This window comes from Papilio xuthus, unplaced genomic scaffold (assembly GCF_000836235.2).
Source record: "Papilio xuthus unplaced genomic scaffold, Pxut_1.1 DF826945.1, whole genome shotgun sequence".
In the NCBI taxonomy this organism is placed as follows: domain Eukaryota; kingdom Metazoa; phylum Arthropoda; class Insecta; order Lepidoptera; family Papilionidae; genus Papilio; species Papilio xuthus.
The window spans coordinates 2,082,194-2,327,693 of NW_013531704.1; the positions used below are offsets into that span (position 1 = coordinate 2,082,194).

The 245,500-nt window shown below is 33.0% G+C and overlaps 11 protein-coding genes across 17 annotated transcripts in view; 6 read left to right on the forward strand and 5 right to left on the reverse strand.

Moving 5' to 3' along the window:
* Positions 1–21,643: 21,643 nt before the first annotated feature.
* On the forward strand, positions 21,644–22,825 carry LOC106121123 (uncharacterized). The gene is made up of 2 exons (XM_013316625.1): positions 21,644–21,847; positions 22,152–22,825. Exons 1-2 carry the CDS (start codon positions 21,703–21,705, stop codon positions 22,799–22,801), a joined length of 795 nt encoding a protein of 264 aa, XP_013172079.1. The 5' UTR covers positions 21,644–21,702; the 3' UTR covers positions 22,802–22,825.
* Positions 22,826–24,014: 1,189 nt separating this feature from the next.
* LOC106120949 (GTP-binding protein Rhes) lies at positions 24,015–27,983 on the reverse strand. The gene is made up of 4 exons (XM_013316420.1): positions 27,640–27,983; positions 25,773–25,966; positions 24,735–24,912; positions 24,015–24,465 (listed from the first exon to the last, which is right to left on the reverse strand). The coding sequence occupies exons 1-4, from the start codon at positions 27,981–27,983 to the stop codon at positions 24,015–24,017; spliced, it is 1,167 nt and encodes a 388-aa protein (XP_013171874.1).
* Positions 27,984–48,583: 20,600 nt separating this feature from the next.
* Positions 48,584–58,156, reverse strand: LOC106121394 (tonsoku-like protein). The gene is made up of 14 exons (XM_013317054.1): positions 58,126–58,156; positions 57,799–58,056; positions 57,391–57,556; positions 56,807–57,083; positions 56,278–56,431; positions 55,733–55,937; positions 55,048–55,237; positions 54,444–54,675; positions 53,935–54,047; positions 53,155–53,341; positions 51,541–52,828; positions 50,772–50,947; positions 49,523–50,222; positions 48,584–49,300 (listed from the first exon to the last, which is right to left on the reverse strand). Exons 1-14 carry the CDS (start codon positions 58,136–58,138, stop codon positions 48,955–48,957), a joined length of 4,305 nt encoding a protein of 1,434 aa, XP_013172508.1. The 5' UTR covers positions 58,139–58,156; the 3' UTR covers positions 48,584–48,954.
* A 432-nt stretch (positions 58,157–58,588) lies between these two features.
* Positions 58,589–130,492, forward strand: Src64B (Tyrosine-protein kinase Src64B). Of its 4 annotated transcripts, XM_013317088.1 has the most exons (8): positions 58,589–58,750; positions 94,460–94,489; positions 123,796–123,880; positions 126,381–126,518; positions 126,798–127,008; positions 128,002–128,255; positions 128,534–128,721; positions 128,825–130,492. In XM_013317088.1, the coding sequence occupies exons 3-8, from the start codon at positions 123,832–123,834 to the stop codon at positions 129,557–129,559; spliced, it is 1,575 nt and encodes a 524-aa protein (XP_013172542.1). In that variant the 5' UTR covers positions 58,589–58,750; positions 94,460–94,489; positions 123,796–123,831; the 3' UTR covers positions 129,560–130,492. The 4 variants fall into 4 exon arrangements, with proteins under 4 accessions (XP_013172542.1, XP_013172543.1, XP_013172541.1 ...); XM_013317089.1 differs by lacking the exon at positions 94,460–94,489; XM_013317087.1 differs by lacking the exons at positions 58,589–58,750; positions 94,460–94,489 and adding an exon at positions 79,807–80,127.
* On the forward strand, positions 121,554–122,530 carry LOC106120950 (uncharacterized). The gene is made up of 2 exons (XM_013316421.1): positions 121,554–121,896; positions 122,025–122,530. Exons 1-2 carry the CDS (start codon positions 121,719–121,721, stop codon positions 122,528–122,530), a joined length of 684 nt encoding a protein of 227 aa, XP_013171875.1. The 5' UTR covers positions 121,554–121,718.
* A 1,506-nt stretch (positions 130,493–131,998) lies between the features above and the next one.
* On the reverse strand, positions 131,999–134,502 carry Papst2 (adenosine 3'-phospho 5'-phosphosulfate transporter 2). Its single transcript, XM_013316541.1, has 6 exons — positions 134,440–134,502; positions 133,969–134,305; positions 133,522–133,748; positions 133,079–133,305; positions 132,587–132,768; positions 131,999–132,342 (listed from the first exon to the last, which is right to left on the reverse strand). Exons 2-6 carry the CDS (start codon positions 134,265–134,267, stop codon positions 132,165–132,167), a joined length of 1,113 nt encoding a protein of 370 aa, XP_013171995.1. The 5' UTR covers positions 134,268–134,305; positions 134,440–134,502; the 3' UTR covers positions 131,999–132,164.
* A 284-nt stretch (positions 134,503–134,786) lies between these two features.
* Positions 134,787–143,617, forward strand: LOC106121219 (E3 ubiquitin-protein ligase MARCH6). Of its 2 annotated transcripts, XM_013316759.1 has the most exons (11): positions 134,787–134,890; positions 134,979–136,070; positions 136,810–137,061; positions 137,274–137,474; positions 138,926–139,108; positions 139,528–139,656; positions 140,066–140,156; positions 141,338–141,537; positions 141,701–141,885; positions 142,030–142,219; positions 142,448–143,617. In XM_013316759.1, the coding sequence occupies exons 2-11, from the start codon at positions 135,018–135,020 to the stop codon at positions 142,571–142,573; spliced, it is 2,610 nt and encodes an 869-aa protein (XP_013172213.1). In that variant the 5' UTR covers positions 134,787–134,890; positions 134,979–135,017; the 3' UTR covers positions 142,574–143,617. The 2 variants fall into 2 exon arrangements, with proteins under 2 accessions (XP_013172213.1, XP_013172214.1); XM_013316760.1 differs by lacking the exon at positions 134,787–134,890 and having other exon boundaries at positions 135,018–136,070; positions 141,356–141,537; positions 142,448–142,573.
* Positions 143,618–145,797: 2,180 nt separating this feature from the next.
* On the forward strand, positions 145,798–149,470 carry LOC106121220 (U3 small nucleolar RNA-associated protein 6 homolog). The gene is made up of 8 exons (XM_013316761.1): positions 145,798–145,952; positions 146,030–146,342; positions 146,440–146,631; positions 146,809–147,006; positions 147,257–147,358; positions 148,076–148,282; positions 148,561–148,746; positions 149,036–149,470. Exons 1-8 carry the CDS (start codon positions 145,861–145,863, stop codon positions 149,444–149,446), a joined length of 1,701 nt encoding a protein of 566 aa, XP_013172215.1. The 5' UTR covers positions 145,798–145,860; the 3' UTR covers positions 149,447–149,470.
* A 17-nt stretch (positions 149,471–149,487) lies between these two features.
* Positions 149,488–150,649, reverse strand: Mtch (mitochondrial carrier homolog). Its single transcript, XM_013316762.1, has one exon. The coding sequence runs from the start codon at positions 150,587–150,589 to the stop codon at positions 149,702–149,704; it is 888 nt and encodes a 295-aa protein (XP_013172216.1). The 5' UTR covers positions 150,590–150,649; the 3' UTR covers positions 149,488–149,701.
* Positions 150,650–151,112: 463 nt separating this feature from the next.
* axo (axotactin) lies at positions 151,113–172,376 on the reverse strand. 2 transcript variants are annotated; one of them, XM_013317150.1, is made up of 30 exons: positions 172,266–172,376; positions 170,920–171,051; positions 170,208–170,430; positions 169,517–169,653; positions 169,036–169,187; positions 168,688–168,751; positions 168,011–168,295; positions 166,583–166,689; positions 165,563–166,177; positions 164,756–164,936; positions 164,341–164,458; positions 163,860–164,008; positions 163,276–163,478; positions 161,595–161,806; positions 160,118–160,332; positions 159,521–159,694; positions 158,435–158,660; positions 157,826–158,073; positions 156,716–157,144; positions 155,983–156,186; positions 154,976–155,193; positions 154,707–154,786; positions 154,443–154,555; positions 153,797–154,000; positions 152,806–152,996; positions 152,218–152,370; positions 152,010–152,126; positions 151,804–151,939; positions 151,459–151,577; positions 151,113–151,234 (listed from the first exon to the last, which is right to left on the reverse strand). In XM_013317150.1, exons 2-30 carry the CDS (start codon positions 171,026–171,028, stop codon positions 151,124–151,126), a joined length of 5,493 nt encoding a protein of 1,830 aa, XP_013172604.1. In that variant the 5' UTR covers positions 171,029–171,051; positions 172,266–172,376; the 3' UTR covers positions 151,113–151,123. The 2 variants fall into 2 exon arrangements, with proteins under 2 accessions (XP_013172604.1, XP_013172603.1); XM_013317149.1 differs by having other exon boundaries at positions 160,118–160,347.
* A 10,331-nt stretch (positions 172,377–182,707) lies between these two features.
* The window catches only part of RhoGEF64C (Rho guanine nucleotide exchange factor at 64C), a 100,266-nt gene continuing 37,473 nt past the window's right edge, over positions 182,708–245,500 (forward strand). The window contains exons 1-2 of one of the 2 annotated variants that reach the window (XM_013316830.1): positions 182,708–183,136; positions 214,033–214,068. The gene's annotated coding sequence lies outside the window, so the exon portion shown is untranslated. The remainder of the gene's footprint in view (positions 183,137–214,032; positions 214,069–245,500) is intronic. The other variant, XM_013316832.1, reaches the window with a different exon arrangement.

Sequence of the window (245,500 nt, forward strand, 5' to 3'; positions counted from 1 at the left end):
ATGGTCGTAGCTTTAAGTTTATTAAAACATTTTTGAGTTGTATTTCTTAAGGTAGTAATTTTCTAATGGCTTCAGACAACTACAGATTTAAATATAAATTGGTCAGTAGCGATAACGTTCCTTGTTACAAATATAGATAAAAAAAGACTCGTAAATATTGAAAAACATTTGTATTTGAAAATCATTTACGTTCTTTATTATCGGCTTTTTAAATAACCTTAATGTAAGTTTATTTTTCTTGGTGTTTATTTGGTTTGCATTACCGTAAATTATAATTTAGAGTTATATTCCATATTGTTTGTCTACTAATTAAATTATTCGAACTTTCGTGAGACATTTTATTCTTATATATAAAATTCTCGTGTCACAATTTTCGTTCCCATACTCCTGCGAAACGGCTTGACCGATTCTCATGAAATTTTGTGAGCATATTGAGTTGGTCTGAGAATCGGCCAACATCTATTTTTAATCCCGCGCGGACGGAGTCGCGGGCGACAGCTAATAAACTTATATAAAAACTGCTAAATACTCACGTGTATTCGTCCGGTGGCGGCACCGACTAGTCTACTTTGTTTGTCTTCTTTTTTATAAAAAAATAATGCGAATAATCTTAAGATCATTGTAATTTATAATCTACTATGCAAATTGAGGATTGGACTTCATTTGCTAATCTCATATGTTACATAGTATGATAATATCGTTGGATATCGTCGTAGGTCTAGTTAATATGCAATTTGGTGAACGTGCGCGAGCCCGCTGCCGGCTAAATTGTAATTACAGCTTGGAAGCTGTAAGCTTTTTACAATTTCATTCACAGTGTATGGAGTATCGGGAAATCTATAGTAAGGTACCCATTAAGTAGTCACTAATGACTATGAGTGTTACGTTCATTTCACTTAACTTTATGGAGAGAAAATACAATATTTGATGAAAAATTTATCAACTAAAATACACTAAGGTAAAATTATATATTACTAGCTGTCGTTCGCGACTTCGTCCCCGCGGGATTATAAAATAGATGTTGGCCGATTCTCAGACCTACTCAATATGCTCACAAAATTTCATGAGAATCGGTCAAGCCATTTCGGAGGAGTATGGGAACGAAAATTGTGACACGAGAATTTTATATATAAGATTAGCTGACGCCCGCTACTCCGTCCGCGTGGTTTTAAAAATAAGTATTATATAATTAGTAGCCTATGTGTTATTCCAGACTATGTTCTGTATGTATGCCAAATTACATCGAGTTCCGTTCACCCTTTCTCGAGATACCTTAAAACATCAATCCATCCATTCATCTAAACATTCGCGTTTATAATATTAGTAAGATTATAAAGCTATTATTTTAAGAAACATAAGTCGTACACATCATTCAATCAATTACGTTAATTTAATAAATAGTTTACGAGACTTGAGCCAGTGCAAAATGGCGCTTACTCCCTAAGGAGGTCATTAGGCAAAGTTTGTCATGTCAAGTAATATATTCTAGCCTTAAGAAAAGTGTTCATAATTTTTATAGGAAATATATCGTTACAATACAACTTCGCAGTAGAAAACCCCTTTACTGTTATGACATAATTAAATCCAACAAAGTATTGTTTAACTAAATTTGTTTGAGCTACATAGCTGGGACCAATTTGTCGAGACATTTATCTGTCGAGTCCCGAGTAAAGTTTCGCAATAAATTGTCGGAGATTTCGGTCCGCTCCTTCGAACTCAGAGCTCGGCTTTGAGATACTTTTTGTGTCAATAGCGGGTCTTGCACTTTACCAATTTGATTCGGTTTGTAAAGCTAATTGCATTTGACAATTTCTTTACTAAGTTAGAAAACATATACAAAAGACATAATTTGACTTTTTGTATTAACACATAATGGTGTTTTTTGGTCGAAATAATATTATAAGAAATATTTGGCTTGTTCACTTGGTTACCTAAATTTGATTATAAATGCGAATGTTTGGATGGATGGATGGATTTTTGAAGGTATCTCCAAAACGGCTGCATAGATCTTGCTGAAATTTGGCTTAGATGTAAAAACATAATGTGGAAGAACACATTGGCTACTAATTGAGTTTTTTTTTTAATTCCGCTCGGACGGAGTCGCGGGCGACAGCTAGTACTGAATAACTTAACAGATTATAATTTCATATACGTAACTAAAAATATTGTTTTTTTTTTAAATACCCAAATGATGTTGTTCAGTACATTTTTTAAACCTTTTGTATAATTTTAACGAATAACACAGGCCATGCCTAGGCCATTTCTTATTTCGCTTTCTTTTTTTAGAAGCGACAAAACTCTGTGTCGTGTGTACAGACGAAGACTGATGTTCTTTTGTTTCGACGGTGTTCTTTTTTTAGTTAGTAAGAAAACGAGTGTATTATTATGAACGTAATCTTCACAAATAAAATTCAAACAAACGTTTCTATTTAATTAAAATATTTTGTAAGTCGACTTAAATACTTCTTAAAAAAATGTGTACAGTCAGCTGCATAAATTTGTTACAATTACAAAACTTTAGAAACCTGTAGAGGTCTTTGGTTTCAATAATATGTATGCACGAATTCCTCAATAACATGTATTTATAGTCGGAAGCAAAGGAAAGTATACGTTTATACATATTTTCAAAACCGATAGTGTACACTAGTTTTGGATGATTTATAAATGTATTCACATTTATGAAGCTGACTGTACATTTTAAATTAGTTTTTTGAAATGTACAAATCATTTATAAAGTAGATGTTGTAACTCGCTTTAAAATTAATTTCGCTTTTAATACATTAACTTAAAGTTCATTATTGTATCAACATTTTTAACTAGTTACCGTCACTAGTTTAGACTGTATTTTGCGGACAATTACAAAATGTATATGAAATTATAAATTCCATTTTGGGTAACGACCTGCTCGCTACACTTGCTTCTACCGCAATTAAAATGAGCGAAGTACAAAAAAATCTCGCCTGTTCATTTTAATATTTTTTTATTACTTTCAGAATGTAGAAGATTTCTTTTTATAGGTTTTTTACGACACTATTTTTATTAAATCAAAAATGAATGTAGGTTTAGATTTTTTTAGTAATGTTAAGTTACGCTTTCTAAATAACAACTAATTTATCCATGCTTAATTTCTTATTAACCATTGCAACAATTCAGAATATTAATAGTGAAATTTGAGTGATGGATTCGACCGACAGTCTCGAAGAGACTATGTTATTTTTGGAAAATATTCGTCAGGATTAACTAATGATACTTAAATCTTCAACCTAAAATGTTCTTATTTCTTAAATAGCACGGGCTTTTAACCGAACTGTTAAGCCGTGGACGTGGAAGCGACGAGCGGGGCGATATAAACAAAAGTTCTACTAATCCGCTCCCGCCTGTTTCGTGCCCATCCCTGTGTTGTGCTATACTGTTGACCATATCGCCTCGCTAACATCTGTCCCGCTCCGTCCGTCGCGTTGCTCCGCTCCGCGCAAATTTTGTCGCCGCGGCCTTAATGTTTTCGTGAAAATGCGCCAAAGCTCTTACAACAGTGGAAATCTTTAAAGAGGATTATGTCCCTGTTTGTTGAAGTAAAGGAAGTTCTAAAGTGATTATCCCTTCACAGCTTCCTTTAGTTATTTGGACATTGACAAAGCGTAGATATTTTCAAATACGATTATACTGCATTGTTGTTCTAAATCTTAGATTCGGATATGACGGCTGATAGAGATGTATGGAGATGTATGGAGGAGTAGTACATACTGTGGCGATCTCCAATAGGGATAAGGGCAGGTTGATGATGATGATGATATTCAAAAATCTCGGTTTTGTTACTTTTAAACAAAATGTCCGTCTAAAATGAAATAAAAATTATGAGTTATTGAGTTAAATGTAGGTTACAATTTTTCTAAATATAAAAATTATAAAGTTTCTACAAAACTTTTAAACGAAAGATAAAATTAGGCATCGGGGAATTGGAACGTAACATAAATTTTGTTGATTTACCGCGGAAATTTATACACGGCCAGCGTTAAGCCAAGAAAAGCAATTAAAATACATTTTAGAATTAACGTAAAACTTCGTAACTAAGAACACATGTAATTTCATAAGTATTTTTTTTAAACTTTAATTACATCTTCATAAAAGAAAAGTAATGTGTATAACTTTTCGTATTAATTAATAGAAAAACATGAGAACCAAAATGCACACACTGAATAAAAAATTAAAACAAAACAAAATGTTTATGTTATGAAAACTATAAAAATCAATATTTGTATATTACATTCAAATCTAATGAAATTAGGTTTAGATAACTAGAAGACCGTAGTGAAAGTCTGTGCACTAAAAACAAAAAAAAAGCGGTTTCCTTATAAAACTTACTAGCTGTCGCCCGCGACTCCGTCTGCGCGGAATTAAAAAAAGAACTTAATAAGTAGCCTATGTGTTCTTCCAAAGTATGTTCTACATCTGTGCCAAATTTCAGAGATATCTGTTAAGCCGTTTCGGATATACCTTCAAACAAACATCCTTCCATCCAAACATTCGCTTAATATAAATAAGATTATTGAGTCGTTAACGTTAATTTGAAGTGAGCTAACTATAAAACGCATGCGTTTGGTTCAACTATTGTTCTAGAAGAACATTACGACAAATGAACAAATATTGCTAGAGAAAAAAAAGACTAAAAATTTTCCAGCTAAAGTAATAAAGACGTCTATATGCGACTATTATCTCTTCTACGTTTATCAATTTTACATAATTCTGTATTTTTAATAAAAAGCAGTGCAAGTTATGATCGGGTTCTAAATTTAATCCGAGAGAAAAATGTTTGTGCATTCCGAAAAAGATGTCTGCTTTTAAAGAAATTGACTTTTCTTCTTTATTATTCAATAAAATATATATTATAGTTAACACTTTATCATAAACATATAATTATATGTGTTTGTGTCGATTTAATTATTATTTTGCTTAAAATATAAAATATTATCTGTCGCCAGCAACGCCGTCCACGCGGTATTAAAAAAAAACTTAGTAAGTAGCCTATGTGTTCTTCCAGACTATGTTAAACAGTTGTGCGGAATTTCATCAAGATCCGTTCAGCGGTTCTGGAGATACCTTCTAACAAACGCATTTATAATATCAGATCAAAGAGTAAGATTTGAAAAAAAAACAGATGGCAATTCAGAGATTATTTTATAAAACATTTTGTTGGTAGTAAACCTTTTTTGCATTTGTCGTTACTTAAATATAAATAAAATTTTAATTTGATTGTAATTTTATTATTGGCACAAAAGAATAGTAAGTTTTATACAAGTATTTCCCTCGATAGTACAAATCATGCGATGTCTCCAACTTACAACGTAGCAGAGGGCTTTGTCGAGACATCGGAAGTTTTCCACTTGCTTCTTACTGTTGTTTTATTCTGACAATGCAATTATTAAAGATTGCGAAGTATTCTATTTTGAGGAAAATTCGTAGCAATATTTTTAAGCACGAAATGTCTTGTGCTATTAAAACTATTGTTTTTTATTTACAAATTAAATTATAATGATTTTTTTGTTAAGTCGTAGGAGAACGTAGAAGACACTTTATTAGGTTACAAAGATATAGATTCTTTATTTAGTAATCTTTATTGCCGAAACGATATATGCTAAAAATAGCAAACCTATAGCTATAGTATGAGTACGTCCCTAACAGTGGTAACCCATAAAATATTTGTTAAATTTTTATTTTAAACATGCATAAATTATTTCAATTCATCTTTAGTCCGTTACTTAACTTTCTACCATTTATCGTAAAGTAGATATGTATTCATTTAATTTCTAGAAGTACAGAAACATCAAACAGTTTGTAGTTATTCGGTTATTCCAAGAACGTTACACAAATTCCATTAGGCGGTAATAGCTTTTGAACTACGTTTGAAAAGTTTAGAAACTGTTTCCAACAATTATACCTGCCACTAACAAGTTGATTGGTTTCATCAGAACTTTATAATTTATAATAGTACAAGTACTTAGTTCTCATGATAGATATTCTATTTATATTACAATACGTGGAAAAATTACTGCGCTAGCGCAGCTACCCAAAGTGGATTTTGGCATTCGACACAAGAGATCGCCAAAGTCGCCTGTCTTGCGCTGTCTCCTTCCAGTCCATAGCCTGTAGCTCCCGCATGTACACACACCGCTTTAACATCTTCGTACGAATTGGCCCGGCTCGCCCGGTGAAATACCACGACCACACAGAAGACAGGCGTCAAGTGAAAGCAATTCCGCGTTTCGTCTGATGAGTGTGCGTCCCGGAGGCCTAATTTAGTCCTCTTTCCCTTCCTTCCCACCCTTTTTCTCATAAGGATGGGAAGTGGAAGTGGGCTTTCCGGATGAGAGGATGCATGGGTAAGGAAAATATTTTCTTTCTGTGCATCCTCTCCTCCGTCGATTAAAGGTAGGCAACGCATATGCAATTGTGTATGTCTATGGGTAACGGTCACTTCGCTATTTCAGCGATTTCAGGTGGTCGCTCGCTCGTTTGCCACCTTATGATATAAAAAAAAATTCTGCTCTACAGCTTCTTGCCAGAGTGGAATAAAGTTACAAAAATATCCTATAAGGAATGTGTAACAAAATTTTCCGTAATGCGAACTAATATTATTAAGAGGAAAGATTTGATTGTTTTGTTTGACTTGAATAAGCTTCGAAAGTATTGAATCGATTTAAAAAAAAATTCACTGTTGGGAAGCTACACTAATGCCAAGTGACATAGACTATATTTATTACTAGATTTTTTTTAAAACTTCAAATTTGAAGTTAAATTTTCATTAGAAAATGGTTAATGCACTCAGAATCGTCCATTGGGATATAATGCATTTTTTGACCTATCTTAAATTTTTATTTACATTTAAAGAAGTACTTATTACTTCTTATAATTATTTATTGTCATTTGTCAACATTAATAAAACTATAACTAATATGTGAATAGTTGTAAAGTTCAGCAAATCTAAAATGAAGTCGCTTTTGACCTTTACGTTGAGAACGGGCCGGTACTTTCACTATGGGGAGCGCATTAAGTTTTTAATTTCACGACCTCTTGACCTTTTTTTTATTACCTCACCTAAACCGCTGTTAGACTTATATTAAAGTCTTGTGTCGTTTACATGTACTATTCTTTTTCACTGCCTTTTTTATCTCAGACCACATATAAAAAAAACTAGCATCATCCATTTAATTCCTTAAATAAACATTGATATTATGTTTAGTATACGTTTTTCTGTAGTAGACAAGATTACTGTATACCTTTTATATCTTACGAGAACCTGCTAGATTTTCTCAAACATCTATCGCTTGTTTATGACATTCTATAAAAATATCTTTTATCGTTTTTACGTCACTAGATAAATATTTTCCAGGCAATGTGAAGTGCCTGTTTGTGAAGTTTGAAAGAAGCAACGCAGCTATTGTTACGTTACTTTGAACGCATACCCCTATATTATGTGTTACTTGTACATTATATACATATTTGTATATTATAAATGATAATATTTGAATGTAGGTTTGGATGGATGGATGTTTCTTAAAAACGTATCACCGAACCGAAATATGGATCTATTTGAAATAAGAACACAGTGTGGAAGAAACATAGGCTACTTTTTAAGTTTTTTTTTAATTCCTTGCGGACGCAGTCGCAAGCGACAGCTAATATATAATACATGTACAGCTGTGCTAAATTTTATCAAGATCCGTGGAGCCGTTACGGAGTTGCGTTCTTACAAACATCCATCCATCCATCTAAACTTTCGCATATATAATATTAGTAAGATTTTCAAATGTGTTACTTCACCTTTATTTTAATTTTAAAAATAATTATGAAATTTGTTAGACCACTTGCACTGTGTCTCACAACTGTGGCTTCACAGTGATTGCATTCGATTTTACATAAGGCTGGACAATTTCGTTACAAACGTCTATTCTATACTGTGTCAAAGGTGAATAGCTTGCAAAGCAATGTACTCCAATGTACTCCTTTCAGCTGTAAATTTAATGAACTTTGCTTTATATGTGCACGAATACTTAGAAAGTCTTTACTCGCATTTTTACCGTGGGTTTAACACTGTGTTAACAAACATTCACACGTTTATGCAATTTAATAATTGGTAAGTCCCTTACTGTTGAACTCAGGGAGTCCCTTAGTATAGATTTAGTAACCGAAGTCTTCACTTAAGGACTAAATAATTACACTTTGAATGCGGCGGTATCGTCCCTTATCTAAGCAAACTTGCACCAGTTGGACCGCACAATGTCTAGGCATTACAAAGGCCTTTCTACCGCTGAAGTGAACTGAAAAGCTCGCGATTGCTACGCCTGATATAAATTGTTGATGATACTAAACAAACGGATTGTATAATAAACTAGCTGTCGTCCGCGATTACGTCCGCGCAGAATTATAATTAGTAGCCTATGTGTTCTACCAGACTATGTTCTACATCTATGACAAACAGCGAGAGGCATGCTGCCGTTCTGGAGATACCTTCTAACAAAGATACATCCATACATTCGCATTTATAATATTAGTAAGATTGTACTATTATGATTTTAATGAAAATGATTGTTAATTTGATCAATAGATATTGTCATTCTTTTCTTTTTTAACAAAACAGAGACAACAGAGAAAATAATACGATAGTGTAAACCCACGTTAACATAAAAGTGTACTTAAGAATTATCCTTAACAATCTCATTAATGTAAATCAGAAATAAACTGTCTAATTTCGTTAGACTTTTAATTAAACTCTCACACTTAAACCTCATTAAATACATGAAAATAAAGTACAAATACGTAATGAGATCGTCACAAAAGCTTCTGTGAGCGACGTTAGCTAACAGGGAAACACCTCGACGTGCTTTAATTAAGAAAGTTTGGTTTGTATGCAGCTTACTTCATTCTAAAACTTTTAGAACGCACATTTAAAACTTATATTTTATAATTAAAATAAAAAAAAATGTAAAATAAATCCTTACATCTTACTAATATTATAAATGCGAATGTTTGGATGGATGGATGTTTGAAGGTATCTCCAGAACGGATAAATGGATCGCGCTAAACTTTAGCAAAGATGTAAGATATAAAATGGAAGAACACATAGGCTACTAATAAAGCCTTTTTTTAAGACGGACAGACGGAGTCGCAGGTGACAGCTAGTATACTATAAATGGAAGAAATGGTAATAAGTAACAGTAAGTAAATAAATAAATTCAAAAGTAACAAAAACTGGGAAGCAATAAAAGATAAGTTTTCCTGAAAAAGAAGGTTTCACAAAAAATATTGTACGCATTTGCATAATTTTGAAATATAAATATCTCTATTGAGATAAGGATGAATAATGTTTCTATGTAAAATATCGTTTGTTCCTTGCTGGTTCAGAAAAAATAAAAATGTATTCGAACCCACGATCTAAAATTAATCAATATCTTTTTACGCTTAATTCAAACCATTGAAACTAAAAGTACTATTGCAAATAAAAGTGTTTATTGCTATTTAAAATTTACTATTTTCTAATTTAAATAAATAAAGTAGCTATTTTAACCGCATGCTAAAGTGTCGTTGAGAAAAATTGATGCTCCCTCAGGTTGGCATTGAGGTCAAGAGGTCTTCATTAGAGAGCTTAAAGCGATAACGTTGTAAGCGTTATAGTTTAAGTACTATATTATGTGAATGGGTAAAGTATATAAGTACTTGTAGCATTCGTTGCGTTATATTTGGCTCGTTCACGTACCGTCGTGTTGCCGGTCCAAACGTCTGAAATCGACTGACGCCTCTTCTCTCCGGCATGTATAATACTTATGGCGTGTACGCTCGAGACAAACAACACTACAGTACTCATAAAGTATAAACACGTATAAATACAAAAGTTTAATTATAAACACTTCTTTTTATTTTTCGATGTATAAGAGAAGAAAGCAAAAAAGTTCTTAATTTTCGTAATGCATTTTCAACTTAAATTCAAAATCTACTAAACTTCTAGTTAGTTTAAAAATTCATGAAAAAAATGGGACTTACCTGCAAGCAAAACCTTTCGATCAAGAATTTTTTTTTTCAAAATCTGTGCACCAGGGGCGGAGTTACGCAGTAACACAAATAAAAAAATACCTAGACGAATAAATAACCTCCTTCTTTTTGAAGTCGGCTAAAAAATAACTTGTTTTTAGATAATATCAAACCTATATTATTTTAACAGTGGTAGAGCCCGCTTTAACATCCTCGCACGAATTGGCCCGGCTCGCCCGGTGATATACCACGACCACGCAGAAGACAGGCGTGAAGTGGAAGCAATTCCGCATTTCGTCTGATGGGTGTGAGTCCCGGAGGCCTTATTTAGTCGTCTTTCCCTTCCCACCCTTTTTCTTATAAGGAAAGAATGGAAAGTGGAAGTGGACTTTCCGGATGAGAGGATGCATGGAAAGGGAAAATATTTTTTTTCTGTGCATCCTCTCCTCCGTCAACGCTTATACAAATGCGTAAGTCTATGGGCAACGGTCACTTCGCTATTTCAGCGATTTCATGTGGCCGCTCGCTCGTTTGCCACCTTATAATATAAAAAAAAATATAGTGGAAATATCCCTTTTCAGTGTATCTTCTTCCCTGTACGTCAATGGAACACACATACATCTGCAATTTTCTTAGGAAATTTTCTAAATAAAGTAGAAAATCTTGAAAGTAGCTATCGATAAAAGATTTTAATTAATCTATACCTATATAATTAAGTATTCTTTAGTAAAGTGTGAGTTAGAAAGCACTATTGACATTTAAACAGACCGAAGTCGAAGGTAAAAGCAAGTAATAGATATATTGTTTGATGTAATCATATTTGCCGAACAACAATTCGATCAGTATGCAACGCCGGGTAACCGGATCCGGTTCAAAGCTTTTGACTATTGGAGCGGAAAATTGATCATTTTATACCTATAGGGTAAAACCTTCTACCTTTATTATTGAAATGTGATTCTATTATTGTTCACTAACATGACATCCATTGGATATTTTGAATAAAAGCCCTCTTAGAGTTGTATTACTTAAATAATTAGTGTACATTTCTTGAACACTTACACTTTTTTATTATATTAAAATATTAGCAATTTTTTTTGTAAATTTACAAATATTTCTTTTACCATTCCAACTAAGCTCTAGGCTTGTGCTAGGATATGGTTTACGACAATAGTCTAAATGCGGGATTCGAACCCCCGACCTCGTGATCGGAAATCCGTACCCTTAACCATTAGGCTATTGACGCTTGACTTTGATTGTGATATTTATAATATGAATGGAAATTCAGCTGAAAATTGCTTCTCCAATTAATCGCGTAACTCTTTTCCGTTGAGAATTGCCAGAAGCGGGAAGTAAATTTGGATGTGAAATTAGGATTACAAGTTGTTAGTTGATTAAGTTAAAGTTTTGAATAACAGATATGCCACATAAGCGGCGCCGCGTCCTTGATAAAACAGCAAATTGTCGTAGCACTTGTCTAACAATATTTGCATCCCACTCATTTTCTTTTAAAAAAACAGAGATAGCAATCCTATTTATAAATATGATATGTTACACAGCAAGATTCGTGATAATTGGAATTATTTTAATAATAATCCAATATCATCAATTTAGGTCAATGAAATTAAGGTCTATGTATGTACAAATCGTACATAGACCTATATGAACATATGTACAAAGAAGTATTCTTTCTCTTTCTGTTCTTTTCTTTATTTTTAAAACATAGTATGAAAGGTTACAGTGTGTTTTTGGCAAGGGTTCCACAGAGTAAACTCGATGTTAGTTTTGTCTCAAATAAAAATCAATCTTCAGTTTGCCGCGTCGCTCATGTGGCATCCCTCTTAACCCGCCTGAGGACGTGAGTTAATTAGTAGGGCTGACCGGCAATTTGGGATTAGGCGACCACTAGCCGCGGTTAACCGTCGCGTGTATTACGAATGTAATTCATATTAGATGTTGTAAATTAAATTATTAATGAAAATAAAAAAATAACTTAAGAAATATGCATAGATCATAGACCTTCGATTTGGATTAAAATCCTTTATTAATTTTTGCCAGTCGACTTTTGTTTTGTTCATACAATTTTTAATTACTATTATTTTATTACTTAAGCTGTAAAAGAAAATATCGTTTTATTATAAGTTAGGTTCATTGTTAAAGAAGTAATTCTTAAAACACCACAGTCGGTTAAACTTTAAAACATTTTGAAATAACAGTATTACGTAGACCGATGCGAAAGTTTAATAACGTTCCATTTAACAGTAAGCTCTCATCGCCTCAAACAGAAAACGAAACAAATTTTCCCGCTGCAAAAACATCACAAAGCGCCGCCCCAGTCGACCCGCTCTCAAACAATTATTGTGAGTTCGTTTTGTTATTACCAATTGTTTACACTTCACAATACGAAATGCAATTCTTTTCAACTGAATTTAAAATTATTTTCACACTTATTTTGACTGTTTAATAAATTATTGGTAAAGTTTATATGGAAACTAGTAGGAAAATTCGTTTGGAATGATTCAATTATGGTCACTCTTATTTTATTAATAATATGAAATGTCTTTTAGGACCTCAACAAACTGATCAATCGTGGGTTTCTGAGAACAACCCCGTTTAAAACATCTCTGTTTTGTCAAAGATTAATATGCCAAAAATACTCCTGTGACTTAATAGTACTTATATACGTATATATATTTACAAGATCCATTATCATTTCCACCTTCTCTTAAGTCTTATTACATCAACGCCATCTATCTTAATCGAGGTGAGTTTCATAAAGCGAACTGTGTAATTAAGATAGGCTTTTGTATACCATATCCTAAGTGAATGTAAACACATACGACGTGACTTAACGACGTCTGGAAATTCACAATTTAACCTTCCATCTATATCTATGTACTCCATTGTGTACAATGTGTTATATAAAATCGATTCAATTAAGAATCGATTACAATTATGTTATTTTATGCATGAAAACTTTGTTATTAAACATAATTCGGCACCAGTAAACCTTGAAAAAATATTATATATTATATCTTATTATATTTCGATTTTTATTCCTTGAACTTTGATTGCTGAGTAAAAGTTCAAAATGCAATAAACAAACCTTAGAAATTTTGTAAAACGAAACGTACAACGAAGATCACCTCAATTTTTGTCCTTAAGAAATCCAGTTCGGTCTGAACGATATTCTAAGAGAAGCTTGTATCGTGAACAATTGAATTGGGTCATGCGATATCGTAGTCACTATGATTTCACGTAGTACTATGACATAATATCTTTGAAATATCGTACCATATTTCACCTAGTTTTTACAACCGAAGAAGTCACTACCAGGTAACCTACATGGTGTATCTTCTTATTGCTATTGTTTGAATTTAGAAACTAAATATTACTAATATTATAAACGCGAAAGTAAAGACGGATGTATGGATGTTTGTTAGAAGGTTTCTTCAGAATCACTGAATGGATATCACTGAAATTTCGTATAGACGTAGAACATAGTCTGGAAGAATACATATGTAATATCAAGTTTTTTTTATTCCGTGTGTACGGAGTCGCGGGCGACAGCTAGTTTTGAAATAATTGACGATGACGATACGAAGACATTTATCGCAAATATTCGTGCTAGGCCCACAGGTTTGGTTTTTTAGTTTATTACTGAACTAAGTATTTATAACTTATTAGCTGTAGTCCGCGACTTCGTCCGCGTGGATATATAAAAAAAAACTTAATTAGTGTAGCCCATGTGTTCTTTCAGACTATGTTCTATACGTATGCCAAATTTAATCGAGATCCGTTCAGCCGTTCTAGAGATATCTTCAAACACCCATCCATCCATCCACATCACATCCATCTAAACATTCGCATTTACAACATTAGTAAGTTAAATAAAAAGCAGCTCTTCAAGGCTTAAATTCGAAAAAAAATGAATAAATAGTATCCTATGTCCGTCCTGGCTCTAAGCTACCTCCTCACCAATTTTCAGCCATATCGGTAATGCCGTTCTTGAGTTATAAAAAGTGTAACTAACACGACTTTCTTTTATATATATAGATTTATGAATAGCTAAGGCGATGTTTGTGCCCATAGAGTTTTCATTACTTGTCTATGTGTTGTTTGATTACAATTATTCGATACTAGTACACGTTGTTTGTTGTAGGTGTTATAAATTGTCACACGCTGGTACTAAGATTGACAGGCTCGTTACCTCGAGTAATTGCGTTTAGATATTGTCCTCGACAGGCGAAGCTTAAGCATTAAGTTGTATATACCAAATACACATATACAGCGTGTCTAGCCACATGGTTTAGGGTATCAAATTATAAGAACATTTTAAAAAGTTAATGTAACTCTTAAACAATACGAGTTCGATTTCTTTTAATATTTTTCCCCGTGTACTTATCGATCTATACTGTTTCACTAGTACTGTTTTATCGTTGAATAATCGGACACGCTGTATGTATGTTTTTTTTTTTAAATATTAATCCTTTGTGCCCTTATCCCTGTAAGAGGTAGAGCCCGCTTTAACATCTTCGCACGAATTGGCCCGGCTCGCCCGGTGAAATACCATGACCACACAGAAGACCGGCGTGAAGTGGAAGCAATTCCGCTTTTCGTCTGATGAATGTGTGCCTAATTTAGTCCTCTTTCCTTTCCCACCCTTTTTATTATAAGAAAAGTATGGGAAGTGGAAGTGGACTTTCCGGATGATATCTTATTTCTGTGCATCCTCTCCTCCGTCGATTCAGGGTAGGCAACGCATATGCAATTGCGTATGTTTTTGGGCAACGGTCTCTTCACTATTTCAGCGATTACAGGATGCCGCTCGCTCGTTTGCAACCTTATGAAATAAAAAAAAATTCTCTGTTGGTGATGGGGATTTCGGACTCAAAAACTCATGTTTAATAGTATATAAAACAAAAAATTGACTTTTATCTGACGAAGTTAGTTTCATTTTTAATTTGAAAAGATTAACATTTATAATTTAGTTGAAATTAAAGGTTACGAAGCGAAAAAGATATAGTTATCTTGTTCTATTAATCAATTTGCAGAAGATAAATTCATCATAAAAAGGTTCCTATTACAGACCCTCCTCCAACCTTTCACATTAAATAACGGTAAAAGGGTCAATCAGGTAATAAAGGAACCGAGGATAGGAAAAAATCGTTTTTAAAATCCTTTCAGTATCCAACAAGATTCACCTTAATAGACTTAAAAAAAAACACTTAATATACATGCAAATTGTTTAAAAAAAAAAGGGTGTAATAGGTAACATTTTCCATGACAATATATATTTCATCTAAATAACAGATCAAGAATTAATTCTCGATTTATTTTTTTAAAAACAATTGCTTCCGGATTCCCTTTTATGCCAATTAGCATTTATTTGATCTAAATTATCTTACTAATATTATGAATGCGAAGGTTTGAATGTATGGATGAGTGGATGGATGTTTGTTAGAAAGTATCTCCAGAACGGCTGCATGCAACATAGTCTGAAAGAAAACATAGGCTACTAATTTTACCTACAAGTTTTTTTGTTTTAATTTCGCGCAGACGGAGTCGCGCTGGCTAGTCACTAAATAAACAAAATAAAGTTTCTAGGTAATTTGCATTGTTTATTGTATTATTTATTACTTTTGCAACATGATCTAGTAAATATGAAAATTGCATCAACAGTTATTTAGTTAAGAACGCGTTCCAAGAACGGAACACAAATTCTATTAGCCGCTAATGGCTTCTAAACAAGGTTTGAAAGCAACGAACTGTTTCAAACTATTACCGCTGAGTAAAGGTTAACTGCACAACGTACACATAATTATACAAACATCTACGAGATTCATTTTGATTTGTATTCATAAGATTTTATGTATAAACACAACTGAGTGTTCAGTTTCCAAGTATATCTATAAATACAAAGATGTAGGTTCAATCATCATTCAATTTAAAAATCGAGATAAATCTATCCTGTTAACTTTGAACAAATAGTAATTAGAAGTAAGTGAAAAATCTGCAGGTCCTGGGTTCAAATCTCGCCATGTTCCGATGTGTTTCGTTTACATTCATTTACATTCAAATATATGTGTGAAGTCAACCAACCCGCACTAGGTGGGCATGGTTGACTGTGATCGTGTCATCCCTGACTTGGGGTGGGATCCAAGCTTCTCGGTGGGGACGTATAGAGAGCTCATGATGGTAAAGCAAAAGTAAATAAGAAATAGAACCTAGTCCAAGTAATCGCGATATTATTCTCGCTTATAGAGTTTTCTCTCTAATCCGAGTTTCTCGCTTATGGATATCGTCCGTTGGGACAGGTCAATGACTCGCTTCTAGAGGTTTCTCGCTTATTCAGGTTCAACTGTACGTCTGTTCCCGCCATATTCATTAACGCTAGCAATTGTAAACGAACTCGAGATACAAAGTGTAAGTTTAGAGCTCAACGAAGCTCTCATTATAATTGCTTTGTATTCAAGTTACAATGTCGAAATAACTTGGATACAATGTGTTGTTGTTTCATCGAACATGTACACTTTGAATTTAAATTTAATTGAAAGATTTTCGAATTGTTTTCTTTTTAAACATGTTCATTATAGCCTGAACTCGAAAATGTGGCTAGTTAATTAAATTACAGTTGTTACTGTGGGTTTCTGAGACTAAAACCTTTATATAAAACTTTTAAGATCCTTGTCTTTCATCTTTGACAAAAAAGTGACAACAATGCCGGTATCAGAAACCTACGGTTAGTTAGATAGTTATAAGGTTAATTATATAAGAACTGCTTCGGCAATAGAGTTTTTAAAACTTAAGTCTAATAATGTATTTATCGAATTGAATGATTACAATTTATCGTTGTCGCTTAGTTTCTAAACCATATATGAGGTTAACAAAGATATTATGGAATAAGGATGGGAAGGGAAAGTGGATTTGATGGAAGAGGGGACGCAAAAGAAGGGGAAATATTCTCTGTCTGCGCGTCTACTCTGACGATAAAAAGTAAGCAACACATCTGCAATAGCGTATATCTATGGGCAACGGTCGCTTCGATATTTCGGCGAATTCAGGTGTCCCTTTGCTCGTTTATCTAATAGTTTTAATTATTATCATACTAAGCATTGATTTTGTAGTACAGTGATGATATATTTAACATTTTAATAGATGTGAACTATGCTAATAACAGATTCTAACAGCACATTACGTCACGGAATTGCAAATTTCGATCGTGTTTGTGAACCTGTCGTGGTCTCTCTGTGAAGTGACAGCTACGCCGGCGGGGTGAGGTCGCGGGGAGACGGGTGAGGGCAGTAAGACTATGCAAACAAATCCAGTAGGTCATTGTTGACACACAAGCTTCATTCGACACTTAAACCAATAGAGCTTAAGCTAAGAACACTATTGGATGGTGATTTTCTTAGGAAACATATTTGTTTTTAATACAAAAATAATTGAAAAGAAAACTAAGGGTGGTTTATTTTAGATTCGTCAATGAATATTAACAATCTGTCAATATTTTTTTATTATTTTGAACCGTCAATAGCCTAATGGTTAAGGGTACGGATTTTCGATCACAAAGTCGGTGGTTCGATTCCCGCGATTCGACTGTTGTCGTAAACCATATCCCAGCAGAAGCATAGAGCTTAGTTGGAATGGTACAAGAAATATTAATAAATTAACAAATCTGCTAATATTTATGTCAGACTTTTAAAGTATTTGGTTTTCTTTTAGAAAACCGGGATTTATATCGTCTTTTTTCTGGCCATGATATGATGAAATTCTGACATTTGATAAGTTTATATTAAGGATAAAGCCATGTTTTAATTATCAAAAGAAAATATAAGGAAGATCGTTTGTTTTGCAAGATATTTATCAAGGAACTCAACATATTATATTACCCTTATAAATCAGTTGAGTGAATTTGTGGTTGATTCAATACTTCTCTGTAATACAACCGGTACTGAAACGATAAGGGACTTGTATTTCGTTCGCTTGTGTTGATTCCGTCGATACGAAATTCTCTTGATCGTTCAAGTGTTATACTCTAACTTGAAAGCAGTCGTTTGCAGATAAGGACTTCCGAATGTTTGAAACTAACTGTCGGCCGCGATTCCGTCCGATCAAAAAATAGTTGCCAGTCGATTTTCAGACTAAATGAATTTCATAAAGATCACTTAAGCCGTTTCGGAGCAGTATGGTAACTAACATTGTGACAAGAGAATTTTTATACATACTAACTGCCGACAGCGGCTATGCCCGCGCAGTATAGTAGTCGATTCTCAGATCTACTAAACATGCATATAAAATATCATAAATATTTAAATCAAAAATCTTTTGAAACGAGAATTTTATATCTACTTTTTCTTCTTCTGAAGGTCGTGCTTGTCTTGATATGTTTTAACGGCTGTGTCGACCAGCTGCCTCCACGACGTCCTGTCGGCTTGCCTCAGGGCAGTCGTGGTATTGAGTCCCAATATAACCTGCACTTGAATTTTAGATTGACTTGATATATAAGATTAGTATTTCATAACAAAAAATGTTACACTTTATTTTAATATAAGTGTAATGTAACGCTTTCATATAATATTATTGAGGCAAAAAGCAAAGTACTTTAACCAACGGAGTTTTCTACTCTAATATTAAAAGGGTTGTTTACCCTTGAGGCGTTTATTACTCACTAACCGTGTACATCACTTACCTATACCACTTTTACATATTCTACTTATTACAGGACTAAGTATATCCGGCGACTTTCGTAGCAAAAGCTTTTACATCTTATATATAAAATTCTCGTGTAACAATTTTCGTTCCCATACTCCTCCGAAACGGCTTGACCTATTCTCATGAAATTTTGTGAGCATATTGAGTAGATCTGAGAATCGGCCAACATCTATTTTTAATCCCGCGCGGACGGAGTTGCGGGCGATAGCTAGTAACATCTATAATTATAGGATTTTTTTAAGGAATAATTTTTTTATAGGGAAAATTTAACATTCTAAAGGTAATGTTCAATGTACTCTATTAGTCGGAAATAAACAAGGTATCAACCAACCCGGACTTGGCCAGCGTGGTTGACTATGGCCTAATCACTCTTAACTTAGGGTAGACTCCGAGCCCCTCGGTGGGGACGTATAGTGAGCTGATGATGATAAAACAAGGATTTTTATTATATTAGTGTGAACTCATTTAGTGACCAGGACCTATAATATTGATACTCTGCTTTACAGACGGTATACAATAAGTTACTACTTTTAGACAGTATTTGTTAGAATCCTTTGGCGCGAATGGCGCGCTTTCATTACAAAGTCAAGTGTCAGATTGATTAGTTAGGGGACATAAACGTTGACATTTTAATAAGGCTAGTGTTGCGCCGATATACCGGTACGGTGTCCAATTTTCTTCCTAACACTAATTTCTTACATGTTAGTTACGATACTCATCCGAAACGGCTTGTCCGATTTTTATTAAATTTGATATGTATATTCAGTAGGTTTAAGAATCGGCTATTATCTATTTCTAATCCCACGCGTACCAAGTCGCAGGAGACAACTAGTTGTATTAGGATATTAAATTAAAAAATAAAGAAGTACAATTTTAATATTCATTGGTACAATACTTGACGTGCTTGTAATACCTCTAGGGACATTAACCCTAAACGCGCCGCACGAATATAAATTTTTCCGCACCCGTAAACATACGTGACTCGTGGTATTTCAGAACGGCATATCATTAGCTATTATGTACTGCACACGATATGAAAGTATGAGGAAATATAATAGACATGAAAGATATGTAAAACTTTCTAAAGCTAAGTTTGTAAAAAACTCGTCAAGTTGTTCCTTCAAATATGCAATGTTTATTTTGGTTATAACAAGTGGTGTCACTTCTTGCTTAAAATCCGTCACCTTTAATCTTACTTATATAAATTCAAAAGTTTTGATAGATGTTTATTAAAAGGTATCTTCAGAACGGCTGATCGGTTCTCGATTAAATGTATATGTATAGATAATATGTACATATAAAACGTAGTCTGGAAGAACACATAGGCTGATTATGTTTTTTTTTTAATTCCGCACGGACTGAGTCACGATAGTTAGTAAGCCATACAAGTCAAAAAATTGACCAAGAACTTTAGACATTCCTTAGCAATTAGCGCCATCTATTGATATTAATTAGTAGTGGTGGTGAATAATATTGTCTGCTTATTACTGGATTACAGAAATATTTAATAATTTATAAGAATTTTATATTTCCTTTATAGTTACAGTTACTACCCTATAATATACGAAGCCGAGGTTAATTCTGCCCAATGGAGCGATTTATTAAACGAGTCCTATCGGGATTCTACACTCGTCTAATTTATAAGTTTTACGAGCAATGCTACGCTTCGACTATAAGATGGGAATAAATGATTTTCGTGTTTCTGTGCTGCTGAATGACACCACAGTTTGATAATTTAAAATTATTAATCCTAATATATTTGAACTTTAATTCAAATAGCTTCGTGTATCTAAACTTAAAAGCTTAAGATATGTTAGTTTAAATGATTGAATGCGCTGAACGTATGAAATAGAGTTGGAATTTGATAAATTATTTTTTCATCTGATAGTCCAAACCAGCTAGCTTTTAATAACTTAATGATAATGGATATAGATTGTCATAATTAAATTTATATTTGTACAAGAGTCGAAAGTCAATCCATAAAAATTACATGAATGTTTGAAGGGTTCGCAAATCAGAGAATGTTCGCAAATAATGTGGTTGTCGTCGTTAAACCACAAACTGAAACCCTCGACCTCAATCCGAGAGAGAAAATTAGATCGGATCCCCGCAATTAAAGCCGCTAGCCAAAGCAACGGCCGGCGCTCGCTTCTCTAGTGCCTGTGTTTAATGTTGCCATTGTTGCTATTCTAAAAAAACGATAATTTGTTTAAGTACAGGATAATATTCTTTACTTTTTAAATTGTTTATCATGATATCTCATAATAGTAACCGGTAATAGACTTAAGAAAGTGTTTGTTAGTTATAAGTTGGATTGTGTGCAAAAGGATATGCAAGAACGGAGTGAACTGATATGAAGACATATAGAGACATATGGAGGAGTATTTTTCTTTCTATTTTTTGTTTGTCGTAAATCGAAACATTACATAGAACTTTTACGTGTTTGGTATTTTTTAAACTTTTATCTTATGAGTTATTTAATTTATTGGAAAAAAAGTTTCAAATTTTTCTGCAACGATACTCGATTTTTTTAAGATATAAACTTATATAAAAACGGCTAAACGAAAGGTTTGAATAATTTTTAAGATATACTTTTGAAGTATACAAAAAAAATCGCAGATTATTTTTTTCGATATGGTCAATTGTGCAGTCATTCGAAAGAGAAAAGGACAGGAAGATGTAATAGTAAACGGTCATAGTTTGTTTAGTCAAATATAACCACAAGTTGAAACAAAAAAGTATCGGTTAAAACAACAGTGCGAGGAGAATGCGGCGCTGGGGAGTAGCAGGTACGGCGCGGCGCGACTTTGCGGAGCCAGAACTGGCGTCATGCGACACGCGCGGGGATCGTGCGGGGCAGGCGCGGGGTAGACGCGGCGCGGGGAGTGCGCGGCGCGACACGATTACAACATTCTCTCGTCAGTAACCGCCTCGCATGCGGCGTAAAAACAACGCAAGCTCCGTGTTATGTACACCATGTCAGCAGAAATTGCTCTAGTCCAGGAAATAGAGAAATATCCGTGTCTCTACAACAGTTATTTGCCCGAATATAACCGCAAGGATCTCGCTGAAGAAGCATGGGCGCAAGTCGCACATAATAACAATCTGACAGGTATATTTTCAAAGCATAACTGCCTTTATACCCTTTGTCATAAAGCTCATAATCCGTATTTTGAATTAGAATTAACTTTGTTCAAGTATTTTGTATCCTCTGTTTAAAATGTAGAGTTTTATAACATGTCCTGTTGCTTAAATGATTGTTGTTGATTAAAGAGTGCGATTGCGATGATAATATAATAACGTCATACTTCACTGTGTTATATGGAAATGTTGAATATTTCACCGAGAGATGGCAGCACTCTACCCAACGGTTACAAATAACGATTTGCATTTTAATTTTAATTTTTCTTTTTCAGTTAGCGACTGCAAAGAAAAATGGCGAAATATAAGATGTTCATTTTTAAGAAGTTTGAAACCCACTACGCGATATAAAAAACCTTACTATTTAACTGCTTATCTACAATTCATATTGCCGTTTATGAAATCGATAAATAATTTAGAATATGTTGACGAACTTCAATTAAATGATTCGTTCAAGAATACAAATGACGTAATAGTAAAAATGGAACCAGAAGAAATTCTTGGAGCACAATCTGAAGATGAAAATATAAACAAAGAAATACCAATCAGAATCAAATATCAGTCAGAATCCTCTGAATGTATAATTCAAAGGGAAAAACCTACAGTCCCAAGACGACGTAAACACTTTACTCCAATTGTGAAAAAAACAGAGAAAAAAAGTAAAAAGTCACACATCACATGTTCAAACAAAATCAATGGAAATGCTTTGCGTTTCTTCTTACTAAGTCTTCTACCAGAATTAGAAACAATGACGGACGAACAAGTTAGATTATTTAAAATTAAAGCTATGTTGTTAATTGATGAAATAAAAACAAATGATACACAGATAAGGCAAAGTATAAACAATATAAATGATTCGAGGCGCATTCAAAAGCGATTAATTAATTTGCTATTGAAAAACGTAAAGAAAGAATTACATAATTGAGAAGTTATTTAACTGTTATTTGTATTGATTGTATATAATATTATCGTATTTCATAAACAACATAAATGTAAATATATGTTATTAAGCATGATATTTTACTTTTTTATTCAAAACCTATGCATAGAGTTGACACATTTTATCCACATATTGAGTAAAGAATAACGTATCCGAACTCTTTGGTGGACAAAGATTAAAAATTCAACCAAAGAGGTCACATACTGGCCATTAACAACCTTTGACTTTTAATGTAGATAAAGATTGGTTAATAAAACGCAATTTGCAACATAATTATTTATTTGAAGAATTGTAGTAAAGATAGAGTTAACTAATATTATCCACCTTATATAAAGAATAGCATATAAAATGACATATATTTTTATGAATAATGTTGCTACAAAAACGATATAGAGGTAAATAGACATATAGTAAGTTATATGGCACATAATAAAGTCATTTTCGATTAAATATATTCAAATAAAATTAAATACAACAGCATAATATTTTTAAATGCACATACTGTTAACATAAATGTAAATTTCGGCCTATAAAAAATGAATTTTGATATTATACTTGGTCCCATCAAATCTGAAACTTATTTTTATTAGAAAATAATTTAAAACTTGATATGAAGACTGTGTGACTGACTTTAATAAGATGGGGCACCGCAATGCCGCCGTCGTGACCACAGACGAAACATTCTTTTTTCGAATTCATCAGAGTAAAATAATTTTATATTTTCCAAGCTTTTCTAAATCCATTAACACATTTTGAAAAATTGGCTTTTAGCAAAACATTTAGAGCCACTTTACGATATATATTTTTAATTTCTTATTTATATCTTAAACGTATTTTAACATCGTCTCTTTTCTTCTAACATCAATATTCAAAATTCAGTCCATGGCGGAAATGCTTTTGAAAGTGAAACAATTTCTTTGAAAAACTATGGAATTAAATAAATATGTCTAACATGATTACTATATTTACATACAAAAATATTACGGAAAATACACAAGTTGATTTTTTCAAAGATAATGAATATTACGAGACGTTTTGTTAATTGTGTGATTTTTGACAGTGGAAGCCCACGGTCGCAAATAAATACTTTAGTAATCTTTTTTCAACATTCCCTTACGTTCGGTTTTATGAATAAAATTTTCATAATAGCACCGATCCAAAAGTCGCCATATTCATAACGATTTGTTTACCAATCTCATCACTGTATGCAACAACTCCTCTTATCGTTCTGCCCGCTTGTCCGGACCAGTCTGTTCAGGTTGAGCTTGGGGCTGCCACTCCCGCTATCTCCATCTCCCTTGGCACATGTCTTCGTTCTCATTATCATGAGATCGGTGCGAATGCTTGGTCGCCGAACATTCGGAGCAACAACTCCACACGCATCAGACAATCGTCTTTTGATTGATAGAGTACATTTTTTACTTCTACTACTTTGGCTACTTGTCGGTGGTAAAGTGCACGGACTACCAAACGCCGTGCTCACCCTCTTGTGATGATTCGGTGCCATTTCTAAAGGAAGATTTGCGACCACAAACAACTCGTAGAAGAGATCGTCGACGCGATAGTTCTTCTTTGCTGACGTTTCAACAAATACACAGGCAGAGTCTTGTGTCGCGCAGTACGCGGTGGCTTCTTCAGGTTGGACTGTCCTGTACATAAGGTATACTGTTAATTTCTTTGACACTACTAATATTTGTAATACAATCAGAAAAGAAAATAAACGCCGTATCGCGTCTATAAAAAACCCAAAGCAGAAACATTAAGAAAATTGGTATTGATGATGATGAATTTAATAGACCCGATATTATTAATAATATCCTAGTAGAAATAGTCTCATTCTCAATATAGTATTTAATGTTATAGTATGGATGTCCATACAAGTACCGTACAACAATGCTATGCAACAGTGTCAGCTTACTTTACATCTCTGTCGCACTTATTGCCAGCAATGGCCATTGGCACGCGCGGCGCCTGCTTACGTCCGCGACCACCGCTGGTTGCGCTAGCCTTCGTATCCAGGATCTGCTCCCGGAGCCGGATTACCTCTTCAAAAGACTCCCGGCTGTCCATCGCGAACACCAGCACGAAGAGGTCCCCTGGGAAGTAGGACAAGGGTAAATTCAACAGTCTTTTTGGAAGATATTTTGCTTTCCTACTATACAGATTATATTACTTTCCAGAAAAAAAAATTTGAAGACTTTATTGATGTGGAAGTTGATGTTGATGTACACACTATGATTTCAGGATTTTGAACGACAGAAGCTCAATTTGTAGGCTTTGTAAGTATAAGTATTTTGCTTGAATTCTGAAGAACAGATTTGTTTGATTATGTGTTTACTTAACTTGCTTAAATTACTAATGTAATTTATTAAATTCTGAATTTATTTATTAAAGAAGACATTCTAGGTACACTTTCCTAAAACGTCTTATAACATTTCACAGTTTAAAGTTTCTTCAGAAATTGCTTACGTTCGCACAGACGATCTCGGATTTATATTGGAAAATTTAATAACGAACCTTCGCTCAAACATATCTTCACCTAACATTTTCTCGATTCTTGACAATTTAAGTTGAATGCTCCCGAATTTATACTTTGATATATCTTTGTTCTGCCAGACTTCGTAAAATGCTATTAGTAATTTTACTATTCTTAGATTAGTCTTACTAATGTCTTACAAATATTATAAATGCGAATGTTTAGATGGATGTTTGAAAGTATCTCCAAAACGACTGAACGGATTTCGATGAAATTTGATATACATACAAAACATAATCTGGAAGATAGGCTACTAGTTTTTTTTATGAATTCCGCGCGGACGGAGTCGCAGGCGTCAGCTAGTCTATGAATATTTAAGAAAAAAATAGGGATTTTTAGTATCAGAAACAATTGTATGAAACATATAACTACAAATGCAATGAAAGTTAATCAGCGTAATTAATTTTCTTGTAAACTTACCCGTAAGAAAGGAAAGTCGTCTCATAGCAGGGAACGGATGGTTCCCCGAAGTATCCAGGAGATCAAGCTGGTACACCTCGCCGCGGATCCTGTACAGCTTACGATGAAAGTCCTCGATGGTCGGAGTATAGCTGTCTTCGAATTTGTTACCGAGGAATCTTGATACTAGAGACGTTTTACCCACTCGTGCGGAACTGGTGGACGAGATAAGGAAATTATCATTAATTTTCACTAGAAAATTGGTGTTTATGTATGGTGTTTAAAGATATAATTGATTTGACATGCATTTAACAATATTACTAATCATTAAAAGGTACATTTGGGTACTTGGTGCATGATCTACAATCTACACTGAGCAACCGCTTAGGTTATCATTAATGGACTTTGAGTGTGGCAGTTAGTCTTTATGATTTTTATCTATGGTGAGTTTATAGGGTCTGTGGGGTGTTTCCCTTTGGGTCAATCGATTTCAACGGGAAATTCCCGGCCCGCGATGTAAGCACAGTAAAAAATGTATTTTTACGAAGTATTGAGTTTTTTATTTTCACAAAAAAGTTTATGCCTTGTAAATCAATCAATAAAAAATGTAATAGTTTCGGTATAGGCGCACGTTAGCAAGTTGCCATGGTATACGGCAGCGCCACCAATTAGTCAGATAGTAACGAAGTATCGCGATTAAAATGAGCCGCTCCCGAAGCTCGAATTCCCTTCTAGCTTTGTTATCTGTCCGATATTGTTTTTTGAAATATAACTTCCATTTTATCACGTTCACTATCAGCTCTAGGTTAACGCTAACAACATTTTAGTTGAAAGCTGAATACGTAATGAGATTAAGATACTTATAAAGAAGAATTAATTATGATTCCACAATGTCAAGCTGTTTATCTCATGTTATGAATTACTAATAGCTTAACGGACCCTTAAGGTTTGAAACATCGACTATTTTAGTGAACTGCATACTAATATAAACAAGCTTACAATAAAGACTATACGTATTAATTAGTTGACTTTCGAAAATTTGCTCACAATTTAATAAATGAAAATGACAATAAATTAATCTATTGCTCTGGTTTTAAATATTGTTGACTACGGTTGCTGTTTGATATAAAATTAACTGATTATTTGTTCCTCTTTTTAAAGAAAACGCGCAACAGGTAATCGAAGCCCAAACAAAGTCATCCGGTTACTTTGATAGAAGTCTTATCTTGAGATTTGATCTTTAGTTCTCTCTAAGTTCGCGGAAACTTTACCTTTAAGGGTTTTCTTCTAATAATAATGCTTACTTGTTTTACAAAGCGCAAAATCTAAAAGCCACTTACAGCGTCGATAAATGATAAGGAAGTTCCTCCCTTAGTGAGTAATTAACGGGTTTAAGTCCAATTATATAACTATGCGTGCGGTAATAAGTACCATTATGTCCTATTTGAATTATAATTATTACGTACAACGAGCATGAATGAAATGAGGAGGGAATTTAAATTACAAATAAGGCTTGTCGAGGCGGCGAGCGAGAATTTCTGTTTCAGTTCCGAAACAGATTATCCCGGATCCCGTGTTAATTTATTGCCGTAACAAGAGCAATCGCAGGACCTGGGATTTTGTTAATCCTTCCAGATTAACATTTCATTTTTTTATTGAGATTTACTTTAAGTACAATATCAGGGATCGGCCGTTTAACTTTTTATTTAAATTCAGACTTTTGTACATCATATTCGGCCATCCTTCAGTTCTTTAATTGACATCTAAACATGCGATCTACTTGACTAACTAACTTGACTTCTATCCGTATTTGTAGTAAAACAATCTATTGCAAGTTTCTATTTCTACTTTACAAAGTACGTATTAATTAATAAATAGTAATACTTACCCCAGCATAACTAATCTGAAGCAGTTTTTGGGCGGAGGTGCCGAATCCTCACAACCTTGGGGTAATGAACTCGGCCCCGGTGATCTTTCAGGTTCCGTCTCCTCGCCGGTCGCGGCACCACGCCGGCAGAGCCATGACGCTCCGCATTTGTCTCTGGCATCTTCTACTGGTGCCGAGAATTGGCATTTCCGAGGTGATCTTTGCCTACCAGAGGCTGATAATGAGGATTTTAAAGGAGATGAAGGTGTTCTCACTGGACTTGATGTGGCTCTGACAGGGGACGGGGATACTTTCACTGGGGACGACTGGAGAGATATTGCACGTTCTGTTGTGCCGTTCAACATTGTTCAGGCTATTTTCGTTTTATCACTTTCACTTTTTAGTATCATTTCTTTTCACTTTTCAATTGTTTCACTTCACCGATTCGAATTATCTATTAAATTGTCTAGAAGTTTAAAATAATTCCTAGTAATTATAAACGGCTTAACATAAATCGTTAAGTTAAACAAAGAAACAAAAGAAAAAAGTTTCCAGGTGACTAAAATATTCCAATATATGACATTCGAAGTAATATAATAAAAAACACGCGTAAGCTTCTCTTTTCTGACCTAATAATATACGCTTAATATGACAGATCATTATAGCCTACATAGATTACAATTCGTTTATCTAATTCACAAATTATTGCAATCAATCAGACTTGGGCTCCTCCTACTTATGTTTTGCTGACATTAGTAAGTATAAAAAAGATCGTTAGTTCTATTCGGTCAATAGCTGACTGGTTGATTTCGTTTTTTTTTCTTTATTTTTATAAGGCTTTGGTCTTTATAAACTTGCCAGTTTCAAAGCAAATGATGTAAAAATTCTTATCGTTGAATTCCACTGCCGCGTAAAATCATATCATACTAATATTATAAATGCGAATGTTTGGATAGATGGATGGATTAATGGATGGATGTTTATTTGAAGGTATCTCCAGAACGGCTGATCAGATCTTGATGAAATTTGGCATACATATAGAACATGGTCTGGAAGAACACATAGGCTACTATGTTTTTTTTAATAAAACGGAGTCGCGGCGGACAGCTATTTACGATATGTTAGTATACAAGTATATCGACACTGGAAACCCACCTATACATGTACATAAACGCAGTCCTAAATGAAGATGCGAGTTAAAACAGCGATCAAATGTAACATACGCAATCAAATTGCCAATATCCGTCTGGAAATGTCCATGCAAAGTACCGTTCGCAAAAAATATGTGCTAGCGCTTATCGAAAAGCGATTATAGGGACGTCACGTGATCGTAGGTTTTTATGATGTTGTTTTATTGTTAATGGGGAGAAAAATTGCCTTCAACTCAATACAGATGGCAGAATGATCGAGAGTGGAGTTAGCACTGACTTACGCCTCGCTCAAAACAAACTTTTATGCCATATAGTGCTATTAATGAAAAATTTTCGCAATCGATTTCCAATTAACGAATCTATTAAGTCCCATCGAGATTCATACATTTTCTAACAAACTATAATAAATAACATTCTGAAGTAAATTAAAACAATAACTTGATCTAAAGGAAAATATTTCCTTAAAATTGTTCGCTCAGATGCCAACTCGCTTAAAACTTTATCGCGTTCCCCCTTTATGATAGTTTCACACGAGGGTGGAACATTGAGATAGAGCAGTAGACAGGATAGTACTGCAATCATATAAAAACAGAGTGCTAGAGCTTTAAGAATAAGTTTGCGTTCAAACAATAGCAATACTTCACTGTTCTACTGTCTGCCCTCGTATGAAACTAGCATTTCTTTGAAAATACTTTCACTGTTTACAGCTTCTGTTAGACGTCTACGTTTTATGTTTACTGTTTGAAATTTTGCGGTGCTGTTTTCTTAAATTAAATTCAATTTTGGTTATGCGTCAAAACTTTTACTTTAATTACTAAAAATAAACACTTTCTATCTTGTTAATTACTATGGTTTAAAAGTTCTTATTAATTAATAATTCATGATTATTATTTTAAACAATTGTTAGCCTATATTATAACCAATAACATTATTTTATAGTTACATAAGTTAAACAATATAATATCTTTATTGTTTTCATGGTACACCAAAAAAACTTAGTGGTTAATTTGTTTTGAGTAGTATATTATTTAAGGACCTTTTTGTGGTATTTAAATCCCAAATTCCCATCTACCAGCTTTTATTTACTTACAAAAATAGGTAAAATTCTAAATACATTCAGAATATACGAGAGAAATAAACACGTAAATCTATCAATTATATGAAAGCAAGACAAAGGAAATTTATTATTCAAAAGCCAATTGCAGTGTTGGAACGTATTACAGTCAAACGACACTATCGAGTACAATCTATAGGAAAGGAAATATAATATGTATCCTTAGGGGACATGTAAATACGCTGTGTGGACGGATAAAAATGATATTTATAACCCGGTTTATAAAAAGATATGATTCTAAATATAATTCAGTTTGTTCAATATTTTATTTACCACTTTTTAAATTAGGAACTTTGCATATTAAATATTTATAATAAGTTTTTTTTTAATAAAGTTTAAATTAATGGTGGCATTGAGGCTTAATGTCATTTCTTTTTATAGGTATGTTTAAAAGGAGGAGGGAAAAATCTTTTCTTTGACGCAAAGCGACGCGATATTTCATTACGGCACAAAAAATGTTCGCATTCGAATGTCTATGCTCGTGTGGAATTCCCTTTATGTAATAATTCTATTATGCAGTGTTCTAGTTTTGTTTCTTTCTTTTTATATGTTTTCTATTTCTAATATAACGCTTTTAATAAACTTAAAGCTTAATACTACGCTTTTTGAGTGTAAATTATACTGATTTATATCCTTAAATGGAACAACAATATAGATAAACAATAATTTACCCTTTTCGTAAATGAAAGGCTGATCGCAAACAATTCGTTCGTTTAGAAAAGCGAGACAAACAAAGGGTTGTCTGGTTGACATGACAAGTACAAAAACAGTACATTTCAGACTTATCTCGCTTTCAAATTACACCTCTTTATAAATTTTTTAATATAATTGGTTTTTATTTCGAGAATTAAAAAATAAAAACAATTATTTATTTAAAATAAATACTCTTTCTTTAGAGCGTCGGTGGTTCCCGCCATGTACCAATGTGTTTTTCGATTTGCGATACATATGTAAATATGTACATTTATCCGTCGTTCGTACGGTTACGGTACGATATGTGTGAAGTCAACCAACCCGCCCTTGGCCAGCGTGGTTGACAATGGCCTAGTCACCCCTAAGTTAGGGTAGACTCCGAGCCCCTCGGTGGGGACGTATAGTGAGCTGATGATGATGGTAATGATGATGTACGGTTAAGGAAAACATCGTGATGCAACCTGCACATATCTGAGAAGAAATACAAAGATATGTGTGAAAACCAACCCGCAGTGGGCCAGCGTGGTTGACTAGTGCCTAATCACCCTTAATTTAGGGTAGGCTCCGAGCCCCTCGGTGAGGACGTATAGTGAGCTGATGAAGAAGAAGACTTTTTATTTAAACTTACATGCTTCATAATTATAAAAATAAAAGAATTTGCGAAAATATTTCCAATGTGTTTGAAAAAATTGTATAAAAATTATGTTAAGTATTTAATCGTGTAATGAAAATGATATTTAAAAGTAAAATTTTCTAACCAAATTATTTACTTAACATTTTATTATTTAAATCTCGTCTTTAACTAGACCATTTAATTTTATTTCCATTGCACCAACGCTTTTAATTAAAGTTGACGCCAACGTAATTGTTTTTCTAGGATCCAATTCTCAATTGAGACTTCAATCTAGTTAAATATACTGTAATTTAGCATACTTTTAACGTAAATTTACACTGCTTCAACACATATACAAAAACTAATTCTCCCACCGCTTATTCTGTTTGAAAAATAAAGAGAATAATAAAACAGATAATAATACACTTTTGCACACGTGTCTAATAGTAGTGGAAACCTACTTTAAGCATAACAATTTTACCTTTTCGTCGCTTAACACAGCAAGTTCGTATCATAATATCCGGAGTATATTCATTGCGTTTTACAAAATATAAGGCACCTGAGCCACATAAAGCCCAGCTGGCAAGGTTTGAATTTGTTGTAAAAATAAAGCCACGAAATTTTTAACCGGCACAGTTTTAACGGTGGTAGAGCCCGCTTTAATATCTTCGCACGAATTGGCCCGACTCGCCTGGTGAAATACCACGACCATACAGAAGACAGGCGTAAAGTGGAAGCAATTCCGCGTACAGTCTGATGAGTATGCGTACCGGAGGGCAAATTTAGTCCTCTTTCCTATCCATCCTATTTCTTATAAGGAAAGGATGAGAAGTAGAAGTGGAATTTCCGGATGAGAGGATGCATGGAAAGGGAAAATATTTTCTTTCCGTGCATCCTCCTCTCCTTCATCGATTAAAGGTGGGCAACGCATATGGAATTGCGTTTGTCTATGGGCACCGGTCAGTTCGCTATTTCAGCGATTTCAGATGGCTGCTCGCTCCTTCGCCACCTTATGAAATAAAACAAAATTTATTTGTTACTAACTATCGCCCGCTATTTCGTACGCGCGGAATTCAAAATACACTTAATAAGTCGCCTACTTATTCTTTCAAACTATGTTCTACATTTGTGCTAAATTTCATCAACATCCGTTGAGCCGTTCCGGTTATACCTACTAATACGAGTAAACACCTATCCATCCACCTAAACATTCGCATTTATAATATTATTAAAATCGAGTTAAAATGCAATGATAATTACTTTATCTATTTTATGTTATGTATAAACATATCGATATATAGGTTTAAAGTGAAACTATGTATTTTAAACATTAATTATATATTCTTGGGGTGTTCATACATTATCATATAGTTGCCATTTGGGCGGTAGCGATGTCTTCGAACGATTATAGTTATTTTTATGAATATAGCCTGAATGAGTGGAGAGGATAGGTAAGGATTTCGTGAATTGCTCGGGTCTGTCGTACATCGTCGAATATTAATATCATTTCAGAAATTGTCTAACTTATTTGATTTTGTCTGCCTTAGACATTTGAAAGGGCTTAAATTGTACTCTATTAAATTTTATTTATATACTTTGGTATTTAATTTTGTGAACTGCAATTGTTTTTGATTAAAGTAATTATATATAATTCATACTAGGTGTCGCCCGCGACTCCATCCGCGTGGATATATAAAAAAAATAATTAGTGTAGCATCCACATCACATCCATCTAAACATTCGCATTTATAATAATAGTAAGTTAAATAAAAAGCATCTCTTCAAGGCATAAATTCGAAAAATTAAATGAATAAATAGTATCTTATGTCCGTCTCCTGGCTCTAAGCTACCTCCTCGCCAATTTTCGAATATCGGTAAAGCCGTTCTTGAGTTATAAATAGTGTAACTAACACGACTTTCTTTTATATATATATAAGTAATAATATAGGTAGCTAAGTTATGTAACTAAGTATTGATATGTTTTCTAAAGGTGGGATAAATTTCCACTTGACGCTTCAATTATTACCGCCTACACCCGTAAAAAGGTGAACCTTCCTCGAATCATATCTTTTCACGTAAATAAATCTTATTTTTTTCTTTTCTTCGCTTCTATTATTCTTTATTCTATGCTTTCCTTCCTTTTCAAATAAAGATTAAAATATTTTTAAAATGTGTGTAATTTATTTCTATACTAGCTATCTCCCGTGGTTTCCTCCGCGCGGAATTAAAAAAACTTTTCTTTTTTTATAACAGAAGGGGTCAAACGAGCAGCGGGAACACCGAGGTGTTCATAGGCGACTATGGACATCAGCAAAATCAGAGGAACCGCAGATGCGTTGCCGGCCTTTGAGATGGTTATACGCTCGCTTCTTGAAGAACCCGAGGACATAATTACTAGTATATGTGTTTCAGACTATGTTATACTTAGAACCATGCAACTGTTCTCATGATACATTCTAACAAACATCCATCTAAATGTTCTCGTGTATAATAGTAGATATTTTAGTAAGATTGTATTAATCTATTCAGTCGTACGTTTTAAGCAAAGTTGATTATTCAATTAATACTAATACAAAATATGAGAACGATAATACAAAGTTTGATCAAACAAAATTGAATTAATTATTTATTATGACTTACTATTGCTTCCAATCTATTCGTAAATTGAACCCGACATTGCCAAGTCTACGAATAACTCGATACGTATTGTTCGTAATTGATTACTTAAATAAACCTCAAATTGACAATCACTTAGGTTAGATTAATCAACTATTAAGTGTGTTTTTTTTCTTAAAAAATTAGCTAAATTTCAAAAAATATACGCGAAGTTTTTAAAGTGACCTTGGACTGTGCCAAAGGTACATAAATAAAAAACCTCTTATTTTTATCCTATTTTTCTTTAATTAATGTTAAAAAAAATAACACAGCATTCGTGTATTCTTTTAAAAAAAGCTAAATTAAATCAAAACTTTTAATTTTGTAAGAAAAGCTTTTAATGGGCACCTTAGTTTCTCATTTCGTTATAACTCACCTTTGTTCTTACTCAAAACTTTGTCTTTATATTTCTAACTAAACTATTATTTATTTTAAAACTAGACGTTGCATGCGACTCCGTCCGCACGGGATTAAATAGACCTACTGAATATGCATTAAAATTTCATAATAATTAGTCAAGCCGTTTGGGAGGAGTGTGGTAACTAAAATTGTGACAAGACAATTTTATATACAAGATCTTCATAAATAATATAACATGAATTTGTATGTTGTATATAAAATGTAATCAATATGGCTGCGTTATTACAATAAGAGCTTCAGTGGCTCAGGAGTTAAGCACATGACTCGCAATCTGCAGGTCTTGGGTTCGAATCCCGCCATGTACCAATGTGTTTTCGTTTTCCGATTTACATATTTTCATTTATCCGACGTTCTTACGGTAAAGGAAAACATTGTGATGCAACCTGCACATATCTGAGAAGAAATCCAAAGATATGTGTGAAGTCAACCAACCCGCACTGGGCCAGCGCGGTTGACCCTAACTTAGGGTAGGCTCCGAGCACCTCGGCAGGGACATGATATCACAATAACAGGAATGCCTCTTTCAATGAAGAAATCAATTTAAGACAGGTGTATTAAACCTTTTCTTTAACTTCATAAATGTTTTCAATCTTACTAATATTATAAATGCGAAAGTTTATACAGTACTAAAAACTCTTTTACTCACACCATTTGCTATTCTATTAGCAATCCCCTTTAAACGTGAAAGCAACGCAATTTCGGACAGAGAGCCGTTAGAGCACTGAGGTAAGCACTCTATAAAAATAACTATAATCGACTTTATTTTTCTTCTCGTCTTTACTTTCCGACTTTACTTTTTATGTTATATTAGCTATAACAAGAAACACTCAAGATATACACTAATTTTTAAATGTAAAGATTTGTACTTTTGTATGTTTGTTAGAAATAAAATATCACCTTAATGGCATAGACATAGTTATAAATGCGAATTTTTGGATGGTTGTATGTTTGTTAGAGCCATTCTGGATATACCTACCTCCAGAATCACTGCATGGATTTCGCTGTAATTTGGCATAGATTTAGACCGTAGCCTGGTAGAACATATGTATGTACTAGTATTTAAGTTTTTTTTTATTTAATTCCGCGTAGACGAAGTCGCCGGCGACAGCCAGTTGTAATATAAAATAAAATAAGTTAAAACTTCACATTAGTAAAATCTATCTACTATTTATTTTTATATTCAAAGAGATAAATGTTTATTACACGGATTTTTTTTCAATGTGTATTCCAGAGGTTTGTTAAACGAAATTTAAATTTGAAGCGCGGCTCAGTCGAGCGCAGAAAGAGCCCATATATCAAGAAACATTCGTATCATATATGTTTGAAAACTCTATCGGAATTTGTTTATTGGTTTCAATTATAACTTTTAAAACATCAAACGATTCAGTTTTATATGAGTATACTAAAGTTAAATATGATCGACAACATAAACACAAAGATTCAATAACCTATGATTCTGTAATTATACATTTTAATTCGCCATTCAATTTCACCGAACTAGAAAAATCTTGAAGCTACGTTAGAGTACTAAATAAAGGTAAAAAACATAAAAATTAAAAAAAATCTTTATAGGAAAAACATTTTGCGGTTTATATTTTAAGCATATTTATTAATAATAGCAATCGATATCCGCGATAACTATTGAGCAGGGAATTAGTCTTGATAAATAAAAAGATGGAATATTGTTTTTTTTAACGTTACTAGGCAATTTATCATTTACAGAATATTTAGTAATGTATAACATTACTGAGGCAATGTAATACGGCTTTAACTTGAGTGAAATACGAGTAATTACCATGTTAATAAATCACTATATTTGACGTATTTAAAAATAACTATTTTTATAAACGAAGTGTAACCTTAAATACTGATAAGTCATACTTACTAATTTGAAGGGACAAAAAGCAACAGATAAAGAAATAATTCATATATTAATTTTCAAAATTAATACAATTGCTACAACCCATCTTAACAAAAAAAAAACATAAACTAACGTATAGGGGAAAACAATAGCTTATTTCGTTTTCAATTGTCACTTCACACTACACTGAATTGAAAAATAAAAAATGTGTCAACTTCAAATGGATACGTTCAATGCACCCAGTATTTTAGAGAGCGCAGTCTACACACGAAATCGTAGCGCTACGGCGTAGCTCTACGCGTCCGTCTACTATGGAAGACCGACCGACACTGGAATGAAAGGAAAGCGAGCACCAATGTAATTTACCCAACGCTTAAAAACGTTTGACCTGCACATTATGGCATTGAGCTTATGTAATAATATACAATAATAATATATGCTTAATAATACATAATATAAAAATTGTGTTTGTATTTATGTACACAGTGTCGTAATAGTAGGAATTCTACAAAGAATACCTGATTTCATAATAATTCCATTTAATTGCTTAAAACAACAGTTAAGTAGTATTAAATAGATTCAAATAAAACCTGCCAGACAAACACAGCCTTGGTGGGCTAATTTTAAGCACTAATCTTATTTTGTTTCTATACTTTTACCAAGCTTAATAAATGTGTTCTTTATCAAATTAACAATTATATACCGAGTTGAAAGCAAAAATAATTGAAATGGCAACACAAGTTTGCATAAAGTTTCGTTTTGCAGCAACAGATATCTGTTGCGCTCTACATTGCCTTCCAGACACATTAATCAATTGTTTGAACAGAAACTAATAAAACAAAGATTTATAGTTTAATATCTAGAGACGCCTAAAATTATTCTTTTCAATAATTAACAACTGTTTTTATTATTCCAGATCAAAAAGCTTTTTTTTATCGAAGCAAAGTTAAAACGATGGAAATATAACTTTTAACTTTTAAGTTGAATTAGCGCTTTAAGCTTTGTTTTATAGCGAAAGTTGGAAAATGTTTAATATCTTTTACAACGTGGGGTCGGAAAAGCTGAATCTAAAATTTACAGATTAGCAGAGCCTGTTCGTGTTTTTTCTAGTTTAACATTAAATATGAAAGACTTAAAATTTACGCGATATTACATCTCTACCTTAAAATTGTTATTTTTGTTATAATTCGTAAATGACTAAATGTTATGTGTCAACCAATGCGCATTGACCCAGTATGGTTATTTAATGCCTAGTCATTCCTTAGGGCCCCTCTATGGCAAGCCCTCGGTGGAGCATCTAGAGCCCACGACATACTAAGTCGCAATGTTAGAACCTTTTATCTGTGGTTATTCTGCAAGCGATGTGATATTCACTCTTTAAGTTTTCACATTTAATACTTAACATATATGTGTAGACACAGCTGGTGAATTACAGTTCACTAGCGCCCTCTGTCAACGTCAAAAAATTGCAAGATTCTCTTTGTACTATAGCTGTTATGTCATTTATTCAAGTGCAATTTTTCCACAAGTATGTAGATGTACATGTAGCCTGCAATATCTACATGTATCTTCTGTTCATTTGTTCTCTACACTTCCGGTGAAAAACACAATTTCCGCCCTTGTACGGGGTTGACGGGAAATCAAATCTTGTACACGAGCTATCGCTGGAGGAAAATTGTTTTGTTCATATAATAAAATAGCTGTCCCTATGATATACAAACAGAATGCATACTTTATTTTTGAAACATTATTACGTTGAAATACTTTTATGATATATCAAGTTTTGGTATTTCAGAAGACTTACGTGGTAAATATTTATGCCTTTTTACAAGGTGTAGTGAGATGTAAAATTATAATATAATAATTTTTTCAAGTACATTTATTTTTAATATGAGTAAAAGAAGGGAAACATGTGTGTATGTCCGTCGTGATATTTGTGTAATTCTTTTAACTTCTCTCACAATTTTTTTTACGATAACGTTCAGATTTATGTATTTCTAAATTCAATCCGTTTTGTTATTTTCGTTTTAATTAACTGATCTTATTTCATACAGTAAAAGTATATACGTCAGATAAAACATTTCCAGACATCAAAATTAAACATAACAAATATATGTCCGTATAAAAAGTGCATTAAAATCCAACAAGTTTAATGAAACACGGACGAATCACAACGCAGAGATCATCGTGGCCGCCATTCTCTGCTTAATGAAACTTTATGACGCAATTTATGACTGCTGTAAATCCCTGAATTTTATAGACTGAAATCATTGTGCTACGAGATTATATACATTTATTATTTTAGATATTTACAATAAAACAATTCCACCAAAGGAAAGCAGACGAGCAATCAAATAAATCAGGTCCGAACCAATCAAGGAAATTGAAACTAGTTCTCTCTTTAATAATTAAGACTTTTTGAAGAAAATATTTACATATATTGTCAAGAATACAGAACATAATATAGAGTTCATTTAATAATAAAAAATAATGTATTAGTAGTAGTAAAAAAAAAATTGACAAGAATCCTCATAGCGGTCGACATATTCCGCGTTATGAAGCCCGCGCTCTGAATTCATATCGCCTTTAACTAAATAAGAGACATCTATATCCCTCTTTTATGTACGCGTCAAAGTTCTCACGTCATTTATAGATTCCGAGAATGCTCTTTTTGTTCGCATTTCTGTGGCAAGAATTGCGCAAACTTACATAGCTCTTTTTCTTAAGAAGGTTTGGAAAACGGATTTTTCGTATTCTTTTTTAAAACATACAAATACGTATAAAAAATAATTTTTGTTCGGTAGTACATACAGACACTTCAATTATATTAATTGTATAGGTAGATATACGTCTAGTGTAAGTACACACTTCATCATCATCATCATCAGCTTACTATACGTCCCCACCGAGGGGCTCAGAGCCTACCCTAAGTTAAGGGTGATTAGGCCATAGTCAATCACGCTGGCCAAGTGTGGGTTGGTTGCTTACCTAATTTCTTTGAATTACTTCTCAGATATGTGCAGGTTGTATCACGATGTTTTCATCGTAAGAAAGTCGGATAAATGTACACATGTAAACCGGAAATCGAAAAACACATTGGTACTTGGCGGGATTTGAACCCAGGACCTGCAGATTACAAGTCAAGTGCTGACCCCTGAGCCACCGACGCTTCTTAAGTACACACATATGAATAATTAAAAACCTAGCTATGTTTCGGTATAAACAAATATTAAAAAAATGTTTCTTCTTTTTTGAGAGAGAAAATTTCAAATTATAGATAGCGTAAATTAAATCCAATAAATCACTTCACCAATCATTTAAACTCGGGGAAATGATGCTGCACGTAAATTGGACGTGTGATTATCTTGACACAAGATTCTTCCCCCCCTGGACACCCCGCCGCAACCTTCGACGCTTTCAGCAAATTAATCGATACTGTAATAAGCACTCAAGTTATCTTAATGAATAAGTTGTATACTTAAGTCATAAAAAAATTCTAGACTTAAAGATAGAAGCGCCAATAGCCTAATAATTGAGCTAATCTCTGCGAACATGTAATACATCAGTTTTAACCTAATCAAGCTTAAGATAAATAACCTAAGTTTACAATCGACTAAGTAATATACAGTTGAACCAGGATAAGCGATAGTCGAGAGATCTCTATAAGCGAAATACTCGGGTTAGATGGGAACCTCTATGAGAGAGCAAAATATTGCGTCACTTGGACTCTCGCTTATTCGACTCGACTTACGAAGTTCGACTGTTAAATCAAGGATTTTAAGTTAATTGGAAACGTTCTATGCTACTACCATTTCTAAGATGTCTTATCATTTGCCGCATACATTTTACTGTACGCTTTGAATGCGAGTCGCCGGCATTGAGCTTGTTAAGAGTAATTTTTCAACATAATATTATACGTTGTAATAAAACAAGTCATATCCTATAACCTGCACTTCGTTCTGTCGATAATCGGTGTTAAGCGACATATCGTGGTTTGAAAGTGTCAAAGATAAAAGTTAAAAATATAAAAGTTCTGCAAGTATTGCAAACTATTTCTCACTTAGAACAGAAGCAGGTGCGCTTTGCGAGGTAGAAACTTGTGTGCGCGTCTGTACCTTTATTTTTATAACTTTCTTTATGTTCTATCATAACTTTCTAACTTTTTTATAGAATATAGCAATTTGCTTCAAAGTAGGTAAAGGATAACTTACTTAAATAAAAATTGTAAGTTTAATTTAGTGATTTAGTTTATGTGTGTGTTTTCAATTTTTAAAGACATGTTTAAAAACACAATAATCTTTGTTTTTTTTTTCAAATAAAATAGTAATTTGCCGCTCGTTTCCTCCCTTCTCTTATAAAAAAAATTATCCATGATTTTGATCGTAACAAAATAACCAGATTAACATTTGTCACTTGTCAAAATAGATGGCTTTTAATTTATAAATTGTATTATATTAAAAGTAATAAACCTACAAATTATATCTTTTAATATTATTTCTTTTCTAGCAAAGAGAATACCATTGGTAAATATCAAATATCCGTTTTAATTAATAGCTACTTATTATTTATTAAATTAATCACGGTGTTATTGTATTATTGCAAAGTCCTTATAGACAAAAATAAAACTGCGAACGTGTTGAGATCAATTATTTCAGTCACGCTAACAATTTATCCGAGACATTAGAAAAAGCATTAATATTGTTTTAATGTCGCTCAACTACTTTTGTTACATTTTCTTTCTGTGCATCCTCTCCTCCGTCGATTAAAGGTAGGCAACGCATATGTAAACGCGTATATCTATGGGCAACGGTCACTTCGCTATATCAGCGATTTCAGGTGGCTCGCTCGTTTGCCACCTTATAATAAAAAAAAATTAGGTAATTAACATCGTTACAGATAAAAAATAACTAAAACTAATGAAAAATATAAAAAAATAATCCTTAACATGTGTGACGGGAGAAAGTCAAAAAATTGTTTTGTTTCGAGTTTTTTTTTAATATTCAAATAGGTTTTTTTAAAGAAACATTTATGGCTTTGTACTTACCTGACATAAGTGCTGCCGATTGATTGAGTCAATAGACTGAGAACTCCGGGCAAAATATCAGCGGCTCAATAAAAACATTTGCTCCATCGAATTCGTTCACTTTACCAGCTACGTTTTATTACCAAAATTTACTTTTATCTAAAACGAAACGATCTTTATTACGGTCCTATGAAAATAAAGATCGGTGTTATATTTCTTAGGTATGAAGTCTTCGACTTTGATTTATTGCCTATTGAATTTATTTTTACTAAAAATTGTAGAAGTCTGGTCACAGCTTAATAAATGTAAACTTGTTTTGATAGATTTTACTAATATTATAAATGCAAATGTTTATGGATGGATGAATGGATGTAAGAAGTTATCTCCAGAACGGCAACATGGATATCGAAGATTTTTTTTTTTATATCATAAGGTGGCAAACGAGCGAGCGGCCACCTGAAATCGCTGAAATAGCGAAGTGACCGTTGCCCATAGACACACGCAATTGCATATGCGTTGCCTACCTTTAATCTACGGAGGAAACGATGCACAGAAAGAAAACATTTTCATGCATCCTCTCATCCGGAAAGTTCACTTCCACTTCCCATCCTTTCCTTGTAAAAAAGGGTGGGAAGGGAAAGAGGACTAAATTAGGCCTCCGGGACGCACACTCATCAGACGAAACGCGGAATTGCTTCCACTTGACGCCTGTCTTCTGTGTGGTCGTGGTATTTCACCGGGCGAACCGGGCCAATTCGTGCGAAGATGTTAAAGCGGGCTCTACCACTGTTAAAATTTGGCATGGAAGAACACAAAGGCTACTAATTGAGTGTTTTATTGCACGCGGAGTCGCAGGCGACAGCTAATTTGTTATAATGAATCATTCCCATTGAAATCTATTCATAGATCTCGAGAAATAGCTAGGAGATAAACTAATGACTGCAAAATGCCAAAGTAATTCAGTAATTATTAATAAAGCGGCATCTGATGTTAAGATATCGTGCGCCCTGTCTAATTCCCTCTCATTTCGACAGCTAATACGCTCTCATTATTAACAAATGAGCTCCATTTATCACAAGATATCGCAGTTTTTGTGCTGAGAAATGTCGATGAGAATGATTAATCGTCAAATGATTTGTGCAATGAGAGGTTATTTTCGAAAACATTGCTTAAAAATTTTACAGACATTAGCATTTGATGATTTTTTTTGTGCGAAGCGAAGTGAACTCTGAGAAGAAAGAAGATATTTTCCATTCTTAAACGTCCTCTCATCCGCCAAATTAATTTCCCCTACCCGTCATATATTTATAAGAAAAGCATCTGAAAGGAACGTGGACTACAATTAGGTCTCAGACGCGCACTCTCATCAGACAAAATGTGGAATTGCTTTCACTTCATGCCTGTCTTCTGTGTAGTCGTGGCACACCAGTCAACCCGACTTATTCTTGCACCCAACACATGTTGTTCTACCACTCTGAAGTAAAAGTTTTTAAAGTTCTTTCTTTGGAATGATGGGAACCTCATAGAAATAGTAATCTATCCTTTCATCATGCATTCGAAATACAATTTTATACTCAGAGTAAAATAATTACCTTAACAGACCCTTAGTGTGGTACTCTCATACAGGGGTACTCAGAACTGTAAATGTGGATGTTATTAACCCAAGCAGACACCCGAGAGAGTAAAACAGAATGCACAGTCATTACTTACCAGGTTTATGACTAGTTTTACGATTATTGGAATCGTGGGCAAGTACGGGTTGGGGTTATTTAATTAGGTTCATATAATTGCAAACTTAAATAAAGAGTTAAAAATAAACATTGCACGTATGAACCTCGCCCGGTGCGCACACCACACTGAAGACAAGCTTCAAGTGAAGTAATTCCGCGTTTCGCTGGATGTGTGCGTTATGGAGGCCTAGTTTTTATCCTCTTTCCCTTCCCACACTTTTGCTTAATGTTAATTGAGATAAATTAAACAATTCACCTATATATACTGCAGTAAAATTATTTAAAGTAGAAAACGTCCTAAACGTCTTTCTTTAATTATACTTTTTGAACAAAAAACATTTTTTTTTCGTCAGGAAACTCTTTAATCCTTCTTAGTTCTAAATAAAGTTTATGTCTACGGTAGCTTCCTTTTATTCTCTTGAGTTAAAGCTTCTAAATGGATACATTTACAATGTAATAAGCGTATAATAGCGCCGTTTAAATTACGCCTGCAAGCCTGAAACGTTTCATAGTAAATCTGCGCTAAAATCTCCTTGCACTCTTAGAATTGTTGCTTATTTATAAAATGTAACCATAAATAAAAGAATATTCAAATTTTAGCTTTAGTTATACTAGCTACAATTATATACTAGCTGTCGAACGCGACATCGTCCATGAATGACTAAAAAAATATTAGTAGTAGTAATTTTTCCAGACTATGTTCTGCATTTATGCTAAATTTAAAAAAGATCCATGCAGCCGTTCTGTACCTTCAAACAAACATCCATCCATCCAAACATTTGCATTTATAATATTAGTAAGACTATCCGCATTTAGTGTCGCCAATACAATTAGATATATTCATGTGCCGAATATGAAGACATCGATAAATCGCAATTGAGTTTATTGTATTATAGTACAAAATTATAAAGTTATCGATATTTGACTTACCATTATAACTTACGAAGGCTTCCAGGTGTTCAGTCATCACCTGCTCAACTTATTAAACGTCACTAATCTAACGGTACCTATGTCTCTGGATTACTGTGAAATTCGAACTACGCACTATGAAAACATCACTGTCATCTTATGATACCAAATTCTATACATCACTATCCGTTTTTTAAATGAATAATACACGACACTATTTAAAAATTTAATTATTTTTAACTTGATTTTATTTTATCGAACGTTAAACGGGTAACTGCAAACTAAATGGTATTTTTATATATACCTACAGACACAATATATTTTTATGATAGTTCTAACTAAAAATGTAATAAGTACCCTAGTTAAACATAATATAATAGTCTCATCGTGGGTTTCTGAGACATTAATCTCTATCTAAAACAGAGATAATAATGTTTTAAATGAAGATCTTGGTCTCAGAAGCCTACGGTAAGAGATGGTATAGACTGCATTTGTTTTTGATAACTTAAGCGGTGATAATTTTTTTTATATCATAAGGTAGCAATCGAGCGAGCGGACACCTGAAATCACTGAAATAGCGAAGTGACCGTTGCCCATAGACATACGCAATTGCATATGCGTTGCCTACCTATAAACGACGGAGGAGAGGTTGCACAGAAGAAAATATCTTCCCTTTCAATACATCCTCTCATTCGGAAAGTCCACTCGCACACTCATCAGACGAAACGCAGAATTGCTTCCACTTGACGCCTGTCTTCTGTGTGGTAGTGGTATTTCACCGGGCGAGCCGGGTCGATTGGAGCGAAGATGTTAAAGCGGGCTCTACCACTGTTAATCTGTAAGTTCGAATAAAATTAACCGCCGCTAAAATAACGCTTTAAAATTAAGCAACAATATACGGTGTATTTTAACAAATGCCTCTACGTAGTTCATTCTCTATTATTCGTAGCCATTGACCTGTACAAATATATGCTACAAATATAATAACTATTCATTATTTTACGTGATTTGGGTCACGTTAATTTGATTGCGTAATGAATTTTATATGTGCTCGCGTATGTTTATATTAGTTTAATTATGCAACTATACAACGCTATAGCAACACTATTTTAGTACCTTATTTTATTGCTTACTAGCTGTCGCCTGCGAATCCGTTCGCGTCGGTTAAAAACAACTTAGTTAATAGCATATACGTTCTTCCAGATTATGTTCTACATCTATACCAAATTTCAGCCAAATCTGTTGAGCCGTTTAGGAGATACCTTCAAATATCCATCCATCTAAACATTTTCATCTATATATATAAAAGAAAGTCGTGTTAGTTACACTATTTATAACTCAAGAACGGCTTTACCGATATGGCTGAAAATTTGTGAGGAGGTAGCTTAGTGTCAGAAGACGGACTTTATGCCTTGAAGAGCTGCTTTTTATTTAACTTACTAATATTGTAAATGCGAATGTTTATAAATGGATGGGTGGGCTCACTAATTAAGTTTTTTTATATGTATTATATATCCACGCAGGCGGAGTCGCGGGCGACATGTAGTTTATAATATTAGCAAGATTCTTAATTGAATAATGTTTGACAAAAATATACATTTTTAATCACCAACTCTGACACTATTGAGATTAGTTATTTATGTAACCTCGCCATATGTTACGCTTTCTCCTATTTCTCTTTCAAACGATGTTATAATCACGTCACGTCGTCGTTTTGGGACACCAATGTAGCGTATTTATTTACGTGACACTTCCAAATGTAACATTTCCCCATGTTTTTACACAACACATTTGTCAGACAGGTAAAGGCCTGCCTTTTTTCTAAGAATATTATTCAGTATGTAATGTAAATAAAGAGGTTATTGAGTAGATAAATAAAGCTAGAGAATTTAAATGCCCGAATTTATTTCTTTTTTTTGTATTTGACAAGTCAACAATTCATTAAAGGTATGGGTTACTAGTTGCCGATTTCGATTCCGTCCGCGCGTCAAAAAAAACATAATTAGTAACCTACCTGTTCTTCCAGACTATGTTCTATATGTATGCCAAAGTTCATCGAGATCCGTTGAGCCGTTCAGGAGATACCTTCAAACAAACTTCCATCCATCCATCTAAACATTCGCTTTTATATTAGTAAGATTTAACATCAGACAGTGGGTTTTAAAACGAACAAAAAATATGATAAAATAGTAAAGCCTAGTAGTGTTTAAAATATACCACTATATTACTAGGATAAATGGCACACGTTCCAGTTTAATCTAATTTATCAGCTTTGATGCCAGCATAAAACATCCTTGGTCTGTTATTTAGTTAAAGACGATGTAAATTCAAGGCATGTCTTTGATAAGAGACGCAATATGTGGCGCGGGCCTACGCGGGCCTACGCAGCGCCTACGTGCCGTCAATAGCTACGCCACTCAATTACATTATACGAATATTCTTTATTCAAATTGTGTCATTGTCATATTATATAGATTTAATTCCTCATTAAATGATGTTAATAATTAAAAACGGTATATTAAGGTTCGTTATGATAACAATTTCGTAACGAGAATTAAACATCTGGGCTTGGTCCTAACAGTACAATTAATACGTATTTGTATAAATTGCCAAAAATTGGGTCATGGGTCACGCCTGTCTTCCATGTCATCGTGGTATTTTACAAGTCGACAACAGAAGACGGGCTAGACCTAATCTTACACTCGACAAATATTGTTACGGGATCTACCACTGTCAAATAATAAATTCACTTATGTATGCATTAATTTATCTTCATGCAAAAAATAAGGCTGCATTGTCTAGTGTTGCATTAGCCATTAAGTCATCAACCTATTTATGTTAAAATTTTATATTAAGCCTTCTCGTAGTACCAACGGGTGGTCGCAGCGTCTCAGTAATTATTACGGACACCATGAATTTAGGAATACCTGGGACATTAACTTTATACTATATCTTTTGATTTTCAGTTACCATGTTTTTATATATTTAACAAGTAGTACATAGTGTATTTGAATACAAAAAGATTAGTAAACTTTAACGATTAAAATACTATAATATGTATGAAATCTGAAACTTTTTTTAAAAATAAAAGTCCTAATCCCAAAGTAATCTTGTGGTAAATGTGTTATATAAATAAGTTATGTAATATATTATATAAAATAAGGAAACATTTCAGAATTGAACAATTTGTGTACAAAAGGTGATGTTTGTATATAACCAAAAGGCAAGCCTTTTAAATGTGATCTATACATGTGTTATTTTTTACCGTGATAAAGAATATTCTCTGTGCGTTACTTTTGTTGCAAATGTAGTCTTAAAAGCTTCTCTACAGGCGGCCGAGTTGTATCTTAGAACACCATAATTTTATTTTTTGATGGATTTCAATACTAATATTATAAAGAGGAATAGATTTTTTGTATGTAACGAAAAAACTCAAAAACTATTTTACTATATTGTCACTGATTAAACGAAGGCTATATTTACTAATAGAAGTCGCGGTGCAAAGCTATTGATACTGAATTTGAAAATTTTTTTCACTGTTGGGAAGCTACATTATTCCCGGATGAAGGCTATATTTACAATAATATTTATTTAACTCCTCGCGGACGAAGTCGCGGGCAACCTGTAGTTATTTATAAAACTGTTAAAAGGAAACGTAAATCTGAAGACTGCATATCGAACTTTAACCAGATTTTATTTTTACGTTACAATATTCCTAATATTGATTATTTAATAGCCTAATCTGTGTGACCTATTGAGTCCTATTGACCTATAGGTCCCAAAATAGGACAGGAAGATGTTAATTATGCATTAAAGCTGTAACTTTAAGTGTCGCAGTATATATGAACGAATTTACGACAATCGTAAAATCTGTCGTAAACTCACGTCTCATACAAACACGAATACTAAATTTTTGCTCACTGTCTGGATTGGGTCAGTCTTAATTTTTGTAGTAAATTATTTCATCTTAATTAAGAAAAAAACCCAATTAAATGTTGTCATAGTTTAATGGTTTACAACATGGGCGTCGACAATGGGGCATAGAAGATAGAAAAATATGAAAATTATTCGAAATACTAAGATATTTTACAATCCCTATAGGCACAGAAAGTTAATTCGAAAACTACTCAGGTTTTCTTACAGCTAATAAGTATTATATTTGGAGAAAAAAAAATTACCACTCCCCCCCCCCATATCTAGTTCATCGATTGGCGATACTCTTTGTTTACGAGAACGTCGTGTAATGATTATTAGATTTGCTTAAACTTATAGCCGATGTCTTATAGGCCATATTGTGTTGAAATGATGTCGCTTTCGGCAATTAAATAATAAAATATCCATCAAACGGTCGCTACTGTTTAATTTGATGTTTAATCATTTTTCGATTGAAACAGATGATCATTGTACAAACATAGATTAAATAATCTCACTAATATTATAAAAATTAATAGCCTATGTATTTTTCTAGACTATGTTCTATATCTATGCCACATTTCAGTAAGATCCATGCGGCCGTTTTGGAGATATCCATCCATCTAAACATTCGCATTTATTTTATAAGATGTGACTTTTTAGATGGATAGATGTATGGATGTTTGTTAGAAGGTATCTGCAGGACACCTCAACGTATCTTAATAAACGAAATTTGGCACAGATTAGGATAGAAAACTACGGTATTTTTTTAATACTGCGGACGGAGTCACGGGCTAAAATTATCAATAGTCAATAAAAGTTACAAATGTATTGAAAATATTTTAATAACTCATTACAAATTTTAAAGTATGTACAAGGCATTTATTACGTTATATGGATTGTTAAAAAGGTCTTTATCCATCTACCTTATTATTACAAAATGTCGTAGTTAATTTAATACTAAAATTCGTCAAAAACTGTATGTAAATACAGTAGATATTTTCAGTTCAAAATTAACATTTGGTGGGATCGTGGTCAAATTAGCTCATTGTAAAAAAAAGTTTTCAAAACTTAACCGTTTTAATTCGTTAAGTTCACAATCTACCGTCAGTTTGTAAACTAAAGAATCGACAATTTGACGATGACATATAAATATCCCGGTATATAAAATAAATATAACTAACACTGGTCACTGATGTATAAAAACTTTTTTCATAAATTTCATGTCAAAATTCCCTGGTTTTTTTTTTTAATATCATCTTGCTGTAAATTTAGTAACACTGCCATCACAATGTTCTATCACACCTCTCCCTTTGAAGCAACTCAGCCATGTTTTAGAGAAAAGTTTAAAACTTTCTCTCTCTTCGTCACTTTTCAAAACTGGAGTTACATTAATTTCAGGAATACATCTTCCGAAATCAATAGCTGGCAACCAAACTTGAAAATCCGAGTCCGGGGAGAATTTAAATATATCCTGGCAACCCTCTAAATTGATTTGAGGTACTGGAGGTTGTCGTTGCAATAATTTCTTCAATGTTATAAATGTTACTAAATTATTTTTAAGACTTAAACAATGTAAGTGCTTTGCCCGACTTAGAGCTCTGAAAAGGAAAAAAAAATAATGAAGCTATTATGAATTAAATTAAGTAAATAAAAATAGATAAATTTTATAGATGAACAAAAAAAAAATTAATTATTTTTGTATCAACGCCATCTATTGTATAAAAAATAAAAATGTTTAGATTTTTTTTTCCAATATAAAAAGTGAAGCACTGTTTTTTTTATTAAATAAAAATGATGGTATATTATAACAATATTCTTACCTAAAAATTCTCATAAATTGTCCATCAACCAATTTACAATTGGACAAACCCAATCTTCTTATCTTCAAATCTTTTGCCGTATCCATAAAAGTAGCAATACAAGCCGCAACATTCCCCGCAACACCAACATTGTCTAATTCCAAATCCACTATGTAATTAGGACTTAATGACGTCATAAGACAACTAACAACGACCTGCTTCACCTCATTATTACTCAAATCGATCGATTCAATATTATCTAAATTAATTTTCAAACCATCCTTGATACAATCTTCACTTATTTTACAATCATTCAATTTTAAAGTTTTTAATCTTAAATATTGTGTCAATTTTATTATACATTTAAATCCGATATCACCAATGGGGTTGCCATTTAAAATAATTTCGTCTAAAGCTTGGCAAAATCGGGTTGGTTTTTCAAATATTTGTAAGAAAATCTTCATTCCTTCTTCACTGATATTATTATAACTGACGTCTAGATGTGACAAATTCTTCATAGTACAAATTGCGTCTGTTAAATATTTCATACCATCATCACCGAGGTTATTTCTAGATAACATTATAGCGGTGATATGTGTTTGGTGAGTTAACGCTCTAAAAAGTGGACGGATTTGTAATGTTGATAGTGTATTATCTCCGAGTGCGATCCTACGTGTCGTGTGACTTCTGCCCACTGCGTGTTGAATTTCTTGTGATGGTGCTGTAAACATAATTATTGTTAGTACAAAAAATATTGTATAATCGTGGGTTTCTAAGATTAAAATCTCCGTTTAAAGCATATTGTTATGATTTGTTAAAGATTTTGGTCTCAGAAACTCACGGTATTCATATTTCTTTTACATATGGTGGCTAAAGCGGCCACCTGAATTCGCCGAAATAACGAAGCGACCACTGCCCATAGACATCCACAACTGCTGATGCGTTGCCTAAATTAATTCGACGGAGGAGGGGACGCATAAAACGCGAATATTTTCCCTTCGTATGCGTCCCTTCCTCTGTCAAATCCACTTTCCATTCTCATCCTTTCCTAGGATGGGAAAGGATAGAGGACTAAAATTAGGCATCCGGCACCACTCATCAGACGAAACGCAGAATTTTTTCCACTTGACTGTCTTCTGTGTGGTTTATTAATTTGTAACCAACATATAATATGTAGTACTTAAAAATTATCCTAATAATTATCTTGAAAGTCATACAGACAGACAGACAAACAAATATTTTACTTACACATATAGATTTATTAACTTACATATAACTAAAGCTTCGCAGCACTCCAAATATCTCTCTTCAGCGGGCGATGCTTTCCAATTACTAATACAGGTCTTCAGTTCGGGCGAAGCTAGAACCAAGCTAAGTGGATCGTCCTCTGAGAGTATGGCTCCGTCTGATGTCATCAAACTGAACATCGGCCGCACGCCTGTTAACCTGGGTTGTATTCAATAATTATTATGTTTAGTCCATTTAACGTGGGTTTCTGAGGAAATTACTTCATTTATATTATTATGGGAGGGATGACGTGTATGTGTACACAGATTTTGGTCTCAGTAACCTACAGTTAGCAACTTTTAAGTGATTATATGACATGTTGCATTTAGGTTCATTTCGTAACAAGAGAGAGCGAGACTAAAAGAAAGAGAAAGAAATGTTATATTGAATTATGTATGAAAGCGCCATCTATACCAAAAATTGGTATACTGCTTTTATAGCTAACATAAAAAATAATAATTTGTTCAATTAAGTAAAATTAGAAAAATAAAAATAGCACCATCTTGTTACAATGGTTAAAAGAATATTATATTGTGATTTTCTTTAATATAAAATATACTAGCTTTCACCAGCGACTTCGTCTCGCGGGTTTAGAAAAAAAAAGTATGTAGCCTATGTGTTTTCGTGACTATATTATATATCTGAGCCAAATTTCAACGAGAGGCATTCAGCGGTGGAGATAGGTAATAACAAACATCCATCCAAACTATTGGATAATTTAAAACAAATTTCAATAAAAAATAACAACTTACTTGTAATATCTGGATGTGACTTCCTCAACCAGCCAGCTGATTGTTAATTTATTTATCGTGTCCAATTTCAATGAGATGAGAAACACTTTATCTTCAACGTGAACCTTCACAGCGGCAGGAGGTAATATTTGTGTCTGCATCGCTTTACCGTTTTTAGATTGAACTATATTTATAGGTTGAACATTTAACGGCTGAAGTATACTATGATTCAAACTTTGAACGATACTAAACCCATCATTACTTCTAAAATTTTCTACCGATGAATGTCTAGAGAAGTTACCGGAATATCTTGTCTTATGATTCATTTCATTATCACTGCCACTATTACTAGATCGATCTAAGCTTTCACGTCGTCTTTGGAAACCGGCTTTAAATAATGTACTCTGTCTTTTACATCGTCTTCTAATAGCATCTCTTGTATCTCTCGATTTTGTTTCGTTTAATACTCGATTTATATTCTTTACCGATTCGTAACTTTTAGGTGATAAATTCTCATTTCGAATATCGGAATCTGAACTATTTTCTGTAAAATCAATAACATCGTTACGTGATTTTTGTCTCGTATTATCTACGAGTGGTTCGATTTCATTAAGATTTTGAATACTTTCTTTTATACTTTCAAATGATGATTTCTTAGGAGCTAATATTATCGGATCGCTCAGTTTTCTTTTTCTAGATTTAGTTATACCTAAATCATCATCTAACCAATCATCGTCTACTTCATTTGGATCTAATAGAGCTGGTTTTGGTTTATTTTTGATAACATCAACTTCAGGTAATTCAATACTTCTGTTTCTTAACGCGGATATTGCATTTCTATATTCTTGTACTCCTTTACACTTTTTAGTTTTTATCTCTTCCGTTGAATCTGTAGAATCATCTGATGGGAATGCAGTTTGTTCTCGAATATTCTGTGATAGTTCCACATCACTGTCATCATCAATGATATTACGTCGTTTAAATGGTGAGTTTAATTCTTTAATCCTACCAATTTTAGAAGTACTCGGTGGTGTTTTATCTTTGATTGGTTTAACTGGTGTTCTAGATTTTGATCTATTTAATGCTGATCCAGCAGTTTTGTCTATGAAATTGTGTATTTTATTGCATATATCATTGTATAATATTTCCTCGTTTTTAGTTAGAATGATTCCGGCGCGCCATTTTTGTAATACATCTAAAGGTGTTTCACCAAAGTCAGTTTTCATTGAGGGTATAGCGCCCTTGTCTAACAGTAATTGTACCACTTCTAAGTGACCGTTACTTGCTGCGTCGTACAGTGGTGTTATACCTAAATAAATAAATAAAAAATGTTAACTATTCCATTTTACAATTGCATTTTGTTACTTTTACATTTCCTTTTAAGTCTTTTATATTCAAATGTGAATTCCATTTTTAGCAAAAAAATTTTAATTTCTTTTTCAAGTCAAAACATTTTGCTTAAAATATATGCTATAGTAGCAAGAAATAAGTAGCCTATTATATGCTCGTAAGCATCAGCTCGTGCAGTGAGTGTCGGTGGCTTAAGGGTCAACAACTTTACTTGCAATCTGCAGGTCCTATGTTCTAATCCCGCCATATACCAATGAGTTTTTCGATTTTTATTTAAATATTTACCATCACAATTAACTCCTCCCTTGTCGTTAACATTAGCGCCATACTGTATGAGCATATGCGCGACCTCCAAGTGTCCGTGTATGCAGGCCTCGTGCAGCGGCAACCACCCGGCGTTGTCGCGTACATTCACCGGGTGACCTTTACTCAGCAAACGCTCCACTAGCAACTTATTACCTGATATACATGCCTGGAAATATGGAAAAAAAATATTGTTTTTACATTATCAAAAAAGTTTAAATTTATTGTCTTTTATTTGTCTTGTTTTATTTTTTTATCATCTTTTAAAAAAATTATAATAATATTTAGTTATATAATAATTTTAATAACTAATCTACCATTATTTTCTTTAATTTAAAATTGAAACGCTGTTTACAAAAAAAAATCTCGAAATATTGCAAGGAGGTACGAGGGCTGATATACGTTTATTGATTTTCACGTGTTCACACAAAATCACGTAATTTAGTTATGGGGAAGAATAGCAGTCTACAGCAGTGGTTCCCAAACTTATTTTGTTTACTGCCCACTTCGAGAATAAATATTTTTTAGCGCCCCCATATTTTCACATATTTAAAAACCACTATAACTTCAAATTAAATTAATTAATTATTGTGACCTATATATGTATATTAACGGAGAATTCTAAAAGAAACTTTTACTATAATCCGCAACTTGAGACCTGCAGCGCCCACACGGGGACGTTATCGCCCACTTTGGGTAAGACTGGTCTATAACTTCATCACTAGTAAAAACATCATATGACTTAGAATTTTTCTAACTTACCACATGCAGTTGAGTCTCGCCTTTCATATTCTTTTTGATTGTAAAACCTTTGCCTCTTCTCCGAGTTTCTCTTTTACTTTCTGATACATCTTCCTCATTAGCGTCAGACAGATCTAAATAATTCAAAAAGAAATTCAGTCATATCAATATTCTAGTTTATTTCTAAAATAAAATTAAACCAAACACAAAAAATTACTAAATACTAGATGTCGCCCGCGACTCCGTTCGAGTGGATATATAAAAAAACTTAATATATCGATAAGATGAATAAAAAGCAGGTCTTCAAGGCATAAATTCGAAAAGAAAATTAATAAATAATATCCTATGTCCGTCTCCTGGCTCTAAGCTACCTCCTCACCAATTTTCAACCATATCGGTAAAGCCGTTCTTGAGTTATAAATAGTGTAACTAACACGACTTTCTTTTATATATATAAGATTTAAACAATAGTAGGATAGTCAGAGATAGTAAACATTAAAAATCTGGGTTTAATATTCATTTAAGTTTACCTGTGAGATCTTCCAGACAGATGTCATCACCAATATGTGTGGTATCTTCAGCTCCACCAGCCGAGCTCTGTTCATCTTCAGAATTATCCATATTGTCAAAATCATCATAACCCAATGCTTTTAATTCTTCTTTAGTCCGTTCCATTCCTTCTGTCTCGAAATACTCCTCTTGGTACTTGAGAAGATATTTCAAAGCACGGATTTCGTATTTCTTTTTATTCCAATCTCTAGCCTGGAATTATTTAAATAAACCGCGTGAAATTAAAACTTAATAAGTAGCCTATGTTCCAGACTATGTTCTACATCTATGAAAATTCCATCAAGATTCATTCAGGCCGGTCCGGAGATAACTTTTAACAAACATCCATCCATCTAAACTTTCGCATTTATAATAGTATGATTATAAAAAACACGTACAAGTACTAAAAAGACAAAAAAATGGAAACTATTTCGTGATAGGGTATTTTTACGTTACAAAATGTTTTTTTTTAATTAGTCTTACATATTTAATATTATATATTAAGATAAGGCAGTGGTTATTTAATTTGGCAATTTGTTAAATTTATCACCTAAATAAAAAAAATCAACTTGAATGCATACTTACAGCTTTTCTCGCATCATAACATGCTTTTTCAATCACCGCATATGGTTTCTTAGCTAAAAATGATACTTCAGCGATATTAATGAGAGTTGTGTAAGCCTCTTTTGGTACATCCTTTATTAATTCATATTCTTTATCATAATACTGTAACGCTTCATTGTAACGTCCCATATCTTTGTATGTTTGATATAAACTGCAATAAACATGTTTCAAATCGATAACTGAGTTTCCACAGTCAACATATACAACAAACTAGAAATAAAATAAAAACAGAGTATATGTGAGATCTCATCGGAGATACAACTATGCCAACAGATAACAATATGTTTAGTTGAGAGTGAAAACTGAGGATTAATTTTTTGGTATGTTCGGTAAGCGAGAAAAATATCACAGGCACTTAGACTGTCGCTTATCCAGGTTCAACTGTATAGTTACAAAGTTAGGTTAAACAATATTTGTTTTTGACTAGCTGTCGCCCTCGACTCCGTCCGCGTGGAATGTAGAAAACTTAATTACTTCCCGGCAATTATTCGAATTTTTCTCAACTTTTAAACCTTACCTAGACCTCTACAAACATTTTAAGACCAAGATAAGATTAATCTGTTCTGAACAGTATTTAATTTTATATATATAGATAATTAGTACATTTTTTTTCTATGTGTACATACGATTCTTTAAATGTACTTACCTAACATAAATTGGTATAAGAGTCTTCCCGCAGTCACCAGCTAATTCTGCATGATCTAACATTTTCAAATAATACTCTACAGCTCCTGCATAATTATGTAGATGGCACGCACCATCACCAAGTTTCTCATACAGTTTCTTGAATTGCAAATGATTCGTTGGATCTGTTGATATTAGTAGATCTTCTGTATAGCACATTGCTGCAACTAGAGAAAAAAACAATATTAATATAATAAATTAAGATATATAAAAAAGTATATAATTACAACTTTGTACTTCAAGTTTTAAGCCAAATAATGAATTACAGCTTAATTTATATTTATAAAACTTTTTTTTTACTCTTTTTATATTAATGCTAAAGCAATATTACTATAATACACCGAGTTCCAATTGAAATTCTTAACCATAGGTGTACTACAATTTTCTCTAAAAATTATATGAAATTTTATGGACATTCTTTTTACTTACTATTTTTGTGGTTTTAAAACTAAATAACGGCTATATAGTTAATTAATTATCATATTAGTAAGATTATAAGAAACTTACCAACACGTAAATTGGATTCTATATTTTCTCTCTCTTCATCATCAGGTGTTTTCAATTTCCAAGCTTTCATTAATACTTGTTTAGCACTTTGATAATCTGACATCTTGCATAGAATATCTGCTTTCACTGACAGTGTTTCACATGTTTTTAATACCTGTACATTTTATTTGAAGTAAATTTCAAATTATGATAAGTGATATATAAAATACTAGCTTTTGCTCACAACACTGTAGGTAATTATAAAAAAACATAAATAGTAGCCTATATGTTCTTTCAGACTATGTTCTACATCTACAAGAAATTTAATCAAGATCCATTCAGCCGTTCCGGAGATACCTTCAAATAAACATCCATCCATCCATTTATTATATTAGTAAAATTTAAATAATTAGTTTTTAATACCATAACTTGCTGAGTATTTCAAGTGTTTTACAAACAGTAAACTGTGTCCCGTTACTAGGCCATTCTTTAGCTGCATATACATTATTTATATATTTTGGAATTAACTATTATTTTAATATATATTTACCTTATTTTCCAACCTACTAGCAACTTCTAAAGCTTTATTTAAACAATTTAATGCTTTAGCAAAATCTTTTTTCTTATTACTATACAATAGAGCTTCTGTTGTATAACAATTGTGAAGGATTTCATGTAAGTCCTGATGTGAACAAATGGTGATAGCTTTATTGATGCAGTCTAGTGCCTTGTCAAGACTTCCAAGATGCTCTTGTACTACTCCAATGTTTAGTAGCAACCGAGCTCTCATATCCAAAAGCTCAGTCTTTGCAATCTTTCCGTTCAACCTAAAACATGTTCGGAAATTTCTTAATAAAATATCCATAGATATTCCACAATTGCAGATGTGTTGCCTATCTTTAATTGACAGAGAAAAGGATGCACAGAAGCCAACAAATGCTATGAATATGGCCTGACTAATTTTTACTGTACTGTAATTGTAGTTTTTCATTTCCTTGTAAGAAATGAAAAATTACAATTTACTGTAGGTTTATATCAAAGAGCTTTTCTAAAACATCCTTATATTTTTTTTAATGACAACACATTTCATTCTGATGGAATAACCAAGCAAACTAGACCAAGGTTGTTACTTACTTTTCACATAATACTAGACCCTTCATGAATGCTTTTTCAGCTGCAGTTAATGAGATTTTAGCTTCCTCTGTATTGTTTGAACTCTGGCCCTGCAATAAATATATCCGACCAAGGGTTGCCATTGCCCTTTGTTCCTCAACTAGATTGTTTAATTCCTTTGCCACAGCTGAAACATTATAGTTATTTAATATATTATCAATTTTACTTCATATAACAGTTTTATTTTGATTTTAAGAATGGTTAGGTATTTGTGCACAAACAGTCGGAATGGATGGATGTATGATTTATTCTTTTATAATAAATATAATATGATGCTGTCCACTAAAAAACCACACGAGATTTTAATAGAAAGGATCAAGTAAGTCGGAATAAAATGTACATATAAATAAAATACAAACATAACCTTACCTAAGTGACGCTCCTCGTATTTTAGGGCTTTGTCAAATTCTGCTAACAACATGTACATTTCCCCAATCATCCGGTTGCACGTACCCCAATCCATTCGCAGACCCAGTTCTTTAAGCACTGAAGCTTCATTTTTATATTCTGCTAGTGCATCACAATACCGATTATTTTTATAATAATACGTCGCTAAATCATTGTAAACCTCTGCCAAATTGCGTCTATTGCTTCCATTTAAAGCTTTCTTTTTCTTCCGTAGTAATTCTACAAAATATACATTAGATTTAGTTAACTATTTGCGACACTTTACTTATGTCTAATTTTACCACTTACTTTCCTCTTCCATCTTTTCTAAAATAAATAAATAGAAAGATTACTATCACATAACAATTTTTTATATTAATATAATCCTTTTAATTCAGATTTTTTGTTAAAACACGACAAAGATACACCACGGGTATTTTATTTACGCAAAAAAATAGACAAATGTCAAAAAGTTAAGTAGTTGTCAAAAGCAAAAATGGCGGGATGACAGATTTGGATATTTTTACTCACATCTAATCTTTCGCAACTCATCATTTTGTTGGCAAAAAGAAAACTGAAATAAAACACCAATTTATTACGCATTTCAAACGTCTTAAATAGACCTTTACAGCACAGATTACGTAACAACAAATGATTTTTTTATGCTAAGTTAAGCTTAACTAAGTTGACTTTTACATCTGTGGCGCAAGTAGAGGGTAGAGGGTAGCGGGGGCCAACAGAAGCGATAACAAAAAGCGAGATGAGATGTTGATTGTGTTCATGTTGATTCTTGATCGTGGATTTTTGTAGTAAAAGGTTTCTTCAATAATTATTAATTAAATTAAAGTTTTCGTGTCCAACCACAGTATAAACTTTTTATATAGCTACGGAACTTGCAAGCTTTACAGAACCGGCAAAGTGCATCATTTTGAAAGTAAGTAAAGGTGTTGTTTACTTGTTTGTTTTCATTAATTTTGTAATTGTATGAACAATAGAGAATACGTTCCTTGTATTTAAAGGAACATTAAATTAATGTTATGTCATTACTTTGATCATTTAAATTCTTGAAAAAAATCAACACTCGTTAAAAAAAAACAAAATTGTGGGGTCTAGTGCTTTGTATCCAGGTACCAAAGATGTTACCTATATTTAATTTAATTAATTTCCTTCAGATGCCAGAAATATTTATTTTTCGTCTTTTTTATGTCAGAGAACATTAAATTCACCGATTTTTATTGTTAAATAATATATTATACAGTATATTTTTTTAATAATATTATTTAAGTACAAAGTAATGATTAAAATCTTTAATTACTTATCACTGAATTGCATGTAAGTGATGTAATAAATAGCATATAATTATTCTTATCTTAACTTTCCTTGATTGTACTTGTTGAATTCATTAAGATTTTGGATTTAAAATCGATAATCATTTTACTTATTTATCTATCTTAATATAAAAATGTGCAAAAATATGTTATACAGCTTTTCTCTTGTCATATATTCCAATAGCTAATCAACATTAAGCAAAGTCACAAGATATTACTTGTTTAGTCATAAAAAATTAAGAATTTACAAGTTCCTCGAAAATACAGGCGTTAGTTTCAAAATACGTAAATACTGAAAAACCGTCGCTTTATATTCTTAATTATCAGATCATATTAAAGATTTATAGTATTTAAATGTTAAAGAGATTATACTTCACAATACATATGAAAACGAGAATCTTTCTTTAATAATTTTCGACTCATTACGAACAATTTAGTTACTATGTATGTATACATATTCACGCATAACGTCCCTACGAGCGACACACTGGCGCCCCCAAAGGCGCCAATTTGACCTTCCCAGTTCCATTAAGAATAGCCCTCTTTGTTACTACTACCCTCGTATGCCATTTTAAAAATTTGTTCGGCTGAATATTACGCAAGTGTACAAGGGAGGATGATTTTGGGGTTCGAATTCACATGAAATACTCTCTCTTTAATTATTTACAAAAGTTTTTTTGCTTTTAACACAACAGTTGATATAAGTAATTCGTTAAAAATTGCATGATATCATAAGAAAAATTAATATAAGATGCAAAATCCGTTTACGAATTATTTACAAGTCTTTTGAGAGGAGATCTGAAGCGTAATTTGTTAATTACCTATTACGAGGGATTGAGCTCAGTCGTCTATTTAAAGTCAAATGAAATAATAACAATATCATATTTTAAATATGCAGCCGGCAATAGACAATTTAATTTACTTTTTTTTATAGATTATGCGATGTTATATTTAGTGCACAATTTAATTTTATAAATGTTAACGGATTACATCACAAAATGCTTCCAGAAAGTATGTCAGTATTCCATTCTTTTCATGTCAAATTGAAACTTGAACCAGTTCGTTTAATAATTTTGTTGCTATGAAGTACGTATACTTCTTTTCCCGACCTAGTATTTTTGACCTCATAATTATTTCATAAAACTTTTCTACGAGAACAGACTTATTTATTCTGACTATATTTTAAAAGTTGAATATATAAACTTTTATTTGATGTTTTTGAAAAGTAGAAAAGTATTCATTGTTTAAAACTAAAAGATTTACTATAACGCCTATTATTTTTCGTGTGTGTTTGCTAAAGCACTATGTATGTGGCGTAGATAATTCAAGCAATATTCTTAAACCAATTAGTTGCTGACATCAATAGTGAGTTTTGTAGTATTTTTCCCTATTTAGTCGACCTCTGAGAACTCTAAAAGGAATGTAATAAAATAAGAAAAAAATTGCAATATGTTATCCTCTGCAACAATTTACGAAATCCAAATGTAAGCTCGAATATCACGGTTGCATATTACGAAAATAGAATATAACTTTACGTTGAAATGAACGTCTGAACGTCGGAAACGACGGCTTAAGGGTAACTTCGTCTATAATGCTCCCGACACGAAAATGGCCGACGAACCGGCAAAACTGGGCCAAGAAATTCTTCAACATTTCCAACAAATTATTCCGCTGTTATTGCTATTCGGATATATGGGTAACGTCGTATTATCTAGTATTTATACGACTGAATTATTATTCTTTTGGAAGATGCTTCATAGACAACTTACCTATAATCGATCATAGACAAATAGAGATTGAAACTATTTTTTTTTCTAAAAGAGCAGTTTCGTACGTTTTAAAGTCCTGAATCGGTTTGAGTCTAACCAATATTATAAATGCGACTGTTTATATGGACAGATGGAAGGATATTTGTTAGAAGGTATCTCCAAGAGGGCTAAAGAGATATCGATTAATTTTGACACGGATGTAAAACATAGCCTGGAAGAACACACAGTCTAATAATTAAGTAATAGTTAAGAGTCGCGGGCGACAGCTAGTCTTGACATAGGAAAACAAGAATAATACCATACATACAACTTTATAAAAATATACGACTATTAAATAACTTTTAACATAGTTTTTTGCTTTTCTTCAAAAAAGAAATCTTGCCACAATAAGGGTTAATGGATATTTAGGAGTTATTGTGATTTTCTGATCTGAATTTCATTTGCTTAAAACTTTAAGTTAATAGCAACATTATTGTGATATTTAAATGGGAAATTACGATGAGTATATAATTAACCGAATCCTATGTGTCTTTATTCCATGTACTAAGATTGATTCACAAGTTCAAATTAGATCGTGTGCGTTCACAGAATTGTATTCGCGTTCGTTATTTAGATATCCGAGCGTACGGTACCAAGACAACGGCCCCAATTAAACCGAAATGATTCAGCGAACTCACTCTATTCTAATTTTAAAATCCGCAACAAAATCTTAGTTCCCGTTGCGGAAGGCCTTCGCAAATTCTTAATTACGGACGTTTTGTTCCGGAACCGATTATTATCTACCGTTGAATTAGCGTATTCATAATCTTTGCCAGATTTCGAATCCGTTTTGCGGTTAGTACCATAGACTACGAGATTGCAACAGCTCTGAGAGTAAATACCAATTTCTATTTATGTAAAAAAGTATCGTAAAAAGACGTAACACAATGCACTTACTAGATACAATATTCTTCGTTGACCTAAATACTCTTTTCTTTTTTAGTTGAAATTAATGACGTGTAAATAACGCATTGAACTGAGACGATGTGTTTGTTCTTTTCCGAGCACAAAAGAATAAGTTACCATATTCATTTAATGGTTGCTTCCAGAATTAACTCCGCGCTTACGTGGCAACGATGTATTTAGGAAGAGTTTACATTGATTTCATGTTTAAAAAAAAACAATATTATTGAGTACTGATAGTTTAGTCTAGATACTGGGTTACAAGTCTTAAGTTGAAAGGCTACTTTTATCCTTAAAAGCAATAACCTTTTTGGTAGGTTGTTTTTTTATGTGTTACAACGTTGGTTGTTGAGACTAGGATGTTTTCAAAATATACTCTTTTCAAAATCTTATGGAAACACACCTTTATAATAAAGATTCCATTTGTTGAAACAATTTATAAAGCTCAGATGATGCTCGTTACCACTTTTCGTTATCTATATTTGAATAGTAACGAGTTACGAGTAATATTTAAGTTTCAAAAATATATTATATTAGATTTATAGCTTTAAGACGAACAACCGCTGACGAGTCGTAAAGGGCTACGTTATTTTTTTCTCCGCAAGCTCTTTTATCTCGTTAATTCCTATTGACAGAAATAGAGCTGCTTTCATAGTCATTTCTAAATTACTCTGTTATTAACGACTTTGTTTTGTATTTGGAGTATATTATCTTTGTTCTATCTTATTCATAATCTCTCATATATGTAATTAAGTGTCCTTAAAACTCCTTCGATTCCTATCAATTTGTCGAACCGCGCCTTAAGGAGATTAACTTCAAATAGACTACGTAAATACAAAGTTTTAATGTACTCATTCATGGTTAGCGGTGATCGTATTTAGATCTTTCCATTCACTTAGTCATTCGAAACTTCTAAAATATCGGTCCTCGGGTAACGACCGACTGAATGATTTTATTATAGACCTCATCTATTATGTATTTAGTGGTGCCCAATCGCAGGTCGGGACTCTAAACGAAAATCGTTACCGCTCTACGGATATAGAATACAGAATAAAAAGACAGGAATAGCAGATAAAATTAGTTCCTTATGACATATCAATTAATATTAACGTTTATATTTTATAGTTTTTAAAACAAAAAACTGACTATATTTGTTTACTTGGTCATAGGGATTGGGGAATTTTTTCATCTTACTAATATTATAAATGCGAATGTTTAGATGGATGGATATTTGTTTGAAGGTATCTCTAAAACTGCTGAACGGATCACAATGTTTGGGATAGACATAGAACATAATTTGGAAGAATGCATAGACTATTAATTACGTTAATCGCTAGCATTTAAAAATTCCCTTAGCGAATCAACAATTGTGTGTTTGTTCCTAAACAGCTATTAAAAGTGTTAATGAAGTATAATAAGAACATGAGATGTGCAATTAGGTTTGCATTTAAACGTGAGACGTGTTTTGAAAGATCCGCGCGTGATATATCATGCGTGTAGGTAGTTACACGTAATGTGGGGTCTTAACATGCAATTATGTCTCCGAGCGACCGGGTAAGTTTCTCGAGAAATGGCTCTTGTACTTACCAACACCGATTCGCTGTTAGTACAGCCCACGTACAACGCAACTATTGTTGAGTTATGTTTTATTTTGTTGTAAGTTTATATTTTGCTACAGATGTACAGAGAGACAATAATTTAACGTAGTTCAACAGACGATTTACGGTTATGGATGAATAAGGTTATCAGATATTTATGTAAAATATTAATTTGATTATAATTGTCAAAGAAAACATAATAGGGTTGTCACCTGAAGAACCTACAATCGAAATGAAGTAAGATCTTTGCAACAGTTAGTCCAAGAACGTAGGAAATATGTCCATGGGTGTCGGTGACCAATGTTTATTACACTGTTTATTTAAAAAAATGTATTCGTTGAGTTAATGTTGTATAAACGGCTGAGAGAAATCTCAGTTCCACATACATCTTGTCACTACAACTACCTGCGGACCTATTACCACACAACTATATTAGTTAACTAGAAATCTCGTTCCTAACAGTTCGATTGGAGATTCAAGTTTTTAAGCTACAATACAAATTGTCGCTGCTATAGTACCAAGTAAATTATAAAACCGTAATTTAAAATTAAATATAGTATAATTTACATTTACGATATCCAATCAGAACTAAAGCGCTACATAACTATTGAATTTACTTTGAAATTAAAACCAGTACGATTACTCGGCAGAAACTTTGGTCGCCTAAATAAACCTCACAGTTCTGACTGTAGGGAACTAACCTATTGGAGATTTAAAATAGTTTTCCCTTTGAGGAAACATTGCTTAAATGAATTTAGAACTAGTAATTGTAACTAATCTATTATAAAACAACGACCTATTATTTATTTAATCTGTGCCTGTTGACGTCATAATAAGAACAAAGAAGGAAGAAACAATGCTGTAACCAGCCTAGGTATTTTGCTTCTTTGAACAAAATATAATCCCTTTGACGTTTTTAAATAGTGATTGTCAATTGTAAAACCGTTATCATTCGGTTTCATCATCATTTTGAAATATATCCTTTCTTCGCATTGTTACTGCTTCAAGTTAAAATATGTATTTTCTAAGCATTTTAAACTGTTAATGTAATTATGTGACTAAAATAATCATTTTTTTATAACAAAAAGGGGTAAACGAACAGCGGGAACACCGAGGTGTTCAACGACGCCATTTTGTATTAAATTGCGTCTTATCTGTCGATAAATAGTATTGAAGGAAACTGTTGTCCAACACGGAATCAAATGTTACGACCAGTTTCCAATCTACACTAAACTGAAAGTGATAACATCAGTCCATAATACAGGAAAGGGGATAGGTAGAACGAGAGATACAAATTATAATGGAAATTGAAAATAAAGGATATAAGAATAAATAACAATAGACGAAAAAAAATTAAATGTACGAAAAGTTAACTTCATAGCAACAAAATCCACAAAGAATTAACTTAAATATATTAAAATATTACGAATAACGACGTAGATTTCAATACGAGTTACCGCAACAGACCGAGGATACCAAATATAGTCTCCGATGTTGCGATAGTACGGAACTAATGAATGCAGGGACCGTTGTCTCGTTGAAGTAAGGCTCGACCGCCGCGTTCGCTGAATGTTCATAAATACAACGACGTTTTGAGGCTTATAAAATGTCTTGTTTATTGATTAAAGGCTTTCTGTTTTAATTGAAACATACATAGTTGATATTATATTACTTAAACGATGGAATGACGATGAGAAAAAGATAAGAAATTTTCTTAATTACAACACTTTTTTTCGGAAATGCGAAAAGTGGATTGCGTTGTTCGTTTGACCACACCAAATTTGGTCTCTGCCTACCCCTCTGGGTTATAAGGCGTGAGTTGTGTGTTTTTTTTTGTTGCAAAAAACTGTTCATCAATGGTTTTTAATGGCAGTACTTGTTAACTAAACGGGATTGCATATTGACCCTATTCGCACAGTTTCGTTCAGGCACCGGAAATAGTCGAATCGAATTCCATTTTGCGCGAATGACTTTTTCACAAGAAGTATCCTGAAATAGATCAATTTTTATTACAGTGCAATGTAATTAACAAGTCACTCGTTGGACTTATTTTCATAAGATTTTTCAAGCCATAAAGCCCTTATATGAAATCGAATAATATAAGCGTTTTTTTATATCTCTCATGGCAACGTTTTGAATGCGATTTTGGTTTTAAATTTCACTTCATCTTACGTCTTTACTATCTTTCGTAGAACAAAACTGTAACTAGGTCACCGATGAATTGTTAAACCCCAACACAATCGACTTCTGATGCGGGTCAATGGACGCACGAAACAATGCAAATTACAAATAAAAACTAGTGAAACTGTTATAAATCTTTGTATATTCATATGCATGTTGCGGAATTGCATACAATAGGTATATTTGTTATTTGTCTGGCTGTCACACTTTTGTTTTTGTAGAATGCGTGTTTTTTGATTACTTCTAACCGAAAAAATGCTGAAAGAAAATCGGGGTATCGGTTACTTTTGTTTTTGAAGTTGAATATACCTAAAAACTTTTTATTTCAGTTGCCAACAATTAAAATCATCTTATAGTGTAGATATTATCTTACTATCTTACTTATAACTACTATTATAAATGCAAATGTTGGGATGTATGGATGATGGTTATTTGTTAGAAGATATCTCCGTAACGGCTCACCGAATCTTGATGACATTTGGAACAGATGTAGAACATAGTCCTCCCCGGCGGACGATAGAGAGTAATTATATAATTTTAAAATATATTTGTTAAGGCATATAACATAAGAACATTTTGGGAGAAAAAAAATAAAACTTGAAGGCAATTGTCAGTAGATAAATCTCTAGAGTTTACTTATTGGAAAGCAATACAAAGACCAAGCAATTGCCCCAATTGCCAGTTCACAACCATGCACCTGAAGTTTCAAAGCTCGAGTTATTGTGGACAAGTGGAATCGATCCCTAAAGATAACTGCACTCATACAAATGAGAGACGTACATCTCAATATATCGATTTATTCCATGACATCTGTTTACTAGAAGTAATAACTCCTTTAAAACTAATAAAAATTACATATCTATATATATATAAAAGAAAATCGTGTTAGTTACACTATTTATAACTCAGGTTTTTATTTAACTTACTAACATAAATACGAATGTTTAGATGGATGTGATGTGGATGGATGGATGGGTGGGCTACGCTAATTAAGTTTTTTATATATCCATTTTTATGTATAAAATGTTACTGTAGAGAAGCTTTAAAGTTAACTATGACATTTTACATAAAAAAAGAATCTTTAAATCGGAAGCCACTAATATAGTCTTCAGTAGATAAATATTAAATAGGCATAATATTAAATTCCTAACACAATTCATATAATGGTCTATCCTAATGTAATATAACATATGTTTCTATTATATATTTACTTGCAGACATAAATAGGCCATGTCGCCATTTCACTTGTTAAATAGGTCGTTTTAACAATACGAGAGAATATGTATATAAAAGCCACTAATTATGCCTACACACTGCTTATTTCAACTTAAAAATATTCCGTCTTTTTATATTATAACACGCAGCCCGCAAAGTCGATTTAAAAATAAAATTTATTAGTAGGCTATGTGTTTTTTCAGACTATTTACCTCTATGCCAAATTTCTTTGAAATCCGTGGAAACGTTTTGAAGTTTATATTAGTAAGAAGATAATATTAAAAGTACTAGAATAACTTATAGAATAGTTTGTTTAAAAGAGGTTGTATAAAATAAATTGTGGATATACATAACTGATCTTGATTCCATAAGAAAGATATTTCAAAAAACATGTTAAACTCTTAGTTAACACGAAAATGTTGTAGGATTTTGAATTTTGTACGTGCGAATTTACCTATTAATGGTTGTACCAGTAACATAGTTATGATTGGGTGACGAATTTACATGCCAACGACATGGAAATGTATTTCCATTTACGATTAAATCCTATGCAAATGTCGCGAAGTTGGAATATTGAACTATAATACACGCTCTGATGTAAGCTAGTGGTAGTAAATGCATTGATGCGGATTATGCGAATAGTTAATGAGCATCTATCATACAGGATAGCTAGGTGACAGTTTTATGGTTAAAATTGTCAAACATATAGTTGGGTAATGACATTAAAATCTCTATCTATATATATAAAAGAAAGTCGTGTTTGTTACACTATTTATAACTCAAGAACGGCTTTACCGATATGTTTTATTTTTTTTTCATTACTAATATTATAAATGCGAATGTTTAGATAGATGTGATGTGGATCGATGGATGGGTGGGCTACACTAATAAGGTTTTTTAATATATCCACGCGGACGGAGTCGCGGGCGATAGCTACTTAAATATATTGTTATCTTTGTTGTGTTAAAGATAATTAAAGAGATAACGATATGTTTATTCAATGGTTTTGGTTAAGAAACTAGTCAGTCCTATGATGTTAAATCTCAGGCTTAAAGTTTTCTGTAAAAAACAATAAGGAGATAGTAAAGAAATAAAAGGAGAAAAGATTGCGTTGTGCGTTACTTACTCAAAAAAGATGAAATGCGTACATGTTAAATGCCGGCAACACATCCGTGGTTCCTCTGGTATTGCAGATGTACAGGGGTGTCGTTGTACACCTCGGTATTACCGTTGTTAGTTTGGCTTATCTTATAGAAAAAAACTTACAATATACGTAAGAAAATATATCTGTTTTTAGATTTACGTTAATTTACTATCGCATTAGCATGTTCTATCGATTATCAGGAATAAATCTTCTGCTATTATCAATCTATAAAAAATTTGAAGTAAGAAATCAAGAAACTCTGAATCGCGATATTGTATTGTGCTCGATTGGTTTGGTATGTATGTCATTTGTTGTGTTCTATAGATTTCGCTACTCATAGTGTGGCAATCGCGAACAACAAGTTTCATGAAACAGTAGCGCAATCGTACTAAAGTACATAAATATTCAAATCGTATTTACTACGAGTTTTTATTCTCTTACACATACTAATATTAACATATCGCCAGATTTAAGTATCTACAAGTACCTTTAACGCATAGTCTTAATATAAATTATGCCTTGTCATTTGTTCTATGTTCATTTCTATACTTCATACTGAGACTCGGAGGCTACCCAAAGTTTAGGTGACTAGGCCATAGTCAACCACGCTAGCCCAGTGCTGTTTGGTTAACATCACACATATCTTAAGAACTTTCTCTCTTTGCTTTTCTTCACCTTAAGAACTTCAGATAAACGTACATATGAAATTCTAAAATAGAAAAACACATCGGAAACAGAATCGAACATGGAAGTGTTGATTTCGATCCGGTCCGATTAACACTTAATACCTCCGCTACCGATTGTCTCTTGCAACTGGTTACCTGTCTGAAAAATGTCTCTATTAGCTAATTACAACCGCACCTAATCTCTTAAGACATCAGTGAAGTTTTGATAAAGGTGTGTGAAGATTAGGCGACCTTCGTCAAAATGTCCGAGAGTACTTAATCAACTTACGCAGTAGATTCTTACCGACGGGTCAACAAACTCAGACTAAGCATGGTTTTGGTTACTTTGGAGTAATATAGCAAGTGCGAATTGAATTTTGAGTGTTACTTTATTAATCTGTCTCATTTTCTCACATATACACTATTATCAAAGAAACTAATATTCCAAATTAAACCGGCTTATTAAAAGCCTTAAAATTATAGTCCGATTTTATTTTTTATAAGAAAATAAATTCGTTTTTTCATTAAGTTTGTAATGTAAAGTAGACCACTTCGTACTTGGTGTAGAAAAAGTTTAAAAATATGTTGGTTCATTAATATATACTGGTCTAGACGAAGCAGTTTGTTGGGGCTGACGCTGCAGCATCTTTCAAGTCTCTCGCCAAGATGTTATAGATTATGATAATATTAGAAATGGAAATTTTTATTATGCCATCGTACTTTCTACGGAGTATTTTTACTTGAAAATATGGAAATGTAGTACCTATTTATAAACTTGTTTGAAAGTAACAGATGCAAGATTTGAAAAGATTATTAGAAAAAAATATATGTAAACTGTTCAGTCTTCTTATGCAGCTTGTTTTTTCTCTTCTGATTTTATTTCTATCTCACCTCTTTTTGTTAGATTTTTTATATTAACTATAAGGTTGCAAACGATTAAGCTGCCAGCTGAATTTGCCGAAATAGTGAAGCGACCGCTGCCCACAAACATTCTCAATTACATATCCGTAGCATAGGCAACAGCAAGCCGTTGCAAGGCATAGAATGTAATTTGCAAGGCATAGAAGGATTCTATTGTTGCTGGTGTATACCAGCACTTGACCAGCGTGGTTGACTATGGCCTAGTCACCGCTAACTCAGGGTAGACTCCGAGCCCATCGGTGGGGAAATATAGTGAGCTGATGATGATAGTGTATACCACTGTTAAATAATACTGTCATTTTTTCTTCAGATTTTTCGGATACTTGTGAAACGCAATGGCCAGCGTTAAAAAAACTATATAATATTGTCATCGTTAAATGGGAATCTTAAGGACTGAAACTTTGGATTCTAATTAATAACAGGTTTTAAAATTTGTACCAGACGCTAATAAAATTATAGGAGGCAGGTGGGAACAAAGTTTTTGCCGTAGGCGATGCGCAGTGGGTCAACAGGTTCGCTCGAGCACCAGCTGAGATATAAAGCCCTTCAACTGCTTACTTACGAGATTTCGTATAACCTTACAATACATGCTATAAAGTAATTGGTATAACACGGTTCAGTTTAAAATTATTGGATTTTTTGTTGATTTATAAAGTTTTTGCGCCGCGAATACGTAACATTCGAGACAAAAATCTGCTAACACATTAACTACCGCAGTTAGTCATATAATGGATTTAGTTTAAAAAAATCTATACTTAGTAATGGTTTAATAAATACTTAAAATACACTTAAACTCACGTTTAACATTTAATTACAGAAACTGACATTTAAAAGGCCGGCAACGCATCTGCGGTTCCTCTGGTATTGCTGATGTCCATGGGCGTCGTTGAACACCTCGGTGTTCTCGCTGCTCGTTTGCCTCCTTCTGTTATAAAAAAAAGACACGGTCCAAATTGTGACATGTGTTTCGAGTTGTTTATAATTATTTCTTTTATGCTATTTAGAGGGACACGTATTTTATTGTTGTCTAGCTTTTGTATTTATTAGGCAGTCGGCGTCAACAAACGGATGTCAGATGATCTATTATGTTCCCCGCGCACGTCTACCCGTACCGTCTGCTTGAAGGAGAAATATGTCTTATTATTTGAGAATAAATTATCTTTGTCTTTCCTTACGAGATCAAAAGATTCACAATTTATAAAATACTATGTTTTAAATGTAGAAGATATCTAGGAAATGTGCTTAATATTTTTATTGTTAAGTATTTCACAATCATCTGTAAGTATACTCAAAAATATTTACTTGGAGAAATTGTTTCATATTTAGCTGAATAATGCCGTAGTATGAACGTTCATTTCTTCTCTACGATTATTTTTGCAATAATTGTTAGCTGCCACCGTACTTGAATTAAAAAATAATAATTTATATAATCCTTCACGAAACAAGCGGTAATTATATAGTCTGCTGGTTTATTCCATAAAAATTTGTTCCTTGCATTTTCATCTCACCCTTCAATTAGTAGCGATCTCATAGCCACGTCTGCCGAATATGAATTTTGCTAAATTCACGGTGTAGTTAATTTCGTGCAAGTCGGGCAGCCGCCCTGTATTGATTTTTGTTATTTGCATCGCGTCTGCACTCCGGTGTATCTGCGGCTATTGTTGGATGGATGTCCAATTGTGGATCCTTTATGTGGACGCTTTTATTGAATTTTCGGCCAGCGCTTCTGTATTCGCCAGAAGGGTTTTTTTATCTGTTTTTTCACTCATCATCCGTTATCCTTTCAGTGTAGTATTGTTCAGATAGTTTTAAATTAAGCACGGTTGTCCACAAATTTAAAAAACAATTTTAAGTTGTTTTACAAGTCACCGATACCCATAGAAATTGGGTCATTCAACTGCCTTAACCAATAAGGATAAAAATGAACCATATAATAATTAACAAAAATAACTGTAAAATTAAATCTAAACATAATTTCATTACAAACTTAAAGCTCCACAATAGATTAAACAAACGAATCTTAATTTGCTCGAATTATTTGCGTTCCAGCATTTCGAACTATGTCTGAAACTTAAATCAGAGAGCGTGTAAGTGGCGCAACTGAGGTGTTATTTTGAAATCTACCTGCCGTACCATCGTCGTCTGGAAATAGTTCCCTTGTATTTGGGTCGGTGGTTATAATTATCTCTGCCCTGTCGCTTTATCGGCCACAGCTCTGATAATAAAATTGGAAATCACTTGATGTGACTTTATTAGATTTTAGTACTTATTGAAAACAGAACATTATAGTTCACCCAAAAGCAGACACTTAAATAGATTTTATAATATTTTCAATCAAGGATTTTCATTATGGTCTCTATCCGTTGTGAATTAGAAGCGTCTATAATGCACGTAGCACAGGGACGTGGAAGCGAACCTTTGCTGATATAATGTGATGTTTGATTTGAAATTGGCATGGATATGGTTCGTAATGGCAAAGCGATTACTAGACCTGCACAGTCAAAAACCGGAGTTTGCAAGCAAAATCCGACTTAATTTTATAAATGCGAAAGTTTAGATGGATGTTTGTTAGAAGGTATCTCCAAAACGTCTCAACGAATCTTGATAAAATTTAACACATAGTCTGGAAGAACACATAAGCTACTTACGAGTATTAATATATATTTTTTAGTTCATCTTGGAAAGCTTCGTGGGCGATAGCTTACGTTAATAAATTCCATTTCAATATCTCATCAAGATGCAAGTATAGCTTCGCTAAGGTTTTAGTTAGCTTTCTCTGGTGTGTGTTGGAAGGGTAATGTAGGAACTGCGATATCGTCGCCGTGTCTTGGCTAAATTGAGTAATTACCGGCCGAGATTACTCCGTGATTTGAGGGGCGGAAGGTATCGATCAGGAGCCTTTAGTATCACTTCAACGCTTCGTTTATCTTCGGGACCGTTAATATGTTAACATGTAAACGATTTAAAGGGGAACTTTCGATAAACGTCTAAGAAACATTACTTAAATATGTACGAAATACATAAGTGCAAGTGTATATTAAAATGTGATAGAAATATGATTACATGAAAATACACGGAGAGAGACTAATTTAACGTATTTGAAAATTATTTCCCGTAAAATAAGCGGTCATTTCTTTTAAAATTTATTTCTTATCCTGTTCGAAAGTTAAATCCCGTTATTTACTCAAATTCAGCATACAAGGCAAGAAGCAGAGGGATGAACTTTATGATTTCTTTTCAGTATGGTCTGAAAACCTATTCATTCGCAAGCTACAATAAACAATAGTTGGCTTTCTACAAATGTTCTGTTTGCAGAATATTCTGCTTAGCAAAACCTCCTACCGTATTTAATAATAGCTGCAGTATTTTTAAACAAATACAACTTAGAAACCATTGAAAAAGTGCACGCTTTTCTTTTCTTAAATTCCTCTGACAGTTTTTACCGTTTAGAGCAGCAATGGCGATTGGAGAATGGCAATCGATTATTTACTTTAATGCATTATAATTTGAATACATGTCATGTATAAAAGCAAAGCTATTTCTTTGCTTTAACGGAAGGCGCTTCGTCTACTACTTGAGCTGTGGCTGTTCATGGGTGGTGGCGACCATTTGACATTAGGCGAGTTTAATAATCTTATGTTTCGATTTTAATTATTGAGGTCCAGGACTAAGTCGAGATGGTGCGAAATCGAGAAAAGTGAAGACTTCTACTATCAGAGGCCTAGGTCCACCTCACGGCTGTTAGTTTCATCAGATCACTTTACGACCCCACCAAGGGGCTCGGAGCCTACCCTAAATCAAGAGTGACTAGGCCATAGTCAACCACGCTGGCCCAGTGCGGGTTGGTTGACTTCACACATATATTTGAATTTCTTCTCAGATATGTGCAGGTTGTATCACGATGTTTTCCATCACCGTAAGAAGTTGTTAGTTTAATAAAATTAAATTATGATTGTAAAATATTTTATAGGTATAATAGTGTTACACCAAATTTTTATACGTTTCTTTTCATGAGGTTATTAGCTTTATTTTTTTATAATTTTATCACACTTTTATAGCTTTAAATATAATCACGATAGTAACCATCATGCACATTTTTAATCGTTTTATCAATTTTAATTGTTTTTATTCTCACATGGTTTTCTTTAACAAATGTTAAATAAACAGCATTATATCCAGTCAGTATTAAAGATCACATACAACATGATATTAGACTCAATGAACTTCTATAATCCTTTTTTTTTGTAGTAGTTAAGTTTGTAATAAGAGACCTTTATAAAGTAATCTTAGTAAACTAAGGCGCATTTATATCTTCAGAATGTATTTTTTTAAATACTATTTTATTTCGTAACTTAATTTTTAATAATTGTCACTCATCGTTGATCTGGAAATTGATGATAGAAAATAGTATAAAGCCAATTCGTCTAGACGTCTCAATAATGTGTAACGTTTGCCCTCTTAAACTCATAGAACATTGAACTACTGTTTGCCCTCACCGTTTAAACCAACCCCTGCTAATCTTTTCGCTTAATTTATACCATCCCCTACTAATATATTTCACCTTAATAATTCTAATCTTTCATCTTGATCAAAGATTTTATAAAATAATTATTTAAATGTATTAAAATAAAATCGATTTACCAAATTGAAATGTTACAAACATCAAAGTTAAGTTTGATTAATTTTACATATCGCGTTGGCTTGTAATAGATTTTTTTTATGTGACGCAAAAACCATTTAATATTAATTTCGGCGTGGAATTGGTAATTCGAATAGCTTTACAAAGTCGTCATGGTGCGTTATCATGTTCGCTTAAATATTTTTTGCATATTTCTTTTCATCGCAAGGTCACTTGGTTTTATTTTTATTATATTAACCAAGGAAGAATGAAGATTTTAGGCTGTTCACCTCGTACTTTGACTATTATCTTAATTTCTTTAGCTTCCCATCTACGTTCTCATCAAGAGGTTCAGAGCCTATCCAATTTAGGGTATAGTCAACTATGCTGGTCCAGTGCAGGCTGGTCCACTTCAAACATATCTTGGAATATCTTTAACGACATGTACAGGAAGTTTTACTTCGCCGTAAAAACGTCGGATAAATGTTCATATGAAATTCTTAAATCAAAAAACACATTGGTACTTTTAGACCTTACTAATTAGAATCCTTTGGCGCGAATGGCGCGCTTTCATTACAGAGTCAAATGTCAGAATCATCAGTGAGGGGACATAAATGTTAGTAAGGCTAGTGCTGTGCCAGTACACCGGCACAGTGTCGGATTTTCTTCCTAACAGTAAATGGGAATTATCGAACATGGACGTTATAGATTACTGTCCTCAAACGCAAGCATATGTTATGCTTAAATAAATATTATTTATTGAATTACTTTTTGCTATTGAACTTGTTGCAGCTTACCAACAGTTGGAGTGCATTCGCTTCGCATCTGTTGTGTTTTCGCTCCACCGCGTCCATTTGTTAAGACATTAAACGAAGACCCTATGAGCACGTGCTGTTTTTATATCTAACATAAACTGTTATTATCTTACTCCGACACGTAGGTATAATAGTTTACGACTACTATTATAGTCAAGGTTAACTATCGAAATATGTCTAAATTGTTATTCGTGAAATTTTATTATTTAACGATTGTTACGAAGAATTTACATGCAAATATGATTTCATATTTATGCAATATTAAATTGTAAATGTTTCAAGTTCTATTAACTACTGAAATGTTTTGTCACAATTGCAATTGTGAGAGACAATTTTAGCGTTTTACGATCCTATGTGATTATTAGAATCAATCCCATCCAAGACGGCATTGGCATAAGGACAAAAGTCAATACAGAAAGCTTAAAAAAACGAATCATAAACGAGTACATTGTTAACCGTGGGTTTCTGAGTCGAAAATCTCCATTTAAATTAATTGTTATCTTTGTATTGTTAAAGTTAATGACATGGATGAGGATATGTTTTATACAGAGATTTTAGACTCAGAATCCCACGGTAAACATTACATGTTTTTACACGTTAGTTTATTACAGATTTGGGTTTCACGGCTTCTTTGGATGCCGTCTAATTAAGTTATGTTAATCATTTATTTCCCTGGGTGTTAGAAAACTGTTTTAAGTAAATGAAGTCCCCACGAACTAGTGTAAGAATACTGAATGGTTTTTAAAACGTTTTGATATTAAATTACATTCAATTCATGTTTTGATTTGTCATTAAAATTACTTTAGGTGAAATAGTAATTTTACCCAACAAAATGATATACGATAAACTGGAATTCGCATTGTTTTTACATTATATTTGTGCGATTCGACGTTTCCGAATTAAGTAGGGTATGTCCACAACATACATTGTGGTTTTAATTAACGTTTGCGGTGTTTAGCATAAAAGCAATCGCGCGAATTAAAGCGAAATTTTCAGTTGCCTTAACAATTTATTAATTTACTCAATGATGTAAAGGTACAAGATACTTGATATTTGGATAGTTGATAAATGATTTCTCTTTGTCACATATAGCTTATTAGGGTTTTGATAAGTCGAATTTGCAATGGGCGTAGCTTGAATCTATTTTACATAATCGCGGTTGTTGACCCGCGTGGATCTTCCTTATATTCAAATATGAAGTCATCACAATTATTTTACTAAAGTTATATTAAGTCATAGCCATTAATATGGCCGTAAATGGCATTAGTAATTCGTTTTGGATAACTTTTTGTGCATGGATAAAAGACACAATACATAAGACGCTTATTCTATTAAAAACTAGCAGTTGTCCGCGACTTCGACCGCGCAGAATTAAAAAATCTACTAATAAATAGAGGCTGTGTCATCCAGGGATAGTGCAGCTTTTCAACAGTGAAAGAATTTTTGGAAATGGGTTCAGTAGTTTCGGAGCCTCTTCAAGGTTAAGAAAGAAACAAAAAATTTCAATACATTCAGTATCACCGACTAGCCCCGCAAGGTAATTTTCATTAAAATAAATATTTAAGTGGCATGGAACGTGTTAAGAAACTGTGTTACTTCAAATGTAGTCATAACAACGTTCGTTAAAATAAATCAGTGTGTAAGAAAGATGACGTTGCGTCGGGCATTGTCAAAGGGGATGGGGAGTCTACCACACATGCCGATTGCCAATAAATCACCCTAATGTTTGCTTACCGACTGTCGCCTGAAAATACAACTAGTGCATTCGGAGATCGGCACGTTTGCTACACAATGTCTCAGCGTTTTTATTGTTTCAACAATCTGTGGAACATTCTGATAAATGTCAAAACATAAATTACGCGAATTTAGATCTTCAATTCTTAGCTTTAATATAAGTTTCTTAAATAATCGTTTCCCTAAAGAAATATAGGCATAATCATTTTATAGATAATAGTTAAGTCTAAAGAATATGTAATCTTTAGTTTCCACCATTGAATTAAGCATACCGAACTAAATAATTTATTGTATTTTCGGTCTCAACCCATCTGTGTCCCACTCGCTAACTCCATAATGACTGTGACTCAATGTCGAATGATTTATGTTCATTGTTCACTCAATATCAACGATTTATTTGGGAATCCATAATGGACGGAGAATGGATGTGTAATTATTTAAAATATCGACTTAATCAATCGTTATTTACATGAGTAGGAAGTAATTTAACATGGTCATTGGACTCTGATTTTACGAGTCAGTTTTATGAATCACGGGGCGTTCATTAGAACGGGCGAAAGTAACTGGTCCACGCATCTCTCGTGAGTCAGTTTTAATTTGTCTCGTTCAGACTTTTAGACTGTTTATATACAAGCATTTGTGTTGTGAAGATTTATTATTGACTGTCACGGGCATCAAAAAGTGTGTTAAAACAAAACTTTAGATAGATTTGCTATTCATTTAACCAAATAGTAAACTCAATAAAGAGGTCAAATCAACTTTTTTCTATTCTTATGTCTAGTTGTAGCTACACACAAGGAATTGTCGGACAAGTTTTGTTGAAATTTAACACAAAATCTTGTTTAAACAAGTTATCTCGTTAATAATATACAAATTGATTTACTAGAAAGTACCATACTGTCATATATAAAATATCAAAAGATAAATAATACTTCCACCTAGGTATGAACTTTATCGATAGAAATCACTACGTTATGCGTTTATTTACTTGGATAATTCTGTTTAGCATTGCGACTTTTAAATAGACAAGAATTTAATATTAAAAGAAGGAATTATTGAAAATATTTTCGTAAGATTGTTAACTAGGGTATGGAGTTGGTTTATATTTAACGCGGCAACAAAATGTTTGCAGGAGAGCGCACTCCAGTTGTTTTTAACTAAATGAGTGTATCGTTTAAAAATAACCGTTTAACTGGATCGCTAACTACAGAAAGCTTCGATACAGTTTATTTCAAGATAATATGTAGCTCGTAATCAGGTCGCTGTTATATGGAATAATATTCATTTTTATAATACTCTATGACTCAAGTAAAACAATATTTCAAAGGGAATTATGTCTTGAAAAAATCAGACAATTACGAAAAAACGTTTTCTTTTTATACCTGTGGTTAAATGCATATTTTGTCAAAAAGAGTTATTTATGTAGACTAAAAACCCTGAGAGTTATATGTAAAAAATCGTAATAATTCACATAAAATCTGAATAACAGTGTTAACATCTTTACCCATAACATTTTTAATTATTTTACCGCGTTCTTACGAGTTGCCAGTACTAGTAGTAATTTTATATAACCTGTTGACATTATAAAAAATACCTCAAGCTTAGGTCTTGTAATTATAAATGTAGGCTATAAAAATATAAAAGTTTTCTCAACACTGTTTACATTTACATTAGCAGTTTTTAACATTTTCTTGAACTCATATTTACTTAAAGTACATAAGAAAATATTGGAAAAACACGTTGGGACCCACAAAATTATCTACATTAATATTATAGTAAAATAACTACTGAATCAATTTGAAAAATTCTATCACTGTTGGGAAGCTTCAGTATCCCCGGGTGACATAGACTATAATTATTACTAGCTTTTTAAATTCCGCGCGGACGAAGTCGCAGACAACTGCTAGTATTTTATATATACGTTTCCGGCTCCTGACAAGAAACATCTCCTTGCTCACTGCATTAGAATGTACGTGTCCAAAGTCTAGTATCATTACTAAGTCACGCACAGTCGCTGCCGAGTTCCATTTTAGTAATACAATTCTAAAAACGTTTTTCCATCTTCAAACAAATCATTGTCGTAACATTTGTGAGACGTTTGAACGACGAACATATGCCACTTAATTACGTAAAGCGTAACGAAACTGTCGTTCAATGTTTTTGTTTGCTTTGGCACGAGCCCGAGGCTCGAAGGGCGATCAAATTTTTCAACATCCGTCCCCAAGATAGCGTTCGCTCTCCGCTCTTATCGGATACTTTATAACTAACGGTTGGCTGCTATTTAAAAAAAAATTTCAACGGCCAGTACCCCGCCAGAATATTCAATTGATATAAAACCTTTTTTACAAATAAAACATTGTCATTTTATAAAACTGCATCTACCTTTCTTGTGTTAGTAATATACGATAGCTTGTAAACATTCCTAAGTTAAATATAAATAAAATGATAAAAATCGTTTTATTTGCTTTCTAATCATAATTTGACATTATTGGATTGGTCTTAAAAATTGTTCAGTCGTCTATTTAGTAAGCGCATTGTACACGTTTTCTGAACATATTTATACCGTTATATAAATTTTATACTACAATATAGTGGATTTACAGGTAAATAGTGATGTAAATTTAATTATTTTTACATAATTAATTGTCCATTGAAATTAACTTAAGATTTATCCGATAGACAAAAACATATTGGCATATTGCGTACAACGCAAGTTGTCATCCTGAGAAAAATGGTGAAAAGATACATTTAGGATTGTTTATCTCATCAACAAAAGTGATAGTCTCATTCCCAGTTAACTATGTACTATAAAACAAATATTGTGGTTTTGTTTATTTTTTGATATGGCGTTACGTTTACGAAATTTAAGGGCGTTCATCTTTCCGTGAGGGCTATCACCAACTTTGTATACAATCGTTATCATATCAGAGTCACACAAGGCTGGTTCGACGCCTGTGAACACTCGGAGCGCCCATGCTGCGTCCCGTCCCCCGCTGGCCCTCCCCACCCCGCTACAATCCCCGCTCGAAGCCCCTTTTATTGCAGTCTCCGTTTAGCCGCTGAAGTGGACGGCTGTATGTAACTCGCTATCTAAGCTTTTCGAGTTCGAGCTTTTTATAACCAATTTGTATTGAAGTGTTATCCTCTTTCCGTGCGCTACATTGTCCTGCGAATACAATTAATAGGTGTTTGTGGCCAGTGTGTCCGAATATTATTTTTATTCGGTAGTGTGTCTATTGTTCGACGGTTAAACGTTAACGGTTTTTAAGTGTGCATATCGTCGTGGTTCCTTTTCTAAACTTTCGTGATCGTGTTTATAATTCATCATCGGATATTTCAATGGAATGAGTCAAACTGCTTAGTATCTAAATAAATAAACAGGTAAGTTTAAAATATACCATTGAATTTGTACTTATAATTTCCTCGGTTATTAGTAAAATTTCTATAAATAAAAATGCATTTTAATTAACTCTGAGGTTATTAGTGGCGTCTGTGATGATATAAATATTTAATTATCCCACGAATCTACGGCGAAGGGCTGTCGTTTGGGTGTGGGGAAATAATACTGACGGGAGTATTCAACGTCGAACGTTGGGCGAGGGGTTGCCTTGCCTACACGGTGCATTTGCGATTACAATGGAGACATTTTCATGAGAATATTTTTAACAAAATCTTGTGTAATTTTAAATGTTAAATTAACTTCACATTTGTAGGTAGAGGAAACGTACAAGGATAATAATTTTATTCGTGTATTCGTTACTATTTATAATTGATTTTGTAATTACAGGTATATGTATAAGTTAACAATAAAATGCATATAAGAATTGTAATATGATCTTCAGTATTTATACCATACTAGCCGTACCACATAATAATCAAACCTTGGAAAGATTTCTTAAGCAATATATCTCGGAGATCGAGATAAAATGGGGTTTGGTATTACATAAGTTTGTAAAAAGCATCCCCATGAAGTCGCTTTTAACCCAAAAGAGCTCGTTTCGATCATGGGTAAATCAAAGCCTTACGTCACGATAAAAAAAAATATTTGCTGAAAATAAATCTATTGCCACTATATGACATAAATATCTTCAATTGAATACGCTTTTATCTTTTCTTCATAAGGTATTTGTCCCTACAATATGTAACTTAGGTACAGGCACTGACCCTTACTATCACCGGAAACAACACTCGCAAAAGGCCAGCACAATAGCTTTGTAGGTAGGTAGGTTCAGACTGCTATTATTAAGAGCACAATTGTAATTTAAAAATAAACAAAAAGACAAACCTATTTTCTTTTCATGCAGCTAATCTACTGCCATACTTACTGACGCTGACACATAGTGGAGATTGTTCACACTAAATCCATACTTAGGGACGGATTACGGCGATTAATCTTAAATTGCTTGCCTTGTTTGACATGTGACATGACACGTTTGTATTAGACGATGCGTAGATTTGCAGAGTAACAACCCTGTCAAAAAAGAAGCATCTCATTTAAGATTTTTAAACAAAGTTTTGAATTAATTATAATTTTTTTGAACAGATTACAAGTTATTTCTTCTATTTCGTAACGGGTATTCGTTAACTGGTCTCAAGGTATGTGAAGCTAGCCCTTAGGGGTGGCGTTACATCTGCGTTTCCCTTCCATATTGGGACTACGCTTAGATGTTTATGGAATGTTGGCCCTCCAACCATTAAAATATACTCGTTTGTTACTGAAGAAACTTTTTGTAATTAACTACAACGTGTAAATATCGGAAGCTTAATTGAGTATTTTTTTTTACTAAATGGACAAAAACGTACTAAAAATAGCTATCTCTGTTGGAAACTTATACATAGTGTCAAAAAATTACAAAAAAACTCAATATATGGCGCATTGTAGACACGACAGACCGCCAGGTTCCATCCACACCATCTCGATGGCTAGCAATCCATGACCGTGCGGTTTGCGCGAAACTTCCTGCCTCGCACAGCAGCGTTGTGGAATGGTCTGTCTTCGGTGGTATTTCCAAACCGCTACGACTTAGGGTCCTTCAAGAAGCGAGCTTATCACTATCTCAAAGGCCGGCAACGCATCTGCGGTTCCTCTGGTATTGCTGATGTCAATGGGCGTTGTTGAACACCTCGGTGTTCCCGCTGCTCGTTTGCCCCCTTCTGTTTAAAAAAATGTGTACCTAATTTTTGGATACAATAAATGTAATTTTCATACAATTACATGATTACGGAATTCATACAAACAACGACAATAACAAAACTATATTTTCCGATACATTTTTATTGGCGTCAATTGTCTGATATTAATCACAACTTATCGTGTTAGATTAGAAACTACAAGAATAATATGTGTTAGATGTTTTGATATGTTTTCACACCTACAAAGCATGCGTGTTATCTTGCGAAACTACATGCCCATATCAACTAAAAACATGTAAATATAAATTCCTAGAACAATAGTTTCTTTATCAATATTAGTCAACCTTGAAATTTATTCAAAAACTAATGACGTCAATACTAAATGAAGATTTTGTATGCAATAGTCAACTATAGCGTTAGTAGGTCACTATTTCTTTATAAATTACATCTAAAACAAAATAATAGAGATTCAGTACTCACGTTCGTACGAACATAGAATTTTACACCTATGGTATTATTTCCTTGTAGATTCGGTTGCAGAATAAGAGTGAAGCGTTAAACACTACCACACGGAAGTCATACCATAAGCAACATAGCCATTGTCATATCTGTGTGTGCGTGAGGTATTGTCCTGTGTTGCCATCGACAAAATCTTAAATCCTTATTACATCGTTGTGGTATGTTACACATTTTGTAACAGCCTTTAGAGTACACAGTATGTTTGAATAAACACATTTTAATAAAAAAAAACAAATTTGAAATAAGATTTTATGGAGAATGTTGAAAAATTGTTGAGTTGCAGGCACACAGATAAACAATAATTTGAGTATATTTCTAGACTATTACTAGAGTCCTAGAACATTTCGAAGTGGTCACTGAACAGCGGCAATAATTTAACATTTCCGTTGTTATGAACCCGTCCAATATAATACTATGGTACTTAATCATGACCATCAATTGAACATCCTGTTTATCTTATCAATGTTTTAAATTGAGAATTTTTACTTTAATTTTTAGTCGTGTAACACACAATGCGTACGTTTAACTAGTAAACTTTGGATGACAGTCTAAGACGGATAAAATAACAGGCGAATTTTAATGCAAAAATGGGACCTCCAAGCAAAACCTTACCATCAAAGAAAATCAAAATCGGTGCACGAGGTGCGGAGTTACGCGGTAACATACATAAAAACGAATCGATAACCTCCTTGTTTTTGAAGTTGGCTAAAAAAAGTATATTTTTTTGGCTTAGTATAGGTCAAAACGGGCAATGCCCAAGTGAAGAAAATCCTCAACATTAACGAGACAATACTACGCAATACGCTTGTACGAACTATAAACAAAGGATATTGTAAGATTAACCCAGTTAACTGTTAACGCTTTATTGACTGACTGGTTTTATTTACACTGAGTTAACTTTGATTTGTTTTTAATTTACACATTATTAATATTACATTCCCGCATCAAAATATGTATATGACGAGTATTTTGTACCTTTTAATTAAATACTTATTACTGTAATTTATATATTTTAAATAGTCTTGTGATTATTTTTAATCCAAGCTAAATCAAAATTCTGTGGCTTAATTTAATATTTAGCAAGATAAAGTATTTTAATGATATCATTTATCTTTCCATTTTTAATCTGTTCCTAGAAAACAATCATTTAATGAGTATCCTGGATTATGTCTAATCCATATTTTGGTTTAAAATTTTGTTACTAAATCCAATGCATGTCGGAATCGAGTAAATACAAGTTAATAAGTGATATCTATAAAGGAAAAGCATGCAGATAAAGTCAAAAGTAATAGAAGTATAATTTAAAAGAATCACGTCAACTGTAAAAAATTGTTGAAATTGTTGTTATAAAATGATAATGTATTACTCCATAAAATTCAATTAAACACTGTTTAGTTAAACGAGTGTTTTAAATCTGACCGTTAGTGGTATCATGGACGTCAATGACGGTAAAAAATATTTTTAATCCTTAAATATCTAATGAGTATCAAAACTGCTTTATTAAGTGCTTTGTTATTTATTTGTAAAGATCGCTTTTTTTAAACCTACGTATAATCTTATTTCAATAATTATTATTTCTAGTAATGTTTAATATTTTAACGAGATACAAGGATTAACATATGTTTAAGCTAAAATATAATTAAAACAAGTTTTTTACGGTCTTTTAATCTTACTAATATTATAAATGCGAATGTTTGGATGGATGGATGATTGTTACAAGGTATCACCTGAACGGCTCCATGGATCTCGCTGGAATTTAGATATGTAGAGCATAGTCTGTAAAAACATATAGGCTACTAATTAAGTTTGCTTTTAATTCCGCACGGACCGTGTCGCGGGCGACTACTAGTATCTAATAATACACGTTAATAATATTAAAACCTTTTTATTGTTATTTTATGTTTTAATTAATTGTATAAAAGTCCTTTACTTTGTTTCCCAGTCCCATTCTTTTATAAACAGTTGACATAATAACAAAGAAATTAAAATTTCAAGTTTAGAGAGTCATTTAGGCAACGAAGTGTGAAATATAAGTGGCATCTTAATGAGTGGATTGTTAGAGAAAAGTAGAAACACTCTCCGTACACTCGAAAGCGGCGAAATTAAATTGAAATGAAGAAATTTGCGAAACTAGAGTCGACGTTCAGGAAGTCATCATGGTAAATGACGAAAATAGAGTCGTTCCGAGTGACGTCAGAAGAGAGGGAAAGTGATAAATATATGATTAATAAACATTATTTTTGCATTGCAAAACAGCTTTCTTATAACCTTATATCCTAGAGATTAGAATAACTGTCTGTGTCCATTCACCAGCTCTATAACATGGAAATTTTTATCTTACTAATTTTATAAACACGAAATTTTAATATTTATTACAATTATGAAGTCTAAGTCTAATGAGAATAATGATGAGGGTGAAAACTGAATACACATATATTTCTAGAATACAATTTCCGAGTTTGTCAAGAAGACTAAAAAATTGAAAATGCATCCTCAATACATTTTTAGTCACTTATTATCTACGGTTATTTTTACGTCAAACGAGATAAAAAATTTGAACAATGTAAATGTTCACAATTTAAATTACCGTCATAATTCTTTTACATGTTTTTAAAAAAATATCTGTAAATGAATCAGAGTTGTTTAAATGACCATAATCATATTTATTATGATGTGTATGTGTAGACAGTTCGATAGTAACATTAATATAGCCACCTAACGTATCGGAACCAACGCTGTGGGTCACTGTCCTTTACATTGACTCTCGCAGCTAATAAATACATTCCGTTTTGAAACTGTATGACAGAAGATTATTAACATCAATATGTAAGTATTCTAGACATATATAAGCTCTAATGAGCATTGGCCAAAGGTATCTTAATTAACTAAACGAGATAATATAATGCTTTCTTTTATAAGATATGTTTTGTAACGAATATTCATATCAAAATTTGAATTAAACATCTTACTAATATTATAAATGCGAATGTTTAGATGGATGTTTGTTGTTGTTGTTAAACGAGATAATATAATGCTTTCTTTTATAAGATATGTTTTGTAACGAATATTCATATCAAAATTTGAATTAAACATCTTACTAATATTATAAATGCGAATGTTTAGATGGATGTTTGTTTGAAGGTATCTCCGGAACAGCTTAACGGATTTCGCTGAAATTTGGCATAAATATAGTATATTGTCTGGAAGAACACATAGGATACTAATTAGGTTCTTTTTTTTAATTCCGGACGGAGTCGCGGGCCACAGCTAGTTATAAGATATTTATGAATTATTCGTATCTTCCGTGCTATCTTACATGATTCAACATATTTCGCATCCAATTAGGGCGTTGGCACAGAAACGTCACATTTTATTATGTCATGTTTTATTCATATTGCGCATTCCATCTCTTGAGTATACGTTCCTAATTACAGTCAAGGAATGAGCATCAAACAATCGTATCTGAGGCCGGTGACCTTAAGGTCTAAGGCACGTCTGTTTGTCATTAATATTTATGGGATGCGTTTCCAGCTATAGCTTGCTTCACCGAAGCTCTACGACCCACGTGTTAATTAACTGAAGTAACCATTGTTTCTTTACCAGAAAGCGATAAGTAGACACAAGTTGCACTTGCAAGGTACGACTTTTTAACGAGTTATCGCTATGTGAAGTGTTTAATATATGTTTATGAGATTGCGATCAATTTCTGTCAAATGAACTAGTCTAATAAATTTCTTTAAACTACACATTATTAAAAGAATCGTGTTAAAACGACTTAGTATTTGATAAGCATAAAGAGTGAGCTGTTGACGGGCGGACGTGGGCCGTCAGAGTCGTCGCAAAACTAACGAGGTTTCCACGAATGCAACCGACCCTATGGAACGCTTACAGAATCAGTAATCTTGACACTAATATCGCATTAATGTTCCTCATATGCATACATTTACATTCCAACTGAATTCTCTAAGCGTTTACTCGAAGAAAGCCAACGGTATTTCAACTAATCACAAGTCAATGACAAAATCATCGATGCGATGACTGTCGAAACGTATCACGAGATGACATTTTAAGTCTTGAGCTTATTGACTTTCGACTCAATATCGTTTGATTCGTCACTTATTTAGATTAATGTACTGTCAATAAATTTAGTAAAGTCGTTATATATAATGCAATCTAATGGTGAACACGGGTCGCTGGAGTCAGTTAGACATGAATCGATAATAAGTCAAGATAAACCGACATTGTCAATCGCCCCTTGAGCGTCTGCGCTCAATTGAATGAATGTTCTGACACACATTATGTTGTTAGTAAGTGCCAATAGCTTTTTGTGCGTTGATTTTTTTATAACAACAATTAGAACGACGGCCTCGAATCAATGTAGGCTAATTTTATTTATTACTTCTAGCGATCGTTGTAGATAATATCTCGTTTTCTTATCGTGAGACTGCTTTGCCTTACAATATATTAGTATAAAGTGTTAACAATCTAAATATTCTTCTAATGTTTCATCAACATTAAGTAGACATTAAGTTATCCCGTGTGCTCATGCCCTCATGCCCTTGCTTTTAGCATTTATATTCCAAAAAAGATTGTGATGTTGTTTGTAAATGGTTGTAGACAAAAACAAGTACATAGCTAAAACTGTTATAGGTATAACAACATTATGTTTGAAGGCAAAGATGTTTTAAAGTTTACTGAACGGAAGTCTCGCTTCCTATAAACACGCACGACAGTCATTAGCTTACTTGATGATCGTGTCTCTATGATGACTTTCGGAACTAGTACAATTGTTCTCTATAAACATAGAATTAAATACGTAATGGGATAAACTGATGTTTGATTACTCGTTATTAAGTGACTGGTAAATCTGAAGGACGTTTTAAGTATTATATTATAATTATGTTGAATTAGTACTCAGGTTCGATGAAAAAGATCTTAGCTGATACATAATATGTTTAAATTATTTACTTTAATATTCGATTGTAGACATTATTCGTATTAAAATTTTATTGTTTCTTTATATATATAATTCTTCTGTGAGTGTGTATGTCACTGAACTTCTCTCAAACGACTGGACCGATTTTGATGAATTTTTTTGTGTGTTCAAGGGGGTCAGGGAATGGTTTAAATTTAATTTAATTTAAATTCACAATTTTGTCCGCTGAACAATGTTTTTTTTTAATTAATTTTTTATTTATTAGTAGTTGTTGATTTTGGAATGTTTTACATTGGATCCGACAGACGGCGCTACCATCGCAGTGTCTAATTTTAAATAATATTCGAATTTTAATTTTAGCTTATTAAAAAAGTTTGAAATTTTCAAATTAAAGACGTGTATGCAGGACAACGTCTGTCGGTCCGCTAGTATTTGATTATAGTTTTCCTCTTTACTGAACTTTGGATCCACGCGATAGTATTATAACCATAGAAGGACTTGAAGAATTTCTACATAAACATTTTTAACACACTGACATGAGGCTAATCTTACTCATATTATAAATACTGTGGTTTAGATGGATGGATGTTTGTAAGAAGATATCTTCGGAACGGCACAGCAGATCTTAATGAAAATTGGTAAAGATTTAGAACATTGTGTGGAAGAATACATAGGCTACTTATTTTTTTAATTTCGCGCGGACGCAGTTGTGAGCTAATGTTAAATACACGCTAATTTCAAAGGGATGTAAATTATAATTCGATTCATGTAACGTTATCGGGTGCTATTCTTTGTGTTTCTTTTAATATCTATTGCCCTTATAACAAATAAGGTCAGGACATCTTTATACAGTTCGTGTAAACGAAATGTTTTTTATGCGTCATCGCTTTCTTCGAATCAATTGGAATGTTGTTTGCATTTAACGATACTTCCCGGCATTCCCTTCTTTGTATTCGAATTCAAGTAACACATTTAACGGCTTTTGTTAAATGGTTTTAAATGTCTTATAATGTTTTTACATTTTGTCAGTCTGTTAGAAATTGAATTAATTTCTTCAAAGAAAACGTATTTACTGAATTTAATCGTCTTTTTTATCCTTTTTCCAATATTATAAATGCGTTTGGTTGTATGGAAAGAAGGGTGGATGGATGTTTTTTAGAATATCTCCAAAACTGCTCCATGGATCTCGTTGAAATTTGGTATAGATATAGAACATTGTCTGGAAGAACACACAGATTTATAATTATATTTTTTTTTAATTCCACGAGGACGGAATCGCAGTCGAAAGCTAGTATTATAATAATTAATTTCAATTCAACACATTGGTTCTATCATTCTGTTGTTTAGTAAAATGGATAACTGATAGTCAATTTACCAGTTAATCAGATTCTTTAGCCTCCAACATCGTGTCGTTTCAAAACTTTTCGTAAATAAATAACATAATCAATTATGTTGTAAAACGAAATTAATTAAATTTTTTCATAAAAATTATGAAATGCTTCAAAAAAGACCTTTCATGTATAGTTTTATTCAACTTATTGAGTAAGTCCGCAAGTATTAAGGTTTCTCGGTCCAGTTAACCCTGGCCTAAAATCTCAGTAATGTTTTCATCTTGTCATTCAACGTTGTTTGTAAGGATTCAGTTGTCAGGTATGTTTACATATGAATTTATATAACAATAAACCTTTTACTCTGACCTACTTATGTAATTGAAAGATATTGTTGGTTAATTTTATATAAAAGATCAAATATTTATGATCAAAGAAATAAACAAAGATTACACTTCGAACTTTGATCATAACCAGTTGGTAAATAGACTAATGTGTCACTTGAAGGCTTTTTACCGTCTTCCTAGATCGTCGTACAGAAATCCCTTGCATTTTTTTTATATCATGAGGTGGCAAACGAGCGAGCGGTCACCTGAAATCGCTGAAATAGCGAAGTGACCGTTGCCCATAGACATACGCAATTGCATATGCGTTGCCTACCTTTAATCGACGGAGGAGAGGATGCACAGAAAGAAAATATCTTCCCTATCCATGCATCCTCTCATCCGGAAAGTCCACTTTCACTTCCCATCCTTTCCTTATAAGAAAAAGGTGGGAAGGGAAAGAGGACTAAATTAGGCCTCCGGAACGCACATTCATCAGATGAAACGCGGAATTGCTTCTACTTGATATGATACTTCTGTGTGGTCGTGGTATTTCACCGGGCGAGCCGGGCCGATTAGTACGAAGATGTTAAAGCGGGCTCTACCACTGCTAAAATTTGCATTATACGGTCTTCTTGATTTCTGTATTAAATTCAGAGTTATATAACATAACATCAATTGGTTATAAATGTTTAACATCGATAGTAAAACGGGTCGTGTAACATTAACTTCAATTAAGGTTCCAAATCGGTCCATTAGTTAATCCGTCCCTTCGTCGCCTTGTAATAAAATCGCACGTTATGCGGGACCTACATGATATATGTAATATAGAATATACGGGTTTTGATATAGCGGTAAATCTATTTATAGCATACTCACGTTCCATTTATAGTTAGTAATATAAGGAAATATTATGAAAATTGTCACTACACCCACATACTTGAACTAATAAATACCGTAGGTATATCCTCGGAAATTTGATTTAGAAAGTTACATACGTGTTTGGTGTTTTTGATTGAATAGTGTCTTGTCATGAAGTTTAAAAGATTTACTTAGAAACCAAAATCTTTAATAGGTTTGACCTTAAATAATTGTGTAAAACAGATACGTATGTACGTACAAAGTAAATGGAACATTAAGTCTTCGTACACAATTTGCCGAATTCAGACTTGTTAATTGGTTACTTAGGGAGATTTTAAATGTAGATTTAGATGAGAAATATTTAAGTAACTATAAAAAGATTCTAGGTGCGACAGAAAGTCAGTTGCCTACGGCTAGAAATAAATACTTTTCCAGTACATTTGGAGTTCATAATTTATACCTATAAGTGTTAAATTAGCCCTTAGGTACACAGTATCTCACGCACAGGTTCGACAGTTGTCCGTGAACTCTAGTCCTTGTGTTAAAACATTGAACCCTAGGTTTACTTGATTATTATAATGTTCAACTCATTTACATTAAATCAGCATTTATAATTTGAAAACTTAAGTGTTAGACCTTTGCGTTTTTAATATTTATTAGTATATGAAAATCAATATTGTTTCAAAACATAACCAAACTAAAATACCTAAAGTAAAGAAAAGTTAAAAACATAACAAGCATCATATTTGTTTAACTATAATATAAAGTGGTGTAACCTTTATTTTTTTTTATTTTACGCGAATTTTATAACGTTATTATTATTATAAATATTCCATTATTATGCGAAACTAAAACATCGTAAATGGTAAAGTTTAAAAAAATCCTTTGAACACTTGTATTTTTAAACTCGTTGACTTAAAGCCTTCGTGAGTCAGAAGTGCTTTGCGGTTTTTTATTAACAATCAGATTTGATTGTTTCTGTGGAATTTTTGAGTATTTCTTAAGAACGCTGTTACATTTATTGATTTAACGAAAAAATTTTATATACTTTACGGTGAAAAAGGTTTTATTTATCAAAACATAATCTATGGCATCAGATATTTAATCTACACTCATCGTTATTGTTGAAGACTGGCAAGTTTTGTTTTTTAAATGGCTTCAAACATGTCATATGCTACATGCTTAATCAGTGGAAATACCCCTTTAGTGTCTTGTGTTGTATAATTTGTTCTCCATATATGAGAGATTATCGATAGTAATTCAGCAAAGCATATCCAACTATAATACAATTTTCAGTATCTAAATGCTTATAGTAATCATTTTACGCATCCATCTATGATTGGATAGACACATGAAACCGTTAGAGTCGGCTATAACTAATAAATCGCTTTTAATTGACATACGCGTTGACCTACTTCTATTGGTGTAGACACGTTTTGCCCAAACTGGTTGTTAATTTACTAACTACATTATCAAAATACTGGATTTGGGTGTAACACTGGCCTGCGCAATTAAAAAAAATTATATATCGTAAAGAAGTTTTGCCATAGTACTTTTAAGGCGCATAAATTTTATTTTTGAAATACTATTCTTATATACAAATATTACTCATTTGAAGCAAAACTTATTTATTTATTTTTGTTTATTAACTTTGCATCTAGTGAGTAATAAAGTTTATAAATCTAATAATAATTGCTAAGTATTCTCTTGAGGAAACGACACTTGAATGAGTTATAAGATGGCTTGGTTTTTGTTAGGGATTACCAGAAATTGTCGCGGTTTCCTGTACAAATCACACAAAATAATGTGTAATTATTATAATATTTTATGACGCATACTCTTTTCATTGTTTTCAATTCGCTTTCAACTTTTTTCAATATTCATATCGAGCGAATTTAATCCGCAGATTCGATTCCTACAGGAACACTTGGATATGACATGTTTGATTTTTGGCGACCGCGCTCGTGCTACCACCCGCTCCTCAACGTGAACAAGCAAATAGAATTACTCTGACTTTCGTAGGATGCCTGAAATTGACAAAAATGTGAGCATCGAATATAAAAAAGCTAGAGAAAGATTCCAGAATCTTGCCCGTTGATATTTGACACCTCTAATTACTCTTCAGTTACTTTCTTTGTAGTTTAAACGTTCGTGAATATCAAATGAATATTTAAAATTATACAAAGAACTCTGTAGATCTAATAACAAGTATAACCAAGTCACATTTTACTTGTTCGACCTGTGAATAGATTTCACATTTTTATCGTGTGTACGCGAGACTGGCTTTCGAGAGTCCCATATATCATTTCTAAGGGCTGTCACTTAGCTAAAACATTTACGATAAAGATACAACGAAAGTAGGTAACGTTAAGTGATAAAGTTAAATGTTACGTGCAATCGGTATATAAATGTTGATAAAAAAGTTGAAAAGATTTACGAAGAATAATACGGAGAAATCGCAGATTAACTACACTATAGCGGTTTTCAAGTGCCATTTATGTTCTTAAAAATTTAGTTGTAATCTGTATTTTGTATCGCAACCCTGAATAACTTCAAAGGGGAACGATCCAAGCATTCTGGGTGCCGAATCTGCTTATTAATTAACAAAAGCAGTTGTGATTGAAATGGGAAGCCCGTCGTTTGAAGTCCCCGAAAAAATTTAAACCTATAATTAGATGCATACGCGGCAATAGGGCGGTGGCAGTTCCCACAGCGTAGCGCATGTAATTTTAGAATGCATGTGAAGTCGTAAATTTGTTGCAGCTCCCCTTAAATCTACATTTGTACCATAATATATAGACTTGTATAATAATGTTTGAAAGACTCACAGGAAAAAAACTTCGTTTCGATCACAACTAAGAGTTGACTATCAGCAAGACTTTACTACGCACTTCGGCTATGTGGATTTCTGAGACCAAAATCTTTGTATGAAACATATGTTTCATACAAAGACATGTTTTAAACGGGGTTTTTTGTCTCAGAAACCAACAGTAGGTGAAGATTTAGTATAAAAGTCTACACTAATGGGCTGCTTAAGCGACCACTAAACCGTTTTGAGTGCGACATATGTAACTTTACGTTGTGTGATTTATTTTTTGTAATATAATTATATTATATGTCTTAAAGTTTTAAAACAGTTTATTCCAAAGATGACGTTCATTTTGTGAGCCATTCATCATAATATTTGAGCGGGAAAGCATTGACAGAAACAATGACGTCATTCCGAATCTCGTCTCGATTAGGACCTATAAAGTTGGGACGTTGCTCCGGGTCCGATGTTTGTAGTGCGCTGACCTCAACTTGATCGATAAATGAACTTTTATAATACAAAATATAGTGGCACTGTTGTTTTTTGTTTGTTGGCAAACGAAAGTGTGTAGAAACATTCAATATTCTGGATCGAGTTGCATCGCTATGAAATATATTTTTTTTTGAATTAACAAACAATTATTTGATTCTGCAGTGTTTCTACGTGTATTGCCTACCAGTTGTCAACCGAACACCGTGCGCACGGAATTTAAAAAAAAATACTCAAACTATGTTCTACATCTATGCCAAATTTCAAAGTCTTTGCAGCCGTGAAGATACTTTGTAACCAACACCCCTACATCCATCTAAACTTTCGAATTTATAATATAAGTTAGTTTATAATAGTCTCATGTCCACGCGATGTTAAAAGACATCGTCATAAGTGATGTACATGTTGTACAATTCAGCGTACCATTGTGCTATTTAAATTGCAATAACAAACCATAATTTAGTGTTTTCTATCATTCATTATGAAAATAATCTAATTTAAGCAATGCTTAAATAATTGTTAAATATTTATTCGGTTATGAATTAATGATTTAAGCGAGGTATATTATACATGTGATGGAATTTATAATAAGCATTATGACAAACTAGCTGTCGCCCGCGACTATACACGGGATTAAAAAAACTTAAATAGTGGTCTTTCAGGTTATGTTCTACGTCCATCCATCCATCCAAATATTCTCATTTATTATATTAGTAAGGTAATTTAGGTATCTTACTTTACATTTCTCCTTAATTATACAGTCAAGGACAAGTCAGAAACATGTCATGACCACATATAAACGCCTTAAATTATAGTTCTTATGGTGAAAATCTATATGAGTTTCATCATCATCATCAGCCTACATTAGTCCACTGCTGGACATAGGCCTCTCCCATGGCACGCCACTGAGCACGATCCTCGGCCACTCTCATCCAGCTCTTGCCAGCTGCCCTGCGAAGATCATCGCTCCACCGAGTCTGTGGACAAGTTTATGAGTTTCCACTCATTTAATTCTGTTAAATGTTTGTGTTTCTGTAACTGACCTTTTGCACCATTATTTTGTTTTATTGCGTGACGTATTCTGTAGTTATCGGGGTCTACATGCAGACTAATCATACTTCACTACAGTTAACAAATTATCAAGTAGATATTCGTAAATATGTTGATAACATTTGTTGCGAAAGACCATGTATGTTTTAATTACTTATTATTTTATTAATTATTAATTAGATAATTATTTTAAAAGCAAATCAAGATTTTGGAGATAACAAAATTATAATTGCGTTTTGTTAAATTATATATTTTCTTGTTTCAGGTACGAAAAATGTAATTCGTGTTTATATTGGTAAGGTTAATTGTAATTATTTAATTTGTTTAATTATTAATTACATTAATTAATTGTAACAAGTATAAAATTTAAAGGCTGAACGATAAAAATGTTTAACATTTGAATAGTTTATCTCGTTATTTAAAGCGTTTCGTCTGATAAGTGTGCGTCCCTGAGACCTAATTTAGTCCTCTTTCCCTTCCCACCCTTTTTCTTATAAGGGAAGGATGGGAAGTGGAAGTGGACTTTCCGAATGAGAGGATGCATTGAAAGGGAAAATATTTTTTCTTTCTGTGCATCCTCTCCTCCGTCGATTAAAGGTAGGCAACGCATATGCAATTGCGTATGTCTATGACCAACGGTCACTTCGCTATTTCAGCGATTTCAGGTGGCCGCTCGCTATAAAAAAATCTTATAACCTCAAAATTATATAAAATTAATTTCACTCTATGTTCTACTATATGGTTGGCCGCTCACAAATCTTTCTACAGAACAATTTGAGAAACAAATTATGATCACCCACGTTATTTAGGTAGGCGATAGAATTACCATTTACGTGGTTTCCCGTGCGTGACGTGTATGGGCCTCGGATCGTCGACCCATAGTCAAAGAAAGCCTACGCCTATCACCGCAGGACTACGACCTCTGTATATGTTGAAACAATTTTAACAATGCTTCGTTATAACAACTTTAACTGAATCAACCTTGATTCATGCGAGGAAAATGAAATAAGGGCGTAAGTTCATTATCGCCTCGAAATTACTCGGACATGGCGCCAGATTAATACTTCGTACGTTGAATATATGTACAAGCATTGCTAGTAATTGTATAAATAATACAAACATACTTTCATATATTCAAACGTAATTTTAGTCGGCAGTTCGTAGCAATCGTGAGTTCCTATTTGCCAAAACACTTCTACAAAAAGTTATTGTCATCACTTTCCTTTCTTTCTTTAAATTTAAAAATATGTGTGAAGTCCTCCAACCCGCACTGGGCCAGCGTAGTTGACTATGGCCTAGTCACCCTTGATTTAGGGTAGGCTCGGAGCCCCTCAGTGGGGACGTATAGTGAGCTGATGATGATGACCTTCCTTTCAGTAGTTGAAGTTACGGTAAATGATAGTATATAGTAACTTAAGAGCAGCAAGTTAACATATGGAATATTATTGCTAAACTAATCTAGTACAAAATTTATTAAATAAAATAATGTAACTTTCAATTTTCAATTACGTATACAATTACACAGTTGGGCATTAATGTTAACAATGTGTTAACTTGTCCGGGGTTGTAATGTAGGGTCAAACATTTGACAATTCATCAGGGTCTGTGAAAGACTCTGTCTTCGTAATCACAGACATTAGACACCGCCCATTAAGAACTGGAAACTACAGATTTCTCACGTTCAATGTAACCGCAAACAATACGATGTTGATTGTTTGTAATTATGTTTGAGTTCGCAGCGACGTTACTGCGATGTGATGACGTCATATAAATTACTGTTTTTGTTGCCAAGTTTGAAATTACCAAATTAGGATGTAATACTAAAATGACATTTCTGGTCTCAGGAGTAAACCCTTTGGGACCGTTTGACCGAAAATCTACAAATTGCGGAACAACTGGTCACGTAATGTTCTGGAAAAGTACGATAAAATATCACAGTGGTCATTTTTATCTCTTGATAATATTTGTATAATGTACATTGAATTCGTTTGCGTAGATATTCTCTTTGTTTAATTAATCATCTACTTTCCCATATTCCATTCAAGTCTTTTTGTATAGATTTGAGGAGAAAAAAAATGCATTATGATTTTTTTAATTAATCATAAATTACATTTTGAATGTCATGTATCATTCCCCTAAGTTTATTTGCTTATAGCCACCCCAAGTTTTTTGCTTAATGATATCCTTAGTGACTCACGTATACTCTGACTGCTACACCTGCGAATTTAAAAAGTTAACTCAAATTATAGGACGATGTTTTTTTTTGTTTTGGTAGCACTATGCCGCCCTCTCCTTTTCCCCTATCATGGTGGCCAGAACCTTTATTATCTTTTAACATATATTTTTTTTTTCCTATCTTACTAAACAAGTATATTTCCTAGGCTAATACATTTAAAACTGAAAATACATTTAAAATAAATATTAAAATAACTAAGAACTACAGATAGGCAGTTAGCCTTCTATTGTAAATCAAGAGCTTGTATTTACTCAGTGCAACATCACTTTACCGTTAGTTTGCATTTACAGTCGAACCAGGATACGCAAGAAATCGTTTATCCAGGTTCGACTGTTTTAAAGAAATAATTAATAAGACTTGACTTTATCAATTAAATGCATACAGGATTTATTTTATTTATAAAAGATTAGTTTTGACATATCCTTATAATATTTACTGAATCACTGTCTTAAAAATCTAAGTAAAATATTTGTTTTTGTGTATGTTTCGACAGTGAAAACGTTAAGTTGGTTAAATAATAATTGCTTTAACATGCGCATACGCAACCTTATTGTCGATGATCGCATTGCATGTAAGACAAGAACATTGTGTTAGGAAATTATAACATCCATCATATAATCATAACGTATCATGTTTTGTAACTGTTATGTAAATAACGTATTGTATGGATAATATTGTTAACAGTTAACTCTTGTTACTCATACGAAATCATCAAATTTAAATTTTAAATTATTCATACTTTCCTGAGACATTATAATAAACTTATATAAAAACTGCTATAACAATCACGTATATTCAATCAGTCTGGTGGCGGCACCGACTAGTTTCACCACTCACTCTGATGAAGGGCCCCCGATGGACTTGAAACTAGTCAGTGCCGCGACCGGACGAATATACGTGAGTGTTTTAGTCGTTTTTATATAAGTTTATTAAATTTTAAAGTTGTTTAAAAGATGAACTACTTCACTCCGCGGCGTTAAATGTTTAGTCAATCACTTACCGTTGGTTTCTAAGGCTAAAATCTCCGTTTAAAACAAATTGTTATATCTGGTTTGTCAAAGATAATTACAGTGATGACTATATGTTTTATACAGTTTGGCCTCAAAAACCATCGCTTAGTAGATTAAACTATTAATTAATATGGATTAATGGAATTAAATTTAATTAATTAAATTAATTGGATTCCCTTAGTGACAATATAATTATAATCAATAAATGCTGTATTAAATCTTCAAAGTTTTAATCATACATATAAGTAAATTAAGTAGTAAAAATTGTTATGCAACGTCCTATTATTTTCCTTGCATGAGTCGTTTGTATTTTTCTTATGCAACTAATTTCAAACTGATTGTTTTTGTGACGTATCGAATGTTGTTATACAACCTTTAAAAACCAAATCATATTATATCTTAGCCCTTTCAAATACTTTTATCCTTAAACAAGTTCATTTGTTCATTTATTTTACGCACACGTGCCGGACTGTTTTAACTTGTATGTCTAAATATACGCAAGTCAGTCTGGCCCAAGTTCAGGGACCTGGTAGTGTATAGTGTTTAGTCTAGCATGAAGGATAGTTTGCTAACTGCAGTACTGTTTACTGACTTAGTACATTGGTTCGTGTAAAGTTAGGTAAACTAATTCTAGTCACACCAAGTCAAATCTGTGTATGCGAACAAATATAAAAAATGAGTTTTCTGTTTGTTACTCCACTACTGTGGCTTGTACTGTTATACAAGGTATAGTTGTATTCATAAACTAGCTGTCGCCCGCGACTCCATCTGCGCAGAATTAAAAACAAACTTAATTAGAAGCCTAAGTATACTTCCAGACTGAGTTCTACATCTATGCCAAACTTTAAAATCCATTGAGTCGTTCTGAAAATACCTTCAAACATCCATCTATCCATCGAAACATTCGCATTTATAATATAAGTAAGAAGTAAGATTGTAGCAAAACATTAATAACAATGAAGTAAGATGGTTAGATAAATATATTTTCTAACTAGACTAATGAAAAGACTATAATGTAGTTAAAAATATAACTTCTAAATACAGTTACAAAGCGTATATTTTTAAAACGGCAACCCTTTTACACACGAGTACGTAACGTTTTTAAAGACTGTGAATGTACACGTGCATAAAATTAATAAATACCTCAGCCCACGTTCAAAACAGACCGGCAACTTGCGAGGCCTTTGCGGACGCGCTGAAACGTACTACCAGATTCCTACGGTCAAACGCTTGCAAACTCCAGGAGTACATTTTTTAAATTATCTCTCTGTTGTATGCATAATTTTGGAAGTATATTATATGTCATAATTGGAATGTTTATTTTGGGCAATTAAAACGACTAAACTTTGTATTGTAATATCTTAAATCTTTTTTTTAATAATATGAATTAGAAGATCAAATCGATTCGCAAATCGTATCGCAATCGTATTAAATGAGGTAAATTATTGTTAAGCCTCACAAAGTTTTTACAACGAGACAAGGCTCGAAATCCTACTTCGTTATTGATAGTAAAATAAAACGTAAAAATTACTGACGTCACTTCTATTAAACTTGAATTAATTACTCCTTACCGACGTAACTTAAGCACTAATTAAAGCTAAGTACATACAGTGTGCTATGTTTATCGTCTAACCGCAGCCTATGCACGGCGTGACTTTGAAATGTTGTTTCCACGTGGTTACATCTCCGAGGTAAACGATATTGTTTGGTACTCCTTACACGATCTCGCATTACTTAACTATAGCAAAAATACTGCGCTATTTGTCTTATAATAAACATACTTAAATTATTTAAGCAATATATTACATTAAGTTACATGACAATAAACTTACTAGATAAATACATAAATGGGCTATTTACATAGCTACTGTTAAACATAGTAGGTACCGCTCTGCACCATCTTTACCAAAGTAAACAAGTATATAAACAATTTTAGTCCATATATCTCTCATCCAGTGATTTAAAGGCATATATTGTGTTTATTTGTGACCAGTTACACATAGCTATGAGCTGATACTGTTGATTCTAGGTATACTTTTTTAAAGAAGGATGATAATCTATACTAATATTATAAAGCGGAAGAGTTTGTTTTCTCATTTGTTTAAACGTGCTAATCTCAGGAACTACTGGTCCGATTAAAAAAAATCTTTTTTATTGGATTGTCCATTTATAGAGGAAGGCTTTAGGCTATATAACATTAAGCTGCGACCAATAGTTCTTTTTAAATTCAGCGTGGACGGAGTCGCGGGCGATAGCTAGTGTCTTTATAAATGGGTTATAGTATAAACCTACTGTCACACATTGTATGGAATATTTTGTCTATGCAGTGTTTTTATAGGTATCCATGTGCACTCGGCCCATCTGTTTGATTAGCTCAAACGAACGTAACGTGCGACGGACGCGACACGGTGCATGTGCTTCAGTGCAATTGACCGTGTGATACAAAGGTTGGACGTATGCAGTTAATGAACTATAGGACTGTTAAAAATCTATTGTGTTTAGTATATGTTAAGAAAAAAAATGACATAAAATTGTAGCTAGTTATTTGCGAAATTTATTTGGAATGATGTCATGTGACCTTTAGGCACAAAAGCACATTTTAATTTTTGTGTTATATATCTTTTACTCACGTATCTTTTCTTGTTTTCATTAACGATTTCAATACTTAAATTACCTATTTAAATCACTGATAACCCTGTAACAATATGCCGTGTTGCGACGTGACCGCATTTCGTTGAGACGAGACGTGTGGTCAATCTGTCCGCGCGATGTCGCGCTGCACAAATAGACCTCGCACGTGTAAGGCCACTACACTGTTGGCACTTGTACGTTCAGTCACGGCTAAATACATGCATTGTTTACCACCTTCTTTTAGCTCTACAGACCTTTGTGGTCCCTGGCTTGGTCTAGCAATTTCTTCCATCATTTTGTCGTATCTGGTGATTTTGTGAAAAATTACATGAATAAGATGGGCGTGACGATTGAAATAATTGTTGCGCTAGAGGGCAAAAACCAAGTGCACCTACCCCACACAGGAACAAGAACAGGGAGATGATGTTTGTGTCTATTGTAAGAAATATAAATTTAGTCTAGATTTCTCTAGTAACAGAAAAATAAAGAATGTTAGCTTGGCATGGACATGACGAAATGTAAAAAGAAGAGATATCAATGTGAACTTTATTGATTACTATAAATTACTGTTTAATATGTACTATAAAAGGTAAATATTGTGAAGGGAAACTCAAGTATTACGCGCCTAGTAACAAGAAAGCTTACACGAGCTTTCGATTGTCAACAACGATTACATTCAACCTCATTTATCGGTCATGTGGGTCGTTTACCATCGCTCGTGAACGAAAGCTATTCTTAACTCTGTCGGCCCCAACTATAGAGCTATAAAGATATAGACATGTATTAGTTTAAGTGTGGACCAATCATCGCATTGCATTTATGAAATTGTTTTGTAGTATAGCTTTAAAAATTCTTCTGAATGACGATAAATTAATACAATTTACTATGTCGTGTCGTAAGATTTTCATAAATCATGTTTTATATATTCCTTTTAGTAACGCAAGCTTTATGTCAAGCAGAGGCTTATGTTATTTAATAAATTGTTAACTTTTTACTATAAGAATTTGTTTTAATATGATCTAAAAATTAAAAGAATACTCCAGACCATTGAATATCCTTAATTTACTGACAAAAAGTTTATTAATAAACTTTTAAATATTTAAGTTGTGTGACATCGAATGATGCATCTGGTCACGCCTTTGGACAACATCGTTTTGCGTCAATATCTTTGCTTGTGTACATGTTGACCCGCGATGTTTGTGTAGTCTATTTCTTCCTACCGACGTGATTGATGTGTTAGTAGCTTTTCAATTTATTATATGATAAACTTCAACTTCTTGTGTATAGAAAATCAATGTAATAGTGTGATGTGAGTATTAGTTGTTACTTTGGTTTTGATAAGTATAATAACTAGACACTAAGTTACGTTTTAACTTTAACTGCTGGGTTGAGGAACACGGTTTATGCGCACAGTCCGAATGAAACATACGATGCGAGCTCTGTCTGACTAATGTGCACTGAAATTTATTTCATCATCATCATCATCATGATCAGCTCACCATACGTCCCCACCGAGGGGCTCGGAGACTACCCTAAGTTAAGGGTGATTAGACCATAGTTAACCAAGCTGGCCAAGTGCGGGTTGGTTGACTTCACACATATCTTTGAATTACTTCTCAGATATGTGCAGGTTGCATCACGATGTTTTCCTTCACCGTAAGAACATCGGATAAATGTACATATGTAAATCGGAAATCGAAAAACACATTGGTACATGGCGGGATTCGAACCCAGGACCTGCAGATTGCAAGTCAAGTGCTTGACCCCTGAGCCACCGACGCTCTCATTATCTTTACGCTCTCATTTAACTTTATTTGTTTTTTGTTTATTATTATACCATTAGATGGCATGGTAGCCTATGCTTACTTTAACGTACATATTTTATCATTAAATTGACGTATGAAAACGAGAGTAAAGGCTATTCTTCTATTAGTTTAGGAAATTCCAATGAACATATAATATTCATATCCATAAAATCTACAAATGCTAATTGATTTACGCATTGCATAGTCTAAGTGACAAAAATAAGCGTAAAGTAGTTTGCTGCATCTGGCTGGGAATATTGTGGTTAAGTAATAACTTTGTACAAATAAGCTATTGTTATGAATTTATTTATGCTTGCCACGTGATAGAAATACTATATTGGTGTTACTGAACATATTGGCTTTCTATATAGAAGCAATAAGTTGCGATCCTTCCATTTGAAAAATGGCGTCGTTGCTCGTAGTTTTATAATCTGTGCAGCGAAGTAGCGCTCTATTTCACACTTGAAATGTTCGAGACTCGAGACGACGACGGCGAGCAGTCTTTGAACCTCGGTGTACAATGTCTGTGCTTACCTTAACGTGAATGCTACCAGCTGACGTGAATGGTACAGTCGCCGCCATTCGCGGTATTCTACTTACAGCTATTACCTTGTACCTCGCAACGAATTTAAACTTCGCACCTTCTAAGGGTTACACTGACGACATGCTTGTATAAAAACAAAAAAGCATCCTTCTCATTATCTTTGAAAGAACAAAGAACAATATTTGTCATAATAGAAGTATCAAATCAGTTTAATTTGACAAATAATCAATTATTTTGGTCAAATAAAAACAACTGTGGGTTACCTGAAATGTACTCATGGCGATTGTGGTATATTGTATGCGCTACTTTAATATTTGCCAATCTTTAATATTTAATAGTGTGAAAGTGGTTAAAAATGTATCATTTTAGAGATACAACACCACCAATGAAGGCGACTGTACCTTAAGATTATACGAATTGATGTACGATATAGGATTATATTTTCTATATTAAAAAGGTTTCATATTCAAAATAGGTAAGAAGTCTAGACAGTCAGCAACTTGTGTAGGGGAGAAAAACATGAAGGTAAATACATATTTCTAATATGTAGCATTTTGATTTTAAAATAATAATACTAATAAAAATACGTAATATATATTTATACTAATAAGTAATGGTGGTGTTAAAAAGCCGTTCCCTCGGTTTATGACCTGAAACGCAAATAAAGAGGCTTCCCTCGACTATTCGTGTGGTGTGGGCGATGAGATGACGCTTTTGTTCCGCGTTGTTCCTTTTTCCATTATCTTTTGTTATACATATTGTGCTAGTCCTATAGCCGTAGGCTTTCTACACTAGGTGACCCTCGTAGTTCTTTGAATATATACGTATAAAATATTTTATTTTACATTCATTGTGGTCATAATTTTTTTTCAAAGGTAACATTCAAGTTACTAACTACTACGCTTAGATTTATTTAAAGGTTACGGTGTTTATTTCTTATACTAAATCTGTACCAACTAGCTTTCTAAGTGACCGCTACGTAAATAATTTGGGTGTGGCAGGAACACTCGAAAACTAAACAGAATTAATATCTGCTTTATTTTCTGAATTGCTTACTGGTACATATGAAGGACTTTAAAAACGAACACACGTAAATGTTAATCTGACTTTTACTAATAAATGCGAAAGTTTGGATAAATGGATAACGTACGGATGTTTGTCATAGGATGTGGAACATGGTCTGGAACAACATATACTTGCTAATTTTTTTTTAAACCGTGCAATCAGAGTTCCGGGCGACATCTATTTATGCATATTTTTAAAGCGTTATCGCAATGTATATTTCAATTTAATAATTTTTTTTCGATTCAATCTAGGTCAATGGTCCCTTTCTGTGTAACATCGACTGTACCTGTTCAATGTGTCAGTCGATTCAATGATGAAATCAGATACACTTCGCAAAACTAGGTCGAGCTCGATCCTTACTGGATTGTCATTAATTAAAACTTTCAGCGAAATATTGTTACTGTCAGATTTCGTGTTAAGTATTACAATTTGGTAATCATCATAAGTTCATTTTTCATTTGTTTTTAACCCTTATTGTGGCAAGATTTCTTTTTTGAAGGAAAGCAAAAAACAAAGTTAAAAAAAAACGAAGTTAAAAATTATTTTATAGTGATCGTATATTTTTATAAAGTTGTATGTATGGTATACTATACAAAATGAACATAAGGGTTAATAATGTCTGTTATTATTCTCAAAAATAACTCTTAAGTTTAACATTGTTTGATAAATTAATCTTACTAATATTATAAATACGAATGTTTGGATGGATGGATTGATGTTTGTTTGAAGGTATCTCCGGAACAGCTCAACGGATTTTGATGAATGGAAGAACACATAGGTTTAAAAAAACTTTTTTTTTAATTCCTCGCGTATCCCCGGACTACAGCTAGTTTAAAAAATATTTCAAATTACTGATACTATTACATACTAAGACAACATAATATTTTAGAAGTAAACAAAAACAGTTCGTTTATAGCAGTAAGGATCACAAATTGACAACTTTACGATGCAGATGTTTTGCAATAACTTTCACTGTCTACACCAGTCGTTACGATTCATGTTTATACAGCGTGTTCCAGTTTACCTGTAATAATAATAATATTTTATTAAAACCTGTTCTTGTAATTGCAACGAACATATTGCTCGCCCTCAACAGGAATATTGATTTAAAATATTTAATTTACAGTACGAACCTGGAGAATACGAGGTCAATTTTGACCTCAAGAAGCGAAACTTGGGTTAGAGAAACTATAAGCGAGTCTCTTGGACTCTCCGCTATTCAGGTTCGCACGTGATATTACTAAAATATACAATTTCTTCCAGATTACATTCAGCCGTTATAGAGTAACGTGGTCATAGACATCCATACATCCATACAAACTTTCGCAGAGTTATTAATGAAGCAATAAAAGACTTTTGCAATCAATTTCTGATATTTTATCTAATACTTTCATATTTATATTTCCTATACACAAAAACAAGCGGTTTAACGATTAGAAAGTTTTTTATATAACTTGATTAGAACTTCTTTACACCAAGTGTGTTATAACTATTATTAAAGTCATAATTGTACCAGGAAATTGTAATTTACAAAAAAAAACATATATATACAATAAATAAATCAAGAAATGTTACAAGAAACGCGTATAGCTGATATAATGTGTTTTTGATAATTGAAATTTTATGTACCTTTGTACACGAACTATTAAAACGCATTCATAATTAATTGGGCTTTGAAAAAGTTAGGAATTCTTTGTTTAATGTCTACACATTGGTATCACATGAGCGGAGTATGTTCATGTCACACTGCTTCGATTGTACTGAAAATTTTCACAAAGAAATTACTCAGAAATAAACTATATTTTAACAGTGGTAGAGCCCGCTTTAACATCTTCGCACGAATTGGCCCGGCTCGCCCGGTGAAATACCACGACCACACAGGAGACAGGCGTGAAGTGGAAGCAATTCCGCGTTTCGTCTGATGAGTGTGCGTCCCGGAGGCCTAATTTAGTCCTCTTTCCCCTCCCCACCCTTTTTCTTCTAAGGAAAGGATGGGAAGTGGAAGTGGACTTTCCGGATGAGAGGATGTATGGAAAGGGAAGCTATTTTCTTTCTGTGCATCCTCTCCTCCGTCGATTAAAGGCAGGCAACGCATATGAAATTGCGTATGTCTATGGGCAACGGTCTTTCACCTTATGATATAAAAAAAAACCTTTATTACTATGATTTATCAATAGTTTTAGATGCTCTGACTATGAAGTGAAGAATTTTACGAAAAGAAAGTCTACTAGTTTCAGGGTGTCTCCGAGTTCTATATAAGGCGTATCCCAGCGGTGTTGTATCATGTAACCTTACGCACTACGTTACAGCGGCATTGCAAATTTTATGAACTGTATGTCGGAGAAAGTTTTTTTTACGTAATTCTAATTCAAGTCGAAAGGTGTTTTATTCCGTAATATGTTAAACAATGTGAATCTAACTGGAGCATAAAATTCTTTAAAGAGATCTCTCTAGTGCAACGATAAAGATTTGTGTGCTGCGATGCGTTAATACTTGGTTGATTTTGGATCCAAATGTGTTTGAAAGTGTTGAGTTGTCTTAGACGGACTATATTAATGAAGTACTCAAGCAGGGTGATATTATGTGTACCCAAAATTTGCGTTTATGCGTAGGCGTAAAGTTCAAAAGGCTAGAGAGTTGTGTCGCGACTGCGTGTTACTTGCTGATATATATTTTTATGCCGTACAATATATGTATATTGCAAGTAAATGTCTTCCGGGCAAACATCTAGGGCATCACGAAGCCCCGCAAATTGACAGGCTTATGTCATGCATATTTCCTCATAATGCCTTCCTTCTGCTACTAACGCATTGAGCGTAAACATCAACACTGTAAGCAACTTTATCGATGAATACCAAGCACTGAATGTTTAACAAAACCAGTCTTTATTCCACATTATTAAAAATTAGTTTATGAATAACTCTTATTCAAATGTTGTATAGAACTATACGTACTTAGTGGTATTTTTGCTTACGCTAGCAGTCTGAATTCGAGGGGGACTAAGTAGTGCCCATGTAACCTAAGCGGTGGGGACGAAACGCGATACAAAGGATAGAGTTTTTATGGTTTTAGCGTTATGCGGTCCTTACCACTCACTGTCGACACTTATTCAGTCTCAGGGGGTCTGTGTGCGTGGTATGTTTTATTTATGTCCCCCTATTTGTCCGTTGGCCTTTCATGAATGGTCTTAGACCTTTTATAAATGCGTTTTATTGTAAAAAGCATTAAGTTTTGGCTAATTTTTCCAACGAATTTTTATGTTAAAGGTGGCAAACGAGCTAGGGACCACAGAGATTTTTTCCCTTACCTAAGGGGCACCTACGCCTATTCCAGTTATCCCTTCCATTATTTCCTTATAAAAAAGGTGGGAAGGGAAAGTGAGTGAGGGAGTAGGAAAAATTAGGCCTCTGGCACGCACACTAATCAATAGAAACGGAGAATTGCTTCATCGTCACGCCTATCTTCTGTGCCCCAAATAATGTTGGGTGCACAAATATACACATACAGATATTTGCATATAAACCTTACGATGAAAAGAAACCGACGCCATAGAGTTAAAAAAAAAACAGTAATAAAGAAAGAACTTTAGGAGACGATAACAGAGACGGCTTGATAAGTCATAGTAACTGCCACGTTCAAGCATAGATACTATTGAATCCTTTACTGATTATTTGGAATGCTATTTACTAATATAAGTATAACGTTATTCTGTTATGATGTACTGCTATATTAACAAAGTAATCGTTTAGTGACGTCATGTTGATGACGTCACTAAACGATTAACGTTATATTTAAATGATAATTATCCTTTTACAATAATCATTATTCCTAATTATATTTTCACACTTTTACAAACATACAGTTTGTAATTTTATTACTTACGGCAAATGGATATCTTGTTATTTATCACTTCATTCAGATTCTGTTTTATATTTTAAACAGTTAATTTTAATACAAATAAAACATTTTCTCTATTTTATATTTGTTACTATAAAGTAGCAAATCGTCCGAATTAATTTGAAAAGATAGACGAATTTAATCCCCTACCTTTATACTTTGTATGACAATAGCGTGACCAAAACGTATCACGCCTTTTTATGTTTAACATAATGTTCACATAGAATTCAAAAAAGGTCCACGTTCACAATGTATCTAGTTAATTTGACCCATAGTTTACGCATCGCATCTTTCACACTAATATAAAGACATTAAACTTTCGAACGTTGTAGTTTACTGTTGCACGGTAATAATATTTTCGTATAACTAAAACTAATGGGTCATTTGTTTAACCCTCGAGGGGTTATTACGTACCATTATAACGACTACTAGCTGCGGATCGCGACCCATCCGCGCAGAATAAAAAAAAAAAACTTAGTAAGTAGCCTATGTGTTCTTCCAGACCATGTTCTACATCTGTGCAAAACTTCATCAAGATCCATTGAACCGTTTCGAAGACACCTAACAAACATTCATCCATTTTAACATTCGCATTTATGATATTGGAAATATTGTGTAGATCTTTGAAATTAAAGAACAATGTTGCTATTAAGAAATTGGATCGTCTCTTACATACTTTGGTATAAGGACAAGAAGACGATATTGAGTCTTACAAAAAAGGGAATTATCTTCATTAACAAACTTTAATCTGAGTTCAATGTTTTGACAATTTTCTAAACGTAAAGTCTTTGCTTTCTTTGTTTGCATTAAATCGTTCATTTTTCCCGGGAGAATAGCAATAAAGCGAAACGAAAAGGGAACTACAATCCGGGCGATACAAAATTACCTGTCAAAGAAAGTGCCGGGACAAAATCCTTTGCTAATTACTTTGAAATTACTACCAGTTTTAACTATGTTCGTTGAACTATGTTAATACAAATCGTATTGACCTAGTTCTTTGGACATAATTAAATGGTTTTATTTTTATTCTTGTTTTAGTCCTTGGAATTATTAAAGCGTTTGTAAAATAGATTTGATGGTGTTTTTAGAATCCCCTTCTTACAAAGCCAAAGCCCATATGATTTAGCAGAAGAGCGCAGGGATGGACTTACCCATGCAGAGACGTACTCACCAACGCAGGGAGGGACTTCGTCCGTGGTACTCTGAGCTGGCTGTCTTTTGCCACAACACTTGTATTTTTTTGCTGTTGTATCTTTGAACTTTGTGTGTATAAGTTGGAATTTTCTTTTCTTTCTTTTAAAAATATGGCGAAAGTATCACTTAGATGTAATGGTGCAGTTGAGATAAATTACCTTTAATGAACAACACCTAAATCTATTCAAAGGATCTGGTATTCTTCTTATCAGTTACTAACGACTTGTAGAAAAAAACAAAGAAGTATTTAAATACTCTCGCAAGTATTTTTATTGGCTAAAAGCGTAGGTAAGGGACCTTTCTAAAAGTTCTATCTTTGGGCGTGGCCAGTCTTGTCGGGACAAGTAATAAATTGCCAGAGACCTTAAGTTTCTTACTTCTACACGTCGCTTCCTTAAGTTCTTTTATATCTCAGATTTATAAAACGTTTCCACCAATTTGGCTTTTTATTTAACGTCTACAAATTATTTAAAAAAAAAGTATGATGTCAATAAAATTAACATTGAGGAACGTTTTGCAGTATTTATAAAGTTGTAGTAAAGTTCAATTCATTGTAATATGAATATTAACTGTATCTCATAAAATAGTACGAAATAGCATTTAATATAGAGGGTAAGCAGTTGTAAAACAAAAACGTATTCCCAGAGGGCGGAATGCGACATTCTCATGTGGTTCCCCTATAAACCTCTTAGTTGTCAGATAAAGCCAGGGTTGTCGCTTTTGGAAGTTAGTATTGACAATCCTGTTTTATATTTACAAAGGACATAGTGACAAATATCATTGTATAACGTTATACGCAGAATTAACAGCTGACTAAAAGTTATTGAAGTAGTTACAGCTTAGTTTTTTTTTTCTTAACATAAAGACCGCAAAATTCTATATTTAAATTCACGACTTAGAAGGTAAACAATGTTTTTTTTTCATAACAGATTGTAATTTGCCTCGAAACAATTCGTACAATTTTTGTACTGCCAATATAAGTTATTAAATAGAATTACATCTTTGTACACAACCCTGAAATTATATTACACTAATGGAAAACTGTGTTTCATGAAGAGGGAATAAGATTTGCTCGATATAAAACATGTGAACTATATTGCGGGGTATTTTATTATTTAAAAATAATATATAATGAAGCAGATTGCATATAGTAAATAGATTATACATATTTTTAAGAGTATCCTAGTTCTATTAGGTTAAACTTATCCTAGCCTTTTTTATTTCTATACATATAAGCTGACCTATTTTTTATTCATACATATATCGTAATAAAGTACCATATGTAAAGTTTGATATTCATGGGTTTAAAAAAATATCTAATAAGTATTTAAAAAAATTAACATTTTAGCCCTATTGAAAAATACTTTTTTTTTATGTTTTAAACATTTTATTTCCTAAAGGAATGTAGAATATAAATTCGGTCAGACGACTTTTAATTATACAGATATTCTTAATTGCCATTTATGCACTTCCATTTCTAAGAAAATAAATTAAATAAACATGAAGTACAATTTAAGAAGCAATTAAAAAAAATTCCTCCTCCCTTATCCGTTTGGGAATGGCGTCGTCTAACCGAACGTCGTATCGAACAAGGTTTTGTAAACGTAAACAAAGAATGGGAACTAAAACCACAAAGAGACAACGTGTCAAATGTATATTAATACGGTTTGTAGCGGCTTATTTATGGGCACATTACACTCATAAATGGTCACCATAACTTTGTCTAGGAGCTAGTTAATGACGTGACGTAGTACCATTGTATTGTAACCTTCAGTAGCCTAAACGGCTTTTTTTGTTTTTGGAGTCACGTTCATGTGAATTCGTAATCATATTCGGAATGTCGCTTACAGTATGTAGGGTTTAATGTGACCGTTTGAAGTTTTCAATAAATAATTATAATAGTATTATTGCTGTTATAAATGGCTAGCACTAGTGGGGCAGCGTGGCGTTGCGTGCGAGACGGCGAGAGTGCGGCGTCGGCAGGGAAGCCCTGAGGTATTGATCGCGCGCCCCATGCGTTATGACCATCGATAGGGACAATACACTTTCCTATTCATAATCGGGATAAATATATTATCGTACTTAGGTATAAGTGGAATTAATAATTGATATTTTTAATTTAATATTGAAAGGAATATTCTATTTTTATAAGTCACCAAGTCTAAACGATTTTAAAAGGAACAAAGTAATGTGTAAAGTGAGATTGTAATGATAAAATTGTCACCGGAACTTTATTATGCGTATGTTGGTAGATAAACTAGTGAACAAATAACGAAACCTTGCGAACACGAAAAAGCACTTATCGATATGATACGATTCAGTGCAATCGATGTAACAACTAAAATATACGTTAAATAAATTTGCTCATCGGAAAAGCTCTGATATATTCTACAATAAGAACTTATTATTATCTTTATACTCAAGTGCTATTATTTCGAAAGCGAATATCTTAATCTAAAGTATTCTCAATAGCACAATCGACATGAAACATTACTATTTATTTATACATTTCATATTACCATATAGAGTGTGTTTTGTTTCTGTATCTCGTCAAATTATATATATACAGATACTGTTATTCCAGTACATGTTAAAGACTAGCAGACGCCGGCAACTCGGTCTACGCGGAATTAAAAAAAACCATAATCAGTAGTAGCCTATGTGTTCTTCCAGACTATGTTCTATATGTATGCCAAATTTCATCCAGATCTGTTCAGCCGCTTTCGAGATACCTTCATACAAACATCCATCCATGCAAACATTCGCATTTATAATATTAGTAAGATATGTATAAGATTATGTGGTAAATTGAACATTTCCGTCACAAAACGCATATATAATAATTACATTTTCTGGTCGGATATTAATGGAACAGGATAAACGGGGAAAATACATCGTTTTAATTAAAATTCCATTTGACCTATTTTTTGTTCTAGCCGTTGTTCAAACATTGACCGAATATCCTATGATAGTAAACTTTGCGAATACATTTAATTAAAATATCAATCAAAATTGTAATTTATTTTGTATTTATATTTCCAAAAATAAACTTTAAAGTTATAAGTTCATAAAAATAATTCGTAATTACTGCTTACCCTTGTAGATTACAGGCATTCGTTATGTTTATCCATTTTATAACTATTGAGCAATATCAATAATTACCCTCTTATTATTAATATTGGGATATGTCCCTAATAATTTGAAAAAATGGTTACTGTAGTCAGGCGACGGCAGGGCGCACCGTCCAGTAAATCGAGTGCTCCTGACATGTGTACTGGGTATGTTAGGAAGCCACACTATGACGAGTATATTTAATAATACGCTAATTTTACACTTCAATGCAATTTGCAATGACATATGGGTATGCAATATTCGCGAAGAAAATATTGTTGGAAATATTGTTTACAATTTTTCATTAGATGTGTTGTTTGAAATATGCAGCATCGCATTTAAAGTTCGTCTGGTGTTGCAGATGCCTATAAGTGCGTTGATTTCAATAAATACAAAGAAGTATCAAACACAAAATGTGTCATTTGTAGGTCAATAATCACGATAATTGGTATTGTAAACATATTTTAGTTAAATTAAAATCTGTACTCATAGGATAAATATTAAAACAGGGTTAATCACAGCTTGAAGTCGATACAATCGTGTTCCGCATCTAATCAGCTGACGATCCATTGCGGTGTTTGCATTCACCACGTCATTACATTACCCAGTGTTCGTACGATAACAATTTCACATGTAAATTGTACACGCGCTGACGGCATTGCCTTCATTGCAGAACTAATTGACGGTTATTTTTTTATGAAGTCACTGTTCATAGAAAATATACTTCTAACGTCTGCAATCTAATTTTGTCAGATTCAACTAATTTTTATCTATTTGGTTCCCATTCTGATGACCAGATGAGACATATGTGAAATGGATGGGGATCCATCTTCTATGGTCTCCTGTACTATTTGAGATAAATCTCTTATAGAATACACAAAATCCTTTTTTGTGTAAATATGTGGGAAACGCTTCCCTAATGTTAGCGATTTCCGTTCTCCATACATTTGCAGAGGCTAAAGAAGGGTGTTTTTTTACCATAACACAAGGCACATGTGTAGAAGACTCCATCAACATATTTATATGTTCTATCAATTAAGTTAACTTAAATAGTAAACAAATACTACTCTCACTACTATCTTTGTTTACAATGATAAATATTTGACACGACCTTCCATTAATAATTTGTTCATACATAAAAGATCGTGACTGCCATAAATGACAAATATCTACTGACCAACTGTCTAGCTTTGTTTTCCATTAGACTAATCATGTAGATACCTATTTAAATTATTAATAGAGCATGACATTTCAAAATAATACTAAAAAACAAATGAACTTATTGTCTGTTTCCATATTGTGGGTTGTTCAGCAGCCCCGACCGCACCAGTGGAAATAGGTACTAAATACTTTCAACGCTATGTTTACTCGTTTCAAACAGCTGTAATTAATTCATTTAAAAAAGTGTAGGGTTACAACTTTACTTACAGATTTGTCCCAATCGACGTAAGCCGCGTGTTTTGTAAGCAAACATCTAGCGCCGGCCGCGGCGTAAACATCCCGTGCCCAAAGGAAGTGGGCTAACCAAATATAATCTAATCAATTCTAATCGAGGAAATGAGTTAACCAAACGTTATGTAAATTTAATCTCCTTTTAATGTTTCCAGTATCTATGTTAGTGAAATATTTTTATAAATGAACGAGGTTAAATGTAAAGCCATTTGACTTTCGAACTATTTCTTAGCTCAGAGTCAGCTCTGTAAGTCAACGAGATAAACACCATTAATTTATAGCAACAATAGGGGTACCACGCGTACTTTCATGCCACCTGCGTAGGAAGAGCTTTTCTATTCCGGTAACAAATAACGTTATGCGGGCCTATTGTTATCTCGCATTGTCCCCTGAACCCTCGCCCGCCATCTAACGGAAATAGATAAACAAGATTAAGTGCTTACCGCCACCCGAAAATCGCGAAGTCTGAACTTTTTAACTGACGCCATTTTTTTGGTTTGACCTGTATACGTGCATATTACGTAAGTTTCAACTACTTTGAGAAGCATATAAGAGTGGGACCCATCGTAGGGAAAAGGGCGGGGAGCCAATGAATATAAGCATTAGTAACTTATGGATTTGTCTTCTCGTGTACAAAAAGTGTGAAAAAAATAAGTGCCTATATTTATTATATTCTCTGGTGTTTAATATGATTGATATAAATACAGATAAGCGAACCATAATACAGGAAAGAGAACGCAGATTTAATATTCTTACGTATAAAATAGCATTGTGTAACATTAGTTTTGAGACGAACGAAATATGGCACATATTTCCGATGTGCACATCCTGGGTCGTGTGGGGAATGTGGCCAGCCACGCTTCCGGGTGCATACAAAGATATATTCAGTTAAAAAAGTTATTGATCAGCATGTTTTCTTTACGCTCTGATATTTATTTAATTTCTTTATAGTTATTTTATTGCTTTTAAGTAACAGTTGAACGACTATAGTTTCCTATATTCTATAAACTTGAGAATATTCTTAAACCAAACGACCGCCACACAATATCTTAAATCTGAAATGAATTTTTAATAAATGAAGTTTGTATTTCATCCACTAGACTAACACTAATTATAATGAATATAAATTCCAGCTCAATTATAGGCAGCATTTCATCCATCCAACCAATTTGTATCGGCGCAGCGGGCGACCATTGTAATAACTCGATAAAAAAAACGTATTGAAACTGTGTTGAATTAATTGGAAGTGAATCGTTATCGCACCGAGCGCATTAGTGACGCTTAGTTTTTAAGTACAGTCACGCTCGTAAACTCTTATTGCGATTGCTTTTTATATCCATCTCGCATAATCGCTAAGATGATATTCAAAAAATGTAACCATGTTCTTAGCTGACGGCTGTTACGCCTACAATAATCGGTTAATAATCTCTTTTGTGAAAATCTCAAAATGCTAATAAATTGTCAGAATGTTTATGATTAGTTAAAGCTTTTAAGGCTATATGGATATTTGGCTATATTATTTGTTCCAACTATCTTTGGTTGAGACTGGTAGGTTTCTTAGCGATCAAAGTTTATTGAACTTCAATTTATTTTAATATTCATTTATCATTCAATTTGTAGTTTTGGCATAAATGGCAGGTTGTTATAAAGTTAATTGAAAAACAATCAATCCTGTCTCCTACTAATACTTTAAGGAGACACATTGTAATAGGATAAAGAAAGAAAATAATTCCGTCTCTGTCTAGCACGTTCCATTCAGCAAATTTATAATGGATACGGGAGCTCATTAGACCCGAGGTGCCCGGAGCGGAGTCTTTTTTAAACACACGCGCACAATAACATATCCTTTTATAAGTACGTCGATCGAAACACGGCTTACCCGATGTATTATAAGGATTCCCATAGAACGGTTTCCGGCGGGAAACGTCTCGTACCTCAGTACCTGCAAGGGAGCGTGCATTGCGTCTTAATAAGATTTATAATCACGTCTGACACTTGTTACCTTAGCAACGTCCCTCGCATAATCAGCATCGCGTCGTCATCGTTGTATAGTCCACTGACTCCAGTCTTGGGAACTGATTCTATTGTGGCGCTAGAAAAACTGTTTACGTATTCAGAATGTTATTTAGATGTACATAACGTTATTCGTTTGTTTAGAACTTGCTTTATTGAAATGAAACAATGACTAGTTTAGTGATAAAAACAAAAAGTGTACTGTAGAGTGAATACTAATTGATTCGATTTTATTACTTTTTATTTAAATAACATTCAATTATAATTCTAGGCGCCATTCGGATGCATTCATTGAACAGCTATTTATTATAAGCGAAAAGAATATTCTATTAAAAACTTTTGTGTTTTGTTTATCATGGTTATATTTAAGATCTTATGTTAATTTTATCCGATGCAATTATATTCCTTTGGTTTCAAATTACATCAATATATCGATTCCATTTTTGTTGCAACACTGTACCAAATTGATTTTATCTTCCAAAAAAAGAAAGGTAAATTGATCGTTGACATTTAAAAAATAAATTAAGTAACGAATCAAGTAAATTTGATATTGATAAAAATTAAAATTGATTAAAATAAATCTTAAGTTAAAAATAATTTGTACGCATGGACACCACTTTCGCTGAGTGTTACGTGTCGACACAGACACTATCGCTTACGAGTTACGTAAAGCACTCTGATGTAATTAAAACTTAATTAACTTGATAAACATCAAAGTAATTGTCTTCTTTGATGAAAGTTTTTGAGAATAAAGAGACGTCTATTGAAGATATTGCCACATTGTTTTTCTTGCGTTATCTGTGTTTACTTTTTCTTAATTATGTAATCAGCTAATGGTTTTATCTGAGAAGAATTAAAAAAAACTGACCTATATATCCAGACTGTATTCTATGTTTTGAACTTGCGAAGTTCATCCAGGTTCGTACATCCGTTTTGCATAATCCATACATCCATACTTTCGCGTTTATAATTAGTTTTAGTAGATTATACCTTTATTACATCATCCATGAAAAACCTCACTACGATGACCATCGGATATCCTTAGGGATGTGATTTATTGCTTTTAGGGGAATAACTAAATGTTTTGTATCATTTGTCCCCTCTATTTTGCTTTATACTAAACACATTACAATATTACTTTTAATTAACTGCTTTTTTATCTACTGTTCTATAATAATCTAGATTTTGATTATTGTTGACCTTGAACGTGAAGTAAATACTCGAACACATTGTAAATTAAATATCATATGTTTTTAAAAAATGAAACAAAACAAGCAGGTTTTAATTAAAACAGTTATTTGAGATACGTTGTTGGGAACCAAAACGAAAACGTTATTGTGTGGGCATTTGTTTGACCAGGGTCGGACTCAGTCCTCCATTGTCAAGTTCAACTGATTGTACGTGGCCAGTGTTGCGTGCAGGATTTTATTTTTAAATTACATACTGGCCACTACGGAATTCTATAGTTAACGAATTTACTGGCGACTTGTATGTGGATGCGATCTCCATTTTGTGTTGGCAAAAAAAAAGAATTCCTTCAGAGTCGGATTACATTTATTGAATGTTTATCTTAATGTAAATCTTAACTGTATTTTATTTATTCTCGTGTGAATTAACTTTTAAAATATGTATATTATAAGATGACATGACTCAAACAACGATTTAAATTCGATACAAATACCTTAAGATTTAAGATTGAATGGGTGTTACAAGATTATTTCTCTGCTACTAACCACATAATATTTTCCTATGTATAATATATGTTAAATGGACTATGACCACATACATATAAATGTCGATAATAGCATAATACATAACGATCGTACGAGGTCTTCTATCATTTGCATTCACATAACGATTTCGTCCTTGATATAGTGCCAAAGATTTTTTATGTAATTATTTCAAGACAGCCTTAGTCATTACATAGTCGAGACATGAACATTAAATAATAATTATGTACATACTTTAATTTACGACTGAAATCAATTCGATTCCGAAATATATTCGATTATTCGAGTTATTTTTAATTTAATTTTTGAATCGATTTATTTTCATTTGAGTCTAATAAATCACAATTGCAGTCTAAAAACAGGATCTATTGATTAGAGGACAATCTACTCTTACATTCACATTAAGAGTCATTAAGTGGTCAATTAAAGTACCCCTTAGTGTACACTTAATATGAGAAATAAGCGACTGTTTAAGACCATTTAATTACCGAGAACAGCAGTTAACAATTCATCATTATTTTATAAGTAATCCACTTTATATTATCTAACAGGCGAATGTTACGTTGTATTGAGAATTCAAGTTCAAGATTCCGCCCCGCGTCGGGTTATTGACCGGGCGCGGAACATGCGCGAGGCGGAAATACACTTTCCTCCAGAATAGCCGACATAAGCAAACTTTGTATGATACTTTGCAGAATCAAAATAATACGTTATATTATTCTATATCATTTGTTAAAGGAACTGCTTCTTGTTAAATGATAATTGGAACGCGATTACGGAAGATTAAAAAGAATGTATTTAAGCCATTCCTTTGTTTTAGAGTATTAACGTAAGATTAGTGTACCTAATATATAGAACAATCCCTCCGAAGAATAGAGTTACAAGACTATTACATTATATAAGATGTAACATTAATACTCGGGAAAAATTTCGTAAAAAAGAATTGTTATATGCATGAAGTCTTCGTTATTTTAATGTTTTCAAACTTAATATGTTACCTCTTTGGTTCAATTACATATAAAACCTTTAAATGTAATACAATCCGTATATAGTTATGAAACAATTATGTGTACTCAGGTGTTTTCTGCAGATAGAAGAGTTGTTAAATTTTTAGCGTCCATTAAGGGTTACGTATCGATTGTCCTTATCCCGAGCTCCCGTTTGCGAGGGATTTCGTGAATCCCCTTTATTGCGCTGCCGTGTTTGTTAACGATTACTTGGATATGATTTATTCTCAGAATTGTATATCAATGGGGAATGCAGAAGGTGAAAAATTATTTTTATAAGTCGATAAAATTTTACCACTATATATTTATTTCATTATGAACTGGTTAAAAAAATATATGTTTTCATTATGTTAATACTAGCTTTTGGCCACTACTGCGTCCGCGCGGAATTAACAAAACCGTAGTAAGTAGTCTATGTGTTCTTCCTGACTATGTTCTACATCTGTGCCAAATTTCATCGAGATCCGTTGAGTCGTTCTGGAGATACCTTGTAACAAACTATTCATCTTAACTTTCGCAATTATAATATTAGTAAGATTCCTTTAATTACTTCAAACGAATGTTGTGACGTAAGTGTTAGGTTTACTATGACCAATTTATTATGCTATCGTAGTTATCAACATATGACGTATTTTCTTGTTACGTAATAATTTTTATGACAATATAGGTAAGACCTTCTTCTGAAACTAGAGCAATGCTTAAAAAGCATAAAGCTATTTATAACTTCTCGGGACGACCCAGTTTTTAAAAAATGAAAATTCTTTTTTTTCTATTCCGTCAACAGCAATAGTGGACATTTTAAAACTGTTCATAAATTTTTAGCTTAATCGCTTTTATGCAAACGGTGAATCCTACCAAGCTTGAATCCCAACGCGGTGAACTAAAATATATACAATAAAATCCAAATGCGAATAAATTATATCTTTATAAGTTTTATCTCCAAAAATAATCCTATATTTTGTCGCTATAAAAATTATTATTATTATTATTCATACTCTACTTTTCATGCCTGTCTACTGTGATGTACCCAATAGGTTACGATAGAGATAAAACAAATGAATAAAACAATGTCGAGCATCATTTATTTATAAATATTGCGTGTTTACAATGTATCCAATAACAAAGAATCATCCAAAAGGGACAAGACTGCATCACTAGTGCATTTGATTCAAGTACTGCGTTGCTCATTCTCCGTACCTATATTACTCTGTAAGTGAGGGTTTGGGAACAATGGTGCGATGGTGGTGTTATTGATTGGTGGCAACAGGTTGGGGCGTCCTGTCGCCTGCGCTCCCCGCACACCGCGCACCCAGGGACGCCCAAAAGTTCACTTTCCTCTTCGATTCGGTTCAAGTCACTCAGCCAATTCCCGAAGTTATTACGAAGATGACACGGACATTTTATGTAACGCTTTTATATGTGTTTTATTACAACTATATTGTTAGTATCTGCATTAGATTAGTTTTTAAATTTTTGCCAATAATCTATTATGAAACAATTCGTTATCAAATCTATCATAATTTGTTTTCATAATGACATTCCTCTTGCAAAAGACAGCAATAAAAAACATTATAAGACAAAAGTGAGGAATATAAAATGAGAATGAGGGTATTTGTAATGTTCTTCGCAATTTCAACCTTATAAATACTGAAGACTCAATGTCCTAATAGCCAAAATGGATGATTTTCTTTTCCACTCATTACTTCAAGTCCTTGCTGCTTCCTATCAGTTTGCAAATTAAAAGATAATAACTCAAGCTTGCCAGTACAGTACTTTTGCACTATATTTGAGGTATTCTTCAGCCTTAACGTTCTTTTATTATGTTCAAGTTTTCAGAAACAGTTTAATTTCCCGTCAGTACGAACTGCTCCTGTCTATCTAGAGAGCAATTTGTTATTGTTAAGTATTGCGAAGTAGCGCGTAATTAATCAAAATATTGCTTCAACTCTGCCATCCATTTTCGTTTGTTAATTAAAAATAATACTAACGCGAAATAGTTATTAAGTGTTTCTCATAATTTATGTTAGTTATCATCATTGTAAGACCATTTTTAAATGTTTTCTTGAATAAATTTAGCTAACTCCAACCTTTTTTAAACAACACAGCTTTGTAAACTAATGGTCGGAATTACTTTTCGTTTAGGATTATAAATAAGTTTTCTAAATATCTAGAAATATTTAAATAATGATTTTTTCAATTACTCTGATATGAAATTTTGAAGATTCTACGATTATCTAAACTAGGTTAGAATACATTGATATGGGTCGTATTTGTTCTGTGGACATCAAGGAGGCGGACGTAGTTGTGTATTCGACACACGCGAGGGTTTATTGACTAAACGTCGAACCTTCCCTGCCGCTCCTCGCTAGAGGCGTATCTCCAAAAACTAAGTGAGTTTTTATCACATTAAGTACATATAAATGAAATTTTAATATTTACAGAGACTTGTGCAGCCGTTTAGAGTCAAAATCTTTAGATGGATGGAATGATGTTTGTTTAAAGATATCTCCATAACTGCTGAACGGATCGAACTGAAATTTTGCATAGACGTAGAACATAGTCTGGAAGAACACATAGGCTTCTCATTTAGTTTTTCTTTTGTAATTTCGGCGAACGGAGCCGCGGGCGACAGGTATTACAAGTATAAAAACAATTCTCTCAAAAAAAAATATCATGAGCTGGCAATACAAACTGTGTCTCTGTACCTAATTTGACAATGCTGGTGGTTGCTCGTACAAAAACTTTCCCTGCAAACAATACCACGGACGAAAGTTTCTGAAAATAAAATTCGTGTAATCTCTCGTTAGACTCATCGTTAAAACTTATTCGACAATGTCATCGTTGCGTACAAATGTTGCAGCTGAATTATAGAATCTGCTTTAATTCAAATTGGCCAAATCTAATCCAATAACGGTAGTTCACTACTGGACACATGTTATAACCTAAAATAATAATTTCCTTTGTTTTACATCAATTGATAACAACGCCATCTAGTGAATAAAAGTTAACTCAACGAAAGCTTTGTGATTACTTTTTGTTTTTAAACTGTGATTATTTAGTTTTGGTACGATATACATCACTAATATGTAACGATGCATCAAACATTATCTGCGAGCCGTCGTGGGAACTGAACGATAGCGCCGACACCCGATACCATCGCTTCGATAACGCTGTAATTAATGTAACAGGATTAACATAGCATTGATAACATACGCCTTCGAGTTAAGATGATATATTGCACACATACCTACCGTAGCTCAGGGGTTAAGCATTTGACTTGGAATCTGCAGATTTGGGTTCGCCACGTACCAATATTTTTTTCGATCCGACGTTCTTACGGTGAAGGAAAACATCGTGCACATATCTGCGAAGAAATTCAAAGATATGGTGATTGCAAGTGCATTAGGACCCGCGACTCCGTCCGTGCGGAATTGAATAAAATTAAAAAGTAGTCTATGTGGTCTTCCAGGCTATGTTCTACATCTAAGTTCTGAAGATACCTTCTAAATAACATCCATCCATCCATCTTTATATTCGTAAGATAGTAAGCAGTTCTTGTGTACAATTTTTTTGGTCAAAATTAGAAATATCAGTTAGACCTGAGTTTTGATGAATGTTGGGAAAAGTATTATTATTTGACTTCGCCTTTAGAGGGGTTGCGCGGGGCTGGGTTGCTCGATCGTTGTTCCGTGGTCGTCCGTCCCTTTTCCGCGCAACGGATACCGGACCGGTACAGCGCAGGTAACGCGCACTAGTGAACTGTGGTTCGTTGATTTTGCCGGACGTTCCATCCGTTTTCTGCAATTGAACATTGTTTTGAATTATTAAAATGGATGACATTGATATTGCATTGTTGATATCATTAGTTGAAAGTAGACCTGTGCTATGGGACAAAACACAGGAGTGCTACAACAAAAGACAAGCTACTTTTTCAGCATGGAAGGAAATTTTTACTACGCTACACTACGACTTCGAATCTTTGTCAGAAAAAGAAAAAGATGAATTCGGTAAGTTATTTTTTAGTGTTATATGCAATTTTGACTATAACAAAACCAAGACAAAGTTAGTGAAGAAAAATATAGTATATAATTACTATAAAAAGCGATCATAACTTTTTTTAATATTTTCATTTTAGGCAAAAGTATTATAAAGAAATGGAACAACGCAAGAGACAACTGGTTAAAGTGTCATAAACAAATAAAGCAATCTAAGTTTGGCAATAGTTTGAAAAAACGAAGAAAATATAAATTCTACGATAATATGTTATTCTTATCCAAAATTATGTTTCGTGGGACTCAAAGGAAGACAAAAATTCAAAGTATACCAGCCGGGGAAAAAATCGTACCATCATCGTCACATAACGAGGAAATTAATTCACAATCTGATAGTGAATCTTCTCCAACCATAAATAGAAGAAGTATCGCCTCGGCAGGGGCACTGCTGCGCCCCCTGAAAAGAAAGATAGACAGTTCTGAAGTTGATCCACAAATAGTTCCATCTAGCGACCATGAAGATGAAAGCAAGAGTTTGTGTTTCTTCAAAAGCATTGCTCCTATTATAGATAATTACAGTGTCGATAATTTTATTGATTTTCAATTTGAAGTTCTTAAAATTATGAAAAATATGTCACGAAAAGATTAACCTCCTATGTTACATTAAATGTGTAAAAACGATTAATCTTAGTTTGTTGTTATCGGCCGACCTATGATATTATTAACCATGTCACCGGCAAATAAATTTTTTATATCATAAGATGGCAAACGAGCGAGCGGTCACCTGAAATCGCTGAAATAGCGAAGTAACCGTTGCCCATAGGCATACGCGATTGCATATGCGTTGCTTACCTTTAATCGACGTAGGAGAAGATGCACAGAAAGAAAATACCTTCCCGTTCCATGCATTCATCCGGAAAGTCTACTTCCACTTCCCATCCTTTCTTTATAAGAAAAAGGGTGGGAAGGAAAACATGACTAAATAAGGCCTCCGGGACGCAATTGATGAACATTCATTGTTGCTGGTCTTTCGTAATTTACCTAGGTAGATTATAAAGACGTGTTAAAGTTGAAGGAATTCACTCGAATTATTAGTGGTGATTCAATCAACCTTTAAACATGTTCTATAAATGTTACAAACAATTTACTCACATTGAATCTGCTACATTAAAATTGAAGGTTATATCACTTGATAATCTTTACAAAAAGCAGGCGTTTGCTACCAAGGACGATTATATAATGACTGAGTTAGTTAAAATCAACATATTTCCATTAATTTAATTAGTAATACTCAGTTAAATCATTACAATAATGAATCATTAATCAACTAAATATAAATATATATGTAAACTCATTTGTTTTAACAAAGGTGTATCGCTTAATCATTTTATGGTTAACTCTATGTGTTATAATAGTATTCAAATAACATGATTGTTGATTGAAGAAAGATATATTGGTAAATAAGACAATGCTAAACGCATATTATTATGCTTTACACTATATATATAAGTGGTTATGGAGTACGGGAATCACTTCGCAATAGTTCAACATACAGGCGTGTTATGTGCGATCATTAGAATACATAGAACTATCTAATTATTTTTATATAGACTTTATATACTTCGAATTGTTCAATTGTGCACTCGCGTATCCTTATTTGAATGTGTTTAGTGATTTTAGTTTTTGAAATTCCACTGGTATGGTTTGTTCAATTTATGGGGGTGTGTTTCAATTAAATGGATTGTCATCTAGACATCTGCAATAAGATAAAAAGCTGATACGTTGCTTAAAAAAAACAGGGGGACGTTCAAAAAGAGGATACATTTTTCCTTTTCATAAGCATTCCCTTCCTCAAGATTTTCTGATGTTTTCTATAAATTAGAATGATGTTTATTTGTTTGTTGTTGTTGTCAGGAGCAGCTTGGCGCGGCGTAGCGGGCGGGCCGCGCCATGGGGAACAAGTGCTGCAGCCGCCGCCACGACCCAGACAGACCACTTGGTAAGTTCTACCTTCTACCACACTTAACTGTCAGAGATTTAGAATTAGAAATAGAAATTTGGTCACTAAGAAAGTCATGAGGCGTATTAAAGGTTACTTATACCCCAATTCAATGTATTGTTGCAAACTTTACTAGAATTTAGGCTTGTATAGCTCTGAAGGGGTTTGTAGATTTTTTTACCATGGTATTCTAAGAACATAATGCCCCCTTATAACATACATATATATAATATAATATTGTTATCTCTGTTTTGACCATGATAATGACAGGGATGACGATATGTTTAATACAGATTTTGGAAAACGAAATGATCCCTCATGATCCTTACACTAGGTTTAAAAACTTTTTAATTATAATTTTATCTTTGCCCACAATATCTTTTATAAAAGCGATGCATATCATCTCGTATTTGTGTGAAGTTGCCTATCGCGTTCTTATTCCCAGTCTTCAGAAAGCCACGATTCTTAGAAAAGGTACTCTTTATCTTTCTATTCACACAACGACATAAAAAGACAACATTAGTATAAGATGTTTCTATTTGTACTTAGTACATTCAGTACACACGTGATTAAATATTAACTGCCTCGCTCAGTGTTGTTTATTGGCTACTTAAACAGTCCCTTAATTTAATTACATCTGCATTAAGGGTCAATCTTACTAATCATTACGCAACATTAAATGTGGCAAATTTTAGTTATAGTCACAAATTATAAAAAAAAATATGTGACTTTTTCTCATAATTCGCTGCGCTTTACAAATGTCAGAGCTTTTAACTTGCATAACTAAGCTAATGATTTTATTACTTGTGAAAGGCTACCAGAAATAACTAACTCTCCATATACTACGTAAAATAATTTTGATTTCAAAGCAATTATTTTTAACTTTTATACGTCCTCTGACATTACAAAACTACCTAAGATTTATTAACTTCGTTGATATATCAACTATCTTTCCAAGACACCGTTCCATCATATGCAGGACACCTCTTGCACAAATCTAACTTATAAAATATTTTCTACGTACAATAGTTACTCCACAAACTTGTATTGCGGCTTAAGTGAGCGGAAAGGTTTAGTAAAACTTAATCCCTAGCTGCCTTTGCTAGAGTTTTCTTTTTCAACTAACTTGGTAACTTACAGAAAGTTTGAACAGCTTGACTGATAGGCCAATGTGGTACATCGGACCAATATAACTTTTACATCGAGTTACGGTTATCGACTTTCGAATGATTTTTCTAATCTCCTACATTGAAGAAGAAGACTAAAAGGTCGATACAATTATTTTACTTATGCGTATCTGTTATTCTCAAAGACAATATTGTTACACAGATGCTACAACACTGAAGAGTCACTTTAAAACACTGTTTTGTTAAACTCTTTTTTTAACCCTTTGACCGCCGTTGATTGATATTATGGTCAATGTAACAACGTTGATGTCATGATCGGCGTGACGCAAGCCTCATAATCTTGTTTCATGATTTTTGGTAATATCTAATATAAGCGTATAAAAGGTTTTTATGTCTAAATTAAAATGTAATTGAAACATTGTATAAGTTTTTTATAATTAGGTGAAAAATAATTTTAGTAATTATTAATTAGAATCCTTTGTCGTGAATGGCGCGCATGCAAAGTCAAATATGAGAATGAGTAGCGAAGAAAGAAAAAAGAAAGTAAGGCTAGTGTTGTGGCAGTACACCGGCACAATGTCGAATTTTCTTCCTAAAAGTAATGAATGAAAGTTCTATTCACAAATAAATATTTCTATAGCTTCAAATTCATGCCGTTTCTTTGTCTAGCTATGTATGTAGCATGTTATGTTTAAACTTATCGGAGAAGGCTTTGAAACACGCACAATATGATATTGCTTCCTAATACCTCCGGCAACCGTAAAGAGGATTACACTTTTGTTACCGCAGGCAAGTTATCTAAAACAAAGAATGTACTCACTTCCTTTGTTGGCGTAATGATGTAAAGAACGGCAAAACTTTGGTATTTCTTAAAGTATTTCTCTTTGAAGTAATTGAGAGGGAAAATTTAATTTATTACACTTTGTTTGCGAATATTTGAGCTATGCTTTAAATAAATACTTCATAATACAAAATAAAGAAAAGAATATTTCTTGTAGCTTTTATACAGCGTATAAAGTCACATTGAAATCTTATATTTTACGTATAATAATGTATATCGCGTTGTTAGTTACTGTATAGTTGCGATAATGAAGTTCAAATGAGGGCAGGGACCCATTTAGCTGCGGTCAAGAGTAATCACACCGCCTACTCGCCACTCGCCTCAACTTATACTGACTTTTTATTTCTTATATATGAAGAAAATTAAAATGATTAACTTGAGCTTTTCTATTACAATTTATAATGTCATTCATCGAAGTTTTTATATCAATAATATTAGAACTGTCGCGTTCATAATTGTTAAGCATTATTAGATGTTTGTAAATTTAGATGTCACACATGTGGATCACACAGTATCCCCTTTTATGTTGCAGTGTACCCGGCGTACAAGAAGAATGAGGCGGGCTTCACGACATGTCCTTCGCTGGAGAACCGCTACACTGGCGAGCCCAACAACCGCGTCGTGTCACGCCGCCCAGCCGACATCGTGCGTACGCGCAATCCAGGCACATGTCAGTTAATTACAATACAAAACATAAGAGTAAAATGACCGTAGTAAAATAAAGACCAGTGGTACTGTCCCCATGAATAGTAATTCTATGCTTTGCTCCTAATACTTGAGATGTTCTTTTTAGTCTCTTCCTAATATCGTTTGTAATTTTCTGTGTTCAAGATTACATAGCCTCTGGTAGTTACTATCACCAATATTTGTGTAAATACAATTTCACAATCTGATGCACAATTATATTTAGGTTTAATATAATACTTAAAAAAACTTGTTGCAATTTCAGGTATATCAAACGGCGGTAGACGCGTAGTGAAAGCGCTATGCGCGTACACGGCGCGCGCCGAGTCCGACATATCGTTCCGCAAGGGAGATCGTATGGAGGTGCTGAGCGACGCTGAACCAGACTGGTGGCGTGTGCTGCACCTCACTACACGCCGTGAAGGACTCGTGCCAGCCAACTTCGTCGCTGAAGAGAGCTCCGTTGAGTGCGAAGAGTAAGTAAAACAATTGAATAACATTTAATTTCATTTAGATGGATGGTGTTAGAAGGTATCACCAGAACGGCTGCATAGATCTTGCTGTAATTTGTTATAGATATACGACATAGTCTGTAAGAAGATATAGGTTACTTATTATGTTTTTTTATTCCGCGCGGACAGCTAGTTGTCACTAAATATCTATTATCAGAGTTAATTAAATTAATGGCATTATTTTGGACGATGACGCAATTCATAGTATATTTCATGGTACAGGAACATGGATATTAAACATTTGGTTCAGCTAATCCGTGAGAAGAACCGTAAGATTCGTCACAACCGACGAAAACTTCGCAACAGGCGGAACCGTTGGAGGAAGATAAAAATTTTCTAAATACAAATTCTGTACAGAGCACACAATATACAATACTCAAAAATAAGATAAACAAAATAAAATTAATATTTTTAAATATTGAACATAATGTAAATAAAAGTAATAATTCTTCTAATCTGTAGCTTTAAGATAAAGATATTTAATTTTAATAAACTTTGTTACATAAATGCAATCTTTTATTTACATATAATCTAAGTACTTTGAACACCTAATTATTTTAAATATAAAATACATATTTTGCTCTCTGTCAATTCAAATAAATCAGAACTACACAACTTACATAACCACACATTTTGTTTAAAGTAATCTCTTGGTTCATATTGCAGTACTTTTATTAAATTAAGATTTTATTATTTAATGACGGTCAATGAAAGAAACAAAATCGTAATATAAAAATGTATATCACAGTTATAAATCATTACTGTATGAAGTAGCCTTTTTAAAATTAATAACATGAAAACCAAAAAACCAAGAAAGATTTAAACGAAATCTTAAATTCCTAATATGAAATATTATACAGGTTTTAAAGATTACTTTTAATGACAATTTACTATTTAGTCAAATTAAACAATGGACTAGAATTAATAAATTAACGGAAATTAACTTATTGTTCACAGTTGGTTCTTCCCGCACGTATCAAGGAAGGAAGCTGACAAATTACTCTTAGCTGAGACGAATCCTAGAGGAACGTTCTTAGTGAGACCAGCGGAACACAACCCACATGGCTTCAGCCTCAGTGTTAAAGACTGGGAGGAGGGCAGAGGTTACCATGTCAAACATTACAAGATCAAGCCCCTAGACAACGGAGGGTTCTACATCGCCACCAATCAAACATTCCCCAGTCTTCCTGCGCTGGTCATGTCGTACACAAGTATGTTAACCGTTTACTTTATTTCAGTAGTGAAATCAGGCTCGAAGGATCAAAATTTTGTTATTGGTCCTTCGAGTCAATCATATTATGTCAACCAAAAGTATCATTTGACGATGTCTTGTCTCACTCTATCCCTATAAGCTCTTACTCTTCTGATTTTACTGTAACAAATTTGATATTATTAACCAATACTATAGATAAACCGTGTGCAAATAAACTAATATGACTAACTGAATGTGAATAACCTTATGTAAATAAAGTGTACTAACTGTTCGCAGAGAACGCGTTAGGGCTGTGCCACGTGCTCGCGCGGCCGTGCCCCAAGCCGGAGCCGCAGATGTGGGACCTGGGCCCGGAGCTGCGAGACAAGTGGGAGATCCCGCGCAGCCAGATCCAACTCATCAAGAAGCTCGGCCAAGGCAACTTCGGGGAGGTGTACTACGGCAAGTGGTCCAATAACATTGAGGTAAGTCTGTCATTTTAGAATTTTTCCGGCAGTTGCGAGTCTACCTCTATATTTTGTATGATGATTTTAACTTTATATAAATATTATCTTAATTAAATTCCAGGTCGCCGTTAAAACGCTTAGGGAGGGCACGATGTCGACTCAGGCGTTCCTCCAAGAAGCGGCCATCATGAAGAAGTTCCGACACAAGCGACTGGTGGCGCTGTACGCGGTCTGCTCGCAGCAGGAGCCCGTCTACATCGTGCAGGAGTACATGTGTAAGGGCTCGTTGCTAGAATTCCTCAGGAACGGCGACGGGAAGACGCTACAGTTCGAAGACCTAGTCTATATCGCGGCACAAGTCGCGTCCGGTATGGCGTACCTCGAATCGAAACTCTTAATACACAGAGATCTCGCCGCCAGGAACGTGCTAATAGGAGAGAATAACGTCGCCAAAATATGCGACTTCGGTCTAGCGAGGGTCATAGAAGATAACGAATACTGCCCTAAGCAAGGCTCCAGGTTCCCCGTCAAGTGGACCGCCCCAGAGGCAATAATATACGGAAGATTCTCCATCAAGAGTGACGTCTGGTCCTATGGTATCCTCCTAATGGAACTGTTCACGTATGGACAGATACCGTACCCTGGACTCCACGGAAAAGAAGTCATAGAGCAAGTGGAGAGAGGGTACAGAATGCCTAAACCGGTCGGACATTACCTCCCGGACGCTATTTATGGTCTGATGCTGCAATGCTGGGACGCCATTCCGGAGAAGCGGCCGACCTTCGAGTTTCTCAACCATTATTTCGAATCGTTCACAGTGACCAGTGAGACGCCATACAGAGAAGTGCAAGACTAGTGCTGTGATATAGTGAATTAGTTTTTGGACTTATCACAAGTATCAAGGTGATAGGTTGAGCGCTTGCTGTGACGGACTGTGCTTAGACTTGTGTCAGTTTGTGCCTCGTGACAGCCAGGCAGGCAGTGTCGCTTGTGAACTGTGAGACATTTTGGGTAAGGTCCTTTTAGCGAATTAAGGGAATTATGATGGACATGTGATGCTTATGCTGATTAAAATATAATTGTGGCTAATTTATCTAAGAAGCACCTGTGATTGTTATGAAAATTTATTCATACTCTTGTTAGTATTTTAAATGAAACTTTTATACATTTCTAACCATTTCTAACAACGGACTCATGTTACATAAATGTGGTCTAAATAATTAAACGAAAAGAAACGTAAGAAGTTTTGTTAATTTGAACTCACACTCCATTGTAATTCCTTTTTTTGGTATTTTTATACTCGAATCTTTGACTTAACAATACAGGAATGTGTGAGCTTGTCATTTTTATTATCACACCTTTTCTTTAATTTGTGATCGGCAGACATATAAAGGGCTTAACGATGAAAGCAAAAGCACACACGTAAATAAACAAGGATAATTTGTGTTTAAGGAAATCATAGTCTTGTAAATTACACTTTATATTTTCTTATTTATTAGCATTAGCTTAAGCACAGTTTAGGATATTGTTTTGCGCAATGTACAAAACTGTTTTGTAACGAATAAGCAATAAGATATAAAACTAAATGAGATTGCGATATTTTCATATTCTAAAGTGAAATGTGATATCTTTTTTATATCACTTAAGTCTTTAAAGATCGATCTCAGTCCCATACTCGACGTAATTCCATAAAAATTGTATAAAGATGTCATAGTGTTAACATTCCTTCAAATGTATGAACAAGTGTTAGTACCGTTTTTTCCAAAAACAAAATTTTTAAACAGCCTTTTTAACTTATCTTTTTTTTTAGTGTATTGACTCCAAAATCCTTTAGTATATTAAAAATTAATCACAATTTGTTAATGTTATATTGAGTGTGTTTTATTTTAAAAAAATCATTTTGACTATTAATTTTTGTAATCAGAATATTATTTTATTTTAATTATAAATCATTATTTATATTTGGTAATGTTAGAGAGATGTATAAATAATTGTGTATTAAGACTGACAATATTCATTGGTCATTTTATTTTCAACCCTATGAATAACTGAATAAAGTCTCTTGTAATTTACCCACTCACACCGAGGGCTCCTTTGCATCAAAGACCATTTCAGAAAAGCAATGCCTCTATGACCATTATCATTTCGTTAGTACATTTCACTGCAAAGGGGCCAAATACAGAAATATGTAAAGACTAGATTTAGGACCATATACCAAAGAGTTTTTATACATTAAGAGCGATTTTAGAGGCGAAATATTTAAGTTCTAGAATAAGACCTTACGATCCTTACACCAGTTGACCAATAATCTCAATTTTGACATTTATACAAGTTATATTGTACTGCCAACAAATATATTCAAATAGCTTCCGACGAAGTGAATTGATTAAAAAAATTGTCATCTTATATCCAAGAAACATAAAAAAGGCTTCTTTTTATCATAGTCTTTGATGATAACGGCATATTTCTACCACTTATCAGGAATATGTATATGTTTGGGCATTACGGAGATTAATTTAATGACTGATGGATAGACTTAGATATATAACCTATAAATAGAATGTTTCATACAAGTTTGACGTTTAATCGAGAGTCAATTGTCAAAATATCATTTTGTCATCACAACAAAGTCATCCGGAGTTCTTTTTATAAGTTCTCTTTTGTGTTCCGGGTTGAATATCTATAGGTTATAAATCTATTTGGATAGTTTATACTAAAAATATAATCTCTGTTACTTTTGCTCCTTCCAAAAGTATACCACTAACGCTTTAGTCACCTAATCATTTGTCATATTTGTATAAATCATTGAATATAGTGTCTTAACATTCCAGATATTCGAAACACATTAAATTTGGACACTTTTGTATGAAAACGATTAGGTTTGTAAGATTTTGTACATACAATGAAATAAATGTCATTGATATAAAATATGTTTTTTTATTTACTTGTATATTAATATACCTTTGAATTATTCTAACAGGGTAAACTAATCTGACTATTAGCAAGAAGACGGAGTCAAACTAATGTTTTCTTTCCAATTTCCTTTTTTTTTATAAAGTAAACAGTGGTAAGTGAGCAAGCGGCCACCTATGGGGCTAGACAAAGTGCATTCGCTTCGAAGCGATTCCATAGCGAACTTCAAAAATATATGGAACTGACGCGCGACAATAGAGAGATCGCGGTGGTCTAGGAATAGGATTAATTTGAAATTAAAAACAAATGTCCTGATAATAAATAGGAACTATTTATTTACAAACATAAAACTTGTTTTTTTGTCATAATTTTGACTGTCATTTCACATATGCTTTATTACATTCAAATATTTGTATCTATTCTATCGAAAACATTCAAATAAATAATTACACAAACTTCACTTATCATACAAAATACAGAGTAAAAAATTGAGACTAATCTAAGTAAATACTTTTTGAATAAAAAAAATTAACTATCAGTACTCAATGTCAAACTGTATCCGCATAAATCTTACTCTTCATTCTAAGATATTTATATTCAGATTGGTAGAAAGAATGCACGAAATGCCAACACCAGCGTAGCGGCTGAGGTACATAGTGTGGATGTTTCTTACTATAGTGGTTCAAATATATCGCAAGCGCGACTAACAAACCTGACCAAACATATCTGAAACAAAGTATAAAGTAAATAGGTGGCCTAATAGTAAACACACATAGCCCATGATCTAAGAAAAAAAATTAACACAATATTTTTGTGTATTCACAGCCAAAAAGCATGTGACACAAAAATTTAATTTACTATTTTTTTTTTAATTAAATAGGCCAAGAATACTTAATTTGTTCAGTCGTATTAGTCTTCTATATTTTTTAAACAATAGACAATAACAGTAAAAATAATAATAGTTACTTACTGGAAGACAAATGGTTTGCTAAACAACAAGAATGATATAACAATGGAGAGTGCTTTCCGCATTGTGGTGACAGTGACAGCAACTGTGGCACCACAGATTCTGACCAAAGTCAGCACTGCTTGTAAACCCATGTACCCACTTACACTAAGAAGGAATATATTTGTGTACATTGATACAGCATCCTGAAAAAAAACCACCATTGTTTTTGTTGTTGATAGAAACTGGATTCTTTACTATTTTTTTCAAACATACTTATTAGCTCTATCTAACTTTTGCTGTCCATATTTATGGATGTAACTAAAAAAACATGCACACAAAGTTTTTCAAGTCACTGACATAGCTTTAAATTAAAAATATGTAGCCAAATGCAAAACATAATATACGTTATAGTTTCTATAATAATTATTTAGGTAAACATAGCATGTCAGTAAACATGTTCTATTTTAATTACAAATAAGACATATTTTAATAAAATAGCAAATACAAAAGTACCTGAGAGCAATAAGCGAATCCATCCACAAAAATTCCACTGGCACATGTAATAACCAAAAGGTAACAGCATGCAATTGCATATGAGTAAAACACCACTTCATTGTTTGAGGCAAAAAATTGTTTCATCGCTTTCTCTTGAACATTCCCGATGATTGCGTCACATAGCAGCGCTAGCGAAATAACCAGGACCCCAACAGCATCAAAGTTGGGAGATGTTTTTGAATCAGCTGAAATATTTTTAGAGGTAATTAGAAAAAAATATGTTCTTGAAATTATGGTGTTTTGTGTTTTTTTATAAGAAAAATGGGCAGGTAGGTTATTAAATGTTCAAAAGGGAACATAGCTATAGACCGCCTTAAGCCAGTCACCGGCCATGGAAAGATGTATATGGAAAAATCATTTTATACTATGGAAACATAAAAATTGAAAGCATAAAAACTTACCTAAAGTAAACATAGTCAAGCCAATACACATTACAACTGCTGCCATATAGTCTAGGAAGCCGTATCTCTTGCCCAATATAATAATACTGCCTATCATCACAGGAATGAGCTTGCAACTCTTAAATATCAATTGAGTTGGATAATTCAGGTAACTAAGTGATAAATTTGATAGTGACATTGTACCTAATGTTAATGCGGCTAAAACTGCATAGGTTTTTAATGGTACTCTGAAAGAATAATCATCATGTAAATGAAATAGGATTTATTAATAATCAAAAAAATATTAAAGTCAGAAATATCTTGCTTTCTCTGAAACTTATTATTAATACTTTATTAGAAACTACTAGTTGCCTTTGTTTGTGCAGAATTAGAAGAAAATGCCTAATAATCAATTGGCCCAAAGGGAAACCGAAACATATATACTTATATTATAGAAATAGTACTTACTTCCTTTTTATTGGATTTCTTATTAAAGATTCCGCATAGCTTAGTAGCATAGTAATTACAAATTGAATAAATGTTATATAGAGGCTGACTGGTTTTACCTCTGCTTTGGAGAATATGAGCTCAAGAAAGTATCCATATGCCAAATAACAAACAAATACAAAAGCGGAGCAGCACAAAAATTGTACAAGTTGGCTGTACGGAGTAATATTAAAGCATAATATATTAATCTCAGTGTTTGAGCTGTCTTTACCACTTGGCGAGTTGTCAATTTTGATTATGGTCTCTTTGGAAGAATTCATTTTTATCACAGAATTGAATATATATTTTACTGCATGTTCTGAAAAAGCAAGATGTATTAATATTTTTGATATGCCAATTTCAATTTTATTGATTACATTCTTGATAATCAATTTCCAAACGGGTATTAAATAAGATAAACTGAATATTGCAAATAATCGTTTGTATTTGTACCTTTGGGAAAATTAATTTAAATAATTATTATTGTTTACTAGGCTACGTGTCATAAATTGACAATGACATTTAATAACTGACAACGACATTTGATCATATTTCCAAGCACAGAGAATACATCATATATTCTCTCTTCTTTACGAAAGCTATCTAATTAGTTATTTTACGATCTGGCTAAAATAGGACATATGTTGGAGTTTAAAACTAGTCCTGAGTAATGTGATTTCACCACATTATTTTATTGCTTTGCTTCATTTTGTCTTTGAACTCGGCTATCAGCCTTTTGGCTCGCATCGCACTCAGACAATACTCTTTGGTCAGACTATCATTAACTTTCAGTCTGGCAATACTTATTCGTCTGATATTTTATAGCAAACAAATAGTTATAAATCTATTTTTATTATTACAAATCTAATGTTTTCTTGCATTTTAATAATTTTCACTTAGCAAGGTGTGTTCTTAGTTTGTGAAATATGCGTGGATGTAGTGTTTTTATGTGCTTTCGGACAGTTTTTAATTCGTCATGTCAACTTTCGCAGATCATCTAATACGCCAGAGAAACTGGAGTGAGGACAATTATGGATTCAGATTTGTCCGGTGCGGATTTCTGTCGCTTCTGTCGATCGGAAGCTTCTTCGGATCGCCCTTTATTCCATCCCTGCATTTGCACCGGCTCTATAAAATGGATTCATCAAGAGTGTCTAGTACAATGGATGCGGTATTCGCGAAAAGAGATTTGCGAGTTGTGTGGTCATCGATTTTCCTTCATGCCGATTTATTCGCCCGATATGCCTCGACGACTACCGATACGGGATGTGATGGGTGGTTTGGTCACCTCAGTGGCGTCGGCTGTGAAAGACTGGCTGCACTATACTCTGGTAGCCCTCGCCTGGCTCGGCATCGTTCCACTAACCGCTTGTAGAACATACCGATGCCTATTTTCGGCTTCTCTGGATCCAGTTATATCACTGCCATTTGATATAGTATCGGCTGAGAATCTTGCTAAAGATGTTTTCTCGGGTTGCTTTGTTGTAACATGTACTTTATTTTCGTTTATCGGTCTCGTATGGCTCCGAGAGCAGATAATGCATGGTGGGGGTCCAGACTGGATGGAAAGAGAAAACCTACCAGCTCCTCCTCCAGAAGAAATCCCATTGCCTGAAAATAATAATGACCGGATTAATGAGGTTCCCGGAGAAGAAGGAGCAGAGAGAGAAGAAGGCATTGGTGATGCTGGAGAAGATGCTCTAGTGGGAGATGAGGCTAATTGGAATCCTATGGACTGGGACAGAGCAGCAGCTGAGGAGCTAACCTGGGCTCGGCTTCTTGGTTTGGATGGCTCAATGGTGTTTTTGGAACATGTCTTTTGGGTTGTATCCCTTAATACATTGTTTATTCTGGTGTTTGCATTCTGCCCGTACCACATTGGAAAATTGGGGGCTGCTCTAGCACGCTTGACTGCAGAGGGTCCCTTTGCTGGACCTCTGACTGCTTTGGCTGGGTATGTGTTGGTGGGAGCAATCCTAGCTGTGTTACATGGCATAGCATCCTTGTTACGTCTCAGAAGTGCAAAGAAGGCTCTAGGTTTCTGCTATGTTGTTGTGAAGGTGGCCCTCCTGTCTGTTGTAGAGGTAAGATTAAAATTATTTAGTTTTTATAGTTGTAATTATAAAAACGATCAAATTTATGAAAGTTTAAGTGAAAAGTTGATATACAATCAAAGAGATATAACCAATTTTATAGGTCCTAAGTGGGTTCATTCACATCAGTATTTTGTTACTCTGTAGATCAATTTGCCTAACATGTCTTTTAACTTGTAAACACAATACAATTAATTGTGAGTCTATTGCTTTTACAGTTAATTACAATAGAATACATATTACAAAAATAACATATTCATTTAAGTTGGTACTTCTTTCTGTAGTACATGAATTCAAACACAATAGCTCATTATTATTGGAATAACAAAAGAATAGTTTATCTAAGGCTAATTTAATACAATGAAATTCCAGGAATATTGGCATTCTAATTATTGTACATTTATTTATCAATGTTTTCCATAATTGTGATAAATTGTTTCATAGTATTTTTAATGTGCATATTTATTTTTTGTGCTTTTTATATTTTTTTCGTAATTAATATCTGTCCTAGGTTTTTCCACATTTTATTTGTCTAAAATGATAAAAGAAATGACAGATGATTCACCCAAAGGGGTAAGCACAGATGAGGGAGTTCCATAGGTTACTCCTATCTAAAATGTCTTAATCTGACTGAAAAGATATTATGTTTCGTTATATGTATTCATATACATTCATGAAAAAAAACAATTTAAAAAACAACAAAAGCCATATTATGTTACCTTCTTTACAGATTGGTGTAATCCCACTTGTCTGTGGTTGGTGGTTGGATCTATGCTCCCTCTCAATGTTTGATGCGACCTTAAAGGACAGAGAGTCAAGTCTCCAAGCAGCACCTTGGACATTGATGTTTATACATTGGCTTGTTGGCATGGTCTATGTATACTACTTTGCATCATTCATCTTGCTACTAAGAGAGGTGCTCCGGCCTGGTGTGCTTTGGTTCTTAAAGAATTTGAATGATCCTGACTTCAGTCCTGTGCAGGTACTGTAGCTTTTAGTTCTTCTGGTTGTGTAAAAAACTCAAAATTAAAAAAAAAAGATTGCAATTGCAGATGTATATGGCACGCTTCGCTATTTCATTTGCCACATTTACAGTAAAGAATTAAAAAAAAAAGATATATTATGAACAATGATTACCATAGAGTATTATTTTATTTTAAATATACTATCACTAGTTAATTAACTTTTTTGCAGGAAATGATACATCTTTCTGTATGGTCGCACATTAGGCGTCTTATTGTTTCGGCCATGATATTCGGTACAGCTGTACTCTTTATGCTGTGGCTACCGATAAGGGTCATCAAATATGTGTTACCCGGATTTCTTCCTTACGCCGTTGCTGTGCACACTGAAGCACCCGTGAATGAATTGAGCTTGGAATTATTATTGCTGCAGGTATGTATGATTGTTAATTATGCTATAGTAGGTGCCGCCGGCGACTCCGCGCGGGATTAAAAAGAAGCTTAATTAGTAGCCCCATGTGTTCTTACAGATGTTGTGAATATATGCTTTATTTCAGCAAGATCTATGCAGTCATTCTGAAAATTCCCTTCAAATAAATATCCATCCATACATTCATATTTATGATATTAGTAAGACTTTGTATAGTTTTTTTTCTAGCATTAAATGGCAGGAGAGAATACTAAAGAAATAAAGAAAAATTACATTTCAGTTTGAAAATTCTGTCACTATTTTTGATATTTCTTAAATCTGGTTTTGTTGTGTTTATTGCAATTTCTTCATTTGATATTGTTATTTTATTATGTATTTAATTATATATAATATGATAAAAAACATATATAAATGACATAGAAAAACAATATTTTGCGGAAGCAAGGAATAAATAAATAACAAAGTGTCACCTTGAACACAGGTTAAACAAATTTGCATAAGTATTATATATTTCTCATAGTTTGTATATGTTCATAAATAGCTTGTCATTTGCAGAGTGTAACTAATTTTACACTGTTTCTATCATAATAGGAATCTGTTGTTTATTTAAATACTAGCGGTCGCCCGCAACTCCGTACGCGCGGATAAAATAAAAATTAGTATCCTATGTGTTCTTCTAGACTATGTTTTATATGTGTACAAAATTTTACTGAGATCCGTCGAGCTTTTTTGGAGATACCTTCAAACTGCCATCCATATAAATATTCTCATTTATAATGTTAGAAAGATAAACTCTTTAATATTAATTACAAATGACATTTATTATTTAAAGATAATACCAAGTTATTAGTTTCGAGTGTCACATATTATAATGCTAAATTTGTTTCTTGTCCGATTTTTTTAATACTAGACGGTGTAGACCAGTCGTTCCCAAAGTGGGCGATAACGTTCCCTTGTGGCCGCTGCAGGTCTCAAGTTGCGGATTATAGTAAAAGTTTCGTTTAAAATTCTCCGTTAATATACATATATAGGTCAAAATAATTAATTAATTTAATTTGAAGTTATAGTGGTTTTTAAATATGTGAAAATATGGGGGGCGCTAAAAAAATATTTATTCTCAAAGTGGGCAGTAGACAAAATAAGTTTGGGAACCACTGGTGTGGACGAAGTAACATTTCATTAGCAATGCCACAAAATATCACGTGTTTATTTGCTTACATTATGACGATACTATTAGTGAAAACAATACCTTTTTTGTCAAAAAAATTGTAGGTTTAACCTTACGGATATTTCTTGTAACATTCCAACTAAGGTTTCTATTGAGATATGGTATAACAATAGAACAGGATTCGAACTTTCGACCACATGAATGCATGTCCGTACCATTTACATTTGGGCTATTCGCACTTCTTTGTACTGATGAGAAATATCAAAAGTATTATTATAATATTTAGGTGATTCTGCCGGCTCTATTGGAGCAGTCTCACACTCGCACGTGGCTGAAGGCGGGTCTGCGTGCTTGGTGCGCGTGCGCCGCTGCCCTGCTCGGACTGCGATCCTACCTGCTGGGCGAGGCCGCTAGAGATGAGCCCAACCCGCCCCCACATCCTCCGCATCAGCTCGGCGCGGCGCATCAGGTGGGATATCATAATATTAAGGCTTATGTGAAGAATGAATATTCGATGCTAGAAACTGAGAATTCTAAGAACTGTTAACTTAACTGTTTTTATTGACTACAATAATGCTAATATAAAATTATTTTACATCACTGGAAATAATATTTCGAGGATTTATTCTCGAAGGTTATAAATACAGGATGATTTATCTATATAGTAGCTGTTGCCCGCGACTCCGTTCGCGCGAAATTAACAAAACGTAATTAGTAGCTAATGTGTTCTTACAAGTTGTATTCTACATCTGTGCCAAATATTAGAAATCTATGAGTCGTTCTACAGATACCTTCTAAAACATCCATCCATCCAAACATTTATAAATCAGTAAACAGCTTCTTTAGACCATAATTAAAAGAGTTTAGTTGAGATATAAACTATATTAGGCTCTGGTATGGCGTGACGGTCCTGCGGGCTTCGAGCCGTACGTCCGCGTGTCGTGGTTCCCGCTGCGGCTGGTCGGCCTGCTCGTCCTCGTCTCCATATCACTCATCATGGCCAGCGCTCTCACTTTGGTCAGTATACTAGCACTTGCCAGCAACTTTGTCTGCGAGGAATTAACAAAATCTAGTAATAAATATAGCCTATCACCCGGGGATAGTATAGCTTTCAAATGGTGAAAGAACTTGTCAATTTGGTTCAAGACTTTCGTAGCCTATTTAATGTAAACAATTAAATCTTTCCTTTTTATGGTATTAGTATGTAGTTATTAGTAAATATAATTATTAGTAAATAACTTGCTAGTTTTAGTTGTTAAATTTATGTAAGAAGAAATCTTTTCGTTCCGATAAATCTAGTTTTAAATTTCTTAAGGTTTAATAGTATTTTTGTTAAAGATAGGATATCAAAACAAGTGTTTAGTAAATATGTAAAGGCAATTTATTTATTAGCTTTTTAAGTAACTACGATAAATGTAATTTTTAGGTTATTCCGGTGGCTATTGGTAGGAAAGTGATGTCCCTGTGGCTACCAAAGGGAGCGGAAGGTGTTCACGAGCTATACACGGCGGCTTGCGGTAAATATGTCTTTTTTTTAATTATTTTTTTCCGCATTTATTAATTTTAATTGTTTTTTTAGTATTAACATAGAAGTAACCTTTGATGTCGTGATCATTAATATCGATTTTCAAGTTAATTCTGTCAAAATAGCTTTGTTAAAATTTAGGTACTTTTTTGTCTAGAAATGTAAGACGATATTCTTCAAGCGAAACTCTTGTACCATAATGATGTCATAATTTGAAAATTAGTTATGTATACTACTAGATGTCGCTCGCGACTCTGTCCGCGCGGAATAAAAAAAACCTTGATAAGTGGTCTATGTATTCTTCCAGGCTATGTTTTATATCTATGCCAAATTTCATCAAGATTCATGCAGCTGTTCTTGATATGCCTACTAACAAACATCCATCCATCCAAACATAAAACAATAACACAAAAATACAAAGAACACTGTAAAATAATATGAAATGTGTCACTAATACATTCATTCAAGATTTGCAAACGTTTGTTAATATGCGTAAGTACATTTTAATTATAACAAAAAAACAACGTGGCTTCTTGCATTATTTAAAATGTCTCTTGATGATTTTTTTTTTTGATTTTTTTATTGTAGACTTATGCTTAAATATATGTTATTCATAAAATTATTATTTGATTTGCACTGTGTTTGAATGTGCTTTTTATTTATTTGTGTTTTGTCACTTTTGATGTTTAAACTTTTAGATATATGTTTCCGATAGTCGAAAGCATTATTGTTTTATGGTGATGTTCAGTGATTACTGTTTTGTATTATACAAACTCATACTTTGATTAGGGATTCGGGAAAGTTCGGTTAGGGATCATTTTAATTTTTTTTCTACGTATTTTTCTTTATTTTTATGCTTAGCTGTGAAAAGCTAGTACGTTGGTTGAATGACTTTGTTTTAGTTTTTTGTATACAATTGTGATACCGTGTATTTTTACTAAATCCCCTGTACAAAAAATGTATATTTTTATTTTTACCTAAAGTTATTACAAAGCTTTAGTATAGCAATATATTTTTGTACAAATATTTCGTCATTGGCAACACACACTCAAACATATTTACCTGAAACAAATTGGCGTGCTATTGTTTTAGGATAGATGAGTAATAGGATATGAGCATGTAAGTGTTAGGTTAGAGGAGCTAGTGTAAAGTACACGTATACGTGTGTGTTAGTCGTTCAAATGTATCAAGGCATGTACGTGTGCTGGGCGGTGGGACGCGGGGGTGCGCTGGCTGCGGGCTGGGCGCGCGGCGGCCGCGCTGCGCTGCTCGCTCGGGCCGCGCTGTGGGCACGACGCGCGGCACGAGCTACGCTCGCGGCACTCGCTCTGCTCGGACTAGTGCCATTGATGTTTGGATTACTGCTGGAATTGGTATGTTGTAATAATAGTTAAGGATACCGGAATTCATAAGACAGCATACGATTGATAACGAAATATAAAAAAGTGTTCGCTACTTGATGACGGACTGCACCTCTTACAGTAATTGTGTCAAGTGTTTTTGACTTAAGTTATTAATTTATATTTTTTTAACCAGGTGTTGGTGATACCTCTGCGCGTACCGCTGGAGCAATCTCCGGTGCTGTTCGTGTGGCAGGACTGGGCGCTGGGCGTGCTCTACACAAAGATCGTGTGTGCGCTTACTATGATGGGTCCCGACTGGACAATGCGGCGTGCTATCGAGAAAGCATATAGAGATGGCATTAGGGAGATGGATTTGAAGTGAGTTGAGATTTTACTGAATTTTAGCGCTTGTACAAAATAATGAGTTGATAATTTCAGTGGCGCAGATGTTAAGAGCGGACCGGACAGCAATCGCAAAAGTTTCAGTTTGTTCTCGCCATTAACGAGTGTGTATATGTGCAGGTTTATACTTCGTGACGTGGCTGCTCCGCTGGTGCGGTGGCTGGGTCTGGCGCTGGCGGTGCCGTACGCGTTGGCACACAGCGCCGCCCCGCTGCTGGTGAGCGCGCCCGTGCAGCGCAACCTGCTCGCAAGACGTATCTACCCAGCGCTACTGTTGCTCGTTGTCCTCGGAGCACTCGCTGTATTCCAGGTATAATATTTATTTCGCCAAAATAGCGAACAAGTTGTCGATACCTATCTTAAAAGAACAAAGGGGCGGACGAACGGAAAGAGAATATCTTCCCTTTCGGTACCTTTCCCCTCCAGAGGCCAATTCCCCTTCTCACACTTCTTACAAAAAAAGGACCGATGGGGAAGGGGGCTGAAATAATTATAGTCTCTGTTCAAATATTTGATATCAAAATATGTTACTTTCTAGATCCGGCAGTTCAGGAAATTGTACGAGCACATTAAGAACGACAAATATCTGGTGGGTCAGCGCCTCGTCAACTACGACCATCGGCGTCACAAGCAACAGCGCAGCTCCGTCGCCGCTACCAACTGAGACCTCTAGAGACCGATCGACCCAGCATGAAACCACCCGAGACTGAGCCTAGACAAATGTTATACATAGTTATGTTTAACCCACTATCTGTACAAGTTAAAACACCCTTTATATCATAAATACCACTTGTATATAAGCCAGATACAAGTTGTATACACCTGATATTACTCGAAGAGACATCTATATACAATATACGAACAAGATTCTGTTAGCGGAACACTATTTAAAGTGTATTATGATAAAATACCCATGTATATCAAATGTATCTTATTTGTATCTTGTATACAAGTGATATACATTATATACACTTGACATCACCGTATCAAATAAAATACTCTGAAAAAATAATATATGTATCTACAAGTTATGACGGAACACTTTTTACCCAAATGCAAGTAAAATATGTAATAACTACATCAAATATTATTATTCGAGATATAAACGATACAAAAATCTTAAAAAAAGACGTTTTGTATAACGTTTTTATAAACTCGGGATAAGCTTAATGTATCGATGTCAAATCATTGTGTCTAGATATTACTGCTCTTAGAAAATTTTGCTTTGAAATTTAATAAATTTTTTAATCTAAAATACGCGGGAGAAAGTGGGAAAAAGCTTAATGTCAATCCAACATTTAGCAAAGAATAACATTTTGGGATTGTATATAATTATCTTTGGTGTGAAGATAAAATATGGCGGCATAGACTATGAATTAGGTATTAAATGCAAATGCATTTTTAACATTTAATATACTTGGTGTATTAAAGAAAATAAGTCCCGATCAGTGAAATCTACCAAATATTTGAGATTATTAGAGAAACTAAATATTGCTAATTTATATTAAATATGAATCCGCCTCATCTTTGCTTCAGTAAAAAATTCCATTATTGAAAGAATAGTTAAAGGCAGTTTTGGAGTTTTTGAGGTTATCTGGAATGAAGAAACCATTTTTTTATATTTATAAATAATTACAATAGATAGACATCAGACAGTAAGATAAAACTAGCGTGAAAAAAGACATTTTTTTTAGTTAAAAAATTTCAATTTTTTTTTAATATTGTATAAATGCAATATAAGATAACTTTTTATCACAAGTTTTATTTAATTGATCGGGACTTAAATGTAGGACGTAATTTGATTACTTTCCTTAAAATATTGCTAGTGATGAATACATTTTATTTAGTCTTTGCTATTACGTAATTTGTACAGTCGCAATATATTTTTATTACTCTGAGTATTGCTAGATTAGCTTATAGGCTTGTATTTCATTCGTCAAATTGTTTTTATCGACGGATATTGTAATTTGTCTTATTTCAACATATTTTTTTTATTCTTTGATCGTTGTTTTTTAGCCGATTAAAAAAAGGTTATTTTACGACTGATCACATTCTTAGTGGACGTGTTATATACATATTTTAAAAAAGAAATTTATTTACATTGAAAAAAAACACATAGAGAACAGTCAAGTCACTTTTCGATAGGCTGCTTTTTGCTTCATTTTTTTCATCTTGTTTTTGTTAATATTTGTTTAGGATATAACCCAGAATTTGCATATAATACGCCCACTTTGTATTTGTCCTATTTAAAATATCCAAGCATATGATAATATATTGTAAAAAGTTTTTATTCAAATTTTTCTATTTTTTGGCTGTAAAAAATATTTGATTACGCGTTGCGCATAAATTATTGAAAAACTATCTATATTTTTTCCTATAGTTTTTATATTGTGGAATTGTTAGTCATAACTCTTAAATAGTTTTTATTGGTAAGTCGAAACGGATGATGAGTAAATAATTTAGAATTTTTGCAAAATTTTTCTATTCAGTGCTTTGCATATAAATATTTAGCAAGATTAGTGTAGTTTTAAAGTAATGTAATTTGAAGAAATTAAACAGTTAAATATAAAATTTCCATTAAAATATAAAATTCTTCCATTTACTTTGACTCTATAGATTATATACAAATTTATTGGGAAACACTCAATTTATTTTTATTGAACATGTTTACTTCTTTAGTTGATTTAATTTAGTTAATAATTAAAGTTACATTACAGTGATTAAATTAAGTTAGATACAAAAAACGTAGATATTGCAAAACCTTGACGATTAATGGGAAATGCAGATGTAATTTATGTGTTTACGAAGTCACTTGACTTTGGTCTTGCAAGTTTGCCAATTTTTAAAAACATTCTTTTGTAATCGCTTTTCCTGCCGGTAATTGAAATTAGTAATTAAATAATTGTTCATGTCGTTAAAATGGATAAATATCGCTGGAAAAAACTTTTTTATTTTGACACGTGACGCGTTCCATTTTACAATTTCAATATTGTTGCAATGTCAACAAAATGCATAGAATAGAATATAATTAAATTATAGTCTATTTGATAAGTCTTCTTCATTAAATTTTCGATAGATTGTTTTTATTAATTTGGGAATCTTCCATTAGCTCCAATCCTTAATTTCAGATTACTCGTAAAAAAAAACAAACAATCCTTTAATACATTTGAAGAATAGACGTATTAGAATTTCAGTTCTGTAGTATTGTTAAGTAGTTTTAAAATTTGTTTCTCTTTTATGTACTGCTCAATCTTGTTATTATATTATTTTTCTTTAATTATCGTCTTTTTTTGTTAACACGTTCTTTATGTTTAAATTATGATGATATTTAATTCCCATACATTAGTAATAGCCTAGTTTCCTTCGTACTGTAATGAAGACGACAAAATGTATGCTGTATATTGCCTTATGTGTCAAACTTAAATATTGTGTCCCAACATATTAAGGTGGCAACGTAGTTTTTAGTACTGAATCATTTTATTACATATAATATCAGTACCTTAATTTTATTTATTATAAATGTTTGAATCTATTAAGCTTTTTTAATTAATTTATTTGTGAAACCTATTAGACTCATCGAGTGGTCCGCCAAATTATACATGGTCGTGAGATACCTGCTGGACAGGAGTTTGTGCAAGTATATCCACTCAGGATGCAACCCAAATTCTGACCACAATCTTAATACATAAGGGATCGCTTAGAGTGAGATTTGATGTAGTGTATTATAAAAAACTTTTAACTTTGTCATCGAAAGATTACACAATGTTTATAAATCAGTTTTGTCATATTTATCGATGGCTGAACATCATATGCATTTGACATGTTGGCATTTGACAACGTAAAAAATTAAAAACTCAAACGTCAACCTAACCTAACCTCAAATTTTCACGTTGATTTTTGTAAATATTATTCTGTTTATATTTTATTAACGGTATTAAATTAAAATAAAACATGGCAGAACAAGTAAATCAGCGTATTGAGGGAATGATAAATGAGTTGGAGCAGATGAAAAGGATAAATTTGTACGGTGACGATGAAATTAAGTTAGTATTTCAACTATAAGTTTTATTTTTACCCTAACGTTCTAACTTTACTGTTAAACATTATTCGTTTATTTTAGAGAAATATCACGTAAACGTAAAGAGTTTGAGTACAGAATACAACGTCGAGTAAAAGAAAAGGATGATTTTGTTCACTACATAGCATACGAGCTAGCTTTATTAGAAGATGTTTCACTCAGGCGGAAGCAAGCCCACGTATCTGAGAAAAGAAATGACATAGAATATGCTATAGCCAAACGTCTGAACAAGATTTTCAAACAGTTTATCTACAGATTCCAAAATAATATTGAAATCTATTTTGAATATATCAAATTTTGTAGAAGTGTTGGCTTCCATCATGCCATTTCAGGAATTATTGGACAAATGTTACAGGTATGTGGAATTACGAAATAATATATGTTATATAGTATTGAATGAAAAGACCTAAGAATTATCCTTTTGGGTTATAAATTGTGATATATATTTATAGATACATGGCGACAAGCCAAAAATGTGGCAGATGGCCAGCAAGTGGGAGAGCAAAGAACAGAAGAACTATGAAAGTGCCAGAGGTTTCTTACTGAAAGGAATTCATAGGCACCCAGAGTCAGATATTCTTTATTTAGATCTGTTTGAAATTGAACTCATTCTTGCTTTTAAAGCTAATGATGATGAACAAAAGGTAATTCAATTCTAAATATTTCATAGACTTATAGAAAACTAGAGGTCGCTTGCAATCTTTGAAAGGGGCTTAAGAAATTATAAAACATGGATAGCTAATTATCTAGTTTCTACAAAAAAAAATTATCACATTCTTTTTATGTATTTAAAAAAATGTTAAATTTATGCATATTTTCAGGAAATTTGTATTAAAAGGGCAGATATTGTATGGAAAAATGGTATGAAAACTGTTGATGACATCTCTTTCCTCTTTAAAATTTGTGATTTAGCTATGAAGTGTGAGGTTGAACAGTTGGTAAAGAGTATTAAAGAAGAGATATGGTCTAGAAGAGACAACAAAGAAGTATGGATTTACATTGCAGATAAAGAATTAGAGGTATTGTTATAAACTTTAGTTATATAGATGACATTATGCAAAAGCATTTTTTTTGTTAGTGCCTAAACCTACTCTGGTATCATAAGAATACCTAACAGATTTCAACAAAATCCATTCATTGGCTTAGGAATGCATAAGGCTCAAATATAAATAATATTTTATAATAAAAGAAAAATGTTTAAACTATTATTTGGCTGTTGGTAGATATCAATTTCAAGTTATCGCATTTGGAAATATAATATGTTTTCAGGGTTACCATTGGGAAGAAATTGAGGAATACATTAATGAAGACTATTATTTTCCAAAGGAAATTAAAAATTACATTTGTGTCTATGAAGAGGCACTGCAACAGGTTAGTAAATATTGCTTATATTTTTGTGATCTTACTGATGTGATCTGTGATCTCTAGAATGGCTCCATGAATCTTGCTGAAATTTGGCATAGATGTAGAATAGTGTGGGAGAACACATAGGCTATTAATTAAGTTTTTTTTTAGATGGAAACTGGGGCGATAGTTAGTTTAATCATAAAGTCAAACTATAATTAGAAAGACACATAATTTTATGTTAAGATTCTCATCATATGTATGTTGTAATTTTATAAATTAACTCAATGAGAAGACTATGTTATACTCTGTCATTAGAAAATAATTGTGTACCAAAGTAATCAAAAATTATGCAAAAAAATCATAATACAAATTAATCAATTTTTGACATCTGAAAATTGACATGTCTGATAACAATGGTAGCTCGTTTACTACCGGTCGACTGTTTTTAAATTTAAATGATAAATAAAAATGCTGACACATTTTACATGAGCAGTTTTTAGCTGATCATTCACCAAAAATGATGATGAATTTATATTAAGAGTATTTTTATTTATATTAATTACATAATATTAAGAGTTCGCCAATCCATGGGTTTCTGAGACCAAATTCTGTGTATAATCGTCATCCCTATCATTATCTTAGAGAAAACAGAGATAATATGTTTTGAATGGTCTCAGAACCCCATAGTTAGTCTTTTAATACTCAGCCATTACTCTTGTGATTTTGTCATACTTTTTGTAGTTTCCAGATGAGAAATTATGTACGAAATTCATCCATGGCTTATTGAGGATAAATGATACATTATGTACAGACCTGCAAAAAATCCGAGTTGTAAAACATGCCTGGATGTTTGGCCATGAGAATGGAGTGTTGTCAAATGAAATGTATGCTTTCGGGATAGAGTTATTGAAGCTTGAAAATACATTATCAAATGATGATTTTAAACAGGTATGAAAAACAACGAAGTCATTGAAAGTTTTTAGAATTATGCCTTTTGTTAATATAATATAAATCTTTTTTATAAAATTCTCATGTCACAATGTTACCCTACTACTCCGAAACGGCTTGACCGATTTTTATGAAATTTTATATGCATATTCAATAGGTTTTAGAATCGGGTACTGTCTATTTTTAATCCCGAGTCGGACGGAATCGCGAGCGGCGGCTAGTATGTCTATAATCTTTGTAGATTATGCGAAATTGATAAATAAATATTTCTTTTTTAGATTATAGATTCAGCGCTGGATAAAAATCCACATGCAAGGTTTTTGTGGGAAGAAAAATTACTTTTGAATGATAAAGATGAAAAGCAAAAATTGGCAATACTCAAGGATGCTGGAAAGGTTTTAAAAGCTGATGATTACTTGCATCTATGGAATACATTGTTGGACAACATACAAACAAGTGAAGCAGTAAGTATTTGTGATAGTAGGAAATTCATGATTTTTACCAACAAATTTGGTGGGTGGTAAAAATGATTTAATAGAAAAACTATGAAATATAATTGCATCTGTTTTAACTCAGTTTCACTTGAATATGTGAAAATCGTAATAGCAGTGAATGTTGTTAACATGTAGGTTTGTAAAGTTAAGATAGTGGCATAGGCTGATAATAATGTTTTCTCAAGATAACAGAGGCAAACTGAATGCCCTTACAGGATTTAACAAAACATTGTTATAACTTTAGTGTTTTTTTTTTCAGCTTAAAAGTTGCTATGATAAATTTAAAAATTGTGAAGAAGCAGTATTATTGGCCATTAAACCTAAACTTCTTAACAAAATGTACAAGTGTAGTGGATTGAAGGCAACTCGCGATTTGTACGAAGAATTCATCAGAACTCCACCAACACAGATTGAGGTTCATACTGTCATGATAGACATAGAGAAATCACAACAGAAACCAAACTTGAAAAATATTAGAAAATGTTTTGAATGTTTGGTTCAGCATCATGGGGCAAGTAGCATTCAAGTTTGGACAGATTATATTAATTTTGAAACACAAAATGGTAGTCCTCAAAACTCACCAGCAATCTACAGAAGAGCAATAGCTGCACTAAAGAAAGAATTAGTAGACGAATTTATTAAAAATCAAACATTATCAAGAATAAAGTAGACATTTGTTTTATTTTGTAATCGGTTAATAATAAATAATAATGAGGAACAAAATATAATTTATTACAACCACACCTTTATGTCAACAATCTAGCAAAGGTACTAAGTAGTACAACCTTTATATTAAATGTATTTACAATTATCAATAACATTCAAATTTTCTACAACAAGTTGAATCTCTACTTCGGTGATTGTGGATAACACTTAAGCAAATAAACACACAGATAAATGCAATGTTATATTCATGTTCCTGCAATTACTGCATCGCTGCAATTGGTGCTATGTAGTACCTGAAGATAAGTGAGGAACCACGCTTATGCTGCTTGTTTCGGAGCAGGTCTCTCCAGCATGCTTGCCAGGATGTATACTTTGGCATGGCGGGAGGGTTGCCTGCTTTGAGGCTCGACCCTGCCACAGCCATACAAGTAGACACCACCACAAGTGGATATGTCAGAGTGCTTGTTATGAATGTAAGTATTGGTACAGTATAATAACGGAGGTCTTTAGTTTTCACAAAATACTTATTGACATAATACGCCAAAACTCCGGTCACTGCTATGCAAGTCAAATCTCCCAGTAGTTTTGGAATCAATCCATGGAAGAAACCAAGTATGCCATCATCTTTGTAAATAGATACTATAGTTCCAAGCAATGTGTTATAGTCCTCCTCTTTCCCAATAAAAGAAGCCATCATTCTAACAGATACAACATGGAAGGGATATGACACTACAACGGAGGCAGTGTGCATAATCATATCACGACGACCCATTTTCACGTAGTCCTCTAACTTAGGCTCATCGTCAGTTATAATATTCGGTGGGTCGCTGATTTCAGGCAAGTCAATGCCGCACACATTGATTACTTTACATGAGAGTTGGCTCGATGCTATTAACCCAAGGATCCGTGCCGACAGGCCCCTGTAGCAGCCGAAGTAGCCGTCTGATGCTTTGATGAATTTGATATATTGGAACACATTAGGTAATATCATAGCAGGACGACCAAATAGAGTAGTCGACCGGCGTGGTGGCAACGGCTCGTATCCAAGCTGAATAAGAACTTTTGCATATTCCATAGGGTGGAATATTGTCGTGACAAGCAATTGCGAGTGAAGCGCCGTTATTTTTTCCTTTTCAATTTCTTCCATCTTTGCACAAAAGGATTACGAGTCTACTTCTGAAATTAAAAATGACAAATGACAGGACAATAAATGAACTAAATAACCACAGACAAAGAAAAGTTCACAGATAAGATAAAAATATTAATAGTCTCTTTTATTTTTAATTTCACTGTCAGGCAAACAAATCTTATGTGTTAAATTTCATTGTGGACACAGGTATTCCAATGATGTAAAGGAAAACATACAATTTATCCATTCTTTTAGGATTTAGAAAAATTTGAACAAGTACCGGGTCATGTGCGCAATAGGTCTATGCTTTTTTATTCTAAAAACAGAAGTGATTGCATCTGGCTTAAAAATTATGTTTTAATTTCATAACAATTCGGTTAAAAACAAATAGGGCTGATAGTATTGAAACTTCCTTTACATTAATTTTCAGTCTTTTGCTATAACATCGGAATCCAAGGTTCATTACCATCTAAAAAAACAATTTGCGAGCAGTAGAATGAAAAAGAATAATGTAACATTTAATCGTATATTATTTTTAACTAATTATAATAATTATGCACTCGTAGTCAGTTCGATTGAACTTTCTTCATCAATTTTATATGGTGATTGTGAGGGCATCACGGGTAATCCGTTATTATTTTTTTCTAACACGTCGTTGGATTCCTGTAACAAATGTTTTTAAAAAGAATAATTACTAAAATGTAATTGCATCATGTCCTATGAGAGTTAAAATGTATTGAATACTTTATTAACCCATATATCCGAAACACTAATTGTGGGTTATTCCTCTGAATCTCTTTAAAAAAATAGAGACAGCGATACATTTTTTGTACAAGTATACTAAAATAGAGTTTGACGGTTAGTTGTGAATTTTATAGCGATTTTACCGTTTCAGTTTCTTCTTCATCTTCTGTGTCTTTTTCTGAAGTATTTTCATCTTCTTCGTTTTCTAATGTTTCGTCTTTTTCTTCCAACGTTTCAAAAGCGACGTCTTTGTCTATGATTTCTGAAAGACGTTTGATCATTATACATTTTTACGTAAAGACGTACTCGTTTTTTTACAAGATTTATTGCACTACACAAGTGTCTAATGACTAAAGCTCCGTAAAAATACTAGACTTCTTGGTTCTATTTGGAGAAATGGTACTTAATATTTTATCCTTTAAAGCTGAGAATGAGGATTTCAGCTAATTAAACTCCATGTTTATGTATTTTTTTTGTAATAACAGTACCTCGAAATCTCAAAGAACCCTTCCTGGCCACTGGTTTCTCATCGCTGGTTTCCACAATTACCGTCGGAGTTATGTCTATTGTCACACCATTTGATTTTAATTCTTCCTTTCCTTGAACACTATCTTCTTTATTAAGCTGAAAAATAACATAACAATATCATACAGATTTTAGCAAAGTTTTTAGCTGCGATAATTTAATTATTTACCTGTAGAAATGACACGCTAGGTTCTTGTAATTTTATAGCTTTCTCTTTATTACGCATTATATTTTCATCAGTTTCTTTTTCTAAACGCAGTTTATGTGCTTTGTGGGTCCGCCACATCTGTCAATTTAAACAATTGTTGGCAGTAAGTTTTTCTCTGTGCGTTTAATCTGTGCGAATATTTTTGCAAATTGTCTTTGTTTATACTTACATGTGATCCACAATAGAATAGTCCAAGCAAGAATATGACTATTAGAGCTATGAAGAATTTATCAGTGTTTTCTTCTTCGGCATCGGGTTGTTGGTGTATAGAGTCGTAAGGCGCTCTCGCAGGAGGATCTTCCACCCACGTCTTATCAACACTCTGTCAAGCGACAAGTTCACACGTAACTGTTAGTTTCCACTGTCGAATTGCTTGTATAAAAACATATTTTTCATCCTTCTCATTCTCTCGGAAAAAACAAGACAAGAGAACTTTTTCTTATAAGTATTTCGGCAATGAACTTTACGGTTGTGTTTAATTAGTTTGCGCAAGAATATTAAAGTAATTTCTTTATCAGTTTCCTGAAGATGGTTATTTTTGGTCAATTGGTCGTATGTGATATTGCAGATCAATTTTTATCAGACAAAATAATTGGTTCTATTGTGAGTTAAGGTAACCATCGCTGTTAGCAGTATTCGGACAGAATTACAATTTGACCACTTTTTTACGAAATAAGGAATGATTCTAAACAATTTATCAGACTTCAGCTTAGATTTAACTTAATTAACTTAGCAGAATTGTGAAATAGTAACATACAATAAGGAAACTTCCATTATGCGTTGCCAGTTGATCACGCTCCGGCCACGTATCATCGAAGTCCGCGGAGCATTGTGCGCTGCGAACACCGCGTGCGTTTACCGCGTTCACCTTTTCAGCGTCAGATCTTGTGAACAGCATGTATTCCTCTAATGGCTTCATCTCGTAGTCGTTCAACTCAACAAATATGTCTGTAACAATAGCTGTACTTTAGTTATCATAATCATCAGCCCACTATACGTCCATACTGAATTGCTTGAAGACACGTGCGTGTTCGGACTTTAGTCGTGTTTGTATAATACAATAAATAGAACATGTAGTGACAATAGCCAAACATCTGCTTTTATATTCTTTACGCGCATATGAGTTTTTTTTTACATTAAAGAAGAGAATTAAACAGTGAGTGAACTTTAAAATAATTTCTTAGTGTCCAGTGTCAATGAAAACTATTTTTGGTTAATTAATATCGTTCTAATGAATATTGTGTCAATTTGAAAAATCAGGATTTCTAGATCATTTTACTGATTTCTAAATTGAATAACACTTGAAAAAATGTTGATAAGTGGGACATCAGAAGCTTACATTTAATAAAACTCAAACCCGGGAAGCCCTAGTTAACATTGCAGCGGATTTGAAACTAGGATTTCATAAAATTAATCCGACTGCGTTACTAGGAAGTCTTAAATTCGGGAATTATAAAATTTTGTTAAAATAGAGTCACGAATTCGGAATGCTTTAACCTTTTTTTATAGCTGCTATTCATAACAACAGATGTGTATAAATACATCTATTTTTTTTTTACTTTTTAGTTACTTTCTGAAAATTATTTAGTTAAATGAAGTTGTAAAATGAGCATAGCTAATTTGTACTATACGAGTTTAATCGTAAAATATTAACTTTGTCTATGGTAAAAATGTTTAGGCTTTACGATTAAACAAGAAAATAATTCTTTAATTTTACAATAACACTAAATAGGTATAAAGTTACTTACTGGATAGACAGCCGTTATAACCCTTATAAATCATGAGTCGGGGGTCAGTGGTGTTGAGGCCCCCTATTTGCACTTCGTTAGAGCCCACATCAAACACCTCCCACAGGCCTTGAGGTGGAAGTTTCTCAAGCGGCACCTCTATTCTGTCTATTAAGAGCTTAGCTTCTTGACCTACTCTCGTATAATACACAGTATGACGGGCTCCTGTTCAACAAATTCAATTTGTTCATTTATCACGTCTTGTAGATACACAATTGGAGCAGCTTACCGTGAATTTACACTAGCGAAAGACATGTAAATATATCGTTATCCCTTTTACTTCAAAGACAATCAGTGGAAATATATCTTTATACAGATTTTTCGTTAGTGAAATCCCACGATTATAGAAATAATGTTAGTTGAAAAAGTAACCTATGGAAAAATTGCTGTTTTTTAAACGGCTTCAAAAAGGAGGAGGTTCTCAATTTGTCTGTATGTTTTCTATTTTTGTTACTTCGTAACTCTTGGTCCTCCGATTTTTGTGAAAATGATAACAAATATGTTTTCTATCAGTATTTCGGCAATCGAAATCAGTTGACCAGACAGTATCAGGAAGGTATTTGTTAGTAGGTAGTAGGTTAGGTTTTGTACGTATTTTTTAATTTACCATTTAGAAAGTTTCTATTTTTCACCTCAGCACCATAAGCATATTCCTCTCGATCTTCCTCGAACTTAAGATATCCGTCCTGAGTTATCGCCACAAGTAAATAGTAGCTACGCCTAAAAAAATCTTGATTTTATTGAGTTTCAAGAAAGCATACCTTGAAATTATTATAGACAGATTTGTGCTTGATTTATTTAAAGTACGTTGATACGTAAATAAATTATTCCATATTGAAAGAGTTTTTATTATATAAATTTTTCTACTTACTTATTTTCAGTCTGTACCAATAAAAGAACTGTATTCTTCTGTCTGAGATCATTACTAGAAAATGCCAATTTTATTTTAACCTGAAAATTTAATTTAATTAACTTCCACACATTTCTTTAAAAATCACACTCGAATCAACTTACAAAAATCCAATAAACTAGATCTGAATCTAGCTGAAAACTGAAGAGAATACCGATTTGTTTTTAAGTAACGAATTATTAAGTATTAAGAAATTAGGTTAAAAAATAAAGGTGAAGTCAGTTACTTACTTTAAGCACTGGACCTAAAAGAACGAATCGCCGCTGCAAAATACTTTCCCCATTAAAGTCGGCACCTTTTTCCTCCATACAATACTCTCCAAAGTAGCTCGTTAGCTCACAATCACAGCTGCTCTCTTGATTTGTAAAATCTTCAGTACAAACGCCGCCATTTTTACAAGGTTCCGAGTCGCATTTCATATTACATTCTGGCAGAACTCCCGTTAGATCTATATATAGATAGATTTATTATTGCTAAAGTAAAAGAAAGATAGGAAGAGGTAGCTTGAGACTATAATACATACTGCCATCCACCATGCCAAGCACGGCATTGGAGGGATATTGTAAGAAAGACGGCCAAGAAGAGAGGTTACACAGGACCAACAATTAAGAGACGTACAGAGATAGAGAGAGAACGGAGTACAAAGCCTCGTATTCAAAAGTGGAGAAAACAGAAAGACAAAAGTGATGATTAAATTAATTCATTTAAAAAAGACAAGTGGTTAACGTAAATGTTGTTAAAATAAATTTAGAAATTCCTAACGTTATGAAATTACATCGTTGGCTTAACAACAACTTAGATTCAAGTTGCTTTGCTGTAAGCAACTTTAATGAAGTACAGACTTTTTGTTTAACGTAACTTTATTCCCCCTTTTCTGCGGAAGCCTCCGCTTTTATATTTACAACAACGATATAATGTTGTTTGCTTGCTTTTAAGTTTTGCTGAGCAGCTTGGAATCCTGTTAAAGTTTTGTTAAAAAAGTAAACTTTCTCTTATGCAGCTTTTAATCCTGACTTAAGCTTTTAAAACAACCTACTAAGATTAATTAGATTTAAATACTAAGAACTTTACGTTGACTATTATTGTGCAATACTACGTAGAGTTATAAAATCTTGACAGCCGATTGAGTACAGCATAATATCCCTTTACGTCAGTAAAATCTAGGGTTATTTTTTTATTGATAATTGAAAATAATTACGATGTTCCTTTGGAGTTTTAAAGTATTTTTATGCTGTACCTTGGTCGATATTTTGTAACGCTTTCCTCGATAAGTCAACAACGTGGTCTGCTATTTTGAATCCTCTAACACATCCGACGTAGCCGCCTTGAGGCAAGAGATTTGCTCTCGGCGCGAGATGTAAGGAGTATTGGTCGTAACCTCCGAGGTTCATCTGGAAATAATCTGTTGGTGGTGCTGGTGGTCTTTGTGGTCGTATCACTTCTGGAAATATGTAACAATTGGTTTACAGTTATTTAATATGATATTGTAAAGACGTAATTAATTGTTAATAATCCTACTAAAATATGTTTTGTATGTTAATATATCATTTTGATTACGTATGTTATTAACAAACTGCGAATGCAAGTAAGAAAAATGTCTAAGTAATTAAATATTATTTACTTCATTTAGAAATCTAGGTACCTATATATCCCTTTTGTGATTCAATAATATTAGACATGGGCATTTTTCTATTGTCTTCCTAAGCAAATAGAGTAAATAATTACAAGTCAACTATTTTCAAGACCCAATTCCATCAGTGGTGAATCCTTTGTTGTAGCGCGCTTCACTTTATAAACCTCTTCAACTACTTCGAAATTGTAAAACTAAAATTTGCCCGACACAAATTTAGGTGAGACAATAAACGTAAACTACCAACTTGAGTTTAAGTTCGCAATTTCTATTTACACAACTACAGCGACTACATTAGAGATAAGCTAAAATTTCAGATGTTCCGGGAAACAAAACTTACCTAATTCTGGGTTAATCCAAGGCTTATTGGTATAGTTGGATAGAAGTTTCGCTACTTTCCCGATTGTATTGTTCTTATCGTTCACGTGTAAAGTTGTCGTGTTTTCTGTTCGTATGATTGCGATCTGTACACTTTCTCCTTTATTAATTCTATCATAAGTTACATTTAATTCAATGATTTCGTCTTCATCATTGAATAAATAAATAATTTGTGTTCCATTGTGAATGAACAAATGTATGAAATTATTAAGATTGTCATTAGCGTAGAGTACTAAAGCGTTATCGTCGTACGTTCTTAGATTCATCAATACATTTTCCGTCATCATTTTCTTCAATCTATGTTTCTCTGCATCAGTTTCATTGTCAACTAAATAATTCTTCTTTAAATAAGCTTCTTTCGTTTGAAATGTTAGTGCCTTTTCGTTTATATCTGTGGAACGTGTTTCAAATATTACACGGCTCGGAACATCAATTAGGATTTGACACGATGTTACGTAGATAATAATTGCTATTGTGCATACAAGATATTTCCTATAACGTATAAGCTATTTAATCCATTACTTTATGTAATTGCTAAAGTGTCCGTTGCGGTGATTTATAAAAGCTGTAAAATTTATTATCGTAATATCTCGCGATAAGCAAGGATATAAATAATTTTATTAATGATTGCAACATTGTTTCATCTGTCGTCAATGAATTTAATATAAGCGATTAGAATGTTTACGTATTACAAACGTTATTATATTGTAAACTAGCTGTCGCCCGCGACTCCGTCCGCGTGGATATATAAAAAGACTTAATATATAAATAAGATAAATAAAAAGCAGCTCTTCAAGGCATAAATTCGAAAAAAAAATAGGACAAAAATGAATAAATAGTATCCTATGTCTGTCTTCTGGCTCTATGCTACTTCCTCACGAATTTTCAGCCATATCGGTAAAGCCGTTCTTGAGTTATAAATAGTGTAACTAACACGACTTTCTTTTATATATAAATAATTTTATTTTTAAATATTCGAGACATTTACAAGTAAAAGGTACTTTTAGTTGTCATTCTGTTATGTTGAAAAAAAAGGAATTCCTACCAAAAGTTAAGTAGATTGAGAACTTACTTTCTTCGCAATGCACACCAAGATGTGCCCAAGGGTTTTTGCAGATGCATTCATATGTTGACCAGAGCTCTTTGCAAGTAGCTTTATTCTGACAAGGGTTAGGTACGCACGATGGTTTACAGTCTTTGATGATCTCCGACAAATGTACCGACATATAACTGTATATGTCTAGAACTTCTCCGTTCACGACTAAACCTCTGAAACAGCCTATTAGCCCTTGATGTACCGCTGATTTTTTTAAATGTTCCCTGTAATTTTGGAAAAATGATGCTCTTTTATTTTATCCTATGCCTTTATAATTGTAATTTATAGCTTAAAAAGAATATGTTTTTTGTAGTTTTTTTAAATTTAAAATGGTGGTCTGGTTATACCATATTTGTTAATTTACTAATTATTGTAACATTCCAACTAAGCTCTATGCTTATGCTTACGCTATATGCTATGGTTTACGACAATAGTCGAAAGGCGGGGTTCGAACCCCCGACCGCAAGATCGGAAATCCGTACCCTTAATAGGCTATTGACGCTTGAAATATTCGGAATTGAATGATGACAATTGCTTTTATCACAACATATTTGTAAATTTAATTTAATCATCTAATCAACTCACGCAGTAGCACCACCTATGAACATTGATCCTTCAAACGGTCCGAATTCTTCTTCTTGTAGTAAATTCAGCATTTGGTATTCTGTGTTCAGCATAAACCGGACGTGATAGAAGTTGTAATCTATCCATATCTTGTGCCATTCTCCGCCGTTTAGTTTTCTTTTCGAGTTGATGACCAGTTTCCTTGTGGTGCCAGTGTTTAGTGTGAAGTTGAATGTCAATTCATGTTCTGTTGGGACGTAAATAAATAGAGTTAACTACAACACTACTATCTCCTGCTATAATACAATCTATCCTACATACGTGTAAAATTTGTAAACGTATTTTTGTAAACATATAATTATGGACACGTTTAGTTTACTTTGTAAAGTTATTTAATTTTTTATAGATGTATATGCCAGTGCCAGCCTGTTTTAGATAATATTGTAATATAGTAAATGAGTTCAATTTAAATTAATTGTATCACTTGGTTATATACGTGATTTTTTTGGTGCTAGACTTCTTTCGTGTTATATTTTGCTACTAGAATTCTCTTTGTTATCTTTTAGTAAAAAGGGTTTAACAAACATTGAAATATGTTTGAAATTTACATACAACAGGCTCTCGCGAGGTATGTAATACTTTGCCAAACCCCTGGCAAAGCGAACCTTTGTGTTTTTATTTGTTTAATTTATTACAGATTCGAAACTTTTTTAGGCTCCGCTGAGAAATATTGTTAACCAATACTTTATATCATGGTCTGAAAATTCACATATATGTTTTTAATCCTCAAAAATTTAAGGTCAAGCTTACACAATTGGTTCTACTATACCTTGCTCTAAACGAAGGCCTACGTTGTAAAAAGGATATCTCAAAATTTTTACGCAAAGCCTTACAATAATACGTATATTTAAATAATCCTCTAAAAACACACTTCACGTTTTAATATAATTTTTGCCGTTTCTTTTTAAACAATTTTAATTCACACGTAACTTAATATTTCTAACAAAATTGCAATATTTCCCATGAAAATATAAAATTGTACGATTGCCTTATTTTAGTAAAATAAATAATAGGTGGTAATTATTAAGATTTGTTTCTAATACTCACCGCTAGTTAAAGCTACCATAAAAGATGGATAGTTTGGTCTTATAGGCGGCTGGAATAACAAGATGGCGCTGGTGCCTGTTGTTCTAAAACTGAACGCGATATCTCCTTTCCTCCATCCTGGCACTTCGATGTAGGATTGTGAAGTTGTGAATGTCACCACGTATCGTTGAGTATCTGTGAAGTGTGAATTAAGTGAAGTATTGTGAAGTTCGGATATAGTTACGTTTATTTTTTTTATAACAGAAGGTAAACGAGCAGTGGAAACACCGAGGTGTTCAACGATGCCCGTGGACATTTCTTTTGTCTTACTTATATTACGAATGTTTTAATAGATGGATGTTTGTTACAAGGTATCTCCGAAACGGCTCAATTGATATTTTTGAAATATGGCATAGATGTAGAACATAGCCTGGACTTGGAACGACTACTAGTAAATTCATACAGCTTCCTTTTTCTATTATTCTTTCTCCACTTTATCCTTAAATTGTTTTTCCTTACATTTGTTTTAGTATAACATAACTTAAGCAATTCTGTTTGGGAATCGAAGAAAAAGATTATAATTTATGTAACTTAGAAATAACTAATTCAAACACTTACTAGTCTCGACACATTCCAAAGGTCCCAGAGTAATTCTACCCTGGGCTTCTTCAGTCAAATCTTTCTGCTGCAGGAAAAACATCTCCGTAATACCAAGACTTTTCGGGTCCAGGAGAATGCCTTCATCCGCGTGCCATTTGTTCTCATTGGCATCACAGTTGCACGACTTTGTTGGGTTCACGCATGTCGCGTTTACTCCGCACGGACAGTAACCTCTGGAAATTAAATTTCTTTCCGATGAATGTTTGGCAAGCATTACTCCCGGAAAAAATTAAGTTAAACTTCTTAAACGGGAAATAAAAATATTAAGTTGGTATTCCTGCTTAGAGATAGTATCTTAGTTGTTTTATATAGATATATTATATATTTTCTATTCAAGTATATAAATCGATAATAATATTCATATAAATCTAAATATTCAAGTTTTTTTTTATAACAGAAGGGGGCAAACGAGCAGCAGGAACACCGAGGTGTTCAACGACGCCCATGGACATCAGTAATACCAGAGGAATCACAGATGCGTTGCCGGCCTTCAGTGACCGAACACTCAGCTATAATATATTTCAGAACAGAACAGAACAGAAGGGAAGAATATTGCCACACAAAAAAAGAATTCGAATAAAATTTATGAACTTGCTGTGCCCGCAACTTCGTCCACGTGAAATTTTGGATAACATTTTAATTATTTAGGCTATTTATTCTATTAACACTTATAATATATAACAATAAAACATATAATATTAAACTCACAAAACATTAACATAAACCTTACATATTTTAAAACAAACTTTCATCCCCTTTTGTTATAATATATAATATAAATATATAAGTAAGGATAAAATATGTAAGGGTAAAAGGATAAAAGAGCAGAAATTGTAACAGCTAAAGACCATCAAATTAGCAATAAAAAGGATGGCAGCATGTAATCGCATGTGGGTATTCACGATTTAATTTTCGCTAAGTATTATCGACCCTATCGGATTGTGATTATTGACTCGAAAAGGTAGCGGTGATAAAATTTAAGGAAGGTTAAGGGTCGTATTAACGGATATGAGGGCCGAAGCCAAACTACCGAATGGTCTGCAAATTTAGGATTCATTTGTTCAATTCAATTGTTAACATAGCAATGGATTGGACGTCTTATATTTTTATCATCTTAAGGTGAATATACACTACAGCACTTTCTCAAACATTTCTTTGTAATGTACCGTTCTTACTGATGGAATAATATAGGTAAAATCACGGTGAAAGAGTGATACGTTAGAACATATTGAGCGGCTCGTTGTTCTGTTACAAGTAAATGCTCTATTCTATACTCACCTTTATATATACGTATCTAATTTCCTTTGCACTGTAAATTATTTAGTGTCCAAGAAAATCACAAAATACAATTCTATTGTTCGGTTTAGGAGCTGTTCGTTTGATTGAAATAAAATCGTCAGGGAAGAATAAAGTTTTTTTATTTTAAATGAATTACCTTTTAACATTTCCTAAATAGTCAACGGTGTCGTTCGAAGAAGATATAAACCACGTAGCACTATGCAGTTCTAGAGGTGCCATGTTACAATCGTATTTGATGTACTGACGACAGAACAAAGAATGGGATATGAGTTCTTGTATCATTTCTGCTGTGAACTCTCTATACTTTATCTTGAAGCTAAAGTCTTGACCTGACGCCGATCGAACATCCTAGAAAGTTTAATAATATTTGGTTTTACTAATTTGTAACTAGATGGCGTTGACCTGTTCAAAAGTAAGGTAGTGTGCATTGTTATTGGTTATTCGTAATATTAAATATTTCAAGCCTAGTTATAGCAGTAGCGACATTTTAATTAGCGATAACACATTATAAAATATTATATAATATATATATATATATATATATGGAGCGTCGGTGGCTCAGTGGTCAAGCACTTGACTTGCAATCTGCAGGTCCTGGGTTCGAATCCCGCCATGTACCAATGTGTTTTTCGATTTCCGATTTACATATGTACATTTATCCGACGTTCTTACGGTGAAGGAAAACATTGTGATGCAACCTGCATATATCTGAGAAGAAATTCAAAGATATGTGTGAAGTCAACCAACCCGCACTTGGCCAGCGTGGTTGACTATGGCCTAATCACCCTTAACTTAGGGTAGGCTCCGAGCCCCTCGGTGGGGACGTATAGTGAGCTGATGATGACATATAATATATATATATATTTATTTTTTAATCCGTAACAGACTAATACGTTTGCATGGCGACGATAAGGCGCGTTATTTCTCTTTTAAATTTATAATTTCATAACACCAAATTGTATCTTAAATTACACGTGATATTGTGTCCTTTTGATGCTATATTTCGTTCAGACACTCGTTTCACCTTCATGTATTGACCTTTAAAACTTTGCAGACACAAAAGCTTGTTGTATAACAAAATGTAAGTCAGACTTTACGTCCCAAATGTATTTGGTAAAAATAATTAAAAAACATCTTACATTAAGACTACATTAATTTAATTTGAAATATTACTTATTAGATTTTATACGAAAAAGAAAATGAATCAAGTTCGATGCTAAGTAATGAAGGCTTTAAAATTAATTTGCAGGCAAGTCTCCGCGGCTTAAAGTGCTCGAAGAACCGTTAAAGGGCTTTATTGGAAAATATTGATTTTACTTTATATTTTTACTTTAGACTTATCGTAACTTTTAATTGGTTTTAAGAACGAATCATTGATGTGTACACAAGAATTAATTTAAACTTCAATTTCATATTCATAAAGATGTTAATTAAAATTTGCAATATTGTATTTCTATTAGAGTGTGTTTTGTTTTTTTGTATTCCATTTTCAAAGAATTAATGAAAAAAAGTGACAAAATATTTTGCAAAAGTAAATAGCAATGGTGGTGACTTCAAAAATAGTTTTAACACCCCGATCTTCAGCTTTGTAAAGGAAGACATTCGACATTTAAAAACAGAATTTACTGTAACATTAGTAACCGTGGGTTTCTGAGACCAATATCACTCTATAAAACATATCAGTCAACAAAACAGAGGTAACAATATTTTTAAACGGGGATTTTGGGCTTAGAAACCAACGATAAATGAGATTTTCCAACCATTTTGTTTCTCCAAAGAAATATGTTAAGCATTTTTAAAGTAATAGGATAACTTACAACTTGGCTAGGCAGGTTATGTTCCACCACAGTCGTAGACGAATCTGCCTCAATCTGAAACTCACACTTCACATGAGCTGGTGGGAACTTTCCATTTCCATCAATGTCTATGAGATAGACATCATTCCTTGTATACCCGAGTAGTGCAAGTTCTTCACAGGTCTTTCTAAATGTTGCGAAATGGCAATTCTCTCCGATATAACCTGAAATGTTATGTTTTTGTTAAGTAGATAAATTGTGTTTTTATCGTGCTATTTGTTAATATCAGGCGTTGTAAATGACAAGATACTGCACATCTGTAATAAACAAAGCTCAGATTAGTTTGGGATGAGATTTTATCAACAGCCAAATAAATATGCTCCTTTAATCCTATTTTTAGCTCATTTCTCTTAGATAACATTATTAAATTATTCCAAATTTACTAATATTTCTCTTGCCCACTTCAAAGAATCATTAGGCCTTTGAAAACATTCTTTAAATTACAAGAGTGAGATTCTCCTAAGTGCTTGTTAGTGCGAAGTTCGAGAGCAGTTTACTGCTCGTGTGAAGTCATGCAGTAATAATAATAATAACATATTTATTACCAGTGTTATCACAGTTGCATATAACTCTGTCCTCCCTGATAGAACAGATGCCACCATGTTCACACGTGTTTGGTCTGGTGCAAGGGTCCACGTAGCGGCAGTCGTCTATCGCCACCTCACCCACAACTCTCTCCGTATTGATCACGAACCTTGCAACATTTTGAAAGTAAAGAATGAGAATATTCCTTTCAAATTATTGGATTTCATGGTCTTAATTGTAAGGAAAAATATTAGAAAGGGACAATAAATTTTGTGGCGTCACCCGATTTACTTTATTACTTGGCTTTAACGTAATAGTTACTTCAAACGGATGTATCTCTCACACTGGATATAGAGAAAAAAATAATCAATTCTAGGCTAGATACAGTTATGATATAGATCTTACAAAAGTAAAAACTATTAGTTGACAATTATTATAAAGCGTAGTTTTGTAGCTTTCCTTGTAGATAAAATGTGCGAGTAATTATTTTGATCGTATTACCTTGGTTCTATAATAAGGCCATTGATTTTAATGTTCCGCATGCATCCGATTAAACCCAAATTCGCCGATTTTAGTCCGCTACCAATTACTATTTTATCTTGAAGTTGAAAATCCAAACCTGTTTGGATGACTAAATGTTATTTGTATGTTAATTCAAATTGACTTTGACAATGTTGCCTGAATATGTTTGAAATTAAAACAAATGGAGTATCCTTTAGAGTCTAAATCTGTGTGATTTATCGAGAGAAGGGATTTTGTAAGTATGGTAAATATCCATTTTTGGCTATTTAAGGTTGGCAACGCATCTGCAACCCTCATAGATGTGTATATTCGCCAGTCATTTTGCTATTTTAGCGAGTTTACTTTTTTAGTGCTCAGTTACTCTTCATAGTATTTTTATCTGTACTGTACTTACCAAACATTTGTGCGTGTTTATTATGATTGTCAACACTTAGCTTAATCCTTCCTTTTCTATAATCTAGTTCAACAGTATGCCAATCATTGCTGACGTTAAATTTAACCGACTTTAGTACTGTTACGTTTGTTCCTATATCTGGTACTAACTCAAATCTTATTTCTTCTTTTACCATTCTAACCTGAAAGGAATAATTTTTTTTTATGCAGCCATGAATTTTACGGGAATTCCCATATACTTAATTATTGTTAGTTTTGCAAAGACGATGAAAGGGATAGCCTGTGCTATATAATGTTTAAAATAAAAAAATGTAAATGTCACGTTCACCTTAGTTTTTTCGAGGTTGACCTTTACAGGATTTAAGTAAGAATCGAAAAGTTTCCACACAACGCTGTTTTTTTTATTATTTAATTTAGAATTCACAATGTTTTATTTAATTGTAGATTTTGTTTTTTTGTTTTAAGACATTTTATTATGTCTAATTTATAAAATACAAAATCATGCATAAGGTTTTTATAAATTGCAAAATAGATAAAACACAATTATTTCTGCTTATCTATTGAACGTGATTTTGTACTTTTAATAATCTACGTGTCATTACACGAAGACCTTGGTGATGTCTACTATCGTAAAGAGCACACGATTCAAATTGAGTAGAATTCATTTTTATGTTCTTTAACGCGAGTTTCCACTGCGTTGTCACCTATACAGTATCATATTGTCATCTCTTTTAATTTCAAAATGAAATAAATCCAATTGTGCCTGAGCTATTTTAGAAGCTTATAGATTCGTATTGTATTTACGTACCTCCCAATATCCTTGCCCAGTTGTAATTTGACTGTAAGCGAGCACGGCCATGTTCTTACTTGTTTTAAAGTCGAAAATCAAATTGATACTGTTTGTCTGATTCAATGGCCACCATATATGGGACGTTGCGAAGGGATAAGTTATTGGTATAACCTCAATATCGATCTCTTCAAATTCAGGATCCAGTACTCCAATGTAATGTACTTTAGGATTGTTTTGCTTTAATTCATATAAAATTGACACGTCATTGTAATAAACATATTTTAAATTACCGGCGAAGTTATTGAAGGATTTTAATCCTTTCATTTTGTGCAAATCTGGTCCTCCGCATATGTAAATTTCTGGGTCGATACAAACGTATTTAGCGTTTCCTGGCACTTCATATGTTTCTGTGACGTCATCTAGGTATACAAAAGCGTATTTTTCTTGCAATATAACAGTCAGATTGTGCCATTTATTATTGTTTACTTTCTCTCCTAAATAATCTTCAACTGGACCGTCTCCTAAGTCGATTTGTATTGCTACTTTTTCTTGGTGTATAGAGAGGGCGATGTAGTGATTTTTGTCGTCTATTTGACCGCTAGCGTAAAACAAGGCTGAGTCGTCAAAACGGGTCTGTAAAGGTCGTTCAGTTGTTTACAATATGGCCGTGTTAGCGAAACCTGCTAAAACGTCTGACATTTAAATGTTCTTAAGATAATTTTAATATTGTATCAATTCAAATTTAAAATATTATTTCAGTTGCTAAGCGGTGATGCTTAACATTCGTTAACAGTTTGTAATATAGAGTTATTTTCCATATACTACAAATGTCACTTAATAAATTTTTATTTCAAATATACCTCCTCCTATTTGAGTTGCAATATTGCAAACTCTTGTAATTTTAAAAACATAAGCAATGGAACGAAATTTCTGTATGTGATCATTAAAAATTCAGGAATCTGTACTTAATAACATTTTTTTGATCTGATTTCTTGTAATGGCAATGTAATTGCATTACGTGACTGTAATTAAAAATACCTTAAAATGCAGACTGACTCGTGTGTTGGTGGAGTGTACACGGTCCTTCCAATCGTAGACCCGATAAGACACGTAACTCGAACCTCTCAGCGTCAGAACTGTCGCCGCTGAAAGCCAAATGATCACGTAATCCAAATACAAATTATAAATCGATTACAATTATTTGTGAAAGCGAGTGAAACGATTATTTAAGGTGTGGGTACACTGTAGCGGATACACATGTAATGCTTGAATTTTATACTCATAAACATTAAATGAAGGTAGTTAAAGGGTATTTCCCTTGAGATTTAAACTTTCAAATCTTTTTAAACAAACAAGTTAACACATTTAGTGCTCACCGCTCGGATACGAGTGAGCGGCCTCTGCATTTTTATATTAAAACTAGCTGTCGCCCGCGACTCCATCCACGCGGGATTAAAAATAGATGTTGGCCGATTCTCAGACCTACTCAACATGCTCACAAAATTTCATGAGTATAGGTCAACCCGTTTCGGAGAAGTATGGGAACGAAAATTGTGACACGAGAATTTTATATATTAAAATAATAATAACAATAATGTACTTTCATCCATATTTTTAAACATACATATATAAATAAACAAAATACGCCTTAAAAATGTTTGGTTCCAGGCTAATTATTCTATATTATATCTTAAGCAGTGATTAAGCATAGTATATTTAGGATTTAAATGTGACTGTTAAGTATAAAGATATAATTTTAAGCATTTTGATAAGTGTTAATAGACAAGACAAGGCATTAATAAAGAATTTATTTATAAAACATGTAAAAAAAATGACACAACCAGTTTTATTTAGATAAGTAGAATATTACATCTATTGGTTATTCGTTTCGTATAACTGTATCTATTGATAGACGTCCACTGACGATTTACCGTAATGATAATTACTAGGTTTATTTATAATAGTTGTCGCACGCGACTCCGCCCGCGCGGAATTAAAAAAACCTTAATTAGTAGTCTAGTCTAGTAGTAGTTTTCTTCCAGGTTATGTTCTACATCTGGGCTAAATTTCAGCGAAATGCTTTAAGCCGTTCTTGCGATATCTACTAACAAACATCCATCCATACATACATCCAAACATTCGCGTTTATAATATTATATAATATTAGTAAGATGTAAGATGGGAACAAACTGTATATTTTTGTTTTACTAGATTAGTCATTATTTATGTCAAAATAACCAAGATAAAAATAGGTTAACTTAAGTCGTATGTCTAAAACTTAATCGACCTTAACATTCCCAGATGTTGGTAGACCACTGCCAGTTTACGCCATTGTATTTTTAAAATTACTACCATCCACAGATAAAATGAGATTAAGAAAAAAAAAAGCGGCCTTGTAGATTTCAAAACTAACGTAGAAAATTTTTCGCGCAAAGAGTTTATGACTAGTTTAAAAAAAAAACTTACTAAAAACATCGCACAATTGTTCTTCATATAAAGTACCAAAGCAGTCACATCTATATCCATTGTACTCATTAATACATCTAGAACCTTCGAAGCATAGATTCTCAACAGTTCTGCATTTATCTGAACATCCTTCATTAACATTTTCATGTTTGGTAGCAATCAGTGGTACAATTGGTAGCAAATCTGATGCCGCTTTACCAGAACTTAATACCATATCACTGATGCAGCCGACAAATGATTCTATGATGTATTTAACACCATGGAGTTTCTCTTCAGAGCTTAAACCTGTAATGAATTATTTTGATTCATAGAAACATTATTAAATCCAACAAAATGAACATATTAGTGTGCTTTAAACCTTTTAGTTTTAAAAGGGAATTCAGTATGTTAATAATTTTAAACACAATATAGACTTTACGGATGAAAATTTATTTCGAACTAGCTGTCGAACGCGAATCTGTCCGCGCGAACTTAAAAAACTTAATTAGTAGGCTATGTGTTCTTCCAGACTATGTTCTATATCTATTCCAAATTTCAGTAAGATTCATGAAGCAGTTCTGGCCTTCACCTTCAAACAAACATCCATCCATACATACAAACATTCGCTTTTATAATATTAGTAAGATAATACTATTTAAATTAAGGTTATTACAGAGATATAATTAATATCAACTTACCTCCAATTAATATCACAGAGGTCAGGTTGTCCGTGATGCCGTAATTTGTGTCGAAACTCAAACCCTGTGCGAAAAAGAGAAATATATATTTTTGATTATAATTTATTTATTTACTTAACTCTATGAACATAGCGAATTTCGAATAGGACTGTCCCACACTCCATATTGTGACGTCATATTCTCAAATCGAAAAAAATTGTAAGGTCTTTTAGAAATATTGTTTGCGCAAGCATTTTTTGTTCCAATTTCAAAAACATGAAATTTTTGAGATAATTATCGCGAACAATCTTATCAACAGCTATATTTGAAAGCCGGGCTCCAAACCTTGACAAATTTAATTTGACTCACTTTTAAATAGACTTCTTCTTTGAGCTGGTCGACTTTGGCGATCAGTCTCGCTCCATGGACGTCTATGGTGACGACCACGCTGTGCCACTGGTCCCTATTCAGAGCTCGCCCAACTGTCACTGATGTCAAATGTTTGCCAAACACATGGACAACTGGAATGTATATATAAACATTTTAGTTTGTGTAATTTATAAAAATAAATGCTCTTAACAACACTATTTCGTTGAAAAGTTGTTGTAGTGCCCTGTCTCAAAATGCATTGCTTCAAAATATTGGTTATGTCTAGATAGGTTTTTGTGAAAAAAATTCCCTATAAAATCAATAAACCTTCAAACAACACCAAAAGTGCTTGCTTATTTTAAGTCATAAATACAAAACACGTATGCTAATAATCATGTTTTTTTTAATTACGCGCGGATGGAGTCGAGGGCGACAGCTTGTATGGGATTAAATATATATAAAATCTTTGTTTAATTTTCACCTTTCAACTCTCCTTTCTCCACAATAACGTATAACGCGTACGGCTGCATCTTGAAAACTGGATTCTTAACATTGTGATACACCAATAGTCCGTGTGGTAATCTTGTTCTGAATTTGAAAGAAATTTCTCTGCATAGTCTGAAATAAATATACAGTATCTATTTCAGTATAATTCTGGTTAAAAATGTGAACAATAATAATGTTACTATTATATGCAGCACCAACTATTGTGTTGAAGAACAAAGAAAGAAAAGTATAAATTTCATCAGGTTGGTCATCATCATCAGCTCACTATACGTCCCCACCGAGGGGCTCGGAGCCTACCCTAAGTTAAGGGTGATTAGGTCGAAGTTAACCACGCTGGCCAAGTGCGGGTTGGTTGACTTCACACATATTTTTCAGATATGTGCAGGTTGCATAAGAACGTCGGATAAATGTACATGTATAAATCGGAAATCGACTAGAAACACATTGGTACGTGGCGGGATTCGAACCCAGGTTCTGCATATTGCAAGTCAAGTACTTGACCCCTGAGCCACCGACGCTCTCATCAGGTTGGTAATCAATGCTATTGAGACAAACATGACGAAATTAGCTCATTGATTTGCCCTTTAATATAGTCGATAGGAATGATTATTTACAATAAACAGTTTTTTTTTAATTACAAAAAAAGTTGGTTGGTAAACTCTTACCTTAACTGAAATCTTTGTATGATATCTCCATCTAATTGTATATATGTATTATCTTTAGCGAACATGAACGTCTGGTGATGTCCGGATTCCGCGAATGTGAGGAATCTGTCTCTATCACTGGGTGGTATTGGAGGTATAATGGTGGCGTATGTTGATGTTGATATATTGGTCGTAGCGATGCTAGATAATGTTGATGTTGCTTGTACTGTTGTTTGTGGCAATGCTGCGAAAAAAAAAATTAAAAAGTGAACATTCGTAGGCTTTTCGCCTTGAGGATGGGGAGGCATAGCAAGGGAAAATAATCTCTTTCTGTTCATGTCCTCCGTTGATTAAAAGTAGGCAACGTATCAGTCACTGTGGATGTCTTTGGTTTGCAATCGATTCACCATTTAGGTGAATTTAGTAGGCCGTTTTCTCGTTTATCACCTTATAATATATAAAAAATGATAACAGTCATTTTTTTCAACGAGAATTTGTAATATGACAATATGGATTCCGCAGACCTGACACTATTGTTATTGCAAAAGGATGAAAAAGAATATTGTTTTAAGAAGCTATATGTTGCTTTTTTAATAAATATGATATATAAAAAACTTTGTAAAAGATTTTTACTAAAATCCAACAGGTGCAAAATAATCTGCTAATAATATTAATAATAGTACGTGGTAAGTAGCAAATATTGGTATTAGTAATTAAGAAAGAAGTAATCAACCTTTCTCGTCGGCCGCCAAGTCCACCGGCATGCTGCTGTCAACATCAGCTGTTCCATAGAACATCAGGAGCGCAATTAACTTCAACCCGCTTCTGTGCCACGATGCCATGCCGCTCGATTAATGTCATTTATCTGCAAAAAGAGTCTATTATTAAACTTCACCTATCAAATGTTACGTTCCTATTTCTCTTATGAGTTATTGTTATACTAGCTGTAGCCCGCAACTACGTCGACGCGGAATCTTTTATAATATAAAAATGAATCGCAAAATGTGTTGGTAAGCGCATATCTCAAAGTTGAAGTTCAAAGATGGTTTTTACGGCGAGAAAATTTCGAATAATTGCCGGGAACTAATTTTTTTTTTCATTTTACGCGGACGGAGTTGCGGGCGACAGCTTCAAATAAAAACTTAATTAGTAGCTTATGTGTTCTTCCAGACTATGTTCAACATATATGCCAAACAGCGAGATCCATGCAGCCTTTCTAGAGAATCATTTTCGATTATCGATCCATCCATCCATCTAAACATTCGCATTTATATTATTAGTAAGATTAAAGTTGAATCAAGATTGGTCTATGATTGGTTATAATTATTTTTTTGAATACTGCTGGCCAGATGTTTATCTTCTTCCTTTTTAGTTTTGGCTCCAATCATGTATAAAATTAGAGTATAAAAATTACACCAAGTCATTGATGTCTTAGTAATTCAAGTACTCAAACAAATCTCACTTATGATAGGTCTAAGATCACCTGGTATAGTAAATACAAATATGTTTATTATATTCTAAATTAAATTTATTTCTTTTCATACACACACACCGTTGAATTTACATACGAGAGCCATTTCTTTTTAAAAATCTATTTCCTTTTTCACTATAATAATAGGATTTAGTTATTATGTAATTTCAATCATAAAACAATAGATTTAAGGTTCAAAATGGATAAACTTCACTAATCGTATAGGGCACTGAGCGGAAACGTGGAATCAGAGTTATACACACACGAGTGTTGGACAGCTAAAATGTCCAGTATAACTTGACCTGTCCGTATGAAATGTTTTCTTTCGCATTTTAGATAAGTGTTTTATTTGGCAGAAATGTGATAGGTCATGTGAGGCTGGGTGTAATGTTTGGCTCAATTGGCTTAAGTAACACAGACGTCTTCGGTCGAGGATTTCGGACGGTATATTGTCTCGAGAATGTACATGGTTGAAAAAATTTGAAGAACGCTCATGGAATATTACGTAATAAAATATAAAATTAATTAATTTTATCTATTCAAAATTATTTTATATAATTTGGCATAAACAAGTATTTTTTTTCATAATTTTTTTTAAATGTACTTACGTGTCAATAAAAATCTCCTTTAACCACACTTAGAGATAATTAAAAAATAAATTTATCTACACAAGCAACTTATCGCACATCAACACTACAAGCACAAAAAGAAGATTCTAAATTCAATTTTTTTTAATTTAATGCGTCATTTTTCTATTGGCCAGTACTTTTACAAACTTTTTTAAGTGAATATAAAGATGGCCAGTGGCATCGAGTCCTGGCAATCGCGCACTGGAGTGACTATAACAGTTCGTAATCACACCTACAATTTGTCCTCGTGGGTCACCCTAGTTAGACTGATGACACAGGACATACGCGGAGCGATGGCGGACGCGGAAGCTTGTATTAACTGAGACGAATCGCTTTTGTTGGGATGATTTATGTTGTTTAATGATTTATACGATTTATAGAAATGTTGATAGGACTGATTGACTTAAGCCTAGAATGTGACACACGAAATTTTAGAAGTTTTATTCACTGGGCCAGATAAGTTAATCAGGCTATAATGTAGTAGACCCAGATTATGAAAAGATATATTTTATTGAATTTTGGAACCTACTGTATTTTACAAATTAAATTAATTTTAAATCTTAAATAAATTTATCGTAGTTATTATTAATATAACTCCGGCGAACGTTAAAAGCGCATACGTCAAATGCACTTCCTACAAAATGCACAAGGCAAGGCATGAGGTGCTCTTTTATTAGTCACAGCAATTAGCATTCGCGGCCCCTTTGACACACGTGTTTAATTGCCAATCAACATTCATTGAATCAAACACATTATTTGATGGATTTTACAGATAAATTACATTTATATTCTCATTCCTTAAGTTCTATTTTATACATTTTATGCTACTTAAAGAGTAGAGAAAGATGGTCAACTTGTTCGATCTTATGACCATGCTTCTTCTTTCTAGTTTACAAGAGTGAGCGTTAAAATCCAAGAAAATGGATCTTCTTTTAATTATTAAAAATAATATTCTATACAAATACAATCTATTTCAAAGTGTAGTCAACAAAATATCTTATAGTATAAAAATAACAAAAAAATGTGACCAGACAATTGTAACAATAAAGTTTTGCGACGTAATTCCTAACCCGAACAATGCAGTGAAACTTCATTTCCCATTACAACAATTACGTCCGTTATAAAATTATAAACTAGCTAAAGTCGGCGAAGTTTTGATAGCGTATTGTTAGAAAATTATAAAAGAGAATTTGTTACCGGTCTATATCGACTTTCCTAAGAACCGCTCTTCCATTTAATAGACAATTATGAACGCTTTCTTCGCAATAGTAACGCAATATTTGGCCACAGTCAGTCGTGACAATATTTCAATTGTACGTGTAGGCAAATGTTTGAACAAATGATTTGGAGCAATTTGCAATTGTGAATCGGCCGCAGAGCGATATCGGATAATCATCATCGGTATTAGAGTTGGTTTAAACTAAAATTGCCAGTATGCGTTGTAACATGGGATTGAAATGTTGACAAATATAAATACTATAGATGTTCACACATAATTATCTTTCGCGATGTACAAAATAATCTAGGTACAGGTCTATTGGGTTTAATGTTTACTCCGATTTTATTCATTTATGTTTTTTTTTTATATCATAAAGTGACAAACGAGCGAGCGGCCACTTGAAATCGCTGAAATAGCGAAGTGACCCTTGTCCATAGACATACGCAATCGCATAAGCGTTAGGTTTAATGGAGGAGAGGATGCACAGAAAAAAATATATTTTCCCTTCCCATGCATCCTCTCATCCGGAAAGTCCGCTTCCACTTCCCATCCTTTCCTTATAACAAAAAGAGTGGGAAGGGAAAGAGCACTAAATTAGGCCACCGGGACGTACACTCATCAGACGAAACGCGGAATTGCTTTCACTTCACGCCTGTCTTCTGTGTGGTCGTGGTATTTCACCGGGCGAGGCGGTACAATTCGTGCGAAGATGTTAAAGCGGGCTCTACCACTGTTAAACTGATACTTCACTGTTATGCTTAAAAATATAGAGCCCTACTACAAAAAACTAGAAAATATTTTAGATACATTTTAGCTTAAACATACGTCAACCTTTTTATACCGTGACTAAAACGCTCAGCTCGCATTTCTGACAAATCATGGCTTATGAAAACATTATGCGTAGGCTTGTGAAATCAGTTCTTGATTAATAATTAATAAAATACTTATCTCGAAAGTATTGCGGCGATACATAGATATATTTATGGTGAAACCTTGACGTCCATATTCTTAACCGGCGTTTAAAAGGTTAAAACACGTGTTTAACTAAACAGTAACTATATTTTTTTAGGTAATAATGGTTAAGTTTAACGTTCGAAGTATAATGGCTATTTTGAACACATGTTAGGAAAATCACTTGTAACAAATAGGGTTGCTGACATCATACGTGATAATTTCTGTTCATCAGATGCTTTATGTTTGGATTGTTCATTACATATGATTTCACATTCTGTTTGTAAAACTCATAGCGTTAAATAAGCTAATTATTTGATAACCACATGGATATTATGAAGATTAAGGTGTGATACAAAAATGTGTCTGACTGTCGATAAATAATTACACGAATTTCATTTCGATTTCCTAAAAGCCAAAGTTTTGTAAATAAAGGTCGGAATAAATTAGAAATTTGCGTAAAAATTTTAAATATTCGCGCCAATTTTTTAAACAATTTCGTTTAAAAATGTTTCACATAATTCCGCAAAATTCCTGTTCTAATATTCTAAATAATATTTCAGACCTTTATTTATAAAGTTTAGCTCGACATTTGGAATATTGGATAAACGTTATATTGTCTCTCAATAGACTAATTAATGCTAAATACTAGTTAAATTTAAATACGTCTTCTGCTAGTTTTCGATTTCGTCTAAAAACTAGTCCATAGCGCGGCAATCGCTTAAAACTTTCAAATATTTGACTGTAATTTGAGTGCAACTAAAGTTTTAAAAACTAGATAATAAGTCTTTTACGAGCGGAAATAGTTATTTCTAAAACTCATAAACTAGAAACATCAATGATCAAAAGATGCGTTTTATTTTTTTTGAATTTGGAATAATCTTTAAATTTGTATTCCGATTGTAGTACTTGTACTTATTTAGACTTTCGTGGTCATGTTTCCTTTCATTGATTTCAATGTTACGTTATATTTTTAAAGATTTTACAATACAACATCTTATTTAATGCAATCATAGAGTGCCCAACTCCATACATAGCCGCTGTTTAATTTTTTTTGTTGTGAAAATTGTGTAAAATTCAGCTAAAATAGATTAGCTGTCGCCTGCGATTATGTGTGCGCGGAACTTAAATATAATATAATTAGTAGTCTATGTGTTCTTCTAGATTATGTTCTATATGTATGCCAAATTTAATCGATATCCGTTCAGCCGTTCTGGAGATACTTACAAAAAACTTCCATCCATCTATCTAAACATTTGCATTTATAATATTGGTAAGATATTGTATGTTAACAGATATTTTGTAATTTACTGGCTGTGCATAAAACGCCTTTTATATGATCATATTTGGGTTTTGGATTAAAACAAGATGGTCATATTCAAGCTGTGATAGAAAGCAGTTTCAACTAGTTTCAATTGAGAGTGACAATTTTCCGACTCCATTATGCGTTGGCCTTTTGTATGCACCGATCACGTGCTACAATTAGATATACAAAACATCACTCGTATACTTTAGATATTTACACTTTACTCTATTCAAAGCATCCGTTCTATTAAATTCGCTACGTGGCCGCTAAAGCAGGATTTATTGTATTCCTAGGTCTCCAATAACATTGTAATATATTGTAATATAATTAGAGACCTCATCAGCGCCCTACTCTAAAGTCGGTACTGAACTATATTATTTTTTTTTATAACAGAAGGGGGCAAACGAGCAGCGGGAACACCGAGGTGTTCAACGACGCCCATGGACATCAGCAATACCAGATGAACCGCAGATGCATTGCCGGCCTTTGAGATGGTGATACGCGCGCTTCTTCGCTCTAAGTGGAACCTAAGTCGTAGCGGTTTGGAAATAACATTAAAAACGAGACAATACTAAAAAAATATTCTATGACACAATTGAAAAATAAGTAATAAAATAAAAAAACAAACATTTGCTTTCTAGAATTTCGATTTGCAAACTAGACTTCAACTTTTCCTCGCAGGCTTTAATTTTCCATCCATCACATTAATGAGATCTTACTTTCGATCCAATGAACGGAGTTAATTCGTTAAATCGTTTAACCTAATTTGAACTGCGAAGCTTTTGTCGTAGATTAGCAACAGTTATTGTGCATAATCAGTTTCGACGTGAGAAAGAGAAATCTCGAAAATCTTATAATCGCTATCTACAACTAATTATGTGATAATCAAGCGTAATCTATCCGTTATTTCTATCTGAACAACGAAGAAGGTTTAAAGTAAGTTTTGAACTGGAAAAATAAAACGTTTTATCTTTTATATCTTACTAATATTATAAAAGAGAATGTTTAAATGGGTGGAATCATGCATGGATGCATGGATGGCTGTTTGTTTAAAGGTATCTCCAGAACGGCTGACAGGATCGTGATGAAATTTGGATTACAAATAGAACACAGTCTGGAAGAACACATAGGCTATTATGTTTTTTTTCAATTCCCCGAGGATAGAGTCGCGGGCGACAGCTAGTCAAAGATAATTATCAACAATCGTCATTAGATATACACATACGTCCCTACTGAGGGGTTCGGAACCTACCCTAAGTATATAACATTACAATATGTTTGTGCAAATCATCATCAGCATTTGTCTCCCCACTGCTGGGCAAATGACTTCCTAATTTCTTCTACAGAATACGGTTCATCGTCTTCTGCATTCCTTCGGTAAATGTATTTGTAACGGCAATTAAAACTTAAGGTAAAATTTAAAAGAGTGGTTTAGTCAAAAATACATTTTTAATTTCAATAATACAGTTTAAGGCTTACAATTTACTTGTTATCAGTAAAAAGTTTAATATTGAAAAAGAATGTACACGAGCACTTTTTTATTTCCCGTTTAAATTACGTGATATAACTGTTTTTATGGACCAAAGTTACGTGAACTTCAATCACTTGAGCAATAACTAAGTATCTTGTATTCAATAAGAGGTCTCTCTTTTCTGGTTGAATGGAGCGATGAAAGGTTCAGTAGCAATGTAAGCGAAACAAGTCAAATATTTTCGTCGTTATGTAACCGGAGATACGAGATTCGTACGTTGGATGAGGTGGTGAATGGCGGATACCATCATGTGGGTTTGTTTCCATTGTGCTACGAGGTATTTTTAAACTAGTTTTTTTATAAGAAGATTTTTTGTTTCAGTTATGTTTAACGTTAACGTTACTTAACTAAAACGTTTTAAGTATAATAATATAATCCAACAAAAAAATAGAAGTGAAATTCTTATGTTACGATTAAAAGATTGTTCTTTTTTCTACTAAGTCTAAAACAATTCTACAAAATGACATAATGATTTGGTAGTGGAAATTCACAGTAAGATTCTCTTTTCGTGTCATGACTGTATACGTTCTACAATGGATACTCGCACAGCGTCCGTTGACCGGTGGCGGATGCAGCGGCGACCAGACCGTCCATTGTTACTGTTGTGATTGACACACTTACCGTCTTTATGCCTAAATTAGTGAAGTGACAAACCATAAAACTTATTACTGGAGACGTCAATGTTATAAAGATAAGATTATTCCCTAAGTCGATTTTCTTTTCTTAATTAAAATTTACTGATTTTCTATTAAAATGAAAATCACTCATGATAACCACAGGGCGGATTATAATGATTTTTTGGTTAGGTTTACACTGAGTAAACCACCAACGCCAGAAAAAGTTTGTGTCATAAAGAATATGAAAATTAAAGCATCCTTTATCCTTTTCTTATAGGAAGTGGATTTGGCAGAGAAGGGGACTTAGAAAATATCCTTCTTCCGTCCTCTGCTGTATCGATTACTGGCAACGCATCTGCGATTGCGGATGTCTATGGGTATCGGTCGCTTCGCTATTTCAACGGATTCAGGTGGCCGCTTGCTCGTTTGATGAACCGTTTTGTATACTCCTAGTACTTTTATTAGGTTGAAGTTTAAACGTAATAAAAACATATCATAATTTAAGAACGTGCATTTAGCTACATACTCTATGTCAATTACAAGGAATTTAAAAGTACGTGATTGAATGTGTTCGTTCAGATATTCGCTCATGTAAGCGAACCAAATTAAATGTAACTTATGTAACTAGTCGTTTACCTTCAATGGAATTTTTACAATCTAATCATATTAATATAACATTAGTTATTTTGTACAATAAACAACACCCTGTAGCTAAATTGATATAGTCTCGTTATAAGTATAAGTTTAGATATTTATACTACTTCGATTGAACAACAAATGAATGAAATTATAGATTAAATAATTAGTACCTGGATGACCGGTATCTTTTTTTAAATTGTGTTTTTTGGAAATTATATTTAAGTACGAATTCCTAATAAAATGATGAAATATGAATAATATTTTTCGATCTTTTCAGTTAAGACTACTCAAACGCCTCCTTTTTGTTATTTTTCTTCCAAGTTTATGTTTAAGTTAATTATCGATAAAACACGAATAAAATGGCATTTTCTAAAAATGATTCCTATCTAGATCGATTTATTGCCCCCGAATATACTAAATTTTATGAAAATCGTTGGAGCCAATTCCGAGATTCCAATAATAAAAATAATAATAAAAAATAAAAAACATAAGTAATTAAACATTATCAATGGAAAAAAAAACTTTATGTTCCAAATTCAAATTATTTGATATTTACCATAGTTAATTAATTTTAAATAATCCGGATGAAATTTAATGCAAAAATAAAAATTAATGTAAAAGAAAGATTAAAGAAATAAATCTGGTGAAAATTTTATTTTATGAAACATTTGAAATGGAAGAATGGAAGTGCCACTTTTGAAATACTTGGAAAATGTACTTAAGAGCGTAGCCTCTTAAACAAAAGCATTTACTAGACTCGGGCAAAATCTTTAATTCAATTTTCTTTATAACTTGACATAACTCAATTAATTGCATTTGTTCGTTACTCGAGAATTTTTGATTTGATTTAAAGAATGTATCAAGTTTTATTCTTGAAATTAATTTAAAGAAATTTAATATTTTAGCCTAGTTCATGTTAGACTGTAGTGTTTAAACATAATTACGTTTTCTTACTATTAATAATTAATCTCTAATATTGTTCAATCTATTTTAGTTAAATATCACTGACTCTTTAAAGATACATACGACCGCATTGAGTGATTCTGGTTCCTGATAAGTTGTATGATGTAGATTTCATACTAAAAGTACAATAAAAGTCTTCCTTAGTAACCACTTAATGACTATATGAAGCAGTTAAGCAAACATTACAAAAAAAAAACAATTATTTTGAGAAAAAGAATTGTAACCAAACTTGTTGTATGAACGAGTTTACCGACGCTAATATGCTTTACTAAATAAATAAAACATGTACGTCTAGACGTTAGTTCTATAACTAAGCGTTTACACTGCGATATTTGATGTTGTTATCCCTTACATTTCCTTTAATATAACAGAGCCAACGATATGTGTTACGACAATCGAAATCTATAGTTAAGCAGCTGCACCGCAACATTATTCCCTAGACAACTGATACAAGTCTGGATTGTTGTTGAGATCCTATGATGCGAGAAGTTTGGACTATAAATACAGTTCTTGTTTTGTTTGTTGATGTGGTTTGTGGCATAGATTGTTGTGTTATTGATTTGGTATTATTGTAATAAATAACTGAGAAGAGCAACTCGTCTTTTTCATCCTTTATTTATGTCTATAATAAAAGTTAATCGTTTTTATCCGTGAGTTTATTTTAGTACAAAATAAATAAGTAATAAGGTTTGAAGATTTGGCATGTCTTTATCGTGTAGCATCAACGCACGTTTTTATTCGAACAAATTTATGCGTTGCTGTAAGTGGAACTCGATGTTGTTTTATTGCCGACGATTTGCGTGTATTTGGTTTTTGGGCTCAATTTGTTTTGCGCTTTCTTACGTTTTGCTATTTGATGTCTCAATAAATGTCAATATATCACTAAAAATATCTATACAGAAAATAATAATTTTTAGAAATAAATTATTTGCATACTAAGCATTAGCATAGACTATAATAGCGTAGACATAGGTCTAAGCTATTATAAACAAAACTTTCCAACGTATTTTCACTTCAACCTATACTTAAACAAAATCTGCGTATTTTTATTACGTCATTTGTTAGAAATTCGTGATTTACCTGCAAAATAATTGCTTTAGCATCTCTTATGTGTATGCCACACAGACGCCAGCGTTACGATACCGAAGGGAACACTGCGTTTCAAAATTCAAATTTTATTACATCAAATTTCAACTCTGCCTCTGTCATATTGTAATTAAATGACTTAACTAAAGTTCATTCGAGCTACAATAATGATGTTGCGTCATCACTTTTTGTCTGGCACATTATCGGACGAAATATTACGCATCACGGGCAGCGCGGTGTCGCACCGTCTGTGTGGCATCTCTGTTATTCTATTATAATGAGTGTTACATCAAGCAGTACAGACCTCAATGCGGCGCAATGAGCTTGTAATTTCCCGTACGTAACATCCGCTCCTCCGCCTAATGCTAATTCTTTCCTATTTCCTACCGGATGAAAAGCACTTAACATATATTAAGAAAAAGTTTCTTAATGTTCCTTACTTAACATAATAAATAAGTAAAAAAAAAACTAACCTACAAACTTCGTTAAAACTTTTGAATAGAATCTTCTATCTATCTATCTCATATAGTGTTTTATATTAGTTAATAGAGAATGCATTGTTGAAAAGTTCATACAAAATATTGAAAAACATGGATTGGTATATCGGATGAATCCTGTACGTAAAGTCTTGCTTCGTTATGTTACGGTACTTCTCTACCCAAGCCAATAATTTCGTATGACAGCTAACAATGAAATTGCTGGTGTCTTCCGTATGTTTAGTTGTCCCGGTTTAGATTTATGTAGCGATACGAATTCACACTAGTAGAGTCGGAAATATGTTAATTGTTAATAATATGCTAATTTTTGTTTCGTGCAGACCAAGTTTCGAAAATAGAATTTGTTTAAAGGAGTTTTAACTGTTTTTAATGCACGCCTTTAACATGTTTAAAGGAGGCTCTATATCACGGTATTTATTATAATATGTTCCTATATTTTCTGCTATTGTGAAAAAGCGAACATCACAAGTATACTTAAATAGTTATTTAATTCGCAACATTTTATTTTTTATTTTTAATGGCTTTCTTTGTAATGTTTTTTTTTTCATTGACACAACATTTTTTTTTTCAGTATAAATGTTAAAAATGAGGATTTGCAAGTCCAAGATTTGTTTTGCAAATAAACAAATCTTTGCAGTGGAAGAAATAACAATTGCATGTTTTCACAATAAGAATTTGCAAACCGTTTGACAGTTGTAATAAGTATTGTAGGGAATTGCACTATAATTAACTTGTCAGTGGTTGCTTAGATCTTGGTTTAAAGCTTTTGTTTGTTGTAATTTTGTAAACGATGTTTGATTTTAGGTCGAATTGTCAGTTATTAAAACGATGATAATGTAATTTGTCAAAGAAGGATACATATATCCAGTATTTAATAGTTAAATGCCATTAAAAGTTTTGTTATTTTTTTACGGTTTAAGAAACTTTTATTACCTTGATAAGAATAACAATCCACTTGCTTAAGGGTCTATGTTGCATGAATATTGCAAGCGTACAGTTTTTTTTAGCTTTAAGAAATCTTTTGTGTTGAAAAGAAATACAATCGCTAAGTCGACATTACAATTTATTAAAGCTCTGTAGCAGCATGAACATGAATCGGTGTTTTAATGATAGAAGAGCCGCTCGTTGCAGAACTTTCGCCATTACTCAAGCCTTAACATTTGAAGGCAGACGCGAGCTTGTAACAAGTACAAAAGATACAAGTGATTAACCTACATTCTACTAAAAGAAAATACAAAATGAAAACATGAAGCGACATGTTCTCGAGACAAATTGAACAGACCGACACGATAACATCGATTTCGTCATCACACTTCTCTATTTAGCGAAGCAAAGTATCAAGTTATAGTGTCGAAAATGTAAATAGAGCGCTCCACTTTACCGCGGCGGCGGTGGCGTGATGAACTTTCATTTTCCTCGACTTTTATACGATTCGAATACAATATTTTTAGATGGTAATATAACCAATGACGTCGGACTCGTAAATACGAGAAGTGATTGCGGTAAATGGGTATTTTTTTCAGTTGCCATGCAACTAGATATTCTGCAAGGAGACCGTTGAGGTTGCGTTGCGTGGCGATGGCGAGCGGGCGCGCCGGAGCCAGCGCGAAGGTGAAGGCGCGCCGCCAGTCGCTCGCGCGAGAGAGCGGCAAACGCACGACGCCTGCGCGGCACTGACGCCCGCCATCGCCCGACCTCCGCCGCGCGCGCAGCTACCGCCCGAGTGAACAGTGCACCGATCCCTGCACCGTTCCAAATTCAAAATCTAGTTTCCACATGTGACATCGTGCTACCGGCCAGTGTGAAAGAACATAAAAACTCCGTGCTCAGTGATTGTGTACGACTGTTGTTTTTTTTTTAGTTTTCTCGATAAGTCTCGAGTGAGTGGCGATTAAGAGAATTTTTCTCGTGATTTGACATACATATGACGTGTATAACGGTGTCGAGATCTGACGCTTGATCGCTTCGATATAATCGAATAAGTGTTTTGTGTATCTCTGGAGCGGTGCGCCGGAATTTTAACGGACTTGCCTAAGCGGAGGTAAGAGCGGATGTTTACAGTTACCTATGCTTTATTGTATAACTTGACTGTGGAGAAAGCAATCTTTACAAGTATGTCTTCATTGATATACCAGCAAATGAATGGTCAATATGCAGAATAGATTTGCTTTTTAATACTTGTCGAGAGAAATTTACAGTTTTTATGTTGCAACAAGTAATTGTTAAATAGCAAAGTGCTACATTGCACTTTATTTATAAAGCGTCAGTAACAATAATACTATTCATTTAAATTTTGAGAAGTAACAAACTGGTCTACGAATGAAAGACCGCAATAAATAATAAACAGATCCACTAAAAGCGCTTTTAAATCATTCATAATTCATATTAACTAGAGATGAATATTCAAGGAGAGTTGTTTTTTCTCGAGTCGCTCAGTTTATTTCAAGGGAAAACAGTTTAGGAGCGGCTCCGCGGCCAGAATAAACAATGCACCGGGTGAAAAGTACTGACTCATCTCGCATACGCTCGCGACCTGAGACTTTTGTACAGAATAAATTTACCTTTAAAATGAGCTTCGTATTTAGTAAACAGACAAGGATACTTTTGTGTTTATTCTTATTATAAAAAGGCCATTGGTAACCGTTTCAAGGCGAACTATTTCCTAACTTGTTTATTTGAAATGTAAGAGGTCATACTGACTAGCACTTGTAACTTAAAAAAACTCGTTGAAGTCTTTTGTAGTTGTAAATTAAATAATTTTAAATCTACATAAGATATTTAATAAATATTAATAATTATTACAATTAATAATATTTATTTAATCATTATTATATGCATGTAAATAACTGTGTAAGTTCTTTGAACCTTAATACAAACTTTATATTTACGATGTACTGAAATTCTAAATTAAAGAACTATTTAAAAGCCACTTAACAACTCTGAGTGAGGCATTTAAAGGTAATTATTGCAAGTTAAATTGTGCGCTACAAAAGCGCCAATCAATTTAATTAATGAATGGAATACGTTAAAAAGATTTGTAATTTGTTGACCATAATGACTGCAAACCAAAACCAGTGTCCGTTGAACTATTAACAGGCTTATAAAGGTAGATAATTATAGATGATGTACTTTTGCCTGGAAGGTTACACCTCTATCTTGGAGAGATCACACGGTTGCGTGTGTTGACGTTCTAAATAAGGAAATTTAAATAAGAAGTCCTGGACTACGTGTAGCAGAACACATAACTAACTGTAATTAAGTTAGCACTTGTGCATTTTACTAAGTTGGTTAAATTGATAACAGTAGTTACAGTTATTGCCGTAACTATTCTATAATACACGTATACAGAAGTGTGTTATAGAAATAAGCTGCAATATAAAAATAATTTGTACACGTTTAGATGGATGGATGGATAGATGGATGTTTATTTGAAGGTATCTCCGGAACGGATCTCGATTAAATTTGTTATGGATGTAGAACATAGTCTAGAAGGACACATAAACTACTAATTTTTTGTTTAATTAAGCGCGTACAGAGTCGCGGGCGACAGCTAGGGGTATAATAATTTTATTAGTAGTGATTTTTCTCATAAACGGAGTTATCTTATATCTTTTTATAATGTATAATTATCTATTTACTTGAGGAAATTGACGGGTAAGATAAATGTGACAGTCTCTCGAGTTCGCTGAGAACAGGTTGTTCAGCTGAATAATTTGCTCAATCATACATTGTCTAAAAAGATTGGACATTTTTTTTTTATTTTTTACTCTTCTTTCTAGCCAGTCAAATAAAAAAAAACCGAGAAATAAAAAATACGTAACATTATTGTGATTCCCTTCTAAAAAAAATTTGAACAATCTATTAAAATCTCTTTCTCTTTTCTTCTTTATTTCTATGTGACAATGACCTTGAAAAGGTTTTATAATGATAAAGTTCTTTAGTTGTATATCACAACAGATCTATCCTTGCTTTACCAGTGGACAATTAAATTAACACAAACGAAAAGCGTTAATAACTTGAACGTGTAAATAAGTCTTGTTTGCGCCCTCAATAAGGTACCGGAGATCAAACAGCGCCCGCTTACGGTCGATTTCTTTTTTTGGAATACTTTCCATCTTGTCTATTCTAGGACACATTGCTTATCACTTTGTTTATATTTCTTATCAACAAAGGGACGAAAAGGTGTCTTAAAGTTTATAGTACAAACACAGGGAGGTTGTTAAAGCTCCTGATAAGGCTTGTAACAATGCATGCTGTCATGTGGGTTAACCTTGCCCCTTGATGCTATCTTTGCTTTACTTTATAGCGTCTTATCTAAGTTTATGAGCTGAGACGATGTTACAAAGATGGTTAGGTTAGTTACGTTGGTAGTTTGCTTGGAATAAACAAAAGAAGCGATTCTTAGTATTCACTAAAAGATAAATCAAGAATATTTAAAAAAAAACATTATAATCAACTAGCTGTCGCCCGCAACAATGTTTGCGCTTAAATAGCAATCGATGTGTTCTTTTATATGTATGCCAAATTTCATCGAGATCTGTTCAGCCGTTCTGGATACACATTTAAACAAACATCCATCTATACATACGCATTTATATATTTTTGTTTTCATCGAAAAGTTTCATTATCTACTTTTGAATGCTATTCTAAGGCGCTGTAGTATGTAAAACGTATAGTAATGTATCGTAGAAGCTATTTATGGAGCGACATTTCAGCAAAGTGTAGACTTGATTAATTACAGTCAGTGCCAGCATAGGTTAGTCACGGATGGGGTTTAAGTTTTTAAGTTTTGCGCATTCTACTGGTGCAGTGGCAGAATGCCAAGACCTTGACTCGTTTATTGCACACCTTATGTTTCTGAACACTTTGAGTGGCGTAAGAAATATCGCTCGACTGCCAATTCGCAACAGATTACTCGTGTTGCAAATATCCATTTACTACTAGATAAAACTTCGCTATACAAATTTTGTCAAATTTAAATTATTATATTTTATCATTATTAAAGTAATATACTGTAGTTACAAATACAAAATAGAAGTTTGTAGTAGTGTTTACTTTTTTATATAAATTATTCGAAGAGGTTTTACTTGCTTTTTGGCAATTTAGACTGATTAAAAATTGTTGATAATTAAAACTCTTAAATTAGTTATAAGTATAACATAGTAACAGTAACATACCTTTGACATACAAACATTAAAATGCTTTGGTTTAGTTTACTTTTCATTTGACTTGTATGTAATATTAAACTTAACAACTATCTTTATTTACGTTTTAAACAACTCAACATATTATTTGCAATGATATTACTTATAATGATTCAGCAAAAACATCAAGTATTTGCGTCTTAATTAGTTACAACTATTACTGTATAGTCATCAAAATATAACGGTTACAATAAAACTAAGTGGTCAAATACCAAATGATTTTGTTCTCTGTTTTACATACTCTGCCTTCTTAACGGTGGCTAATTATTTTTTTCTTTTCGAGGTTTTTCAGCCCGTCATTTGTACATGACATCGTACGCAAGGAATTTAAAATAAAACTTAATAATTCTTCCAGACTATGCTTATTACAGTCAGATCCATGGTTCCTTTCTTAAGATACCTTCTAAAAAATATCCATCCATCCGTGCATACATCCAAACACACGTATTTATATTATTAGTAAGATTTGGCATTGTTAATAATACTATAAAGTACTGTATTCTTCTATAAAAGTGTTGTATTGTCGTTAATAAAGAAATAAAATCTTCATTAAAAATAATATATTTTCTCGATAAAACTTAATACTTGTTTAATATTTTAAATGTTCCTTTGGTAATTAAATTCGGAAAGGTCAAGAACATTAAGCACTCGTCTCTTGGCCTTTAAATCTTCGTCAGAATGCTCGAAATTATATGAATTGTTAAATTTATTCTTGTGTTAGTTAATTTAAATTCACTTCACATAAACGTGAGTTTAATTTATCACCTTAATAATATTTTATAGTTATTCGTCATCAGTCGTCGATTAGTGATTTGATGGACGTTTTCAACTTGTTAATATGTGTTGATTCTCTAATTACATATGCTATTGTGTATCTTATCATAATCATCAAATCAAAATCTTTTGATCACGAATCTATTAAGGAAAAAATAAATTCGTGCGTACACAAACAATATTAGAATAAATAACGTATAAAGTAACGTAGAGCGTTGGTGGCTCAGGGGTCAAGCACTTGACTTGCAATCTGCAGGTCCTGGGGTCGAATCCCGCCATGTACCAATGTGTTTTTCGATTTCCGATTTACATATGTACATTTATCCGACGTTCTTACGGTGAAGGAAAACATCGTGATGCAACCTGCACATATCTGAGAAGTAATTCAAAGATATGTGTGAAGTCAACCAACCCGCACTTGGCCAGCGTGGTTGACTATGGCCTAATCACCCTTAACTTAGGGTAGGCTCCGAGCCCCTTGGTGGGGACGTATAGCGAGCTGATGATGATGATGAATGTAACGTAAATTAACGTAACGTAACTTTAGTAAATAATAGATTAATTGAAAATGTCGTGCGTTAGTAAAAAACTAGTGCTAGACAGTCGCAGGTAGGGGACGTACTCTTTAGTGTTGATTTTCGAGTTACACCCCACTAACTATAAAGTCGCCACTACATTGTTTGAGAAATATTAATAGTAAAACTTAGAAATACAGACGAATTGATAACCTCCTTCTTTTTGAAGCGGCTAAAAATGAAGGGAATTATCGCACAAGCTTCATAACGAATAATACTAAATAATGATAGGGATAAAACTCCAATCTTAATTGTCTTTTGTTAAAGAGGATGACGATATGTTTACTTGTAGATATTTAGGGCAGTGAAAACACACGATAAATAACTCTTGCTTTATCTAATAAGGTATCTCGAAAGGAAAAGATAAAAAACGTGTCTTCACTTTTTTGGTATTAAAAACGTGATACTTTTTGTTTTATAGATCTTCGTACTGATCATCTGTATTAAAATCTCAATTGAACTTTCTATGCCATTTAATATTGTGTAAATAACAGATTGTTATTATAAAATTGTTTGTAAAAATTGAATGTTTGTATAATTATCAAACAAAAATAGCGTGTATTGTGTTCGTATTTATTATAAGCAATATTTCAATGCAATCAAACAAACATATTGATTTAATAAATTCATTGTTTATATGAACTTTTTTAAGGTCGTGGTTTCAAATCAATTAAACATGTCCTATAATGCTTTGATATGTTTTTGTTTATATATTTGTAACGATATACTTAAAAATTACTGAACTGTTTAAAAAAAAAACATCTATTATACCATTAAAATCTTACTTCTTTATAATATTACAATTGTATGTTTGTTAGAAGTTATCTTCGGAACAGTCCAAAGGATCTTGATGAAATTTACAGATGTGTAACATAGTCTGGAAGAACACAACGGCTACTTTTTAAGTTTTTTTTTGTTCGGATGGACGGAGTCGCGGGTATATACATTATTCCCGAGTTACAAAGGTTTCATTCTGTTATGAAATGTTAAAGAAATAAGTATCCATCCGTACTAAAAACTGGAAAGGGTCGCCAAACTTGTAACGTGACGTCTTTTGAATGACATCGTTTTCGCAACCGGTATAATTCGTCCGTTGATGAGTCAAAAAGTGGGGCGTTATTTGCGTATTGAATACAACAAAAGGTATTATTGTAGTCCATTATCCACACCCTACAGGTTTACCACGACATGTGTTTTGCGAAGGCAGGTGGCGGAAGTATACGCACGAATACGTAATGCTTCAAAGAAATGTTTTTTGATATTGATTTTTTTTTTAAAATTTTTACATAATTTTTTGAGACAGACGTATGCAAAAGGCAACAGTTGCTTGCAGTTTTATTGTGTTTTCTTCTTTTATTTTAAGTTTCATAAGGGGACATTGTTGCCTTAAAGTAAATAAAAAACCCGTAGGCTTTTATATAATATACAAATATTGACGTTATTTTTTTAATAAAAGAACTGTGTTGAAACTTTTAATAAAAAAGAAAAAGAATTGGTTAGTATACCTGTTTTAATTATAAATCCAAAACGTAATTTAATTCATACATTGCCCAGCAACTAGTAAGTGATATTACTATGATTTATAATTTAGTTTCCTAGAAATCGTTGTGTATTTCCGTAGTTGGTACCTATTTGTTTCATAGGACGTTGATATATCGAATACGATAGTAGATTTCCGATTGGGGTGTGATAGTGACACTGGGGCAGGATAAATCGTTCGCGAATACGGAATAGTAAAATCGATGAATCTAAAATCGAGTGTACGTAATCAAATGCATAAATACTTTTTCAAGAATTCTTTTAAGTATAATTTAAATTATTGGTTTATATTTTGTAAAACCTTATTAAGACGTAAAGATTTTTCTAAACTTTCCATCTACCATTTTTAGGGTTCCGTACATCGAATGGGAAAAAACGGAATCCTTATAGGATCACTTTGTTGTCCATCTGTCTGTCTGTCCTTTTTCTAAAAAAAAACGCGTGAGGGTATCAAGCTGGAATTTATTCCTGTTTTATTTGACTTTTCTCCAACGACTTTGAAAATGGATACAACCGATTAAGAACTATATTCAAACTTTTGATTAATATAAATAGACAAGTACTTTTTCTATTACATAGGTTAAACTAAACACACAAACCTACGCATTTATGTCATATCTTAAACAAAGTCGTGCTTATTTAGGTCTTTATTGAGGTCATTTATTTACAGATATACATATATCTTATTGCAAATGTCATTGGCGATGAGTTCTGCCCACTCGGTCAGCGCTCGCCCACGGCAAGGGCCAATAAGGTCGTAGTATATACGTTACATTTCACTCGTTTAGCATTGATTATAATTGTTTGGGTGTTTTTTTTTATTTTAAGTACATAGTATTTACGCTATTATGACATTAGGTACAAATACATAATGTAATCGCTTTCGTTGTATTGAAAAAAGATTGATAATAATATGTTCTGTGCAATGTTTCTAAGAACTATTACTTTCATCCAAATCATATTTTCAATACTGTTCTTAACGTTTCGTTCTGTTTTCGAAAATTATGCATATTATTTTGTAATATTATTGACGTGTTTTCAATAAAAGTAATGAAAACATAATAATATTCGAAAGTTGTTTCGTGAAACATTCAGGTTCATTAAGACAGCAATGAGCGATATATTAAAAAGTTGTCGCGTGCTCTGCAAATGCAATTTATTTTTTTTGCAATTGAAATAAAACTTTATAGCATTGCGATACTTTTAAAGTTTTTACCTCAATATTTGTTATTAAATCAGAATTTTGCTACCCTTGAAAAGGAAACGCGATATCTAGTCTCATTATAAGCTTCATGATATTTAAATTTATTCTCTTTTACTTCGCTAACATGAAAATAAAAACGTAAATTATTTCTCTGTCAAGTAAAAAAGTTAATTTTAACGACCGTCTATAAAGTCTCCATTTGTACATTAAAAGGGGGCGATAAATATAGAGAGCGATCTAAATGGACAGTTTCAAGGCTCTTGTGTGTGACGGACCTTACAAAGTCGTGAGCTACTAAAGTCGAAGTACGCAGAGGCGGCGCCGAGCCTTGGCCGAACACATTCACCGATGCTATTGGCTCATTTATTACGAACCAAATAAACAATTTTTTTATCACATCATAATGGAATAGGGCTTATTTCTTTGTTGATCCAACTTGTAGCATCCGAAATCAATATTCGATTACCGGATCGATCTCGGTATGAAAATAATATTTAAACGCCTTCTAAACAGTACAACCAATTGCTACCTTTGGATTGGTTAAATTTGAAGCAAATAAATTAAATATTTTAATTTAAACAGATAAGTAAAATGGTTACGATCAAGTATTGATTTGAGTAGTAAAACAACAAATCTTATATATAAAATTCTCGTGTCACAATTTTCGTTCCCATACTCCTCCGAAACGGCTTGACCGATTCTCATGAAATTTTGTGAGCATATTGAGTAGGTCTGAGAATCGCCCAACACCTATTTTTCATTCCCCTAAATGTTAAGGGTAGTCCACCCCTTATATTATTATTTTTTAGACAAACACGCGAACGGAGTCGCGGGCGACAGCTAGTAAGAATATAAATTTTCAAGTAAAAATGCATTTGAAATATGTATATTTCAGTAATAATTTATCCGGACGTTTAAAGGCACCTTAATAAATCTTTAGTTTTATTTTGTAAAAAGTATGCCGAATGGTTTTTTGAATTGACATTTAATTTTTTCATTTTTTTCTTTCGACTGGTGATTAAAGTGTGTCGACATTTGTTCATGTCATGAATATAGTACTTCTATTTACTAAAACATTATGTTTGAAAAGCGAATTCTATTGTAAGGTAAAGAATAATGTGGGGTGCATAAATTAAATTAATTACAAATAATGAATTTTAAAATGATATAACGAATAGCGGTTAACGATAATTATCTGCATTGTGTTTATAAAAATATGTGAATTACCTCGAAATTAATTCTATAAAAAAACTGTTGCGAAACGCTTTATAACTTACATAATAGCTAAGACATTTTCACACGCTATTAGCTTTGTGCTACAGATTAAAAAAAAACAAATGTCATGCATGGCTTAAAAGAGTAAATACGATTTGGTATTTACGATATGTTTTTGTGACACGCATGGTTTATTTTAAGATAAATAATGACAAAAATAAAATACATTTATCCTTCTATAAATGAATCAGGTCGTCAAATATCAAAGGTTTAAAGTATATAAAGCCTTCTTCCTTTATTATTTCACAACATCTAACAATTTAAAGTTTATAATTGAAATATTTTTCGATCAAAACAATTGGTGACTCTCAAATAGTGGAATTAAGTTATAAGAAAACATTTTAATATTATGTTAAATACTCATCTAACGAATATATAACGTAACTTTCTTAAAACTCTCACTTATTCTAATATGTATTGTGATTTGTCTTATGATCTGCGACTTTCAGTATTCTAATTACAAACGTTAACATTGTTATGAAGTAAATTAAAAACTTAAATCTTTATATATATAATTCTTCTGTGAGTGTGTATGACACTGAACTTCTCTCAAACGACTGGACTGATTTTGATGAAATTTTTTGTGTGTATTCAAGGGGATCTGGGAATGGTTTAGATTCACAATTTTCATCAAATATTAACTTCATATTAATTTATTCAAATTAATGACGTGTAGACAGGAAAACGTCCGCTACTATATGTGTATTTATTTACTTGAATTTCTTCATATATTTGGATCGAAAACCTTCGAATAAGTTAAGTTTTTTTTTATCTATTTAATACGTAATATACAGTAAAATAAATTGCACCATGTCGTATTGCTGCAAGAAAGGCGGATCAACGAGGTAACGACAGTAAATTACAAAGACTGATTTCAATTCGAGCCTACTTTTTATTCGCAAAAAATCACTGTGTCGTAATAAAAATCAATTACTGTCGTTCGAATGGCAGAATTTATTTAGTTGTTTACATCAAAACCCACTTGCGGTCAGTTTTATCGGGGCCATATTACCTTATTAATTCGATAGAATTGCATCTTATTTCAACGTGACTAAGAGGATGATGCAACTCCGATTTATATATTTTATCGCACCTTTATGTTTGCAAGTAAGTATACAGAGAAACAATTGTTGGATAAGACAATGGTAAAATCAGTTGGGCAGCCGTATCGTTCGGGTTTCGAAAGTGACCGTAATTTGTATGGAAATTGTGGAGTGCCTTACGTGATGTCCTAAAGACCTTGTTACATGTTTTGACTTTTGCGTGCATTTCTATGGTTTGTTATGAAATTACATAGAGTGGTTTAAAATACCATTAAAATGACGTCAAAGTCGAAATTTTTATTATTATTTAATAACTTTCAAATATGACAATTGTAATAATTTACTGAAGGATTTTAATTCGTGCTTTTAAGAACTTATCTTTCATATTTTTCTTAGAAAAACTATCAGCATTATTTTCTCCCGTAGAAATATCTGTTCAAAAGTATCCAATCTTTTTTTTATAAAATGAAAGATATCACAGGATGTTGTATTATTGTTTCAGGAATGGAAACCGATGAATAAAAAGAATTAAATATAATATAACAAATGTCATTTGATCTGACATGACGTATCGTCGTATTCGTGTCAAGGGCTTCTTGTTTAAGCGGTGGGTCACAATTAAAATTGGTGTTACACAGAAACACGCTCAAAACGATGTCACGCGCTCTCTTGTGGTCATTATACTTCAATATCGTCATTAATATTACGATTCCAATTTACTACGCATCAGTAGCTTGAACACTATTAACACGTTAAATGCCACTATGATTTTTTCGAATGAAAATGAACTCGTCAGGCAAGTCGGTGGTATTGAAGGTGTTAATTAATAAACAAGACATACTGCCTTATTATCAACACATTATTTACTTCATCATCAGCTGACTGTACATCCCGGACGAGGGGCTCGGAGCCTACCCTATGGTGACTAGGTCATAGTCAACCACGTTGACTTCACAGATATCTTTGAATTTCTTCACAGATATGTGCTGGTTACATTACGATGTTTTCCTTTATTGTAAGAACTAATCATGTAAATAGAAGAGCAATATGTTGGTGATGTGCCAAATACGATAAAATTTATCAACGTATCTTTTTAATTTACATAACGGATAAATTGTTTTTAATTGAATTCAACCTTGTTGTACCATATCTATTTAACAGTTGAAAGCATCAAACGGCCTGGTACATTCGGATTAAAAAACCGATTCAAAACATTAAAAACGTTAAATCGGCTTTAGCGTGCGTGCGTCTAACGAAGCGTGTAATTGTACTCGTACTGCAAAAAGTATTTTAGTGTGTTGCCTGTTCGCTCCGTGCCATATCATCTGAATGCGCACCACTTGTACACTTTAGTATTTTGTACCGAATCGAGAATAATATCTTTTCAAAATATTCAATGTTTTAGGACAAATTCACCCAAACAAAAATCAACTTTTCATCTGCTTTGCAGATATATTCTATCTAATGTGCGATGTCTCTACCTACCTATACAAGATTTCTATTTGTCATACAAAATATTAAAAATATATAGGATTATTTCCCGTTTGCAAATTGTTGTTTAAATTAAGTAAATGTTTTTGATCTTATTAGATACTAGCTGTTGCCTGCGACTCCGTCCTTAAGGAATTAAAAGAAATAAGTGAAAAAATATTAGTAGCCTATATTTTCTTTCAAGCTATGCTACAAATTTGCCATTTAAGCGAGATCTATGTAGACGTTCTGAAGATACCTTCTAACAAATATCTATCTAAATATTCGCATTTATAATATTAGTAAGATTCATCATCATCAGCTCCCTATACGTCCCCACCGAGGGGCTCGGAGCCTACCCTAAGTTAAGGGTGATTAGGCCATAGTCAACCACGCTGGCCAAGTGCGGGTTGGTTGACTTCACACATATCTTTGAATTTCTTCTCAGATATGTGCAGGTTGCATCACGATGTTTTCCTTCACCGTAAGAACGTCGGGTGAATGTACATATGTAAATCGGAAATCGAAAAACACATTGGTACATGGCGGGATTCGAACCCAGGACCTGCAGATTGCAAGTCAAGTGCTTGACCACTGAGCCACCGACGCTTAGAAAGATTACATGGTACAATTTAAAACTGTACTAATCAACATTTCTGACAAGTAAAATGTAATGAAACGATATCATTTCTTTACATAGCTTTTGGTGTGTTGTTTACACACAGGTTGCTTTATAAAATTCTGTAGACGGCTTATTAGATACGATCGTAGGAAGCGGATGCGGCAAACACAAAGGGACTCAAAACATACAGACAATATCTTTTAATTTTTTTTCTGGTTAAAAATTTATACCTTGTTCAACTCTCACGGCCAAATTGCTCTTGGTGTAAACATCTTACTTTAAATCGCTAAATTAACGAAACAAGTTAATCGTATAACCGGTTAATTGTTATAACGGTTGTTATTGAAAACAGTTTAGTTATATATTTTCATAAAAGCTAAAAGCGCATGTTAACGCGATAACACCGCGCGACAGTAATCCGCGAGTTTTTTGCCTATACGAGTTTGTTGCGCAACGCGGTGAAATTTCGAAAGCAATATGCGTAAATAATTGGCTTTCTATATGCGATTTATTCAATACCACTTTTCTATCGTGTGATTTTAAAACCCATTATTCTTGCTTTTTTGGGTTTGTATCAAACTTTTTAAGCTATTTAAATACAAACTCTAATAGCAAACATTTGTGATTTGTTGGTCAACAACTCTTTACAGCTTATACTTTTGGTCCAAAGTAGTATCGAACTTCGAGTTTATAAAGAAAAAAAAATTGTCTTCAATTGATTTGAAAATTAATATTTATGCAAATGTAAATGTTGTGTTAGTTGAGATAATGAATATGAAAAGCCGTTGTTAACAATTTAGAACTTTTTAATTATGAAGCAAGTACTTTTATACCATACTAATATTATAATATCTAGTTGGATATAATAAAATGAATTAGCTCCCGAACATAGAGTTACATCACATCAGCATGATATTTCCTAGGCGCGACAAATCGTAAATTGATTGTAACTGTTGATAATGCGTTGCGGAATCGATTAATTTTGATACTTGACTATTTGTACCGTGCAAACGTGAATTTAAGATCGGAAACTTGTGAACAAGTTTTGATACTATTAAGGAAATTATACTTAAAAAAAACCGTCAATTTATTAATGGTAAGGGTAAAAATAGTGTTTTTTTTATTTTAATTAAAAAAAAGATTAGTAGATTATGGAAATAATTAACTAACGTTCTTTTTAACCTATAACTAACCTATATAGTCTTTTATCTATCTATGCTAAACATCATATTCTTTGTATCATAAAAATGTATAATATTATTTTAGCGACGAGAAAATATACGTCTTTTGGAGTAATTCGCATTAAGTTCCTTGTGCAAATTTATATTATTCTCTTGAAGATATCACAAATATGGAGTTTGTCTACGCAAAGTATACAATGACGTCTTTCAGCGACTGGCTTAAAAGGTCAATTGCGTACAGTCGACGTCATAAGTGTAGGCGGTTAACAGATGGTAAACGTAAAAAAAAATATAAAAAAATAAGCAATATTTCAAATTATTATATTTTTTTATTTCATATACATTTAAACGTATTTTTTTTAAAGAAGTAGAAACGACAAGTTGGACTGATAGACCATGGATGTTAGTTCAAATTGACTAGAAACAAGAACACAAGTACCCAAATAATAGTCACAGGGTTGAATATGCTATATGCATTAAATCCCTTGACGTTATTGCTTTGTTTTAGTAGGTTCTTGAAGGCATGTGCATGTGGAATTTAGTCGCATACCTTCTGTGGCCCTGGTAACTTTAGTGTGAAGACAGATGTACCGTGCACACGCAAGCGTACAATAAGATTTGAATACTCATATTGGATTGCCTTTGTAACATATTTTCACACATCAGTGCACTCGTGAGTTTGTGCATTCTCGAGTCCGTGTATGCTTGAGTCTGCGCATGCTTGAGCATGCGTCTTACTCGGCGTTGCGTTCCGTCTATGCTCTGAGGCATCTCGCGCTGGAGCATTTTTCGCTTTACGACTCTATTTGCTTCCGTATACGCTTTGACACGACACATTCCTTACGTCGTACGGTAAACGTAGACACATTTCTTTTCAGTATTGAATTAAACGGCTATTAAGACGTATTTGGTTTTATTTTATTAACTACTATCTTCGTAATTAAATACATAAAGTAAGGGTTAAAATAAATTGGACTAAATATCGTCTTAGAATAATCAACTTAAAGAAAAGTGAAGCAACGTTATTCTTCTTAATATAGAGATTTATCAATGCCGAATTAAAAGCAATCTTTAATGTATTCTTAACTTAGCTTAATTGTCGAAATTATGGAATAAAATAAACGATGCACAGTCGGAGAATTAGGCTATTTAGGGGACGATGGGGACAAATATGAAGAACTGATCGCCAACCTTCGCTAGTCGGAGAGGCACCTCAAGAAGAAGAAGAAGGGGACGATGGATAAACTTTCATTTAAATTGAGTGTAAACACGTGAGTAAAATTGCGTATTGTATAGCACATTTATTGTAGTAAACTGGTCCATTGTACTGACTTGACTCTTACAATACAGCATCCTAAAACGTCGTAACAACATAGCAATTACAAGCGAAAATCAACCTTAAGACTAAAGGAATAGAAGTGGTTGTTCAATTTTAGAATTTATAAAAGTAAATGCTAATCGGTTTATTCTGTCTGTAGGTTCGAACCAAATGAACTGTCACTTATTTAACTAAGTTTAAAAGACAGGTTAAGTTTCTAATGTCAGGTACTATTCTTTTTTTAAATAATTTATTTGCTATTGTTAAAACTTGTTTCAAGTTCAGGAAGTTGTTTTGTTCAATTATACGTCTGTTGGCGTTAAAAATCTATAAACAGAAGTAACAGTATTTCCTGCTTGAATTAATTTTGCTTCGATTTTGAATAATAAAACGAATCATTTATCGCTTTTTTATTCGATATTATTGTTTCTTTTTTAGATTTCTCTGTAATTAGATCACGATAAATTTGTAAATGACGAGTTGATAGAGGTTTTATTATTAGAAAATCTAACCTACATATTTATAATAGCTATACATTTTGAATAGTATAAATCTTTATATATATAATTCTTCTGTGAGTGTGTATGTCACTGAACTTCTCTCAAACGACTGGACCGATTTTAATGAAATTTTTGTGTGTGTTCAAGGGGATCTGGGAATGGTTTAGATTCACAATTTTGTCCGCTGGACAATGTTTTTTTAATTGATTTTTAATTTATTAGTAGTTGTTGATTTTGGAATGTTTTACATTGGATCCCACAGACGGCGCTACCATCGCAGTGTCAAATTTTAAATAATATTCAAATTAAAGACGTGTAGACAGGACAACGTCTGTCGGGTCCGCTAGTAATTATGATATGATTTTTAATACACACCTTTTGGTACTACCATCAACGTAATTCTTTATTTAAAAATTTCATCGCACAAATGCCATTGACACTCATCTCTAAACGTTTCGATGCGTAAACATTAACCCACACATATGTATAAATAGGTGTAAAACGTATTTATACACACATAAGCAAGTCTTCTCTATATGGCATATGTGAAAACGTTGCGTGCGATGCGAGATTTCTTTTAGCATTCAAGGAGAGATACTGAACAGCCCATGATGTCGTAAATCCATTCATATGTCTTTTGGATACGGCCTCGCGATTTTATGTTTTGTTATTTTATGAATAAAACAATTTTACTATGTTATCTTGTTTCTGATATAATGTTGAATAAGCTACTGTTTTCGGCTAGAAAACTTTTTTTTTTAAATCAGTTACATTTGTAAGCAAATATTATAAAATAAACTTACTTGCGGGCGGCACAGGACCGGGCATTGTGGCAATCGATGGGGGAGGCCTACGTCCAGCAGTGGACAAGTTTAGACTGAGTATGATGATGATGATGAAACTAAAATGATGTACCGAACATTACTACTACGAGAATAGTACTGCCGCGTGCGGGATGCCTAATTTTCGTCAACGTTCCTTTTTCTTATAAGAAATGATGGGAAGGGAAAGTGGTTGTGACGAATGGAGGGACGCATAGGAAGGGAAAATATCTTCTTTCTGCGCGTCCTCTCCTTCGTTGATGAAAGGTTGGTAACGTATCTGTAATTGCGGATGTCTGTAGCCAGCGGTCGCTTCGCTCTTTGGCGTATTCTGGTGGCCGCGGCCATATGGCGGTCTTATGACATATGTTTAAATATTAATAAAACATTAACAATTCAAACAAATAAACTTTAGGTCTAATTTTATTTAAAATTACATATAAACCATCCCAAAGCTCTCGTGGTTATAATTAAAAATAACACAGAAAGAATAACGTAACCTGTTATATGTTTTACGTAGAGACATTTATTCGCACAATAATATTACAAGCTTAATTAGCTCATAATGGCGTGCACGCGGTATGGGAACGACGTGCATTATCACTGCTTATAGACAATATTGCACAGCAATAATGCTCCATGACACAATTACAGTATTGTACAGTCGGCTGCATAAATATGTAAACATTTATAATACTTTAGGAACATATATATATGCCTTCTGTTTAAAAAATAGGTATTTATGCACTAATTTGTCAATAACTTTTTAAACAATTGGAAGAATACGGACAGATACGAGCATATATATTTCTGAAACCGAAGCGTAGTAAACGTACATATATTTATGCAGCTGACTGTACTTCAAACACACAATACAATGTTAACAAGTTAGAAAGGTAATGGCGTCAGTATTTTTATTTTAATATCATAAATAGAAATAAAAAAGAAAAATTTAATCGATTGTTTGTCGATGTTTTTATTTTGTGTTATGTAAATTTATGAATGTAATAGTTTGGATAGATTGATGCTTGTTAAAATGTATCTCCCAAACGGCTAAACGGATCTCACTGAAATTTGTCATAGATGTAGAACATAGACTGGAAGAACACATGGCAAATAATAAAGATTTTATTTTAATTTCACGAGGATTCGGGAGTGACACCTAGTGTAAAATAAATAATTACTATTTCTGTTAATTTCTTTTTAATGAGTATTTTGATATTTTACATGGAAAAGTCGTGTATGCTCGTTTATTGTTAGAAGGAGAATAGTTATTTAAAATTGAAGCAAGCCTTCGACTATTGCTCATCGTTGTGCAGACTCGTTTTTACCCTTATCGAGTAATTGCTCGATAGCATCAACATGTATTTATAGGTAATTGAAAATGCTCAACTATATGTTATGAAGGATCATTACCTATATTTACAAACGCAAGTGTTGTGTAATGAATCTTGTATTTTATTAACATCGGTGTTCAATAAAACTTTATTCAATTAACTTAAGTTAAACTGTTCATTTAAAAAAAAATAGCCTATGTGTTCTTCCAGACTATAATCTACATCTATGCCAAATTTCAGCGAGATCCTTACAGTCTTTCTCGAGATAACTTCAGATAAACATCCACTCATCCATACATTCGCATTTATAATATTAGTCAGTTTCTAACTGCCACTTCGTCTTGAAAAGTTACTACTAAGGTAATATATTAGTAGGACTATTAGTACGACAAGGACTGCTTAAGTCTTTCTGAGTTCGGAGAATAGATTTCCGTACATCAAGTCTATCAAATATGGAAATTCTATTATTTCTATCAATCCTTTACTTCTTTTAAAAACTACTATAATGTGAATTTCTTTTGTTTTGCGTTTTACTTTCAACAAAATCTTGCTTGTAGTTTTTTACTTATTGCGCGGTTGAAGTTTCTAAACATCATTACTACTCAATTTCCCATAAATTTATGTTATAATGTACTGACGTTGCTTTAACCTATAGCTTCTCATTTATTAGTCATATTAACTTGAGATGTACTAACATCATTAGTTTACGTAACACTTCTTACTTGACTACATCTACCGCAAAACATGAAAATGTTGCACTTTGTTGGCTATTGTGAAAGGTTACTTTTAGTAATAGAAAGAGTTTCTTAGGCTTTTTTGTTTATTTTTAATACAATATACCTTTAATGTGAAAGTGGAATTGTAATTTTACTAATTAACAGATTTTGAATGAACTGTAGGTACTGTTAGGAAGAAAATCCGACACTGCGCCGATGTATCGGCACAACATTAGCGTTATTAAAATGTCAAAGTTTATGTCCCTTCACTAATCAATCTGGGACTTGACTGGGTAACGAAAGCGCGCGATTTTCGCCATAAGATTCTAACTTTTTCTAAAAGTTAAAAGGTTTTAGCCCTGTTGGTGGTGTGATTTATAAACGCTAAGAACTCTAACTTATTGGTTTTATAACTATCTTAATATCACAAAAAACGCTAGCTTATTAGCGTATCTTGTAATAATTAGTACTCAATTTAGTTATAAATATTCAAAATGTAATTAATTAAAGTGATAGTAATTTAATTGCGAAATTAATTTCCAAGTTAAAATGTCTAGCTACATTAGCGCTCCGCGTAACTTCCTCGGACGGAATAAAAGAGAAACTATTATAAAAACTTATCGAGGTCCGCTCGCGTCGGAATCTAGACTTTGACGACGTTCCATTCAGTTGTGACAGTGGTTCCGTTATTTCCTTTTATAATCTATACTTCTTCGATCTATGCTTCAACATCATGTTCACGACCGAAGCTTCAAAATACTATATTGTCCGACAAGGATATTATCTCAGTTTTTTCAAATTGACAAGGCGCCTCCAAGCAATTGATTTGCAACTTACAACATGCGTTCTCGAAGTAATTCCATACTATTTAAATTTATACACCCAAATGCGTTAGTCAATCAACCTGGATAGATGGATGGATGTTTGGTTGACCTCCAGAACGATTTAAATGATCTCGACAACATGTGGAATAAATAGAACATATTTTGGAAGAACACATAGGCTACTAATTAAGATTTTTTAATTCAGCAGGGACGGAGTCGCGGGCGACAACTAGTCTTTCATATTACACATATCGTGTAGATTACAGCTAACTATGACAACAAAGGGCAGGCTTAATGCGTGAACCATTATGTATCAATTAACTCCCGCTATTGTGATACATTATTAAGGACGGCGTAGAAGCATAATACATAATTATAAATATAATGTATGGCGAAACAGTATACAATTACACTGAACAAAACAATGATCTATTTAGGATGAGCATTTTGATGGTTCGAATACATATTTAAAAAATAAATGTCATCTAAAATAATGTTTAATTACAAAGGAATCCAATCTTAAAACACCAACAGAAAGTGTTTAAGCGTGAAAAGAAATTACATTAACCAAACGTTTTAACGATTCAATGAAGCAAAGCTGCATATTGAACAAAATTATATTTGTTTTATGTTCAAAGGAAAATAGATCTAACTGCACTAATTTTAAGAGTCACTACGTATGTAAAATATCTTTGTATTCGCAATGCAGACGACAGATGTTTTCGAAATGCCACTCGAAGTGGAAAATTGTTAGATTTCGTATCGGGGTCAGTGTCCGGTGACGTTGAATCGAGATTGCTCTTTGAATCAGTATCGATAGACAAAAGACCGTAACCAGTGGTCGAGCTTAACTAGACCAAATGTTTGTGGGACACGAAATGTTTACGAATAAAATTCTATTTAAGAATAGGATTTTACGTATTTAATAACAGACCTATATTTATCTAGGATGTTTAATTATCAAGATAACCTAATTATTTGTTTACTAACTGTTGACCGCGACTCTGTCTGTCTTCTATCACACTCTGCGGGGTTAGACAAAGTGCATTCGCTTCGAAACGATTCCATAGCGAACTTCAAAATTGTACGGAACTGACTCGCGAAAGTCACGTGACAATCACGTGACTTATCGAAAATTATTGTTAGTTTCATATATTTTTGAAGTTCTTTATGGAATCGCATCGTCTGCATTTTGTCTAACCCCCTAATATGATAAACGAAACATAGGCTTATTAATTAAAATGCATATATCTCATGACGTAGGTTGTTTTGAATTAGTTCGTGAGACCATACAATTGTCTATCAAACAATGTGACGCAACGCTTTGTTCCATAAGTCAAGGACCTCGCCTTGTGTTTTAATCGACCATTTCCAGTTTCTCGAAACGTGTATGGAATTATTCCCTTCCTTCGATCTTATCTACAGTTATTAAGATTTCAAAACAAAGTAATCCGTGGTCACGAATAACGTTAGTGATATTTAGTGCGGCTGTAACGAATTAGAGAATTAAAAAGTAACCTTTACAAAATGAACTAGAAAAATACTATAATTTATTATATTTTAATGCAAAATATAATCTTACTAAATAACTAACCACAACAAATAAATGAATTAATTAATACTATATTAAATAATCTAAACCAAACTAATTAATAATAAAAATTGTCCCCAAATCGCTGCGCTCGCACATTTATTTTAATTTATTTTGAAAAAAGAATATAATGTAAAAATACAATAAGCTATGCTGAAACTATGTTTCTTTTACGGAAGACGTAAAGACTGTTGATTTATTTTTTAAATCCTATAATGACTATTAAATCTATATGTTCTAAATGTAGATTATATTTAAAAACAACTTTTAACTTTTTAATAATCAAAGTCCAAGGTAGTAAAATAAGCAAGGTTATTCCGCGGCCCCAGTTCGCAACATGAGACAGATCTCACAGATAACCTAGACTACCAGTTTTAAGATCCGGCTGTGGTTTAAGTGTCAATGTCTTGAATTGTTTGTTATTTGTTGAACATATCATTCAGTTATGGACGTATGTATTAATAAGTATAAATAGTACAAAGCTCGTTTGACTGTCCTTATAAAAAACCTAGGGACGAATACCAATTGAAAGCCATTAACATCTTACTTCTTACTAATAATATAAATGCGAATTGAATGGATGGATTAATGTGTGTTAAAAGGTATCTCCAGATTGGGTGCATGGATCTTGCTGAAATTAAGCATACATGTAGAACTTAGCCTGGAAGAACATATAGGCTACTAATTATGTTTTTGTTTTAATCCCCGCGGACGGAGTCGTGGGTGACATCTAGTTTTTATATATTAAAGAGTTAAATATCATTGAGCAATTTAGAATGAAATGATGTCATATTTGCGAATACCATTGTCCTCTTGAGTTACATATCTTACTTTATGAGTATTAAAATTTTAGTTAAATTGACTTTTTCGTATACATTTTTTTACCAAAATTACAATTGCAAGAAAGCCGTTTTAATGCAGGAATAGATCTCACATTCCACAACCGCATGGCTTTCGCGCAACTTCCTGCCACACAACCACACACAGCTTCTACGACTTGTCTCTGTTGGTATTTGCCTTACCACCTATTGGTTAGAAAATACCTCTGACTTTGTATCCAAGAAAATGAATATTTCTCTTTATTTAACAACACAGTTGCATTTCGTTTTGTACATATATAGTGCCATCCAAACTTTATATCGGTTCGTATTACAAACACAATTTTACCCACCCGGCATTCATTTATAGGAGTAGTACGTACAAGGCGCGATAATGTTGGAATCATTTCATACTTATTATTGTTTTTTTTGTCATAAGGCTAACACCTGAATTCGCCGTAAAAGCAAAGCGACCGCTGCCATAGATATCCGTAATTTAAGTTAAAATCTAGTAAATTTTACTACACTATGTTAAGTTTTTAGAGAAAATAAATTCAAGAGATATGTTAGTAGATATGTAAAGTTTATTTTTCGAGAAAAAATGGTAAAATTTCGAACGAGTTCTTTTTAAAATGTAAAGTCTAGCCTTCTCTGGTAACGACCTCTCGGCGTCACGCCTCACTAATTCCTGTAATAAGATCGGTCCCGATACACGCCGCTCGCTAGAAATCTAGATTTACACCCGCACTAGCGCTAGGGTTGTCAAATTTTTTATTTACGATTAAGGTTTCCATGATCTTAGCGTAAAAATAAAGTTATAAATAGTTCTTAAAATCATCGCACAGGGTTGACAAAACGAAAATAAAATGAGACTATAAGAAAAATTATATCAAATTTTTGTTATTTCCAGATTCACTGTGTGCTGTTAAATCAGAAAAGTCTATGTAAACCTTATTATTTTACTCACATACTAATAATACTTGAAATATCGAAATAAATTTACATAAGCAAAATCTTTTACATTTAAGTAAGCTTGTGAGCAAGTTAGAAAAATAACATGTTTGATTTATAATGTCAGTAAAACAAATTTGGTTAACAAACATAACCGAGATTCATCGGCAAATTAACTGTATTTACATAGTCTCAAAGCGCAGCAACTTCTGTTTATGTACATCCCTCGTTACATTTCTTACTTAATATAGTAAAGATCTAAAAGTTTATCCGTAATTAGTAAATAATATATGTAAAATATATAGCAACTCATAAAAAATACTCTAGCCCTTTATATTTACAAAAATAATATAATATTATAAATGTTATGATGTTTGTTAGAAAGTATATCTCCGGCACGGCTCAATGGATCTTAATGAAATTTGGCAAGAACACATAAGCTATTAAATTTTATTTTTAATTCCCCACGGACGACGTTGCGGGCGATAGCTATAAATTTAACTAAGTATTCATACAACCGCTTGTCTCTTTAAATTTTTCATCTTGTATTATTTCTATTCATATTTTTACCATAGATCATCCGCTCACTATACGTCCCCACTGAGGGGCTCGGAGCCTACCCTAATTTAGGGTGACTGGCCATAGACAACAACATTGGTCAAGTGCGGGTTGGATGACTTCACACTTAAATTTGAATCTCTTCTCAAATATTTGCAGGTTGCATAACGTCTGATAAATGTACGTTTGTAAATCGTAAAACATATTTTACCATGAATCCAAAGAAATATAAGTGTAAACAATTTAAGATTACGGTTTCATAATATAATGACAAAACAAGTTGACATTCAGTTGTAAATGTACTCGTCTAATTAGTGAAATAATCGTGTGCCTCGTAAGCCTGAGGTTACTCAACCTAAGCCTTTATCTCGTCGTTTCCGTGTCGTCAATCAACACAAGATGCTCATTTGTCGTGAGAAAAAGGAAGCCATCTTGACTTTCACCCGCCATTAACGGTTCTATGTTTACTTTTTCGCGTTCGCGTTATTTGTTTGACAATTGTTTCTTGTTAGAATTTTTTTTTAAGTGTCACTTCATCACTTTCTGTTGTGCGACACTGTAAAGATTTTAGTTAATTCAATAGAGAAGTACTAAAGGTTTCTTTATATTGTTCTTATTTATATGTTGTTTGTTCTTATTTATATTGTTGGTAAACTCGTGTACGAAATTTCAATGTAAACATGTGTTAAAAAATTAGTTTTGATATGTATTTACAACTTTAAATATTTAAAAAATGCCAACAAAAATAATATAGTAATATTTCTATTGCTATTATACTAAATACGTAATCGAGACTTTTCAAGATGAATAGACATACTAAGTATCAAATCGATGTTTGTAATTTAAACCCTGATTTGATGCTTTCGATAATCTGTAGATATTGATTTTTTTATCTGTGCAATCTATTGCGTACAAGCTCTTTTAGCACAACTTGACATTTGGTTTGATCTTTAATTTCGTAAGAGTTTGTCTAATTCCTTTTATATGTTGTATCTTCTTGCAAAATATAACGTAATTTGTACTAAGTACTTTTTAAACTGTACAATCATTTGGTAACTTGTTAGAGGCTTTAATAGTGTACATAACTTTGCAACAGTATGAACCGCTTAAAACGACATCGATTAAAAAAACATATTGGTTATAGTGACTTATGAACAATATCGATTTTAAACTGTCAAAAATTAGCAAAAAGTTATGATCCAAAAAAATGTAATCAAAATTCGAACGTTTTATTTTTTAAGGACGATAGCTTTGAGTTTTTTTTATAGTTATTATATTAAACATTGCATTTAAAAGCCAATTTTCAACACTATCAGTTACGACCACAAAATAAGGCCGTTGCTGTTCATTAGCTGGCACTTTAAATTACGGTAAGTAAATTATATTTTTGACAGAATCTTTACTATCGCAGCTACATAGTAATGTTTGTTCAAAACACAATTGGATGTCCGATGATTCTTGGTCATATGATAATTTCTAAATATACATTTGTATTGTATTGATCTTCAAAGTAGGCGACGTTAGCTATACGTATTGAGACTGGCTTAGAATACGCAATGGACTCAAGGCGCGACAACGGCCGCGAATAGAAAGCACGTGAAACTTACATATCGCACGGATTAAATTTGGTTAAATAGTCAACGAAAGTGCTTTCCTATTGAGTACACTTGCACTTGTCAATTTGTATTACGTTTTAGTTGTAAAAGTATAATAAGTAAAATATATAAAGTAAGAAAGGTTTCCTTGTAATATTCTAATATCCTAAGATATTTTTTTTCTAATATGACTTGACTTGACGTAATGAGGTAAAGGGCGTTCATAGTGTGCTGCCAGCTTGTTCTATCTTGGAGTCCCTTGCTTATGTCGTCTTTTTTAGCCGATTTCAAAAAGGAGGTTATCGATTCCTCCGTATTTTGTTGAATAAGGATCAATGTAAACAGTACATTAATTTTCAACGCATGCATTTAGGTTAATGCACAATTATCGTTATCCAAATATAGGTAACGAATTAACAATAGATGTTGATCCATCGAGTCTGTAATCACGTCTAACACATGAATAATTAACAAGCTGACACAGCGCGAACAACGACACGTGTCTAATTCCGTTGAAAGCCCGATCGCGTGGTTTTATCAGTTGCCACAATTACATCATGCGATTTGACGCTCTCTGCTTAAATAGTGTTAACACGATATTTCCTGTTGTTTAATCTCCGATAAAGAGATTAATTACTTTTGTATTTATATGTTTACTAGCTGTCGCTCGCGTCTCCGTTCGCGCGGAATTTAATAAAAGCTTAGTAATTACCCTAAGTGTTCTACATCGATGCATAATTTCATCATCATCCGTGCAAACGTTCTGGAGATACCTTAACAAACATTCATTCGTCGAAACAATCGTATTTATTATATAAGTAAGTATAATAATATTTTAAAGAGAAGATTAGAAATCTAAGCCCTTTTATACGCAACGTAATTCTTCGAAACTAATATTGTATCCGTGCATCACGAGTACCGCATTGCGCGCGCTCCGCACCAACAACTTTGAATCATCAACGCGAGTCGTCTATTCGATACAGGCATCGAGCTTGTCAATTGTATAGATTAGCTCCACCATTTTTAAAATCGCAGGGACTTTTCTTACAATGGTCTTGACAAACAGGAGTTTAACGAAGACCACTCTCTCTTTTTTATGTCGGAAGTGGTAAACAATAATTATTAATTTTAATTTTGCTACCAGGACTTCATATATTTATGTCGGCACTAACTTAAGATATTAAAAGAAGTCAAAGAACTTCGACGTTACTTGCAAAGTTCCGACATAAACTTTTCGAAGCATGTGCTATATAGCTTCTAAAATTTGAATTTATCAAGTAATTTGGATAAAGTTCCTTATAAGATGTTGAAAGTTTTCAAAGCATGTTAAGTTATTTATGCACATCGATGGTCAATATAAACTTAGTTAAGTTGGTTACTAAGTAAATCTTAAGTTAAATTTATGCATCTAATTTTGGAGATATTGTAAAAATAAGTACTTAACAACGCAAGCTATGCATTCGTAAATATCATGATCAGCTCGCCACTGTGGAGCTCGGTCTACCTTAAGTTAGGGGTGACTAGGTCTTATTCAAGTAGGGGTTGTTGACATCAGACATCTTTGAATTTCTTCACAAATATGTGCAGGTCGCATAACGACGTTTTCCTTTACTCTACGAATGTCAGATTAATGTACACTTGTCTATCAAAAATCGAAAAACACATTTGTACATGGTGAGATTTTAACCCACGACCTGCAGATTACAAGTCAAGTGTTTAACCTCTGAGCCACCGACGCTCTCTCTTTGTAAATATAGGAAAAGTTAATAACAAGTCAAAGCAAATTCTAGCATTAATTTAGTAGAACTTTTTTCATTTGTTTACTTTTTTAAGCGTTTAACGTTTTCTAAACACGGAGTGCATTCATTTGTATTTCGTGTGAAAAGGTGGGAGGTAGAGAATTCTTTGGTCGCAATGACATTTACCGAGAGTGCTGCTTTGAATACTAATGAACTACGCTTTACAAACTATTTGAACCCTTTAAAATTCCCTTTACACACAAAATGTTAGGAAGCTAGTTTTTTTTTAAATTTCGGTAATTTATTTGCATTTACTATTTATCGTGTTTAATTATGTATTTTAAGTTTAAATAATCTACACAACCGCTGCATGGATCTCGTAACATAGTCTGGAAGTATACAAAGGCTATTAATTTTTTTAATGTAGCGCGTACGGTGTGTACAGTGCCAGTTAGTAATGTCATAAAAATCTCATCATCATCATTAGCTCACCATACGTCCCCACCGAGGGGCATGGAGCCTACCCTATGTGTGTGTATGTGTGTGTGTGTGCGTGTGTGTGTGTATGTGTGTGTCAATTTTAGAGAAAAGAACCTTTTTAATTTAAACTCGCTTTAATTTGAACATTATCACTAAAGGTTATTCCACTTAATTAACAATTATAATGTAATTTAGATATGCATTTAATTGTTGCATTAATGTACTTACAAGCAACGGAATTGAACGATTACAATAACAGGAATCAATTACATTTTATCTAAAACATCGTAAACGTTAGAAACTTATTGCGTTACTTAAAAGGTTCATAAACACGTATTCGTATTACCGTGAAATAAAAGATTGTTGGAACGTGATTGTTACTAAATAGCCGTATCAGTTTAATACCGTTCAATTTTAACGTGGTTTTACACAGTATGAACTGAACAAAGTCCTAGATTTAAAAAAAAAATTGTACATCGAATCGCCAAAAGTGAAGTCGGTATATGGTCGTCGTGGGGTCAAATACTGAGATTAAATACATATTGTGAATCAAACACTAACATAAATTTAATCTGACAGCTAAAAGTAAAATTAACCGATTATATCAGACTGGCTGACGCTCGCGACTCGGTTCTCGCGGAATAAAAAAAAACATAATTAATCGCCTATGTGTTCTACCAGACTATGTTCTATAGTTATGCCAAATTTAATCGAGATCCGTAGAGCTGTTCTGAAGATATCTTCTAACAAACATCCACCAATCCATTCATCTCTATATATTCATCTCTATATATTCATCTCTGTATATTTTTATGTGTACTTTGTTTTAAATAAATTATTATTATTATTATAAATTATTATTATTATTATCTCTACATCCAAACATTCGCATTTATACGAGTAATACTATTAAGATTAATTTCACCTACCATTCCTTGCCAAATAAACTGTCGAAGGCACATCGTAAAATCGTAACCTAAGTGTACCATACGATTTTAGCTCTTACGGTTACAACTTTGCCACTATGGTATATTTTAAATTTGTATTCACCGGTTAAAATTTGTTTGGTTTGTCTTACCCAACGTTCTGTCCTTTAATTAAAATATTTGTAATGCCATTGTGTACTCAAGTGCTTTAACATGGCCCTTGTTTGTGGAATGTGCAAATATTGCTCAAAACTTTCCGTCCGAGGATACATTCGAGAATGAGGAATACATTTTACAAGTTGGTAGCGATATTAAAGTAAAATTAGATTAAATTGTGATTATTAATTGTCTGTGCATTTCACAATATAATAGTAATTTAAAATCAAAGGCCTTGGCGTCTTATGTATAAATAAATTAATGTGATTGTCGTTTGTATGGTCGTGTGATAAGTGATAGGCTTGGTCTGGGGACGGCTCCAGTGCCGGTATGCGCACTAAGTGAAGCGTAGTCGGATGGTAATTTCGACTATTTAATTAGTAATCTCCGACATACATATGCAACTTATCACAAGAATAAGGTATACATTAACCGTGGGTTTCTGATACCAAAATATTTATTACTGTTTTGTCAATGATAACTTTTATACTGAGATTTTAGTCTCAGAAACCAATAATTAGACGAACTTACAACTAGCTAGTTTGATGCGGAACCGTCTATAAAACACATACAAATGAGACGACATGAATAATTAAAAAGTTTAGAAATATGTTCATTGTCCTATCAACACTTGTATTGGATACAAAAGAATCAGTTTAAATATTATTAAGTTATACAGTATATGTAAAATACGTTTACGAAACATATGTGATTTCAGGTGTTAATTGTTAATTTAAAATATTAAACCGATATTTACCTGTAGATAAACAGTTTAACATTCAATTTAGTTTTTCTATAATGGACACATATTGAATCTCTCCATTTTCAACCTTAAATTTGGGCTTGATTGAAATATAATGATTACCTTTTATAAGTATTGCAAAAACTTTTATGAGTAAAACAAATGAATAACGATTTTTGGCTTAATCACTATTTGCCTAGTACTTATTTTTATTTTGATATCTCAGTGAGGTTAGACGATTTCAGCTCTACTTTTTCTTTCTTTATTTATATAATAGCTGTCGCCCGCGACTCCATCCGCAAGACTCTATCATCAAGGAATTATAATAATACACTTAAGTGTCTTCCAGGCTGTGTTCTACATCTATGCAACATTTCAGCGATATCCATGCAGCCGTTCTGGAGATACCTACTAACAGACAATCATCTAAACATTCGAATTTATAATATTAGTAAGATTTTGAAACTATAACAACGGTTCGCGTTAAAACATGAAATGGTAAAGAAACGAATAAAGCGAGTGATTTCAAAATGGTAGCTATTCGATTTGATTCTTGCAGAGCGCGCTGGGCAATAGAATTTAAAATTGGAACATTAGTAGAGGAACGTTATCGATGAATACGTTAGTTGAATTTAAATAAAATGAAGTTTGTTGACTACGTAAATTGATTCTTGAATCTCGCTTTGCTTTCGATTCGCTGTCTTTAGCTGCAAAGTGTTAAGTTTATTTAAAGAAATTAGCATGTCTTCGAACTTGATTTTTACGATTTTATATTCATTTCCTTCCTATTATCTGTAATCGTGTGAACATTTCACAATCTTATTTAGATATTACGTGACAGTGATGCCCCACTATGACTTTTATTTACCTTTCTTAAATCGATTTATGCCTTTGAGTGTGAAAAATATAACCTTTCATTCTTTTTTGCATTTGAAACCTAAAAAAGTTAAGTCATAAATGTGTAGAACTGCTAACCTATTTATCAATTATCATGACTTTATGTATAAGATAAATTACTAGATAAATATAATTATAAAACTATTTAAGATTCAATAACCGTTCGCTGTAGAGTTCAACCGCATTTGCGCCATGCATTCATCACTCAACTGTGCGTCGTCAACGGCGATGATCGTATGGTCCAAGTGTTGAGGGTAAGCGTTTAACGAAAATTATTTAAACAAAAAAAAACATAAAGTATTAATATACAACATTGACACGCATTTTATCTCCAGAATATAAAGAACAAATATCTTTCTACAGTAATATAATGTAGTGGAAAGATTTGCATATGTTTTTGGCGAATAAACTAACAAACTCGACCAGATTCAATTTATTTAATTATTAAAAATAATTACTAGTATTAAGCCGAGGCAACCTATTAGGATTTAATAATATTACCACAGGCATATAGTTCATTAAACTCCTATTAAGTTTTGTGAGTCTATTTTGCAAGGATATCATCAGGACGTCTAGTTCTGCATCAAAAATTACTGTATTGTGTTACCGCTGGAATCTTATCACTTGCAAGCAAAGTCAATGCACTGAATTATGAAACAGATCTTCTTGCATAATAACGATATTTTATTCTTACCATGCTTTATTTATAGTTTATGTGTAAAAGAGTATAATATTTTGTGCGATGTTGTATTTTTTTTAATTTCTAAATATTTATTGTTAGTAAATTAAGCCACATAATTCCGTGAATACATTAGCTTATAATTAAAAACAATATTTAAAAGCTTTAAGACTTTGTGTGAGTATTGAAAAAAAGTGGAAGAAATTAAATAAAAATCCAATTATACAGATAGTATAATACCCATTGTATTTGGAAAAAAACAAAAAAAAGAAAAATAAGTGAAAATGTAAGCAGTAAATCGAGGTATTTTTTTTTTGTTACGATTATTGTCGTGGCTATACACAGCTACAATTCATAACCGTTGAGTTTCATCTCGGATGACATTACCACCAAAGCGCGACGGCTAAGGGACCGGAATGTTCTGATGAAAGATATCTCGGCCGATGTAATTCTATAGTTGCACTTTCTCCGCTCCTTTCAGGCCATCTGATCCTTGTAAGGCGACGTCAAGGTACCGTATTTTGTTCATTGACTCACTGTGAAACAGTTTTCAAAGGCACCTTTGTTTTGTTTTAGTAAGCCACCAATTAGTGTCAGGTCAGATGTGGGTTGCGACTTTCTTATGTCAATCTAAATGTAGATTGTAAAGTCTCTGGTATTGATCCTGTTCAATAAAAAAATGAAATTAAGAACATATTTTCTAATGCTGTTTGACAAACCATTGACCTGAATATTCTTCATTGTAACGTTCTGTAGATGCTAAGAGTTTATTTAATCTCTTATAACATTTGCCTATTTGAATTCTCTACCCATCTTACTATTATTATAAATGTCCGGAACGGCTGTACGGATTTTGATGAAATGTATCACACTTGGAGAGCATAGTCTGAAAGAACACATTGCTTACTTATTATGATTTTTTTAATATCGCACGGAGGTAGTCGCTGGTGATAGCTAGTAGATAATATAAAGCCTCGCCCACACAACTGATAGGTGCTATAAACACAACCGCATCCGTTATTTTGACAAAATGGCCGCCGATCGACTCGTCGGATCACCTTTTACTTTCTTTATTTTCACTTTCATTGGAAGTAATATGTTGTATTACGTTACTCAATTCAGTTGTGAATAGTTATGATAGTTAGCCGTAGGCAATATTTATTAAATAAGCCTAGTTATATAATTTAACAACTTTTTAATATTACCAGAGTGGATGATGTCATATTATAGCTACAAGTAATATGAACAAGTTTTTTACCACGTTGTACACTAGACCCCTATTTTTTCTTTTTTAAACATATGTTTAGTGTAAATAATCTCACCAATACAATAAAACAATGTGTATGTGACCTTTTTAACTGTAGTAAAACTTGTACTAAATTATTATTTTATTTATTTTCAGATTACAAAAGACGTCAAAGCTTCATTCGTTTATCAGGTAGGCAATAAGTTTTATCATTGATTACGCAATTCATCAGTTTATAATCTCACTAGACATATTAATAACAGATAGCAAATAAAGTTTTGAAGAAATAATTTTATTCGAATGATATTTTTTTTTAATTTCAAACGTTGATAAGGTAAATGGTAGAACTTTGTTTTGTATCAAAATGTCAAGACCATTAGAGCATGTTCATAAATCTGAAGATGACCGATCCATTCTCGACTCATGATTAATTCTAAATTAATTATTACTAAAGGTCACTGTTAGAGTTATTATAAGCTGTATATATTTTTACACGGAATGTTACAATACATTTTATATGATTTTTATGATTTCATTATTATACACTTATGTACAATTTATTATGTAATATTCTGTTATCTATTTATAACAGTCACAGTTATATGACTTGGTAAGAAAACGTGAAACTAAACTTCAAAAGGGCATAAGCGCCCTTTGAATACAACATCCTTATCTTATTGTAGCATTATGTTATCCTGGCTTCTGTATATATTTTTTGCTAAACTATATGAAACTCATAATATATTCTGACATAACATTCATCATCATCATCATCAACCTGCCCTTATCCCTATTGAGGGTCGGCACAGCATGTACTACTCCTCCATACATCTCTATCAGCCGTCATATCCGAGTCTACCCCCTTCTTACGCATATCCTCTTTCACACAGTCATTCCATACTTTTTTTGGTCTTCCTCTACCCTTGTAGCCGTCCACATTCAATCTCATTACTTTTTTGCTTATATCATCATCATCCCTTCTCATAACATGTCCAAACCACGCTAATCTTTTACTCCTCAATTTCTCGATCACTGGCGCTACTTTCAAACTTCCTCTAATATACACATTCTGACATAACATTGTCAGAATATAATATGAGTTACATATTAGCGGGTACTGTCCCCGGCACAGTGGGCGTAGCACTAATATTTATGACAATCGCCTTCATATCGTCATCGTCATGTCATGATTAATATGAGATTTTTGGCGTACTCTGCACCAGATAGGCTGCATAAATAATAAAACAAATTTAATCGGTAACAATCCGATGGGGATTGTTAATAATGTATTTTATAAAACTACGATCGGTCTTATCGCTTTGAAATAAAAGAATACTAATTAATGAATATAGTCTTCATAAAGATTTAATGGAGTCTGACGGGTAAGAGTTTTTAATGAGCCTGCCGGGGCCGGAACTGTGTCACTGTCAAAGAAACTAATAGAGCTAGAAGTCGATTTGCATAATTTATTTGCCCATACATAATTCAAGCGCTAACAGAAACAATATCATCTGCTATTCAGTGGACTCGATAAACGCCGTTAATGAAGTCTGAGTTATCTCAAAGGTATCGAAGGTTTTAATATTGAATTTTGCAATATTGCTTCTTGTGCATGAATATGGATCTTATGTGTTCTAAATTGCTTGTTTTTTGGAGATGTGATTAATTTAAATAAAATTTTTGTAGTAAAATTTGAATAGTAGTAACGTTTTAAGAAACATCATACGATTAATCTTATTTCTTACTAATATTATAAATGCGAATATTTGCGTGAATGTCTGTTAGAAGGTATCTTCAAGACGGATGCATAGATCTCGTTGAAATTCGGCATTGATGTAGAACATACTCTGGAAGAACACATAAGCTACTTATTTAGTTTTTCTTATTTCCGCGCGGATGAATTTACGGGCGTCAACGACATTGTACTATATAGTTTCAAGTAGACATGCTCCTATTTTTCTCATTCTATGGAATATATCCAAAATATAAACTAAACATTTAACTTTCTACATATTATGCATGAAATATAATAACGAGTTATACTATAACCTTACGAATTGGTTGGAGAAATTTGTTAACAACGTGTATCAGAATTGATAAATCGCGAGGAGGCTTGCAATCGATTGCTATGTTGTCCAAACCAGTCTGTCACGGTGAAATCTGTCCTAACTGGCTTACCACGTGTTGCTTTCTCAACGTATAACACCTGATAACACGTTATATAACGTTAGAGGTCTCGGTCAGTCAATGTCCGTATCCATAGAAAAAATCGATTTAGTTGTATCGATTCGAAACCGATTTCGGAATAATTCGAATTTGACCTTGCACGTTTCGAATCGATATGTTTCACAAGCATCTTTTGTTGTGACAGAAAATTTTATGCCTGCTATTGCATGAATTTACCGGTTAAATCGGAGAGTTTCTACAATAATATAGAAAACACTACAATATTATAAATGCGAATGTTTGGTTGAATGGAAGGATGTTTATTGCAAGGCATCTCCAGACGGGTTGCGTGGATTTCGCAGAAATTTAGCATAGATGTTGAACATAGCCTGGAAGAACATATAGGCTACTAATTAAGTCCGCGAGAACGCAATTGTCGAAACTTATTGTCGTATCCTCTGAATAGAAATTTTAGCTAGGGCTATATCCCCTGTGTCCCGTAATGTTAGTAAAAAGTACACGAACAAGTATAAAACAAAATTTGCGATTGTTTAATATCAAAACTTGTATTTCAAGTACGACTTAGGCGAGAGATATCGACAGTGTAGGCTTTTAGTTTATGCGTTTTGACACCCGTCAAATTATAGTGTTTGATAATCAAATAGCAGAATAATCGATTTGTTATTTACCATCGATTGTAATCGATTACTGTTGTCTATTACGATAATGGATATACGAAATATTTGCTCATATTTTGCAAGTTTAATTATATTAGTACTGGTTTCTCAGATAGCATACAAATGTCAACACAAGCAACATTTTACATTGATATGTAGTTATTTTATAAGTGATTAGCGTGGTATTCAAAAATTCATCCAAACATTCGTATTTATAATATTAAGTAGTAGTAGAAGTACGATTTCAAATCAGTGTAGCTACTGTTATGTGTTTTTTCACAATTTGTTACAGTTTTGGTAAGAGTTGGTCAAAGATTTAGTCAAAGATGATTTAATTTTTTTTAAATAAAAAAGGTTAAATTATTTGGTCGCTCGTATAAGTTTAGTTCAATTATCTTTAACTCCTATTGTATTTTGCTCATTCTATCATAAGCTCTTTTTTTCTTAAATTCAGTTTCTATTTCTAACCTTGGATATTTTTTTAACAGAATTGTTTGATGTAAATAAATCGAAATGTTGATATTTTATATTAATATTATTGTGTGTTATGTTATATAGTATATAATAGAAATATAGATTGTTATCTGGTGACACGTCTTGTGGCATATCAAAGCATTTTTGCCAGTTGTTGGCATTGGCACGAATCTTAGCGATTACTTGTAAAGGTCAATCGCGGACATTTCGCAATTATTTGGCACAAACAAGTGACATCTGTTATACACAAACTTGTTATTACGTGTCTGCAAATTTTTCCATACACATGTCATCTTTTTATATCTGATTGTATGATTATGTATATGAACATAAATAAAATGTATAATATTTGAAGGTTTTCTTTAAGAGCTTAAAGAACTGGATTGTATATTAATGTTGTATTTTTGAATATCTTTATCTAAGTCTTTTAATTTGCAATTACCTATACTAGTACTAGCTGTCGCCCGCAACTTCACCTCTGAGGATTAAAACATAGTAAGTAGCCTATGTGTTCTTCCAGATGGTATCTATATAAAATTTCATCCAGATCCAAGCAGCCTTTCTTATACTACTTTATAATGAACACCCATCCATTCATCCGTCATAAATTTCGTATTTATAATACCTTATTCATTTATTAAACTTATTTTTAATATATTACATTTCATATAAAAAAAAATTACAAAATATATTATATTACAAATAGAGCACCACCGGCTGCGGAGTCCCATGACTCAAACAACCAGTGGTCAGGGCTGCAGTGACAGGAACCTTCTCACGATGCGTGCGGTTTCTAGGATAACTGCCTTTTGTATCAGGCCCTTAATCCAACTGTTTAGTGAGAGCTTCTTAAGCATTTATATTATTAGTAACATTGCGTTGACATGTATTGGTCGTTTCCTTGGTTTAAAATTGTATTAAACTGTTGAAAATTTAGAGTTCGTCTGCCTAAAAACTGTGTTAGTTTCTTCACGTTAACAATGCAATAAATATAAATAAATAGATATAACTCATAGTATATAGATATTGTTCTGTTAACCTCATTATGGTAGAGGTTAATGTACGGTGAACCTGAAACATTGACAGCTAATTAGGGGACGACATATTTGTTAATAGAAATAGAGCTCATTTGTGGAAATTCAATTAAGGAATCAATCAATCAATGGCTGCGTCACTACTTGATGTATTGTGGGGATCGCGGCTAATTTATTGTTATGTGTTTATATCTTCGTCGGTGGCTCAGGTGTTAAGCACTTGACTTGCAATCTGCAGGTCCTGGGTTCGAATCCCGCCATGTACAAATATGTTTTTCGATTTCCGATTTACATATCTACATTTATCCGACGTTTTTACGGTGAAGAAAAACATCGTGATGCAACCTGCACATATCTAAGAAGAAATTCAAAGATATGTGTGAAGTCAACCAACCCGCCCTGGGCCAGCGTGGTTGACTATGGCCTAATCGCCCTTAACTTAGGGTAGGCTCCGAGCAGCACAAATAGGGTTTAACATTGAAAACTAATCTCGGATGGATCTTTGTTAGAAGGTATCCCCAGAACGGCTGCAGGAATCTCGCTGAAATTTGGCACAGATGTAGAAAAAAGTCTGGAAGAACACATAGGCTAATTAAGTTTTTTAATTTCGTGCAGACGGAGTCACTGGCGAAAACTAGATATATACAGTGAAGAAATTGATATCAAATAATCGTGCTATAATATAATTAGGAGAAACATTCTTAATTCAGCAGTTGTCTAACTTTTCGAGAGGAATGTTTTCGCATGTCATTTTAAAGGTTTTAATTCTTCGATTTTACGTTGCCCCAATTCCATACCGTCACGGATCCGTCGAAAACCATTGAATATCAAGGCTTTCGGATATCCTTTGGTATCATATATCGCGGCGTGTACTAATTGTAAACCCATAGGAATATAGGTCTTATGGAATTGAAATAAGGTGCATATTCGTTACGTTACGTTCAAGAGACGTACGCACGAATGCATCGGACCGTGAGTCCGGTGTTTTGTACCCCATACCTGTACTACTGGTGTTTTTCCCTCACTATTCCCAATCAGTAAAGAATGTTAATGAATTAATTAATAATTTATTTAAAATGATTTCATCTTACTAATATTATAAATGCGAATGTTTGGATGAATGAGTGTTTGAAGATATTTCGACAACGGTTGGAAACACATAGGCTACTATTTAAGTTTTTTTTTATCCGCGGACGAAGTCGCGGGCGACAGCTATGTTAGACATTTTTCATAGGATGGCTTGTTTATTACATTAGTATATTCATACTGCGCAAATTCAGACGTTCCAAGCGAACTATTTCACTAAAGACGTCGGATTTCGACAGCTTTATCGAATATTAATTTCCTATTAAATGTCAAAGGAAGGTCTAACCGCTGTATCTATTGCACAACACTATTAAGAGACAAATTAATATGATAAAATTACTGTATTCAAAAATCACCATTCAACGTTTGTGATAAAGTTCAAATTGCCGTGTACTTACTGGTTGATTAATATCGCTTTGTTTTCAAACAATAAGCGAAGTAATAATATCTGACCACAGATACTCGTGAAAGTCGTAATTGTTTTTTTTATTGTTTTTTTTAATGCCATTTACTTTAGTATAATTTGCTTTATTCAATTTACAGTATGAAACATAGATTATATTATATTTTCCAGGGATTTAATCTTACTAATTTTATTAATATTATAAATGCGAATGTTTTCATGAATGGAAGGATGGATGGATGGATGTTTGTAAATAGGTATCACAAGTACGGCTGCATGGATCTCGCTGAAATTTGGCATAGAACATAGTTTGGAAGAACACATAGGTTACTAATTAAGTTTCTTTTTAATTCTGCGTGGACAGAATCGTGGGCGACAGCTTGTTTAACCAATACATTTTAAATACGGACCTCCATTAAATACTAAATAAAATAAGTATAAGGCTACAAATTAAATTAAAAAAAGTTACAAAACCAATTTGCGTATATCAAGTGTCATGTACAAAATTCTTGTATAGCAATATATTTTTCTAATATAACTTATCAAAAGAATAAATCATGTAACCGAATGTCTAAAAACAAATTAGAGTGCCAAAAACATGCGTTATACTACGAAACTGCTAATAAATCATGTAAAATAACTTCTAGAAACTTCGCCTTAGGTTTGCATAGTGACAGTAACTTATGACAGTTTATAAATGATGCTATTAGTAAGTTTTTTGGTTGTTTGAAACATGTTTCCATTCAATTATACAAGTGTAATCATAAGTTCAGTTTGTATGATAAATTACCGCATAGTTTTAGTAACACATTACGTAAATTACGTTAATCTTACTAATATTATAAATGCGAATGTTTGGATATTTGTTAAAAGATATCTCCAGAACGGCTTCATAGATTGCGATGATATTTGGCATATATATAGAACGTAGCCTGAAAGAACTCATAAGCTACAAAGTTTTTTTTAACACACAAGTGCACGCTTTATAAAAAAATAAAATTTTCATTTTTTTAACTACTAGCTGTCGGTCTCGTCTCCGTCCGTGCGGAATTAAGAAAAACTAAATTAGTAGCCTATGTGTTCTTTCGGACTATGGTCTACATATATGCCAAATTTTAACGAGAACCGTTCAGCCGTTTCATTCCGGTGATACCTTCAAACAAACATTCATTCATCCATTTAAACATTCGCACTTATAATATTAGTATGATAGTGAGAAGTAAGATTTTAGATTTGCACTTTTGAATTTAGAATTCTTCATCCTATGTTATGCAAATAAAGTTTAACGTTTGTCATTTGGCAACCGACTAGTAATACTAACACGAAAAAAAAACGGTGTATTTCAAGTTCGTGACTGAGGTATTGGGGTCGTTACAGGCCTTGTATTTATTTTCGTATGCGAATGAATGCTAATAACATTTGTTATATTCAAGGACGAACCGTTAAAATAACGAACGGGCGGAAAACGGTTCGCACAAGTCAACGGTAAATTAAGGACCGATGTTTGAACAACGAAAGGTTTTTACGTACAGAATTTCTAGCAAATTTATTGTTAGAGAAAATATTTTTGGTACTCCTGAATTTTAATTATAATTTGGATAAGCCTTTTTCATTTAGAATAATGAAAATAAAAAAATATATATATGAAACTTTCGAGAGCTTCTTCAAGAGCGTCGGTGGCTCAGTGGTCAAGCACTTGGCTTGCAATCTGCAGGTAATAGGTTCGAAGCCACGTACCATTGTGTTTTTCGATTTCCAATTTACACGTGTACATTTATCCGACTTAATTACGGTATAGGAAAACATCGTGATGCAACCTGCAACATATCTGAGAAGAAATTCAAAGATATGTGTGAAGTCAACCAACTTTCATGACATTAAAAAAATAAAAGTTAAAACCTTTTTTATACTAGTCATTAATGGAAACTAATGCCTCAATCATTTTCATCATCATAGATTTTTTATAGTATGTGAATCACGAAGCGAAGAATTTCTAGGAACTTCCAAAATCTGACGTTGCATATCGAGGGAATCCCAAACAAATAACGATAAAATATTCTACGTGGAAAATATTATTTCCTTTCTAATCTATGCCAGTTTTATTGAAGTAAATATCCTTGGTTGTCATATTCCCAAAATGTGAATTATATTGTTTTCAAGTTAAGAAACCACACGTTGCGAAATCACGCATGACAGACCAATTTGTATAGCGTCGCTAATCAGATTGTTTGTGACACGAAGTAACTAACATCTTTACAACTTATTGACATACTGTATGTACTGTTAAGGTTTTTTATATGAATAATTCATTAACCTATTTATATTTAAATGTGTGTAACTTTTAAGTAATTAGAATATTTGGTGAAACTGTTTTCTGAAGAACTTTTTGTTATATTCTTTTTCAAATATGTGGTTATGAGTTACTGAAACAGATTTAACAATAACACACAGTTTTAGACATAAATATCTTAAGACTCATTTGTAAGAAGAAGAAGTTTTTACGGTAAAGGAAAACATCGTGATGCAAACTGCACATATCTGCGAAGAACTTCGAAGATATGCATGAAGCCAACCAACCCTCACTGGCTTAGTCACCCCAGGCTTACGGTAGGCTCCGAGCCCCTCGGTGGGGACATATCGTAAGCTGATGATGACAATTTTGATTTAGTATATTATATGATACTAAATAATGTTTTAACAGAGCCATAAAAAGGTGTAAATTTGATTTTAAACCGATGAATATTTATGAATTATTTCAAATAAAGTGGTCAATTTGAACTTGTTACCTTTCTACCTTAATACGAGGTCAGCCGTGACCAAGGCGAATTCCTCAAACTAAATATTGCAAAAAGATTGACCGTTGTATCTGGAACCATTTGTCGATGTGATACAATACTCATCTAGTATCTTTTTAAATTGGTCGATTTAATGTAGCCGCATTACAAGTAATATAGATTTTTAAGTAGTATTTTAAGTGGTTTGTACACGGCTCGTAATTTTCAGACCATGAAACGACTTCAGTGGAATTAAATTGAATGTTAAAGAATAAAACGAGCTTAATTTCAAGTTCAAGCGGTTATTTCCGTTATGCTTTTAAGTTAAGGAATAACGTTATGTGTATGTTTATTATAAGATAAAAATATTTTTAGTACATTCGCGAAATTATTCACTTAACTAGGACAATTTTTATATACTAGATGCCGTCCGCGACTCTCGACAGAATAAAAAAAGTTAACGAGTAGTCTATGTGTTCTTATTATGTCCTACGTCTATGTCAGCGTCATCTATGCAGCCATTCTATAGATATCTTTAAACAACCAAACATTCGCATCTATAAAATTAGTAAGATGGAAAATTGTATCACCTTGTACACACTTGATGCAAGCTTTTGACTTTTACTTTGGCTTTAGATGTATCTTGTATATAAAATTCTCGTGTCATAATTTTCGTTCCCATACTTACCCAAAACGGCTTGACCGATTCTCATGAAATTTTGTGAGCATATTGAGTAAGTCTGAGAATCGTCCAACATCTATTTTTCATCCCCCTAAATGTTAAGGGTAGTTCCCTAATTTTTATTTTATTTTTTATACAAGAACGCGGACGGAGTCGCGGGCGACAGCTAGTATTACATAGATCTTAACAAATTTAATCCTATTATATTGCTTTTAGTTTTGTTATTATTATCGCTTGTGTTAATTTAAATAATCTTTCTGTATAGAATTGTGCATTTATATGTCAACCATGATGTCCACATTCAAAGTATGAAATGAGGTACTTCCGAACAGGAAACATGATAAAACGTAGACCCAGCTTAATACGACCTTAGTAACTTTCTCTGTCAGTATATAACATAATGTTACCATTATAAGTGCATTAGCCGGATTGTCGGGAATCTTCGCGGTCAACTTTAATGTTACCCGGTTAGAAACTAAGCTTTAGAGGGCATTTGCATTAAGCGACATTAATGTTGCCATACTAAAGTATAAAATTTTAATGGGAAATTTAATATACGGAATTTATTGGTTTATTTTATGTTTCTATTACTTTAACTGTTTGTTAATACCGAAGCTTATGTGAACATTATTGTTATCTCATCTTATTCAAAGAAAATAAGAGAGACAACAAATTGTTTTCGAATATGCATTTTGTTAGTTGAAAACCATGGTAATTTAAGTTTGTTTTATTTGTAACAAATACTTAGTACTTAATAACGGAGGAAAATTAAAAGGAAAAGGTTAGGAATTTCACTTATAACAACATTAAGTTAACAAGTGTCAAAAAGCTTTTAGTATTTTCTTTTCTTGATGGTTTTAAAGTCATATCGAATAAGACCCAACCAAAATAGAATGAATGATAAATGTGACATTTTTATTCTAAGAAAATTACATTATTATTAAGTAATATTTGTATATCAAAGGATATATTACTAAACCAAAATAAACTGATATATAAACACGGCTAACACTCACGTATATACGTCCGGTGGCGGCACGCTGTGAGCGACGGGCCGCGTCCGCGAAATCATACCAGTGCCACTCATCCTGATGAAGGGCCCCCGATGGGCTCGAAACTAGTCGGTGCCGCCACCGGACGTATATACGTGAGTGTTTAGCCGTGTTTATATATCAGTTTAGTATAATGTCTCACGAAAGTTTGAATAATTTAAAACCAAAATACACTAACAATCAAACTTGGACAAGCGAGAAATTTTTATAAACTAAAGTTAGAGTTCCGACAGATGACCTCCATAAGCGAGAAACTCGGGTAAAAACGAAATCTCTAAAAGTGAGAAAAATATCGCTATCCTTTGGATTCTCGCTTTTTTTATAGGAGAATAGGGCAAACGAGAAGCGGTAACACCAAGATGTTCATCGACATCTGGACATCTGTAATACGAGAGACACCGCAGATGCGTTGCCGGCCTTTGTTGTTGATACGCTCGCTTCGACTACGACTGTATATCAAGCCCTTCAATATTGCATTTCAATATAAGTAATACATTTTAATAAAAGTGTAACAAATAATGATTTCATTGTGTTAAAATCAAACTTCCAAAGTATGTGCAAAGTTTACGAAATGCAGTTATCACGATTTTAACATTTATGATATCACAGGGGGGGAGTTAGTGTGGCATTTATCTGCATACCACTCGTGTCTCAAGCACTAATCCGTTTACAACCTCTAAGGATACTACTGAGATTCGCTCCGTTTAGTATAATAAGAAGTCATCCAAGTATTATATCGGATCGTTGATTTTTTATTACAGAATATAGGAAAGGTAACTTTCATTCGTTGACTTAGTTATTATTACAATTAATAATTTATGTATTTATTAACCGTTGATTTCTGAGATCAAAATCCATGTCAAACATATCGTCATCTCTTTTATTTTTTGACAAACAGATAAAAATGTTTTAAACCGGGTCTCGGAAACCCACGGTAAGTGATTAATAGTTATATAATTTCAAGCAATATTGATACTGAACTAAATGTGAATTGTGACAGGGTAATTAATAACTTTAACTATGACGCTGTGAAAGAGATATTAAGACAGACGGACAGAAAAAGAACAATAACTACTGAAAATAATTTCAATCAAATATTTTAACATAAATGTAGTTTTTTCCTTCATCTTTAAAATGCAAACAAACCTGGAATATTACAGAACATTAACCTAAATACAGTATGTTTAAATAACATCGAAGTATTGAATACAATAAAATTGAACATTATCGAAATATTGTACTAAGAAGTAAATCGAATAGTTGTTATAACAACTTACAAAAACATGATTGGAATGAAAGGCCGAAGAGCCAAATAAGTATTATCAAGAAAATGATTTAAGACATTGCGTATAAGGCCAGTAATTTCCGTAAAGGGCTAACGAAATGTCGATCTGACCGTTCCAAAAGGAGTCGTAAGTTCGCATTATGTCACACGTTAACTCTTTGACTTTTGTCATAAATGAGAATACGTTTATAAACTTTGAATCTCAGACGTTCCAAGTTTATGTCAAGTTTAATTTAATAACTGTCAAGTTGTCAAGCTTCTCTGTCATTTAAACATATCCTATTACTTTTAATTAATCATATAAGTATACTTTAATGAAAACAATATTCTTCTATTTTTTATGAAATAACTTTAATAGGTACTTTAATAGGTAACACGCTGTATATTAAAAGATATTTCAGTTTGAAACAAAGCAGATATAGTTTTTTTTTTATATCATAAGGTGGCAAACGAGCGAGCGGCCACCTGAAATCGCCGAAATAGCGAAATGACCGTTGCCCATAGGCATACGCAATTGCATAAGCGTTGCCTACCTTTTATCGACGGAGGAGAGGATGCACAGAGAGAAAATATTTTCCCTTACCATGCATCCTCTCATCCGGAAAGTCTAGTTCTGCTCCCCATCCTTTCCTTATATAATAAGAAAAAGGGTGGGAAGGTTAAGAGGACTAAATAAGTCCTCCGGGACGCACACTCATCAGACGAAACGCGGAAATGCTTCCACTACACGCCTGTCTTCTGTGTGGTCGTGGTATTTCACCGGACGAGCCGGGCCAATTCGTGCGAAGATGTTAAAGCGGGCTCTACCACTGTTAAAGTTTTAAGCTTCGGTATTCCAAACTAGTTGTATCAAATCGGTTTAGTTTAAAAAAAATAATCCATACTCTTTGTAGCATTAAGGTTTTCATGTTCTCAATTCACGTTCGAATTTGCGTGTGCAAATGTTTGTTAAGAAATAATTTCTCTCACATATTCAGTCATTTAAGGCCTATTATGTAAGGTTGACAGCTTCCTTTCGCTTCACGAAATAGTTTCAGTGACACGCAAACGAGTTATTCCGAGAACGTATAATAATTACGTTTAAACTTTTCGATATGTTTTCAACTAGCTGTCGCCCACGATTTCGTCCGCGCACTTAAAAAGAAAACTTGATTGGTAGCCTATGTGTTCTTCAAGACTATGTTCTTTATCTGTGCTAAATTTCAGCGAGATCTATGTAACCGTTCTGGAGATACTTTTTAACAAACATCCATCCATACAAACATTCACATTTATAATATTAGCAAGATTACATGATATTGAAATAAATTTTATTTAAATTACTTAACACTTATTACCAAAAATACTTTTTTGTAAAAAAAAAAATTATAGGAGTATTTACAATCTTACTTCTTACTAATATTATAAATGCGAATGTTTAGATAGATGGATGGATGTTTATTTCAAGGTATCTCCGGAACGGCTCAGATGATCTTGATGAAATTTGGCATAGATGTAAAACATAGTCCGTAAGGACACATAGACTACTAATTATTTTTTTTTTTTAATTCGATGGAGGATGGAGTCTCGCACAGCTATACATATTATTTACCCATTTAACATCATTTACGTGAAGTATTAGTTAATGTAAAGAGTGGAAATAAAAGACTAAAATATGATTAGTTTATACATATGATCATTTATGTCAAAGATCTCACGGGCACCAAAGAAGCGAAAGCTTACGTTTTAATTAATTGCGTCGTGAGTCAGTTGAATAATGTCGTTATACTTTCATACACTATTATGTACGATTACACTATGAACGTGCGCATGCGCAGTTTTGTGTTACAGTTTTTGCGCAATTTATACCACGTGATTATAGTTCCAAATGCTCAGTTTAGATTCAAATCTGCAAGTATTTTGGCTTACATAATACGTAACATGATTGAGAACTATAATTATCAATGGTTTTATTGATTACGTGGTTCTCGTATGTATTTATTACCAACATGTTTCAATTTAGTTGCGATGAAAATGTAGTACAAAAGTAATTCTAAAAATTTGCACTACATTTGATTTATTAATGCAAATATTTTTCCATAAAGTAAACTAATTTTTTATCATAGGTCGCCAAACATCTTAAAAAACTAATATTACTAATGTTTGAATGGATCGATGGATGTTCGTTTGAAGGTATCTTCAGAACGGCTGCATGGATCTCGCTGATATACGGCATGGATGTAGAACATAGCCTGGAAGAACACATCGGCTACTAACTAAGTTTTAATACGATAGCTAGTTTATAATACAACTTTATTGTGTATAATAAAATGAATATCGTTTAAAAATCTATTATTATTGAACTAAACTATAAAACGTTTGCTTATATCAGATTTGTAATTGAACGAAATTGCGCTGTATTTTCACTTAAGTTCGTTAGAAAATAACATTTACGTAGTTGAAATATCGAAATGCTGTGTTGTGGTGGGAGGCTGAATTGCTTTCATCGCTTGATGACGGTTGACAGCTCACTTAATGTACTTTTAAGGTAAAATAAATGACCAATGCGTGTATAATATGACACATATACGTCTATGTCGTTATTTTTATAGTAATGTATTAGAATTACCTTAAAGAACACATACATATTTTGGATGGCACTGTTGGCTTTTTATTTTCGACTGTGATTGATACCGTAAGAATAATATTGATTGGAAAAGGCTTGGATGGCCAGTGCAATATCGCGATCACACAGAAGACAAGCGTTAAGTGGAAGCATTTCCTCGTTACGTCTGATAAGTGTGCGTGCTGAAGGCCTAATTTTTGTTTGAATGGGAAATGATGAGAAGGGGAAGTGGAGTTGGTGGAAGAGGAAACGCATGGAAAGGTGAAATTAACACTTTCCTTACATCCTCTTTTGTTATTTAAAGGTTGGCAACGCATCTGCAATTGCGGATGTCTATGGCCAATGGTCGCTTCGCTATTTTAGTGAATTCAGGTTGTTGTTTGCTCTCTTTCGTAATAGATACATAAATAACTATATAAATTTACGACCTTAACTTAGGCCTGAGAGCAAATGCCATCTATTGGTTGTTTCTGAAACGATAAAAATAATAAACCTTATTGATTCTTGACGAACTACCAAGATTTTTCTATGAAACGATTTAGACAAAAAATGTAAACTTTTTTTGATAAAAGAAAATTTGGCATGAATTTTTAGAGAAATTACAGATATAAGCAAATAAAAACTAATCAATATAACAAAGTAATTTGTTTTATAGCTTAAAAGTAGAACTTAATTTCTATTCACGGATCAATAAAATTTCATACTTTTAGTTGCCTTTTCTTATATTTTTATTATAATATAATGAAAAAGATTTTTTGTGAACAAAAACAGCATCGCAGATAGAAAGTCAACTTGTTAACGATCATAAAACAACTTGAATGTACCGTTTTTAATTTAGATTTTTGATCTACACTACTGTTTCTTCATCTTATTTGCCAGTTTCAAATCTCCTAGTTCATCAAAATCGGGCAACGCATCTGCGGTTCTTCTGGCATTGCAGATATCTATGGGTGTACATGAATACATCGTTCCAGTTGCCCATAAAAAATCGATATCTAGGGAGATGTATATTTTACAATTTTCGCTCTTTTAAAACCTGATTTTGCCCTAAAATTCGTAAATTTATTTCAACGGGGTAAACAGAAAACTTTGTTGTCGTACTTATTTATTTCAATCTTGTTTATTTCGTAAAAATTATATGTGAATCATGATTTTTATAAACTAGCAGCAATAAAATGGAAACAAAGAACCGGAGGTGAAACTCGTTTGCCTTGCACCTAAGACAAATATCAATAACATTTTGACATTTGCAAATTCATCCTTATGCATTTTAAATGAATTCAATTTTTATTTTTTTGTTCGATCAATAATTATTTAATAATTTTAAACATAACATACAAAAGACAAGGCAAACCTTGGGTAGATTATAATTAGTAGATTTAATTTAAATTTTCAAATACTAAACACTTTTTTATATCATCAATTTAGGCGTTAAAAAACAATGCCTAGTACTAATAAAGTAACAAGCTTTTGCTCGCGACTCCGCCCGTGCAGGATGAAAATATAATTAGTAGCCTATCTGTTCTTCTAATCTATTTTCTACATCTTTGCCAAATTTAATCGAGATACATGCAGCTGATCTGGAGATACCTTCTAACAAACATTCATCCATCCATAAAATCAAACATTCGCATTTGTAATATTAGTATGAAGTAAGATTGACATTTGAACAAAGCATGTGATGGAAATATTAATAGAAAACTTGTAAGAATGTAAAGTGACAAAGTAATTGAATAAATATCTAATATAATTTTAAATGAATCCGTAACGTAGGTCGATATTAGAACAAAAAGCGAACTAAGGATGTGTTCAAACTATACGATTTATCAGCCTCCAACAATGAGATGTTCAAACGCCAAAATGTACCTCGTTTCAATAAAATACTGAAATTAAGTAACCATAGCAACGCACATCCCATGTGTGGCGGCCATTAGGAAATGTCACATTTTCATAATTTAGTGGAAATTGCGGGATAAAATGAAGTTATATTGTAAAATCAGTGTAGCTTTTAGGTAGTCTTACTAATATTATAAATGCGAAAGTTTAGAAGGATGGATTGAAGGACTTAACGGATCTTGCTGAAATTTGGCGTAGATGTAGAACATAGTCTGGACGAACACTTAGGCTAATCACTTTGTTTTTTTTAAGTCCGCACCAGCTAGTTATGCCATAAAAGTGTTTTACCAGGAATTATCGGATCTGTACTGTATTCTTCGAATAACACCTACGTCAGCACTGTCCTTGGCATAGTAAAACATGTACCACCACCATAGCTCATCGTGAGCTAACTCATAATCTGCGGTTAATTAACCGTCTGGTGTGAACATAGCCTTATAGTTAGTGATACGATAACAAGTTAGAAGGAAGTGTTAGCAAGTGCACCAAGGTTGACAAGCCTCTCACTTCGCGATGCGGCGCTCCCAATAAATATTATGTTTTTATAAACCTAAGCTTTATTCCACTATGGATAACATAAATAAAACATGAAATACTCTTTCATTAGAAGAAATAAAACTATTTATATCGTAGCTTGTGATTTAACAGGTTTTTTAAAGGTCATATTACTGCGCTGTGGTTTATTTCTTGATCAGAATCTTTTGTTTTTTCACTAATATCTTTTGGAAAATCCTTTAAACAGAGCAGGAAATCTCAAAGTTGTTTCATGTATTTTGGGTACACCGTGTGTATATTTCAGTCTTGTAACTTTAAATCCTTAGTTAAAGATTTTTGAAATAAGTGTCAAACGAGCAAGCAAAAAATAAATAAATTAATCATAAGAGGAATAAGAGATTAGAAAAATTGCTATTCTATCATTATTACAATTCCAGTCAATCTGATTTTCTATTAAAGCTATCTATTGTTCTATGTCAAGCTCTGTTTACTAAAGGTTCTATTTTCTATTGAAATATATAATTGCGAAAATCGGGCCGCCGTACATCTAGAGCAAATAACGGAGCTTCAGGTCTGCGGCGGATACTGAGGTAACTTCACTGTTATCCGTCTATTAAAACATATTTTTATTGTTACTGCAAATATTATTTATTTATTTTTACTCATTTCTTTACTTATTTTTAAATGTGTAAGAGATATACGTAATACTTCCGTTGCTGTTATATTAATATAATAATTATAAAATAGGTTAATGTGAAATTTATATTTGCAATTTAATTGTTTAATTAATTAATATTAATTATGTTAAATGTTAGATACATATTAATTATTTTAAATTAAAAATGTAACAATCTATTAGCTTAAGATTTCTGGTAAAATTATTGCTTTGTTGTTTTTGTAAAGAGAAAATATCAAATCGGTGTTTTTGTAGCAGTTCCCACTTTCTTTTCATCTTAAATGTAACACGACCTACTCTTATTTACATTTGATACAATAGTACTTTGAATCTAATTGATTATTTATTGTTCTCATTTATAATGATATTCGAATCGACCAAAATTGTTTACGATTGCACGTACATATTTAATAATCTAAATTTACCACGTTAAATGGAAATAGACGTTTTTTTGTATTACTTGAATTATGTATAGAATTGACTTTCTTAGTAAGCAGTTCGCCACTTCGTCCGAGCGGAATTAAAAAAATCTAGTGATAAAATAAGACTATATCACCCGGGGATAGTGTAGCTTCCCAATATTGAAAGAACCATTCAAAATTTCGTGAGACATTATACTAAACTGATATAAAAACGGCTAAACACTAACGTTGCGGCACCGACTAGTTTCGAGTCCATCGGGGGCCCTTCATCAGTGTGAGTGGGACTGGTATTATTCCGCGAGCCACCAATTGGCTTGAAACTAGTCGGTGCCGCCACTGGGTGAATATACGTGAGTAGTTAGTCATTTTTATATAAGTTTAGTGGAAAAACTTTTTAAATCGGTTCAGTAGTTTTAGACTATTCAATGCAAACCAACAAGCAAATCTTTCCTGTTTAAAACATTATAGTATAATAGGCAAAATAAACGGGTAATGTAAAAACTGATTAATAGACTTCAATAATAGAAATGAATTGCTTATTGTTTTTAACGGGTCCATAAATATCTGTACTTGAATATTTCATCCATGACATATTAAAGAAATTACACAGTATTTAACCATGTCAGTTGTATATTAATATTTTAAATCTAAGAACTTCTAATTTTATGGCTCGTGCCTCGTACTGAATTACCTGTGAAATCGATGATGCATATAATAGCAGAAAATTGAGAAATAATAGTCTGGCCTGGAGCGCTCGCTTACCGTGGACTTACTGAATTTTCCGCAACCTTACAAATTACGACTACGATCTTATCTATTATCAGATCTAAGATATATTAGTCATGGTACCAGTTATTAAGATATAAAATATTAACGTGCTTTTGGCTTAATATAATATCAATAGATGACTAACTGGTGGTGTCCTCGACCAAAGTCCCCATTTAAAGATTTTCGATCACTATGTCGGGGGTTCGAATCCCGCCATTCGACTATTGTCGTAAAGTGTCGTGTCGTATCCTAGCACAAGCATAGAGCTTAGTTGGAACGGTAAAAGAAATATTAGTAAATTTACAAAAAATCTACTAATATTTTAAATAAAAACAAACACATAGGGTTTAAAATACAGATTTTGTTTTCAGAAACTCACGGTAAAAACTCTTTCAACTATTCATTTTCATCATTGGGGAATCATCATCGTTACGTCTTATTGGGCTCTGCACAAATTTTAATAGAAATTTTGTCGTCGACGATACGATGGCGTTTGTAACAAATTTTCGTGGTAGGCCCACTGTTTGCGAAATAGTTTTAGACAATATTAGGCAGAAAATGGCGCGTTTTCATTACCAAGTCCAGTGTCAGATCGAATAGTGAGGGGACGTAAGCGTTGATATTTTAATAGGGCTAATGTTGCGCCGATACACCGGCACAGTGTCGGATTTTCTTCCTAACAACACGAATAAATGTAATTCAAATATCTTGTCCGTATGCCTCGAGCTACGGAGTAAACAATGAGGGCTTGACTTTCGTCTATTTGTAACCTGTCATTATTTCAATGGGGTCGTTTGATGCTCCAATGAGTGTGTAAGCGTCCGACAATTGTATACAACTTTCATTTTGTGTAACAAATATCCAAGTATTGTATTATCTTTTCGCATTCACTTACGAACTTTATGACTTTAATCCATTACATTTGATCGGAAGTCAGGTTGTACTGATTTCTTATAATATTTACACTCCTAATAAATCAGATCAGATTATATTGAATTACTTTCTATAATAAAAATATGATTTTCATTATTACCATAATTTTCAACCACGATTTTTGTTATAAATCTTTAATCTATTCGTATCGTGTTATTAATTATTTAAATATTTAACTTAATATCGATATTTTAGTACATTAAAATATAATATAAAAGATAGAATTGACAACTAGATCAGAAAGATGAAGATATGACAATAATCAACTCCATATTCCGCGTTAACTTTCAATTGGTGTTAAGTTTCTTGGAAATGTAATAATTGTGAAAATGAATTGTTTAAGAGATTTAAAAGCGCATCAAGGCTTTTTTATATTCATAGTAATTCTTTTGTGACCATTATCTCTAACAACTATGAGAAGCTTTATACGGAAAATTGTGCAAAAGTAATGACATTTTATGCATTTACATTCACAATGTAGCTAACCTTGACAAAGTTTTACTTTGATATTTTATACGGTCAAGTAAAAATTGTTTTGAACTTTTTTAAATAGGTTACATAAAGGAAACGTAAGAGAATCAGACTAACCTTTCACACTTATTCCCAAAGTAGACAAAATTGTCCTTTGGTCCATTGAAGACGACTAACATGATGACGAGAAAAAAACATTAAAACCTCATTCAATAAATATCGCGATTGTTTAATTTACGTAATTGCTTTAATAATTATTTTACCGCTTATTATTCAACAAACAAAATTAATTACATATTGTTATTAAAGTGTCGTAATAACGAAAATTTCTCACAAATTCTCGTAATTCGTGACTTTTTCACCATTGTACGATACCGAGATATTTAATTCACAGACATAGAGAACAATGGAGTAAGTGCGAAATGCATGCAACTAACACTCTGTGTGGTGAAAGCAATGGGAACTTAGAAATCGTTTAGCAATATTAACTGTTTTAGATCGGGCACTATACCGATCTTCGAAATCTAATCGCTCCCATCTTATTAAGCCGACCGTGAAATTACTTTTTGTTTTTCAAGATTCTCCTTTCTATCGTTCATTTCTACTAAGTTAGTATGTTAAATAAATCTTACTTAATAATTTAAATGTGAAAGTTTAGATGGATGGATGTTTGAATGTATATCCAGAACGACTCAACAGATCTTGATGTAATTTGACACAGATGTAGAACATGGTATAGATCTAAACAGGCCACCTATAAAGGTTTTTTGTATAACAAATATATTTTATCGATGGGTAATTAATATTCTCTTCGTTAAAGACGTTAAGTAGGCTCTGTTTTTCTTATTTGTTACGGTGCTTTTTTTCTTAATTTATATTACGTAAATAAGGAAAAAGTAATTTTAATGCTTTGTTACGATACAATTCATTTCATTGTAATGAAATATTCAATTGAAGGTCTAATTGAGGTTATATTTTGCTTTTGATATCTACAATAGATGTTAGATCAAAGTCAAAAGCCTATTTTGATATTGCTTTGAACTTTATTGAGGTTTTAAGGATTCTCTTCGCAAGGACTTATGTCGAAATTTTCATTATTAATAAATAATTATTATTATTAGATTATTTTTCTTTTTAAAAACACGATATAAAATCGTTAATAGCCTAATGGTTAAGGGTACGGATTACCGATCACGAGGTCGGGGGTTCGAATCCCGCCTTTCGACTATTGTCATAAACCATATCCTAGCACAAGCCTAGAGCTAGAAAAAAAAATATGGAAATATGATCAATAAATCAGTCGGTCATTTTCCTATAAAAATTTTGATACTTTATGTCAATAAGAATATATTAATTTTGTTATACGATGTTGAACCTTACATACCACGTGTTAAAATCAACCTTGGCATATTGTATATGACATAGTTCCCACATCATTATTGTTAATGACGCTATGAGCATAAATTTGATATCATTTTGGTTAAATTGCTTTCCAATTATTTTAGTTTATTTGTTGTACAGAGTAAATATAGTTTGCTTTTAATCTTGGATTGGAATAAGGACCAATAAATATGTCTATATCGATATTGTTTGTATTATTTGAACAATGGTTTTGGTATTTGAAGAACATGTAGAATAGTATAAGTTGTAGATTGAGTTGTTTTGCAGATTGATTATAGTTTTGTTGACTTTATCCTTAAAAGCAAATCTTAGCCGTTCATACTGTTACTAACTTATGATTACATTTTCTAATAATAGGCTTATTGTAGTAATACAAGTGAAACTTCAAATAAAAATCAATATCCCACTTCTTTATGTCAAAATAAAAGTTGATACGTTTGTCGTATGTATTGCCATGTTCACAATATTTTTGTTTAATAAACTAGTTGGCGCGCGCGACTTCGTTAGCGGAGAATTTAAAAAAAAGTAGCCTACTATACTTGATGCCAAAGTTCATCAGGTACCTTCCTATCCGAGTACCGACAAAATTGCTGAAGCCGTTTTTAGGAGATAGATAGACAAAAGTTGAAAAAATCTCGTTATTAGCTACGCCAAATATATCATGTATACGAAATACTACATACAGGTACAAGTACGTATACTAGTACGCGTCAATAGCCTGATGGTTAAGGGTACGGATTTCTGATCACGAGGCCGGGGGTTCGAATTCCGTCATTCGACTATTGTCGTAAACCATATCCTAGCACAAGCCTAGAGCTTAATTGGAATGGTAAAAGAAATATTAGTAAATTTACAAAAAAATCTGCTTATATTTTTCATAAAAAAAGACACTCCAACTTTATTAATATGTATATATCAACTTTGAGTATACATGTATTACGTCTTAGACAAATCATGTTAACAATTCGTAGCTAACTAGATCATACGAGTAAGCATATAGAATCTTAGTAACTTTCTTGCAAACTGTCACAACAGCCATTAATCCGCTTGGAATGAGTCGTTACTTTTATGATTAATGATCTATAGTTAATCACATTGCTATTCAAATTACACTTTCCCTATCAAAGTAATGAAATTATATTAATACTAGCTGTCGCCCGCGACTCTATCCACGCGGAATTAGAAAAAAAACCTGATAAGTAGCCTATGAGTTCTTCCATGCTATGCTCTACAACTATGCTAAATTTCAGCGAAATCCACGCAGCCACTTTGAAGATATCTTGAAGCAAACATCTGTCTATCTAAACATTCGCATTTATAATATTTGTAAGATCAGGTGATCGTTGCATAGTTGTTGTCCTTTGTACACGGGTGAAGGTTCACGGTTGAATTGTAAATTGTCGTGTAAATTGACGCCTAGTATTAAGATTTATTGTACGTCGTACAGAAAATGCCAAGATTGCTTATTATGAGCGAAAAAATACCTTAAACGTTTCGAGAAGAATGTGCTTTCTCTTTGTTTATCAGAAAATTTTATCTATGATTTTCAAATTGTTTACATTTTGTTTATATGGTACTGTTGTTGATGTTTGTAAGAAAGTATTTAGAGAATCAAAGGGTCTCAATGAAATAAGGAACAGATGAAGAAAATAGTCTGCAGAATAAATAGGCTAATTATCAAGTTTTTTTTTATTTCGCGCGCACGGAGTCGCGGACAACAGTATAGCATACTATGTCTAATAAGTGAAAAAGAATTTGCACGAATTTAAAGGATTCTTACAGAGAAATATACTTTACAAATTATCTCACAAGTATTGGTGTATCCTTCTTACAAATTGGTACAATAACGAAAAGGTGGAGTTGGATGTATCACTTTGTTTATCATTGCCAACTTGCAGCGATCGAGATAAAATCGCTCGAGGCGTTCGTACAGAAATTCGACCTACATACGTCGCGGCTTGCATAATTTAACACGAACGCCCCCGGCTCGATTGAATCCAATTGAAATCGAGAACTACACGTAGGAAGTTAGATCCCACTTGTATTGTTCTTTTCGGTCTCGCATCTCGCCCTAATTACGCGATAAGCTCGACTTAATTAGGAGTTTTACACGCCTAGGGTTACTTCATTAGCAAATATTACAGTAAAATTTCTAATCCGCACTGTTAATATCAGTAATTTTTATTTTCTGAGTGTAAGTTCAAAAGCAGCAATATGGCAAGGCAGTTATGAAATTTATTGTCATGAAAAGATTTATTTTAGTAAGAAAAGAAACACCGCTATCTGGTCAAATGTTCACATACCGTTATAGTAAAATAGAGAAAAGAACAATTTATAATTAAACTAGCTGTCGCCCGCAACAATCCACAACACATCCTTCTAAACATTCGCATTTATAATATTAGTAAGTTAAATAAAAAGCAGCTCTTCGAGGCATAAAATCGAAAAAAATGAATAAATCCTATGTCCGTCTCCTGGCTCTAAGCTACCTGCTCACCAATTTTCAGCCATATCAGTAAAGCCGTTCTTGAGTTTTAAATAGTGTAACTACCACGACTTCCTTATATATATATACTCAGTGATTATGAACTGAGTAATTAAATGGTAAGTAGTTTAGAACTTCTGAAAATAGCTTTTTTCGAATTACAATACGAAAGTTTTTACGCATATTTTATGTGATTGCGTTTACAATATTGCTTTTATTGTCATTTTGTTTTATCGGTTTCATTGCGTGTATATTTGTTATTATACGTAACATATTAACATCGCGTGAGGGATGAAGAATTTTTTTATCATGTTTAGAAAAAATACTTAATTGTACTTCTACTATATACTGTATTCCAATGGAATAAGATTCAAAATTATATAAAATTAATGTTGCCCGCGCAAATCATTGTAATAGGTTTTTTCAACTAGGACTTTCACGTATAAATTTCATCTTAATTCTTTGCTAATGTTTTTAATTATGTATTATCTTGTTTTATATAATGTTTTACGCCATAGAGTCTAGACTTTAGTTCCTTGTTTGGAATGATGTAATAATTCTGCATTCATTCTTAATTGCGTCCATAAATAAATTATATTTACGATAATATAATTTTACCATATCTAGTAATTAACTATTTCTAGTTAACAAGATCAACCAGCATATTGGTAAATGTATTTATCAAAATACACACATGTTATTTGCTAATTTCGAGTTATTTTGTATTATTCAGTAGTTATAAATATATCATCAGCTCACTATTCGTCCCCACCGAGGGGCTCGGAGCCTACCCTTAGTTAGGTGTGACTAGGCTATAGTCAACCATGCGGGCCAAGTGCGGGTTGGTTGACTTAACACTTCCTTTGAATTTCTTCGCAGATATGTGCTGGTTGCACGATGTTTTCCTTCACCATAAGAACGTCGCATAAATTTACATATAAAAATCGGAAATCGATAAACACATTTGTACATGGCGGGATTCGAACCCAGGAACTGCAGATTGCAAGTCAAGTGCTTAACCCCTGAGACACCGACGCTCTTCTGTTACAAATATATCACTTAATATTATTAAAAGGAATTGCATTAATAATTAATTAAAAATATTGCATATTTATTATAGTTGAAATAAAATAATTAAATTTAAAAAAATCACCGAGAAACTCTTAATAATTTTAAAAATTAAATATTCATTATTTTATAATTAACATCACCATTTGGAACTTCCTGTTCATATCTATAGACTGGTTTCGAAAACAACTAAGAAGACTTGAACTATAAATACGTGTACGTACTTATTAGAGAGTAATAAATCAAGCAATTGCCGGGTAAAAATAGTTATTCCATGTTACGAAATAGAAGATGAGCTACAAGTAGCTTGTAAGAGTTAAAGATCATGTAACGTAATCGAAATGTCGTAACTTACTTTGTCGTAATAAGTACTTGTTTGGAAAAAGTCGAATACCTTTTAATGCAATTGTAAACACTTCAAGACCATTATTTAGTATCTCATGTATGAATACTTTTAATATTTACTGCTTTATTTTTTCATATTTTAGTACGGATCTTACTAATAAAATAAATGCGATTAATTAGATGGATAGGTGGATGTTTGTTAGAAGGTATCTCAAAGACGGCTCAATGGATCTAGATCAAATTTGACATAGACGTAGAGCATAGTCTGGAAGAATCAAGAATTAAGATTTTTTTTAATTCCGCACTGCCGGAGTGGAGGGAGATAGCTAATATAGAATAAATATATAGAGAAGTAAAAAAATTATACTTTATACTTCTTAATTGTAGCTTAAGTTGAGATTTAATACTTACTTATATGTTTACTAGCTGACGCTGTCAACTCTGTCCACGAGACATTAAAAAAACTTGATTAGTAGCCTATCTATGCTGAATTTCAGCGAGATTCATGCAACTGTTCTGGATATACCTTCTAACAAACATCTATCCATCTAAATATTTGCATTTATAATATTAGTAAGATTAGAACTAATTTCGAACAGTTATTTGAAATCATTTTACTGAAGGAAGTTGACTATTTATAAATATAATTATATTACAAATAAAACACTTCTAATTTCCCTTTAATAATAATAGAGCAATAACAAATCTTTATGCAGTACAGTACTATTACAATCTTACTTAAATCGTTTCAACCATTTGCATAAGAAATAGAATAAACGAACAAAATCAACCGTTAGAACATATAATTATTTATCTGTAGTAATTCATTAGACACCTACAAGCTAATATAGACTTTGGCTAAACAAGATATGATCTAGTTTACTTAAACGTTGCGTGCGGAAAACTGACACAAAATAAAAGAAACAATTCAGAACGATTGCGCTACCTTTAATAAATTCCGTTGTGAAACCAGAGCAGGCGTGTTCAGATAAGGTTGTTTGGACAATTTTTGTAGCTTTTGTACGTGATTTGTTGTTTATCCGAGCTCTATAAAGCGCAATGTTACGAAAATGACAATGGCGTTGTGAAAGGTACAGATAGCATAAGCTGTCAACGTATCTATCTATTTTTTACTCCCACTGTACTTTTGAAAACGAATTTATTTGAACCAATACTTTGAGCACAATAGAACCCATGGGAGTTAAAAGATTCCGGGCTCAAGATTTGTTTGTGTGGGTAGTAGAAAGTTATAGGTGGGGGCTGCCTATGCCCAGCAGTGGGCGTCATATGGCTGAAGAGAGAGAGGAATAGAGAGAGATAATTATAAGATAAATAAATCTACATTTAATCGAGCTTTTATCTTTTACTTAATCATGTATGTTTGAAGTAGCCTGTGTGCTCAAATTCCACATTAAATCGTCTCTAACCAACAGAGGACAGGACACACAGAAAGAGGATATTTTCTCTAATTATGCTTCCTGGTCTTTGCCAAATCCATCTCCCCTTCCTATCATTTACTTGTACGAGCATGGCAGAAAGGAGAAGAGGTATCAAATGCGCCGGGCACGCACACTCATCAGACTAAACGCGGAATTACTATCGCCTTCTGTTTGGCTGTGTTATGGCGGGTTCTAACACTGATAATTAAAGATAAATTTCAAAACTAAATTGCGTTTTTTAATTGTTGCAATATTTATTGTTACAGGTATGTTGATAAGATTACTGGAAAGGCTGATAAAGTAGCGTGTGTAGTAACGCATTGTAAAGGTACGTGTTTATCTAGTCAGCGTTACGTGCTCTCTTTAATGTGTGGAAATTGATGGTGACTGAGCATTTATAAGCATGAGAAATTAAATACGTAGAGACGTACCCATGATGATTGTGATTTCAAATAAAAGTAAGCTCCAGGCTCGACCTTGCTTACGTCAACAGTCGAATAGCAAGATTAAAACCTCGGCCACGTAATTAAAGACTTATACTATTAGAAAATATGAATCTTTGTAACAATATTGGGAATTATATGTTCTAAAATATAATAATTATTTATTTATAACGATTGCTTCCTAAATTATTACGCAAGTTATAAACTATTTTACATTAAGCCGCTGATTATTATTTGTTAATATATATTCCACTATACAGTCAGTTATACAAATACAGATATTTAATCAAAATTCAAACGAATCATAGATCGATTCAGCTCTGTGGCCGGTTCATTGATTACTAATGATTTATGTGTTCTATACGAAGCCGATACTAAATTTTAATTGAAAAGTAGAACATAGGTAGGCATTTTACCTACTATAATATGTTCCAAAAGCTTACTAAGTTTTTGTTCAAAGGTATCTTCGATAATTGCCATAAATATAAAACATAGTCTGGAAGAACACATAGGCTACTAATTATGTTTTTTTTTTATTTCGCGCAAACAAATTCTTCTCTTTTCAACTTCTCTAATACATTCACAATGTAGATAATTTTCCGACTGGCATACTTAAATTTGTTCATTAATATTTCCTTCAAAATAATTTAAATGATATTATTTACTAGATGATATTAACAAATACGATTTTATTATACACACCGTATTATTTCGATGAATAAAAGCTTTTATACTTGAAAACATTACTGAATGGGATCTGAACAATTTATTAAATTCAATATCGATGTCGGAGTGGATGGAGTGCTTGTTTTTGTTCTACTTTTTTTTATTAAATGTACCAATGCATTGTTCTTTTACTATTATAATTTTTTGTTAAAAATATCAAATCTATATTGAAGTGTTTTTTACATGTATATGGTTTTAGATAATATTAATTACAATGCTTTGGCTCGAATGGCGCGCTTACATTGCAAAATCAAGTGTCAGATTGATTAGTGAGGGGACATAGATGTCGCTATTTTAGTAAGGCTAGTGTTGTGCCAGTACATCGGCACACTGTCGAATTTTCTTCCTAACAATAGGTATATACATATTTAAAGTGTATGTTTAAGTACAGACTGACGATTGAGATGACGGATAGGTCAATCCGGAAGATGAGATAATCACATTGGATGCTGGCAGGTTTATATAGTGCTGTCTTGTAGTCAATGAACTTAAAAACTTAATTGGTTTGTCTAGTCTCCTTAAAAATAAATTATGTCTTACACTGATATTGGTTTAAAATTTAAATTTCAATCTTATATCAGTAAATAGCTTCAATATAGATAAAATTTTTACAATTGAAAATCACTCGTGAGTTAATGCAATTATTTTTACTGGATATTCTTATAATTTTTCTTTACAAAAATTGTAAAATTTCGCTCCATTTTTAAGCTAGGTAAATTAACAACACAAACTGACTTGTAGATAACACAACAGGAACGATATGTGCTCGTTGTAATTGTTAGTTCGTATTGTTTCTCTGTTTAACACGCTTACAATGTAGAGCGTGACGTATGTTAATGTACCACGTCTTACATAAAACTGTACATTAAATTTAGACTTATAAAATTCGTTGATGAATTACGTATTGCATTTAAGAGAACTGAAGATAAGTTAATGGCAAATAAATTTCAGCTTGATACCTTCACGCGTTTATGAGAAAAAGGGTCTTGACAGATAGACGGACCGACAACAAAGTAATCCTATAAGGGTTCCGTGTTTTCCTATGAGGTACGGAACCCTAAAAAATCATTAAAAAAATTGTGGTTACTAATATTATCATTATAAATGTGAATGTTTGGATGGATTGATGGATGGATGTTTGTTACTAGGTATTTCCAAGCAGCTAATTTCTGTTCTAACTTCTTCGAATTTCTCTTAATTTTTTTTCAAAAACAGTCATGTTAGAGTCCAAGGGACCTGGCTATTTTTCTAGCTCACAGAGGTTTCTCGCTTATCCAGGTTTGACTGTATAAATGTAAATCAGTAACTTTATCTTAATATTAGGTATCTTGATATGTTCTTGGTATAAATATATTTATAATATGTAACCCAATTCCCCACCTGTTCTTTAATACGTTCATATGAAGTGGGTCAAATACAACAGGTGCGGTAAATGAGTTGCGTTACTTGACATACGATATTGACCCCGTTCATAACATAAAAATACAAGACTTATTACCCGATAGAAACATTAGGGCGCACTCAAAGTATTTAACGTAAGAAATCGAGCCTTATGTAAAAGCATATTGTGCGATTAAAAACCTTCTATTAAATATATACATGTGATAAAAGACTATGTTGTTATGTAAAGAATAAAATAATATAACGAACAAAACGACCTGCCCTGTATCGACTACAGTTTGAATTTAACATTTAAAATTACAGAGTAAGGCATTTCATACACAAGGCCACGTAAATCTGAGGATTCTTCTCCTTCCAAACTCGACGATCTACGCAATACAATGTCATAGAGCTTTACACACAGGCACGCGCAGATAACATTTTGTTCTCTAGTCGTAAAAGTCGCTACGATATTCAATATGGCGGAGCAAATCTATGCAGTTGACATATTGTCAACTGCATAGACATATGTCTTATGATGATCATATGTTAGCGTCTATTATAGAATATTGTTTGGAAGATTTACGTTTACACTTCGATTCAAAAATGACGTCATAAATGCCTATCGTGATTATCATGATTATCAAAAACATGTATTGTGACTTTTTGAAAATCGCCAATAAATTGTAGATTCATGACTAGAAATAGTTCTCATTTCAATAGTGCACGGTCAGATTTTAAAAACTTAAAATAAAGTTGATGTGTGAACGTTCCGTTCCAATTGCGACTGTAATTGGGCACATTAAATATGTCCGCTAACGTTCATTGTAGTAAGACGTTGCATCAATGAATTACGTTTACAAAAATAAACTCATACTTTGTATAATATAATATATAAACGAGAAAAATATTAATATATTGTGAACACGGTCAAGGATGATTGTCAAAAGAATTGCTTTACAGAATTTTGTATTCATCACAGAATTAATCATATTGATTAAAAAAAAATCATCCTGTGTTAATCCTTTTAATATAAAATGAAATATTATTTTTGTTATGAAATACTAGTAACTAGTGCACGTCGGTTCGCACCGGTAGTGGTGTTGCCCGCACCTCAGGCGCGAACAAAAGGTATTAGAAATTGTTTAAAGATTCATACGTAGAAAAAGTCAATGATGATATTCATCCGTGTTGTGAATAAATCTTATATATAATATATAAAAGAAAGTCGTGTTAGTTACACTTTTTATAATTCTAGAACGGCTTTACCGATATGGCTGAAAATTGGTGAGGAGGTAGCTTAGAGCCAGGAGACGGAGATAGGATACTATTTATTCATTTTTATTCAAATTTATGCTTTGAAGAGCTGCTTTTTATCTAACTTACTAATATTATAAATGCGAATGTTTAGATGGATGCGATGTGGATGGATGGATGGATGGGTGTTTGAAGATATCTCTGACTGAAAGGATTTTGATTAAATTTGGCATACGTATAGATCATAGTCTGAAAAAACACACATGCTATACTATTTTTTTTATATAAATTCACGAGGACAGAGTCGTGGGCGACAGCTAGTTGTTTATATTCCCCATTTGCATTTTCCACGCCCTATCGAGATGCGTTGTCATAAATATATTTTAATGAACACCATGAGAATATATTCGTTATATGTCATTAGAGAGTAGAGTTTTCGTTTTAAATTGATTCAAAATTAATCAAGGTTATAAAGTTCTTTGATATTTATCACAATCAAAATCTGAACCACTTTCGTATGCATAAATTTAAATAATTTATATCATGATTTACTAGTTCGCTTTACGTTTCGACATATTTGTAACATAGTGATTTCACACCGTTTTAGATTATCTTCGAATTCTTTACATTCTAAGCTTCGCATTAAAAAACAAATGACGCTTGTAGATATATCTATACATATAAATAGAAGTTACTTCTTATATATATGTTTATTGCATCTATTTCATTATTTAATTTTATGTATTAATATACTATTTGCTTTTTAATAGTTAGCAACTTAATTGGCAATTACGATATATATTTGATGAAAGCTTTTATTGACAATCTATAGAAACATGTTTTGTGCGTATACCTTTGGGGGTTAGACAAAATGCATTCGCTGCGAAGCGATACATAGATCAGGCGACCGCTATCTTGTGTGCGAAGAGTATTCACATGTGCCTACACCCCGGTAAACAGTGAGTCGAGGGAACCAGAGGGGGTTTAGTGGGTAGGCTCCTTGTCCCTTTAGGGATGTGGAGAGAGTCCCACATAACCGGAGTGGCTTTCCCCGAGGCACCCGGTATGCGTTACGCATTCCCCCTCTTATAAAAAAAGGTCGCCTGATCTATGTGTTCTTCCACACATCCTCCCTGCTTAACCCAGCAGGGAGGGAGCTAGGGATATACACCCCGGCATCC

What these genes read in the sequence shown, in the direction of transcription:
- LOC106121123 (XM_013316625.1), top strand. Translation starts at nt 21,703, where the DNA reads ATGTACACCATGTCAGCAGAAATTGCTCTAGTCCAGGAAATAGAGAAA. An exon ending in ACATAATAACAATCTGACAG is followed by an intron (nt 21,848 to 22,151) that starts GTATATTTTCAA and finishes TTTCTTTTTCAG; the next exon opens with TTAGCGACTGCAAAGAAAAA.
- LOC106120949 (XM_013316420.1), bottom strand. Translation starts at nt 27,983, where the DNA reads ATGTTGAACGGCACAACAGAACGTGCAATATCTCTCCAGTCGTCCCCA. An exon ending in ACGACTTTCCTTTCTTACGG is followed by an intron (nt 24,913 to 25,772) that starts GTAAGTTTACAA and finishes CCTACTTCCCAG; the next exon opens with GGGACCTCTTCGTGCTGGTG. An exon ending in AAGTGCGACAGAGATGTAAA is followed by an intron (nt 24,466 to 24,734) that starts GTAAGCTGACAC and finishes CCTTATGTACAG; the next exon opens with GACAGTCCAACCTGAAGAAG.
- LOC106121394 (XM_013317054.1), bottom strand. An exon ending in ATACGAGGAGCGTCACTTAG is followed by an intron (nt 57,557 to 57,798) that starts GTAAGGTTATGT and finishes ATAATGTTTCAG; the next exon opens with CTGTGGCAAAGGAATTAAAC. An exon ending in GGTCTAGTATTATGTGAAAA is followed by an intron (nt 57,084 to 57,390) that starts GTAAGTAACAAC and finishes AACATGTTTTAG; the next exon opens with GTTGAACGGAAAGATTGCAA.
- LOC106120950 (XM_013316421.1), top strand. Translation starts at nt 121,719, where the DNA reads ATGGATGACATTGATATTGCATTGTTGATATCATTAGTTGAAAGTAGA. An exon ending in AAAAGAAAAAGATGAATTCG is followed by an intron (nt 121,897 to 122,024) that starts GTAAGTTATTTT and finishes TTTTCATTTTAG; the next exon opens with GCAAAAGTATTATAAAGAAA.
- Src64B (XM_013317088.1), top strand. Translation starts at nt 123,832, where the DNA reads ATGGGGAACAAGTGCTGCAGCCGCCGCCACGACCCAGACAGACCACTT. An exon ending in CGACCCAGACAGACCACTTG is followed by an intron (nt 123,881 to 126,380) that starts GTAAGTTCTACC and finishes TTTATGTTGCAG; the next exon opens with TGTACCCGGCGTACAAGAAG. An exon ending in GCTGGTCATGTCGTACACAA is followed by an intron (nt 128,256 to 128,533) that starts GTATGTTAACCG and finishes AACTGTTCGCAG; the next exon opens with AGAACGCGTTAGGGCTGTGC.
- Papst2 (XM_013316541.1), bottom strand. Translation starts at nt 134,267, where the DNA reads ATGAATTCTTCCAAAGAGACCATAATCAAAATTGACAACTCGCCAAGT. An exon ending in CTTGACTATGTTTACTTTAG is followed by an intron (nt 133,306 to 133,521) that starts GTAAGTTTTTAT and finishes AAAATATTTCAG; the next exon opens with CTGATTCAAAAACATCTCCC. An exon ending in GATTCGCTTATTGCTCTCAG is followed by an intron (nt 132,769 to 133,078) that starts GTACTTTTGTAT and finishes GTTTTTTTTCAG; the next exon opens with GATGCTGTATCAATGTACAC.
- LOC106121219 (XM_013316759.1), top strand. Translation starts at nt 135,018, where the DNA reads ATGGATTCAGATTTGTCCGGTGCGGATTTCTGTCGCTTCTGTCGATCG. An exon ending in TGGAATTATTATTGCTGCAG is followed by an intron (nt 137,475 to 138,925) that starts GTATGTATGATT and finishes TATAATATTTAG; the next exon opens with GTGATTCTGCCGGCTCTATT. An exon ending in AGCTCGGCGCGGCGCATCAG is followed by an intron (nt 139,109 to 139,527) that starts GTGGGATATCAT and finishes AAACTATATTAG; the next exon opens with GCTCTGGTATGGCGTGACGG.
- LOC106121220 (XM_013316761.1), top strand. Translation starts at nt 145,861, where the DNA reads ATGGCAGAACAAGTAAATCAGCGTATTGAGGGAATGATAAATGAGTTG. An exon ending in TTATTGGACAAATGTTACAG is followed by an intron (nt 146,343 to 146,439) that starts GTATGTGGAATT and finishes ATATATTTATAG; the next exon opens with ATACATGGCGACAAGCCAAA. An exon ending in CAAATGATGATTTTAAACAG is followed by an intron (nt 148,283 to 148,560) that starts GTATGAAAAACA and finishes TTTCTTTTTTAG; the next exon opens with ATTATAGATTCAGCGCTGGA.
- Mtch (XM_013316762.1), bottom strand. Translation starts at nt 150,589, where the DNA reads ATGGAAGAAATTGAAAAGGAAAAAATAACGGCGCTTCACTCGCAATTG.
- axo (XM_013317149.1), bottom strand. Translation starts at nt 171,028, where the DNA reads ATGGCATCGTGGCACAGAAGCGGGTTGAAGTTAATTGCGCTCCTGATG. An exon ending in TAAACACGCACAAATGTTTG is followed by an intron (nt 164,459 to 164,755) that starts GTAAGTACAGTA and finishes TCATCCAAACAG; the next exon opens with GTTTGGATTTTCAACTTCAA. An exon ending in GTTACAAAATATCGACCAAG is followed by an intron (nt 155,194 to 155,982) that starts GTACAGCATAAA and finishes ATCTATATATAG; the next exon opens with ATCTAACGGGAGTTCTGCCA.